The following is a 288,358-nucleotide window of genomic DNA, read 5'->3' on the forward strand; positions in this document are numbered from 1 at the left end:
CACGAGAGTGCTGAGGGCTTTTTGCACTACTGGTACCACCGATCGCCGTAAAACGACAGGGACTCTAAAACTTTAACTATTGCCACCGATCGCCGAAAAACGATGGGGACTTTTAAACTTTTACTACTTGAAGCATGCGATATGACTTTACTGTTGCCCTAGATCACATACGAGTAATAAGGCCTTCTTTCTAAAACTCTCAAAGCCATAAGTGATGGAGGAGGGCCAAGCACACCTACCCAAGGAAGCCAAGGCACAAGCCAAGGAGAGCGTCTAGACCAAGACCAAGACCACGGAGAGCGTCTAGGACGTGAAAGTGAGCGTCTAGGACGTGAAGGTGAGCGTCTAGGACGTGAAGGAGGGAGGCTATCCATGGAGCTAGACCGTCTAGGACCCCTTACAAGATCAATGGCCAAACATATTCAAACACAAGCAAATGAGGCCACGGATGGAAGAGAGAAGGCTTTGTATATGTTTGCATAAAGGCCCATTGGGGGTACTTAGTAGATAGGATAGTGTAGGAAGCATTTTTGGAAGGAAACATTCTAGAATGTAGGGTTTGATGGCCGGTCATTGCTTGGCACATGGCTTAGCATTTAGATTTAATTTTTGGTTTTCTTTTCTTGTAATTTAGCTTACAAGTTACGTCCACAAATAGCCTATAAATAGGAAGGCTATCTCATTGTATTGGACAAGTTTAATTGAGTATTGTTATGCTGCCAATTTTGTGCACTAGCTTTACTTCTCCTAGAAATCTAGGCTATAAACTTCAATCCTTCACCTTTCTCCCTTGAGCTGGCCAAACCTCTCAAACCCATACTCATCATGCACCTTCAAAGCCATCACAACTCCTAGGAGGGCTTTGTTTCACTCAACCATTGCTTCCGCATCACTTTCACTACTTTGATTCAAGAAGAACACATGAAATGCCATCATTTGGTATCATGAGCTTTTGGTTCTTCAAGATGAGTAGCTTGGTCTTTTAATTTCAGTTCTTCTTTATTTCATCTTTGTCATTTCAATTCCTTACTTGTCTTGCTGTTTTTATATTTTAAATTGTTCTTGGTGTGCTTATGGAAGATCCAACCAAAGCACAATTGTTCAATTGATCTTGAACAAATTCTGTGCAGCTTGTGATAGGATTCCTTACACCATTGTGTGGCTGTTTTTCTTTTAGGAAATTGAGTCCTTATTGCTTTCTTATAATTGCTTCATTTTATGCTTTGAGTCTTTATTTTTTCTGAATCTATAAATGTTGTGTCAAGTCATGTGAATCCATAATTGTCATCAATTCTTAGTAGTCCTATTATTGGCTTGATTGTTTCTTGTTTTTGGGTCTCTTTATATTGCTTTAATCTGCTGTTATTTTGATCCTTTGGTGCCTTTTATTTTTAGTTTGAGTTCATAATTGTGTCTTAGTTCTTACACAATTTCCATTCTTACATTTCCATTGTGTTAATTTTGGTTATCTTGCTGTTTTCTTCCAGTTTTCCAGATTTCCCCTGTATCACCTCTCTGTTCTGGGCTGTTTTGTTTAACAAATTTTTTCCACCCATAGGAAAATTCTGAATTTCTGGAAAATGCAAGTTTAAGGTGTTATAGAAAAGACAAAAAAAGAATGAGGTCAAAAGAAGCAACAGAAAAAAAATGATAAATCTTACAAAATCAGAGTGCAAATCTTGAGCGCTCCAGCTGGCCTAACTGCACACCAAATTTGCAAAAATTATTAAAAAAAAATGGTGCATGCGTTTTAGGTGATTCCAAAGCCAAAATTTATATAAGATCCTGAATTTTCTTGCATCCAAATTTCAGAAACAAATTTTACAATTACAGCTCAGCATAAATCGGGGAACAAACACGTTTTCTGGCCCACAACATTTTCCAGTGGTGCTGTTTTTTTATTTGGTCATCTAATCTAGTGCTTTTCTTTAGGAATTCCTTTTGTGTGCCAACTTTTATTGAGTACCTTTAATTGTTTGCTTTAATTTCTTGAATCTCTTTCTAAGTTGTCATATTATAAATCCTTTTGGTGGTACTGTTTTCTTTCAATTAAATTTGTTTCTTGCTTTTGTTTCTTGACCTCTCATTTTGGGTGCTGGAATTTAATTTTCTCTTGGTGCTTATGTGCATGGAAATTGACTTGGCTTAAGGTTAAACCCTTGTGAATAGGTGCTGGAAATTGGAGAATTAAAGCCAACTTTCTAAGGAGGAGTCAAGCTAAGGCCGAAACAAGCTTCTTGAAACAAACACTACAAACACCTAGAAGATCAACAATCAAGACAACAAAGAAAGTGCACTAACCAAAAAGAGGAACAACAAAGGGGGTTTTCTTATCTCCTTTACAACTTGGTTTATTGTTAATTACCTCTTTTAAATTACGTTTTAGACGGTGAGTGTGTCTTCAAGGGCTCAAAGTGTCCAAGAAGCCTCACCTAGGGCCGAATAGCATAGTAATTTTTGCTTAGTAATTTGTTGCTTGTTTGAACTTGTATTTCTTTTGTTTTGGTAGAAACGATTTGCATGTTTAGTATTGTTTAATTTTTGTGCTATACCGACTAGTTTTGCTGCATATCTAGCTTACATAGTTTTCTTGCTTTTTGATTTCTCAACTTCTTGTGTTCTAAGTGTTCTACTAAGAGAAAATTTTGTGTGAAGTCATTGGAGGAATGTTTTTGGCAAGGAAAAGGCTTGGTACTTAAGTAGTCCATTGTGACTCACCTCCCTTACCTGGAAAACTCCCTTCTCTAACTTTCCTAAACTTTCTCCAAGTAACACACCTATATACACAAAGTTTTAGCCATGTCTTCTTCTCCTCACTCTCCAAAGTCTATAGAAAGTGAAGTAAAATCTTTGAAAACTCTTTTAAAAGAAGTATCCCAAGCGGTACAATTGATATCTTTTAGACAATTGGAGAATGAGAACAAAATCAATGAATTGGCTAAAGCTCAAGAAGAGAAATCCCAAAAATCTCAGAAATCCAAAAAAACGCTTACTCATGCATCTCAAAGTATTGAGTCTCTAGGGGAGGGAAGCCGTAGAATCAATGATTATTACCAACCACCCCCTAGAAGAACTAGGCAAAGGGAACAAGAGGTGCCAAGGGAAACAAGAGTAGACCTACCTCATTTTCATGGAAAGGAAAATGTAGAAGTATATCTAGATTGGGAGATGAAGGTAGAGCAACTTTTTGCTTGCCATAGGGTAAGTGAGGAACGAAAAGTACCCTTAGCCACCCTTAGTTTCCAAGGGAATGCCATGTATTGGTGGACCTCTCTCGAAAGAGATAGACGTCTTCATAGGGAACCTTCCATTACATATTGGAATGACCTTAGGGGAGCCCTAAGACGTCGACATATACCCTCTTACTACCATAGGGAGTTGATGGACAAGCTCCAAAGACTCCAACAAAGAAACATGAGCGTAGAGGAGTATAGACAAAAGATGGAGCTCTATATGATGAGAGCCTCTATTAGAGAGGAAGAGGAAACCACCATACCTAGGTTCCTTAGTGGCCTATCACTTGAGATAAGAGATAGAGTAGAGCTCTTACCTTATCAAGACTTGAATGATTTGGTTCAACTTTGCATTAAAGTTGAGCAACAAAACTTGCGCAAAACCTCAAGTCAAAAGGTGAGCCCCTATTCTAGCTTTTATCCCAAGAAAGAGTTTAGAAGGGAGGGTAGTACATCCAAGGAAAAATCAAAAGAGCCTACCAAGCCCTTCACCAAAGAAACCTCAACCCCACCCATCCGAGCTAGAGATGTCAAGTGTTTTAAGTGCTATGGTAGGGGGCATGTGCAAGCACAATGTCCAAACCAAAGGACTTTGTTTTTAAAAGGTGTAGACGAGTACACTAGTGGCGAGGATGAGCCTAGTGAGAAAGAGGAAGGGGGAGAGGATGAGAGGGTAGCTCCACTAGAGGGAGAATTGCTTATGATTAGGAGAACCCTCAACAATCACCCTAGCACATCCATGGAAACACAAAGGGAGAACATCTTTCACACAAGATGCAATGTTTTAGAAAATATATGTTCTCTCATTGTGGATAGTGGATCTAGTTGTAATTGTTGTAGTGCTAGGATGGTTGAAAAGCTTAAGCTACAAGTAGTTCCTCACCCAAAACCTTACAAACTTTAATGGCTTAATGAAAATGGGGAACTACATGTAGACAAGCAAGTGGAAATCAAGTTTTCCATAGGGAACTACAAAGACAAAGTTTTATGTGATGTAGTGCCTATGGAAGCTTGCCATATCTTATTAGGGAGGCCATGGCAATTTGATAAGAAAACCTTGCATGATGGTCTCACTAACGAGATTTCCTTCACCCATAAATATAAGAAGTTTGTACTTAGTCCTTTACCACATTCTCAAGTGGTGAAAGACCAAATACAAATGAAACAAAAGAGGGATGAGGAAAAAAAAAAAAAAAAAAGAGAGCTAGAAAAAGAGAAAATCCTTAGGGATAGAAAGGCGTGGGAGAAGAGTGTTCCTTCCCACAAGGTTGGTCAACAAGAAAAACCTTTTGAAAATGTTTTTGAAAACTTGCTTCTTGTTGAACAACCAAGCCTTATCTTGTGTAAAGGAGCACTTACATGCACTGCCACGAGTAGTGAACTCATGGTTTTACCTCCTCAAGTGCAAAACCTTTTGAGTGAATTTGAAGATCTATTCTCCCAAGAAGGACCCATTGGGCTTCCTCCTCTTAGGGGGATAGAACATCAAATTGACTTTATACCGGGGGCAAGCCTACCAAATAGGCCTGCTTATAGAACCAACCCCGAGGAAACAAAGGAGATAGAATCACAAGTTCAAGACTTGTTGGAGAAGGGTTGGGTTCAAAAGAGCCTAAGCCCTTGTGCTGTACCTGTCTTGTTGGTGCCAAAAAAAGATGGAAAATGGCGTATGTGTTGTGATTGTAGAGCAATCAACAACATCACCATCAACTATAGGCATCCAATCCCGAGGCTTGATGATATGCTTGATGAATTGCATGGGTCAACTCTATTTTCCAAGATTGATCTTAAAAGTGGATATCACCAAATTCGAATCAAGGAGGGTGATGAGTGGAAAACCGCTTTTAAGACCAAATTTGGATTATACGAGTGGTTGGTGATGCCCTTTGGGCTTACTAATGCTCCAAGCACATTCATGAGGCTTATGAATCACACCTTGAGAGATTGTATAGGTAAATATGTAGTAGTTTACTTTGATGATATCTTAGTCTATAGTAAAAGCCTAGAAGACCATCTAAGTCACCTTAGGGAAGTTCTTCTAGTTCTTAGGAAAAATAGTCTTTTTGCCAATAGGGATAAGTGTACCTTTTGTGTAGATAGTGTAGTCTTCTTAGGTTTTATAGTAAACAAAAAGGGGGTGCATGTAGATCCCGAGAAAATCAAAGCCATCCGCGAGTGGCCAACTCCACAAAATGTAAGTGATGTAAGAAGTTTTCATGGGTTAGCTAGCTTCTATAGAAGGTTTGTACCTAATTTTTCTAGTCTAGCTTCTCCTTTGAATGAACTTGTGAAAAAAGATGTTGCATTTTGTGGGAATGAAAAGCATGAGCAAGCCTTTCAAAGGCTCAAAGCTCAACTCACCAATGCACCCATTCTATCTCTTCCAAATTTTTCCAAAACTTTTGAGATAGAGTGTGATGCATCGGGGGTAGGCATAGGTGCGGTTTTGTTGCAAGGTGGACACCCCATTGCTTATTTTAGTGAAAAACTCCATGGTGCCACCCTCAACTACCCCACCTATGACAAAGAGCTCTATGCTCTTGTGCGAGCCCTAAAGACTTGGGAACACTACCTTGTGTCCAAAGAATTTGTTATCCATAGTGATCACGAGTCTTTAAAATATTTAAAGGGCCAACACAAGCTCAACAAGAGACATGCTAAATGGATGGAATTTCTTGAACAATTTCCTTATGTAATCAAATACAAGAAAGGGAGCACCAATATAGTGGCCGATGCTCTTTCAAGACGGCACACACTCTTTTCAAAACTAGGTGCCCAAATTCTTGGATTTGACCACATAAGAGAGCTTTACCAAGAAGACCAAGAACTCTCATCCATCTATGCTCAATGTCTACATAGAGCACAAGGAGGTTACTATGTGTCCGAGGGATATCTTTTTAAAGAAGGAAAACTTTGCATTCCCCAAGGAACACATAGAAAACTCCTTGTCAAAGAATCACATGAAGGGGGACTCATGGGCCATTTTGGAGTTGATAAGACTCTAGATCTTTTAAAAGCAAAATTTTGTTGGCCACACATGAGGAAAGATGTCCAACGACATTGTTCTAGATGTATCTCATGTTTAAAAGCAAAGTCTAGAACAATGCCGCATGGACTCTACACCCCTTTGCCGATTGCAAATGCTCCTTGGGAAGACATTAGCATGGATTTCATTTTAGGACTTCCTGGGACTGCAAGAGGCCATGACTCTATCTTTGTGGTAGTGGACCGTTTTAGCAAAATGTCCCACTTTATTCCATGCCACAAAGTAGATGATGCTCAAAATATTTCTAAACTCTTCTTTAGAGAAGTGGTGAGACTCCATGGTCTCCCTAGAAGTATAGTGTCCGATAGAGATCCCAAGTTTATAAGCCACTTTTGGAAAACTCTTTGGGGTAAACTTGGAACAAGACTACAATTTTCAACTTCTTGTCATCCTCAAACGGATGGTCAAACCGAAGTAGTCAATAGATCTCTTGGAACTATGCTTAGGGCTATCATGAAGGGAAGCCACAAATCTTGGGATGAGTACCTCCCCCACATTGAATTTGCTTACAATAGAGTAGTTCACAAAACTACTAATGCTTCTCCTTTTGAGGTCGTATATGGTTTTAATCCTCTCACGCCTATGGATTTAATACCCCTTCCTAATCCACAAGATTTTGTGCATAAGGAAGGAGTAATCAAAGCTGATTTTTTCAAGAAAATGCATGAGAAGATTAAAATCCAAATACAACAACAAAATGAGAAGTACACAAAATACAACAACAAAGGGAAGAGAGAAATAATTTTTGAGGAAGGAGACTTAGTTTGGCTTCACCTTCGCAAAGATAGATTTCCAAATCAAAGGAAGTCCAAACTAAGTCCCCGAGGTGATGGACCTTTCCAAGTTCTCAAGCGAGTCAACAACAATGCATATAAGTTGGACCTACCTCTTGAATATGGAGTACATGACACTTTTAATGTAATTGATCTTTCTCCATTTGTAGGTACCAATGACAGTGACGAGCTGGATTTGAGGACAAATCCTTTCCAAGGGGGAGGGGATGATGGAGGAGGGCCAAGCACACCTACCCAAGGAAGCCAAGGCACAAGCCAAGGAGAGCGTCTAGACCAAGACCAAGACCACGGAGAGCGTCTAGGACGTGAAAGTGAACGTCTAGGACGTGAAGGTGAGCGTCTAGGACGTGAAGGAGGGAGGCTATCCATGGAGCTAGACCGTCTAGGACCCCTTACAAGATCAATGGCCAAACATATTCAAACACAAGCAAATGAGGCCACGGATGGAAGAGAGAAGGCTTTGTATATGTTTGCATAAAGGCCCATTGGGGGTACTTAGTAGATAGGATAGTGTAGGAAGCATTTTTGGAAGGAAACATTCTAGAATGTAGGGTTTGATGGCCGGTCATTGCTTGGCACATGGCTTAGCATTTAGATTTAATTTTTGGTTTTCTTTTCTTGTAATTTAGCTTACAAGTTACGTCCACAAATAGCCTATAAATAGGAAGGCTATCTCATTGTATTGGACAAGTTTAATTGAGTATTGTTATGCTGCCAATTTTGTGCACTAGCTTTACTTCTCCTAGAAATCTAGGCTATAAACTTCAATCCTTCACCTTTCTCCCTTGAGCTGGCCAAACCTCTCAAACCCATACTCATCATGCACCTTCAAAGCCATCACAACTCCTAGGAGGGCTTTGTTTCACTCAACCATTGCTTCCGCATCACTTTCACTACTTTGATTCAAGAAGAACACATGAAATGCCATCAATAAGCATGCAAACTTAGAAGCTTTAAACTTTGAAAAACTCTTCTTTATCGGGTGGCCTCAATAAAAACCCTCCTTAGGGAAAAAGAGTGCCCCCTTAAAATTCTTTTAACAAAAACTATCCAAATCTCTTCATATTCACCTTTACTTACAAGGCTTTAACTGTAATACAACTTGAGATGTGTGGCGTTCCAAGTGCGAGGAATCGCCCCTCCCTCTAACGTCTCCAAGCGGTAGGCGCCATTCCCGAGCACCTCGGTTATTCTGAACGGTCCTGTCCACTTAGGCGATAACTTGTTCTGCATCTCATGCCGATAGGCCTTCCTCATCACCAGATCGCCACTTCTAAATTGCCTTGACATTACCTTAGAGTTGTACCTTCGCTCAACTCTTCTCTTTACTGCTTCGGCCTTCACTCTCGCCTCCTCCCTGACCTCATCTAGCAAATCCAAATTCATTCTTCTTTCTTCGTTTGAGTCTTCCGCCACAAAGTTCTGGAATCTCGGCGAGCTTTCCTGGATTTCAACTGGAATCATCGCATCACATCCATAAACCAAACTAAAGGGGGTCTCGTGGGTTCCTGACTGCTCAGTGGTATGGTATGCCCAAACTATGCGGGGTACCTCTTCAGCCCACGATCCCTTAGCTTTCTCTAATCTTCTCTTTAAACCTCTCAGCAACACCCTATTGGCAGACTCCACTTGGCCATTCGTCTGTGGGTGCTCGACGGATGCAAACACCTGTTGTATCCCCACCTCTTCGCACAGCTTTTTCAAGAGGTGACTTGCGAACTGAGTCCCATTGTTTGACACCAGGCATTTAGGCACACCAAACCGGCACACTATGTTCTTCCATACAAAGCTTTCGATCTTGTGTGCGGTGATCTGGGCCACTGGCTCCGCTTGAATCCACTTGGTGAAGTATTCAATCGCCACTACCAAGTACTTCATCTGCCTGATCGCCAATGGGAAGGGTCCCAGAATGTCAATTCCCCAAGTATGAAACGGCCAGGGGCTGTAAATCGACCTCAGCTCTTCTGGGGGTGCCTTGTGCCAATCGGCGTGCTGCTGGCATTGCTTGCAACGCTGGGCGTATCTCTTGCAATCTTCTCTCATTGTGGGCCAGTAATAGCCTGCACGGATAGTCCTTGTCGCCAGCGATCGACCTCCAATGTGGCTCCCGTAAATTCCCTCATGGAGCTCAGCCATAATCCTCGTGCACTTATCTTCGTGTATACATACAAGAAGAGGGTGTGTGAATCCAAACCTGTACAGCTCGCCGTCAATAGAGGTAAACTTGCTGGAGCTCTTCTTTATTTTTCTGGCCTCAGTTGAGTCAGCTGGAAGCACATCATCCGCTAAATAACGTTGGTAAGGCCTTATCCACGTGTCTGGCTCGTGGACAGCGCAAACCTGCATCGATATTGCCCCTTCCGTTGGGCGCGCTCTGACCCTCGGCGCCCTCAGAGTTTCCTGCGTTAGGGATCTGTGACTTCTCGCCGGTCTTCCAATTGATCTACAAAAGTGGAGAACTTGGTGGTCTGCCACGAATGCTCGAGGCGCTTTCAAAGTTTCTTGAATGACAGTCCTCTGCCTGCCCCCCTTTCCTGAACTGGCAAGCTTGGCTAGCAAGTCAGCTCGGGCATTCTGTTCTCTTGGCACGTGCACCACTTCAAATGAAGCGAAAGATCTTCTTAGCTCTTGCACGTACTCCAAGTAGGTTGCCATCTGCGGGTCCTTGGCTTGGAACTCGCCAGTCACCTGTCCTGTGACCAACAGTGAGTCGCTCTTGGCCATCAGCATTCTCGCCCCCATTTCCTTAGCCAGCAGGATTCCAGCGATCAAAGCCTCATACTCTGCCTGGTTGTTGCTTGCTTTGAAAGCGAACCTCAATGACTGCTCTATCAACACTCCGTTGGGCCCTTCCAAAATGACCCCAGCCCCGCTGCCCAGCTGGTTGGACGACCCATCAACAGAGAGTACCCAACGAAAGTCACCCTCGGCGTTCTGTGCCACCTCGGAGGACAACTCGACCACGAAATCGGCGAAGACTTGCCCTTTGATCGATCCCCGAGGTTCATACTTGATGTCGAACTCCGAAAGCTCGACCGCCCACTTCACCATCCTTCCAGCCACATCGGGCTTCTTCAAAACCTTCTGGATTGGCAGATCAGTCATCACCAGTACCGTGAAGCTCTGGAAGTAATGGCGCAATCTCCTCGCCGAGAATACAACCGCCAATGCTGCCTTTTCTAGGGCCTGGTACCTTACCTCCGGGCCGTGCAGAACCTTGCTAACGAAATATATAGGCCTTTGGATCTGGTCCTGATCCTGCACCAGCACTGCGCTGATCGCCCTCTCAATTATGGCAAAGTACAGCCTGAGGAGTGTTATGTCTTGGGGCTTGCACAGAACTGGAGGGCTCGCCAAATATTCCTTGAGCTTTACGAAGGCCTCCTCACACTCCTTTGTCCAAACAAATCTGTTGTTCCTCTTCAAACATTGGAAGTATAAGTGGCCCTTCTCTCCGCTTGCCGATACGAATCAAGACAGGGCGGCCATCCGCCCCGTGAGTTGCTGCACCTCCTTCACATTGGCGGGGCTCCTCATTGCAAAAATGGCGGCGCACTTCTCGAGGTTAGCCTCAATTCCCCTCTCCGACAGGAGAAACCCCAAAAATTTCCCTGCTTCTACACCAAAAACGCACTTTTCAGGATTCAGTTTTAACTTGTACCTGGCTATTGTGATGAACAACTCTTCCAAGTCTGCGACGTGCTTCTCTTTCTCCAGGGACGTCACGACCATGTCGTCGACGTATGCCTGCACAATCCTTCCGAGCATGGGCGCGAGCACCTTGTCCATCAGCCTTTGGTATGTGGCCCCTGCATTCTTCAGCCCGAAGGGCATTACCTTGTAGCAATAACATGACCTTTCCGTCATGAAGGTCGTCTTCTCTTCGTCCATGGGGTGCATTTTGATTTGGTTGTACCCCGAGAAGGCATCCAGAAAACTGAGTAGCTTGCACCCTGATGCACTGTCTACTAGGGCGTCTATGCTTGGCAAAGGGTAAGAGTCCTTCGGGCAGGCTTTGTTCAGGTCTGTAAAGTCAATGCACATCCACCATTTTCCGCTGCTCTTCTTGACCAGGACAACGTTAGCGAGCCATTCTGGATATTGGATTTCCCTGATGTGGCCCGCTGCAAGTAGTTTCTGCGTCTCTTCTTTGATCGCTTGTCTCTTCTCCTCGTTGAATTTTCTTCTTCTTTGGCGGATGGGCCTGACTTGGGGGTCCATTGCTAAACGATGGCACAAGAAATCGGGGTCGATCCCCGGCATATCTGAAGTAGCCCACGCAAACACATCCAAGTGTCTACTTATTACCTCGGCGATCTAGTCTTGCGTCTTGCTGTCCAGGGTTCTTCCCAACTTAAACACCTTACCGTTGATCTCCTTCTCGAGCCATTCCTCTACTGGCTGAGGTTTCCTCTCGCTGGCGATCAACGCCCTCGCGATATCGGTTTCTCTGGCGGTCTCCGAGCAGTTTCTCTCCGACCTCACCTCTACATTCCTCATCGGCACATCGCCCTCGGCAACCACCTCTAACGCCGCATCCAAAAATCGTCGGGGTTCGAGCTCCAACAACACGCCAGGGGGGCGTTGTGGTTACGTGGCACGCAGACCTCTTGTTCTTGAGGTTGTTTTCGTAACACTTCTTTGCCTCCTTCTGGTCGGAGCAAATAGTGATGATCATACCCTCCATTGACGGCAGCTTGACCTTCATGTGCCTTGTCGAAGGCACAGCTCCTGTTCTGTTGAGCGTTGGCCTTCCCAACAGTATGTTGTACGCTGACGGGGCGTTTACAACAAGATACCTGATCTTCTCCGTTCGTGAGGCCAGGCTATCGGTGAAAATCGTCCTCAGCTCGATATACCCCCTCACCTCCACTTGGTCACCGGCAAAACCGTACAAGTAGCCCCCATATGGTCTTAGTTGATCAGGGGACAGTTGTAACTTCTCAAAAGTTGGCCAAAACATCACATCTGCTGAGCTTCCTTGGTCAACCAGCACCCGGTGGACGGTCCTTCCTGATGGAGGAAGGCCCAAGCTCACCACAATATGAAAGCCAAGCTTCCAAGACCAAGACCGTCTAGCCTTCCAAAAGGAGCGTCTAGCCTCACAAGGAGCGTCTAGCCTCACAAAGGGAGCGTCTAGCCATGATGAGGAGCGTCTAGGCCAAGGCTACATGAGGAGCATCTATGAAGAGTCCTAGACCGTCTAGCTTCACACACACAAGGGCCAAAGCTACGGTTTGGGAGAGAAGAGGCTTTGTTGCATAAAAGGCCCATTAGGGGTACTTAGTAAAATAGGTAGTGTAGAAAGAACTTTGTGAAGGAAACCTTCTAGAACCTAGGGTTGTGTGGCCGGTCATTGCATGGCACATGGCTTAGAATTTAGATTTAATTTTGGTTTTCTTTTCCTTAGAAATGTAGCTTAACATTTAAGCCCAAATAGCCTATAAATAGGAAGGCTATCTCTTTGTATTTGACAAGTTTATTTGAGTATTGTTATGCTGCCCATTTTGTGAACTAGCTATACTTCTCCTAGAAATCTAGGCTATAAACTTCACTTCCTTCACCTTTCTTCATAGAGCTGGCCGAACCTCTCTAATTCATACTCATCATGCACCTTCAAAGCCATCACAACTCCTAGGAGGGCTTTGTTTCACTCACCCATTGCTTCCGCATCCATTTTACTACTTTGATTCAAGAAGAACACATGAAATGCCATCATTTGGTATCATGAGCTTATGGTTCTTCAAGATGAGTAGCTTGTCTTTTTAATTTCAGTTCTTCTTTTTTTCATCTTTGTCATTTCAATTCCTTACTTGTCTTGCTGTTTTTATTTTTTAATTTGTTCTTGGTGTGCTTTGTGGAAGATCCAACCCAAGCACTCTTGTTCATTTGATCTTGAACAAGTTCTTGTGCAATTTGTGATAGGATTCCATACACCTTTGTGTTGCTATTTTTGTTTTAGGCTTTGAGTCTTTATTGCTTTCATTATTTTGCTTCATATTATGCTTTGAGTCTTTAAATTTCTGAATCTATACATGTTTTGTCAAGTCATGTTCATCCATATTGTCATCAATTCTTAGTAGTCCTATTTTTTGGCTTGATTGTTTCTTGTTTTGGGTCTCTTTATATTGCTATAATCTGCTGTTATTTTGATCCTTTGATGCTTTTTATTTTTAGTTTGAGTTCATAATTGTGTCTTAGTTCATACACAATTTCCATTCTCACATTTTCCATTGTGTTAATTTGGTTATCTTGCTGTTTTCTTCCAGTTTTTCCAGTTTTCCCCTGTAACACCTCTCTGTTCTGGGCTGTTTTGTTTATAAAAAATTTTCCACCCATAGGAAAATTCTGAATTTCTGGAAAATGCAAGTTTAAGGTGTTATAGAAAAGACAAAAAAAGAATGAGGTCAAAAGGAGCAACAGAAAAAAAATGATAAATCTCACAAAATCAGAGTGCGAATCTTGAGCGTTACAGCTGGCCTAACTGCACACCAAATTTGCAAAAATTATTAAAAAAAAATGGTGCATGCGTTTTAGGTGATTCCAAAGCCAAAATTTAGCTAAGATCCTGAATTTTCTTGTATCCAAATTTCAGAAACAAATTTTACAATTACAGCTCAGCATAAATCGGGGAACAAAACTGTTTTCTGGCCCACAACATTTTCCAGTGGTGCTGTTTTTTTATTTGGTCATCTAATCTAGTGCTTTCTTTAGGAATTCCTTTTGTGTACCAACTTTTATTGAGTACCTTTAATTGTTTGCTTTAATTCCTTGAATCTCTTTCTAAGTTGTCATATTATAAATCCTTTTGGTGGTACTGTTTTCTTTCAATTAAATTTGTTTCTTGCTTTTGTTTCTTGACCTCTCTTTTGTGGGTGCTGGAAATTAATTCTCTCTTGGTGCTTATGTGTATGGAAATTGACTTGGTTTAAGGTTAAGCCTTTGTGAATAGGTGCTGGAAATTGGAGAATTAAAGCCAACTTTCTAAGGAGGAGTCAAGCTAAGGCCGAAACAAGCTTCTTGAAACAAACACTACAAACACCTAGAAGATCAACAATCAAGACAACAAAGAAAGTGCACTAACCAAAAAGAGGAACAACAAAGGGGGTTTTCTTATCTCCTTTACAACTTGGATTATTGTTAATTACCTCTTTTAAATTACGTTTTAGACGGTGAGTGTGTCTTCAAGGGCTCAAAGTGTCCAAGAAGCCTCACCTAGGGCCGAATAGCATAGTTATTTTGCTTAGTAATTTGTTGCTTGTTTGAACTTGTATTTCTTTTGTTTTGGTAGAAACGTTTTGCATGTTTAGTATTGTTTAATTTTGTGCTATACCGACTAGTTTGCTGCATATCTAGCTTACATAGTTTTCTTGCTTTTTGATTTCTCAACTTCTTGTGTTCTAAGTGTTCTACTAAGAGAAAATTTTGTGTGAAGTCATTGGAGGAAAAGTTTTTGGCAAGGAAAAGGCTTGGTACTTAAGTAGTCCATTGTGACTCACCTCCCTTACCTGGAAAACTCCCTTCTCTAACTTTCCTAAACATTCTCCAAGTAAAACACCTATAATACACAAAGTTTTAGCCATGTCTTCTTCTTCTCATTCTCCAAAGTCTATGGAAAGTGAAGTAAAATCTTTGAAAACCCTTTTAAAAGAGGTATCCCAAGCGGTACAATTAATCTCTTTTAGACAATTGGAGAATGAAAACAAAATTAATGAGTTGGCTAGAGCTCAAGAAGAGAAATCCCAAAAATCTCAAAAATCCAAAAAAACGCTTACTCATGCATCTCAAAGTATTGAGTCTCTAGGGGAGGGCAGCCGTAGAATCAATGATTATTACCAACCACCCCCTAGAAGAACTAGACAAAGGGAGCAAGAGAGTCCAAAGGAAGTAAGGGTAGACCTACCCCATTTCTATGGTAAGGAAGACGTAGAGGCCTACCTAGATTGGGAGATGAAAGTAGAGCAACTCTTTGCTTGCCATAGGGTGAGTGAAGAGAGGAAGGTACCCTTAGCAACCCTTAGTTTCCAAAGCAATGCCATGTATTGGTGGACCTCTCTAGAGAGAGACCGACGTCTTCATAGGGAGCCTTCCATAGAATATTGGAATGACCTTAGGGGAGCCCTAAGACGTCGTCACATACCTTCCTACTACCATAGGGAGTTGATGGACAAGCTCCAAAGACTCCAACAAAAGAACTTAAGTGTGGAAGAGTATAGGCAGAAAATGGAGCTCTACATGATGAGAGCATCCATTAGAGAGGAAGAAACCACCACCATATCTAGGTTTCTAAGTGGGCTCAACCTTGAGATAAGGGATCGAGTAGAACTATTACCCTACCAAGACTTGAATGATTTGGTTCAACTTTGCATTAAAGTTGAACAACAAAATTTGCGCAAAACTTCAAGTCAAAGGGTGGGTTCTTACTCCAACTCTTATCCAAAGAAAGACTTTAAAAGGGAGGGTAGTACACCTAGAGACGAATCCAAAGAGACTACCAAACCCTTAGTGAAAGATGCCTCCACCCCATACATCCGTACTAGGGACACCAAATGTTTTAAATGTTTTGGAAGAGGGCATGTGCAAGCACAATGTCCAAACCAAAGAGTTTTGTTTTTAAAAGGAGAAAATGAATACACAAGTGGTGAAGATGAACCTAGTACCCAAGAAAAAGGGGAAGGAGAAAGGATAAATCCTTTGGAGGGGGACTTATTGATGATTCAAAGAATCCTCCACAATCAACCTAGTGCATCCATTGAAACACAACGAGAGAACATTTTTCATACTAGATGCAATGTTTTAGAAAATATATGCTCTCTTATTGTGGATGGTGGGTCATGTTGCAATTGTTGTAGCACTAGATTGATTGAAAAATTAAAACTACAAGTAGTTCCTCATCCAAAACCTTACAATTTACAATGGATCAATGAGGATGGAGAACTACGTGTAGACAAACAAGTGGAGATCGAGTTTTCTATAGGCAACTACAAAGACAATGTTTTATGTGATGTAGTACCTATGGAAGCTTGCCACATCTTATTAGGTAGACCATGGCAATTTGATAAGAAAACCACGCATAATGGTCTAACTAACGAGATTTCTTTCATCCACAAGCATAAAAGGTTTGTACTTAGCCCTTTACCACATTCCCAAGTGGTAAAAGACCAAATACAAATGAAACACAAAAGGGATGAAGAAAAAATAGAAAAAGAAAAAAAATTTGGGAAACAAAAGGCGTGGGAGAATAGTGTTCCTTCCCACAAGGTCATTCAACAAGTCAAGCATATTGAAAATACCTTTACAAACATGCTTCTTGTTGAACAACCTAGCCTTTCCTTTTGTAAAGGAACACTTGCAAGCATGAACACAAAAGAAAAGTCCTTACAAGAAGCTTGCATAGATCAAGAAGGAGAACTCATGGGACAAAAGAAAGTTGATCAAACGCTAGAGCTTTTAAGAGGAAAACTTTTGTCACCCATGAGAAAAGAGGTTCAAAGACATTACTTTAAGTACAACTCATGTTTTCAAACTACACCTAAAGTAAAGTCTCCTGAACTCTATACTCCTTCACCTTTTGCAAATGATCCTTGGAAAGATACAAATTTCATTTTAAAACTTCCTAGGACAACAAAAGGTTTTAATTCAATCTTCATGGTTATGGATAAACTCTTCTCTAGAGAAGTGATACATCTTCATGGTTTATTTTCAAGCATAGTATTGAATAGAGCTCCAACTTTCGCAAACCATGATTTGAGGATTTCCTTTGGAAAACTTGCAACTAAGTTGCACACTTTAAATGCTTATCATCCTCAAACGCATGGTCCAAATATTTTTGAAAATATAGCTCTTTCTATTATGCCTAGAATAGTCATGAAGTGCACACACAATTTTAGAGATGAGCAAACATACCATCAAGTAGTTCACAAAACTACTTCTACTTTTAAAGTTATGTGTGTGCTCAATCATCTTTCTTCTTTTAAGTTGTTACCATCTCCTATAGGATTTATGCCTCAAGAGAAGGTAACCACAAGTGACCATTTTAAAATACAAAAGATGATTAGAGGCCACACACAACCCTTAAAAGAGAAATCTTGTCCAAGGTTGCCAACACCAAAAGACAAACAACAATGGCAACCTAGTAAAATTAATTCGCAAACTAACACCTATGCTTTATTTGATTATTTCTATAGGTGGGCATTTGATCCAGGAGGACAAGCTTTGAAGAAACAAGATGCTGCTATCCGAGATCAAGCCTGACGATCTGAGGATAGATCTTCTCAAAAGAAGGAGGAGATGATGGACACCATCCAGCCACAACCTTTCCCCTAAGCAAAAGCATTGGATTTGAGGACAAATCCTTTTCAAGAGGGAGGGGATGATGGAGGAAGGCCCAAGCTCACCACAATATGAAAGCCAAGCTTCCAAGACCAAGACCGTCTAGCCTTCCAAAAGGAGCGTCTAGCCTCACAAGGAGCGTCTAGCCTCACAAAGGGAGCGTCTAGCCATGATGAGGAGCGTCTAGGCCAAGGCTACATGAGGAGCATCTATGAAGAGTCCTAGACCGTCTAGCTTCACACACACAAGGGCCAAAGCTACGGTTTGGGAGAGAAGAGGCTTTGTTGCATAAAAGGCCCATTAGGGGTACTTAGTAAAATAGGTAGTGTAGAAAGAACTTTGTGAAGGAAACCTTCTAGAACCTAGGGTTGTGTGGCCGGTCATTGCATGGCACATGGCTTAGAATTTAGATTTAATTTTGGTTTTCTTTTCCTTAGAAATGTAGCTTAACATTTAAGCCCAAATAGCCTATAAATAGGAAGGCTATCTCTTTGTATTTGACAAGTTTATTTGAGTATTGTTATGCTGCCCATTTTGTGCACTAGCTATACTTCTCCTAGAAATCTAGTCTATAAACTTCACTTCCTTCACCTTTCTTCATAGAGCTGGCCGAACCTCTCTAATTCATACTCATCATGCACCTTCAAAGCCATCACAACTCCTAGGAGGGCTTTGTTTCACTCACCCATTGCTTCCGCATCCATTTTACTACTTTGATTCAAGAAGAACACATGAAATGCCATCACTTCCCGCCATGACAAGCGAGATCACAATAGGGTCGTTGTCGTGAGGCACCATGTCCCTGAGGTCCCCCTTGGTGAACGTGATGTCCACGTCGGGCGAGTGATCCTCAAAGACTTCCACTGACATTACCGGCCTCGCGTACCTCTTTCGTTGCGACGCTGTGCACTGCCCGCGGGATAATCCGCCAGCTATGGTGTGGATCTCGCCGTGAATAGGCACCTCGTGCTGTTGCCCCCCATTGCTCGCCGGTTGAGACCCTGATGCTTGGTTCGCTTGCTTCTCTAGCAAGTAATTCTTCAGGAAACCGCATTTGACCAGCTCGGCGAGCTGGTGTCCCAGAGCCAAACACGAGTTGATAAAGTGGCCAAAACTCTTGTGGAACTCGCACCATGCGTCTGGCTTTGGCCCCAAAATCTTCTCCGTCGTTTTCTCAGGCACTTTAAGCCTGGCAGCTATGTTTGGGATGGCGATCAAATCAGCCAAACCCATCACAAACTCATACCTCGGGGGGCGATTACTCTCCCTGGGGCGCCCTGGTCCCTTGCTCTTATTTTTCTTAGGATCGTAAGGACGGCGCGTCCTTTGATCCCTCTTTCCCGCCGCCGCCTCCAGTACCCTCTGCGATTGTACCCTTGCTTGGGTGCACAGTTTAGTTGGGGCCACATTTCCCCTCTTCTCGGTGACCTCGCTCTCGGCGGCGATGTGAGCCACAGCATGTCGCCGGATTTCGGCGAACATGGCGGGGTGGCTCCTGATGAGCGACTCACTAAAAGGCCCAGGTAACACGCCCTTTTTAAAGGCGTGCACAAACATCTCTTCATCCTTTCCTGGAAAACGGACTATCCGAGCTCCGAATCTGTTCAGGAAATCCTTCAAGGACTCCCCTTGGTACTGCCTTATATCAAACAAGTCGTAAGACACCAAAGGTGGCGCCTTGTTCACTATGTGCTGCTCAACGAACATCTTGGAAAACTGTTGGAACGTGGTAATGTGGCCAGTGGGTATATTGACGAACCAGTCCAACGCCGTTCCGCTCAAAGTGCTCATGAACACCTTGCAATACACTGCATCTGAGCCCCCTGAGAGCATCATCTGAGTATGAAACGCCGTGAGATGGGCTTCAGGGTCCTCCACCCCAGTGAAAGTCGCTTTCACTGCCACAGTGTTAGCCGGGACCACCGAGTCCATGATCTCTTGGGAAAAAGGCATAGGAAAGCTGCGTGGTGGGGATGGGGGTGCAGGTCTGTCCCCTGCCGCACGCTCCTCCCGCTCCTGGAGGGCTTTGCGCAGCTCTTCATTGATCTTGTTGAGCTCTTCGTTCCTTGCTTGCGAGGCCACCAGCGCCTCGTGCATCCTTTCCTGCTCAGAACGTGATGCGGCCACGTTCTCCTGCAGCGTCCTCATCATGTCCATCACTTGCTTCATGGACACAGCATCTTCATCAGTCGATGGCGCAACTGAACTGGAGCGTGTTGTCTTCATCCTTCCTCAGCAACTCAACAGCTCAAAGAACTCCAAACAAACAGTGAAAACTCCAGGAGTCGACTGCGATAGCGAGCAGTCGAACAGAAAACACTCAAAGCACCACAAACGAAACTATGGTTGGGAATCACCTTTTATACGGCCCCACGGTGGGTGCCAGATGATCCTGCCGGTTGACTTAGCGCAAGAGCGTTGCCTCGTCACGATCTTCCTCACCAGCCTGGCACCCCGTGCCCTCCGAGTCCACTCCACAGCTAGCCTCTCTGAGAGCCTGAAAAACACACAGTGGCGCCTCTACGGTCGGTGTCGCTCCGACGCCCAAGTCAGTGACAAGAACACCCAAAAAACTAAGAGAGAATATGCTCTGTAGGGCCGCACTATAGGCACACAACCTTAGCAGTATCAGCCGTAATGAAAAACATACCTCTGCAAACTCTGTTAAGGTTACCTTTATAGCAAGGTTTCTTCTCTCTCCAGGCCGTTATGCTTTTGGACGCGTGGCTCGCATCCAGCCCTGCACGTGTCGCCATTTGGGCTGGGGTAGCAGGGAGCGCCCAGCCCTACACGTGTTGTCATCTGAGCTAAGGCAACTTGAGTGTCATCTCTCCATTGCTCCCAACCCTACACGTGTCATCATCTAGGTTGGAGTAACTGGTGACATCCAACCCTACACGTGTCGTCATCTGGATTGGGACAACTTGAGCGTCATTCTTGTGTAGTGACCAGCCGCACAACTAGGTCCTCAACTCGAGGAGTAACCTAGCACATAATGCGCTGTGAAACACCACCCGACAAGGCGAGTATCGGATGCGACGAAGTGCATCATCTCTGTGATATCGCTCATCGCGAATGGCACCCTCCTTACTGCTACGCCATGCATGTTCTAGCTGGGGAAACCTTGCCACCAACAAATGTCCACTCTGGGAATCCTGTCGCTGATGAGCAAGGTGTTTCCCCCAACCCACTCGACCTTCATGCTCCATACCGGTGCCACAATCGTCTTACTGGACTTACACGCTTGAAATTACCTTTCTGAGCCTTCAACAGCTTTAACTAAGTTTGCTGAGAGGTTCGGCGATGTGCTCCTTGTGGCGGCGTGTAGACCACCCGATCTCCTAGCGTTTCCCGGCGATCTCTCACCATCTGACCTCCTATCACTTTCGTGCAGCGACTGTGACGTAATTCTGGTGACCGCCAGTTACGCACACCGGTGATCGGAGAACGCCAATTCAGCGATCGGCGACTATGCTCACTTTTGAACTATTCATCTTTCCTAGCCTACGTGTTCCACTGAGCACGCCCCACCTAGGCACGCGCAAGACATGTCACCACACCCGATGACCTAGTCGGTACAAGAACAATGTGAACTAACTAAGAAACCAAAGTTTAAGATAAGGAAGACTCCCAATCATGCGTTCAAGTACAACCTCTAACAAAAAACAATTTTCCAGAAGATTAGACTATTAAAACAACTACTATAGAGAACTAAAAATCGAAACTTTTATTGAACAAAACCTCATAACTTGATCCTGCCGGTTAACTCGAGAGCAAGAGCGATGCCTCGTCAAACCTTGATCGACTCAGCGACACTTCACCTCCGTCCTACTCCCTGGTTCGCTTCGAGAACCTGCAAAACAGAACGGCGCCGCTGCGGCCGATCGCACTCCGACGCTCAAGTCAGCCACAAGATTCACCAAAAACTTGGAAGAAACTCAAGAACTCAATGGAACCGCGTAAAACTCTCTCTCTCTGTCCTTCACCTCACAAGTCCAGAAAGAAGTGTTCAAGTGTTGCGTACCTTCAGAAGTTCGTTAGGATTCCTTTAAGTACCTGAGCCTTTCTCTCTCCTGACAGTTGATCCTCTGGACACGTGGCTCACATCCGAACGTACACGTACCAGCATCTGGGGCTTTCTTAGCTTGAGCGTCATCTCTTGCTCTTCTTGTTTGTGTAACTAAGTTATCCCTGCAGGGAGTAACTTAGCCCGTAACTTACTCTGGAGTGCGATCTCTTCTACTTGGCGAGTGCGGGCGCCTTCATGCACGCCTTGCTGTGGTTTCGCCGGCCGCCTTCATCTTTTGCTCTTTCTCGTCTCACCCCGCCCTTCTGGGTACACTGCTTCACGACCTCACTGCCTAGCCTTCTTGGGTAAAAAGGCCATCTGACAGCTTCATGTCCTGCTTCGACGGTTTGGGCCAAGCTTGCCTTATTCCGTCGATGTGCTTCTACCGGCGGTGTGCTTCTACCGTCGATGTGCTTCTTCCGTCGATGTGCTTCTACCGGCGGTCACCTTCTCTCTCAGGCCGTCGATATCAACACAGACTCGGAGGCCGCCGGTTTCTGGGCATACTGGAGATCGGAGAACGCCAATGTACACAACTGGCGGCAACACGATCTCCCTTCTTCTCTACCTTCTGCATGCTAGGTGTCCCTCACAACACGCCTGTACTGTAGCTCGCTGCCACGTCATCTACCCCGACCACCTGGGCGGTACACAAGCCCCCCAGTCTTAAGCGAAGACTTGTCTAGCGAAAAGACTAAGATGTCTTGTCAACGTCGACCTTCGTGGCGCTGGCGCAGAATTCCAAACGTTTGTACCTTTGCTTTCCGTACCTTTCTGCTCCTCTGACGCTCCACCAAAACCCCTTCCTTTAATCGCTCGACACGTGGCGCCATCAACGATCGCTTGTCTCTGACGTTTGGGTTTCTAGAAACATTTGAAAATCCCTTAAACCCTTTTCATTTCTTACTGTTTCATCATCCTTCTACTTTCTTTGAACGCTCTGAACTTCCCACGAACCCACGACACTCCTTCAACTTCTGTGATTCCCACTTCCCTTTGACGCTCATCCGATCATCATAAGGTAATTCTTTTACTCCTTCTGGCAATATCTGCTGCATTTTGATTGGTTTGCATCATGCATTAACTGTCTGGTGCATACGTTGTGGGTTGCTTCTTCTTCTTCTTCTTCGTCGTAGCGTTAGGGCTTCGTCCTCCACTTTTCTGCGACAATGCCCCTCTGCGCATTCGTCCTCAAACCCTTTGACCATGATTGAGTCATTCTTTGAATCCTGTGTTTACCCTTTTTCCTTCTTCCTTTGCAGTTCCTGTGATGGCTAATACTAGGACCACCGCAAACCCTCCTCCTTCGTCGCGAAATCCCGCGACCCAAACGCGCAATCCTGCGCGAGCGCCTGGTGCTTCCTCCTCTCGGGCTGAGAGGCCTACCACTTCTCAGCCCCGTCCCGCTCAGGCCACTCCACCCACCGCCGGAGGGAACGCTCCCGTCGTATACGGGACTACAGAAAACTCTACCCCTGGGCCACCCTCACCCTTCTGCGTGAAACCTCTTCAATCACCACTGAGTTGGGCGTCCATCGCCTGAGGAAAGGGGACCAGTCGGAGCTCTCTTTCCACAAAGAACATGACAGCAAGGCGGCCGTGCTGCCCTGCCTTTCCGACGAGCCGGTGTGCGCCGATGAGAAAGCGAACAACGGCGAGTTGTTCTGCTTTATCTACTCAACGGTCTTCAAAAAGGTGAAGCTTAGACTTTCCTTTACCCGTTTCGAGAGGGAGCTACTCACCGAGCTCGATATCGCACCCGCCCAGCTTCACCCCAACAGCTGGGCGTTCATAAGGGCGTACCAGATCTTGTGTTCGCACCTGGGGCTGCCCGCCTCCGTCGACGTCTTCCTTTTTCTCTTCGAGGCCAAGAACCCAGGGGACCGCCTCTGGATCAGCCTAAACGGAATTGCTGGGAGATCGATCTTCACCATCTTCCAGCAATCTTATAAGGATTGGAAAGGGAAGTTCGTGAAGGTGCGCGCCACCGAGCAAGATCCCACCCTTCTCGATGGTTTCCCCTTGTACTGGGTGCACAAGGGGGACCAATACGCCAAGGAATGCTTCAGGAGGCCCCGAAGTCCTGACACAATGGGCGCTCTTGATAGGGACCTTTGCCACTACTGGCATCGAGTCGCCGCTGCCAACACTACCTTCCCCACCCCCGCAATCATAGCCCACGAGTACCTTAAGGACTCCGACCTGCGCCAGAGACTGCAGCTCCTTTCTCAAGAGAAGATTGGGCTAGAGGGCAAGCTGGTGCCCTACAGGGTCAAAGTAGCTGATCTGGAGGAAGGAGCGAAAGCGGGTGCGGTCAAGGTGGCGAACCTTGAGAAGAGATCTGCTGAAAGGGAGGTCCTTCTAGGCAAGGTGGAAAAGGAAAGGGATGACATTGCCGCCGACCTTGCCAAAGCGCGCGACGAACATGCTGCGGCGTTGGCCCAAACGCGGGAGGAGCATAAGAAGGTCGCTGATGACCTTGTCCAAGCTCGAGGGGAAATCGAGGAACTTAAGAAGAGAAACGAAGAGCTGGCTCAACAGGCTGAAGAGCTCAAAGCGCAAAATGGCGAGCTAACGCAGAAATCTGAAGAGCTTGAGCAAAGCTCTGCCCAAATTCTAGCCGCCGGTTTTGACGCCGCCCGGGAGCAGGTCGTCTGCCAGTACCCCGAGCTGGATGTCTCCATGGTGTCGATCTGCAACGAGGTGGTGGATGGGAAGGTTGTGCCCATCGCAGATTAGAAACCTTTCCCCACCACTTACCCGTTGACACCTTTTGCAAAGCTTCATAAATACTTGTAACAATTTTTCTTTTGATATTTACTTGTAATATTCCTTCCCTGGTGTAAATCTTCAAACAATTTCTTAACACATAATACTACTCCACACTGCAATTTCTTTACTTGTTGTGCCTTGTCTGTTTGTTTATCTTTTCTGCGACAGCTCTTAACACGACTAACGTATCTTGCAAGCTTTAAGATAACACTCCTCATCGCGAATCCACTTTAACATGACTATCGTAGCTTGCAAGTTTTAAGATAACACACCTCATCGCGAATCCACTTGCTAAGCAAAAGCTTCCACCCAAACTAACCATCGGGAACGACCTTTCCTTTCGCGAACGCTAAGTTTCATCTGGCCGCCGCAGGGCCTTAGCGACGTAGGCTTCTTCCTGCCTTCTTACTTGGCTGTTGTTCCCTCATCTGGGGGTAGAGGCGCCTTTCGGATCCTTCTCTACCTTCTTGAGTTTTAGAACAAAGAGCCGGATGGCTAGGCGTTCTCTTTGAACCTGCCTTGACCATCCCTTGAACTTCTTCCACCCTTTGCACCTTACCTGAACTCGTTCAAGACGAGAAGGATTTTATCTTGCCTGAACTCGTTCGACGACGAGAAGGTCTTTAACTCGCCTTAACTCGCTCGACGGCGAGAAGGTCTTTCACTCCTGAACTCGCTCGACGGCGAGAAGGTCTTTAACGTGCCTCTACATTGCCCTAGTGGATACATCTCCTCTCCGCTGGAAACACTGAGGACTTTAACTGGTGCCCCTTCATTGCCCCAGTGGATACATCTCCTCTCCGCTGGAAGCACTGAGGACTTTAACTGGTGCCTCTACATTGCCCCAGGGGATACATCTCCTCTCCGCCGGAAGCACTGAGGACTTTTCACTGGTGCCTCTACATTGCCCCAGGGGAAACATCTCCTCACCCCTAGAAACACTGAGGACTTTTCACTCTTTCTCGCCTGCACTTGCTCGACGGCGAGGAGGTCTTTTTCTGGTGCCTCCGACCGCCAAAAGACGTCGAGGACTTTAAACCTTTTTACTTCTTCTTAACTAGTCACCGATCGCCGAAAAACGTCGGGACTTTTTAAAACTTTAACTTTGTCATCGATCGCCGAAAAACGTCGAGACCTTTTGATGGAAGAGGCCCAAGCACAAGCCCACATGCAAGCCCACCAAAGGGTAGATTTGGGCCAACCATAGAGTTATGGCCATGAGGATCCAAGAAGACGTTCTTTTACATGTTCAAATGCCATAAACTCTAGTGTAGAGTAGACTTTAATTTCTTGTCAAAATTAGCATAGGAACTTTATTTGTAATTTTCTTAGAATTAATTTTGGCACCTAAAACACCAACCTCGGTAAACTTAGAGTTTCTAAAAAAACCTCTAAATTTACCAAGGCCGGTCTAGAAAGCCCATGGAGGGGGTGAACATAAAAACTAGACACACCCCTCCCCATGTGCTCATTTGTGCACCCATGTGCCATGTGCACCCATGTGCTTCACATTTACATTTCATTTGGCTAGCATTAGGGTTGCATTATGGTCCTCCTTAGCCTATAAAAGGAGGAGCCTACACCTTGTATTTTCAAGTTTAATTGAGTATTGTTATGCTGCCCATTTTGTGCACTAGCTTTACTTCTCCTAGAAATCTAGGCTATAAACTTCACTCCTTTCACCATTCTCCATAGAGCTGGCCGAACCTCTCTATCCCATACTCATCATGCACCTTCAAAGCCATCACAACTCCTAGGAGGGCTTTGTTTCACTCACCCATTGCTTCCGCATCCATTTTACTACTTTGATTCAAGAAGAACACATGAAATGCCATCATTTGGTATCATGAGCTTTTGGTTCTTCAAGATGAGTAGCTTGTCTTTTTAATTTCAGTTCTTCTTTATTTCATCTTTGTCATTTCAATTCCTTACTTGTCTTGCTGTTTTTATATTTTAATTTGTTCTTGGTGTGCTTTGTGGAAGATCCAACCCAAGCACTCTTGTTCATTTGATCTTGAACAAGTTCTTGTGCAATTTGTGATAGGATTCCATACACCTTTGTGTTGCTATTTTGTTTTAGGCTTTGAGTCTTTATTGCTTTCATTATTTTGCTTCATATTATGCTTTGAGTCTTTAATTTTCTGAATCTATACATGTTGTGTCAAGTCATGTTCATCCATATTGTCATCAATTCTTAGTAGTCCTATTTTTTGGCTTGATTGTTTCTTGTTTTGGGTCTCTTTATATTGCTTTAATCTGCTGTTATTTTGATCCTTTGGTGCTTTTTATTTTTAGTTTGAGTTCATAATTGTGTCTTAGTTCATACACAATTTCCTTTCTCACATTTTCCATTGTGTTAATTTTGGTTATCTTGCTGTTTTCTTCCAATTTTCCAGTTTTCCCCTGTAACACCTCTCTGTTCTGGGCTGTTTTGTTTACAAAATTTTTTCCATCCATAGGAAAATTCTGAATTTCTGGAAAATGCAAGTTTAAGGTGTTATAGAAAGGACAAAAAAAGAATGAGGTCAAAAGAAGCAACAGAAAAAAAATGATAAATCTCACAAAATCAGAGTGCGAATCTTGAGCGTTCCAGCTGGCCTAACTGCACACCAAATTTGCAAAAATTATTAAAAAAAAATGGTGCATGCGTTTTAGGTGATTCCAAAGCCAAAATTTATCTAAGATCCTGAATTTTCTTGTATCCAAATTTCAGAGCCAAATTCCAAAAATACAGATCAGCATAAATCGGGGAACAAACACGTTTTCTGGCCCACAACATTTTCCAGTGGTGCTGTTTTTTTATTTGGTCATCTAATCTAGTGCTTTTCTTTAGGTATTCCTTTTGTGTGCCAACTTTTATTGAGTACCTTTAATTGTTTGCTTTAATTTCTTGAATCTCTTTCTAAGTTGTCATATTATAAATCCTTTTGGTGGTACTGTTTTCTTTCAATTAAATTTGTTTCTTGCTTTTGTTCCTTGACCTCTCTTTTTGGGTGCTGGAATTTAATTTCTCCCTTGGTGCTTATGTGCATGGAATTTGACTTGGTTTAAGGTTTAGCCCTTGTGAATAGGTGCTGGAAATTGGAGAATTAAAGCCAACATTCTAAGGAGGAGACAAAGCCAAAGCCGAAACAAGCTTTCTTGAAACAAACACTACAAACACTTAGGAGATCAACAATCAAGACAACAAAGAAGTGCACTAACCAAAAGGAGGATCAACAAAGGGAGTTCTCTTATTTCCTTTGCAACTTGGTTTATTGTTAATTACCTTGTTAATTACGTTTAGACGGTGAGTGTGTCTTCAAGGGCTCAAAGTGTCCAAGAAGCCTCACCTAGGGCCGAATAGTATAGCATTTTTTGCTTAGTAATTGTTGCTTGTTTGAACTTGTTTTTTTCTATTGTTTTGGTAGAAACGTTTGCATGTTTAGTATTGTTTAATTTTGTGCTACACCGACTAGTATTGCTGCATATCTAGCTTACATAGTTTTCTTGCTTTTTGATTTCTCAACTTAATTGTGTTCTAAGTGGTTTACTAAGAGAAAGTTTTGTGTGAAGACATTGAGGGATAGTTTTTGGCTAAGGCAAAGGCTTGGTATTTAAGTAGTCCTTTGTGACTCACCTCCCTTACCTGGAAAACTACCTTCTTTGACTTTCCTAAGTTTTCTCAAGGTAAAATACTTGTATACACAAAGTTTTAGCCATGCCTTCTTCTTCTCATTCTACAAAGTCTATTGGAAGTGAATTAAAATCTTTAAAAACTCTTTTGAAAGAAGTTTCACAAACTGTGCAATCAATTGCTTATAGACAATTGGAAAGTGAGACTAAACTTAATGTTTTGACTAAAGCAAAGAATGAGAAGTCTCAATTTTCAAAAAAATTACATTCTCATGCATCTAGCTCTAAACATCATGATTATCTTGGGGAAGAAAGTCTTCAGAAAAATGAATATCATCAACAATTCCCTAGGAGAGCTAGGAAAGAGAGACAAGAAAACCTAACCAAGCATATTTCTCACACTCCAGCTAGAGAAATTCCATGTTTAGAATACCTTGGCAATGATCAATTAGCATCTCAATGTTTCAATGAAAGATCTATGATCTTAAGGGACAAAGATGAGAATAGTAGCCAAGAAAAAGAAGCTAGTGAGAGTGAAGAAAATGTAAAAATAGAAAAGCAAGAGAAAAACCTTGGGAAACAAAAGGCGTGGGAGAAGAGTGTTCCTTCCCACAAGGTCATTCAACAAGAAGGAAAAGTTGAAAATACATTTGAAAATATACCTCTTGTTGAACAACCTAGCCTTACCTTTTGTAAAGGAACACTTGCAAGCATAGAAAAAAAAGAAGAATCCTTAAAAAAGGTTTGCATAGATAAAAATATAGTAGATTATTTTACATACATGCCAAGATATCACCAAGTGAAGGTCAAGTCATCTATAGGCATCTACAAAGACAATTTTTTATGTGAAGTAGTGCCTAAAGAAACTTGTCATGTCTTATTGAGACAACCTTTGCAAAGAATTGAAATTTCCATGAACAAAGGTTGTATCAACGAGACTACCTTCACACATAAAAGAGAAATTCTTCATGAAGGAGAACTCATGGGTCAAATTAGAGTTGATAAAACTCTAGAGCTTTTAAGAGGAAAACTTTTGTCACCCATGAGAAAAGAAGTTCGAAGACATTACTTTAGGTATAACTTTTGTTTTCAAACTACACCTAAGGCAACGTCCCAAGAACTCTATACTCCTTCACCTTTTGTAAAAGATCCATGGGAAGACACACATTTCAAATTAGAGCTTCCTAGGACGACAAAAGGTCTTGATTCTTTCTTCATGGAAGTGGATAAACTCTTCTTAAGAAAAGTGACAAGCCTCCATGATTTATTTTCAAAAATAAGGGATAGAGCTCCAAAATTTGAAAACATAGCTCTCCCTTCTATGCTTCACGAAATCATGAGGGACACCCACAATTCTTGGGATAAGAATCCTTTTCCTTTTATGCATGCATACAATGGAGTAGTCCACAAGATTACTCATATCTCTCCATTTGAAGTTGTATGTGAACATAGCCCTCTTGCCTTTTTAAAGTTGTCACCATTTCCTAAAGGGATTATGCCTAAGGAAAAAGTAACTACTTTTGGAAATTTTAGAAAACATAAGAGGATTAGAAGGCACCTACAACCATCAAAAGGGAAGCATTGTGAGAAGTTGACCAAAACAAGAGAAAAACAAAAATGGCAACTTCATAAAATTGATTTGTATATAACTGCTTCAACTAACTCATTTGCTTTATTAGATAATTCCCCTAGGTGGACGTTTGATCCGGGAGGGCAAGCATAGTTGAAGAAGCAAGAGGCTGCTATCCGAGATCAAATCTCTAGATCTGAGGATAGATCTTCTCAAGGAGAAGGAGATGATGGACACCATCCAGCCACATCCATTCCCCTAGCCATGAAGAAGAATAAGCAATGGATTTGAGGACAAATCCTTTTCGAGAGGGAGAGGATGATGGAAGAGGCCCAAGCACAAGCCCACATGCAAGCCCACCAAAGGGTAGATTTGGGCCAACCATAGAGTTATGGCCAAGAGGATCCAAGAAGACGTTCTTTTACATGTTCAAATGCCATAAACTCTAGTGTAGAGTAGACTTTAATTTCTTGTCAAAATTAGCATAGGAACTTTATTTGTAATTTTCTTAGAATTAATTTTGGCACCTAAAACACCAACCTCGGTAAACTTAGAGTTTCTAAAAAAACCTCTAAATTTACCAAGGCCGGTCTAGAAAGCCCATGGAGGGGGTGAACATAAAAACTAGACACACCCCTCCCCATGTGCTCATTTGTGCACCCATGTGCCATGTGCACCCATGTGCTTCACATTTACATTTCATTTGGCTAGCATTAGGGTTGCATTATGGTCCTCCTTAGCCTATAAAAGGAGGAGCCTACACCTTGTATTTTCAAGTTTAATTGAGTATTGTTATGCTGCCCATTTTGTGCACTAGCTTTACTTCTCCTAGAAATCTAGGCTATAAACTTCACTCCTTTCACCATTCTCCATAGAGCTGGCCGAACCTCTCTATCCCATACTCATCATGCACCTTCAAAGCCATCACAACTCCTAGGAGGGCTTTGTTTCACTCACCCATTGCTTCCGCATCCATTTTACTACTTTGATTCAAGAAGAACACATGAAATGCCATCATTTGGTATCATGAGCTTTTGGTTCTTCAAGATGAGTAGCTTGTCTTTTTAATTTCAGTTCTTCTTTATTTCATCTTTGTCATTTCAATTCCTTACTTGTCTTGCTGTTTTTATATTTTAATTTGTTCTTGGTGTGCTTTGTGGAAGATCCAACCCAAGCACTCTTGTTCATTTGATCTTGAACAAGTTCTTGTGCAATTTGTGATAGGATTCCATACACCTTTGTGTTGCTATTTTGTTTTAGGCTTTGAGTCTTTATTGCTTTCATTATTTTGCTTCATATTATGCTTTGAGTCTTTAATTTTCTGAATCTATACATGTTGTGTCAAGTCATGTTCATCCATATTGTCATCAATTCTTAGTAGTCCTATTTTTTGGCTTGATTGTTTCTTGTTTTGGGTCTCTTTATATTGCTTTAATCTGCTGTTATTTTGATCCTTTGGTGCTTTTTATTTTTAGTTTGAGTTCATAATTGTGTCTTAGTTCATACACAATTTCCTTTCTCACATTTTCCATTGTGTTAATTTTGGTTATCTTGCTGTTTTCTTCCAATTTTCCAGTTTTCCCCTGTAACACCTCTCTGTTCTGGGCTGTTTTGTTTACAAAATTTTTTCCATCCATAGGAAAATTCTGAATTTCTGGAAAATGCAAGTTTAAGGTGTTATAGAAAGGACAAAAAAAGAATGAGGTCAAAAGAAGCAACAGAAAAAAAATGATAAATCTCACAAAATCAGAGTGCGAATCTTGAGCGTTCCAGCTGGCCTAACTGCACACCAAATTTGCAAAAATTATTAAAAAAAAATGGTGCATGCGTTTTAGGTGATTCCAAAGCCAAAATTTATCTAAGATCCTGAATTTTCTTGTATCCAAATTTCAGAGCCAAATTCCAAAAATACAGATCAGCATAAATCGGGGAACAAACACGTTTTCTGGCCCACAACATTTTCCAGTGGTGCTGTTTTTTTATTTGGTCATCTAATCTAGTGCTTTTCTTTAGGTATTCCTTTTGTGTGCCAACTTTTATTGAGTACCTTTAATTGTTTGCTTTAATTTCTTGAATCTCTTTCTAAGTTGTCATATTATAAATCCTTTTGGTGGTACTGTTTTCTTTCAATTAAATTTGTTTCTTGCTTTTGTTCCTTGACCTCTCTTTTTGGGTGCTGGAATTTAATTTCTCCCTTGGTGCTTATGTGCATGGAATTTGACTTGGTTTAAGGTTTAGCCCTTGTGAATAGGTGCTGGAAATTGGAGAATTAAAGCCAACATTCTAAGGAGGAGACAAAGCCAAAGCCGAAACAAGCTTTCTTGAAACAAACACTACAAACACTTAGGAGATCAACAATCAAGACAACAAAGAAGTGCACTAACCAAAAGGAGGATCAACAAAGGGAGTTCTCTTATTTCCTTTGCAACTTGGTTTATTGTTAATTACCTTGTTAATTACGTTTAGACGGTGAGTGTGTCTTCAAGGGCTCAAAGTGTCCAAGAAGCCTCACCTAGGGCCGAATAGTATAGCATTTTTTGCTTAGTAATTGTTGCTTGTTTGAACTTGTTTTTTTCTATTGTTTTGGTAGAAACGTTTGCATGTTTAGTATTGTTTAATTTTGTGCTACACCGACTAGTATTGCTGCATATCTAGCTTACATAGTTTTCTTGCTTTTTGATTTCTCAACTTAATTGTGTTCTAAGTGGTTTACTAAGAGAAAGTTTTGTGTGAAGACATTGAGGGATAGTTTTTGGCTAAGGCAAAGGCTTGGTATTTAAGTAGTCCTTTGTGACTCACCTCCCTTACCTGGAAAACTACCTTCTTTGACTTTCCTAAGTTTTCTCAAGGTAAAATACTTGTATACACAAAGTTTTAGCCATGCCTTCTTCTTCTCATTCTACAAAGTCTATTGGAAGTGAATTAAAATCTTTAAAAACTCTTTTGAAAGAAGTTTCACAAACTGTGCAATCAATTGCTTATAGACAATTGGAAAGTGAGACTAAACTTAATGTTTTGACTAAAGCAAAGAATGAGAAGTCTCAATTTTCAAAAAAATTACATTCTCATGCATCTAGCTCTAAACATCATGATTATCTTGGGGAAGAAAGTCTTCAGAAAAATGAATATCATCAACAATTCCCTAGGAGAGCTAGGAAAGAGAGACAAGAAAACCTAACCAAGCATATTTCTCACACTCCAGCTAGAGAAATTCCATGTTTAGAATACCTTGGCAATGATCAATTAGCATCTCAATGTTTCAATGAAAGATCTATGATCTTAAGGGACAAAGATGAGAATAGTAGCCAAGAAAAAGAAGCTAGTGAGAGTGAAGAAAATGTAAAAATAGAAAAGCAAGAGAAAAACCTTGGGAAACAAAAGGCGTGGGAGAAGAGTGTTCCTTCCCACAAGGTCATTCAACAAGAAGGAAAAGTTGAAAATACATTTGAAAATATACCTCTTGTTGAACAACCTAGCCTTACCTTTTGTAAAGGAACACTTGCAAGCATAGAAAAAAAAGAAGAATCCTTAAAAAAGGTTTGCATAGATAAAAATATAGTAGATTATTTTACATACATGCCAAGATATCACCAAGTGAAGGTCAAGTCATCTATAGGCATCTACAAAGACAATTTTTTATGTGAAGTAGTGCCTAAAGAAACTTGTCATGTCTTATTGAGACAACCTTTGCAAAGAATTGAAATTTCCATGAACAAAGGTTGTATCAACGAGACTACCTTCACACATAAAAGAGAAATTCTTCATGAAGGAGAACTCATGGGTCAAATTAGAGTTGATAAAACTCTAGAGCTTTTAAGAGGAAAACTTTTGTCACCCATGAGAAAAGAAGTTCGAAGACATTACTTTAGGTATAACTTTTGTTTTCAAACTACACCTAAGGCAACGTCCCAAGAACTCTATACTCCTTCACCTTTTGTAAAAGATCCATGGGAAGACACACATTTCAAATTAGAGCTTCCTAGGACGACAAAAGGTCTTGATTCTTTCTTCATGGAAGTGGATAAACTCTTCTTAAGAAAAGTGACAAGCCTCCATGATTTATTTTCAAAAATAAGGGATAGAGCTCCAAAATTTGAAAACATAGCTCTCCCTTCTATGCTTCACGAAATCATGAGGGACACCCACAATTCTTGGGATAAGAATCCTTTTCCTTTTATGCATGCATACAATGGAGTAGTCCACAAGATTACTCATATCTCTCCATTTGAAGTTGTATGTGAACATAGCCCTCTTGCCTTTTTAAAGTTGTCACCATTTCCTAAAGGGATTATGCCTAAGGAAAAAGTAACTACTTTTGGAAATTTTAGAAAACATAAGAGGATTAGAAGGCACCTACAACCATCAAAAGGGAAGCATTGTGAGAAGTTGACCAAAACAAGAGAAAAACAAAAATGGCAACTTCATAAAATTGATTTGTATATAACTGCTTCAACTAACTCATTTGCTTTATTAGATAATTCCCCTAGGTGGACGTTTGATCCGGGAGGGCAAGCATAGTTGAAGAAGCAAGAGGCTGCTATCCGAGATCAAATCTCTAGATCTGAGGATAGATCTTCTCAAGGAGAAGGAGATGATGGACACCATCCAGCCACATCCATTCCCCTAGCCATGAAGAAGAATAAGCAATGGATTTGAGGACAAATCCTTTTCGAGAGGGAGAGGATGATGGAAGAGGCCCAAGCACAAGCCCACATGCAAGCCCACCAAAGGGTAGATTTGGGCCAACCATAGAGTTATGGCCAAGAGGATCCAAGAAGACGTTCTTTTACATGTTCAAATGCCATAAACTCTAGTGTAGAGTAGACTTTAATTTCTTGTCAAAATTAGCATAGGAACTTTATTTGTAATTTTCTTAGAATTAATTTTGGCACCTAAAACACCAACCTCGGTAAACTTAGAGTTTCTAAAAAAACCTCTAAATTTACCAAGGCCGGTCTAGAAAGCCCATGGAGGGGGTGAACATAAAAACTAGACACACCCCTCCCCATGTGCTCATTTGTGCACCCATGTGCCATGTGCACCCATGTGCTTCACATTTACATTTCATTTGGCTAGCATTAGGGTTGCATTATGGTCCTCCTTAGCCTATAAAAGGAGGAGCCTACACCTTGTATTTTCAAGTTTAATTGAGTATTGTTATGCTGCCCATTTTGTGCACTAGCTTTACTTCTCCTAGAAATCTAGGCTATAAACTTCACTCCTTTCACCATTCTCCATAGAGCTGGCCGAACCTCTCTATCCCATACTCATCATGCACCTTCAAAGCCATCACAACTCCTAGGAGGGCTTTGTTTCACTCACCCATTGCTTCCGCATCCATTTTACTACTTTGATTCAAGAAGAACACATGAAATGCCATCATTTGGTATCATGAGCTTTTGGTTCTTCAAGATGAGTAGCTTGTCTTTTTAATTTCAGTTCTTCTTTATTTCATCTTTGTCATTTCAATTCCTTACTTGTCTTGCTGTTTTTATATTTTAATTTGTTCTTGGTGTGCTTTGTGGAAGATCCAACCCAAGCACTCTTGTTCATTTGATCTTGAACAAGTTCTTGTGCAATTTGTGATAGGATTCCATACACCTTTGTGTTGCTATTTTGTTTTAGGCTTTGAGTCTTTATTGCTTTCATTATTTTGCTTCATATTATGCTTTGAGTCTTTAATTTTCTGAATCTATACATGTTGTGTCAAGTCATGTTCATCCATATTGTCGTCAATTCTTAGTAGTCCTATTTTTTGGCTTGATTGTTTCTTGTTTTGGGTCTCTTTATATTGCTTTAATCTGCTGTTATTTTGATCCTTTGGTGCTTTTTATTTTTAGTTTGAGTTCATAATTGTGTCTTAGTTCATACACAATTTCCTTTCTCACATTTTCCATTGTGTTAATTTTGGTTATCTTGCTGTTTTCTTCCAATTTTCCAGTTTTCCCCTGTAACACCTCTCTGTTCTGGGCTGTTTTGTTTACAAAATTTTTTCCATCCATAGGAAAATTCTGAATTTCTGGAAAATGCAAGTTTAAGGTGTTATAGAAAGGACAAAAAAAGAATGAGGTCAAAAGAAGCAACAGAAAAAAAATGATAAATCTCACAAAATCAGAGTGCGAATCTTGAGCGTTCCAGCTGGCCTAACTGCACACCAAATTTGCAAAAATTATTAAAAAAAAATGGTGCATGCGTTTTAGGTGATTCCAAAGCCAAAATTTATCTAAGATCCTGAATTTTCTTGTATCCAAATTTCAGAGCCAAATTCCAAAAATACAGATCAGCATAAATCGGGGAACAAACACGTTTTCTGGCCCACAACATTTTCCAGTGGTGCTGTTTTTTTATTTGGTCATCTAATCTAGTGCTTTTCTTTAGGTATTCCTTTTGTGTGCCAACTTTTATTGAGTACCTTTAATTGTTTGCTTTAATTTCTTGAATCTCTTTCTAAGTTGTCATATTATAAATCCTTTTGGTGGTACTGTTTTCTTTCAATTAAATTTGTTTCTTGCTTTTGTTCCTTGACCTCTCTTTTTGGGTGCTGGAATTTAATTTCTCCCTTGGTGCTTATGTGCATGGAATTTGACTTGGTTTAAGGTTTAGCCCTTGTGAATAGGTGCTGGAAATTGGAGAATTAAAGCCAACATTCTAAGGAGGAGACAAAGCCAAAGCCGAAACAAGCTTTCTTGAAACAAACACTACAAACACTTAGGAGATCAACAATCAAGACAACAAAGAAGTGCACTAACCAAAAGGAGGATCAACAAAGGGAGTTCTCTTATTTCCTTTGCAACTTGGTTTATTGTTAATTACCTTGTTAATTACGTTTAGACGGTGAGTGTGTCTTCAAGGGCTCAAAGTGTCCAAGAAGCCTCACCTAGGGCCGAATAGTATAGCATTTTTTGCTTAGTAATTGTTGCTTGTTTGAACTTGTTTTTTTCTATTGTTTTGGTAGAAACGTTTGCATGTTTAGTATTGTTTAATTTTGTGCTACACCGACTAGTATTGCTGCATATCTAGCTTACATAGTTTTCTTGCTTTTTGATTTCTCAACTTAATTGTGTTCTAAGTGGTTTACTAAGAGAAAGTTTTGTGTGAAGACATTGAGGGATAGTTTTTGGCTAAGGCAAAGGCTTGGTATTTAAGTAGTCCTTTGTGACTCACCTCCCTTACCTGGAAAACTACCTTCTTTGACTTTCCTAAGTTTTCTCAAGGTAAAATACTTGTATACACAAAGTTTTAGCCATGCCTTCTTCTTCTCATTCTACAAAGTCTATTGGAAGTGAATTAAAATCTTTAAAAACTCTTTTGAAAGAAGTTTCACAAACTGTGCAATCAATTGCTTATAGACAATTGGAAAGTGAGACTAAACTTAATGTTTTGACTAAAGCAAAGAATGAGAAGTCTCAATTTTCAAAAAAATTACATTCTCATGCATCTAGCTCTAAACATCATGATTATCTTGGGGAAGAAAGTCTTCAGAAAAATGAATATCATCAACAATTCCCTAGGAGAGCTAGGAAAGAGAGACAAGAAAACCTAACCAAGCATATTTCTCACACTCCAGCTAGAGAAATTCCATGTTTAGAATACCTTGGCAATGATCAATTAGCATCTCAATGTTTCAATGAAAGATCTATGATCTTAAGGGACAAAGATGAGAATAGTAGCCAAGAAAAAGAAGCTAGTGAGAGTGAAGAAAATGTAAAAATAGAAAAGCAAGAGAAAAACCTTGGGAAACAAAAGGCGTGGGAGAAGAGTGTTCCTTCCCACAAGGTCATTCAACAAGAAGGAAAAGTTGAAAATACATTTGAAAATATACCTCTTGTTGAACAACCTAGCCTTACCTTTTGTAAAGGAACACTTGCAAGCATAGAAAAAAAAGAAGAATCCTTAAAAAAGGTTTGCATAGATAAAAATATAGTAGATTATTTTACATACATGCCAAGATATCACCAAGTGAAGGTCAAGTCATCTATAGGCATCTACAAAGACAATTTTTTATGTGAAGTAGTGCCTAAAGAAACTTGTCATGTCTTATTGAGACAACCTTTGCAAAGAATTGAAATTTCCATGAACAAAGGTTGTATCAACGAGACTACCTTCACACATAAAAGAGAAATTCTTCATGAAGGAGAACTCATGGGTCAAATTAGAGTTGATAAAACTCTAGAGCTTTTAAGAGGAAAACTTTTGTCACCCATGAGAAAAGAAGTTCGAAGACATTACTTTAGGTATAACTTTTGTTTTCAAACTACACCTAAGGCAACGTCCCAAGAACTCTATACTCCTTCACCTTTTGTAAAAGATCCATGGGAAGACACACATTTCAAATTAGAGCTTCCTAGGACGACAAAAGGTCTTGATTCTTTCTTCATGGAAGTGGATAAACTCTTCTTAAGAAAAGTGACAAGCCTCCATGATTTATTTTCAAAAATAAGGGATAGAGCTCCAAAATTTGAAAACATAGCTCTCCCTTCTATGCTTCACGAAATCATGAGGGACACCCACAATTCTTGGGATAAGAATCCTTTTCCTTTTATGCATGCATACAATGGAGTAGTCCACAAGATTACTCATATCTCTCCATTTGAAGTTGTATGTGAACATAGCCCTCTTGCCTTTTTAAAGTTGTCACCATTTCCTAAAGGGATTATGCCTAAGGAAAAAGTAACTACTTTTGGAAATTTTAGAAAACATAAGAGGATTAGAAGGCACCTACAACCATCAAAAGGGAAGCATTGTGAGAAGTTGACCAAAACAAGAGAAAAACAAAAATGGCAACTTCATAAAATTGATTTGTATATAACTGCTTCAACTAACTCATTTGCTTTATTAGATAATTCCCCTAGGTGGACGTTTGATCCGGGAGGGCAAGCATAGTTGAAGAAGCAAGAGGCTGCTATCCGAGATCAAATCTCTAGATCTGAGGATAGATCTTCTCAAGGAGAAGGAGATGATGGACACCATCCAGCCACATCCATTCCCCTAGCCATGAAGAAGAATAAGCAATGGATTTGAGGACAAATCCTTTTCGAGAGGGAGAGGATGATGGAAGAGGCCCAAGCACAAGCCCACATGCAAGCCCACCAAAGGGTAGATTTGGGCCAACCATAGAGTTATGGCCAAGAGGATCCAAGAAGACGTTCTTTTACATGTTCAAATGCCATAAACTCTAGTGTAGAGTAGACTTTAATTTCTTGTCAAAATTAGCATAGGAACTTTATTTGTAATTTTCTTAGAATTAATTTTGGCACCTAAAACACCAACCTCGGTAAACTTAGAGTTTCTAAAAAAACCTCTAAATTTACCAAGGCCGGTCTAGAAAGCCCATGGAGGGGGTGAACATAAAAACTAGACACACCCCTCCCCATGTGCTCATTTGTGCACCCATGTGCCATGTGCACCCATGTGCTTCACATTTACATTTCATTTGGCTAGCATTAGGGTTGCATTATGGTCCTCCTTAGCCTATAAAAGGAGGAGCCTACACCTTGTATTTTCAAGTTTAATTGAGTATTGTTATGCTGCCCATTTTGTGCACTAGCTTTACTTCTCCTAGAAATCTAGGCTATAAACTTCACTCCTTTCACCATTCTCCATAGAGCTGGCCGAACCTCTCTATCCCATACTCATCATGCACCTTCAAAGCCATCACAACTCCTAGGAGGGCTTTGTTTCACTCACCCATTGCTTCCGCATCCATTTTACTACTTTGATTCAAGAAGAACACATGAAATGCCATCATTTGGTATCATGAGCTTTTGGTTCTTCAAGATGAGTAGCTTGTCTTTTTAATTTCAGTTCTTCTTTATTTCATCTTTGTCATTTCAATTCCTTACTTGTCTTGCTGTTTTTATATTTTAATTTGTTCTTGGTGTGCTTTGTGGAAGATCCAACCCAAGCACTCTTGTTCATTTGATCTTGAACAAGTTCTTGTGCAATTTGTGATAGGATTCCATACACCTTTGTGTTGCTATTTTGTTTTAGGCTTTGAGTCTTTATTGCTTTCATTATTTTGCTTCATATTATGCTTTGAGTCTTTAATTTTCTGAATCTATACATGTTGTGTCAAGTCATGTTCATCCATATTGTCATCAATTCTTAGTAGTCCTATTTTTTGGCTTGATTGTTTCTTGTTTTGGGTCTCTTTATATTGCTTTAATCTGCTGTTATTTTGATCCTTTGGTGCTTTTTATTTTTAGTTTGAGTTCATAATTGTGTCTTAGTTCATACACAATTTCCTTTCTCACATTTTCCATTGTGTTAATTTTGGTTATCTTGCTGTTTTCTTCCAATTTTCCAGTTTTCCCCTGTAACACCTCTCTGTTCTGGGCTGTTTTGTTTACAAAATTTTTTCCATCCATAGGAAAATTCTGAATTTCTGGAAAATGCAAGTTTAAGGTGTTATAGAAAGGACAAAAAAAGAATGAGGTCAAAAGAAGCAACAGAAAAAAAATGATAAATCTCACAAAATCAGAGTGCGAATCTTGAGCGTTCCAGCTGGCCTAACTGCACACCAAATTTGCAAAAATTATTAAAAAAAAATGGTGCATGCGTTTTAGGTGATTCCAAAGCCAAAATTTATCTAAGATCCTGAATTTTCTTGTATCCAAATTTCAGAGCCAAATTCCAAAAATACAGATCAGCATAAATCGGGGAACAAACACGTTTTCTGGCCCACAACATTTTCCAGTGGTGCTGTTTTTTTATTTGGTCATCTAATCTAGTGCTTTTCTTTAGGTATTCCTTTTGTGTGCCAACTTTTATTGAGTACCTTTAATTGTTTGCTTTAATTTCTTGAATCTCTTTCTAAGTTGTCATATTATAAATCCTTTTGGTGGTACTGTTTTCTTTCAATTAAATTTGTTTCTTGCTTTTGTTCCTTGACCTCTCTTTTTGGGTGCTGGAATTTAATTTCTCCCTTGGTGCTTATGTGCATGGAATTTGACTTGGTTTAAGGTTTAGCCCTTGTGAATAGGTGCTGGAAATTGGAGAATTAAAGCCAACATTCTAAGGAGGAGACAAAGCCAAAGCCGAAACAAGCTTTCTTGAAACAAACACTACAAACACTTAGGAGATCAACAATCAAGACAACAAAGAAGTGCACTAACCAAAAGGAGGATCAACAAAGGGAGTTCTCTTATTTCCTTTGCAACTTGGTTTATTGTTAATTACCTTGTTAATTACGTTTAGACGGTGAGTGTGTCTTCAAGGGCTCAAAGTGTCCAAGAAGCCTCACCTAGGGCCGAATAGTATAGCATTTTTTGCTTAGTAATTGTTGCTTGTTTGAACTTGTTTTTTTCTATTGTTTTGGTAGAAACGTTTGCATGTTTAGTATTGTTTAATTTTGTGCTACACCGACTAGTATTGCTGCATATCTAGCTTACATAGTTTTCTTGCTTTTTGATTTCTCAACTTAATTGTGTTCTAAGTGGTTTACTAAGAGAAAGTTTTGTGTGAAGACATTGAGGGATAGTTTTTGGCTAAGGCAAAGGCTTGGTATTTAAGTAGTCCTTTGTGACTCACCTCCCTTACCTGGAAAACTACCTTCTTTGACTTTCCTAAGTTTTCTCAAGGTAAAATACTTGTATACACAAAGTTTTAGCCATGCCTTCTTCTTCTCATTCTACAAAGTCTATTGGAAGTGAATTAAAATCTTTAAAAACTCTTTTGAAAGAAGTTTCACAAACTGTGCAATCAATTGCTTATAGACAATTGGAAAGTGAGACTAAACTTAATGTTTTGACTAAAGCAAAGAATGAGAAGTCTCAATTTTCAAAAAAATTACATTCTCATGCATCTAGCTCTAAACATCATGATTATCTTGGGGAAGAAAGTCTTCAGAAAAATGAATATCATCAACAATTCCCTAGGAGAGCTAGGAAAGAGAGACAAGAAAACCTAACCAAGCATATTTCTCACACTCCAGCTAGAGAAATTCCATGTTTAGAATACCTTGGCAATGATCAATTAGCATCTCAATGTTTCAATGAAAGATCTATGATCTTAAGGGACAAAGATGAGAATAGTAGCCAAGAAAAAGAAGCTAGTGAGAGTGAAGAAAATGTAAAAATAGAAAAGCAAGAGAAAAACCTTGGGAAACAAAAGGCGTGGGAGAAGAGTGTTCCTTCCCACAAGGTCATTCAACAAGAAGGAAAAGTTGAAAATACATTTGAAAATATACCTCTTGTTGAACAACCTAGCCTTACCTTTTGTAAAGGAACACTTGCAAGCATAGAAAAAAAAGAAGAATCCTTAAAAAAGGTTTGCATAGATAAAAATATAGTAGATTATTTTACATACATGCCAAGATATCACCAAGTGAAGGTCAAGTCATCTATAGGCATCTACAAAGACAATTTTTTATGTGAAGTAGTGCCTAAAGAAACTTGTCATGTCTTATTGAGACAACCTTTGCAAAGAATTGAAATTTCCATGAACAAAGGTTGTATCAACGAGACTACCTTCACACATAAAAGAGAAATTCTTCATGAAGGAGAACTCATGGGTCAAATTAGAGTTGATAAAACTCTAGAGCTTTTAAGAGGAAAACTTTTGTCACCCATGAGAAAAGAAGTTCGAAGACATTACTTTAGGTATAACTTTTGTTTTCAAACTACACCTAAGGCAACGTCCCAAGAACTCTATACTCCTTCACCTTTTGTAAAAGATCCATGGGAAGACACACATTTCAAATTAGAGCTTCCTAGGACGACAAAAGGTCTTGATTCTTTCTTCATGGAAGTGGATAAACTCTTCTTAAGAAAAGTGACAAGCCTCCATGATTTATTTTCAAAAATAAGGGATAGAGCTCCAAAATTTGAAAACATAGCTCTCCCTTCTATGCTTCACGAAATCATGAGGGACACCCACAATTCTTGGGATAAGAATCCTTTTCCTTTTATGCATGCATACAATGGAGTAGTCCACAAGATTACTCATATCTCTCCATTTGAAGTTGTATGTGAACATAGCCCTCTTGCCTTTTTAAAGTTGTCACCATTTCCTAAAGGGATTATGCCTAAGGAAAAAGTAACTACTTTTGGAAATTTTAGAAAACATAAGAGGATTAGAAGGCACCTACAACCATCAAAAGGGAAGCATTGTGAGAAGTTGACCAAAACAAGAGAAAAACAAAAATGGCAACTTCATAAAATTGATTTGTATATAACTGCTTCAACTAACTCATTTGCTTTATTAGATAATTCCCCTAGGTGGACGTTTGATCCGGGAGGGCAAGCATAGTTGAAGAAGCAAGAGGCTGCTATCCGAGATCAAATCTCTAGATCTGAGGATAGATCTTCTCAAGGAGAAGGAGATGATGGACACCATCCAGCCACATCCATTCCCCTAGCCATGAAGAAGAATAAGCAATGGATTTGAGGACAAATCCTTTTCGAGAGGGAGAGGATGATGGAAGAGGCCCAAGCACAAGCCCACATGCAAGCCCACCAAAGGGTAGATTTGGGCCAACCATAGAGTTATGGCCAAGAGGATCCAAGAAGACGTTCTTTTACATGTTCAAATGCCATAAACTCTAGTGTAGAGTAGACTTTAATTTCTTGTCAAAATTAGCATAGGAACTTTATTTGTAATTTTCTTAGAATTAATTTTGGCACCTAAAACACCAACCTCGGTAAACTTAGAGTTTCTAAAAAAACCTCTAAATTTACCAAGGCCGGTCTAGAAAGCCCATGGAGGGGGTGAACATAAAAACTAGACACACCCCTCCCCATGTGCTCATTTGTGCACCCATGTGCCATGTGCACCCATGTGCTTCACATTTACATTTCATTTGGCTAGCATTAGGGTTGCATTATGGTCCTCCTTAGCCTATAAAAGGAGGAGCCTACACCTTGTATTTTCAAGTTTAATTGAGTATTGTTATGCTGCCCATTTTGTGCACTAGCTTTACTTCTCCTAGAAATCTAGGCTATAAACTTCACTCCTTTCACCATTCTCCATAGAGCTGGCCGAACCTCTCTATCCCATACTCATCATGCACCTTCAAAGCCATCACAACTCCTAGGAGGGCTTTGTTTCACTCACCCATTGCTTCCGCATCCATTTTACTACTTTGATTCAAGAAGAACACATGAAATGCCATCATTTGGTATCATGAGCTTTTGGTTCTTCAAGATGAGTAGCTTGTCTTTTTAATTTCAGTTCTTCTTTATTTCATCTTTGTCATTTCAATTCCTTACTTGTCTTGCTGTTTTTATATTTTAATTTGTTCTTGGTGTGCTTTGTGGAAGATCCAACCCAAGCACTCTTGTTCATTTGATCTTGAACAAGTTCTTGTGCAATTTGTGATAGGATTCCATACACCTTTGTGTTGCTATTTTGTTTTAGGCTTTGAGTCTTTATTGCTTTCATTATTTTGCTTCATATTATGCTTTGAGTCTTTAATTTTCTGAATCTATACATGTTGTGTCAAGTCATGTTCATCCATATTGTCGTCAATTCTTAGTAGTCCTATTTTTTGGCTTGATTGTTTCTTGTTTTGGGTCTCTTTATATTGCTTTAATCTGCTGTTATTTTGATCCTTTGGTGCTTTTTATTTTTAGTTTGAGTTCATAATTGTGTCTTAGTTCATACACAATTTCCTTTCTCACATTTTCCATTGTGTTAATTTTGGTTATCTTGCTGTTTTCTTCCAATTTTCCAGTTTTCCCCTGTAACACCTCTCTGTTCTGGGCTGTTTTGTTTACAAAATTTTTTCCATCCATAGGAAAATTCTGAATTTCTGGAAAATGCAAGTTTAAGGTGTTATAGAAAGGACAAAAAAAGAATGAGGTCAAAAGAAGCAACAGAAAAAAAATGATAAATCTCACAAAATCAGAGTGCGAATCTTGAGCGTTCCAGCTGGCCTAACTGCACACCAAATTTGCAAAAATTATTAAAAAAAAATGGTGCATGCGTTTTAGGTGATTCCAAAGCCAAAATTTATCTAAGATCCTGAATTTTCTTGTATCCAAATTTCAGAGCCAAATTCCAAAAATACAGATCAGCATAAATCGGGGAACAAACACGTTTTCTGGCCCACAACATTTTCCAGTGGTGCTGTTTTTTTATTTGGTCATCTAATCTAGTGCTTTTCTTTAGGTATTCCTTTTGTGTGCCAACTTTTATTGAGTACCTTTAATTGTTTGCTTTAATTTCTTGAATCTCTTTCTAAGTTGTCATATTATAAATCCTTTTGGTGGTACTGTTTTCTTTCAATTAAATTTGTTTCTTGCTTTTGTTCCTTGACCTCTCTTTTTGGGTGCTGGAATTTAATTTCTCCCTTGGTGCTTATGTGCATGGAATTTGACTTGGTTTAAGGTTTAGCCCTTGTGAATAGGTGCTGGAAATTGGAGAATTAAAGCCAACATTCTAAGGAGGAGACAAAGCCAAAGCCGAAACAAGCTTTCTTGAAACAAACACTACAAACACTTAGGAGATCAACAATCAAGACAACAAAGAAGTGCACTAACCAAAAGGAGGATCAACAAAGGGAGTTCTCTTATTTCCTTTGCAACTTGGTTTATTGTTAATTACCTTGTTAATTACGTTTAGACGGTGAGTGTGTCTTCAAGGGCTCAAAGTGTCCAAGAAGCCTCACCTAGGGCCGAATAGTATAGCATTTTTTGCTTAGTAATTGTTGCTTGTTTGAACTTGTTTTTTTCTATTGTTTTGGTAGAAACGTTTGCATGTTTAGTATTGTTTAATTTTGTGCTACACCGACTAGTATTGCTGCATATCTAGCTTACATAGTTTTCTTGCTTTTTGATTTCTCAACTTAATTGTGTTCTAAGTGGTTTACTAAGAGAAAGTTTTGTGTGAAGACATTGAGGGATAGTTTTTGGCTAAGGCAAAGGCTTGGTATTTAAGTAGTCCTTTGTGACTCACCTCCCTTACCTGGAAAACTACCTTCTTTGACTTTCCTAAGTTTTCTCAAGGTAAAATACTTGTATACACAAAGTTTTAGCCATGCCTTCTTCTTCTCATTCTACAAAGTCTATTGGAAGTGAATTAAAATCTTTAAAAACTCTTTTGAAAGAAGTTTCACAAACTGTGCAATCAATTGCTTATAGACAATTGGAAAGTGAGACTAAACTTAATGTTTTGACTAAAGCAAAGAATGAGAAGTCTCAATTTTCAAAAAAATTACATTCTCATGCATCTAGCTCTAAACATCATGATTATCTTGGGGAAGAAAGTCTTCAGAAAAATGAATATCATCAACAATTCCCTAGGAGAGCTAGGAAAGAGAGACAAGAAAACCTAACCAAGCATATTTCTCACACTCCAGCTAGAGAAATTCCATGTTTAGAATACCTTGGCAATGATCAATTAGCATCTCAATGTTTCAATGAAAGATCTATGATCTTAAGGGACAAAGATGAGAATAGTAGCCAAGAAAAAGAAGCTAGTGAGAGTGAAGAAAATGTAAAAATAGAAAAGCAAGAGAAAAACCTTGGGAAACAAAAGGCGTGGGAGAAGAGTGTTCCTTCCCACAAGGTCATTCAACAAGAAGGAAAAGTTGAAAATACATTTGAAAATATACCTCTTGTTGAACAACCTAGCCTTACCTTTTGTAAAGGAACACTTGCAAGCATAGAAAAAAAAGAAGAATCCTTAAAAAAGGTTTGCATAGATAAAAATATAGTAGATTATTTTACATACATGCCAAGATATCACCAAGTGAAGGTCAAGTCATCTATAGGCATCTACAAAGACAATTTTTTATGTGAAGTAGTGCCTAAAGAAACTTGTCATGTCTTATTGAGACAACCTTTGCAAAGAATTGAAATTTCCATGAACAAAGGTTGTATCAACGAGACTACCTTCACACATAAAAGAGAAATTCTTCATGAAGGAGAACTCATGGGTCAAATTAGAGTTGATAAAACTCTAGAGCTTTTAAGAGGAAAACTTTTGTCACCCATGAGAAAAGAAGTTCGAAGACATTACTTTAGGTATAACTTTTGTTTTCAAACTACACCTAAGGCAACGTCCCAAGAACTCTATACTCCTTCACCTTTTGTAAAAGATCCATGGGAAGACACACATTTCAAATTAGAGCTTCCTAGGACGACAAAAGGTCTTGATTCTTTCTTCATGGAAGTGGATAAACTCTTCTTAAGAAAAGTGACAAGCCTCCATGATTTATTTTCAAAAATAAGGGATAGAGCTCCAAAATTTGAAAACATAGCTCTCCCTTCTATGCTTCACGAAATCATGAGGGACACCCACAATTCTTGGGATAAGAATCCTTTTCCTTTTATGCATGCATACAATGGAGTAGTCCACAAGATTACTCATATCTCTCCATTTGAAGTTGTATGTGAACATAGCCCTCTTGCCTTTTTAAAGTTGTCACCATTTCCTAAAGGGATTATGCCTAAGGAAAAAGTAACTACTTTTGGAAATTTTAGAAAACATAAGAGGATTAGAAGGCACCTACAACCATCAAAAGGGAAGCATTGTGAGAAGTTGACCAAAACAAGAGAAAAACAAAAATGGCAACTTCATAAAATTGATTTGTATATAACTGCTTCAACTAACTCATTTGCTTTATTAGATAATTCCCCTAGGTGGACGTTTGATCCGGGAGGGCAAGCATAGTTGAAGAAGCAAGAGGCTGCTATCCGAGATCAAATCTCTAGATCTGAGGATAGATCTTCTCAAGGAGAAGGAGATGATGGACACCATCCAGCCACATCCATTCCCCTAGCCATGAAGAAGAATAAGCAATGGATTTGAGGACAAATCCTTTTCGAGAGGGAGAGGATGATGGAAGAGGCCCAAGCACAAGCCCACATGCAAGCCCACCAAAGGGTAGATTTGGGCCAACCATAGAGTTATGGCCAAGAGGATCCAAGAAGACGTTCTTTTACATGTTCAAATGCCATAAACTCTAGTGTAGAGTAGACTTTAATTTCTTGTCAAAATTAGCATAGGAACTTTATTTGTAATTTTCTTAGAATTAATTTTGGCACCTAAAACACCAACCTCGGTAAACTTAGAGTTTCTAAAAAAACCTCTAAATTTACCAAGGCCGGTCTAGAAAGCCCATGGAGGGGGTGAACATAAAAACTAGACACACCCCTCCCCATGTGCTCATTTGTGCACCCATGTGCCATGTGCACCCATGTGCTTCACATTTACATTTCATTTGGCTAGCATTAGGGTTGCATTATGGTCCTCCTTAGCCTATAAAAGGAGGAGCCTACACCTTGTATTTTCAAGTTTAATTGAGTATTGTTATGCTGCCCATTTTGTGCACTAGCTTTACTTCTCCTAGAAATCTAGGCTATAAACTTCACTCCTTTCACCATTCTCCATAGAGCTGGCCGAACCTCTCTATCCCATACTCATCATGCACCTTCAAAGCCATCACAACTCCTAGGAGGGCTTTGTTTCACTCACCCATTGCTTCCGCATCCATTTTACTACTTTGATTCAAGAAGAACACATGAAATGCCATCATTTGGTATCATGAGCTTTTGGTTCTTCAAGATGAGTAGCTTGTCTTTTTAATTTCAGTTCTTCTTTATTTCATCTTTGTCATTTCAATTCCTTACTTGTCTTGCTGTTTTTATATTTTAATTTGTTCTTGGTGTGCTTTGTGGAAGATCCAACCCAAGCACTCTTGTTCATTTGATCTTGAACAAGTTCTTGTGCAATTTGTGATAGGATTCCATACACCTTTGTGTTGCTATTTTGTTTTAGGCTTTGAGTCTTTATTGCTTTCATTATTTTGCTTCATATTATGCTTTGAGTCTTTTTAAAACTTTAACTTTAACATTTCAACTTAAACATACATGCAACGCCAGGGATTCTTAAGCTTTGAAACTCTTCTTTTATTGGGTGGCCTCATTAAAAAACCCTCCTTAGGGAAAAAGAGCGCCCCCTTTCAACTGTCTCAACAAAAGCGTATGCACTACTTCATGTTATGTTTGTCTTTACTTACAGAACTTTTAACTGTAATACAGTTTGAGATGTGTGGCGTTCCAGGTACGAGGAATCGTCCCTCCCTCCAACGTCTCCAGGCGGTAGGCGCCGTTCCCGAGCGCCTCGGTTACTCTGAACGGCCCTGTCCACTTGGGCGACAGCTTGTTCTGCATCTCGTACTGGTGAGCCTTTCTCATCACCAAGTCGCCGTCTCTGAATTGCCTTGGCAGCACCCTTGAATTGTACCTTCTCTTAATCCTCCTCTTTACTGCCTCAGCCTTCACTCTCGCCTCCTCCCTGACTTCATCCAGCAAATCCAGGTTTAGCCTTCTCTCTTCATTCGAGTCTTCCTCTACAAAATTCTGGAATCTCGGCGAGCTCTCCTGGATCTCTACTGGAATCATTGCGTCACAACCATAGACCAAACCGGCACACGATATTCTTCCATACAAAACCTTCGATCTTGTGTGCGGTGATCTGGGCCACGGGTTCCGCTTCAATCCACTTGGTGAAGTATTCAATCGCCACCACCAAGTACTTCATCTGCCTGACCGCTAGCGGGAAGGGTCCCAGTATATCAATTCCCCATGTGTGGAACGGCCAAGGGCTGTAGATTGACTTCAACTCCTCCGGAGGCGCCTTGTGCCAATCGGCGTGCTGCTGGCACTGCTTGCAACACTGCGCATATTTCCTACAATCCTCCCTCATCGTTGGCCAATAGTAGCCTGCACGGAGCGTTCTAGCGGCCAGAGCTCGACCACCGATGTGACTTCCGCATATTCCCTCGTGCAGCTCGACCATGATCCTCGTACACTTTTCTCCGTGCACACATTCTAGGAGTGGGTGTGTGAACCCAAACCTGTACAACACGCCGTCAATCAACGTAAACTTGCTGGAGTTCTTCTTTATCTTCCTGGCCTCCGTCGGGTCTAGTGGCAAGAGGCCATCTGCCAGGCAACGTTGATATTGGGTTATCCACGTGTCTGGCTCTTGCGTGGCACAAACCTGCGCCATGTTCATCCTCTCACCCCAACAGGGTCTAACTCTCGGTGACCTCAAAGTCTCTTGCGTCAGAGACTTGTGGCTCCTCGCCACTCGTTCCGTCGATCTGTTAATCTGAAGAACCAGGTGATCTGCCACAAACGCTCTAGGCGTCTTCAGAGTTTCTTGGATCACCGTCCTCTGCCTACCCCCCTTGCCCGAGCTGGCGAGCTTTGCTAGCAAGTCTGCTCGGGCATTCTGTTCTCTGGGCACATGCACTACTTCAAACGAAGCAAAAGAACTCTTCAATTCCTGCACATACTCCAGGTACGCCGCCATTTGTGGGTTTTTGGCCTGGAACTCTCCCGTTACTTGTCCCGTGACTAGCAGCGAGTCACTCTTGGCCATCAGCACCTTAGCCCCCATCTCCTTGGCCAGCAGGATCCCGGCGATCAACGCCTCGTACTCTGCTTGGTTGTTGCTGGCCTTGAAGGCAAATCTTAAGGACTGCTCGATTAACACTCCGTTGGGCCCTTCCAAAATCACTCCAGCCCCACTACCCTGCTGGTTGGAGGATCCGTCCACTGACAGCACCCAACGAAAACCATCCCCTTCAACTCGTGCTGCTTCAGAGGAGAGCTCGACCACAAAATCTGCAAAAACTTGCCCCTTGATTGGTCCTCGGGGCTCGTACTTTATGTCGAACTCCGACAGCTCCACTGCCCACTTCACCATCCTCCCAGCCACGTCTGGCTTCTTTAAGACTTTCTGGATTGGCAAGTCGGTCATCACCAGTATGGTGAAGCTGTGAAAATAGTGGCGCAACCTCCTCGCCGAAAACACTACTGCCAGCGCAGCCTTCTCCAAGGCTTGGTACCTTATCTCCGGGCCCTGCAACACCTTGCTGACGAAGTAAATAGGCTTCTAAGCCTGATCTTGATCCTGGGCGAGCACCGCGCTCACCGCCCTCTCAGTCAGAGCAAAATACAACCTGAGAGGGGTAACCACCAAAGGTTTGCACAAAACCGGCGGGCTTGCCAAGTATTCCTTCAGCTTGACAAAGGCTTCCTCGCACTCCTTTGTCCAAGCAAACTTGTTGTTCCGCCTTAAGCACTAGAAGTAGGGGTGGCCCTTCTCTCCGCTGGCCGACACGAAACGGGATAAGGCGGCCATCCGACCCGTGAGCTGCTGCACCTCCTTCACGGTAGCCGGGCTCCTCATCGCCAGGATGGCGGCACACTTATCGGGGTTCGCTTCTATTCCTCTTTCAGTTAAGAGGAATCCCAGAAACTTCCCTGCCTCTACGCCAAAGATGCACTTCTCGGGGTTCAGCTTCAACCTGAACTTGGCGATCGTGTTGAACAACTCTTCCAAGTCTGCAACGTGCCTGCTAGCTTCCGGCGAGGTCACGACCATGTCATCCACGTACGCTTGCACATTCCTTCCCAGCATCGGTGCAAGTACCCTGTCCATCAACCTCTGGTACGTGGCCCCCGCATTCTTCAACCCAAAGGGCATCACCTTGTAGCAGTAGCACGATCTCTCCGTCATGAAAGCGGTCTTCTCTTCATCCATGGGATGCATCTTTATCTGGTTGTACCCCGAGAAGGCATCCAGGAAACTCAGCAACTTACACCCTGCAGCGTTGTCAACCAGGGCATCTATACTTGGCAAAGGATACGAATCCTTCGGGCAAGCCTTGTTCAAATCAGTGAAGTCGACGCACATGCGCCACTTCCCATTGCTTTTCTTCACCAGCACGACGTTGGCCAACCACTCAGGATACTGCACCTCCCTGATGTGGCCTGCGGCGAGGAGCTTCTGGGTTTCGTCTTTAATCGCCTGCCTCCTCTCTTCGTTGAACTTCCTTCGCCTCTGTCGTACGGGCCTGACTTGGTTGTCCATCGCCAGATGATGGCACAAGAAGTCGGGATCAATCCCGGGCATGTCCGAAGCGGACCATGCGAAAGCGTCCAGATGCCGCTCTATCACCTTGGCAATCTGGTCCTGAAGCTCAGTCTCCAGAGATCTTCCCAGCTTGAAGACCTTCCCTCCGATCTCCCTCTCGAGCCACTGCTCGACGGGTTTTGGTCTGGTTTCCCTGGCGATCACCGCCCTGGCGATTCCCAATTCTCTCGCTTCTTCTGGGCGATTCCTCGCCTCTTCCTCTCGACCGACGTCTTTTTCCCTTGCCTCAGCATCCACCATCACCACATCATGCCCGGCGGTCTGCTCTACTACCGCTGGCCTGGGCTTCACACCGGGAGGCGGGGTGGTTGTTACATAACTTACTGACCTTTTGTTTTTCAGGCTATTCTCATAGCATTTCTTCGCTTCTTTTTGGTCAGATTTTATGGTGATTACTACCCCCTCCATAGACGGCAACTTCACCTTCATGTGCCTGGTCGAGGGTATAGCGCCTATTCTATTGAGCGTGGGTCTGCCCAACAGAATGTTGTACGCTGAAGGAGCGTTCACGACGAGGTACTTGATCTTTTCCGTCCTCGAGCCCGCCTCATCCGTGAACGTGGTTCTCAATTCAATGTACCCCCTGACCTCCACCTGGTCACCAGCAAAACCGTACAGACACCCTCCATAGGGCCTCAGCTGGTCGAGGGGTAGCTCCAACTGTGTGAAAGTCGGCCAGAACATCACATCTGCCGAGCTTCCTTGGTCCACAAGCACCCTGTGGACTTTCCTTCCCGCTGTGACAAGCGAGATGACGATTGGATCGTTGTCATGCGGCACAACGTCCCTGAGGTCTTCTCTGGTGAACGTGATGTCCACTTCCGGCGAGTGGTCTTCAAACATGTCCACCGTCATCACGGACCTCGCGTACTTCTTTCTCTGAGATGCGGTGCATCCACCCCCCGAGAACCCCCCTGCTATGGTGTGGATCTCGCCGTGAGTGGGCATCTCATGCTGCTGGGCCTCCCCTCCTGCTGGCTGGGAGCTCGACGCACCCCCCGTCCTTCTGTCCAGCAGATAATCATTCAAAAAACCACACTTGACCAGATCGTCGAGCTGGTACCCCAGCGCCAAACACGAGTCGACGGTGTGGCCAAAGCCCTGATGGAACTCACACCAGGCCTCCGGTCTTGGTCCCAGCACCTTATCTCCCACCTTCTCAGGCGCCTTCAGCCTGGCTGCGATGTTGGGAATGGCGATCAGGTCCGCCAGTCCCATAACAAACTTATGTTTTGGCGGGCGGTTATACTCCCTGGGGCGCCCTGGGCCCCTGCCCTTGTTTTTCTTTGGGTCATAAGGATGGCGAGTCCTCTGATCCCTCTTGGCCGCGGCGGTCTCCAGCACCCGCTGTGGCCGTATACCGGTCTGAGCTCGTGCCCTAGCAGGCGCCACGCTCCCTCTCTTCTCGGCGACCTCACTTTCATCGGCGATGTGGGTCACCGCCAGTCGCCGGACTTCAGCGAACGTGGCAGGGTGAGCCCTGATCAACGCCTCACAGAAAGGCCCCGGCAGCACGCCCTTCTTAAACGCATACACTAGCATTTCCTCGTCTTTGGCAGGCGAGTGGACCATCTGCGCTCCAAAGCGATTCAGATAATCCCTGAGCGACTCCCCCTGGTACTGCCGTATGTCGAACAGGTCATAGGACACCCGAGGCGGCGCCTTGTTCACGATGTACTACTCGACGAAAAACATAGAAAACTGGTGAAAACTGGTCACGTGACCAGTGGGCAGACTCACGAACCACTCCAGCGCTGTTCCCTGGAGCGTACTCACGAACATCTTGCAGTAGACTGCGTCAGAGCCTCCCGATAACATCATCTGAGTGTGGAAGGTGGTAAGATGCGCCTCTGGATCCTCCACACCAGTGAAGACAGCCTTCACAGGTACCACGCTTGCAGGAATTGGCGTGTCTGTGATCGCCTGCGCGAACGGCATAGGAAACACGCGCGGCGGTGATGACGGCGCGGCCTCTTCAACGACCGGGCGCTCTCTCTGCTCCTGCAGAGCTCGTCGTAATTCCTCAGTCACTTTGCTGAGCTCTTCGTTCCTGGCCTGTGAAGCGACCAGATCCTCATGCATCTTGGCCTGCTGAACGCGCGAGGCCTCCACATTCGCCTGCAACGCCTGCATAACCTCCATCATCTGCGCCATTGTTATGACGCCTTCAGCAGCAACTGGCGCCACTGGCGCAACTGGACTCGAACGGTTGCTTCGCATCTTTCTCATGTAACCACACCAAACACAGCTTCAGCGAACGAAACTCCCTTCAACAGCGATTGATCCAGCAATCAATCGATCAAGAACCTCCAAAAACCTCGCGAACCTCCGATCCACCAGCTAAAAATGCAAACGAAACAGCGGAAACACCAACGAACACCGCGCCTCAGCAAGAAACTTCCAACGAACGGTCAGGAAACGCACAAACGACAAAAACTCCAGAGAGCGATCAAAAACTTCAAACCACCAGCAAAGAACCTCCAGCTACCGATTAATACTTCCAACGAACAACGAAAGACTTGAACGCACCGAACAAAACTCCAGACGAAGGGTGAGGAACGGCACCAGAACACAACCACACAAAACCTTACCGAAACCTCAAAACTCACGCTGCGGATGGGAACAAGATTTACACGGCCCCACGGTGGGCGCCTGATGATCCTGCCGGTTGACTCGAGAGCAAGAGCGATGCCTCGTCAAACCTTGATCGACTCAGCGACACTTCACCTCCGTCCTACTCCCTGGTTCGCTTCGAGAACCTGCAAAACAGAACGGCGCCGCTGCGGCCGATCGCACTCCGACGCTCAAGTCAGCCACAAGATTCACCAAAAACTTGGAAGAAACTCAAGAACTCAATGGAACCGCGTAAAACTCTCTCTCTCTGTCCTTCACCTCACAAGTCCAGAAAGAAGTGTTCAAGTGTTGCGTACCTTCAGAAGTTTGTTAGGATTCCTTTAAGTACCTGAGCCTTTCTCTCTCCTGACAGTTGATCCTCTGGACACGTGGCTCACATCCGAACGTACACGTGCCAGCATCTGGGGCTTTCTTGGCTTGAGCGTCATCTCTTGCTCTTCTTGTTTGTGTAACTAAGTTATCCCTGCAGGGAGTAACTTAGCCCGTAACTTACTCTGGAGTGCGATCTCTTCTACTTGGCGAGTGCGGGCGCCTTCATGCACGCCTTGCTGTGGTTTCGCCGGCCGCCTTCATCTTTTGCTCTTTCTCGTCTCACCCCGCCCTTCTGGGTACACTGCTTCACGACCTCACCGCCTAGCCTTCTTGGGTAAAAAGGCCATCTGACAGCTTCATGTCCTGCTTCGACGGTTTGGGCCAAGCTTGCCTTATTCCGTCGATGTGCTTCTACCGGCGGTGTGCTTCTACCGTCGATGTGCTTCTACCGTCGATGTGCTTCTACCGGCGGTCACCTTCTCTCTCAGGCTCACGCCCGTCGATATCAACACAGACTCGGAGGCCGCCGGTTTCTGGGCATACTGGAGATCGGAGAACACCAATGTACACAACTGGCGGCAACACGATCTCCCTTCTTCTCTACCTTCTGCATGCTAGGTGTCCCTCACAACACGCCTGTACTGTAGCTCGCTGCCACGTCATCTACCCCGACCACCTGGGCGGTACATAACTCAATCGGGAATTACTAAAAATGCGTGTGTCCTTTTATAGGCTTTTCTGCTCCAAGGAGTTTGGGAAAATATTGTAGTTTATATTTTGTTAACTGTTTCCAACTTTCCAACTTTCCAGAATTCTTGTATTTTGCATATGATTTGCTTCCAATTCTGTTTCTGAGATATTCTGGATTTTATTTTCTCTTTCTTCTTCTCAAAATTTGTTTCTTGTTTTGGTTCAAGAAGCAACTTGGACTTTTGCATATTTGGCTCATTCACAAAGGTAGATGCTTCCTTCGGATAATTTACTTTAAAACACAAAAATAATAGTTAAGGCCAAATAAACCCAATTATAAGAATATTAATTAAAACAATGGATTTATTTATTATTATAGTCCAATAATCTATAATTAAGGCTATTGTGTGTGAATAAATATATGTTCATCAATAGCCTTGCTTTCAAAACAAAATACACAAGTTTTACACAGTTTGAAATCAAAGTGAGATTGAGATTAGTTTTGAAAGAAGTTTTCAAAAGTTTGCAAGATTGTTGTTTAGCTTTGCACTAGTACAAGATTTGATCATAGGACTACCTGGTTTCTGTAATCTCAGGTGTTTTCTATTCCTTTCATGATTCTTGTAATTGTACTTTCATAAACTTGTAAGTGTGTGTGAAATCCTACAAAGTTAGAGGGTGTTCTAACTTGAGGTGTGTAGTTGCAAAGAGGGTGAGTGGGTCTTGTGGTTTTCAAGGTCACCTCTTTGTGGTTGTGTTGTTGTAACTTGTAAGTGATTACTAGTGAAACCCAGTGGTTGTTCTAGGAACTGGATGTAGCTCAAGGTTGAGTGAACCAGTATAAAATTGACTGTGTAAATATCTCTCTCTAACTCCTTATAATTGTTTGTTTTAATTCTGCTTTTGCTGCTGATATAAACAACCGATTAAAATGCATTTTCAATCGGTTAAAATTTTGTAAACAATTTATGTATCATTGTTTGATTACTTTCCTTAATTTCTTATATGTGACTGTTTGATAAAGGTTCATTCTTATTCAATCTTTGCGAAAAAAATTTATAAACAATTCACCCCCCCCCCTCTTGTTTAAGCCATCAATTCTTACAACTCTTATTAACCGCACCCATAAGACGGCCTAACTCAGAACAGTTACAGTTACTCCGATTAGTAGCACCCACAAGACAGACAATCTCAGAATAGTTAAAGTTACCCAGATTAGCCGCTCCAATAAGGCGATTAAACTCGAAACATTTACAGTTACTTCAATTAGCCTCACCCAAAAGATGACCTAACTTAGAATAGTTACAATTACTCTGATTAGTCGTACCCATAAGACGACCTAACTCGGAGCAGATACAATTACTCTGATTAGCCGCACCCAAAAGACAATTGTTCCGTCCGGTTGACCTGGGACGTCTTCATGCACGATCTCACCCTTCAACTAGGGCTCCTTCTCACTGGGCACCTGTGGTTTCCTGTAAAGAGAGAAAAAGGGCGCCCTAGCGGCCGTTTGCACTCCGACGTTCAAGCCAGCCAGCAAGAAACACCAAAAACTAAGCACCTCCGTATCGGAGCACCGTGAATGGTACTCTGAAGGTGATACAAGAGGAAAATCTCTCTCTCCCTCTCCTGTTTATTCTCGTTCTGGCAAAGATCTTACCCTAGTCCCTTGTGCGTAACCTCAAGTGATGGCATTTCATGTGTTCTTCTTGAATCAAAGTAGTAAAATGGATGCGGAAGCAATGGGTGAGTGAAACAAAGCCCTCCTAGGAGTTGTGATGGCTTTGAAGGTGCATGATGAGTATGAATTAGAGAGGTTCGGCCAGCTCTATGAAGAAAGGTGAAGGAAGTAAAGTTTATAGCCTAGATTTCTAGGAGAAGTATAGCTAGTGCACAAAATGGGCAGCATAACAATACTCAAATAAACTTGTCAAATACAAAGAGATAGCCTTCCTATTTATAGGCTATTTGGGCTTAAATGTTAAGCTACATTTCTAAGGAAAAGAAAACCAAAATTAAATCTAAATTCTAAGCCATGTGCCATGCAATGACCGGCCACACAACCCTAGGTTCTAGAAGGTTTCCTTCACAAAGTTCTTTCTACACTACCTATCTTACTAAGTACCCCTAATGGGCCTTTTATGCAACAAAGCCTCTTCTCTCCCAAACCGTAGCTTTGGCCCTTGTGTGTGTGAAGCTAGACGGTCTAGGACTCTTCATAGATGCTCCTCATGTAGCCTTGGCCTAGACGCTCCTCATCATGGCTAGACGCTCCCTTTGTGAGGCTAGACGCTCCTTGTGAGGCTAGACGCTCCTTTTGGAAGGCTAGACGGTCTTGGTCTTGGAAGCTTGGCTTTCATAGTGTGGTGAGCTTGGGCCCTCTTCCATCATCCCCTCCCTCTTGAAAAGGATTTGTCCTCAAATCCAATGCTTTTGCTTAGGGGAATGGTTGTGGCTGGATGGTGTCCATCATCTCCTCCTTCTTTTGAGAAGATCTATCCTCAGATCTTCAGGCTTGATCTCGGATAGCAGCATCTTGTTTCTTCAAAACTTGTCCTCCTGAATCAAACGTCCTCCTATAGAAATAATCAAATAAAGCATAGGTGTTAGTTTGCAGATTAATTTTACTAGGTTGCCATTGTTGTTTGTCTTTTGGTGTTGGCAACCTTGGACAAGATTTCTCTTTTAAGGGTTGTGTGTGGCCTCTAATCATCTTTTGTATTTTAAAATGGTCATTTGTGGTTACCTTCTCTTGAGGCATAAATCCTATAAGAGATGGTAACAACTTAAAAGAAGAAAGATGATTGAGCACACACATAACTTTAAAAGGAGAAGTAGTTTTGTGAACTACTTGATGGTATGTTTGCTCATCTCTAAAATTGTGTGTGCACTTCATGATTATTCTAGGCATAATAGAAAGAGCTATATTTTCAAAAATATTTTGACCATGCGTTTGAGGATGATAAGCATTTAAAGTGTGCAACTTAGTTGCAAGTTTTCCAAAGGAAATCCTCAAATCATGGTTTGCGAAAGTTGGAGCTCTATTCAATACTATGCTTGAGAATAAACCATGAAGATGTATCACTTCTCTAGAGAAGAGTTTATCCATAACCATGAAGATTGAATTAAAACCTTTTGTTGTCCTAGGGAATTTTAAAATGAAATTTGTATCTTCCCAAGGATCATTTGCAAAAGGTGAAGGAGTATAGAGTTCATGAGACTTTACTTTAGGTGTAGTTTGAAAACATGAGTTGTACTTAAAGTAATGTCTTTGAACCTCTTTTCTCATGGGTGACAAAAGTTTTCCTCTTAAAAGCTCTAGCGTTTGATCAACTTTCTTTTGTCCCATGAGTTCTCCTTCTTGATCTATGCAAGCTTCTTGTAAGGACTTTTCTTTTGTGCTCATGCTTGCAAGTGTTCCTTTACAAAAGGAAAGGCTAGGTTGTTCAACAAGAAGCATGTTTGTGAAGGTATTTTCAATATGCTTGACTTGTTGAATGACCTTGTGGGAAGGAACACTATTCTCCCACGCCTTTTGTTTCCCAAAATTTTTTTCTTTTTCTATTTTTTCTTCATCCCTTTTGTGTTTCATTTGTATTTGGTCTTTTACCACTTGGGAATGTGGTAAAGGGCTAAGTACAAACCTTTTATGCTTGTGGATAAAAGAAATCTCGTTAGTTAGACCATTATGTGAGGTTTTCTTATCAAATTGCCATGGTCTACCTAATAAGATGTGGCAAGCTTCCATAGGTACTACATCACACAAAACATTGTCTTTGTAGTTGCCTATAGAAAACTCGATTTCCACTTGTTTGTCTACACGTAGTTCTCCATCCTCATTGATCCATTGTAAATTGTAAGGTTGTGGATGAGGAACTACTTGTAGTTGTAATTTTTCAATCAATCTAGTGCTACAACAATTGCAGCATGACCCACCATCCACAATAAGAGAGCATATATTTTCTAAAACATTGCATCTAGTATGAAAAATGTTCTCTCGTTGTGTCTCAATGGGTGCACTAGGTTGATTGTGGAGGATTCTTTGAATCATCAATAAGTCCCCCTCCAAAGGATTTATCCTTTCTCCTTCCCCTTTTTCTTGGGTACTAGGTTCATCTTCACCACTTGTGTATTCATCTTTTCCTTTTAAAAACAAAATTCTTTGGTTTGGACATTGTGCTTGCACATGCCCTCTTCCAAAACATTTAAAACATTTGGTGTCCCTAGCACGGATGTATGGGGTGGAGGCATCTTTCACTAAGGGTTTGGTAGTCTCTTTGGGTTCGTCTCTAGGTGTACTACCCTCCCTTTTAAAGTCTTTCTTGGGATAAGAGTTGGAGTAAGAACCTACCCTTTGACTTGAAGTTTTGCGCAAATTTTGTTGTTCAACTTTAATGCAAAGTTGAACCAAATCATTCAAGTCTTGATAGGGTAATAGTTCTACTCTATCTCTTATCTCAAGTGATAGGCCACTAAGGAACCTAGATATGGTGGTTTCCTCCTCTTCTCTAATGGAGGCTCTCATCATGTAGAGCTCCATCTTTTGTCTATACTCTTCTACGCTCATATTCTTTTGTTGGAGTCTTTGGAGCTTGTCCATCAACTCCCTATGGTAGTAAGAAGGTATATGTCGACGTCTTAGGGCTCCCCTAAGGTCATTCCAATATTCTATGGGAGGTTCCCTATGAAGACGTCGGTCTCTCTCTAAAGAGGTCCACCAATACATAGCATTTCCTTGGAAACTAAGGGTGGCTAAGGGTACCTTACGTTCCTCACTTACCCTATGGCAAGCAAAGAGTTGCTCTACCTTCATCTCCCAATCTAGATATATTTCTACATTTTCCTTTCCATGAAAATGAGGTAGGTCTACTCTAGTTTCCCTTGGCACCTCTTGTTCCCTTTGCCTAGTTCTTCTAGGGGGTGGTTGGTAATAATCATTGATTCTACGGCTTCCCTCCCCTAGAGATTCAATACTTTGAGAATGTGATGCATGAGTTTTTTTTTATTTTTGTGATTTTTGTGACTTCTCTTCTTGAGCTTTAGCCAACTCATTGATTTTGTTCTCATTCTCCAATTGTCTAAAAGAGATCAATTGTACCGCTTGGGATACTTCTTTTAAAAGAGTTTTCAAAGATTTTACTTCACTTTCTATAGACTTTGGAGAGTGAGAAGAAGAAGACATGGCTAAAACTTTGTGTATATAGGTGTTTTACTTGGAGAAAGTTTAGGAAAGTTAGAGAAGGGAGTTTTCCAGGTAAGGGAGGTGAGTCACAATGGACTACTTAAGTACCAAGCCTTTTCCTTGCCAAAAACTTTTCCTCCAATGACTTCACACAAAATTTTCTCTTAGTAGAACACTTAGAACACAAGAAGTTGAGAAATCAAAAAGCAAGAAAACTATGTAAGCTAGATATGCAGCAAACTAGTCGGTATAGCACGAATTTAAACAATACTAAACATGCAAAACGTTTCTACCAAAACAAAAGAAATACAAGTTCAAACAAGCAACAAATTACTAAGCAAAAATGACTATGCTATTCGGCCCTAGGTGAGGCTTCTTGGACACTTTGAGCCCTTGAAGACACACTCACCGTCTAAAACGTAATTTAAAAGAGGTAATTAACAATAAACCAAGTTGTAAAGGAGATAAGAAAACCCCCTTTGTTGTTCCTCTTTTTGGTTAGTGCTCTTTCTTTGTTGTCTTGATTGTTGATCTTCTAGGTGTTTGTAGTGTTTGTTTCAAGAAGCTTGTTTCGGCCTTAGCTTGACTCCTCCTTAGAAAGTTGGCTTTAATTCTCCAATTTCTAGCACCTATTCACAAGAGCTTAACCTTAAATCAAGTCAAATTCCATGCACATAAGCACCAAGAGAGAATTAATTTCCAGCACCCACAAAAGAGAGGTCAAGAAACAAAAGCAAGAAACAAATTTAATTGAAAGAAAACAGTACCACCAAAAGGATTTATAATATGACAACTTAGAAAGAGATTCAAGGAATTAAAGCAAACAATTAAAGGTACTCAATAAAAGTTGGCACACAAAAGGAATTCCTAAAGAAAAGCACTAGATTAGATGACCAAATAAAAAAACAGCACCACTGGAAAATGTTGTGGGCCAGAAAACAGTTTTGTTCCCCGATTTATACTGAGCTGTAATTGTAAGATTTGTTTCTGAAATTTGGATATAAGAAAATTCAGGATCTTAGCTAAATTTTGGCTTTGGAATCACCTAAAACGCATGCACCATTTTTTTTTAATAATTTTTGCAAATTTGGTGTGCAGTTAGGCCAGCTGTGACGCTCAAGATTCGCACTCTGATTTTGTGAGATTTATCATTTTTTTTCTTTTGCTCCTTTTGACCTCATTCTTTTTTTGTCTTTTCTATAACACCTTAAACTTGCATTTTCCAGAAATTCAGAATTTTCCTATGGGTGGAAAAATTTTTATAAACAAAACAGCCCAGAACAGAGAGGTGTTACAGGGGAAAACTGGAAAAACTGGAAGAAAACAGCAAGATGACCAAATTAACACAATGGAAAATGTGAGAATGGAAATTGTGTATGAACTAAGACACAATTATGAACTCAAACTAAAAATAAAAAGCATCAAAGGATCAAAATAACAGCAGATTATAGCAATATAAAGAGACCCAAAACAAGAAACAATCAAGCCAAAAAATAGGACTACTAAGAATTGATGACAATATGGATGAACATGACTTGACAAAACATGTATAGATTCAGAAATTTAAAGACTCAAAGCATAATATGAAGCAAAATAATGGAAGCAATAAAGACTCAAAGCCTAAAACAAAAATAGCAACACAAAGGTGTATGGAATCCTATCACAAATTGCACAAGAACTTGTTCAAGATCAAATGAACAAGAGTGCTTGGGTTGGATCTTCCACAAAGCACACCAAGAACAAATTAAAATATAAAAACAGCAAGACAAGTAAGGAATTGAAATGACAAAGATGAAAATAAAGAAGAACTGAAATTAAAAAGACAAGCTACTCATCTTGAAGAACCAATAGCTCATGATACCAAATGATGGCATTTCATGTGTTCTTCTTGAATCAAAGTAGTAAAATGGATGCGGAAGCAATGGGTGAGTGAAACAAAGCCCTCCTAGGAGTTGTGATGGCTTTGAAGGTGCATGATGAGTATGAATTAGAGAGGTTCGGCCAGCTCTATGAAGAAAGGTGAAGGAAGTGAAGTTTATAGCCTAGATTTCTAGGAGAAGTATAGCTAGTGCACAAAATGGGCAGCATAACAATACTCAAATAAACTTGTCAAATACAAAGAGATAGCCTTCCTATTTATAGGCTATTTGGGCTTAAATGTTAAGCTACATTTCTAAGGAAAAGAAAACCAAAATTAAATCTAAATTCTAAGCCATGTGCCATGCAATGACCGGCCACACAACCCTAGGTTCTAGAAGGTTTCCTTCACAAAGTTCTTTCTACACTACCTATCTTACTAAGTACCCCTAATGGGCCTTTTATGCAACAAAGCTTCTTCTCTCCCAAACCGTAGCTTTGGCCCTTGTGTGTGTGAAGCTAGACGGTCTAGGACTCTTCATAGATGCTCCTCATGTAGCCTTGGCCTAGACGCTCCTCATCATGGCTAGACGCTCCCTTTGTGAGGCTAGACGCTCCTTGTGAGGCTAGACGCTCCTTTTGGAAGGCTAGACGGTCTTGGTCTTGGAAGCTTGGCTTTCATAGTGTGGTGAGCTTGGGCCCTCTTCCATCATCAAGGCTCGAGCAAGCAACTAGAGTGTTTTTGGTAAATTTGCCAAAAGTTCAAACCCCCTTTCCAACATTCGAAGCGCTATTTAAACTACCCCCGCATTCAAAGCACCTTAAAGCGCATTTAATTATGGCGCATTTAGCGCATTTAATTATAAAACGCAACGCATTTAAGACGTTAAAAATGCTTGGGAGCCTTTATAGTACCTTAAATGCTCGAAACGGAAACTGTATTAAATGACTTTAATTACCTGGCACCTGGCTAAATGGCGTTTCTATTCTGACCTGGCTGTTGTACACGCGGAGGGCCTCACAGCACCGTTACCCTTTTTGAGGGTGTTTCCTCGCTTGAGACCTTCTACCTGGGAGTGCAACTGCGCAAGGGGTGACTTTTTGGGGGCCAACTCATGCCCCCAAGCCTCTAGTCACTCACTGTGGGAGTGTATCTACCTTCCCCTCGCACCCTGCACCTAGCTGCCCTTGGGCATGACCCCTCTCCCGGGTCGTATCTATCCCAAGGGCGTCTCTGAGGCGGCAGGGGTACTTCACAAGTCAGGTTGCTCTATACAGGTGCTATCTCTATGGCCTTGAAGCCACCTTCCTCTTCTCTTTATCACTGTCCCCTGGTTATCGGGGTTTGAGGCTTTCCCACGGAGTCGCCCCCTCCATGGTCTTTCCTACCCATGGGTATCGGGAAGCAACACCGTGGCTGCCTTGCTCTTACGTCACTTTACCTTGCCGACGCCCTGCTAGGAGACGCCTTATCTTGGCGACGTCTTCTCCCTTGGCGACGCCTTCTCTCTTGGCGATGCCTTCTCTCTTGGCGACGCCTTCTCTCTTGACGACGCCTTCTTCTTGGCGACGCCTCATGTTGACTTTGACCTTCATGGTTGACCTTGACTTTGTCAACGCCCGGGGTACGGGACGGTACACAAGCCCCCACAGTCTTAAGCTGATAGCTTGTCTTCAGCGAAAAAGACTAAGGCCTCGCCCATGTTATCCACGTGGCACCCTGGTGACGTGTTATTCTTGCTGACGTGACAAACTTTAAACCCTTGACGTGACGCTCTCAGAACTCATTGGGGAATTCTTAATGGCTGATGGGACATCCTCTGGAATGGGGGGAAACAATCCCTTTTAGGGCCATTATTAATCGTTTGCCACGTGGCTCATCACACGGTTAACCCTAAGAGTCTCTTGCGCTCCTAGTGAGCGCCCAATCCCGCGACACGTGACTCCATCACTGGGCCCTCAATTAGCGCCTCTTGGGTTGCGAGTGTAACGTTTAAGTTACCCAAATCCCCGCGCTCAATCCCACTGTTTCATCCACTTTCTCTGCTCTTTCCCACTGTTTATCTTCTTCAAATTTCTGCTCTCGCCACCTCTGCCCCTTCCTTCGCGCTTCCCTCGTTCCCTACTTTGAGATCAAAGGTACGATTTTTCCCCCTTTCATGACTCTTCTCCTTCGTTACATTGCATCATTCTGTATTGGACTGCCAGGGACTGTTTATCTTTCTGCATTTCTGTGTTTCTTCCCTCCTCTGTTCTTCTCTTGTTCTTTCTCCGTTCTCTACTTCTTCCTTCGGGGTTTCCTCGTGTGGGTGGCATTTCTTGGGAGTTCTGCTCTCTTTTCCGCCTTAGCACCGCTTGTTAAAACCCTTTTCCTTTCTTCTTTCTCAGCTATTTATTCACATCATGACGCGCCCGAAATCAAAGTCTGGTTCTCCCACCGAGACCCCCGAGTCCAGCTATAAAGCCTTCTATTCATAGGCCCCCGACGAACTCTTGAGCGAATGCACCTCCTTGACAACCTTCAAGGACCTGGAGGACCACCGCGGTGATCCCCATTTGTATAACTTTAATGCCTTCTACCGCACCCATGATGCCCACATTTCCGTTCGTCCCGGCAGACCAGGGGAACCTGTGTGTGTGGACGACAGACCCAGGAAAGGGAAACCCTTCTTCTTCATGTATCAGACGGTGTTTAAACGCATTGGGGTGCGCCTTCCGTTCACGCCCTTCGAGAGGGAACTCCTTACTGAAATCAACATTGCCCCGGCCCAGCTGCACCCCAACAGTTGGGCATTCGTGCGGGCCTTCCAAATCCTCTGCGGATATCTAGGAATTCCTCCCTCTGTGGACGTCTTCTTACATTTCTTTGAGGTGAAGAAACAGGGGAAAAGCTTCTGGGTAAGCTTCTCTGGGATTGCAGGTAGGATTCTCCTTTCCCTCTTCCAAAATTCCTACAAGAACTGGAAAGGGAAGTTCTTTAGGGTGTGCTGCGCCAAGCACGACCCCACAGCCTTGGATGGCTTCCCCCTATACTAGACGGAGCACCCCAAGCTGCTAAAGGCCAAGGCCTTGGAGGATTTGTCCCCCGCTGATAGGGAGGTGTGCAAGGCCTTGGCTGGCCTGGAGACTGTCTTTGACACACTGAAGCTGATTGTGAGCGAATACAACGCCCACTCCTTGTCCACTTATTTTGGTAGGGAAACTCCACTCGTTGGTTTTCTGTTACCTATATCTTGATGCATCATGCTAGCCTTACTGGTCTCTTTGCCCTGTTCTCCTTTGTGTTTATGCCTCGTTTATCTGCGCATTTTGTGGGTTTATACAACTGCCTTGATCTTAACTTCTGCTGCATGGTTTATCTGAATGTAGGATCAGTGATGGATGCCCCCAAAAGGATGGCTTTGGCGAAAGCGATGAAGGCCGCCCGCGCTGCAAAGGCCGGCGCCCCCTCACTGACTTTGCCGTCACTGCCACCAACCGCTGCCGAGCCCCCGCTAGGCCCATCTTCACCTCCTTCCCATGGCCCCCAGCTGCTTCAATCACCCCACTCACCCCCACCTATTGCCGCTGTCCCACTGGTCGTGGCTTCGTCGCCTGCTCCAGCCCCCCTTGACAAAGGAAAGAGGGTGCTGGAGATTCTATCCGATGACGAAGACTCTGACGATGGGGTAGTCTTCAAGAGGAGGAAAGCCGCTAGGGTTCCCATCCCTCCGCCAGCATCACCTCCGGGAGGGGGCTCCTTCAGGGATAACCCTCCTAGCGCCACCTCTCCCATTCCTGCAACAGTCCAGGGAGAAAGAGGCGACGGGGCCGAAATTGCCCTTTCTCCGCCGCATGCGGAAGTCTCCGTCGTTCCAGCTGCTCCCGCCTCCCCTGCCTCTCCTACCGCTGCCCCCGATCTCATCGCTCTTCCGCCACTTTATGAGGGGTTTCAACGGGGAATCGATGCCAGAGAGCCCCGAACCGAAGGGAGGGAATGCCCTTTTACATGGGGCCTTCTTGGCCGTGGCCCTCGACTGGCGCACTCAAGCCAGGAATGCTGCTTTGCAGGCCCAAACCCTCCAAGCTCTGGAAACAAGGGTTGCTGCTCTGGAGGAAGAAAAAGAAAAACTGAGACGTCGAGACGAGGCCTCCCAAGCCTCTTTGCAGTTGGCGGAAAAGGCCAAGGAAGAAACTGAAAAACAACTGGCAGAGGCGGCGAAGCTTCAGGCCGATTTCCTCGCTCGGGAAACCACCCTCCAAATTCAGGTAACGGGTCTTCAGGGCACTGTCGAGACTTGCAAAGAAATCACAAAGGGCTTGGAGGACCGTTACCGTGAGCAAGCCAGCGAACTGGAGCGGATGAAGGGGGAGACGGCTACTCAAGCCAAAGCTATGGGCCTTCTCCAGGCGGACCGTGACAAACTGCAGGTCGAGGTCAGCCGGCTCCGTGTGGAGAAGGAGGCTTTGGAAAAACAAGTGGCTTCCGGGGACACCGTCATTGAGGAGCTAGAGAAAGACAAAAAGGCCCTCATCGATGACATGGCGGGTATCTTCGAGGAGGGGTTCCAGGAGGCTCTAGCTCAGGCCGCCTGTGTGAACCCTGGGATCGACGTCTCGAGCTGTGATTCTACCCATCACATCGTTGACAGGAAGGTCGTCCCCCTTGACCTCGACGACTGAAATGCTGCCCCCAATTGCCACCTCTCTTCTTTACATTTTACGCTTTGTCTTTCCCTTTGATAAACTTGTAATTCTTTGAACCGTTTGCACTTTCGTCCCAACTGTGGGCTTTGCATGACAAACTCGGTACCTTTGAGCTATTGAATTCCGCCTGAGTGATTTTACCTTCATTTTGCTTTTGCTTTCACGTGCTTCGGTTGTTTGGCTTGTACTCGACCTGTTTCTTTCGCTACGCGGGCGACCCTATACATCTGGCATCTGCGCTTCGTAAAGGCGTCAGTGGCCTTACCATTGCCGCAACACGGAAGTTGGGACCTGCTCTGGATCCCAAACATCTGGGACAAGGCCACGCGTCAATGCTCACGCCCATGGAGAGGCTTGCCTAACTGAGCCGTATCGTCCACGGGGTGTCCCAAACACCAAAGCGGTCTGTTCCTTGATTGCTGGTGCCCGGCGCCCACGCCTAAAGAGAGGCCTGCTACAGCAGCGTCGTATCGTCCCAGGGTGTCTAAAAACGCCGTGTGCTCTGGGGGGGGGGGGGGGGGGTCGTTCCCTCCATGGTCTTTCCTTCCCATGGGTGTCGGGGAACAACTCTGCCAGCGGTCCACTGGCATTTGGCGATCCCTTCTCCCTCCACAGTCTTCCCTACCTGTGGGTATCGGGGAGGCGACGCCTCTAGTAACTAGTTCCGGCTTCTTCGATTTCCTCTCCTTCCACAGTCTTTCCTACCTGTGGGTAACGGGGAGATGACACTGTTGATACCTGGGTTGGCGATGCTCGCGACGTTCCATGCTGGCGTCACCCTCTGTATCTTTCCTGGCGACGCCTTGGGCGTCTCATGCTGGCGTCGCCCTGGGCGTTAACTTTACCTTGGCCTTGACTTTGGTCGCGGTCGACGCCCGGGAGAGCAAAGAGCTCAAGGTTTCGCCTGTGCTATCCACGTGGCGCTTCTCGTACGGCTGACGGGATGTTCAGCCACTTGTCCTGACATTTTCTATGTCTCTGACCCACTCTTCGACGGCGTATCGTACCCCTGGGGCATTCTGTCGAAACGACATTCTCTGATTGTTATCCAGAGGTGCCAGGAACATCCTCCCATCTCCTGCCACGTGGCACGATCGTGCAGTACATCCATTTGCGTCGTTTGGCGCTATAACTGCAACACTCCCATTTGTGTCGTTTGGCACTCTAACCGCAATATTTATGTTCTTTCAAAAACTTGAAACTGTCCTCATCATTTCGCTTAGGCATGTCTTCTCGCGCTCCTCTTCCCCGGGTTAGTCCCAAGGACCTGTACACTTGGGCCTCGCGCGAGCTTCTGGACGAGTGTTCGTGCCTTCTTTCTACCCGGGCCATAAGGGAGCACAAAGGGTCCCCTTCTTTTATTTCTACCAGGTGGTTTTCAAGACCATCGGCGTGCGCCTATCCCTCTCTAGGTTTGAGAAAGAACTGCTGACAGAGATCAATGCTGCTCCGGCCCAATTATATCCCAATAGCTGGGCTTTCGTCAAGGCCTTTGACATCCTTTTCGGGTTTCTGGGTTGTGCACCCTCGGTTGATACCTTTCTACACTTCTTTGAGGTGAAGAGGCAAAGGAATAATCTTTGGGTGACCCTCAGTAACGTTCCCGGTAGGGTTCTCCTGACTCCTTTCCAGGACTCATTCACCGGGTGGAAAGGCAGGTTCTTCAAGATCTGCTGCTCTGACCTTGTCCCTTCCGCTTTAGATGGTTCTCCACTGTACTGGGTGGAGGAGACGAGGGCCCTCAAATCCAAACCCTTCAAGAAGTTAGCCCCGAATGACCAGGTGGTCTACCGGATCCTTGCTGAGGTGGGAGGCTTTGACTCCGCCACCTTGATCAGTTTGGAGTTCAACTCTGGGATCTTGGAGAAATACATAGGTACGAATGGCTAACTCAGGAACTTCCGCTCTTTACACCTACTGGGCCCCTCTGACCGCTCTCGTTTTCTTTGTGCAGGTTCGAAGATAAACCTGCAGCGGAGATCACAGCTTACCCAGGCCTTGAGGGCTGGGAATGAAACGTCGTCCTCCTCCCCGCCAAGCTCCGGACGCTGCTGAAGAGTGTTGTGTTTGTACTTTTATATGAGCGCGAGCTTGTAACGTTTGCCCCATTCGCATTACTCCCATTCATCTTGAACACTGCCTGTAAAGCTAACTTTCTATAACATGCTTGGTTTCCGTAACGCTGCTTTACTTTTGCATACATCTCATCTATCGTGCGTTTTTCCTCCGTCATGTCTCTTGGCGACATCTTCTCTCTTGGCGACGCCTTTTTCTGGGCGGCACCTCGCTTCTTGGCGACGCCTTTCGTCTTGGCGAGGCCTATCGCCGCTTCAAACGGGGAAAAGATAAAGATTGAAAACCAAGGCAAGGTTTTTCCGAAATTTGTTTTTCTTTTATTTGGGTGACCTCATTAAAAAACCCCGGGAGGGGAAAAAGAGCGTCCCCTTTAACCAGACTGTCACATCGCTGCTTACATAAGTCAACTAAAATAAAATTTCAAGTTGGCTGCATTCCAGCTGCGTGGAATGGGACCACCCTCCAACATCTCTAGATTGTATGAACCGTTGCCTTTAGCCTCGGTGACTCTGAAAGGTCCCGTCCACTTGGGAGATAGCTTATTCTCCAACTCGTAGGGGTGGGCCTTCCTCATGACTAGGTCGCCGATCTGAAACTGTCGCGGCTTTACCTTAGAGTTGTACTGTCGCTCCACTCTTCTTTTTACTGCTTCGGCCTTTATTCTAGCTTCTTCTCTGGCTTCGTCTAGTAGGTCCAGGTTTACCCGCCTTTCTTCGTTGGATTCTTCAGCCACAAAATTTTGGTAACGCAGTGAGCTTTCGTGAATCTCAACCGGGATCATCGCATCCAAACCGTACACTAGGCTGAAAGGCGTCTCCATGGTGGAAGATTGGGGTGTGGTGTGGTACGCCCATAGAATCCTTGGCACTTCCTCCGCCCACGCTCCTTTGGCCTTCTCTAGCCTTCTCTTTAGCCCCCTTAGCAAAATTCTATTTGCTGACTCCACCTGTCCATTAGTCTGGGGGTGCTCGACGGACGCGAACACCTGCTTGATGCCTACTTCAGCGCACAGATTTCTCAATTGCTGGCTGGCGAACTGGGTTCCGTTTTCAGATATCAGCCGCCTAGGTACGCCGAAACGGCACACGATATTCTTCCACACAAAGTGCTGAACTTTGTGCGCGGTGATCTGGGCCACCGGCTCCGCCTCTAACCACTTGGTGAAGTACTCGATGGCGACGATCAAGTACTTCATCTGCCTTATTGCCAACGGAAACGGGCCTAGGATGTCGATTCCCTAGGTATGGAAGGGCCATGGGCTGTATATGGATCGCAACTCCTCTAGTGGTGCCTTGTGCCAGTCTGCGTGCTTTTGGCATTGCTTACAACGCTGGGCGTGTCGCACGCAATCTTCCTTTACTGTTGGCCAATAAAAACCCGCGCGCACCACTTTAGAAGCCAAGGACCTTCCGCCTACGTGGCTTCCACGGATGCCTTCGTGAAGCTCCGCAATTATTCTGGTGGACTCGTCACCGCTCATGCATGTTAAGATAGGGTGAACGAAACCGTGTCTGAATAACACTCCGTCTACCAGGATGTACCTTGCAGCATTTCTCTTAACCTTCTTGCCCTCTTCAGGCTCTGCTGGGAGAACTTCATCCGCTAGGTACCGCCTGTATGGAGTCATCCAGGTGTCTCCTTCAGCTAAGGCATGTACTTGCGCACCCCTCTTCCCCTCGAGCGTGTCCGTGTATGCGCTAAAATGAGGCGCCTTCAACGTATCTTGGGTCAAGGAACGATGATTGCTTGGCCTTCCTCTCGCGGTGTCTATATGGAAAACATCCACCCTGTTATCCTTTATGAATTTCCTCGGAGCCTTGAGCGTCTCCTGGATCACAGTCCTCTGTCTGCCCCCTTTGCCTGAGCTGGCCAGCTTGGCAAGCAGGTACGCTCTGGCATTCTGCTCTCTTGGGACGTGTACTAGCTCAAAGGCGCTGAAGGCTCCTTTCAGCAATTGGACGTACCTCAAATACGCCGCCATCTGCGGGTCTTTCGCTTGGAACTCACCCGACACTTGCCCCGTGACTAGCTGGGAGTCACTTTTCACTAAGAGGTTCTGTGCGCCCATTTCTTTGGCTAAGAGCATCCCTGCAATCAGGGCTTCGTATTCAGCTTGATTATTACTTGCTTTGAAGGCGAAGCGCAGGGCCTGCTCGATCAATACACCATCTGGTCCTTCCAAGACTATTCCCGCGCCACTTCCTAGTTGGTTGGAAGAGCCATCCACTGAGAGCGACCACTGTGAGCCTGCCTCCACCTCCTGTTCGCCTCCAGGCGAGAGTTCTGCCACAAAATCTGCGTATACCTTCCCTTTGATAGACCCTCTGGGCTCATACTGGACGTCGAATTCGGACAACTCCACCGCCCAGCGCACCATTCTTCCCGCTACGTCAGGCTTCTGCAGCACCTTCTGTATAGGGAGGTTCGTCATCACTACCACCGTAAAGCTGTGGAAATAATGACGGAGCCTCCTGGCAGAAAACACCACTGCCAACGCTGCCTTTTCCAACGCCTGGTATCTTGTTTCCGCGCCTTGTAAAGCCTTGCTCACGAAGTAGATAGGCTTTTGAATCTGGTCCTGCTCCTGTACTAGCACAGAGCTGATGGCTCGCTCTGTCACCGTGAAGTACAACCGGAGGGGTGCGCCCGCCACCAGTCGACAGAGGACCGGTGGCGTCGCCAGGTATTCCTTTAATCTGACGAAAGCCGCCTCGCATTCGTCCGTCCATGCAAACCTACTATTCCTCTTGAGGCACTGGAAATATGGGTGCCCCTTTTCTCCTCCGGCAGACACAAACCTCGAGAGCGCTGCCATCCGCCCCGTCAGCTGCTGTACTTCCCTCACCGACGTCGGGCTACGCATGGCGATGATCGCTGCGCACTTCTCGGGGTTTAGCTTGAGGCGGTACTTGGATATAGTGACGAACAATTCCTCCAGGTCTGCCACGTGCTGTGTCTTATCCCTTGACGCCACTACCATATCATCCACGTAGGCGTATACATTTCTTCCTAACATGGGTGCCAGAACTTTGTCCATCAACCTTTGGTAGGTGGCGCCTGCATTTTTCAGCCCGAAAGGCATTACCTTGTAGCAGTAACTGTTGGTTTCTGTCATGAACGCGGTTTTGCTTTCGTCCCTCGGGTGCATTTTAATCTGGTTGTACCCAGAGAACGCGTCCAGGAAACTCAGCACCTTGTTGCCGGAGGCGCTGTCCACCAGCGCGTCGATGCTGGGGAGTGGGTACGAGTCCTTCGGGCACGCCTTGTTTAGGTCTGTGAAGTCCACGCACATCCTCCACTTCCCATTCGCCTTCTTTACCAGTACGACATTGGCTAGCCACTCGGGGTATTGGATTTCCCGGATGTGGCCAACCCTCAACAACTTCTGCGTCTCCTCACGACCACCAGCTGCCTCTCTTCATTAAGTTTCCTCCGTCTTTGGCACACGGGACGGACCGTGGTGTCCATGCTGAGGTGATGACACAGGAAATCCGGATCGATGCCAGGCATGTCCGAGGCAGACCACGCGAAGGCATTCAAGTGGCGTGAGATTACTCCTGCCACCGCCTCCTGCTCTTCATGGCCCAGCAGACGCCCTAGTTTAAACGTCTTGCCGCCGATGTCCCTCTCGACCATGTTGGCCCCTTGGGGTTCACCATCGTTACCCTGAAGGGGCGTCGCCTCTTCTACGGGCGCCATGTCCTTGGGGCCCTCCGCCATGGGGATATCCTCCTCGGGCGTCGCCTCAGTCATAGTCGTGTCTTCGCTTGGTGGACGCTCAAACACCATGAAGACGGTTCTCTTCGTTTTCAGGCTATTCTCATAACACTTCCGCGCTTCCTCCTGGTCTGACTTGATGACGATGACCTTACCGCTAAGATCCGGCAGCTTCATCTTCATGTGGCGCGTGGAGGATACTGCGTTTAGCCTATTTAACGCCGGTCTGCCCAATAATATGTTGTAGGCGGAGTTGGCGTTCACGACTAGATAATGGATGCTTTCAGTACGCGATGCCTCTCCGTTGGTGAACGTCGTCCTCAGCTCCAAATATCCTCATACCTCTACTTGGTTATCTCCGAATCCATATAAACACCCCGTGTAGGGTCTTAAAAGGTCAGGAGACAGTCGCAACTTGTTGAATGTCGACCAGAACATGACGTCTGCAGAACTTCCCTGATCGACTAGGACCCTGTGCACCTTCCTCCCGGCTGTGACGACCGAGATGACCACGGGGTTGTTATCTGTGGGACCACATCTCGTAGATCCGCTCTCGTGAACACCAGATCAGACTCCCATGGCTCACCCGATATTCTTTCCTCGATGGAGTTGACCCCCCTTGCGTACTTCTTTCGCTGGGAGGCGGTGGGTCCCCCGCCGGAAAAACCTCCAGCGATGGTGTGAACTTTGCCGAGGACAGGCATTTCATGCGCCTCATGCGCCTGCACTTCTGCCGGCGCCGGTAAGGCGGCGGTCGCGGCGGGCTTGGTGACGTAGTCTTTTAGGAAACCAATTCTTACCAACTCGTCCAGCTGATAACCCAATGACAGGCAGTTATCGATGTGGTGACCGAAAGCTTCGTGGAACTCGCACCAGGAATCTTTGCGAGGTCCTAATACTTTGTCGGTCTTTGCTGGCCGCCTCAACCTTTCAGCTATGTTGGGCACGGCGATTAGGTCCTTCAAGTCCACCACGAAGTTGTATCTCGCAGGCCAGGCCCTTTCCCTCGCCGGACGCCCCTCTCGTGCCGGTTCCCGTGGCTGGGGTTTCCTGGCCTCATAAGGGCGTTTCGTGTACACTTCTTCCTCGGAGGCTATGTGCTCCACCGCCCGGCGCCTTATTTCAGCAAAAGTCCTTGGGCGCCTTTGGGTGATAGACTCGTGAAAAGGACCGGGGCACACGCCCCTCCTAAAGGCATACGTGATCATGGCCTCATCCGCCGTCCCAACTTTCACTACCTGGGCTCCGAAGCGGTTGATGTATTCTTTTAAGGATTCCCCCTGGTACTGCTTTACCTCGAACAGGTCATAGGAGACAGGGGGCGGGGCCCTGTTTGCCAAGTATTGCTCCCTGAACAGTCCCGACAGCTGTCGGAAAGAGGTGATATGGGCATCCGGGAGGCTGATGAACCAATCCATGGAGACTCCCGTCACGGTGCTCATGAAGAGTTTGCACCTGGCGGCGTCAGAGCCGCCTACTAGGACCATCTGTGTGTGAAAGGCGGAGAGGTGGGCCTCGGGGTCCTCCGTTCCTGTAAAAATTGCTTTGGGCCCCGAGAACGTATTGGGGACCGCAGCGTCCAGGATCTCCTGCGAAAAGGGAGTGGAAAGCTCCCTTGGTGGGGTCAGAGGCTCCACCTCATCGTGCTCCTGTCGCCCCCGGTTGTTTCCCCGATCCCGGCGTAACTCCTCATTTACACGATGGAGCTCCGCGTTCCGGGCCTGGGAAGCATCGAGGTCCGCCTGCATGCGTTCCTGTTCCATCTTGGAATCCGCCATGTCGTCCTGCAACCCCTGTACCATTTCCAGGAGCCGCTGCAGGGTCGTTTCCTCACCTGCAGCGCGTGCGTTAGCTCGCCTAGTGGTAGTCATTCTGCCCTGCTTTCTCAGAAAACTCCTCCAACGAGCGTCGCAACTATATAGGTCTTCTCAAGCTTGCAATGGGACAGATGTTTTATATCGTGCCCCACGGTGGGCGCCAAATGTTCCGTCCGGTTGACCTGGGACGTCTTCGTGCACGATCTCACCCATCAACTAGGGTTCCTTCTCATTAGGCACCTGTGGTTTCCTGCAAAGAGAGAAAAAGGGCGCCCTAGCGGCCGTTTGCACTCCGATGCTCAAGTCAGCCAGCAAGAAACACCAAAAACTAAGCACCTCCGTATCGGAGCACCGTGAATGGTACTCTGAAGGTGATACAAGAGGAAAATCTCTCTCTCCCTCTCCTGTCTATTCTCGTTCTGGCAAAGATCTTACCCTAGTCCCTTGTGCGTAACCTCAAGGCTCGAGCAAGCAACTAGAGTGTTTTTGGTAAATTTGCCAAAAGTTCGAACCCCCTTTCCAACATTCAAAGCGCTATTTAAACTACCCCCGCATTCAAAGCACCTTAAAGCGCATTTAATTATGGCGCATTTAGCACATTTAATTATTAAACGCAACGCATTTAAGACGTTAAAAACGCTTGGGAGCCTTTATAGTACCTTAAATGCTCGAAACGGAAACTGTATTAAATGACTTTAATTACCTGGCACCTGGCTAAATGGCGTTTCTATTCTGACCTGGCTGTTGTACACGCGGAGGGCCTCACAGCACCGTTACCCTGTCTGAGGGTGTTTCCTCGCTTGAGACCTCCTACCTGGGAGTGCAACTGCGCAAGGGGTGACTTTTTGGGGGCCAACTCATGCCCCCAAGCCTCTAGTCACTCACTGTGGGAGCGTATCTACCTTCCCCTCGCACCTTGCACCTGGCTGCCCCTGGGCATGACCCCTCTCCCGGGTCGTATCTATCCCAAGGGCGTCTCTGAGGTGGCAGGGGTACTTCACAAGTCAGGTTGCTCTACACAGGCACTATCTCTATGGCCTTGAAGCCACCTTTCTCTTCTCTTTATCACTGTCCCCTGGTTATCGGGGTTTGAGGCTTTCCCACGGAGTCGCCCCCTCCATGGTCTTTCCTACCCATGGGTATCGGGAAGCAACACCGTGGCTGCCTTGCTCTTAAGTCACTTTACCTTGGCGACGCCCTGCTAGGAGACGCCTTATCTTGGCGACGTCTTCTCCCTTGGCGACGCCTTCTCTCTTGGCGACGCCTTCTCTCTTGGCGACGCCTTCTTCTTGGCGACGCCTCATGTTGACTTTGACCTTCGTCGTTGACCTTGACTTTGTCAACGCCCGGGGTACGGGACGGTACAACAACCAAACTCGGAAAAGTTACACTTGCGTCGATTAGGTGAACCCATAAGACGGCCTTACTTAGAATAGTTAAAGTTAATCCGATTAGCCCCACTCGTAAGACAGCCTAACTCGAAACAAATATGAGTAGTCACACCCATAAGACGACCTAACACGGAACAATTACAATTAGTCCGATTAGCTGCACCCATAAGATAGCCTAATGACCTTACTTAGAATAATTACAGTTAATTCGATTAGCCACACCCGTAGGACGGCCTAACTCGGAACAGATATGATTAGCCACACCCACAAGACGACCGAACTTAGAATACTTACAATTACTTTGATTAGTCGCACCCATAAGACGACCTAACACGAAACAATTACAGTTACTCCGATTACCCGCACCCATAAGACGATAGAACTCGAAATAGTTACTATTAGTTTCATTTGTCACTCCCATAAGACGACCTAACTCATAACAGTTAATTTTACTCCGATTAGCGCCACCCATAAGACGGCCTAACTTGGAACACATACAGTTATTTTGATGGGTCGCACCCTAAAGACGACCTAACTTAGAAAAGTTACAATACTTTGATTATCCGCACTCACAAGAATGCCTAACTCGGAATAGTTACACTTACTCCGATTAGCCGCACCCATAAGACGACCTAACTCGGAACAGTTATAACTACTTCGATTAGCTGCACCCAATATACAATCTAACTTAGACCAGTTACAGTTACTCCAGTAAGCCTCACCCGTAAGATGGCCTAACTCGGAACAAATACAGTTACTATGATTAGCCACACCCATAAGACGATCGAACATGGAATACTTAGAGTAACTTCTATTAGCCGCACCCATAAGACGACCTAACACGAAACAATTACAGTTACTCCGATTAGCCGCACCCAAAAGGCGACCTACCTCGGAAAAAATATTTTTACTCCCATTAGCCGCACCCAAAAAATAACCCAATTCAGAAGAGTTACAGCTACTTTGATCAGCCACACCCATAAGACGGCTTGACTCAGATTAGTTACAGTTACTTCGATTAGTCGCACCCTTAACACGGCCTAACTAAAACAGAAACAATTACTCTGAATCCCGCACCAATAGGATGACCTAACTCGGAACAGTTACAGTTACTCCAATTTGTCGTACCCACAAGACGACCTAACTCAGAACAGTAACAGTTACTCTGATTAGCCGCACCCATAAGACGACCTAGCTCAGAACAATTACAGTGACTCCGATTAGCCATACCCAAAAGACGACCTAACTCGAAAATGTTATGGTTACTCTAATTAGCCGCACCCACAAGACGGCCTAACTCGAAACAGTTACAGTTACCCCGATTAGCCATACCCATAAGATGACCTAACTCAGAATAGTTACAGTTACTCCGAAAAGCCACGCCCATAAGACGGCCTAACTCGGACCAACTACAATTACTCTGATCAGTTGCACCCATAAGACGACCTAACTCTGCAAAAATACAGTTACTCTAATTAGCCACACCCTTAACATGACCTAACTAAATTAGATACAATTACTCTGGTTGTCGCACCAATAAGATGACCTAACTCGAAACAATTACCATTACTCTGATCATCCGTACCCATAAGACGACCTAACTCATAAAAGTTACAATTACTCCGAGTAACCGTAGCCATAAGACATCCTAACTCGAAATAGTTACAGTTACTCTGATTTGTTGCATCCATAACAAGACCTAACTCGGAACAGTTACAGTTACTCCGTTTAGTCGCACCCACAAGACGGCCTAACTCGGAATAGTTACAGTTACTCTGATTAGCCGCATCCATAAACAGTCTAACTTGAAATAGTTACAATTACTTCGAAAAGCTGCACCCATAATGATGGAAACCGTCCAGCCTCAAAACTTTTGACCAAGAAGATAGAAAAAGATCGAGCTTTAATGAAAATTTTGTAGAGTCTTTTTCCTCTTCTTAGCCTTGTAAACATTGTATAAAGTAGTTAGGAAGTTTTGGGCCTTGTATTTTGGGCCAAAGTAGAGAAAGATGTAAATAGAAAACAAAGTAAAGTGTAAAATAGTAAAAGAGGGATGCAAATAGAAATGTAGGCAAGGAAGGCATGAGGCTCCACATGTTTTCTCCTAAATGGAGAGGATTTGCACCAATAAGGTGGTAACACTTGTCACACTCTCATTTGAGAGTTTTTGAGAGACTTTCTCCTATAAATAGGAGTCTCTTATACATGTATTTTTTAAACTTGGAATTAGTAATGAAATGTTGCCTATTTTTGGTCATTTTACCTGTTCTTAAGTTCTCCCTAGGTTAGTCTCCTTCAAGACTTAGCCTAGACTCTTTCCTAGTGAGTTGGTCTCACCTCTCACTCTCACAAATTCCTAACTCCACTTCAATCCATGGAAACTCCTCTTGATTTTCTTTAATGCTTCCGCTCCTCATATCTCCTCCATCATCCATCCAAAGAAGAAATTACAAAGATCACTACTAGAAGAAGAGCTTTTTTCCATCATTTGGTATTCAGAGCTAAGGTTGTAAGATCTTCTTCTATTTTTTTCATAATTTCGAGTTGTTTTCATGTCTTAAATGTTTCTACCGATTGATTTTGTGTTTTTTTGTCTTTTTGTTTCTGGTCAAATTAATTGTTCTTACTTGAATCTTCATGTATGTGCTTTTAGGTGTTCTTGTGGTCATGTTCATGTTCATGTGTGCTTTTGAATTTTGAGTTTTCTTCAAATTTGTTCAGTGAAATTTTCTTATATTTGAGTCATTTTGATTTTATAATCATAAATGTTTTGTTTAGAGTCATGTTTAGTCCAAAAATTGTCATAAACTCCATTGGTTAAACTTTTGAAAAAAAATTCAAATTTTTTCATAGATTAGAGCTCTTGAGTGCTTTTGATTTTCATTTTTGAGTTCATAAATTGCTACTAGATTATTAGCAATTTTCTTTGAGTTAGGTTTCCGTTATCATTCTCTTCAAAAATCATTTTCGAAAGTTCTCAAAAATTTTCCAAAAAATTTTCGTGGTTTAAAAAGAAATTTGGTGGTGTGAGCAGTAATGTGAACTGTTTATGAAATTTGTTGAATATGCACTACCAATAGCATATATGGTTTAGATTTTCAGATTTTCCTCAAATTTTTCCTTCTTTTTTTTGAGAAAATGTTTTTTTGACACCATGCTCCACTCTACACCTCAATAAATATTAATATTTTAATCATTTTTAATTTTTTTAATTTTGAAAATTATTTTAACATTTTATATATTTTTTTAAGGAGATTTTTTCTCTCTTTTTTTAATTTCTTTTATTACAAATATTAATATTTTATTTTGGGTGTAAGATGGAGCAGGTGTCAAAATATCATCATCATTTTCTTTGCGATTTGTGTTGTTGTTCTTCATCTTCTGAGCATTCATGAAATTGGAATCGGAACAAGTTCGGTGTGAGGTGTGAGGTGTGAGGTGTGAGTGAAATCGGTGCGCGACGCTTCCACAGTTTTCGCACTACAAGACTTTGTGAGTGTGGTTTCGTCTTCAACTGCAAACGGCGTCGAAGGAGAATTTGAATCTGGAATTGGAAGTCCGAAAACAGAATCAAAAGTTTCGGTTCCTTTCGTGCTTAGTTGGAATTGGTTCATGTAAGTTCTTCTTCCGCTTTCACTTCCAATTCTGGCAATATGAGTTAACATGAAGTTAACGCCTAGATACTAAGAGAAAGCCTAAGTCACGAGGGATCCATGCACGTGGTGTGTATAGCGCATTTGAGCGTGACACAAGTAAACAACCCTTGGAGGCGTTAAGGCCTGCTAGGGTTAGGGTTTCCAAGGGTAGACCGCATACAGAGCACATGAATACTTAGGGCACCCATAGAACAGATGGCCCCGCAACATTGGTGCATGAGTTGGTACCTTGGCGGCCATTTTGTTAGTCGTTGCACTCTAGTAAAGGAAAGTTTTATGTGTCATATTACGCTAAGATTGTATAATCGCGGCGCAGGGACATTCTCCAAGGAACCCTAGACACAGGTAACGGTACATAGGTAAACCCTAGTTTCAACCTATATAAAGGGCACTAAGAACCCTAGCAAGGTACACCGTTTCTAAGACTGAAACTACTTTATACACTTACTGTTTCTTTGCCCCAGTACTGACTTGAGCGTCGGAGTGCAAACGGCCGCCAAGGCGCCCTTTGTCTTTGCAAGTGAGAGATTCTTCAACCAAGGAAGTTCGATTCTCAGGCGGAGATAAGTAGGCCAAAGACTGTCGTTCGAATCAACCAACACGAGTCAACCGGCGAGAACATTGATCATCTTGGTGCAGAGTTTTAGTGCAGAATTCATAGCTTTAATCGCTTGAATTTGAATTTGAGGTGCAGTAGCTAAATTGTTACAGTGCAGAAAATTGATTTGGTGCTAACAAATTGCACGTGAGCAAAAATTTGGGTGCAGCAAGAGTGTTCACTTAAAGTTACATTTGAGAATTTGAAGCTAAATTGATTGGTAATTGGTGGTCCTTGGCAATTGCAATCAGTGTGTTGATTATTCCGTTTTGGTACAAGCAATTGGTTCAGACCACTGTGTTGAGGTTCATTGCAACTCTAGAACATAAATTTGGAGTTGTTCGGTGCAGCTGTAAACGGTGCAAATTATTTGACTCAAGTGGCATTAATTTTGTGCTCTTGGTGCAAATTTCAGCAAATTGGAAATTAAGTCAACAGTAAATCGAGCATTGGTATGAGAATTATTGAATTGGAGTTGATTTGGTGGGATCCATTTTCTTTTAATTCAATCTAATTGTTGAATTGGTGAATGAAATTTTCACGAGAGGGAAATTTTAACATGGGACCACAATTTGACTTTTGAAATAGAGTAATTAAAGAGATTGGTGTGCAAGAAGCGTGAATTTGGTGAAGAATTAAACAAGACTTTTTGTGGGGCCCGCGAGATTGGATTGAGAAGTTTGTGTTTCCAATTTACACGAAGAAGTGTGTATTGGCAGCTACTAGAACACGGTGGGACCCATGCTTTAAAGTTAAATTCAATTTGTTGAATAATGAGGTAGCGTAAATTTTGGTGGGAAATTTGGCAATTGGAGATTCCTTGGCCAAGCTATATTGACCCGCCATTTTGGATTTCATATTTTATTAAGAAATTTTGTCATTTTTTTTTAATTTTGTAATTTATTTTATTGCCTATCTTTAGGTATTTTCTTTTCAGTGCCTACTTTCTTGATAATTTTTAATTTCTTGCTTGTCCTGATTTTATGGATAATATTTGTGTTTGTTATCTCTAATCTCCTTTGAGTTTCACTCTTCAAATTGAGTTTTTATTGTTTTTATTATTGACCTCTTGAAGTTGAATATACCTTGAATTTATTCTTTGTGAGAATTGAGGTAACTGCTAGGTAGCATCCTAAGAGAAGGCAAAGGACATAGCAAGGGGTACTCACCTTTGGAAGACAAACAATTAAAGGCTTGGAGAGAAACACTTGTGAGAGAAGAGAAGAGAACTCTGAAGATTATTTTTTAAATTTTTTCTGATTTCAATTGTTTGTAACTAGTATGTTGACCCGTGCAATGCACGTGAAATTTTACAACATTTTATATATTAATATTAATATTATAATTAAAAAAATATTATTTTTTACATATAAAAATTATAAAATTGAGCAAATGAAATTAAAATGTTAAAAAAATTAACTTAACTTATTATAAATTTGAGTCCACAAACTAATTATAAATAAAAATGAATGAATAATTTTTTGTCATAACAAATACATTACAATAAAAAACAATAATTTGAACAAATTTACATTATATAAATAATTATCTAATATTATGTTCCCATAAGATATTTACGAAGAAAATGAAGTACTGTTCACCAACTTCATGCTAAGTTAATCTGCAGAAATCTCTCAGAATAATTATTGTAATTAAAAAATTAATTCATTATATTATACCAAGTACAGTTATAGTAGAAATAATAAAAAATGTTTGTTTCTTCCAGAAACATATTGTAGGCGAAAATCATATTAAATTATGAAGTCACCTTTTGTCATATAAATTAAAATGTAATATAATACAAATAAAATATGATGAAATATAAATACAATGAAATACTATTCATAGAAATAACTAAAAATCTTAAAAACCATACAACAAAAATAAACATATATGCATCAACAGGTTTCTACAAAAAAACAACAACCAACTTAATACTTAATACTTCAATGACCAATTAACAATAAACAATATATAAAGAATACAATGAATATAAACATTTCATAATTTCAACACAAAATATATAACATAAAAACATGATCAAAAAATTTTATGACTTTAATATACTGGCAATCGTTATAGCCTTAAAGTATATCTAATAATGACAACACATTATAAATATGTCACATAATGAAACAAAATTGTAATAGTTTATGTATGCACATTGCAAATAATGCATGAACAAATAGAATATGAATACTACTAAATATAATATTAAATAAGGAAATAACATTAAATTACATTAAATAAAATTGCAGAAGAAAACACTAAACACATATAAGGACATAAATCAGTGACATGACAATAAATTTAAATTCACTTTTTTAAAAAAATAATAAAACATCTAAAATAAATTATTATTAGGCTATCATTTGAACTCATTTGACAACCGTGTCTTTTTGAGAACTTAATATTTATTAATAAAATAAATTTTATATTATAAAATAAACTAATTTTATGTATCATATTTAAATTATAATAATAATATCATGAAATAATTTTAATAAAAAATACTATAAAAATTGGTAAGTAACAATAAACACTTATGTAAAAAAATGATTCATCCTAAAAGGTGTATAGCTCGAATGTAATAATTTTGTATATTAACACCTACTTCAAAAATAATTTTATCACCTTCTTTTAAGTCATTTAACATATATAAATTCTTTCATTCCACTCTAAGTTTTGTTGACTTATTTGGCGCGATTTTGTATAAAAATATAATTAAATATATATATATATATATATATATATATGTAAATGTGAATAAGAAAAAAAATACAAATCAAATATTAATATATAAGAAATAAATATTAGCATGTATGAATAAAAAAATAATGAATAAATAAAAAAACTAAACATACTAAAATTAATATAAACAATGCATAAAGATATGTTATAAGAGGATTCATCCTAAAAGGCGAATAACTTGAATATAATTATTTGGCATGTTAACCTCTCCTTCAAAAACAATTTTATCGCTTTCTTTGAAATCCTTTAACCTATAAAAATTGTTTCATCTCGCTCCAAATTTTGTTGATTTAATTGACACATTTTTATCTACTATTATATATAAAAATATAATATATATATATATATATGTGTGTGTGTGTCTAATTGTAAATGAAAAAAAAAATATAAAAAACTAAACATACTAAAATTAATATAAACAATCCATGAAAATAAATAATACACATAAATAAATAGTTTAAGTATAACAAACTGACAAAACTTTAGAGGAAAGTAACTAACAATAAACAATTATGTAAAAAATGAGTTATCCTAAAAGTCGAATAACTCAAATTTCATTATTTTGTATGTTAACCTCTGCCTAAAAAACAATCTTATTGTCTTCTTTAAAGTCATTTAACATAAAATTATTTCATCCCGCTCCAAGTTTTGTTGATTTATTCGATGCATTTTCTATCAATTTTTTTGTATAAAAATATAATTTATATATATAATAAGAATATAAAAATAAAATTACAATGTAAATATTAATATTAATATATAAGAAACAAAAACATATACAATAAGTAATTTTAGAAATTTTATTTATTTGAGATTATTATTTAAGTAGGGAATAAAATAATTTAGGATTTTAGAAAAAGTAAAAATGTATTGATTTTATCAGACGTTAAATAATGTAGGATGTGGATTTATTTAGAATTTTGATTAATTTAGAAATTTTATTCATTTTCAATTTTTATCTAAGAATGACATTATAAATTTTTGGATTTTTATTTAGAGATTTTGACCATGATGGGGTTATTTTTTTTTTTGCTTTTTACCAAAATGGGGTCCGTTTAAAAAAAATTACAAATTTAGGCAAGTCGTGCCAATTCGACACGACTTCATATGCACAAATCGTCCCAATTAGACACGACTCTGCCATGTCATACTGAAGTCGTGCAACTTGGCACGACTTCTGCCCTGTCATACTGAAGTCGTGTCAACTTGGCACGACTTCTGCCACATCATATTTTTTTTTATTTTTAATTTATTGTTTATATATTGGGTACTAAGTTATGTAATGTTAAAAATTAATTTCATACATAATTTTGTAAGAGTGTTAGTTAATCACATTCTTTTTTGAAATTTTTCATCAAAAAAATATACCTAGATAAGGAACAAAAAATTGGATAATCGTGTATGGATCATGTTTAGATAATCAGCTTATTCAAATTGAGTCATTAACTCCTGAGGACATTGCCGCTGGACATGGTTTCCACTAGCCAAAAAGTATATTTTAATATTTAATGTCTCATGTATGCAAATTTTTTGATATTTAATGGCGTCAGACATGATCCATACACGATTATCCAATTTTTTGTTCCTTAAAACTAACACTCTTAGAAAATTATGCATCAAATTAATTTTTAACATTACATAACTTACTATATATATATATATATATATATATATATATATATATATATATATATATATATATGACATGGCAAAAGTCGTGCCAAGTTGGCACGACTTCAGTATGACATGGCAGAAGTCGTGCAAAGTTGACACGACTTCAGTATGACATGACAAAGTCGTGTCAAATTGGAACGATTTGTGCATGTGAAGTCGTGCCGAATTGACACGACTTGTCTAAATTTGTAATTTTTTTAAAACGGACCCCATTTTAGTAAAAAGCAAAAAAAATAACCCCATAATGGTCAAAAACCCTTTTATTTATTTAGGATTTTGAAAACTTTAAAATTTTGTTTATTTTATATTTTTATTATTTTTATTTATTTAGAATTTTTAAAACTTTAAAATTTTATTTATTTTATATTTTTATCTAAGTAGGAAATAAAATAATTTATGATTTTGTATTTATTTAGGATTTTTAAAAACTTTTGAAATTTTATTTATGACATAAAATAACTTGTGATTTGTATTTATTTAGGATTTTAGATATTTTAGAAATTTTATTTATTTAAATTTTAAAATTTAAGTAGGCGTTAAATAATTTAGAATTATTATTTATTAATATTTTGAATAATTTCATTATTTTATTTATTTCATATATTTTATTTAAGTAAGACATTAAATAATTTAGGATTTTTATTTGTTTAAATTTTAAATAATTTAAAAAATTTATTTATTATGACATTCAATAATTAGGACTTGTACTTATTTCATACTAAATTTTGTTGATTTATTTGGTGTATTTTATTTATTTTTTTTATAAAAATATAATTTATATAATTATATATTTTTATATATATTTAAATAAGAAAATAAGAAATAAAATTACAATGTAAATATTAATATATAAGAAATAAACTTGAGCATATAGAAATAATTAATTTTAGAAATTTTATTTCATTGAGATTATTATTTAAGTAGAAAATAAAATAATATAGCATTTGTATTTATTTAAGATTTTAGAAAACATAGAAATTTATAAATTTTAGATTTTTATCTAAGAATGAAATTAAATATTTAGGATATGAATTTATTTAGAATTTTTATTAATTTAGAAATTTTATTGAATTCCCTTTGATATTACAAATATTTGGAGTTTTATTCATTTACAATTTTAAAAAACTTAAATTTTTTATTTATTTTATATTTTTATTTAAGTAGAAAATAAAATAATTTATGATTTTATATTTACTTAGAATTTTTAAAAACTTTTGAAATTATATATATATATATATATATATATATAATAAGAAAATAAGAATATAAAAACAAAATTACAATGTAAATATTAATATATAAGAAACAAACATTTTATAGAATAAATAATCTTAAAAATTTTATTTATTTGAGATTATTATTTAAGTAGGGAATAAAATAATTTAGGATTTTAGAAAACGTAAAAATTTATTAATTTTAGATTTTTATTAAAGAATGACGTTAAATAATGGAGGATGTGGATTTATTTAGAATTTTGATTAATTTAGAAATTTTATTCATTTTCGATTTTTATTTAAAATGACATTACAAATTTTTGGATTTTTATTTATTTAGGATTTTTGAAAACATTAAAATTTTATTTATTTTATATTTTTATTTAAGTAGGAAATAAAATAATTTCTGATTTTGTATTTATTTAGGATTTTTAAAAACTTTTGAAATTTTATTTATGACATAAAATAATTTGTGATTTGTATTTATTTAATATTTTCGATATTTTATAAATTTTATTTATTTAAATTTTTAATTTAAGTAGGCATTAAATAATTTAGAATTATTATTTATTAATATTTTGAATAATTTCATAATTTTATTTTGTACCGTCCCGTACCCCGGGCGTTGACAAAGTCAAGGTCAAAGTCAACATAAGGCGTCGCTAAGAGAGTAGGCGTCGCCAAGAGGGAAGGCGTCGCCAAGAGAGAAGGCGTCGCCAAGAGAGTAGGCGTCGCCAAGAGAGAAGGCGTCGCCAAGGGAGAAGGCGTCGCCAAGGGAAAATGGCATAAGACCAAGGCAGCCGCGATGTTGCTCCCCGATACCAATGGGTAGGAAAGACCATGGAGGGGGCGGCTCCGTGGGAAGCCTCACACCCCGATAGCCAGGGGACAGTGATAAAGTGATAAAGAGAAGAGAAAGGTGGCTTCAAGGCCATAGAGATAGCGCCTGTGTAGAGCAACCTGACTTGTGAAGTACCCCTGCCGCCTTAGAGACGCCCTTGGGTTAGATACGACCCGGGAGAGGGGTCATGCCCAGGGGCAGCCAGGTGCAGGGTGCGAGAGGAAGGTAGATACGCTCTCACAGTGAGTGACTAGAGGCTTGGGGGCATGAGGTGGCCCCCAAAAAGTCACCCCTTGCGCAGTTGCACTCCCAAGTAGAAGGTCTCAAGCGAGGAAATACCCTCAGACAGGGTAACGGTGCTGAGTGGCCCTCCACGTGTACAGTAGCCAAGTCAGAATAGTAACGCTAGCTTGTCAGGTGCAAGGTAATTAAAGTGATTTAATACGTTTTAATGCGTTTTCCGTTTCGAGCATTTAAGGTACTATAATTGCTCCCGAACGTTTCGAACGTCTTAAATGCGCTGAGCGTTTTATAATTAAATGCGCTTTAAGGTGCTTTGAATGCGTGAAGAGCTTAAATAGCGCCTTGGATGTTGGAAACGAGGTTCGAACTTTTGGCAAATTTACCAGAAACACTCTAGTTGCTTGCTCGAGCCTTGAGGTTGCTCACGAGGGACTAGGGAAGATCTTTGCCAGAGGGAGAATAGACACTAGTGAGAGAGAGTTTCTTTGAGAACCTTCAGAGTGCCATTCACGGTGCTCAGAGACGGAGGTGCTTAGTTTTTGGTGTTTTTTGCTAGCTGACTTGAGCGTCGGAGTGCAAACGGCCGCTAGGGCGCCCTTTTATCCTTCTTTGCAAGTATCCACAGGTAGCTAGAGGGAAGGTGTCCCTAGTTGACGGGCAAGGTTGCGCACGAAGACGTCCCAGGTCAACCGGACGGAACATTTGGCGCCCACCGTGGGGCCGATATAAAACATCAGTCCCATCGCAAGTTTGAGAAAACCTATCTAGTTGCAACGCTCGTTGCAGGAGGATTTTGAGAAAGCAGGGCATAATGGCTACCACTAGGAGAGCTAACGCACGCGCTGCAGGTGAGGAAATGTCCCTGCAGCGGCTCCTGGAAATGGTACAGGGATTGCAGGATGATATGGCGGATTCCAGGATGGAACAGGAACGCATGCAGACGGACCTCGAGACTTCCCAAGCTAGGAACGCGGAGCTTCATCGTGTAAACGAGGAGTTACGCCGGGATCTGAGAAACAACCAGGGGAGACAGGATCCCGATGAGATGGAGTCCCTGACCCCACCAAGGGAGCTTTCCACTCCCTTTTCGCAGGAGATCCTGGACGTTGTGGTTCCCAATACATTCTCGGGACCCAAGGCGATCTTCACTGGAAGGGAGGACCCTAAGGCGCATCTCTCCGCTTTTCACACGCAGATGGTCCTAGTCGGCGGTACTGACGCCGCCAAGTGTAAACTCTTCATGAGCACCCTAACGGGAGACGCCATGGATTGGTTCATTTCCGACAGCTGTCGCGACTGTTCAGGGAGCAATACTTGGCCAATAGGCCCCCGCCCCCTGAGCCCTATGACCTTTTTGGGGTAAAGCAGTATCAAGGGGAATCCTTGAAAGAATACATCAACAGCTTCGGAGCCCAGGTAGTGAAAGTTGGAGCGGCGGACGAGGCCATGATCGCGTGTGCCTTTAGGAGGGGTGTGTGCCCCGGTCCTTTTCACGAGTCCATCACCCAAAGGCGCCCAAGGACTTTCGCTGAGATAAGGCACCGGGCGGTGGAACACATAGCCTCTGAAGAAGAAGTGTACATGAAGCGCGTCAGTGTCGTGCCTTCACGCCCGAGAGCGCAGGCGCGGGCCCCACCTGTCAGGGTCAACGAGACCACGACGGAAAGAAGGAAGGCGGACAGGAGACGCCTGTATGAGGCCAGGAAATCCCAGCCACGGGGACCGGCACAAGTGGAGCGCCCGGCCAGAGAAAGGGCCAGGCCGGCGAGATACAACTTCATGGTGGAGCTGAAGGACCTAATCGCCGTGCCCAACATAGCCGAAAGGTTGAGACGGCAGGCAAAGACCGACAAAGTATTGGGACCTCGCAAGGATTACTGGTGCGAGTTCCATGAAGCTTTCGGTCACAACCTTGATAACTGCCTGTCCTTGGGTTATCAGCTGGATGAGTTGGTGAGAAGTGGGTTCCTAAAAGATTACATCTCAGAGCTCGCCGCGACCGCCGCCCTACCAGCGCCGACGGAAGGGCAGGCGCATGAAGCGCATGAGATGCCTGTCCTTGGCGAGGTTCACACCATCGCTGGAGGTTTCTCCGGCGGGGGACCCACCGCCTCCCAGCGAAAGAAGTATGCTAGGGGGGTTAACTCCATCGAGGACAGAATATTTGGTGAGCCGTGGGAGTCGGACTTGGTGTTCAGAAGAGCGGACCTGCGGGATGTAATCCCGCACGATAACGACCCCGTGGTCATCTCGGTTGTCACGGCCGGAAGGAAGGTGCACAGGGTCCTAGTCGACCAGGGGAGTTCTGCAGACGTCATGTTCTGGTCGACGTTCAACAAGGTGCGACTGTCTCATGACCTTCTAAGGCCCTACACGGGATGCCTGTACGGGTTTGGGGATAACCAAGTGGAGGTCCGAGGGAACTTGGAGTTGAGGACGACGTTTACCGACGGCGAGGCGTCGCGTACGGAGAGCATCCGGTATCTGGTCGTGAACCCCAACTCCGCTTACAACATCTTGCTGGGCAGACTGGCGTTGAATAGGCTTAACACGGTATCCTCCACGCGCCACATGAAGATGAAGCTGCCGGATCTCAGCGGCAAGGTCATCGTCATCAAGTCAGACCAGGAGGAGGCGCGGAAGTGTTATGAGAATAGCCTGAAAACGAAGAGAAGCGTCTTCATGGTGTTTGAGCGTCCATCAGGTGCAGACACGACAATGATTGAGGCGACGCCCGAGGAGGATACGCCCATGGCGGAGGGCCCCGAGGACACGGCGCCCATAGACGACGCGGCGCCCCTTCAGAGTAGCGGTGGAGAACCCCAAGGTACCGACGTGGTCGAGAGGGACATTGGCGGCAAGACGTTTAAATTAGGGCGTCTGCTGGGCCATGAAGAGTAGGAGGCGGTGGCAGGAGTAATCTCACGTCACCTGAACGCCTTTGCATGGTCCGCCTCGGACATGCCTGGCATCGACCCAAATTTCCTGTACCATCACCTTAGCATGGACAACACGGTCCGGCTTGTGCGCCAAAGAAGGAGGAAATTTAATGAAGAAAGGCAGCTGGTGGTACGCGAGGAGACGCAAAAGTTGTTGAAGGCTGGCCACATAAGGGAAATACAATACCCCGAATGGCTAGCCAATGTCGTGCTAGTAAAGAAGGCGAATGGGAAGTGGAGGATGTGCGTGGACTTCACGGACCTAAACAAGGCGTGCCCAAAGGACTCGTACCCACTTCCCAGCATCAACGCTCTGGTAGACAGCGCCTCCGGTAACAAGGTGTTGAGTTTCCTGGACGCGTTCTCTGGGTACAACCAAATTAAAATGCACCCGAAAGACGAAAGCAAGACTGCTTTCATGACAGAGACCAACAGTTACTGCTACAAGGTGATGCCTTTCGGTCTGAAAAACGCAGGCGCCACCTACCAAAGGTTGATGGACAAGGTCCTAGCACCCATGTTAGGAAGAAATGTATACGCCTACGTGGACGATATGGTGGTGGCGTCAGGAGATAAGGCACAACATGTGGCGGACTTGGAGGAATTGTTCGTCACTATATCCAAGTACCGCCTTAAGCTAAACCCCGAGAAGTGTGTCTTTGGGGTGGAAGCTGGGAAGTTCCTGGGTTTCATGCTCACGGAAAGGGGGATAGAGGCGAACTCCGACAAGTGCGCAGCGATCATCGCCACGCGTAGCCCGACGTCGGTGAAGGAGGTACAGCAGCTGATGGGGCGGATGGCGGCGCTCTCGAGGTTTGTGTCCGCCGGAGGAGAGAAGGGGCACCCCTACTTCCAGTGCCTTAAGAGGAATAGTCGATTCGCATGGACAGACGAATGCGAGGCGGCTTTCATCAAGTTAAAGGAATACTTGGCGACGCCACCAGTCCTCTGTAGACCGGTGGCGGGCGCGCCCCTTCGGCTGTACTTCACGGTGACAGAGCGAGCTATCAGCTCTGTGCTGGTTCAAGAGCAGGATTAGGTTCAAAAGCCTATCTACTTCGTGAGCAAGGCTTTACAAGGCGCGGAAACAAGATACCAGGCGTTGGAAAAGGCAGCATTGGCGGTTGTGTTTTCCGCCAGGAGGCTCCGTCATTATTTCCACAGCTTTACAGTGGTGGTGATGACGAACCTCCCCATACAAAAGGTGCTGCAGAAGCCTGACGTAGCTGGAAGAATGGTGCGCTGGACGGTGGAATTATCCGAATTTGACGTCCAGTATGAGCCCAGAGTGATGGAAGAGGGCCCAAGCTCACCACACTATGAAAGCCAAAAGACTAAGACTAGCTTCACAAAGGAGCGTCTAGCCTCTCAAAGGAGCGTCTAGTCTTCCAAATGGAGCGTCTTCTCAAAGGAGCGTCTAGTCTTCCAAATGGAGCGTCTAGCTTCACAAGGGAGCGTCTAGCCATGGCTACATAAGGAGCATTTATGAAGAGTCCTTGACCGTCTAGCTTCACACACCCATGAGCCAAGCTACGGTTTGGGAAAAGAAGGCTTTGTTGCATAAAGGCCCATTGGGGGTACTTAGTAGATAGGATAGTGTATGAAGCATTTTTGATGGAAACCTTCTAGAAACTAGGTTGTGTATGGCCGGTCATTGCATCCTAGAATTTAGATTTAATTTTGGTTTTCTTTTCCTTGTAATGTAGCTTATCTTTTACGTCCCAAACTAGCCTATAAATAGGAAGGCTAACTCATTGTATTCACAAGTTTAATTGAGTATTGTTATGCTGCCCATTTTGTGCACTAGCTTTACTTCTCCTAGAAATCTAGGCTATAAACTTCACTCCTTTCACCATTCTCCATAGAGCTGGCCGAACCTCTCTATCCCATACTCATCATGCACCTTCAAAGCCATCACAACTCCTAGGAGGGCTTTGTTTCACTCACCCATTGCTTCCGCATCCATTTTACTACTTTGATTCAAGAAGAACACATGAAATGCCATCATTTGGTATCATGAGCTTTTGGTTCTTCAAGATGAGTAGCTTGTCTTTTTAATTTCAGTTCTTCTTTATTTCATTTTTGTCATTTCAATTCCTTACTTGTCTTGCTGTTTTTATATTTTAATTTGTTCTTGGTGTGCTTTGTGGAAGATCCAACCCAAGCACTCTTGTTCATTTGATCTTGAACAAGTTCTTGTGCAATTTGTGATAGGATTCCATACACCTTTGTGTTGCTATTTTGTTTTAGGTTTTGAGTCTTTATTGCTTTCATTATTTTGCTTCATATTATGCTTTGAGTCTTTAATTTTCTGAATCTATACATGTTGTGTCAAGTCATGTTCATCCATATTGTCATCAATTCTTAGTAGTCCTATTTTTTTGGCTTGATTGTTTCTTGTTTTGGGTCTCTTTATATTGCTTTAATCTGCTGTTATTTTGATCCTTTGGTGCTTTTTATTTTTTAGTTTGAGTTCATAATTGTGTCTTAGTTCATACACAATTTCCTTTCTCACATTTTCCATTGTGTTAATTTTGGTTATCTTGCTGTTTTCTTCCAATTTTTCCAGATTTCCCCTGTAACACCTCTCTGTTCTGGGCTGTTTTGTTTACAAAATTTTTTCCACCCATAGGAAAATTCTGAATTTCTGGAAAATGCAAGTTTAAGGTGTTATAGAAAGGACAAAAAAAGAATGAGGTCAAAAGAAGCAACAGAAAAAAAATGATAAATCTCACAAAATCAGAGTGCGAATCTTGAGCGTTCCAGCTGGCCTAACTGCACACCAAATTTGCAAAAATTATTAAAAAAAAATGGTGCATGCGTTTTAGGTGATTCCAAAGCCAAAATTTAGCTAAGATCCTGAATTTTCTTGTATCCAAATTTCAGAAACAAATTTTACAATTACAGCTCAGCATAAATCAGGGAACAAACACGTTTTCTGGCCCACAACATTTTCCAGTGGTGCTGTTTTTTTATTTGGTCATCTAATCTAGTGCTTTTCTTTAGGAATTCCTTTTGTGTGCCAACTTTTATTGAGTACCTTTAATTGTTTGCTTTAATTCCTTGAATCTCTTTCTAAGTTGTCATATTATAAATCCTTTTGGTGGTACTGTTTTCTTTCAATTAAATTTGTTTCTTGCTTTTGTTCCTTGACCTCTCTTTTGGGTGCTGGAATTTAATTTCTCCCTTGGTGCTTATGTGCATGGAAATTGACTTGGTTTAAGGTTAAGCCTTTGTGAATAGGTGCTGGAAATTGGAGAATTAAAGCCAACTTTCTAAGGAGGAGTCAAAGCTAAGGCCGAAAACAAACACTACAAACACCTAGAAGATCAACAATCAAGACAACAAAGAAAGTGCACTAACCAAAAAGAGGAACAACAAAGGGGGTTTTCTTATCTCCTTTACAACTTGGATTATTGTTAATTACCTCTTCTAAATTACGTTTTAGACGGTGAGTGTGTCTTCAAGGGCTCAAAGTGTCCAAGAAGCCTCACCTAGGGCCGAATAGCATAGTTATTTTGCTTAGTAATTTGTTGCTTGTTTGAACTTGTATTTCTTTTGTTTTGGTAGAAACGTTTTGCATGTTTAGTATTGTTTAATTTTGTGCTATACCGACTAGTATTGCTGCATATCTAGCTTACATAGTTTTCTTGCTTTTTGATTTCTCAACTTCTTGTGTTCTAAGTGTTCTACTAAGAGAAAATTTTGTGTGAAGTCATTGGAGGAAAGTTTTTGGCAAGGAAAAGGCTTGGTACTTAAGTAGTCCATTGTGACTCACCTCCCTTACCTGGAAAACTCCCTTCTCTAACTTTCCTAAACTTTCTCCAAGTAAAACACCTATATACACAAAGTTTTAGCCATGTCTTCTTCTCCTCACTCTCCAAAGTCTATAGAAAGTGAAGTAAAATCTTTGAAAACTCTTTTAAAAGAAGTATCCCAAGCGGTACAATTAATCTCTTTTAGACAATTGGAGAATGAAAACAAAATTAATGAGTTGGCTAGAGCTCAAGAAGAGAAATCCCAAAAATCTCAAAAATCAAAAAAAACAAATACTCATGCATCACAAAGTATTGCAACTCTAGGGGAGGGAAGCCTTAGAATTAATGATTACTACCAACCACCCCTTAGAAGAACTAGACAAAGGGAGCAAGAGAGCCCAAAGGAAGTAAGGGTAGACCTACCCCATTTCTATGGTAAGGAAGACGTAGAGGCCTACCTAGATTGGGAGATGAAGGTAGAGCAACTCTTTGCTTGCCATAGGGTGAGTGAAGAGAGGAAGGTACCCTTAGCAACCCTTAGTTTCCAAAGCAATGTCATGTATTGGTGGACCTCTTTAGAGAGAGACCGACGTCTTCATAGGGAGCCTTCCATAGAATATTGGAATGACCTTAGGGGAGCCCTAAGACGTCGCCACATACCTTCCTACTACCATAGGGAGTTGATGGACAAGCTCCAAAGACTCCAACAAAAGAACTTAAGTGTGGAAGAGTATAGGCAGAAAATGGAGCTCTACATGATGAGAGCATCCATTAGAGAGGAAGAAACCACCACCATATCTAGGTTTCTAAGTGGGCTCAACCTTGAGATAAGGGATAGAGTAGAACTATTACCCTACCAAGACTTGAATGATTTGGTTCAACTTTGCATTAAAGTTGAACAACAAAATTTGCGCAAAACTTCAAGTCAAAGGGTGGGTTCTTACTCCAACTCTTATCCCAAGAAAGACTTTAAAAGGGAGGGTAGTACACCTAGAGACGAACCCAAAGAGACTACCAAACCCTTAGTGAAAGATGCCTCCACCCCATACATCCGTGCTAGGGACACCAAATGTTTTAAATGTTTTGGAAGAGGGCATGTGCAAGCACAATGTCCAAACCAAAGAATTTTGTTTTTAAAAGGAAAAGATGAATACACAAGTGGTGAAGATGAACCTAGTACCCAAGAAAAAGGGGAAGGAGAAAGGATAAATCCTTTGGAGGGGGACTTATTGATGATTCAAAGAATCCTCCACAATCAACCTAGTGCACCCATTGAGACACAACGAGAGAACATTTTTCATACTAGATGCAATGTTTTAGAAAATATATGCTCTCTTATTGTGGATGGTGGGTCATGCTGCAATTGTTGTAGCACTAGATTGATTGAAAAATTACAACTACAAGTAGTTCCTCATCCACAACCTTACAATTTACAATGGATCAATGAGGATGGAGAACTACGTGTAGACAAACAAGTGGAAATCGAGTTTTCTATAGGCAACTACAAAGACAATGTTTTATGTGATGTAGTACCTATGGAAGCTTGCCACATCTTATTAGGTAGACCATGGCAATTTGATAAGAAAACCTCACATAATGGTCTAACTAACGAGATCTCTTTTATCCACAAGCATAAAAGGTTTGTACTTAGCCCTTTACCACATTCCCAAGTGGTAAAAGACCAAATACAAATGAAACACAAAAGGGATGAAGAAAAAATAGAAAAAGAAAAAAAATTTGGGAAACAAAAGGCGTGGGAGAATAGTGTTCCTTCCCACAAGGTCATTCAACAAGTCAAGCATATTGAAAATACCTTTACAAACATGCTTCTTGTTGAACAACCTAGCCTTTCCTTTTGTAAAGGAACACTTGCAAGCATGAGCACAAAAGAAAAGTCCTTACAAGAAGCTTGCATAGACCAAGAAGGAGAACTCATGGGACAAAAGAAAGTTGATCAAACGCTAGAGCTTTTAAGAGGAAAGCTTTTGTCACCCATGAGAAAAGAGGTTCAAAGACATTACTTTAAGTACAACTCATGTTTTCAAACTACACCTAAAGTGAAGTCTCATGAACTCTATACTCCTTCACCTTTTGCAAATGAACCTTGGGAAGATACAAATTTCATTTTAAAACTCCCTAGGACAACAAAAGGTTTTACTTCAATCTTCATGGTTATGGATAGACTCTTCTCTAGAGAAGTGATACATCTTCATGGTTTATCTTCAAGCATAGTATTGAATAGAGCTCCAACTTTCGCAAACCATGATTTGAGGATTTTCTTTGTAACACTTGCAACTAAGTTGCACACTTTAAATGCTTATCATCCTCAAACGCATGGTCAAAATATTTTTGAAAATATAGCTCTTTCTATTATGCCTAGAATAATCATGAAGTGCACACACAATTTTAGAGATGAGCAAACATACCACCAAGTAGTTCACAAAACTACTTCTACTTTTAAAGTTATGTGTGTGCTCAATCATCTTTCTTCTTTTAAGTTGTTACCATCTCCTATAGGATCTATGCCTCAAGAGAAGGTAACCACAAATGACCATTTTAAAATACAAAAGATGATTAGAGGCCACACACAACCCTTAAAAGAGAAATCTTGTCCAAGGTTGCCAACACCAAAAGACAAACAACAATGGCAACCTAGTAAAATTAATTTGCAAACTAACACCTATGCTTTATTTGATTATTTCTATAGGTGGACGTTTGATCCAGGAGGACAAGCTTTGAAGAAACAAGATGCTGCTATCCGAGATCAAGCCTGAAGATCTGAGGATAGATCTTCTCAAAAGAAGGAGGAGATGATGGACACCATCCAGCCACGACCATTCCCCTAAGCAAAAGCATTGGATTTGAGGACAAATCCTTTTCAAGAGGGAGGGGATGATGGAAGAGGGCCCAAGCTCACCACACTATGAAAGCCAAAAGACTAAGACTAGCTTCACAAAGGAGCGTCTAGCCTCTCAAAGGAGCGTCTAGTCTTCCAAATGGAGCGTCTTCTCAAAGGAGCGTCTAGTCTTCCAAATGGAGCGTCTAGCTTCACAAGGGAGCGTCTAGCCATGGCTACATAAGGAGCATCTATGAAGAGTCCTAGACCGTCTAGCTTCACACACCCATGAGCCAAGCTACGGTTTGGGAAAAGAAGGCTTTGTTGCATAAAGGCCCATTGGGGGTACTTAGTAGATAGGATAGTGTATGAAGCATTTTTGATGGAAACCTTCTAGAAACTAGGTTGTGTATGGCCGGTCATTGCATCCTAGAATTTAGATTTAATTTTGGTTTTCTTTTCCTTGTAATGTAGCTTATCTTTTACGTCCCAAACTAGCCTATAAATAGGAAGGCTAACTCATTGTATTCACAAGTTTAATTGAGTATTGTTATGCTGCCCATTTTGTGCACTAGCTTTACTTCTCCTAGAAATCTAGGCTATAAACTTCACTCCTTTCACCATTCTCCATAGAGCTGGCCGAACCTCTCTATCCCATACTCATCATGCACCTTCAAAGCCATCACAACTCCTAGGAGGGCTTTGTTTCACTCACCCATTGCTTCCGCATCCATTTTACTACTTTGATTCAAGAAGAACACATGAAATGCCATCACAGAGGGTCTATTAAAGGACAGGTATACGCAGACTTTGTGGCAGAACTCTCGCCCGGAGGCGAACAGGAGGTGGAGGCAGGCTCACAGTGGTCGCTCTCAGTGGACTGCTCTTCCAACCAACTAGGAAGTGGCGCGGGAATAGTCTTGGAGGGACCAGATGGCGTATTGATCGAGCAGGCCCTGCGGTTCGCCTTCAAAGCAAGAAATAATCAAGCTGAATACGAAGCCCTGATCGCAGGGATGCTTTTAGCCAAAGAAATGGGCGCACAGAACCTCTTCGTGAAGAGAGACTCCCAGCTAGTTACGGGGCAAGTGTTGGGTGAGTTCCAAGCGAAAGACCCGCAGATGGCGGCGTATTTAAGGTACGTCCAATTGCTGAAAGGAGCCTTCAGCGCCTTTGAGTTAGTACATGTCCCACGGGAGCAGAATGCCAGAGCGGACCTGCTTGCCAAGCTGGCCAGCTCAGGCAAGGGGGGCAGGCAGAGGACTGTAATCCAAGGGACGCTCAAGGCTCCAAGGAAATTCATAAAGGATAACAGGATGGATGTTTTCCATATAAACACAGTGAGAGGAAGGCCAAGGAACCACCGTTCCTTGACCCAAGATACGTTGAAGGCGCCTCATGTTAGCGCATACACGGACACGCCCGGGGGGAAGGGGCGTGCGCAAGTACATGTTTTAGCTGAAGGAGACACCTGGATGACGCCATACAGGCGGTACCTAGCGGATGGAGTTCTCCCAGCAGAGCCTGAAGAGGGCAAGAAGGTTAAGAGAAATGCTGCAAGGTACACCCTGGTAGATGGAGTGTTATTCAGGCACGGTTTTGCTCACCCTATCTTAACATGCGTAAGCGGGGATGAGTGTACCAGAATAATGGCGGAGCTTCACGAAGGCATCTGTGGAAGCCACGTAGGCGGAAGGTCCTTGGCTTCTAAAGTGGTGCGCGCGGGTTTTTATTGGCCAACAGTAAAGGAAGATTGCGTGCGACACGCCCAGCGTTGTAACCAATGCCAAAAGCACGCAAACTGACACAAGGCACCGCCAGAGGAGTTGCGATCCATATACAGCCCATGGCCTTTCCATACCTGGGCGATCGACATCCTAGGCCCGTTTCCGTTGGCAATAAGGCAGATGAAGTACTTGGTCGTCGCCATCGAGTACTTCACCAAGTGGATAGAGGCGGAACCAGTGGCCCAGATCACCGCGCACAAAGTTCAGCATTTCGTGTGGAAGAATATTGTGTGCCGTTTCGGCGTACCTAGGCGGCTGATATCTGATAACGGGACCCAGTTCGCTAGCCAGCAATTGAGGAATCTGTGTGCTGAAGTAGGCATCAAGCAGGTGTTCGCGTCAGTCGAACACCCCCAGACTAATGGGCAGGTGGAATCAGCAAACAGAGTTTTGCTAAGGGGGCTAAAGAGAAGGCTAGAGAAGGCCAAAGGTGATGGCATTTCATGTGTTCTTCTTGAATCAAAGTAGTAAAATGGATGCGGAAGCAATGGGTGAGTGAAACAAAGCCCTCCTAGGAGTTGTGATGGCTTTGAAGGTGCATGATGAGTATGAATTAGAGAGGTTCGGCCAGCTCTATGAAGAAAGGTGAAGGAAGTGAAGTTTATAGCCTAGATTTCTAGGAGAAGTATAGCTAGTGCACAAAATGGGCAGCATAACAATACTCAAATAAACTTGTCAAATACAAAGAGATAGCCTTCCTATTTATAGGCTATTTGGGCTTAAATGTTAAGCTACATTTCTAAGGAAAAGAAAACCAAAATTAAATCTAAATTCTAAGCCATGTGCCATGCAATGACCGGCCACACAACCCTAGGTTCTAGAAGGTTTCCTTCACAAAGTTCTTTCTACACTACCTATTTTACTAAGTACCCCTAATGGGCCTTTTATGCAACAAAGCCTCTTCTCTCCCAAACCGTAGCTTTGGCCCTTGTGTGTGTGAAGCTAGACGGTCTAGGACTCTTCATAGATGCTCCTCATGTAGCCTTGGCCTAGACGCTCCTCATCATGGCTAGACACTCCCTTTGTGAGGCTAGACGCTCCTTGTGAGGCTAGACGCTCCTTTTGGAAGGCTAGACGGTCTTGGTCTTGGAAGCTTGGCTTTCATATTGTGGTGAGCTTGGGCCTTCCTCCATCATCCCCTCCCTCTTGAAAAGGATTTGTCCTCAAATCCAATGCTTTTGCTTAGGGGAATGGTTGTGGCTGGATGGTGTCCATCATCTCCTCCTTCTTTTGAGAAGATCTATCCTCAGATCGTCAGGCTTGATCTCGGATAGCAGCATCTTGTTTCTTCAAAGCTTGTCCTCCTGGATCAAATGCCCACCTATAGAAATAATCAAATAAAGCATAGGTGTTAGTTTGCGAATTAATTTTACTAGGTTGCCATTGTTGTTTGTCTTTTGGTGTTGGCAACCTTGGACAAGATTTCTCTTTTAAGGGTTGTGTGTGGCCTCTAATCATCTTTTGTATTTTAAAATGGTCACTTGTGGTTACCTTCTCTTGAGGCATAAATCCTATAGGAGATGGTAACAACTTAAAAGAAGAAAGATGATTGAGCACACACATAACTTTAAAAGTAGAAGTAGTTTTGTGAACTACTTGATGGTATGTTTGCTCATCTCTAAAATTGTGTGTGCACTTCATGACTATTCTAGGCATAATAGAAAGAGCTATATTTTCAAAAATATTTGGACCATGCGTTTGAGGATGATAAGCATTTAAAGTGTGCAACTTAGTTGCAAGTTTTCCAAAGGAAATCCTCAAATCATGGTTTGCGAAAGTTGGAGCTCTATTCAATACTATGCTTGAAAATAAACCATGAAGATGTATCACTTCTCTAGAGAAGAGTTTATCCATAACCATGAAGATTGAATTAAAACCTTTTGTTGTCCTAGGAAGTTTTAAAATGAAATTTGTATCTTTCCAAGGATCATTTGCAAAAGGTGAAGGAGTATAGAGTTCATGAGACTTTACTTTAGGTGTAGTTTGAAAACATGAGTTGTACTTAAAGTAATGTCTTTGAACCTCTTTTCTCATGGGTGACAAAAGTTTTCCTCTTAAAAGCTCTAGCGTTTGATCAACTTTCTTTTGTCCCATGAGTTCTCCTTCTTGATCTATGCAAGCTTCTTGTAAGGACTTTTCTTTTGTGTTCATGCTTGCAAGTGTTCCTTTACAAAAGGAAAGGCTAGGTTGTTCAACAAGAAGCATGTTTGTAAAGGTATTTTCAATATGCTTGACTTGTTGAATGACCTTGTGGGAAGGAACACTATTCTCCCACGCCTTTTGTTTCCCAAAATTTTTTTCTTTTTCTATTTTTTCTTCATCCCTTTTGTGTTTCATTTGTATTTGGTCTTTTACCACTTGGGAATGTGGTAAAGGGCTAAGTACAAACCTTTTATGCTTGTGGATGAAAGAAATCTCGTTAGTTAGACCATTATGCGTGGTTTTCTTATCAAATTGCCATGGTCTACCTAATAAGATGTGGCAAGCTTCCATAGGTACTACATCACATAAAACATTGTCTTTGTAGTTGCCTATAGAAAACTCGATCTCCACTTGTTTGTCTACACGTAGTTCTCCATCCTCATTGATCCATTGTAAATTGTAAGGTTTTGGATGAGGAACTACTTGTAGTTTTAATTTTTCAATCAATCTAGTGCTACAACAATTGCAACATGACCCACCATCCACAATAAGAGAGCATATATTTTCTAAAACATTGCATCTAGTATGAAAAATGTTCTCTCGTTGTGTTTCAATGGATGCACTAGGTTGATTGTGGAGGATTCTTTGAATCATCAATAAGTCCCCCTCCAAAGGATTTATCCTTTCTCCTTCCCCTTTTTCTTGGGTACTAGGTTCATCTTCACCACTTGTGTATTCATTTTCTCCTTTTAAAAACAAAACTCTTTGGTTTGGACATTGTGCTTGCACATGCCCTCTTCCAAAACATTTAAAACATTTGGTGTCCCTAGTACGGATGTATGGGGTGGAGGCATCTTTCACTAAGGGTTTGGTAGTCTCTTTGGATTCGTCTCTAGGTGTACTACCCTCCCTTTTAAAGTCTTTCTTTGGATAAGAGTTGGAGTAAGAACCCACCCTTTGACTTGAAGTTTTGCGCAAATTTTGTTGTTCAACTTTAATGCAAAGTTGAACCAAATCATTCAAGTCTTGGTAGGGTAATAGTTCTACTCGATCCCTTATCTCAAGGTTGAGCCCACTTAGAAACCTAGATATGGTGGTGGTTTCTTCCTCTCTAATGGATGCTCTCATCATGTAGAGCTCCATTTTCTGCCTATACTCTTCCACACTTAAGTTCTTTTGTTGGAGTCTTTGGAGCTTGTCCATCAACTCCCTATGGTAGTAGGAAGGTATGTGACGACGTCTTAGGGCTCCCCTAAGGTCATTCCAATATTCTATGGAAGGCTCCCTATGAAGACGTCGGTCTCTCTCTAGAGAGGTCCACCAATACATGGCATTGCTTTGGAAACTAAGGGTTGCTAAGGGTACCTTCCTCTCTTCACTCACCCTATGGCAAGCAAAGAGTTGCTCTACTTTCATCTCCCAATCTAGGTAGGCCTCTACGTCTTCCTTACCATAGAAATGGGGTAGGTCTACCCTTACTTCCTTTGGACTCTCTTGCTCCCTTTGTCTAGTTCTTCTAGGGGGTGGTTGGTAATAATCATTGATTCTACGGCTGCCCTCCCCTAGAGACTCAATACTTTGAGATGCATGAGTAAGCGTTTTTTTTTGGATTTTTGAGATTTTTGGGATTTCTCTTCTTGAGCTCTAGCCAACTCATTAATTTTGTTTTCATTCTCCAATTGTCTAAAAGAGATTAATTGTACCGCTTGGGATACCTCTTTTAAAAGGGTTTTCAAAGATTTTACTTCACTTTCCATAGACTTTGGAGAATGAGAAGAAGAAGACATGGCTAAAACTTTGTGTATTATAGGTGTTTTACTTGGAGAAAGTTTAGGAAAGTTAGAGAAGGGAGTTTTCCAGGTAAGGGAGGTGAGTCACAATGGACTACTTAAGTACCAAGCCTTTTCCTTGCCAAAAACTTTTCCTCCAATGACTTCACACAAAATTTTCTCTTAGTAGAACACTTAGAACACAAGAAGTTGAGAAATCAAAAAGCAAGAAAACTATGTAAGCTAGATATGCAGCAAACTAGTCGGTATAGCACAAAATTAAACAATACTAAACATGCAAAACGTTTCTACCAAAACAAAAGAAATACAAGTTCAAACAAGCAACAAATTACTAAGCAAAATAACTATGCTATTCGGCCCTAGGTGAGGCTTCTTGGACACTTTGAGCCCTTGAAGACACACTCACCGTCTAAAACGTAATTTAAAAGAGGTAATTAACAATAAACCAAGTTGTAAAGGCGATAAGAAAACCCCCTTTGTTGTTCCTCTTTTTGGTTAGTGCACTTTCTTTGTTGTCTTGATTGTTGATCTTCTAGGTGTTTGTGGTGTTTGTTTCAAGAGACTTGTTTCGGCCTTAGCTTGACTCCTCCTTAGAAAGTTGGCTTTAATTCTCCACTTTCCAGCACCTATTCACAAGGGCTTAACCTTAAATCAAGTCAATTTCCATGCACATAAGCACCAAGGGAGAATTAATTTCCAGCACCCATAAAAGAGAGGTCAAGAAACAAAAGCAAGAAACAAATTTAATTGAAAGAAAACAGTACCACCAAAAGGATTTATAATATGACAACTTAGAAAGAGATTCAAGGAATTAAAGCAAACAATTAAAGGTACTCAATAAAAGTTGGCACACAAAAGGAATTCCTAAAGAAAAGCACTAGATTAGATGACCAAATAAAAAAAACAGCACCACTGGAAAATGTTGTGGGCCAGAAAACAGTTTTGTTCCCCGATTTATGCTGAGCTGTAATTGTAAGATTTGTTTCTGAAATTTGGATACAAGAAAATTCAGGATCTTAGCTAAATTTTGGCTTTGGAATCACCTAAAACGCATGCACCATTTTTTTTAATAATTTTTGCAAATTTGGTGTGCAGTTAGGCCAGCTGTAACGCTCAAGATTCGCACTCTGATTTTGTGAGATTTATCATTTTTTTTCTGTTGCTCCTTTTGACCTCATTCTTTTTTTGTCTTTTCTATAACACCTTAAACTTGCATTTTCCAGAAATTCAGAATTTTCCTATGGGTAGAAAAATTTTGTTAAACAAAACAGCCCAGAACAGAGAGGTGTTACAGGGGAAATCTGGAAAACTGGAAGAAAACAGCAAGATAACCAAAATTAACACAATGGAAATGTGAGAATGGAAATTGTGTATGAACTAAGACACAATTATGAACTCAAACTAAAAATAAAAAGCACCAAAGGATCAAAATAACAGCAGATTAAAGCAATATAAAGAGACCCAAAGCAAGAAACAATCAAGCCAAAAAAAAAAGGACTACTAAGAATTGATGACAATATGGATGAACATGACTTGACAAAACATGTATAGATTCAGAAAATTAAAGACTCAAAGCATAATATGAAGCAAAATAATGAAAGCAATAAAGACTCAAAGCCTAAAACAAAATAGCAACACAAAGGTGTATGGAATCCTATCACAAATTGCACAAGAACTTGTTCAAGATCAAATGAACAAGAGTGCTTGGGTTGGATCTTCCACAAAGCACACCAAGAACAAATTAAAATATAAAAACAGCAAGACAAGTAAGGAATTGAAATGACAAAGATGAAATAAAGAAGAACTGAAATTAAAAAGACAAGCTACTCATCTTGAAGAACCAAAAGCTCATGATACCAAATGATGGCATTTCATGTGTTCTTCTTGAATCAAAGTAGTAAAATGGATGCGGAAGCAATGGGTGAGTGAAACAAAGCCCTCCTAGGAGTTGTGATGGCTTTGAAGGTGCATGATGAGTATGAATTAGAGAGGTTCGGCCAGCTCTATGAAGAAAGGTGAAGGAAGTGAAGTTTATAGCCTAGATTTCTAGGAGAAGTATAGCTAGTGCACAAAATGGGCAGCATAACAATACTCAAATAAACTTGTCAAATACAAAGAGATAGCCTTCCTATTTATAGGCTATTTGGGCTTAAATGTTAAGCTACATTTCTAAGGAAAAGAAAACCAAAATTAAATCTAAATTCTAAGCCATGTGCCATGCAATGACCGGCCACACAACCCTAGGTTCTAGAAGGTTTCCTTCACAAAGTTCTTTCTACACTACCTATTTTACTAAGTACCCCTAATGGGCCTTTTATGCAACAAAGCCTCTTCTCTCCCAAACCGTAGCTTTGGCCCTTGTGTGTGTGAAGCTAGACGGTCTAGGACTCTTCATAGATGCTCCTCATGTAGCCTTGGCCTAGACGCTCCTCATCATGGCTAGACGCTCCCTTTGTGAGGCTAGACGCTCCTTGTGAGGCTAGACGCTCCTTTTGGAAGGCTAGACGGTCTTGGTCTTGGAAGCTTGGCTTTCATATTGTGGTGAGCTTGGGCCTTCCTCCATCAAAAGGGGCGTGGGCGGAAGAAGTGCCAAGGATTGTATGGGCGTACCACACCACGCCCCAATCTTCCACCATGGAGACGCCTTTCAGCTTAGTGTACGGGTCGAATGCGATGATCCCAGTCGAGATTCACGAAAGCTCGCCACGTTTCCTAAATTTTGTGGCTGAAGAATCTAACGAATAGAGGCGGGTAAACCTGGACCTACTAGACGAAGCCAGAGAGGAAGCTAGAATAAAAGCCGAAGCGGTAAAAAGAAGAGTAGAGCGACAGTACAACTCTAAGGTATAGCCGCGACAGTTTCAAATTGGCGACCTAGTCATGAGGAAGGCCCACCCCTACGAGTTAGAGAATAAGCTATCTCCCAAGTGGACTGGACCTTTCAGAGTCACCAAGGCTAAAGGCAACGGTTCATACAATCTAGAGACCTTGGAGGGTGGTCCCATTCCACGCAGCTGGAATGCAGCCAACTTGAAATTTTATTTTAGTTGACTTATCTAAGCAGTGATGTAACAATCTTGTTAAAGGGGACGCTCTTTTTCCCCTCCCGGTGTTTTTTAATGAGGTCACCCAAATAAAAGAAAAAACAAGTTTCAGAAAAAACTTTGCCTTGGTTTTTCGGCCTTTATCTTTTCCCTGATTGAAGCTGCGATAGGCGTCGCCAAGAAGAAGGCGTCGCCAAGTACAGAGGCGTCGCCAAGAAGAAAAGCGTCGCCAAGTACAGAGGCATCGCCAAGAGCAAAAGCGCCGCCAAGTACAGGCATCGCCAAGAAGAAAAGCGTCGCCAAGTACAGGGGCGTCGCCAAGAAGAAAAGCGTCGCCAAGAAGAAAGGCGCCGCTAAGAAACGTGATGGAGGAAAGACGCGCGGTATATGAGACGTACGTAAAGAAAAACGGCATTGTGGAAACCAAGCATAGCATAGTAAAGTAATTTTACAAGCAATGTGCGTGACAAGTGGGAGTAACACGAATAGGGCAAACATTACAGGCCCGTGATCGTATAAAGGTACAAATACGACACTTCAAACATTCGGAAAATGAAGCAACATACGATAACAGTAAAAAATCAGCGATAACGACGAAGAGAAAGGGTGTTGTTTCTCCCCCAGGTTGCCCTGCGGGATGGACGATTTTTGTGGTACAGATGCCCTCCGCCACGTAAACCCCTGTTACTTTTCCCAGCGGAAATAAGGCCACGAAGTTCCCTGTGTTTATGGACTGGATTACACAGCCAGTTGGTTCTTGGATCATTTCTCACAGCACTGTGGGCAACATCCACCAGAACGACCTCAAAATATTTGTAGGTGGAGTCCTCATTCACCCAGTGAGCTTGGCGGGGAAGAGGACGACGTTTCACTCCCAGTTCCCAGCACCTGGCTAAGCTGTGATCTCCGCTCTTGGTTGATCTTCGAACCTGCATCAAGGGGAATGAACGTGTCAGAGACACCATAGAGCGAAACACGCACACAGTAGAAAGCAACAAAGGCGGAAGTTACTAGGGCAGTGGCTCATACATATATACTTCTCTAGGGTTCCGGCGTTGAACTCCAAACTGATCAAGGTGGCGGAGTCAAAGCCTCCTGCCACAGCGAGGATCCGGCAAACCACCTGGTCATTTGGGGCCAGTTTCTTGAAGGGTTTGGATTTGAGGGCCCTCGTCTCCCTTACCCAGTACAGTGGAAAGCCATCTAGGGCGGAGGGAATGAGGTCAAAGGGACAGATCTTGAAGAACCTGCCTTTCCACCCAGTGAATGAGTTCTGGAAAGGGGTCAGGAGAACCCTTCCAGGGACGTTACTGAGGGTTACCCAGAGATTATTCCTTTGCCTCTTCACCTCAAAGAAGTGAAGAAAGATATCAACCAAGGGCGCACGACCCAGAAAACCGAAAAGGATGTCAAAGGCCTTGACGAAAGCCCAGTTGTTAGGGTATAACTGGGCCGGAGCAGCGTTGATCTCTGTCAGCACTTCCTTCTCAAACCTGGAGAAAGGTAGGCGTACGTCGACGGTCTTGAAAACCACCTGATAGAAATAAAAGAAGGGGACCCCGTCGTTGGCCCGCTCGTCCCCGCATACTGGCTCCCCTAGAGTGCAAGGAAGCACAACAATGTCGTCGTCGTGCCCCTTCGCAAAGGCACGGTGGTCATAGGAGCATGAATCCCCTTTGTGTTCCCTTATAGCCCGTGTACCGCCCTGGTGGTCGGGTGTGATGACGTGGCACCCTGCTACAGTGTAGGCGTGTTGACAAGGCGCCAGGTTGGCAGATAGGAAGGAAGTCGGGAGGCACGTGTAGTCGCCGATTGTTAAGTTGGCGTGTTTCGAATTCCAGTTTGCCAGAATAGGCGATCGCCAGGTTGAAGGTGAAGTCGCCCGATGTAGACTCAGGCGACCAAGCAGTCGGAGATCGCCAGAACAAGCACATCGCCGGAGATGAAGGGGAAGCAGATTATGAAGGCGGCCAGCGAGACCACAGGGAAGGTGTATGAAGGCCCTAACTCGCCAGTTTCAGTAGAGATCACACTCCTAAGTTTGCTATGCACTGGGCAGTACCATGCATACGTAACTTAGCCAAAATGAGAGTAGAAGCAGCGCCAAGTCAGGGAGCCTCCAGATGATGGCACGTGTACGGTTGGATGCAGGCCACGTGTCCAAGTCTGCAACTGCCAGGAGAGAGAAAGTCATCAGGTATATAAGAGCTCTTAACAAACTTTCTGAGGTACGCACGTTCAGTTCATACACTTTACGCTTGCGAGTGAGAGAGGATTTGCACGGTTCTCGTTCTTAGTATTTGGTGATACCGTCACTGACTTGAGCGTCGGAGTGCGATCGGCCGCAGCGGCGCCGTATCGTTTCTTTGCAGGTTCTTGAGATAGATCCCGAGGAGGAACGGAGGTGAGAAGCGGTGCGCACGTCGATCCTTTGACGAGGCATTCTCCAGCGGTCCGGTCAACAGGCAGGATCATCAGGCGCCCACCGTGGTACCGTGTAAAACTTGCTCCCATCCACAGCGTGAGTTCGTGGAAGTTTTCGAGGTTTTCTGCGCGGTTGTGTGCTGGTGCAACCGTCGTTCGTAGTTTCTTTGAGTTTCGTTCGGTGAATCTGCGTTTTGAACCGTTCGTCTGGCTTTTCAATCGGTGGAGTGAGGTCTTTTGTTGCTTGCGCGCAATCTGTTCGGTGGATTCGAGTTCTTTCGTTTGTTTGGTTGTTCGCGGGGAAACGGTGGTTTTTGGCGAAGTTGTGGTTTTCTTCGAAGGTTTGCGGTGTTCTTGAAGTTCTTGCGCAGTTTCCTGAGTTTTCTCCGATTGATCGCTGATTCGATCGTGGTTGAAGTGTTGTTTGTTGTATTTCTGTGGTTCGCTGAAGTTAATGAGAAAAATGAGAAGCAATCGCTCCAGTCCCGTGGCGCCTGTCGCTGCTGAAGGCGACGCCGCCATGACCATGGCGCAGATGGCAGAGATGATGCGCTCGTTGCAGGCAACTGTGGAAGCCTCGCGCGCAGAGCAGGCAAGGATACATGAGGACCTGGTCGCCTCTCGCGCCAGGAACGAGGAGCTCAGCAAGGTAACTGAGGAGCTGCGTCGAGCTCTTCAGGAGCAGCAGGGACATTCTTCTGCTGAAGAGGTGGCACCGTCGACGCCACCTCGTGTTTTCCCAATGCCTTTTGTTCAGGCGATTACCGACACGCCTATTCCCACGAGCGTGGTTCCGGTTAAAGCTGTTTTTACCGGCATGGAGGATCCAGAGGCTCATCTGACGACATTCCACACGCAGATGATGCTGTCGGGAGGGTCAGACGCCGTCTACTGCAAGATGTTCGTGAGCACGCTCCAGGGAACGGCGATGGAGTGGTTTGTGAGCCTGCCTAACGGCCACATAACCAATTTTCAACAATTCTCGAAAATCTTTGTCGAGCAGTACATTGTGAATAAGGCACCGCCGAGGGTGTCCTATGATCTGTTTGATATAAGGTAGTACCATGGGGAGTCCCTCAGAGACTACCTCAATCGCTTCGGAGCGCAGATGGTCAGATCGCCGGCCAAGGATGAAGAAATGCTGGTCTATGCCTTTAAGAAGGGCGTGCAGCCAGGGCCATTCTGCGAGGCCTTGATCAGGGCTCATCCAGCGACGTTTGCTGAAGTCAGGCGACTTGCGGTGGCCCACATCGCCGACGAGAGTGAGGTCGCCGAGAAGAGAGGCAGCGTGGCTCCCGCCAGACCACGCGCCCAGACCAGGATCCAGCCGCAGAGGGTGCTGGAAACGGCGGCGGCGGCCAGGAAAGACCAAAGGACTCGCTATCCTTACGATAGGAGGAATAAGGGAAGAAGCCAAGCGCGCCAACAGCCAGCACGCCAACAACCAGCACGCCGGGAGTACAATCGCCCGCCTAAGCACAAATTTGTCATGGGACTAGCGGACCTGATCGCTATCCCTAACATATCTGCTAGGTTGAAGGCGCCCGAGAAGGTGGGAGACAAGGTGCTGGGGTCAAAGCCGGACGCCTGGTGCGAGTTCCACCAGTGTTTTGGCCACAACCTGGACTCGTGTTTGTCTTTAGGATACCAGCTCGATGATCTGGTTAAGAGCGGGTTCCTAAACGACTATCTGCTGGATAGAAGGACGGGGGGAGCGTCGAGTTCCCAGCCAGCAGGTGGAGAAGCCCAGCAACACGAGATGCCAATCCACGGGGAGATCCACACCATTGCAGGGGGTTTCTCAGGTGGTGGATGCATCGCATCGCAGAGGAAAAAGTATGCGCGATCGGTGATGGCAGTGGACATGTTTGAAGATCACTCGCCGGAGGTGGACATTACGTTCACAAAGCAGGATCTTCGGGACGTTGTGCCTCATGACAACGATCCCATAGTTATTTCGTTGATAACAGCAGGGAGGAAGGTCCACCGAGTTCTGGTGGACCAAGGAAGCTCGGCAGACGTGATGTTCTGGCCGACTTTCACGCAGCTGGAATTGCCCCTTGACCAGCTAAGGCCCTATGGAGGGTGCTTATATGGATTCGCTGGTGACCAGGTGGAGGTCAGGGGGTACATTGAGCTGAGAACCACGTTTACAGATGAGGCCGGGTCGAGGACGGAGAAAATCAAGTACCTCATCGTAAACGCCCCTTCAGCATATAACATCCTATTGGGAAGGCCCACTCTTAACAGGATAGGCGCCATTCCGTCGACACGGCACATGAAGGTGAAGTTGCCGTCCATGGAAGGGGTGGTGATCACGATCAAGTCTGATCAGAAAGAAGCGAAAAGGTGCTATGAGAATAGCCTGAAAAACAAAAGATCGGTGAGTTATGTGACAACCACCCCACCTCCCGGTGTGAAGCCCAGACCGCCGGTAACAGAGGAGGCCGCTGGAAGGGATGTAGAGATGATAGACGCTGGGCTAGGGGAGAGGAATGCTGGCCTGGAAGAGGAAGAGGCGCGGAATCGCCCCGAGGAAGCAAGGGAACAGGGAATCGCCAGGGCGGTGATCGCCAGAGAATCCAGGCCCAAACCTGTCGAGCAGTGGCTCGAGAAGGAGATCGGAGGGAAAGTTTTCAAGCTCGGAAGATCTCTGGAGGTCGATCTTCAGGACCAGATCGCCAAGGTGATTAAGCGGCATCTGGACGCGTTTGCTTGGTCCGCTTCGGACATGCCCGGGATCGATCCCGATTTCTTGTGCCATCATCTGGCGATGGACAACATGGTGAGACCGGTGCGACAAAGGAGAAGGAAATTCAATGAAGAGAGGAGGCAGGCGATCAGGGACGAAACACAGAAACTCCTCGCTGCAGGCCACATCAGGGAAGTCCAGTACCCTGAATGGTTGGCAAATGTCGTACTGGTGAAGAAGAGTAACGGGAAATGGCGCATGTGCGTCGACTTCACCGATCTGAACAAAGCTTGCCCAAAGGATTCGTATCCTTTACCAAGCATTGATGCCCTGGTTGATAGTGCTGCAGGGTGCAAGCTGCTGAGTTTCCTGGATGCCTTCTCGGGCTATAATCAGATCAAGATGCATCCCATGGATGAAGAAAAAACAGCCTTCATGACAGAGAGGTCGTGCTACTGCTATAAGGTGATGCCGTTTGGGCTGAAGAACGCGGGGGCCACGTACCAGAGGTTGATGGATCGAGTACTTGCACCAATGCTGGGAAGGAACGTGCAAGCCTACGTCGATGACATGGTCGTGACCTCGCAGGAGAAAAGCAAGCACGTTGCGGACTTGGAAGAATTGTTCACGACGATCGCCAAGTTCAAGTTAAAGCTCAACCCGGAGAAATGCATTTTCGGCGTGGAGGCTGGAAAGTTTTTGGGTTTTCTCTTGACTGAAAGGGGGATAGAAGCTAACCCAGACAAGTGCGCCGCCATCTTGGTGATGAGAAGCCCGGCTACAGTGAAAGAAGTCCAGCAGCTGACAGGTCGGATGGCAGCCCTATCTCGCTTCGTGTCAGCTAGCGGAGAAAAGGGGCATCCCTATTTCCAATGTCTGCGGCGCAATAACAAGTTCGCTTGGACGAAAGAATGCGAGGAAGCTTTCGTCAAGCTAAAAGAGTATCTGGCGAGCCCGCCGGTTCTGTGCAAACCGCTGGCGGGAATCCCTCTCAGGTTGTATTTCGCTGTGACTGAGAGGGCGGTGAGTGCGGTGCTCGCCCAGGATCAAGATCAGGCTCAGAAGCCTATTTATTTTGTGAGCAAAGTGTTGCAGGGCCCAGAAACGAGATATCAGGCCCTGGAGAAGGCTGCGCTGGCTGTGGTGTTTTCGGCGAGGAGGTTGCGCCACTACTTCCACAGTTTCACAATACTGGTGATGACTGACCTGCCCATCCAGAAGGTCTTGAAGAAACCCGACGTTGCGGGAAGAATGGTGAAGTGGGCAGTGGAGTTGTCAGAGTTTGACATTAAATATGAGCCTCGAGGCCCGATCAAGGGGCAAATCTTTGCAGATTTTGTGGTCGAGCTCTCATCAGAGGCGACACGGGTTGAAGGAGACGGTTTCCGTTGGGTACTCTCGGTGGATGGATCGTCGAACCAGCAGGGTAGCGGTGCTGGAGTCATATTGGAAGGGCCCAACGGCGTGCTGATTGAGCAATCCTTGAGGTTTGCCTTTAAAGCCAGCAACAATCAAGCAGAGTATGAGGCGCTGATCGTCGGGATTTTGCTGGCCAAGGAAATGGGAGCTAGGGTGCTGATGGCTAAGAGTGACTCGCTGCTAGTCACAGGGCAAGTAACAGGCGACTTCCAGGCTAAAGATCCACAAATGGCGGCTTACTTGGCGTATGTGCAGGAATTGAAGAGTTCCTTTGCCTCTTTTGAAGTAGTACATGTGCCCCGGGAGCAGAATGCCCGAGCTGACTTGCTAGCTAAGCTCGCCAGCTCAGGCAAGGGGGGTAGGCAGAGGACGGTGATTCAAGAAACTCTGAAGACGCCAAGAGCATTTGTAGCAGATCACCTGGTCCTCCAGATAAGCAAGTCGACGGAGAGAGCAGCGAGAAGCCATAAGTCTTTGACGCAAGAAACCCTGAGATCGCCGAGAGTTAGAGCATGGCGAGGAGAGAAGGTGGACGTGATGCAGGTTTGCGCCGCCCATGAGCCAGACACTTGGATAACACAGTACAAGCGGTGCTTGGCAGATGGCCTCCTCCCGCTAGATCCAACAGAAGCTAGGAAGGTAAAGAAAAATTCCAGCAAGTATACATTGATTGATGGCGATCTGTACAGGTTTGGGTTCACTCACCCACTCCTGGAATGTATACACGGCGAGAAGTGCACGAGAATTATGGCAGAGCTCCACGAAGGTATATGTGGAAGCCACGTCGGGGGTCGAGCTCTGGCCGCGAGGACTCTCCGTGCAGGCTACTATTGGCCATCTATGAGAGAAGATTGCAAGAAGTATGCCCAGTGCTGCAAACAATGCCAGCAACACGCCGATTGGCATAAGGCACCTCCCGAGGAGTTGAAGTCGATCTATAGCCCTTGGCCGTTTCATACTTGGGGAATCGACATCCTGGGACCTTTCCCGCTGGCGATCAGGCAAATGAAGTACTTGGTGGTGGCGATTGAGTACTTCACCAAGTGGATTGAAGCAGAACCAGTGGCCCAGATCACCGCACACAAGATCGAAGGTTTTGTATGGAAGAACATCGTGTGTCGGTTTGGAGTGCCTAAGCGCCTGGTGTCAGATAATGGGACGCAGTTTGCAAGCCACCTGTTGAAGAAGCTTTGCGAAGGGGTGGGAATTCAACAAGTGTTTGCATCCGTCGAGCACCCTCAAACAAATGGCCAGGTGGAATCAGCTAATCGGGTGTTGTTGAGAGGTTTGAAGAGAAGGCTCGAGAAAGCCAAGGGAAGTTGGGCTGAGGAGGTGCCCCGTATAGTTTGGGCGTACCACACCACCGAGCAGTCAGGAACCCATGAGACCCCGTTTAGCTTGGTCTATGGGTGTGACGCCATGATTCCGGTGGAGATCCAGGAGAGCTCGCCGAGATTCCAGAACTTTGTAGAGGAAGACTCGAATGAAGAGAGAAGGCTGAACCTGGATCTGCTGGATGAAGTCAGGGAAGAGGCGAGGCTGAAGGCTGAGGCGGTAAAGAGGAGGATCGAGCGAAGATACAACTCAAAGGTGATGCCAAGGCAGTTTAGAGAAGGCGATCTGGTGATGAGAAAGGCCCACCAGTACGAGATGGAGAATAAACTATCACCTAAGTGGACTGGACCGTTCAGAATAACCGAGGCGCTCGGGAACGGGGCCTACCGCTTAGAGACGCTGGAAGGAGGGGCGATTCCTCGCACCTGGAACGCCACACACCTGAAGTTGTACTATAGTTAAGAGCTTTGTAAGTAAAGACAAACACAATGTTATATTACAATGTCTCTGTTAAAACAGTTTGAAGGGGGCACTCTTTTTTCCCTAAGGAGGGTTTTTAATGAGGCTACCCAATAAAAGAAGAGTTTTCGAAGTATAAGGTGTTTTCAGATTGCATGTGCGCTATTTTCAAAAGTTTTGAAGAAAGACCTTGTCATTTGTACATGATTTAAGGCAAGAAAAGATATATCGCGTGCTTTCTAAAAGATTTTAAGTCCTCATCGTTTTTCGGCGATTGGAGGCACCAGTTAAGTTTAAGTCCTCATCGTTTTTCGGCGATTAGAGGCACCAGTTAAGTTTTAAAGTCCTCATCGTCTTTCGGCGATCGGAGGCACCAGACGAAAGACCTCAACGCCCTCGCGCGTCCTGAGGCAAGTAAAAGACCTCCTCGCCGTTGAGCGAGTGCAGGCGAGAAAGGTCCTCAGTGCATCCAGGGGGGAGGAGATGTACACCCTGGGCAAGTTGAGGCACCGGATAAAGTCCTTATCGCCGTTGTGCGAGCTAAGGCCAGTTAAAGACCTCCTCGCCGTCGAGCGAGTGCAGGCGAGAGAAAGAAAAGGTCCTCAGTGCATCCAGGGGGGAGGAGATGTACACCCTGGGCAAGTTGAGGCACCAGTTAAAGTCCTTCTCGCCGTTGAGCGAGTTAAGGCCATTTAAAGACCTTCTCGCCGATGAGCGAGTTCAGGCGAGTATAAAGTCCTTCTCGCCGTTGAGCGAGTTCAGGCGAGTTAAAGACCTTCTCGCTTATGTGCGAGCATAGGCAAGATAAAATCCTTCTCGTCTTGAACGAGTTCAGGTATGGCGAAGAGGGTGGAAGAAGCTTGAAAGGTGGCTAAGGTAGGTTCGAAGAGAACGCCTAGTCAGCCGGTCTTTTGCTCTGAAGTTCAGGGGGGGCAAAGGAAGATCCCAAAGGGCGTTTTCGCCCCAGATGAAGAAACGATTGCCAAAGCATGAGGCTAGGAAAAGCTGGTGTTACCAAGAGGTCTTGGCGATCGGGAAAAGTTCAAACACGGCGAGAAGGTTGAAAGACTTGTTTGATAAAGCAGGTCGAGTGGGACGTTGTTTGAGCCAATGATTGAGTTACAGTTCGTTGCTTGGAAGCTATTCTTATGATCAGGTTAGTGCCTCAAGAGTACAAGTTGTTTAAAGCGATTATTGCTTAAGTTTGAATCGGCTCGAGGCAGTTACGTCAAAGGTCGTGTTTGCAAAATCGCTAAGTTAAACTCGACAAAGTTAAACATACAAAGAAGGCTAAAGCGCTCAAAAGGAGTCAGAAGAAAGAATATCCAAGTTTTGCGATTGAAATAAGTAACTGTTCAAAACACATATGCACGAGTTTTTGTTACAAGGTATATACAAGCAAAATTATAAAGTAGCAGATGAGGTGGAGTTGGTTGAGTCTTCGGCGGGAACGACCTTTCCATCTACTACTTCGTTGTTTAACGACACCATGCTGAGGTCGAGATCAGGGAATAGGCATGCGAATTGTTCCCGAGCGGCTTCGAATCCAGCAACCAGAATCTGAGCAGAGCTTAACTTAAGTTCTTCAATTTGCCCTTGAAGTTCTTCAACCTGTTTCTTGAGCTCCTTGTTCTGCTGCTCCAGCTCTTCGACCTGTTTTCGGAGTTGTTCGTTGGTCTCTTGAGCATGGAGAAGGTCGTCAGCAACCTTCTTGGATTCCGTTTGAGCTTGGGTCAACTCGGCAGCCATCTTCCCTTTTTCCTTGTTTGCCTCGGCGAGATCAGCCATGGCGTCGTCCCTCGCTTTTTCTACTTGCCCAAGTAGCTTCTCGCGATCGATTGACCTTTGCTCCAGTTTTTGTACCTTATCGGCACTAGCTTGAATGTGAGCCTCCAGGTCGCTCGCCTTGGTGCGAAGAGGCACGATCTTGCTTTCTAGCTCGACTTTCTCTTGGGCAAGATCATGAATTCTGCGGCGGAGGTCAGTGGCCTCCTGGCGCGCCAATCTGAGCTCGGTGCTCATCGCGTCTTCTACTCGGGAGTGTTCCATCTCCGCGAGCGTCAGATTGGCAGACAACTTCTCCACCTCGAGCCTCATAGTGCTATTGTCGGTCTTGAGGTTGAAGAGTTCATCTTGAAGCCTCCTGGTGGAGCTCTCCACAGCCCTCGTTATGATCGATGGGATATCTTCTGCTATGTTTTTCAGTTAAGCAGTCAGAGGTTCCCACATCCTTGTGACCTCGAGGGAAAGGTTTGCGGCTTGGAGAGGCGCTAGGGGGGCTTGTTGAGGGTTCTCGCCGCCACCTTCCTTAGCAATATTTTCAGTGGTTGCTTCCTGGCGTGGCGACACAATCGGGGATTCGGTAATTAGGATTGGAGAGGTATGAGCGACCTCATCCCCGATTGGAACGATTCCTGCAGCTGAAGTGTTTGAAGGGGGGCCCCCTCCTGCTGACATATGTGGCGTAGAGGCGCTCGGGGGGTCCTCCAAGAAATTTGGCTCTTGGGCCTCAGCTGCAGGTGGCGCAGTGGCCAATGGAACTGCTTGGACTGGTGATGAAGGGGCTTGTGGTGTTGGCGATGAGGGAGGAGGAGCAGGCGTTGATGGTGGTGGTGAGGTTGGAAGAGGGGGTTGAGCAGGTGGAGAAGATGGTGCCACCCTCTTCCTTTTCGTGACAAGGCCATCCTCTGTGACCTCGTCGTCCTCTTCTTCCTCCTCTTGGACGATTTGGGGGGCTTTCCGTTTTGGCCTCTTAAGGACCAGTTTCTTGCGCTGGGTGGGTTCCTTGGGCGGTGATCGCCCATGAACGATAGCCTTCTCGACCGCCGAGTTGGGAACCGTCTGGGAACCGGTCGCCAACCCGTGGTTTCGGGCGAGCGCCTTTAAGTCGGCGAGCATGTTCTTACCCAACATGGTGTCTGCATGAAACGAAAGTGCATGAGTTAGCTCAGAGAAGAAAAAGATAAGTGCATGAGGTAATGAAACAACAAAACAGGTATATGCAGAAAAGGTAAAACCAAAGTCTTAACCTATTTGTAGCGTCCTAACCTATTTGGAATTCCAACTGGTCCTCAAAGAACTCGAAGGAGATCAGAGTGGGGGTCAGGAATGTTATGTTGGCATCTGCCACCCTCTTCCAGAATAGACAGAGGTCTCGGTCCAAAGCTCCCATGCTATCAGGACTTCTGGGCCTCCTGAAGCAGCTCTTGGACTCTTTTTTCCCCTTGTCCACCCAGTACAAGGGGAAGCCGTCGAGAAGGGAAGTGTCTTTATCGTTTGCGCGTACTTGGATGAACTTCCCCTTCCAGTCTTTGTACGATTGCTGGAAGATGGTAAAAATGGATCTCCCAGCAATGGCATTCAGGCTGACCCACAGGCGGTCTCCTGGGTGTTTGGCCTCAAACAGGAACAAAAACACGTCCACCGACGCGGGCAACCCCAGGTGGGCGCACGTTATTTCAAAGGCTCGAACAAACGCCCAGCTGTTAGGGTGAAGCTGGGCGGCAGCGATGTTGAGCTCGGTCAAGAGTTCCCTCTCGAATCGGGTGAGAGGGAACCTGAGTTTGACCTTCTTGAAGAAAGTGGTGTAGACAAAGCAGAAGGGCCCGTCGACGCTCACTTTGTCATCAGCACACACTGGCAGAGCGGCGGGGCAAGGCAGCACCATCATCCTCTCGTCGTGCTCCTTGTGAAACGATTGATAGGCCTCGTCCCCCTTTGTCAACCGCAGAACTGCTCCCGCAGTGTTCACCGACGAGGTCTCCTTTAGAAGGGTTGGGTTAGCCCAGGGGTATAGAGTTTTGAAGTCTGGCAGAGGGACGGGGGCTCCTCCAGCGTTAGATGGAGTCGCCTGAGCCAGGGCAGTTTGGGAAGATGCAGGCCTCTCAGCCTGCGAAGAGGAAGCACCACGAACTTGTGTTGAGTCGTGTGCTTGTGAAGGAGGGTTTCGCGCTGATGGAGGGGGGTTCGGGGTAATCTTGGTGCGAGTCATGATAGCAACTGCAAAGGAAAAAGAAAGAAAAAAATAATCAGGAGGGTTACAAAGGCTGACTCGATCATAGAAGGAAGGTGAAAGACGAACGAATGTGAGTTCGTTGCGACGATCGACAAAGCCCTAAGTTACGCAGAAGGAGAAATGGAAAAACAACCCACAGCGTATGCACCAGGCAGTTACAGAATGATGCAAATCGGTGAAAATGCAAGGAAACCCAGCAGATGAAGGAAAGTAGTTACCTTTCGATGATCAGGAAGACGGTGAAGGAAGGTGGTGATCTAGGGCGTTGAAGAGCGTCGAGAGTTTTCGCAGAGGGAAGTGAGAGCGTTTTGCAAGCACGAAGAAGGTGATGGAACAGTGGAGCGTAATGGGTTTAAGGGTTTTCGAAATAAGTTAGGAAGCGCTAACGGCAGATGAAGAGAGCCGTTGATGAAGCCACGTGTCGAACGATGGGTGAAGGGTTTGGTGGAGCGTCAGAGTAGCAGAAAGTACAATCGCTTGGAATTCTGCGTCAGTGCCACGTAGATCGGTGTTAACGAAGGCTCTTTCAGTCTTTTCGCTAGACAAGTCTTCGCTTAAGACTGGGGGGCTTGTGTACCGCCCTGGTGGTCGGGTGTGATGACGTGGCACCCTGCTACAGTGTAGGCGTGTTGACAAGGCGCCAGGTTGGCAGATAGGAAGGAAGTCGGGAGGCACGTGTAGTCGCCGATTGTTAAGTTGGCGTGTTCCGAATTCCAGTTTGCCAGAATAGGCGATCGCCAGGTTGAAGGTGAAGTCGCCAGATGTAGACTCAGGCGACCAAGCAGTCGGAGATCGCCAGAACAAGCACATCGCCGGAGATGAAGGGGAAGCAGATTATGAAGGCGGCCAGCGAGACCACAGGGAAGGTGTATGAAGGCCCTAACTCGCCAGTTTCAGTAGAGATCGCACTCCTAAGTTTGCTATGCACTGGGCAGTACCATGCATACGTAACTTAGCCAAAATGAGAGTAGAAGCAGCGCCAAGTCAGGGAGCCTCCAGATGATGGCACGTGTACGGTTGGATGCAGGCCACGTGTCCAAGTCTGCAACTGCCAGGAGAGAGAAAGTCATCAGGTATATAAGAGCTCTTAACAAACTTTCTGAGGTACGCACGTTCAGTTCATACACTTTACGCTTGCGAGTGAGAGAGGATTTGCACGGTTCTCGTTCTTAGTATTTGGTGATACCGTCACTGACTTGAGCGTCGGAGTGCGATCGGCCGCAGCGGCGCCGTATCGTTTCTTTGCAGGTTCTTGAGATAGATCCCGAGGAGGAACGGAGGTGAGAAGCGGTGCGCACGTCGATCCTTTGACGAGGCATTCTCCAGCGCTCCGGTCAACAGGCAGGATCAGCCCGGGTAGAGAGCAGGCACGAACACTCATCCAGAAGCTCGCTCGAGGCCCAAGTGTACAGGTCCTTGGGACTAACTCTGGGAGGAGAAGCACGAGAAGATATGCCTAAGCGGAATCTGGGAGGTTTGGAGGTTAGTGGTTCACTGGTAACACAAGGGTAAAGCGCTAGTGGGAACAAACGCTAGAAGAACTCTTCGTGATAAGAAAGAGGGTGCAGGTAGGTTATGAAGAGAGCGGGAATGATGAGGACAGTTGCGGGAGTTTGAAGAAATAAATGTTGCGGTTAGAGCGCCAAGCGACACAAATGAGAGTGTTGCAGTTATAGCGCCAAACGACGCAAATGGGTGCACCGTGCGATAGGTTCACGTGGCAGAAGATGGGAGAATGTTCCTGGAACCACTGGTTCACGCTCAGAAAACGTCGTATCAATAGAATGCCTGAGGGTACGATGCGCCGTCGAAGAGAAGGTCAGGAGTACAGAAGATGTCAGAACAAGTGGCTGCGCATCCCGTCAGCCGTACGAGAGGTGCCACGTGGATAACACGTGGATTCCAGGCGTCGACTAGGACCAAGGTCAAAGTCAATGCCAAAGTAAAGTTAACACCCAATGCGTCGCCAGGAAAGACGCAGAGTGTGACGCCAGCATGAGACGTAGCGAGCGTCGCCAATCCAAATGTCAGCAAAGTCACCTCCCCGATACCCACAGGTAGGAAAGACTGTGGAGGGAGATGAAATCGAAGGAGTAGAAGCTAGTCCTAAAAGGCGTCGCCTCCCCGATACCCACAGGTAGGAAAGACTGTGGAGGGAGACGAGATCGCAAAACGCCAATGGACCGCTGACAGAGCTGTTCCCCGACACCCGTGGGAAGGAAAGACCACGGAGGGAACGACCCCCCGCCAGAGGACTCGGCGTTCTGAGATACCCTGGGATGATACGCCGCCGCAGCAGGCTCCTCCTTAGGAGTGGGCGCCGGGCACCAGGGATCAAGGGATAGATCGCTTTGATGTTTGAGACACCCCATGGGCGATACGGTTCGGATAGGTAAGCCTCTCCATGGGCGTGGGCATCGACGCGAGATCTCATCCCAAAGGCTTAGGACCCAGAGCAGGTTTTAACTTTCGCGTTGCGGCCATGATAAAGCCACACGTGTCGGACGCACAGGGACGCCCGACCCAACAAAAGAGCGGATAGAGAACAGGCAAAACAACCAAATCAAAAAATGAAGTCAAAATCATACAATGAAGACAAAGTCGTACAGGCAGGATACGATAACGCAAAGATGTAAAATTTGTAATGCGTAATTCTCAGTTGAGGGGAAAGCGCGAATAAGTTCGGGTAGTTACAAATTGGCCATAGAAGGGCAAAAAACAGACACCAAGTGCGAAAGAGTAAAGCTGGCGGAGGGGGCGGCGATTCAGTCGTCCAGCTCGAGAGGCACGACCTTCCCGTCGACGATGTGATGGGTGGAGTCGCAACTGGAGACGTCAATCCCCAGGTTCACGCAGATGGCCTGAGCCAGAGCCTCTTGGAACCCTTCTTCGAATGTACCCGCCATGTCATCGATGAGAGTCTTCTTATCTTTCTCTAGTTCTTCGATGACGGCGTCCCCCGAAGCTACTTGTTTTTCCAGAGCCTCTTTCTCCACGCGAAGCCGGCTGACCTCTACATGCAGCTTGCTATGGTCCGCCTGGAGAAGACCCATAGCTTTGGTTTGAGCAGCCATCTCCTCCTCTGACCGCTCCAGTTTGTGTGCCTGCTCGCAGCATCGGCCCTTCAAGTCCTTTTGGACCTCTTCGTAGGCTTCGACCATGCCCTGGAGGCCGGTTATTTGGACTTGAAGAGCGATTTCCTGAGTGTAGAAATCATCCTGGAGTTCCGCTGCCTGGGGCGAAGCTGCCGGTAGCGTGGGAACTCTAGCAGCCCTTCTCCTCTTGAAGACTACCCCACTATCGGAGTCTTCGTCATCGGAGGGAATCTCCAGCACCCTTTTTCCTTTGTCAAGGGGGGTCGAAGATGGTGACGAGGCTACTGCTAAGGGCACTGCGGCGATGGGTGGAGGCGAGCCAGGTGTCTGTAGACGTGGGGGGCTATGTGGAGGTGGTAAAGATGAGCCTAGTGGGGGCTCAGTGGTAGGAACGGAGGGGGCGTGGGGGGCGTCAGCCTTGGCAGCACGAGCAGCCTTCATCGCCTTCGCCAAAACCATCCTTTTGGAGGCATCCATCACTGATCCTGTGTTCAGACAAGCCAGATAGCAGAAGTCAAGACAAAAGCAGTTATGCAAACCCACAAGACGCATAGTCGAGCGAAGCATAAGGCACTTAACACAAGGGAAAGCAAGCGGAAGAGACCAATAGAGCAAACATGAGGCAGCAAAATACTGATAACTGAAAACGATAAGAAAGAAGTCACCCTACCAAAGTAGGTGGTTAGGGAATGGGCATTGTATTCGCACGCGATGAGCTTCAGCGTGTCGAAGATGATTCCCAGGCTAGCCAAGGCCTTGCATACTCCCCTATCAACGGGGGATAACTCCTCCAGGGTCTTGGCCTTGAGGAGTTTGGGGTGCTCCGTCCAATACAAGGGGAAGTCGTCCAAGGCCGTGGGGTCGTGCTTGGCGTAGCACACCCTGAAAAATTTCCCCTTCCAGCTTTTGTATGAGTTCTGAAAGAGAGTAAAAAGGATCCTCCCTTCGATCCCGGAAAAGCTTACCCAAAAGCTCTTCCCCTGCTTCTTTACCTCGAAAAAATGCAAGAAGATATCCACGGAGGGGAGGATTCCTAAATACCCACAGAGAATTTGGAAGCCCCGAACGAACGCCCAGCTATTGGGATGTAGCTGGGCCGGGGCCGTGTTGATTTCGGTGAGGAGTTCCCTTTCGAAGGGGGTGAAGGGAAGGTGCACCCCGAGGCGTTTGAATACTATTTGATACATAAAGAAGAAAGGTTTCCCCTTCCTGACCCTGTCGTCAACACACACAGGTTCCCCTGTCGTCAACACACACAGGTTCCCCTGGCCTGCCAGGACGAACAGAAATGTGGGCATCGTGGGTGTGGCAAAAGGCATTAAAGTTGTACAAATGGGGATCACCGCGGTGGTCCTCTAGGTCCTTGAAGGTTGTTAAGGAGGTGCACTCATTCAAAAGCTCGTCAGGAGCCCATGTATAGAGGGCTTTATAGTCAGTCTGGGGAGGAGAACCGGGCCTTGGGTTTGGGCGCACCATGATGCGGATAAATAACTGAGAAAGAAGAAAGGAAAAGGGTTTTAGCAAGCGGTACTAAGGCGGAAAAGAGAGCAGAACTCCCAAGAAGTGCCACCCACACGGGGAAACCCCGAAGGGAGAAGTAGGTTACGGAGAAAGAACAAGAGAAGAACAACGAAGGGAGAAAACGCAGAAATGCAGAAATATAAACAGACCCAGGCAGTAATATTAACACAGAAAGTCAAGAGAAAGAGTCATCGAAGGAGAAAAATCATACCTTTTGATGATTGGGTTGATGAAAGCTTGAGGTGTGAAGAGAGAACGCAGAGAAAGTTTCAGAGAAGAGGAGCAGTGGAGAAAATGCAGAGAGAGTGAATGAAACAGTGCAGGGAACGCGGGGTTTTGGGTAACTTGAATGTTACACTTGCAACCCAAGAGGCACTAATTGAGAGCCGTTTGATCAAGCCACGTGTCGCGGGATTGGGCGCTCACTGGGAGTGCAAGAGGCTCTTAGGGCTGGCCGTGTGATGAACCATGTGGCAAGCGATTAAGCGTGGTCCTAAAAGGGGGTTGTTCTCCCCGTTTCAAAGGACGTCAAGTCAACAATAAAGAGCGCCCCAATGGTACAGAGAGTGTCACATAAGTTGTTTGAGTTTGTCACGTCAGCAAGAATGGCACGTCACCAGGGTGCCACGTGGATGGCGTGGGCGAGGCCTTAGTCTTTTCGCTGAAGACAAGTTATCAGCTTAAGACTGGGGGGCTTGTGTACCGTCCCGTACCCCGGGCGTTGACAAAGTCAAGGTCAAAGTCAACATGAGGCGTCGCCAAGAGAGTAGGCGTCGCCAAGAGGGAAGGCGTCGCCAAGAGAGTAGGCGTCGCCAAGAAAGAAGGCGTCGCCCAGAGAGAAGGCGTCGCCAAGGGAGAAGGCGTCGCTAAGGGAAAATGGCATAAGACCAAGGCAGCCGCGATGTTGCTCCTCGATACCCATGGGTAGGAAAGACCATGGAGGGGGCGGCTCCGTGGGAAGCCTCACACCCCGATAGCCAGGGGACAGTGATAAAGTGATAAAGAGAAGAGAAAGGTGGCTTCAAGGCCATAGAGATAGCGCTTGTGTAGAGCAACTTGACTTGTGAAGTACCCCTGCCGCCTCAGAGACGCCCTTGGGATAGATACGACCCGGGAGAGGGGTCATGCCCAGGGGCAGCCAGGTGCAGGGTGCGAGAGGAAGGTAGATACGCTCTCACAGTGAGTGACTAGAGGCTTGGGGGCATGAGGTGGCCCCCAAAAAGTCACCCCTTGCGCAGTTGCACTCCCAGGTAGGAGGTCTCAAGCGAGGAAACACCCTCAGACAGGGTAACGGTGCTGAGAGGCCCTCCACGTGTACAGTAGCCAAGTCAGAATAGTAACGCCAGCTTGTCAGGTGCAAGGTAATTAAAGTGATTTAATACGTTTTAATGCGTTTTCCGTTTCGAGCATTTAAGGTACTATAATTGCTCCCGAACATTTCGAACGTCTTAAATGCGCTGAGCGTTTTATAATTAAATGCGCTTTAAGGTGCTTTGAATGCGTGAAGAGCTTAAATAGCGCCTTGGATGTTGGAAACGGGGTTCGAACTTTTGGCAAATTTACCAGAAACACTCTAGTTGCTTGCTCGAGCCTTGAGGTTGCTCACGAGGGACTAGGGAAGATCTTTGCCAGAGGGAGAATAGACACTAGTGAGAGAGAGTTTCTTTGAGAACCTTCAGAGTGCCATTCACGGTGCTCAGAGACGGAGGTGCTTAGTTTTTGGTGTTTTTTGCTGGCTGACTTGAGCGTCGGAGTGCAAACGGCCGCTAGGGCGCCCTTTTGTCCTTCTTTGCAGGTATCCACAGGTAGCTAGAGGGAAGGTGTCCCTAGTTGACGGGCAAGGTTGCGCACGAAAACGTCCCAGGTCAACCGGACGGAACATATTTATTTCATATATATTATTTAAGTAAGACATTAAATAATTTAGGATTTTTATTTGTTTAAAATTTTAAATAATTTATAAATTTTATTTATTTTAAATTTTTATTTCACTATGACATTCAATAATTTAGGACTTGTATTTATTTCATATATATATATATATATATAAATAAATGTAAATGACAAAAAAAAATTACAAATATATAAGAAATAATTGTGATTAAAAATAAATAAACATACAATATATGAACATAAATAATATACATAAATAAATAATTTAAGTATAACAAACTCACAAATTTTTTAAAAAAAGTAAGTAACAATAATCAGTTATGTAAAAAATTACAAATATATAAGAAATAATCATTAGCATATGCGAATAAATAAAAAAATAAACTGACTAAACTAATATAAACAATACATGAACATAAATAATACACATAGACAAATAATTTAAGTATAACAAATTGATAAAAAAATTTAAGTAAGTAAGTAACAATGAACAATTATATGTAAAAAAGGACTTGTCCTAAAAGCGAAATAACCCAAATTTCATTATTTGGTATGAAATAATCCTATTGTCTTCTTTGAAGTTATTTAACATAAAATTGTTTCATCCCGCTCCAAATTTAGTTGATTTATTTGGCTCATTTCTTTCACTTTTTTTATAAAAATATAATTTATATATTTATGTAATTATATATAAATTTAAATAATAAAATAAAAAATAAAATTACAATGAAAATATTAATATATAAGAAATAAACACGAGCATATAAAAATAAGTAATTTTAGAAATTTTATTTCTTTAAGAGTATTATTTAAGTAAGAATTAAAATAATATAGGATTTGTATTTATTTAAGATTTTAGAAAACATAGAAATTTATAAATTTTAGATTTTTATCTAAGAATGAAATTAAATAATTTAGGATATAGATTTATTTTGAATTTTGATTAATTTAGAAATTTTATTGATTTTCCTTTTCCATCTAAGAATGATATTACAAATCTTTGGATTTTTATTTATTTAGAATTTTGAAAAAATTAAATTTTTATTTTATTTTATATTTTTACTTAAGTAGGAAATAAAATAATTTATGATTTTGTATTTACTTAGAATTTTTAAAAACTTTTGAAATTTTATTTATGTATATTGGATTTTATTTGTTTAAAATTTGAAATAATTTAGAAAATTTATTTATTGTAAATTTTTATTTAAGTATCGCATTCAATAAATATTTTTATTTATTTCATATATATATTTAAATATAAATGACAAAATAAATAAAAATTTCAAATTAAATAATCATTAGCATATGTGAATAAATAAAAAAATAAACATACTAAATTAGTATAAATAGTGCATGAACATAAATAATACTCATAAATAAATAATTCAAGTATAACAAACTGAGAATTTTTTTTGAGGAAAGTAAATAACAGTAAACAATTATGTAAAAAATGTACATATCCTAAAAGTCGAATAACTCGAATTTCATTATTTGGTATATTAATCTCAATTTAAAGAACAATCATATTGTATTATTTGAAGTCATTTAAAATAAAATTATTTCATCCCGCTCCAAGTTTTGTTGATTTATTTTGCGCATTTTCTTTATTTTTTTGTATAAAAATATAATTATATATATATATAAATGTAAAGAAGAAAATAAATAAAAATTACAATACAAGTATTAATATATAAGAAATAAACATAAGTATATCCAAATAAGTAATTTTAGAAAATTTATTGTATTTCTTTAGGATTTTTGAAAACGTAAACATTTATTAATTTTGATTTCTATCTAAGAATGAAATTAAATAATTTAGGATATGAATTTATTTAGAATTTTTATTAATTTAGAAATTTTAATTATTTTTTATTTTTATTACAAATCTTTCGATATTTATTATTTAAGATTTTGAAATACTTAAATTTTTATTTAAGTAGGAAATAAAATAATTTCTGATTTTGTATTAATTTAGGATTTTAAAAAACTTTTGAAGTTTTATTTAGGTATGACATAAAATAAGTTATGATTTGTGTTTATTCAGGATTTTGGATATTTTAGAAATTTTATTTATTTCAAATTTTTATTTAAATAGGGATTAAATAATTTATAATTATTATATTTTTTATATTTAGAATAATTAAAAAATTTATTTATTTAAATATTTTATTTAAGTAAGACATTAAATAATTTAGGATTTGTATGTGTTTAAAATTTTAAATTATTTAAAAATATTATTTATTATAAATTTTTATCCAAGGACATTCAATAATTTAGGATTTGTATTTATTTATACTTTTAAATAATTTAGGAATTTTTTTATTATAAATTTTTATTTAAGTGTGTGTATTTTATTTATTGCAAATTTTTATTTAAGTACTACATTTATTAATTTAAGATTTGTATTTGTTTAGAATTTTAAATAGTTTAGGATTTTTTTATTTCCATTAAATTAAGTATGACATTTTTTATTTCCATTTATGATTTTGAATAATTTAGGGATTTAATTTATTTAAAAAATTATTTCTTTAAAACATTAAATCATTTATATTTTGTATTTATTTAGGATTTTGAAAACTTTATAAAGTTTATTTATTATTTATGATTTGTATTCATTTAGAAATTTGAAAAACATAGAAATTTAATTAATTTAGATTTTCATTTAAGAATGACATTAAATAATTTAGAAATTTTATTAATTTTTAATTTTTATTTAAGAATGAGATTAAATGATTTAGGAATTGTATTGATTTTGAATATTTATTTAAGAATGACATTAAATACTTTTGGACTTGTATTTGTTTATGATTTTGAAAAACCTATAAATTTCCTTTATTTTAGTTTTTTTTATTTAAGTTGGAAATAAAATAATTTAATATTTTTTTATTATTGAGGATTTTGAAAAATTAGAAATGTTTATTTTAATTTGAGATTTTTATTTAAGAATGATATTAAATTATTTAGGATATGTATTTATTTATAATTTTGAATAATTTAGTAACTTTATTGATTTTCGGTTTTTATTTAAGAATAACATTAAAATTGAGTGAATTTATATTTATTTAGGATTTTGAAAAAATTATAAATTTTATATTTTTATTTAAGTAGGAAATAAATAATAGGACCAGGAATAGTAAGAAAACGTAATGAGAGTATTGTTAGACAAATAAACCATTCCAATCTTGCAATTGGAAGTAGTTTTATCTAAGCATAAACATGACTTTAGTTAAAAAAATGTCCATAACACAAAAAAAATACATAAATTAATCAGGATGAAGAATAATTGATGTCTGATTTACATAAAATATACATGTATTATACAAAATATACATAAAAACAAAAGGTCCATCACTTAAGGTTCCTGAAAAAGAAAACATTTTTGAAAGAATCAAAACCTAAAAGGGTTTAATACAGTTTTGGGGAAATACATTAAGCGTAAGAGTGTCAGAAAAAAGAAGATAAAACATAACCAATTGTTGAAGCATATTTAGAATGGGAGACAAAAGTTGATCAAATCTTTGCAAAACACCAATTGGATCCATGGCCACCCTAAGTTTTCAAGAATATGCTAGGTCTTGGTGGACAAAAAGGAAAACTGATGTTAGAAAGAAAATCAGAAGTACTTAATTGGGATGAATTGAAGATGTGTATGAGAAGAAAGTTTGTTCCGCCATCATATGTGAAAAAGAAGAAGCTTAGAGAAGAAATAAAAGAGCTTGTAGAAAAAGGAAGAAACTTTATATACGGAGAAAAAGAATATGCTAGAAGAGAAAAAGAGTTTAAAGAAAAATTTCAAGCTCTTGTCAGAAAGAAAGAAGAGAGGACAACGAAAGGAAAGATAGAGAAAAGAAAGAAAAGAGAGAAAAAGTGATGATAGAAAAGAAAAGTACAAAACCTCTTTTTTCTAGAGTTGAATCAGATACCAATAACATTTTATCTTCTCTAGAAAACCCTTGTGAGGATGTAGTTGAAGAAAAATCTTTGTTTGAAGTTGAACCAGATATAAATATAAATGTTTTCTCCATAGAAAATACAAAAGATTGTTTGATTGAAAAGGAAGAAAAAGAGGAAACCAACAAAGAAGGAGAGTCTTTTATGACACCTCTACAAGCATAGCTGAGAAAGAATCCTTAAAGGAGGATTACAATACTTTTAATTCTTCTTTCCAATTATATAATGCTCATTCTTCCTCACAAAAATATAAAAAAAAACACTTTGTGATGTTGTTGCCTATCTTGGGCAATAAACAACACAAAGTGAACAAAAATATTTTTGAAAGGGGCCTTATGTTTTTCTTTAAAAAGAATTTTCAAGATAAAGGGCCTTATTTTTGTTTAGTTTTCTTTTGTTTTAATTTTCTTTTAAAAAAGAAATTTATCTCATGTTTGTTTGATGTTTATTGTAGATTGACATTTGAAGGAGGACAACATCAAATAAACAGAGGTTGCTGTCATTGACCATCATTCAGATCTGAGGAAAAATCCTTTTCAAGAGGGAGGGGATGATGAAAACCGTCCAACCTTGAAACTTTTGGCCAAGAAGATAGACAAAGATCGAGCTTTAATGAAGAATTTGTAGAGTCTTTTTCTTCTTCTTAGCCTTGTAAAAATTGTATAGAGTAGTTAGGAAGTTTTAGGCCTTGTATTTTGGGCCAAAGTAGAGAAAGACGTAAATAGAAAACAAAGTAAAGTGTCAAATAGTAAAAGAGGGGTGGAAATAGAAATGCAGGCAAGGAAGGCATGAGGCTCCACATGTTTTCTCCTAAATGGAGAGGATTTGCACCAATAAGGTGGTGACACTTGTCACACTCTCATTTGAGAGTTTTTGAGAGACTTTCTCCTATAAATAGGAGTCTCTTATACATGTATTTTTTTAACTTGGAATTAGTAATGAAATGATGCCTATTTTTGGCCATTTTACTTGTTCTTAAGTTCTACTTAGGTTAGTCTCCTTTAAGACTTAGCCTAGACTCTTTCCTGTGAGTTGGTCTCACCTCTCACTCTCACAAATTCCTAAATTCACTTCAATCCATGAAAACTCCTCTTGAGTTTCTTTAATGCTTCCGCTCCTCATATCTCCTTCATCATCCATCCAAAGAAGAAATTACAAAGATCACTACTAGAAGAAGAGCGTTTTTCCATCACATAAGACGACCTAACTTGGAAAAGTTACAATTACTACGAGTAGCTGTGGCCAAAAGACGACCTAACTCAGAATATATATAAAGTTACTCGGATTTGCCACACCCATAATACGACCTAACTCGGAACAATTATAGTTACTCCGATTAGTCGCACCCAGAAGACGACCTAACTCGGAACAATTACAGTTACTCTAATTAGCTGTACCCACAAGATGACTTAACTCGGAACAATTACAATTACTCCGATTAGTTGCACCCATAAGACGACCTAACTCGAAATAGTTACAGTTACTCCGATTAGCCGTACCCATAAGACGACCTAACTTGCAACACTTATAATTACTCCGAAAAGCCACGTCCATAAGACGACCTAACTCGAAACAGTTACAGTTACTCCAAAAAGCCACGCCTATAAGACAACCTAACTAAGAACAATTACAGTTACTCCGATTAGTTGCACCAATAAGACGACCTAACTCAAAAAAATACAGTTACTCTAATTAGCCACACCCTTAACACTACCTAACTAAAATAGATACAATTACACTGGTTGCTGCACCAATAAGATGATCTCACTTGGAACAGTTACAATTACTCTCATTAGTCGTACCCATAAGACGGCCTAACTCGGAAATGTTATGGTTACTTTGATTAGCTGCACCTACAAGACAACCTAAATCGGAACAGTTACAATTACTCTCATTTGCCGCACCTAGAACACGACCTAACTCGAAACAGTTACAATTACTCTGAGTAGTCGTAGCCATAAGATGGCCTAACTCGGAATATATATAGTTACTTGAATTTGCCGCACCCAAAACATGACCTAACTCGGAACAGTTACAGTTACTCCGATTAGTCGCACCCAGAAAACGACCTAACTCGGTAAAGTTACAATTACTCTTATTAGCCGCATCCACAAGATGGCCTAACTCGGAACAGTTATAGTTACCCCGATTAGTCGTACCCATAAGACGGCCTAACTCGGAATAGTTATAGTTACTCTGAAAATCCACGCCCATAAGACGGCCTAACTCGGAACAGTTACAGTTACTCTGATTAGTTGCACCCAAAAGACGCCCTAACTCTGCAAAAATACAATTACTCTAATTAGCTGCACCCTTAACACGACCTAACTAAAACATATACAATTACTCTGGTTGTCGCACCAATAATATGACCTAACTCGGAACAAATACAATTACTCTGATCATTCGTACCCATAAGATGACCTAACTCGGAAAAGTTACAATAACTCCGAGTAAACATAGCCTTAAGAGAGCCTAACTCGAAATAGTTACAGTTACTATGATTTGCCGCACCCATAACACGACCTATTTCGGAACAGTTATAGTTACTCCGATTAGCCGCACCCACAAGACAGCCTAACTCGGAATATTTACAGTTACTCTGATTAGCCGTACCCATAAGACGGTCTAAATTGAAACAATTACAATTACTCCAAAAAGCCGTACCCATAAGACGGCCTAACTCGGAATATATATTGTTACTCGAATTTGCCACACCCAAAATACGACCTAACTCGGAACAGTTATAGTTACTCTTATTAGCCGCACCCAGAAGACAACCTAACTCGGAACAGTTACAGTTACTCAGATTAGCCATACCCTCAAGACGACCTAACAAAAAATAGTTATAGTTACTCCGATTAGCTGCACCCGTAAGACGACCTAGCTCGGACCAGTTACAGTTACTCGAAAAGCCGCGCCCATAAGGTGGCCTTACTCGGAATAGTTACAGTTACTCAGATTAATTGCACCCATAAGACGTCCTAACTCAGCAAAAATACAGTTACTCTAATTAACCCTATCCCATAAGTCCGCCTCACTCGGAAGAGTAACAATTACTTCAATCAGGCGAACCCATAAGAAAGCCTAACTTGGAACATAAACAATTAGTTTGATTAGCCGCACCTATAAGACGACCTCACTCAGAATAGTTACAATTACTTCGATTAGCCACACCCAGATGACGACCTAACTCGGAACATATATTGTTACTCCCATTAGCCACACCCACAAGACAACCTAATTTAGAAAAGTTACAGTTACTTCGATCAGCCGCACCCATAAGACGACTTGACTCAAATTAGGTACAATTACTTCGATTAAACGCACCCTTAACACGATCTAACTAAAACAGATACAATTACTCCGATTGTCGCACCAATAAGATGACCTAGCTCAGAACAGTTACAATTACTTAGTTGCACCTATAAGACGACCTAACTCGGAACAATTACAATTATTCCTAAAAGTCGCGCCCATAAGATTTCCTAACTCGGAACATTTACAGTTACTCTGATTAGTTGCATCCATAAGACGACCTAACTCAGCAAAAATATCGTTACTCTAATTAGCCGTATCCCAAAAGTCTGCCTAACTCGGAAGAGTTATAGTTACTCTGATTAGCCGAACCCATAAGAAAGCCTAACTCAGAACAAATACAAATACAGTGATTAGCCGCATCTTATAAGTCCACCTAAGTCGGAACAACCACATTTACTCCGATTTTCTGCACCCATAACATAAGACAACCTAACTCGCAACAAATACAATTACTTCGATTAACCTCTCTCATTAGACGACCTAACTCAGAATAGTTACAGTTACTCCGATTAGCCGCACCCACAAGACAACTTAACTCGAAACAGTTACAATTACTCTGATTAGCCGCACCCATAAGACGACCTAACTAAGAACAGATACATTTACTCTGATTAGTCGTACCCATAAGACAGCGTAATTTGAAACAGTTATAGTTACTCCAATTAGTCGCACCCATAAGACAACCTAACGTGGAAATGTTATAGTTACTCCGTTTAGCTGCACTCACAAGACGGACTAACTCGGAACAGTTACAGTTATTCCGATCGGCCTCACCCACTAGACGACCAAACTCGGAACATTTATAGTTACTTCGACTAGCTGCACACACAAGAAGGGCCTAACTCGAAATAGTTACAATTATTCTTATTTGTCGCACCCATAAGACGACCTGATTCGGAACTGTTACAGTTACTCCGATTAGGTGCACCCTTAACATGACCTAACTAAAACAGATACAATTACTTCGATTAGTCGCACCAATAAGATGACCTAACTCGGAACAGTTACAGTTACTCTGATTAGGCGTACCCAAAGACGGCCTAACTCAAAGCAGTTACAATTTCTCATATTAGTTGCACCTATAAGACTATCAAACTCAGAACAATTACAATTACTCCGATTAGCCACACCTATAAGACAACCTAATTCGGAACAATTATAATGACTTCGATTAGCTGCGCCTATAAGACGGCAAACTCGGAACATATACAGATTATCTGATTAGTTGCACCTGCAAGACGACCAAAGTCGGAACAATTACAATTACTACTAATAGAACCACACATAAGACGACCCAACTCGAAACAGTTACAATTACTTCGATTAAACACGCCCATAATGTTAGAATATATGACCTTAAACGAGACGGGGGGTGAATTGTTTAAGAGGTATTTTCGCAAACTTTGAAGGTATAATGAAAATCAATGCTGAATTACAGAGAAAAGAATCAAGGAAACAAATACCCAAAACTGTTTTAAGATGATATCAGAAAAACAATCGGTTGTTTTATCGAAACAATCTGTTGTTTTTATCAGCAGTTTATAAAAACAACTTAAAAACAGAATTTAAAGAGTTAAGGGTAAGAGATAAGCACACAAGCAATTTATACTGGTTCACTCTTACACCAAGAGCTACATCCAGTCCCAGAAACCATTGGGTATTCCACTATGCAATCAAAACCAAATTACAAACACCATACACCAAAGTAGTGACCTTGAACCCCTCAAGAAACACACTACCTTTGGCAAACCACACCAAGAATGTTGATCTTGAACACCTCAAGAACACACAACACTCCTTGGCAACACAACTACAGAAATACAGTAATCAAGAAAGAAGGGAATAGAATACACCTGGGTATTACAAAGCTTAAAGTTCAGAATTACAACCCAATCCTATTCCACACACTTAAGAATGATCCAAAAGCTCTTTCAAATCTTGGAAAAACTGTTTTGATAAACTCTTTCTGTTACTTCGAGATTAGGAGCGTAAAACGACCTTTATATAAACTGTACCGTCCCGTGCCCCGAGCGTTGACAAAGTCAAAGAAAGTCAAAGTCAACATGAGGCGTCGCCAAGAGGGAAGGGCGTCGCCAAGAAGAAAAGGTGTCGCCAAGAGAATGGGCGTCGCCAAGAGAATACGCGTCGCCAAGAGAAGGCGCCGCCAAGAAAGGCTTCGCCAAAGGAAAGGGGCATAAGACCAAGGCAGCCACGGTGTTACCCCCCGATACCCATGGGTAGGAAAGACCATGGACGGGGCGGCTCTGTGGGAAAGCCTCAAATCCTGATGACCAGGGGACAGTGATGAAGAAAAGAGAAAGGTGGCTTGAAGGCCATAAAGAAAGGTGGCTTAAAGGCCATAGAGAAAGGTGGCTTAAAGGCCATAGAGAAAGGTGGCTTAAAGGCCATAGAGATAGCGCCTGTGCAGAGCAACCTGACTTGTGAAGTACCCCTGCCGCCTCAGAGACGCCCTTGGGATAGATACGACCCGAGAGAAGGGTCATGCCTGGGGGCAGCCAGGTGCAGGGTGCGAGAGGACGGTAGATACGCTCTCACAGTGAGTGACTAGAGACTTGGGGGCATGAGTTGGCACCCAAAAAGTCACCCCTTGCGCAGTTGCACTCCCAGATAGGAGGTCTCAGGCGAGGAAACACCCTCAGACCGGGTAATGGTGCTGAGAGACCCTCCACGTGTACAGTAGCCAAGTCAGAATAGTAACGCCACCTTGACAGGTGCAAGGTAATTAAAGTGAGTTAAAGTGAGTTAATACGTTTTAATGCGTTTTCCGTTTCGAGCATTTAAAGCACTATAACTGCTCCCGAGCGTTTCGGACATCTTAAATGCGCTGAGCGTTTTATAATAAATGCGCTTTAAGGTGCTTTGAATGCGGGGGTAGCTTAAATAGCGCTTCGAATGTTGGAAAAGGGGTTCGAACTTTTGGCAATTGTCCGAAAAACACTCTAGTTGCTTGCTCGAGCCTCGAGGTTGCTCACGAGGGACTAGGGAATACTTCTTCCAGAGGGAGAATATACACGAGATAGAGATAGAGAGAGTTTTTTAGCACCTTCAGAGTACCATACGCGGTGCTCAGATACGGAGGTGCCCAGTTTTGGTGTTTCTTGCTGGCTGACTTGAGCGTCGGAGTGCAAACGGCCGCTAGGGCGCCCCTTTGTCCTCTTTTTGCAGGAATCCACAGGTAACTAGTGGGAAGGAGTCCCTAGCTGACGGGCAGGGTTGCGCGCGAAGACGACCCAGGTCAACCGGACGGAACATTTGGCGCCCATCGTGGGGCCGATATAAAACATCAGTCCCATCACACATTTGAGAAAACCTATTTCGAGAAAATAGAGCAGAATGGCCACAACTAGGAGAGCTAACACACGCGCTGCAGGCGAGGGAATGACCCTGCAGCGGCTCCTGGAAATGGTACAGGGATTGCAGGGTGATATGGCGAATTCCAGGTTGGAACAGGATCGCATGCAGGTAGATCTCGATGCCTCAGAAGCTAGAAACGCGGAGCTCCATCGTGTGAACGAGGAGTTACGCCGGAACCTGAGAAACAACCGGGGAAGACAGGAACCCGATGAGATGGAGCCTCTGACTCCACCCAGGGAGCTTTCAACTCCCTTTTCGCAGGAGATCCTGGACGCTGTGGTCCCCAATACATTCACGGGACCCAAGGCAATCTTTACTGGAAGGGAAGACCCGGAGCCACATCTTTCAGCCTTCCACACGCAGATGGTCCTAGTTGGTGGTACTGACGCCGCCAAGTGTAAACTCTTCATGAGCACCCTTACGGGAGATGCCATGGATTGGTTTATCAGCCTCCCAGACGCTCATATCACTTCATTTCGACAGTTGTCGCGTCTGTTCAGGGAGCAATATTTGGCCAATAGGCCCCCGCCCCTGAGCCCTATGATCTTTTCGGGGTAAAGCAGTATCAAGGGGAATCCCTGAAGGAGTATATCAACCGCTTCGGAGCCCAGGTGGTAAAAGTTGGAGCGACGGACCAGAACATGATTGCGTGTGCCTTTAGGAGGGGTGTGTGCCCCGGTCCTTTCCACGAGTCCATCACCCAAAGACGCCCAAGAACTTTTTCTGAGATCAGGCGCCGGGCGGTGGAACACATAGCCTCTGAAGAGGAAGTGTACATGAAGCGTATCAGCATTGTGCCTTCACGTCCGAGGGCACAGACGCAGGCCCAACCCGTTAGGGTCAATGAGACCAGGACGGAAAGCAGAAAGGCGGACAGAAGACGCCCGTGTGAGGCCAGGAAACCCCAGCCACGGGGACCGGCGCCAATGGAGCGCCCGACCAGAGAAAGGGCCAAGCCGTCAAGATACCATTTTGTGGTGGAATTGAAGGATTTGATCGCTGTGCCCAACATTGCTGAAAGGTTGAGACGACCGGCCAAGACTGACAAAATATTGGGACCTCGCAAGGGCTCCTGGTGCGAGTTCCACGAAGCCTTCGGTCACAACCTGGATAACTGCCTGTCGCTGGGCTACCAGCTGGATGAGTTGGTGAGAAGTGGGTTCCTAAAACATTATGTAGCAGAGCCCGCCGCGACCGCTACCCTACCGGCGACGATGGAAGGACAGGTGCAGGAAACACATGAAATGCCCGTCCTTGGCGAAGTTCATACCATCGCTGGAGGTTTCTCAGGCGGGGGACCCACCGCCTCCCAGCGCAAGAAGTATGCCAGGGGGGTCAACTCCATTGAAGAAAGAATATCTGGTGAGCCGTGGGAGTCGGACTTGGTATTCAGAAGAGCGGACCTGCTGGATGTGATCCCGCACGATAACGACCCCGTGGTCATCTCGGTTGTCACGGCCGGAAGGAAGGTGCACAGGGTCCTAGTCGACCAGGGGAGTTCAGCAGATGTCATGTTCTGGTCGACTTTCAACAAGCTGCGGCTGTCCCCTGACCTTCTAAGCCCCTACACGGGATGCCTGTACGGGTTTGGGGACAACCAAGTGGAGGTCCGAGGGTATCTGGAGTTGAGGACAACGTTTACAGACGGCGAGGCGTCGCGTACGGAGAGCATCCGATACTTGGTCGTGAACGCCCACTCCGCTTACAACATCCTGCTGGGCAGACCGACACTGAATAGGCTGAACGCAATATCATCCACGCGCCACATGAAGATGAAGCTGTCGGATCTCAGCGGCAAAGTCATCGTCATGAAGTCGGATCAGGAGGAGGCACGAAAGTGTTATGAGAACAGCCTGAAGTCGAAGAGAAGCGTCTTCATGGTGTATGAACGTCCGCCAAGCGCAGACACGACAATGATTGAGGCGACGCCCGCTGGGTCGACGCCTAATGAGGCCATACCGGCGAGGGTGACGCCCCGAAGCAGATACACCCATGGAGGAAGGCCCCGACTACGCGGCGCCCATGAAAGAGGCAGCGCCCGTCGAGGATGATAGCAGGGAACAGCCGGCGGCTAATGCCTTAGAAAGGGAGATTGGCGGCAAGCCATTCAAGTTAGGAAGTTCGATGAGCCCGGAAGAACAGGAGGAGGTGGCAAGAGTGATTTCGCGCCACCTGGGTGCCTTCGCATGGTCTGCCTCGGATATGCCCGACATCGACCCTAATTTCCTATGTCACCACCTCAGCATGGATGCCACGGTCCGCCCCGTGTGCCAGAGAAGGAGAAAGTTCAATGAGGAGCGACAGCAGGTGGTGAAGGATGAGACGCAGAAGCTGTTGAGGGCTGGCCACATCAGGGAGATTCAATACCCTGAGTGGCTTGCCAATGTCGTCTTGGTGAAAAAGGCGAATGGAAAGTGGAGGATGTGCATGGACTTCACGGACTTGAATAAGGCGTGCCCAAAGGACTCATACCCGCTGCCCAGCATTGACGCCTTGGTGGACAGTGCCTCCGGCAGCAAGGTGTTGAGTTTCCTAGACGCCTTCTCAGGATACAACCAGATCAAGATGCACCCGAAAGATGAGAGCAAAACTGCGTTCATGACTGAGACCTGCAGTTACTGCTATAAGGTGATGCCTTTTGGGCTGAAAAACACGGGCGCCACGTACCAAAGGTTAATGGAAAAGGTCCTGGCGCCGATGCTCGGGAGAAATGTCTACGCCTATGTAGACGACATTGTTGTGGCGTCGCAGGATAGGGCGCAGCACATGGCAGACCTGGAGGAGTTGTTCGCCACAATATCCAAGTACCGCCTCAAGTTAAACCCTGAGAAGTGTGTTTTCGGGGTAGAGGCCGGTAAGTTCTTGGGTTTTATGCTCACAGAGAGGGGGATAGAGGCGAACCCCGACAAATGCGCGACGATTATCGCCATGCGAAGCCCGACGTCGGTAAAGGAGGTGCAACAGCTGACAGGGCGGATGGCGGCGCTCTCAAGGTTTGTTTCCGCCGGGGGAGAGAAGGGGCATCCATATTTCCAGTGCCTCAAGAGAAACAACCGCTTTGCATGGACTGATGAATGCGAAGCAGCTTTCATTAAGTTAAAGGAGTACCTGGCGACGCCGCCGGTCCTCTGCAAACCGGTAACGGGCGTGCCCCTCCGGTTATATTTTATTGTAACGGATCGGGCTATCAGCTCTGTGTTAGTCCAGGAGCAGGACCAGAGTCAAAGGCCCATCTATTTTGTAAGCAAGGCATTGCAAGGAGCTGAGACAAGATACCAAGCGCTGGAGAAAGCAGCACTAGCGGTAGTGTTTTCTGCTAGGAGGCTCCGCCATTACTTCCACAGCTTCACGGTGGTGGTAATGACAAACCTCCCCATACAGAAGGTGCTGCAGAAGCCTGACGTGGCGGGAAGAATGGTGCGCTGGGCGGTGGAACTGTTAGAATTCGACATCCAGTATGAGCCTAGAGGATCCATCAAAGGGCAGGTATACGCAGATTTTATAGCGGAACTTTCGCCCGGAGGTGAGCAAGAGGTGGAAGTGGGTTCGCAGTGGCTGCTCTCGGTTGATGGCTCTTCCAACCAACAGGGGAGCGGTGCGGGAATAGTCTTGGAGGGACCCAACGGCATACTGATTGAGCAAGCCCTGCGTTTTGCCTTTAAGGCAAGTAACAATCAGGCGGAGTATGAAGCCCTGATAGCAGGAATGCTCCTGGCCAAGGAGATGGGCGCGCAGAACCTCCTTGTGAAAAGTGACTCCCAGCTGATTACAGGGCAGGTGTCGGGTGAGTATCAGGCGAAGGACCCACAGATGGCGGCATATCTGAAATACGTCCAGTTGTTGAAGGGAGCGTTCAACGCTCTTGAGCTGACACATGTCCCAAGGGAGCAAAATGCCAGAGCTGACCTGCTTGCAAAGCTGGCCAGCTCAGGCAAGGGGGGTAGACAGAGGACAGTGATCCAAGAGACTCTCAAAGCTCCGCGTAGATTCGTGGAAGACAACAGGGTGGACGTCCTCCAGATTTATACAACAAAGGGAAGGTCAAGGAATCATTGCTCTGTGACCCAAGATACCCAGAGGGCGCCCCGCATCCGCACATACGCGGATGTGCCCGAAGGAGAGCAAATGCAGGTGTGTGTTTTAACTGAGGGAGACACCTGGATGACGCCCTACAAGCGATACCTAGCAGATGGGGCTCTCCCAGTGGAGCCCGAGGAGGGAAAGAAGGTCAAAAGAAACGCCGCAAGATATACTTTGGTGGATGGGGTGCTGTTCAGGCACGGTTTCCCTCACCCTATCCTAACGTGCGTAAGTGGCGACGAGTGCACCAGGATAATGGCGGAGCTACACAAAGGCATCTGCGGGAGTCACGTAGGGGGAAGGTCCCTAGCCTCCAAGGTAATACGCGCCGGTTTCTTCTGGCCAACAGTAAAGGAGGACTGGGCGCGACATGCTCAGCGTTGCAGGCAATGCCAAAAGCACGCCGACTGGCACAAGGCGCCGCCGGAAGAATTGCGATCCATTTACAGCCCATGGCCTTTCCACACCTGGGGGATCGACATTTTAGGCCCGTTTCCGTTGGCAATAAGGCAGATGAAGTACTTGGTCGTCGCCATTGAGTACTTCACCAAGTGGATAGAGGCGGAACCAGTGGCCCAGATCACCGCGCACAAAGTTCAACATTTCGTGTGGAAGAATATCGTGTGCCGTTTCGGCGTACCTAGGCGGCTGATATCTGATAACGGGACCCAGTTCGCTAGCCAACAGTTGAAGAATCTGTGTGCTGAAGTGGGCATCAAGCAGGTATTCGCGTCAGTCGAACACCCTCAGACTAATGGTCAGGTGGAATCAGCAAACAGAGTTTTGCTAAGGGGGCTGAAGAGAAGGCTGGAGAAGGCCAAAGGGGCGTGGGCGAAAGAAGTGCCAAGGATTGTATGGGCGTACCACACCACGCCCCAATCTTCCACCATGGAGACGCCTTTCAGCTTAGTATACGGGGCGGATGCGATGATCCCTGTCGAAATCCACGAAAGTTCACCACGTTTCTTAAACTTCGTGGCTGAAGAATCTAACGAAGAGAGGCGGGTGAATCTGGATCTGCTGGATGAAGCCAGAGAAGAAGCTAGAATAAAAGTCGAAGCGGTAAAAAGAAGAGTAGAGCGACAGTATAGCTCTAAAGTAAAGCCGCGGCAGTTTCAGGTCGGCGACCTAGTCATGAGGAAGGCCCATCCCTACGAACTGGAGAATAAGTTATCTCCCAAATGGACGGGACCTTTCAGAGTCACCGAGGCTAAAGGCAACGGTTCATACAATCCAGAGACCTTGGACGGCGGTCCCATTCCGCGTAGCTGGAATGCAGCCAACTTGAAATTTTATTTTAGTTGACTTGACTTATGTAAGCATTGGTGTAACAGTATATTCAAGGGGACGCTTTTTTTCCCCTCCCGGGGTTTTTTAATGAGGTCACCCGAATAAAAGAAAAAGCAAGTTTCAGAAAAAGCTTTGTCTTGGTTTTTCGGCCTTTATCTTTTCCTTGTTTAAAGTGGCGTCGCCAAGAGGCAGGGCGTTGTCAAGAAGAAAGGCGTCGCCAAGGAAGGGGGCGCCGCTAAGAAACGTAAAGAAGGAAGTGTGCGTGGTGTATGAGACGCAGGTAAAGAAAAGCGACATCGTGGAAACCAAGTGTAGCATAGCAAAGTATTTTTACAAATGTTTGTGGCAAGCGGGAGTAACATTACAGGCTCGCGATCGTGTAAAGGTACAAGTGTGGCACTACAAGCATTCAGAAAAGGGGGCAACATACGATAACAGTAAAATCAGCGATAACGACGGAGAGAAAAGGCGTTGTTCCTCTTCCAGGTTGCCCTGTGGGATGTAGGCCACGAAGTCCCCTGTGTTTATGGACTGGGTTGCACAGCCAGTCGATCCTTGGGTCGTTTCTCACAGCACTGTGGGCAACATCTACCAGAACGACCTCGAAGTATTTGTAAGTGGAGCCCTTACTTACCCAGGGAGCTTGGTGGAGAAGGGGTTTCACTCCCAATCCCCAGCGCCTGGCTAAGCTGCGATCTCCGCTCTCGGATCTTGGATCATTTCTCACAGCACTGTGGGCAACATCCACCAGAACGACCTCGAAGTATTTGTAGGTGGAGTCCTCATTTACCCAGTGAGCTTGGCGGGGAAGAGGACGACGTTTCGCTCCTAGTTCCCAGCGCCTGGCTAAGCTGTGATCTCCGCTCTCGGTTGATCTTCGAACCTGCATCAAAGAGGATGAGCGTGTCAGAGACACCACAGAGCGAAACACACGCAGTGGAAAGTAACAAAGGCGGAAGTTACTAGGGCAAGGGTTCGTACATATATACTTCTGTAGGGTTCCGGCGTTGAACTCCAAACTGATCAAGGTGGCGGAGTCAAAGCCTCCTGCCTCAGCGAGGATCCGGCAAACCACCTGGTCATTTGGGGCCAGTTTCTTGAAGGGTTTGGATTTGAGGGCCCTCGTCTCCCTTACCCAGTACAGTGGAAACCCGTCTAAGGCGGAGGGAACGAGGTCAGAGCGACAAATCTTGAAAAACTTGCCTTTCCACCCAGTGAATGAGTTCTGAAAGGGGGTCAGGAGAACCCTGCCAGGGACGTTGCTGAGGGTTACCCAGAGATTGTTCCTCTATCTCTTCACCTCAAAGAAGTGAAAAAAGATATCAACGGAGGGGGCGCAACCCAGAAACCCGAAAAGAACGTCAAAGGCCTTGACAAAAGCCCAGCTGTTGGGGTATAACTGGGCCGGAGCAGCATTAATCTCCGTAAGCACTTCTTTCTCAAAACTGGAGAAAGGTAGGCGTACGCCGACGGTCTTGAAGACCACTTGATAGAAATAAAAGAAGGGGACCCCGCCGTTGGCCCGCTCGTCCCCGCATACTGGCTCCCCTAGAGTGCAAGGAAGCACAACAATGTTGTCGTCGTGCCTCCTCGCGAAGGCACAATGGTCATAGGAGCATGAGTCCCCTTTGTGCTCCCTTATGGCCCTGGTAGAAAGCAGGCACGAGCACTCGTCCAGAAGCTCGCTCGAGGCCCAGGTGTACAGGTCCTTGGGACTAACTCTGTGAGGGGAAGCACGGGAAGACATGTCTAAGTGAAATCTGGGAGGTTTGAAGGTGAATGGTACGCTGGTAACGCAAGGGTAAAGTGCTAGTGGGAACAATCGCTAGAAGAACTCGTTGTGATAAGAAGAGAGGATGCAGAGAGGTTATAAAGAGAGCGGGAACGTTGAAGACAGTTGCGAGAGTTTGAAGAAATAAATGTTGCGGTTAGAGCGCCAAACGATGAAAATGGGGTACCGTGCGATAGGTCCACGTGGCAGAAGATGGGGGAATGTTCCTGACACCGCTGGTTCACGCTCAGAAAACGTCGTATCAATAGAATGCTTGAGGGTACGGTGCGCCGTCAAAGAGAAGGGCAGGAGCGCAGGAGATGTCAGAGTAGGTGGCGGTGCATCCCGTCAGCCGTACGGGAGGTGCCACGTGGATAACACGTGGATTCCGGATTTCGAATAAGACCAAGATCAAAGTCAAGGTAAAAGTCAACCTAAGGCGTCGCCAAGGGAGAAGGCGTCGCCAAGAGAAGGCACCGCCAAGAGAGAAGGCATCGCCAAGGCTAGCAGATTCACCTCCCCGATACCCACAGGTAGGAAAGACTGTGGAGGGAGATGAAATCGAAGGAGTAGAAGCCAGTCCTTAGGGGTCTCGCCTCCCCGATACCCACAGGTAGGAAAGACTGTGGAAGGAGACGAGATTGCTAAAACGCCAATGGGCTGCTGACAGGGTCGTTCCCCGATACCCGTGGGAAGGAAAGACCACGGAGGGAACGACCCCCGCCGGAGGACTCGGCGTTTTGAGATACTTTGGGATGATACGCCGCCGCAGCAGGCGCCTCTTTAGGCGTAGGCGCTAGGTACCAAGGGTTAGATCTTTTAATGTTTGAGATGCCCCATGAACGATGCGGTTCGGATAAGTAAGCCGCTCCATGGGCGTGGGCGTCGACGAGAGATCTCAGCACAAGGACGTCCGACGCAGCGGAAGAACAGATAGAAGACAGGCGAAACAATCAAAACAAAATGGAGGTAAAATCATTCAAACGGAATTCGATAGATCCAAGGTATCAAAATTGTTGTGCAAAATTTACAGTTATGCCGAAGTGCAAACAATTCAGAGAGTTACAAGTTTATCAAAGGGAAGACGCAGCGTAAAATGTAAAGAAGAAAGGTGGCAGTCGAGGGCAGCGTTTCAGTTGTCGAGGTCAAGGGGGACAACCTTCCCGTCGACGATGTGATGGGTAAAATCACAACTCGAGACGTCGATCCCAGGGTTCACACAGGCGGCCTAAGCCAGAGCCTCCTGGAACCCCTCCTCGAAGGTGGCCGCCATGTCATCAACAAGAGCCTTTTGGATGAACGCTTGAGGTGCGAAGAGAGAATGCAGAGGAAACTTCAGAGAAGAGGAACAGTGAAGGGAATACAGAGGGTGTGAATGAAACAGTGCGGGAGCGCGGGGTTTTGAGTAACTTGAATGTTACGCTGGCAACCCAAGAGTCGCTGTTTGGGAACCGTTTGATCGAGCCACGTGTCGCAGGACGCTCGCTGGGAGCGCAAGAGGCTCTTAGGGCTGGCCGTGTGATGAACCACGTGGCAAGTGATTAAGCGCGCTCTTAAAAGGGACGTCAAGTCAGCAATAAAAGAGTGCCCCAATGATGCAGAGAGTGCCACATCACTTGCTAGAGTTTGTCACGTCAGCAAGAATGGCACGTCACCAGGGTGCCACGTGGATGGCGTGGGCGTGGCCTTAGTCTTTTCGCTGAAAACAAGTTCTCAGCTTAAGACTGGGGGGCTTGTGTAGCGTCCCGTGCCCCGGGCGTTGACAAAGTCAAAGAAAGTCAAAGTCAACATGAGGCGTCGCCAAGAAGGAAGGGCGTCGCCAAGAAGAAAAGGTGTCGCCAAGGCGTCGCCAAGAGAATGGGCGTCGCCAAGAGAGAAGGGCGTCGCCAAGAGAAGAGGCGTCGCCAAGAGAATACGCGTCGCCAAGAGAAGGCGCTGCCAAGAAAGGCTTCGCCAAAGGAAAGGGGCATAAGACCAAGGCAGCCACGGTATTACCCCCCGATACCCATGGGTAGGAAAGACCATGGAGGGGGCGGCTCTGTGGGAAAGCCTCAAATCCTGATGACCAGGGGACAGTGATGAAGAAAAGAGAAAGGTGGCTTGAAGGCCATAAAGAAAGGTGGCTTAAAGGCCATAGAGAAAGGTGGCTTAAAGGCCATAGAGAAAGGTGGCTTAAAGGCCATAGAGATAGCGCTTGTACAGAGCAACCTGACTTGTGAAGTACCCTGCCGCCTCAGAGACGCCCTTGGGATAGATACGACCCGAGAGAAGGGTCATGCCTGGGGGCAGCCAGGTGCAGGGTGCGAGAAGACGGTAGATACGCTCTCACAGTGAGTGACTAGAGACTTGGGGGCATGAGTTGGCACCCAAAAAGTCACCCCTTGCGCAGTTGCACTCCCAGATAGGAGGTCTCAGGCGAGGAAACACCCTCAGACCGGGTAATGGTGCTGAGAGACCCTCCACGTGTACAGTAGCCAAGTTAGAATAGTAACGCCACCTTGACAGGTGCAAGGTAATTAAAGTGAGTTAAAGTGAGTTAATACGTTTTAATGCGTTTTCCGTTTCGAGCATTTAAAGCACTATAACTGCTCCTGAGCGTTTCGGACATCTTAAATGCGCTGAGCGTTTTATAATAAATGCGCTTTAAGGTGCTTTGAATGCGGGGGTAGCTTAAATAGCGCTTCGAATGTTGGAAAAGGGGTTCGAACTTTTGGCAATTGTCCGAAAAACACTCTAGTTGCTTGCTCGAGCCTCGAGGTTGCTCACGAGGGACTAGGGAATACTTTTGCCAGAGGGAGAATATACACGAGATAGAGATAGAGAGAGTTTTTTAGCACCTTCAGAGTACCATACGCGGTGCTCAGATACGGAGGTGCCCAGTTTTGGTGTTTCTTGCAGGCTGACTTGAGCGTCAGAGTGCAAACGGCCGCTAGGGCGCCCCTTTGTCCTCTTTTTGCAGGAATCCACAGGTAACCAGTGGGAAGGAGTCCCTAGTTGACGGGCAGGGTTGTGCGCGAAGACGACCCAGGTCAACCGGACGGAACATAAACCAACCAAGTGGTCAAAAGCATTTAATAAAGGAGCCAAGTTAGTTAGGATCATTTAAAACATATTAAGACCGCTTAACAGAATTCTGTTAAGGTTTTCAGGGAAACAATCGGTAGTTTTGTCGAAACAATCAATTGTTTTGGTCTGACAGCAAATTCAACCAAGTTTTTCAAAAACAACTAAGGTAAAACAACGTGTTGTTTTGAAAAACAACCTGTTGAATTTTTGACAGCTTTTTATAAAACACATATCTTCAAAAGGTTAAAGATTCAAATGAACTTGGATCATCTTAAGAAGTGAATTAACAAGTTTCAAACAACTAGAAAACACACACACACCCAACAACAAGGTCTTCAAGCTTTCCTCTTGGATTTGGAGACATCAAAGCATCTTGTTCAACAATCTTTCCCTATTTGATGAAGACAAATCCCTGGTTTGTTTGTGTTGTTATTTTTGAACTTGAAAGGTCCTGCAAAATAGAATTTGTACATATACAAAGCAAGTATACCAGTAGGATACCAAGGCACACAAAACCAGTTTTTTGCATAAGTCTTTGTACCGTCCAGGTCTCGGTTGACCTTTGACCGTTGACCAAAGTAGACATGGGACCCCCGAAGGAGGGGCCCACATTGGAGGTTCAGTTGGTAAGGAAAGAGTCTCGTTAGGCTCACATGAAAGAGGACTGAGGAGGTGTCGGCTTGGAGGAGGGGCGAGGCGTCCTCGGCCTTCGGCACCCGAAGAGGAAGATGAGTCAGAAAGGTGGCTTGAAGGCCACATCCCAGCTATCAGTGTAGAGAAGCCCAGATCGCCAAGACCATGCATGAAGGTGTACGGAAGCGGCAGTACGCCCCACCGCTAGAGAACCACTGGAACTGATACGACTTGGTAGGGTCTCGTTCTAGCGGGGATCGACATGCATGGGACGTACGAGGGCAGTATACGCTCAGCCTGGATGAACCCTCTGATATTGGACGTATGAGTTGACGCCTGAGGGATCATCCTACGCCAGTTGCACTTCAAGAAGGGAGACTTACACTTTGGGATTTCCCTAAGTTGGGTTACAGCGTTGTAAGGCCTCCCACACAGAGTTACGCTTAAGTCAGAAGGAGACACGTGGCAGAAGCATTGAAAAGGTGTAAAAGCTCTCGTTGTCAGCAGGTTAAGGTACGTTTTAGTCATTTGGACGTTTTTACATAGTTTGAGTCATTTTATGCTTACACACTGTACGCACGAGTGACTTGGGAACGAGAGAGAATTCAGTTACAATTCAGTTACGCACCTTTTGAACATGGTGTCTGCAGTGTTCTGATATGGAGGTAAACGATGTTTTCTGCCAGTACTGACTTGAGCGTCAGAGTGCAAACGGCCGCGAGGGCGCCCTTTGTTCTCTTTGTTTCAGGTATTCACGGCGGCGAAGGGTGAAGATTTGGATCAAAGACGAAGGAGTCCTTGATACGCAACCCTTAGCTACGCACGAAGAACAATCTGGTCAACCGGCAGGAACAGTTGGCGCCCATCGTGGGGCCTGATCTAAAACAGCAGTCCCGCCGCAAGAAGTTTGAGTTTCAGTAGCGACAGCGAAGTTCGCGGAGTTTTTCAAAGATTCACCGAAAATCTTCAGGTTTCGTTCGGTTCCACCGAAGAAAGTTCCAAGACTCGTAGTAATAGTTCAAGAATCTCCAAGAAACCGTGAAGAATGAGGACTACTAGGCAGAGTTCAACAACGCGCACAGAGAGTGATGGCATGACCTTGCAGCAGGTCATGGAGGTGATGCAAGGCCTTCAAGAGGCGATGGCGGCATCGAAAGCAGAGCAAGAACGCATCCAGCTGGATCTTGTGGCGTCGCAGGCGAGAAACGAAGAGCTGTTCCGCGCGAACTAAGAGTTGCGCCGCGGGTTGCGCAACCACCATAGGAATCATGAAACAGAGGATCGTGAGTGTTTCACACCACCTAGGGAGTTTCCTATGCCTTTCTCGCAGTCTATCATGGAGGCAGTGATTCCACCCATGTTCGTGGGTCCGAAGGTCACGTTCACGGGGATGGAAGATCCAGAGGCGCACCTCACTGCGTTCCACACGCAGATGATGCTTGTCGGTGGTTCTGACACCGTGAGGTGCAAGTTATTCATGAGCACGCTGACAGGAATGGTAATGGACTGGTTCATTAGCTTTCCAGATGGTCAGGTGACCTCCTTCATGCAGCTTTCACAGCTATTCAGGGAACAGTATATTGCGAACCGGGCTCCCCCGCCGGTGTCGTATGAAATCTTCGACGTGAAGCCGTATCAAGGGGAGACGTTGAAAGAATACATCAACCGTTTTGGGGCGCAAGTGGTGAGGGTTGGCACCACGGAAGAGCCAATGATCATATATGCATTCAGGAAGGGGATCTGCCCTGGGCCATTATGCGAGTCGATCATCAGGAATTGCCCAAAACTTTCACAGAGATAAGGCGTCACGCGGTGGAGCACATCGCGACGGAAGGTGAGGTGTGCAAGAAACGTGCAAGTGTTGCACCCGCACGCCCTAGAGCAAAGTCGCTTGCGTAGCCCGCAAGGGTGAATGAAGCTGCGACAGGGAGGAGGGGCCAAGAGAGGAAGCACCCCTATGAGGCGAGGAAGCCCTAGGCGAGGGGGCGCTCAGGGGAGAACCGACCGGTTAGGCACAACTTCGTGGTGGAGCTGAAGGACCTCATTGTAGTGCCTAACATCACAAATAGGCTGAGGGTCCCTACGACGACAGATAAGGTGCTGGGACCGCACAAGGACGCGTGGTGTGAGTTCCATTAGGCGTTTGGGCATCAGATGACCATTTGCTTGGCTCTGGGCCATTAGTTGGACGAGCTGGTGAAGAGCGGGTTCTTCAATGACTATCTGGAGGGGTCATCCGCAGCCGCGGCATTGGTGGTACCAGTAGAAGATTAGGCCCATGAGATGCCTATCCATGGGGAGGTTCACACCATTTTTGGTGGTTTTTCAGCAGAGGATGCACTGCCTCTCAGCGCAAGACGTACGTGCGGTCAGTGAATTCGGTGGCTGAGCAGGGGGAGGACGACTTGCTAGACATCGACCTTGCTTCATGAAGGCTGATCTCCATGATAACGACCCCATGGTGATTTTAGTCGTAACTGTAGGGAGGAAGGTGCACCGCGTGTTCATGGACCAGGGCAGCTCCGTGGATGTAATGTTCTGGTCCACGTTCAACAAGCTGCAACTTTCCCTTGATCTGTTGAGGCCATATACAAGGTGATTGTATGACTTCGCAGGGGACCAATTGGAGGTGTACGACTATCTAGAGTTGAGGACGACTTTCACGGATGGTACGACGTCGCGCACTGAGAACATAAGGTATCTAGTTGTGAACGCCAATTCGGCGTACAACATTTTGCTGGGGAGGCCAGCTCTGAACAGACTGAGGGGGTGTCGTCTACACGGCACATGAAGCTGAAGCTGCCCGATCTCAGTGGCAGAGTGATCGTGATCAAGGTCGATCAGCAGGAAGCAAAAAAGTGCTATGAAAATAGCATGAAAACAAAGAGAGGCGTGTTTATGGTGGTGGAACGCCCACCCAGCGCGGATACACCCATGAAGGTAGAACCCGTGGAGGATATGCCCATTGCGGCAGTGCAGACGGGGGAGGCGCCCGCGGAGACGGTACCTGTGGAGGAGACGCCCATCGAGGAAATGCCCACGGAGGAGGCGGTACCCATGGAGGAGACGCCCGTGGGGGCATTGCCCATGGGGGAAGCGCCTGCTGAGGCGACACCTGGAAGGGAGGGTCGCGAAGGCGTGTCTCGCGTAGAGAACGCTCGGGATAGGCGGCCCGAGCCGGTCGATAACGTGGTAGAGAGGCAAATTGGTGGTAAGACTTTTAAACTGGGACGATTGCTGAGTCAGGAAGAGTAGGACCAGGTGGCGGCAGTAATCTCACATCACCTGGACGCCTTTGCATGATCCGCCTAGGATATGGCCGGCATCGACCCAGATTTTTTATGACACCATCTCAACATGTACCCCAAGGTTCGCCTTGTGCGATAGAGGAGGAGGAAGTTCAACGAGAAAAGGTGCCTCATCGTGCAGGAAGAGACCAGGAAGCTGTTAAGCGCTGGCCACATCAGGGAGATCTAGTACCCTGAGTGGCTGGCCAACGTGGAGGATGTGAGTGGACTTCACTGACCTGAATAAGGCGTGCCCCAAGGATTCGTATCCCCTGCCCAGCATCGACGCGTTGGTGGACAACGCCTCGGGCTGCAAGATGTTGAGTTTTCAGGATGCGTTTTCGGGGTACAACCAAATCAAGATGCATCCCCGCGACGAGTGCGAAACGGCGTTCATGACCAAGAAGTGCTGTTATTGCTACAAGGTGATGCCGTTTGGGTTGAAGAATGCAGGCGCCACCTATCAAAAGTTGATGGATAGGGTCCTAGCACCCATGCTGGGTAGGAATGTGCAGGCCTATGTAGACGACATGGTGGTGACCTCCCAAGAGAGGGGCGACACACAACTGATCTAGAAGAGTTGTTCGCCACAATAGCTAAATACCGCTTCAAGCTAAACCCTAAGAAGTGTGTCTTTTGGGTTGAGGCGGGTAAGTTTTTGGGTTTTCTGCTCACTGAGCGGGGAATAGAGGCGAACCCCGACAAGTGCGCGACGATTCTGGCAATGAGAAGTCCCGCCTCGGTGAAGGAGGTACAACAGTTGACAGGGCAGATGGCCGCTCTGTCCAGGTTCGTGTCTGCTGGAGGAGACAAGGGGCACCCTTACTTCCAGTGCTTAAAAAGAAATAGTAGGTTCGTGTGGACCGAGGAGTGCGAGGTGGCATTCCTCAAGCTCAAGGAGTATTTGGCGGCTCCTCCCATGCTTTGTAAACCACAAACAGGCGTGCCCCTCCGGTTATACTTTGCGGTGACCGAGTGGGCGATCAGTGTTGTGCTGGTTCAGGAGCAGGACCAGACCCAGAAACCTATATACTTCGTGAGTAAGGTCTTGCAAGGGTCGGAGGCGAGGTATCAGTCTTTAGAGAAGGCGGCTCTGCGGTGGTGTTCTTGGCCAGGAGGCTTCGTCACTACTTCTAAAGCTTTACGGTGGTAGTAATGACGGACCTCCCCATCCAGAAGGTGTTACAAAAGCCAGATGTCGCAGGGAGGATGGTCTGCTGGGCGGTGGAGCTATCTGAGTTTGATATTCTGTATGAGCCCAGGGGGTCCATCAAGGGACAAGTGTACGCAGACTTCTTGGCGGAGCTCTCGCCAGGAAGCACGCAACAAGAGGAAGAGGTTGGCTCCCAATGGGTGCTCTCGGTGGATGGGTCCTCAAATCAGCAAGGGAGTGGAGCCGGCGTGGTCCTGGAGGGGCCAAACGGTTTGCTGAACGAGCAGGCCTTGAGGTTTGCGTTCAAAGCAAGTAATAATCAAGCAGAGTACGAGGCCCTAATAGCTTGGATGCTTTTAGCCAAGGAGATGGATGCGCGGAGCTTGCTGGTGAAGAGTGATTCAAAGCTGGTCATGGGGCAGGTGACCGGGGAGTACGAAGCCAAGGATCCGCAAATGGCTGCATATTTGATATATGTCCAAGTGCTGAAAGGGGCGTTCGTGGCCTTCGAGTTGGTCCACGTCCCAAGCGAGCAGAATGCCCGTGCTGACCTGCTCGCCAAGCTGGCCAGCTCAGGCAAGGGGGGAAGGCAGAGGACGGTCATCCAGGAGATTCTTAAAACGCTGTGAACGTTTGTGGCGGATAACAGGGTGGACGTCCTTCAGATCAATGAGTTTAAGGGAAGGCCGAGGAGTCATCGGTCCTTGATTCAGGACATGGCGAGGGCCCCCGGTATAAGTGTTTACCCTGCTTCGCACCCCATGCAGTTGTGCGTCTGGAAGAAGGGGACACGTGGATGACGCCCTATAGGCGCTACATCGCGGATGGGATCCTCCCAGCAGAGCCCGGAGAGGGCAAGAAGATAAAGAGAAATTCCGCGAGGTACACCCTCGTGGATGGAGCACTGTTCAGACACGGGTTCACGCACCCGATCTTGACATGCGTGAGTGGAGATGAGTGCACGAGGATAATGTCTGAGCTCCATGAAGGAATTTGCGGAAGCCACGTAGGAGGAAGGTCTTTGGCCAACAGTGAGGGAGGACTGCGTAAGGTACGCCTTGTGGTGCAAGCAGTGCCAACTGCATGCTGAATGGCACAAGGCGCCCCCAAAAGAGTTGAGGTCAATTTACAGCCCATGGCCTTTCCACACATGGGGAATTGACATTTTGGGACCCTTCCCATTAGCAATAAGGCAGATGAAGTACTAGATAGTTGCTATTGAGTACTTCACAAAGTGGATAGAAGGAGAGCTGGTGGGGCAGATCACTACACACAAGGTACAACACTTTGTCTGGAAGACCATTGTGTGCCGCTTCGGTGTACCGAGGCCCCTTGTCTCGGATAATGGAACTCAGTTTGCCAGCCTGCAGCTGGGTAAGTTGTGTACAGAGGTAGGCATCAAGCAAGTGTTCACATATGTCGAACACCCCCAGACGAACGGACAGGTGGAGTCCGCCAACATAATTTTGCTGAGGGGGTTGAAGAGGAGGCTCGAGAAAGCCAAAGGAACTTGGGCGGAGGAGGTGCCCAGGATAGTATGGGCTTATCACACCACGCCCCAAACTTCCACCGTGGAGACGCCGTTCAACCTAGTATATGGATCGGACACCATGATCCCAGTAGAGATCCACGAGAGCTCACCGCATTTCTAGAGTTTCGTGGCTGAAGAGTCCAATGAGGAGATGAGGGTGAATTTAGACTGTACCGACCAGGTCATCGGGTGTGATGACGTGGACAAGAGAAAGGTAGGCGGTCAAGAGGTCGACGCAGTCGCAGTATGTAGAAGCAATGTTCTGCAGTATGAGTAATCGGTTATCGTCGAGATATGTGACCGCTAAGATGGACATCGCCTGAGCAAGAAGTCGCCCAAGAGAAGGACATCGCTTGAGCAAGAAGTCGCCCAAGAGAAGGACATCGCCTGAGCGAGAAGTCGCCTAAGAAAGACATCGCCTAAGCCAGAGTCAACCCGCGTGACAGAAGCATTTCACAGAGAAGAGGGCCCACACGATGGAATAACCCTAAGTTGGGTGGTGGCGCTGTGGGTCCCTCCGCACAGAATAAACGATCAAGTTAAGGGACACGTGACAATGCCCATGTGCTCATTAAAGATCTCCAAGGAAGGCTGCATGCATGACACGTGATTAATTAGGGCACCCAAATAGTATGATGGCACGAGAAATACAGTGCCCAAGTTAGAGCCCAAGTGGCCGGAAGGTTATTCATTGCATTCCAGATAAGGGAAGTCCATGGGCCGGATACGCTAAGATCCTAAAGATAGCGGCGCAAGGACCTTCTCCAAGGAACCCTAGATAATGGCAAGCAACGCAGAGGTAAACCCTAGTTTTCACCTATATAAAGGGCATGAAGAGCCCTAGTAAGGTACGTTTTCATAGTGATACAGAGCACTAAACCCTAGTTGTTCTTGACGGCACACCCAGCTGTGAGCACAAGGCAATTAGGGCAACACAGTTCCAGTCATTGAGATTGTCATACAGTTTCTAGTTACTTCGGTGTTTCTCGCTAGCTGACTTGATCGTCGGAGTGCAAATGGCCGCGAGGGCGCCCCTTTGTTCTTCTTTTTCAGGTACTCATAGATGAGGCAGAACGAAGGTGCCATAGCTCGTTAGAATAAGCCACGCATAAAGACGACCAAGGTCAACCGGCCGGAACATCTAGCGCCCACCGTGGGGCCGATATAAACATTGGTTCTACCACACAAGTTCACAGATCCAGTTTTCAACGCTCAGACGAGTTGAGAGAATCCCCAGCCCTAGAGAAGCATGACCGCTCGACCAACACGCGACAGGAGTGAAGAGATGACCCTACAGCAACTCATGGGTATGGTGCATGGATTGCAAGACGCCGTGGCAGCCTCGAAAGTGGAACAGGAGCGCTGCCTGGTAGACGGCGTTCTCCCGCTGGATCCGACAGAAGCTAGGAAGGTAAAAAAGAACTCCAGCAAGTTCACCCTCATCGATGGCGAGTTGTACAGGTTTGGATTCACACACCCCCTTTTAGTATGTGTGCATGGAGAGAAGTGCACCAGAATTATGGCTGAACTCCATGAAGGGATTTGTGGGAGTCACATCAGAGGACGAGCCCTGGCGACAAGGACTATCCAAGCAGGTTATTATTGGCCAACAATGAGGGAAGACTGCAAGAGGTATGCCCAGCGTTGTAAGCAATGCCAACAGCACGCCGATTGGCACAAGGCCCCCCCGGAAGAGTTAAAATCAATCTACAGCCCCTGGCCGTTCCACACATGGGGAATTGATATTCTGGGACCCTTCCCATTGGCGATTAGGCAGATGAAATATTTTGTTGTGGCGATCGAGTACTTCACGAAGTGGATTGAAGCAGAACCAGTGGCTCAGATCACAGCACACAAGATTCAGAATTTCGTATGGAAGAATATTGTGTGTCGTTTCGGTGTGCCCAAGCGTTTGGTGTCTGTACCGTCCCGTACCTCAAGTGTTGACAAAGTCAAGGTCAAGGTCAACGTTAGGGTCAAAGTCAACGCGAGGCATCGCCAAGAGAAGGCGTCGCTAAGAGAGAAGGCGTCACCAAGAGAAGGCGTCGCCAAGAGAAGGCGTCGCCAGGAGAAGGCGTCGCCAAGAGAGAAGGCGTCGCCAAGATAAGGCGTCGCCTAGCGAGGCATCGCCTAGAGAAGATGACACAAGAGCGAGGCAGCCACGGTGTTGCTCCCCGATACCCATGGGTAGGAAAGACTGTGGAGGGGGCGACGCTGCGGGAAAGCCTCAAACCCCGTTAACCAGGGGACATAGATAAAGGTGGCTTCAAGGCCATAGATCAAGGTGGCTTCAAGGCCATAGAAGTAGTGCCTGTGTAGAGCAACCTGACTTGTGAAGTACCCCTGCCGCCTCAGAGACGCCCTTGGGATAGATACGACCCGGGAGAGGGGTCACGCCCAGGGGCAGCCAGGTGCAGGGTGCGAGAGGAAGGTAGATATGCTCTCACAGTGAGTGACTAGAGGCTTGGGGGCATGAGGCGGCCCCCAAAAAGTCACCCCTTGCGCAGTTGCACTCCCAGATAGGAGGTCTCAGGCGAGGAAACACCCTCAGACAGGGTAACGGTGCTGAGAGGCCCTCCACGTGTACAGTAGCCAAGTCAGAATAATAACGCCAGCTTGTCAGGTGCGAGGTAATTAAAGTGAGTTAATACGTTTTCCGTTTCGAGCATTTAAGGCACTATAATTGCTCCCGAACGTTTCGAACATTTTAAATGTGCTGAGCGTTTTATAATTAAATGCGCTTTAAGGTGCTTTGAATGCGGGACAAGCTTAAATAGCACCTTCGATGTTGGAAACGGGGTTGGAACTTTTGGCAAATTTACCAGAAACACTCTAGTTGCTTGCTCGAGCCTTGAGGTTGCTCACAAGGGACTAGGGAAGATCTTTGCCAGAGGAAGAATAGACACTAGTGAGAGAGAGTTTCCTTTATCACCTTTAGAGTGCCATTCACGGTGCTCCAATACGGAGGTGCTCAGTTTTTTTTGGTGTTTCTTGCTGGCTGACTTGAGCGTCGGAGTGCAAACGGCCGCTAGAGCGCCCTTTTGTCCTTCTTTGCAGGTATCCACAGGTAGCTGGAGGGAAGGTGTCCCTAGTTGACGGGCAAGGTTGCGCACGAAGACGTCTTAGGTCAACTGGACGGAACATTTGGAGCCCACCGTGGGGCCGATATAAAACATCAGTCCCATCGCAAGTTTGAGAAAACCTATTGTGAGAAAGCAGAGCAAAATGGCTACCACTAGGAGAGCTAACGCACGCGCTGCAGGTGAGGAAATGTCCCTGCAGCGGCTCCCGGAAATGGTACAGGTATTGCAAGACGATATGGCGGATTCTAGGATGGAACAGGAACGCATGCAGACAGACCTCGAGGCTTCCCAAGCTAGGAACGCGGAACTCCATTGTGTAAATGAGGAGTTACGCCGGGATCTGAGAAACAGCTGGGGAAGACAGGAGCCCGATGAGGTGGAGCCTCTGACCCCACCAAGGGAGCTTTCCACCCCCTTTTCGCAGGAGATCCTAGACGCTGTGGTTCCCAATACATTCTCGGGACCCAAGGCGATCTTTACTGGAAGGGAGGACCCTGAGGCGCATCTTTCCGCCTTCCACACGCAGATGGTCCTAGTCGGCGGTACTGACGCTGCCAAGTGTAAACTCTTCATGAGCACCCTAACGGGAGACGCCATGGATTGGTTCATCAGCCTACCGGACACCCATATCACCTCTTTCAGACAGCTGTCGCGACTGTTCAGGGAGTAATACTTGGCCAATAGGCCCCCGCCCCCTGAGCCCTATGACCTTTTTGGGGTAAAGCAGTATCAAGGGGAATCCTTGAAAGAGTACATCAACCGCTTCGGAGCCCAGGTAGTGAAAGTTGGAGCGACGGACGAGGCCATGATCGCGTGTGCCTTTAGGAGGGGTGTGTGCCCCGGTCCTTTTCACGAGTCCATCACCCAAAGGCGTCCAAGGACTTTCGCTGAGATAAGGCGCCGGGCGGTGGAACACATAGCCTCTGAAGAAGAAGTGTACATAAAGCGCGTCAGCGTCGTGCTTTCACGCCCGAGAGCACAGACGCGGGCCCAACCCGTCAGGGTCAATGAGACCACGACGGAAAGAAGGAAGGTGGACAGGAGATGCCCGTATGAGGCCAGAAAATCCCAGCCACGGGGATCGGCGCAAGTGGAGCGCCCGGCCGGAGAAAGGGCCAGGCCGACGAGATACAACTTTGTGGTGGAGCTGAAGGATCTAATCGCCGTGCCCAACATAGCTGAAAGGTTGAGACGGCCGGCAAAGACTGACAAAGTATTAGGACCTCGCAAGGACTCCTGGTGCGAGTTCCACGAAGCTTTCGGTCACAACCTTGATAACTGCCTGTCATTGGGTTATCAGCTGGATGAATTGGTGAGAAGTGGGTTCCTTAAAGATTACATCTCAGAGCCCGCAGTGACCACCGCCCTACCAGTGCCGACGCAAGGGCAGGCGCATGAAGCGCATGAGATGCCTGTCCTTGGAGAGGTTCACACCATCGCTGGAGGTTTCTTCGGCGGGGACCCACCGCTTCCCAGCGAAAGAAGTATGCCAGGGGGGTCAACTCCATCAAGGACAGGATATCTGGTGAGCCGTGGGAGTCGGACTTGGTGTTCAGAAGAGCGGACCTGCGGGATGTAATCCCGCACGATAACGACCCCGTGGTCATCTCGGTTGTCACGGTCGGAAGGAAGGTGCACAGGGTCCTGGTCGACCAGGGGAGTTCTGCAGATGTCATGTTCTGGTCGACGTTCAACAAGCTGCGACTGTCTCCTGACCTTCTAAGCCCCTACACGGGATGCCTGTACGGGTTTGGGGACAACCAAGTGGAGGTCCGAGGGTACCTGGAGTTGAGGACGACGTTTACCGACGGCGAGGCATCGCGTACGGAGAGCATCCGGTATCTGGTCGTGAACGCCAACTCCGCTTACAACATTTTGCTGGGCAGACCAGCGTTGAATAGGCTGAACGCGGTATCCTCCACGTGCCACATGAAGATGAAGCTGCCGGATCTCAGCGGCAAGGTCATCGTCATCAAGTGAGACCAGGAGGAGGCGCAGAAGTGTTATGAGAATAGCCAGAAAACGAAGAGAAGCGTCTTCATGGTGTTTGAACGCCCTCCGGGTGCAGACACGACAATGATTGAGGCGACGCCCGAGGAGGATACGCCCATGGCGGAGGGCCCCGAGGACGCGGCGCCCATAGACGAGGTGGCGCCCCTTCAGAGTAGCGGCAGAGAACCCCAAGGTGCCGATGTGGTCGAGAGGGACATTGGCGGCAAGACGTTTAAATTAGGGTGTCTGCTGGGCCATGAAGAGCAGGAGGCGGTGGCAGGAGTAATCTCACATCACCTAAGCGCCTTTGCATGGTCCGCCTCGGACATGCCTGGCATCGACCCAGATTTCTTGTGCCATCACCTTAGCATGGACAACACGGTCCGGCTCGTGCGCCAAAGAAGGAGGAAATTTAATGAAGAAAGGCAGCTGGTGGTACGCGAGGAGACGCAAAAGTTGTTGAAGGCTGGCCACATCAGGGAAATACAATACCCCGAATGGCTAGCCAATGTCGTGCTAGTGAAGAAGGCGAATGGGAAGTGGAGGATGTGCGTGGACTTCACGGACCTAAACAAGGCGTGCCCAAAGGACTCGTACCCCCTTCCCAGCATCGACGCTCTGGTAGACAGCGCCTCCGGTAACAAGGTGTTGAGTTTCCTGGACGCGTTCTCTGGGTACAACCAGATTAAAATGCACCCGAAAGACAAAAGCAAGACTGCTTTCATGACAGAGACCAACAGTTACTGCTACAAGGTGATGCCTTTCAGTCTGAAAAACGCGGGCGTCACCTACCAAAGGTTGATGGACAAGGTCCTAGCACCCATGTTAGGAAGAAATGTATACGCCTACGTGGACGATATGGTGGTGGCGTCAGGAGATAAGGCACAGCATGTGGAGGACTTGGAGGAATTGTTCGCCACTATATCCAAGTACCGCCTTAAGCTAAACCCCGAGAAGTGTCTTTGGGGTGGAAGCTGGGAAGTTCCTGGGTTTCATGCTCACAGAAAGGGGGATAGAGGCGAACACCGAAAAGTGCGCAGCGGTCATCGCCATGCGTAGCCCGACGTCAATGAAGGAGGTACAGCAGCTGACGGGGCGGATGGCGGCGCTCTCGAGATTTGTGTCTGCCGGAGGAGAGAAGGGGCACCCCTACTTCCAGTGCCTCAAGAGGAATAGTCGATTCGCATGGACTGACGAATGCGAGGCGGCTTTCATCAAGTTAAAGGAATACCTGGCGACGCCACCTGTCCTCTGCAGACCGGTGGCTGGCGTGCCCCTCCGGCTGTACTTCACGGTGACAGAGCGAGCCATCAGCTCTGTGCTGGTTCAAGAGCAGGATCAGGTTCAAAAGCCTATCTACTTCGTGAGCAAGGCTTTGCAAGGCGCGGAAACAAGATACCAGGCGTTGGAGAAGGCAGCCTTGGCGGTTGTGTTTTCTGCCAGGAGGCTCCGTCATTATTTCCACAGTTTTCCAGTGGTGGTAATGACGAACCTCCCCATACAGAAGGTGCTACAGAAGCCTGATGTAGCTGGAAGAATGGTGCGCTGGGCGGTGGAATTATCCGAGTTTGACGTCCAGTATGAGCCCTGAGGGTCTCTTAAAGGACAGGTATACGCAGACTTTGTTGCAGAGCTCTCGCCCGGAGGCGAACAGGAGGTGGAGGCAGGCTCACAGAGGTCGCTCTCAGTGGACGACTCTTCCAACCAACTGGGAAGTGGCGCGGGAATAGTCTTGGAGGGACCAGATGGCGTATTGATCGAGCAGGCCCTGCATTTCGCCTTCAGAGCAAGCAATAATCAGGCTGAATACGAAGCCCTGATTGCAGGGATGCTTTTAGCCAAAGAAATGGGTGCCTAGAACCTCTTGGTGAAGAGCGACTCCCAGCTAGTAACGGGGCAGGTGTCGGGTGGTTTCCAAGCGAAAGACCCGCAGATGGCGGCATATTTGAGGTACGTCCAATTGCTGAAAGGAGCCTTCAGCGCCTTTGAGTTAGTACACGTCCCAAGGGAGCAGAATGCTAGAGCGGACCTGCTTGCCAAGCTGGCCAGCTCAGGCAAGGGGGGCAGGCAGAGGACTGTAATCCAGGAGACGCTCAAGGCTCCAAGGAAATTCATAAAGGATAACAGGGCAGATGTTTTCCAAATAAACACCGCGAGAGGAAGGCCAAGGAATCTTCGTTCTTTGACCCAAGATACGTTGAAGGCGCCTCATGTTAGCGCATACACGGACACGCCCAGGGGGAAGGGGCGTGCGCAAGTACATGTTTTAGCTGAAGGAGACACCTGGATGACGCCATACAGGCGGTACCTAGCGGATGGAGTTCTCCTAGCAGAGCCTGAAGAGGGCAAGAAGGTTAAGAGAAACGCCGCAAAGTACACCTTGGTAGACGGAGTATTATTCAGGCATGGTTTCGCTCACCCTATCTTAACATGCGTAAGCGGGGATGAGTGTACCAGAATAATGGCGGAGCTTCACGAAGGCATTTGTGGAAGCCACGTAGGCGGAAGGTCCTTGGCTTCTAAAGTGGTGCGCGCGGGTTTTTATTGGCCAACAGTAAAGGAGGATTGCGTGCGACACGCCCAGCGTTGTAAGCAATGCCAAAAGCACGCAGACTGGCACAAGGCACCGCTAGAGGAGTTGTGATCCATATACAGCCCATGGCCTTTCCATACCTGGGGGATCGACATCCTAGGCCCGTTTCCGTTGGCAATAAGGCAGATGAAGTGCTTGGTCGTCGCCATCGAGTACTTCACCAAGTGGATGGAGGCGGAACCGGTGGCCCAGATCACCACGCACAAAGTTCAGCATTTCGTGTGGAAGAATATTGTGTGTCGTTTCGGCGTACCTAGGCGGCTGATATCAGATAACGGGACCCAGTTCGCTAGCCAGCAATTGAGGAATCTGTGTGCTGAAGTAGGCATCAAGCAAGTGTTCGCGTCAGTCGAACACCACTAGACTAATGGACAGGTGGAATCAACAAACAGAGTTTTGCTAAGGGGGCTAAAGAGAAGGCTAGAGAAGGCCAAAGGGGCGTGGGCGGAAGAAGTGCCAAGGATTGTATGGGCGTACCACACCACGCCCCAATCTTCCACCATGGACACGCCTTTCAGCTTAGTGTACGGGTCGGATGCGATGATCCCAGTCGAAATTCACGAAAGCTCGCCACATTTCCTAAGTTTTGTGGCTGAAGAATCTAACGAAGAGAGGTGGGTAAACCTGGACCTACTTGACGAAGCCAGAGAAGAAGCTATAATAAAAGCCGAAGCGGTAAAAAGAAGAGTAGAGCGACAGTACAGCTCTAAGGTAAAGCCGCGACAATTTCAGATCGGCGACCTAGTCATGAGGAAGGCCCACCCCTACGAGTTAGAGAATAAGCTATCTCCCAAGTGGACTGGACCTTTCAGAGTCACCGAGGCTAAAGGCAACGGTTCATACAACCTAGAGACCTTGGAGGGTGGTCCCATTCCACGCAGCTGGAATGCAGCCAACTTGAAATTTTATTTTAGTTGACTTATGTAAGCAGTGATGTAACAGTCTTGTTCAAGGGGACGCTCTTTTTCCCCTCCCGGGGTTTTTTAATGAGGTCACCCGAATAAAAGAAAAAACAAGTTTCGGAAAAAAACTTTGCCTTGGTTTTTCGGCCTTTATCTTTTCCTTGTTTGAAGCGGCGATGGGCGTCGCCAAGAAGCAAAGCGTCGCCAAGTACAGGCGTCGCCAAGAAGCAAAGCGTCGCCAGGTACAGGCGTCGCCAAGTAGAAAGGCGTCGCCAAGAGGAAAAGCGTCGCCAAGAGGAAAAACGCGCGGTATATGAGATGTACGTAAAGAAAAGCGGCGTTGTGGAAACCAAGCATAGCATAGTAAAGTAATTTTACAAGCAGTGTTTGTGGCAAGTGGGAGTAACATGAATAGGGCAAACGTTACAGGCTCGTGATCGTATAAAGGTACAAATGCGGCACTCCAAACATGCGGAAAATGAAGCAACATACGATATCAGTAAAAAATCAGCGATAACGACGAAGAGAAAGGGTGTTGTTTCTCTTCCAGGTTGCGCACGAAGACGTCCCTGGTCAACCGGACAGAACATTTTGTGGTACAGATGTCCTCTGCCACGTAAACCCCTGTTACTTTTCCCAGCGGAAGCGAGGCCACGAAGTTCCCTGTGTTTATGGAGTGGGTACACTGCCAGTCAGTTCTTGGATCATTTCTCACAGCACTGTGGGCAACATCCACCAGAACGACCTCGAAGTATTTGTAGGTGGAGTCCTCATTTACCCAGTGAGCTTGGCGGGGAAGAGGACGACGTTTCGCTCCTAGTTCCCAGCGCCTGGCTAAGCTGTGATCTCCGCTCTCGGTTGATCTTCGAACCTGCATCAAGGGGAATGAGCGTGTCAGAGACACCATAGAGCGAAACACACACACAGTAGAAAGCAACAAAGGCGGAGGTTACTAGGGCAATGGTTCATACATATATACTTCTCTAGGGTTCCGGCGTTGAACTCCAAACTGATCAAGGTGGCGGAGTCAAAGCCTCCTACCTCAGCGAGGATCCGGCAAACCACCTGGTCATTTAGGGCCAGTTTCTTGAAGGGTTTGGATTTGAGGGCCCTCGTCTCCCTTACCCAGTACAGTGGAAAGCCATCTAGGGCGGAGGGAACGAGGTCAGAACGACAGATCTTGAAAAACCTGCCTTTCCACCCGGTGAATGAATTCTGGAAAGGGGTCAGGAGAACCCTGCTAGGGACGTTACTGAGGGTTACCCAGAGATTATTCCTTTTCCTCTTCACCTCAAAGAAGTGAAGAAAGATATCAACCGAGGGCGCACGACCCAGAAAACCGAAAAGGATGTCAAAGGCCTTGACGAAAGCCCAGCTGTTGGGGTATAACTGGGCAGGAGCAGCGTTGATCTCTGTCAGCACCTCCTTCTCGAATCTGGAGAAAGGTAGGCGTACGCCGACGGTCTTGAAAACCACCTGATAGAAATAAAAGAAAGGGACCCCGTCGTTGGCCTGTTCGTCCCCGCATACTGGCTCCCCTAGAGTGCAAGGAAGCACAGTAATGTCGTCGTTGTGCCCCTTCGCGAATGCACGGTGGTCATAGGAGCACGAATCCCCTTTGTGTTCCCTTATAGCCCGAGTAGAGAGCAGGCACGAACACTCGTCCAGAAGCTCGCTCGAGGCCCAAGTGTACAGGTCCTTGGGACTAACTCTGGAAGGAGAAGCACGAGAAGACATGCCTAAGCGGAATCTGGGAGGTTTGAAGGTGAGTGGTTCACCGGTAACACAAAGGTAAAGCGCTAGTGGGAACAAATGCTAGAAGAACTCTTCGTGATAAGAAAGAGGGTGCAGGTGGGTTATGAAGAGAGCGGGAATGATGAAGACAGCTGCGAGAGTTTGAAGAAATAAATGTTGCGGTTAGAGCACCAAGCGACACAAATGAGAGTGTTGCAGTTATAGCGCCAAACGACGCAAATGGGTGCACCGTGCGATAGGTCCACGTGGCAGAAGATGGGAGAATGTTCCTGGCATCACTGGCTCACGCTCAGAAAACGTCGTATCAATAGAATGCCTGAGGGTACGACGCGCCGTCGAAGAGAAGGTTAGGAGTGTAGAAGATGTCAGAGCAAGTGGCTGCACATCTCGTCAGCCGTACGAGAGGCGCCACGTGGATAACATGTGGATTCCAGGCGTCGACTAGGACCAAGGTCAAAGTCAAGGTCAAAGTCAACATGAGGCGTCGCCAAGAGAGTAGGCGTCGCCAAGAGAGAAGGCGTCGCCAAGAGAAGGCGTAGAGTGTGACGCCAGCATGAGACGTAGCGGGCGACGCCAATCCAAATGTCAGCAGAGTCACCTCCCCGATACCCACAGGTAGGAAAGACTGTGGAGGGAGATGAAATCGAAGGAGTAGAAGCCAGTCCCTAGAGGCGTCGCCTCCCCGATACCCGTAGGAAGGGAAGACCACGGAGGGAACGACCCCTGCTAGAGGACTCGGCGTTCTGAGATACCCTGGGATGATACGTCGCCGCAGCAGGCGCCTCTTTAGGCATAGGCGCCGTGTACCAAGGGAGAAAGGATAGAACGCTTTGATGTTTGAGACACCCCATGGGCGATACGGTTCAGATAGGTAAGCCTCTCCATGGGCGTAGGCATCGATGCGAGATCCCATCCCAAAGGCTTAGGACCCAGAGCAGGTTTTGACTTTCGCGTTGCGGCCATGATAAAGCCACAGGTGTCGGACGCATAGGGACGCCCGACACAATGAAAGAGCGGATAAAGAACAGGCAAAACAACCAAAGCAAGAATGAAAACAAAATCATACAATGAAGACAAAATCGCATGGGCAGGATGCGATATTCAAAGATGTAAAAATTGTTATGCGTAACTCTCAGTTGAGGGGAAAGCGTGAATAAGTTCGGGCAGTTATAAATTGGCCACAGAAGGGCAAAAAATAGACACCAAGTGCGAAAGAGTAAAGCTGGCGGAGGGGGGCGGCGATTCAGTCGTCCAGCTCGAGAGGTACGACCTTCCCGTCAACGATGTGATGGGTAGAGTCACAGCTGGAGACGTCAATTCCTGGGTTCACGCAGGTGGCCTGAGCCAGAGCCTCTTGGAACCCTTCTTCGAATGTACCCGCCATGTCATCAATGAGAGTCTTCTTGTCTTTCTCTAGTTCTTCGATGACAGCGTCCCCCGAAGCTACTTGTTTTTCCAGAGCCTCTTTCTCCATGCGAAGCCGGCTGACCTCTACCTGCAGTTTGCTATGGTCCGCCTGGAGAAGACCCATAGCTTTGGTTTGAGCAGCCATCTCCTCCTCCGACCGCTCCAGTTTGCTCGCCTGCTCGCAGCATCGGTCCTTCAAGTCCTCTTGGACCTCTTCGTAGGCTTCGACCATGCCCCGGAGGCCTGTTACTTGGACTTGAAGAGCGATTTCCTGAGTGTAGAAATCAACCTGAAGGTCCGCTGCCTCTGCCAGTTGTTTTTCAGCTTCCTCCTTGGCTGCTTCCGCCAATTTCAGAGAGGCTCGGGAGGCCTCGTCCTGGCGCCTCAGTTTTTCTTTTTCTTCCTCCAAAGCAATAACTCTTGCTTCCAGAGATTGGAGTTTTTGCGCATGCAGAGCAGCGTTTCTGGCCTGAGAACGCCAATCAAGGGCCACGGCCAAGAAGGCCCCCAGGTAGAAGGGCATTCCCTCCCTCCTGTCGGGGTTTTCTGGCATTGGTTCCCCGTTGAAGCCCCTCATAAAATGCATGATGGGAGGAGGCATGGAAATGATGTCGGGAGCAGCAGCAGGGGTAGTAGGAGCAGCAGACACTTCCGCTGGCGTCGGAGAAGGAGCAGACTCGGCCCCGACGCCTCTCTCGCCTTGGATTGTTGCGGGAAGGGGGGAAGAAGCGCTAGGGGGATTGTCCCTGAAGGAATCCCCTCCCTGCGCCGAAGCCGCCGGTGGCGTGGGAACCCTAGCAGCCCTTCTCCTCTTGAAGACTAGCCCACCATCGGAGTCCTCGTCATCGGAGAGAATTTCCAACACCCTTTTCCCTTTGTCAAGAGGGGTTGGAGCTGGTGATGAGGCTACAGCCAAGGGCACTGCGGCGATGGGTGGAGGCGAGCCAGGTGTTTGTAGACATGGGGGGCTATGTGGAGGTGGTGAAGATGAGCCTAGTGGAGGCTCAGTGGTAGGCCCGGTGGTAGGAACGGAGGGGGCGTGGGGGGCGCCAGCCTTGGCAGCCCGGGCAGCCTTCATCGCCTTCGCCAAAATCATCCTCTTGGAGGCACCCATTACTGATCCTGCATTCAGATAAACCATACAGTAGAAGTCAAGACAAAAGCAGTTATGCATACCCACAAGACGCATATACGAACGAAGCATGAAGCACTTAGCACAATCAGTAAGAAAGAAGTCGCCCTACCAAAGTAGGTGGTCAGGGAATGGGCATTGTATTCGCTCGCGATGAGTTTCGGTGTGTTGAAGATGATTTCCAGGATGGACAAGGCCTTGCATACTCCCCTATCAGCGGGGGATAACTCCTCCAGGGTCTTGGCCTTGAGGAGTTTGGGGTGCTCCGTCCAATACAAGGGGAAGCCATCCAAGGCCGTGGGGTCGTGCTTGGCGCAACACACCTTGAAAAATTTTCCCTTCCAGTTTTTGTAGGAGTTCTGAAAGAGAGTAAGAAGGATCCTCCCTGCGATCCCAGAAAAACATACCCAAAAGCTCTTCCCCTGCTTCTTTACCTCGAAAAAATGCAGGAAGATGTCCACGGAGGGGAGGATTCCTAAATACCCACAAAGAATTTGGAAGGCCCGAACGAACGCCTAGCTATTGGGATGTAGCTGGGCCAGGGCGGTGTTGATCTCGGTGAGGAGTTCCCTTTCGAAGGGGGTAAAGGGAAGGCGCACCCCGATGCGTCTGAATACTGTTTGGTACATGAAGAAGAAAGGTTTCCTCTTCCTGGCCCTGTCGTCGACACACACAGGGTCCCCTGGCGCGCCAGGACGAACGGAAATGTGGGCATCGTGGGTGCGGCAGAAGGCATTAAAGTTGTACAAATGAGGATCACCACGGTGGTCCTCTAGGTCCTTGAAGGTTGTCAAGGAGGTGTGCTCGTCCAAAAGCTCGTCAGGAGCCCATGTATAGAGGGCCTTATAGTCAATCTGGGGAGGAGAGCCGGACCTTGGGTTCGGGTGCACCATGATGTGGATAAATAACTGAGAAAGAAGAAAGGAAAAGGGGTTTAGCAAGCGGTACTAAGGCGGAAAAGAGAGCAGAACTCCCAAAAGGTGCCACCCATACGAGGAAACCCCAAAGGAAGAAGTAGGGTACGGAGGAAGAACAAGAAAAGAACAGCGGAGGGAGAAAAACGCAGAAATGCAGAAGCATAAACAGACCTAGGCAGCAATATTAACACAGAAAGTCGAGAGAAAGAGTCATCGAAGGAGAAAAACCATACCTTTTGATGATTGGGTTGATGAAAACTTGGGGTGTGAAGAGAGAACGCAGAGAAAGCTTCAGAGAAGAGGAACAGTGGAGAAAATGCAGAGAGATTGAATGAAACAGTGTAGGGAGCGCGGGGTTTTGGGTAACTTGAATGTTACACTTGCAACCCAAGAGGCGCTAATTGGGAGCCGTTTGATCGGGCCACGTGTCGCGGGATTGGGCGCTCGCTGAGAGTGCAAGAGGCTCTTAGGGCTGGCCGTGTGATGAACCACATGGCAAGCGATTAAATGCGGCCCTAAAAGGGGTTGCTTTCTCGTTTCAAAGAATGTCCAATCAGCCATAAAGAGAGCCCCAATGGTACAGAGAGAGTCACATCAATTGTTTGAACTTTGTCACGTCAGCAAGAATGGCACGTCACCAGGGTGCCACGTGGATGGCGTGGGCGAGGCCTTAGTCTTTTCGCTGAAGACAAGTTATCAGCTTAAGACTGGGGGGCTTGTGTACCGTCCCGTACCTCGAGCGTTGACAAAGTCAAGGTCAAGGTCAACGTTAGGGTCAAAGTCAACGCGAGGCATCGCCTAGAGAAGGCGTCGCTAAGAGAGAAGGCGTCGCCAAAAGAAGGCGTCGCCAAGAGAAGGCGTCGCCAAGAGAAGGCGTCGCCAAGAGAAGGCGTCGCCAGGAGAAGGCGTCGCCAAGAGAGAAGGCGTCGCCAAGATAAGGCGTCGCCTAGCGAGGCACCGCCTAGAGAAGATGACACAAGAGCGAGGCAGCCACGGTGTTGCACCCCGATACCCATGGGTAGGAAAGACTGTGGAGGGGGCGACGCTGCGGGAAAGCCTCAAACCCTGTTAACCAGGGGACATAGATAAAGTTGGCTTCAAGGCCATAGATCAAGGTGGCTTGAAGGCCATAGATCAAGGTGGCTTCAAGGCCATAGATCAAGGTGGCTTCAAGGCCATAGAAGTAGTGCCTGTGTAGAGCAACCTGACTTGTGAAGTACCCCTGCCGCCTCAGAGACGCCCTTGGGATAGATACGACCCGGGAGAGGGGTCACGCCCAGGGGCAGCCAGGTGCAGGGTGCGAGAGGAAGGTAGATACGCTCTCACAGTGAGTGACTAGAGGCTTGGGGGCATGAGGCGGCCCCCAAAAAGTCACCCCTTGCGCAGTTGCACTCCCAGATAGGAGGTCTCAGGCGAGGAAACACCCTCAGATAGGGTAACGGTGCTGAGAGGCCCTCCACGTGTACAGTAGCCAAGTCAGAATAATAACGCCAACTTGTCAGGTGCGAGGTAATTAAAGTGAGTTAATACGTTTTAATGCGTTTTCCGTTTCGAGCATTTAAGGCACTATAATTGCTCCCGAACGTTTCGAACATTTTAAATGTGCTGAGCGTTTTATAATTAAATGCGCTTTAAGGTGCTTTGAATGCGGGACAAGCTTAAATAGCGCCTTGGATGTTGGAAACGGGGTTGGAACTTTTGGCAAATTTACCAGAAACACTCTAGTTGCTTGCTCGAGCCTTGAGGTTGCTCACAAGGGACTAGGGAAGATCTTTGCCAGAGGAAGAATAGACACTAGTGAGAGAGAGTTTCCGTTATCACCTTTAGAGTGCCATTCACGGTGCTCCGATACGGAGGTGCTCAGTTTTTTTTAGTGTTGCTTGCTGGCTGACTTGAGCGTCGGAGTGCAAACGGCCGCTAGGGCGCCCTTTTGTCCTTCTTTGCAGGTATCCACAGGTAGCTGGAGGGAAGGTGTCCCTAGTTGACGGGCAAGGTTGCGCACGAAGACGTCCCAGGTCAACCGGACGGAACAGTGTCAGATATCGGGACGCAGTTTGCGAGTCACCTATTGAAGAAGCTATGCGAGGATGTTGGAATACAACAAGTGTTTGCTTCTGTGGAGCACCCACAAACTAACGGGCAGGTGGAGTCAGCTAATCGAGTTTTACTGAGAGGTTTGAAGAGGAAGTTGGAGAAGGCCAAAGGATCTTGGGCCGAAGAAGTTCCCCGTATAATATGGGCATATCATACCACTGAACAATCGGGAACCCACGAAACCCCGTTTAGTTTGGTGTATGGATGCGATGCGATGATCTCAGTTGAGATCCAGGAAAGCTCGTCGAGATTCCAAAACTTCGTGGCGGAAGACTCAAACGCAGAAAGGAGAATGAATTTAGATCTACTGGATGAGGTCAGGGAGGAAGCAAGGGTGAAGGTTGAAGCAATAAAAAGAAGAGTTGAGCGCAAGTACAACTCTAGGGCGAGGCCTAGGCAATTCAGAGATGGCGACCTGGTGATGAGAAAGGCCCACCTGTACGAAATGCAGAACAAATTGTCACCCAAATGGACAGGACCGTTTAGAATAACTGAAGCACTCGGGAACGGCGCCTACCGCTTGGAAACACTGGAAGGAGGGGCGATTCCTCGCACTTGGAACGCTACCCATCTTTTGTTTTATTACAGTTAAAACATTGCAAGTAGCAGTTAACTCGAATAGTGAAGTAAAAATAGTTTTTCAAGGTGGCGCTCTTTTTCCCTAAAGAGGGTTTTTTAATGAGGCCACCCAATAAAGAAGGTTCGAGTCTATCAGGCGACCCAATTCATTTAAATAAGCATGCTCACCCTTGTAAATTTTCAAAGTTTAATGCGAAGTTAAAGCCTCATCGCCAATTGGCAATCTGGGACTAACGAGTTTAGGCAAGAACAGATTAAGAAGTCCTCCTCACCCTCGAGTGAGTTCAGGCAAAATGAGATTAAGAGCCCTCAGTGCATCCAGGGAAAAGGTAGCCCCTGGGCAAGTTGAGGCACCAGAGAAAGTCCTCCTCACCCTCGAGTGAGTCCAGGCACGATAAGATTAAAGGTGCACCAGAGAAAGTCCTCCTCACCCTCGAGTGAGTTCAGGCAAGATGAGATTAAAAGTCCTCGGTGCATCCAGGGAAAAGGTAGCCCTGGGCAAGTTGAGGCACCAGATAAAATCCTCCTCGCCCCCGAGCGAAGCTGAGGTAAGTTAAATAACTATGAGAAAAAGTCCTCCTCACCCTCGAGTGAGTTCAGGCAGGAACAAAATACAAGACCTCTTTGCTTAAGCAAATCGAGACAAGTTCGAAAGTCCTCAGTACAGAACCAGGCCAACAAAGTTTTAGGCATACACATGGCAGATCAGGCAAGCGAGATTTCAGATACTGAAAATGACTCCCGCCTACGGCTCAGTAAGTAATTTTGTGCCAAATGTTATTTCTTTAGACTAACCGTTTGTTTAAGATAAGTTGATTTCCAGAAAATTAAGCATCAGTTTGCGCTAAGCTAATTGGGTTATGTGAAAGCCAGCCAAGTTATCAAACGATCGCACAACAGATAAAAGAGAAACCATGTGCATATGTTAAAGCGGTTCGAATAAAAAAGAAGTCATTACAAACAGATTCGTTGCACATATATAGGTCTTTCAGAATGTTTCAAAACAAAATGGCAAATGGAAAGGTTAATCTGAAGGTACAATTTTTCCATCTACCACTTCATGGCAAATTGAGAATTGAGAGAGGTCCAAGTCGGGATAAGCATAAGCGAACTGCTCCAAGGCCGCGCCAAACCCGGAGGTCAGAACATTTGTGGCGCTGAGGTCGAGTTCTTCAATTTGTTTCTTCAACTTTTCGTTCTCCTCAAGCGCCTGGGCAAGCTTCGCTGCAGACTCGTGCAGTTCTTTCTCTTTCTCGCTCAATTCCTTGGCCTTTTGATCCTTGTCAGCTTCGATTTTACCCAGCAGATCCTCCCTCTCAATTGACTTGGCCTCAAGCTCATCTGCGTAGGCCTTTTTAGCCTTGCGAGTCTCCTCTAGGTCCGCTATCTTCTCCCGCTGAGGCACGAGCCTGCTTTCGAGTTCATCGACCCCTAAAAGTTTGTCGTTGAGCCTTTTGTGTAGCTCAGCGCTATTTCGGCGTTCGTTCCGCAGCTCATCCTTCAGAGCGTTCTCTAACCGCGAGAACTCCAATCCCCGCATCGTAAGATCACACTTAAGTTGTTGGACTTGCTCCTTTGCAGCACCGACTTCAGATTCATACTGGTTCAGGGAGCCCCTTAAAGCCTCGCCCATCGTCTGGTAAAGGCGTTTCTCTACACATTCAGTAGTCATAGCGCTAAGATAGGCGGCGTGGGTTTTCAAGACCTCCTCGACAGGGGCTGGAAGAGCAGGGATTGGGAGAGGGGTTGAAGGTTGGTTCACGCCACCACCCTCATAAGCGTGGACGACCAAGGAAACATCAGGATGTGGCGGTGATATGTTTGGCTCCACTACAGGTTGAGGGGACGACTGAACATCCACAACTTGCGTCAGCATGGCTCCAACAGTTGAAGTATTCGACGGCAGAGTGTCCCCGGCGCTATCAAAGGGTGTGGAGGTGCTGGGGGGATTCTTTGCATAATCTGGGCCCTCGCTTTCGATTGCTGGCGGCTCGGTGGTGGTCGCCCTGTTCCTTTTACGGACAAGCCCATCTTCAGTACTCTCGTCCTCCTCTTCATTCGACACCACTGTGGGAATCTTTCTCTTGGCCCTCTTTGGTGGCAGTTTCTTTCTCGCAGGGGCAGGAGGGGCGACGAGGGTAGGTGGGCCTACAGGAGAAAGTTCGCCTCGAGCAACGGCGGCTTCCGCTATAGAATTCGGGACGGTTTGAGAACCTGCGGCGAGCTGGTGGCGTTTGGCTATAGAGCGCAGCCTGGCTATATGATCTTTCCCCAACATTGTATCTACACAGAGAGATCAATGTTTACACATCAGTTCAGTTTCAGGTAAATAGGTAATACATGAATTAAGCGGCCAGGAATAAACATAGAGCAGTATAACACAAATAAGTTCGATGAAATGTGAAGCGGACTTGGCACGGAAAGAGAAACAGAAACCAAGATGAAAAGGAGGGTAAACCTATGTAGAAATCCAGTTGACTCTCATGGAATTCGAACTTGATGATTGAAGAGGTGGCCAAGGTGGTATTGGTAGAGGCAACTTCTTTCCAGAAGTTGCACAAATCTCTGTCAAGTTCCCCCATTTTCTCTGGACTCCTAGCCTTCCGAAAGTTCTCCTTGGGGTCCCTTTTTCCCTTGTTGACTCAGTACAAGGGGAACCCATCGAGAAGCGTAGGATCCCGATCACTACAGCAAACACGAACAAACTTACCTTTCCAATCCTTATAAGATTGCTGGAAAATGGAAAGGATGGATCTCCCAGCAATCCCGTTGAAGCTTACCCATAGGCGGTCCCCTGGGTTTTTAGCCTCGAACAGAAATAAGAACACATCCACAGAGGCTGGATGGCCAAGGTGCGCACAAACGATTTGGTATGCCCTGACAAACGCCCAGCCGTTAGGATGCAGCTGAGCGGGGGCGATGTCGAGATCGGTCAGGAGCTCCCTCTCAAAGCGGGTGAGAGGGAACCTGAGCCTAACCTTTTTGAATACGGTTGCATAGATGAAGCAGGAAGAGTGGTCGTCACTGCCATCATTATCGATACAGACAGGTTCCTCAGGGAGGCAAGGACGAATAACAACCTTGTCATCATGCTCCTTATGAAAGGTGAGGTGGGTCTTATCTCTCAAGCGAAGAATATCGACCTCAGAGTCAATCGAGGAGGTCTCATTCAGCAAAGCAGGGGGAGCCCATGGGTACAACAGTTTGTAATCAGGAATGGGGCGTGCGGTGGCATTGGTTTGCGGGGGAGTCGATTGTGATTGGTCAGGTCGAGAGGGCGCAGGTCTCTGAGCCCGGTTTGAAAGGACGGCGGGATCCCTAGGTGGGCTACGAGATGTGAAGGGATTTCCTGACGAAGGTTGTCCGCGAGATTTTGGATGAGGGTTTCGAGAGGGGGCAAGGTTGTTTGGTGTGGCCCCTGTACGAGCCATCGAAAACTGCAGGAAAGACGAAATAAGAATAAGAAAGGGAAGGCGGAGGGTCGATGAAAGAACGATTCGATTCGAAAACGGAAAGGGGAATCAGCATGAACAGAGGGGTCGCAGAAAGGAAAAGAAAACCTAAAGCACAGGAAGAAGCAAGACAAAAGATAAACATCCCACAACGTATGCTCCAGACAGTCGATGGATGATGAAAACCAATTAAAATGCGGTAAGTACTAGCGTGAATGACAAAAGGGTTACCTTTTGATGATCGAAGGAACGTGCAGTGGAACTATGATTAGGGAGTCAAAGCGTTCACCAGAGCGTATCGAAAGTTCGAAGAAGAAAGATGATAGAACAGTGGAGTGGCGCGAGAATTTTTAGAGTTTTGAATGTTACAAGAAACGCAAACGACACGAAATAATGATCGTCGATGAATCCACGTGTTAGTTAATGGGGGGGGGGTTGGTGAAGTGTCAAATCAGTAACCAGCATAGGCATTAGCGCGCGAAGCCACGTAGATCGCCGACGTTTAAACTGGGCGATGACATGATCAGGTAGTGCAAAGTGGCGGTCTGCAATATACACGACCGCCGACGAGGTCGTCGCTGAACGAAAGACCAGGCGGTCTGGCATTGCTACAAGCAGCACATCGCCAACCATCCCAATAAGCTCGGGTGATAATACTAAGCGTCCAAACAGGAAAGCTCAAACGGGTAGGCATCCCTCGCAAAGGCGAAGGTCGGAACCATAAACGAGGCGGTCAAAAGTGGGACGTGTAAAGAATGAGGAAACAAACAAAGGCTATCTAAGGAATTCATGCCAAGCATAAAGGAAATATCAAAGGTACGCGCGCAGCAGGACAAAGAATGTAAGCATGCAAAATAAGTCGAAATAACATTCAAACGCAAAGGAAAGGTGAACCAGCGTCAGGATTACAAGCGGAGTTTATGACAAGAGCGAGATGAAAATATAACCCTACGCACACATCCTAAATGTTGCACAAGAAGCGAGAGCACATCGATCATCAGCGGCCCCCAGAGTTTAAGCAATATGACAAAGAAACCTCGCCTTCGAACCTCAAAGCCTGAGTCAGCAATGCCCTCCGACTGTCGTTTATCTTCTAGCCTACATAAAACAAAGTACAATAAGAGACGGAAATGGAACAAAGTATTTCCAAGAAAAATCATACAAAAACCCAGCAAAAACAGAAAGAAGGAAAGCCTCACACACATATGTATTTCCCCAAAAGCTCGGCGTTATACTCTAAACTTATCAAGGTAGCCGCGTCGAAACCTCCAGCGCCCGCCAGGACCTTACAAGTCTCTTGATCCCTCTGGGACAGCTTCTCGAGAGGCTTAGCTTTTAAGGCTCGGGAGTCCTTTGTCCAATACAGAGGAAAGCCGTCTAGGGCAGAAGGTTCAAGGTTAGAACAACACACCTTGAAGAATCTGCATTTCCACTCCTTGAAGGTTTGCTGGAAAGGAGTCAAAAGAATCCTGCCAGGAATGTTGCTAAGAGTCACCCATAGGTTATTTCCCTGCCTCTTCACCTCGAAGAAGTGAAGGAAAATGTCTACGGAAGGTGCACATCCAAGAAAGCCAAACAAAACGCCAAAGGCCTTCACGAAGGCCCAACTGTTAGGATACAGTTGGGCTGGGGCAGTGTTCATCTCTGTTAACAACTCTTTCTCGAACCTAGAGAAGGGAAGGCATACGCCCACACACTTAAAGACTACTTGGTAAAAATAGAAAAAAGGGACCCCATCATTGGATCGTTCATCCCCACACACCGGCTCCCCTGAGGTGCAAGGTAGCACGGTGATGTCGTCATCATGCCTTTTAGCGAAGGCACGATGATCGTTGGAACATGGATCCCCCTTGTGTTCCCTTACGGCCCTGGTGGAGAGTAAGCAAGAATGCTCGTCAAGGAGTTCGCTCGAAGCCCAGGGGTAAAGATTCTTGTAACTCACTCGAGAAGAAGAAGGGTTAGCAGGCATTTCAGTATGTGTTGGCGACGAGGAAATTGCAGGTCGAGGGTTCAGCGACGCAATAGAAGGAAAGAACATAAAGAAAGAACGTGGAGCAAGGAGTTCTTGAGAGGAAGGTGAATAATGCGAGGAAGATGCGAAAGAAGTAGAGTCAGTAGGATGAGATGCGGGGTTTTCAAGATTCTAGCGTCACAGTTGAAGCGGCAAAGGACGTTAAAGCAAGCGCCTTATGATTGGGCCACGTGTCGCGAGGGGAAAGTACGAATTAAAGTGCCACCAGTTTCACTCAGAGTATGTCACATCGTCAGAGTCCTTGAGGGTACGTTGCGCCGGCAATACAGAAATGTCACGACAATCGATCGGAAGACGACGCGTCATCAGAGCGCTGCAAGGGCAGCAGGGGGCAAGCTTTAGTCTTTTCGCTGAAAACAAGTTATCAGCTCAAGACTGGGGGGCTTGTGTACCGACCAGGTCATCGGGTGTGATGACGTGGACAAGAGAAAGGTAGGCGGTCAAGAGGTCGACGCAGTCGCCGTATGTAGAACCAACGTTCTGCAGTATGAGTAATCGGTTATCGCCGAGATATGTGACCGCCAAGATGGACATCGCCTGAGCAAGAAGTCGCCCAAGAGAAGGACATCGCCTGAGCAAGAAGTCGCCCAAGAGAAGGACATCGCCTGAGCGAGAAGTCGCCTAAGAAAGACATCGCCTAAGCCAGAGTCAACCCGCGTGACAGAAGCATTTCACAGAGAAGAGGGCCCACACGATGGAATAACCCTAAGTTGGGTGGTGGCGCTGTGGGTCCCTCCGCACAGAATAAACGATCAAGTTAAGGGACACATGACAATGCCCACGTGCTCATTAAAGATCTCCAAGGAAGGCTGCATGCATGACACGTGATTAATTAGGGCACCCAAATAGTATGATGGCACGAGAAATACAGGGCCCAAGTTAGAGCCCAAGTGGCCGCAAGGTTATTCATTGCATTCCAGATAAGGGAAGTCCATGGGCCGGATACGCTAAGATCCTAAAGATAGCGGCGAAAGGACCTTCTCCAAGGAACCCTAGATAATGGCAAGCAACGCAGAGGTAAACCCTAGTTTTCACCTATATAAAGGGCATGAAGAGCCCTAGTAAGGTACGTTTTCATAGTGATACAGAGCACTAAACCCTAGTTGTTCTTGACGGCACACCCAGCTGTGAGCACAAGGCAATTAGGGCCACACAGTTCCAGTCATTGAGATTTTCATACAGTTTCTAGTTACTTTGGTGTTTCTCGCCAACTGACTTGATCGTCGGAGTGCAAACGGCCGCGAGGGCGCCCCTTTGTTCTTTGTTCCGTCCGGTTGACCTGGGACGTCTTCGTGCGCAACCCTGCCCGTCAGCTAGGGACACCTTCCCTCCGTATACCTGTGGATACCTGCAAAGAAGGACAAAAGGGCGCACACAGTTCCAAGAGGATGATGTTGGCAAAGGCGATGAAGGCCGCTCGCGCTGCCAAGGCTGACCTTACCACTGAGCCCCCACTAGGCTCATCTTCACCACCCCCCCATAGCCTCCCACAACTGCAAACCCCTAGCTCACCTCCACCCATCGCCGCTGTGCCCTTGGCCGTAGCCACGTCACCATCTCCGACCACTCTTGACAAAGGAAAAAGGGTGTTGGAGGTTCTCTCCGATGACGAAGACTCTGATGGTGGGCTAGTCTTCAAGAGGAGAAGGGCTGTTAGGGTTCCCACACCACCGGCGGCTTCACCCCAGGGAGGGAGCTCCCTTAGGGATAATCCCCCTAGCGCTTCCTCCCCAATTCCCGCAACCGTCCAAGGCGAAAAAGGCGACGGCGCTGCCTGCACTCCTACCCCGCCCCCAGCAGGAACATCCGTCACTCCCGCTACTTCCGCTGCAACCCTTACGTCATCTCCATGCCTCCTCCCATCATGCACTTTTTGAGGGGCTTCAACGGGGAGCCAATGCCGGAAAACCCCGACAGGAGAGGGAATGCCCTTCTACATGGGGGCCTTCCTGGCCGTGGCCCTCGACTGGCGTACTCAGGCCAGAAACGCTGCTTGGCAAACGCACAAACTCCAGACTCTGGAGGCAAAAATTTCCACCTTGGAGCAAGAAAATGAAAGCCTGAGGTGCCAGGACGAGGCCTCCCAAGAGTCTCTGAAACTGGCGGAGACGGCCAAGGAGGAAACGGAGAAGCAACTGGCGGAGGCAGCAGATCTTCAAGCTGACTTCTACACTCAGGAAGTTGCTCTCCAGGTCCAAGTAACCGGCCTTCAGGGCATGATTGAAGCCTACGATGAGGTTCAAAAGGACTTGGGGAGCCGATGCTGCGAGCAGGCGGAAGCTATGGATCTTCTCCAGGAAGACCGCGACAAATTGCAGGTCGAGGTCAGCCGGCTCCGTGTGGAGAAGGAGGCCTTGGAAAAGCAGGTGGCTTCGGGGGACGCCGTCGTTGAGGAGCTAGAGAAGGAGAAAAAGGCTCTTGTTGATGACATGGCGGGCACCTTCGAGGAGGGATTCCAGGAGGCTCTGGCTCAGGCCGCCTGCGTGAACCCTGGGATCAACGTCTCGAGTTGTGATTCTACCCATCACATCGTCGACGGGAAGGTTGTTCCCCTAGACCTCGACGACTGAAACGCCGCCCTCGACTGCCACCTTTTTCCTTTACATTTTTCGCTGTGTCTTCCTTTTGATAAACTTGTAACTCTTTGAATTGTTTGCACTTTGTCATAACTGTGAATCTTGCACGACAATTTTGATACCTTGGATCTATCGAATTCCATCTGAATGAGTTTACCTTCGTTTTGTTTTGATTGTTTCGCCTGTCCTCTATTTGTTCTTCCACTGCGTCGGGCGTCCTCGTGCGTCCGACACCTGCGACTTTATCGTGGCCGCGACGCGGACTAAGACTTGCCCTGGGCCCTAAGCCCTTGTGCTGAGATCTCTCGTCGACGCCCACGTCCATGAAGCAGCTCACCTATCCGAACCATATCGTTCATGGGGCGTCTCAAACATCCAAACGATCTAACCCTTGGTACCTGGCGCCTACGCCTTCTCTCTTGGCGACGCCTTTCTTCTTGGCGACGCCTTAGGTTGACTTTGACCTTGATTTTGATCTTGGTCTTAGGCGACACCCGGAATCCACGTGTTATCCACGTGGCACCTCCCGTACGGCTGACGGGATGCACCGCCACCTGCTCTGACATCTTCTGCGCCTCTGACCTTCTCTTTGACGGTGCGCCGTACTCTTAAGCATTCTATTGATACGACGTTTTCTGAGCGTGAACCAGTGGTGTCAGGAACATTCCCCCATCTTCTGCCACGTGGACCTATCACTCGGTGCCCCATTTGCATCGTTTGGCTCTCTAACTGCAGCATTTATTTCTTCAAACTCTCGCAACTGTCTTCCACGTTCCCGCTCTCTTTATAACCTCTCTGCAACCTCTTTTCTTATCGCAAAGAGTTCTTCTAGCGATTGTTTCCACTAGCGCTTTACCCTTGCGTTGCCAGTGTACCATTCACCTTCAAACCTTCCAGATTCCACTTAGACATGTCTTCCCGCGCTTCCCTTCACAGAGTTGGTCCCAAGGACCTGTACACCTGGGCCTCGAGCGAGCTTCTGGACGAGTGCTCGTGCCTGCTTTCTACCAGGGCCATAAGGGAGCATAAGGGGGACTCATGCTCCTACGACCATCGCGCCTTCGCGAGGAGGCACGACAATGACATTGTTGTGCTTCCTTGCGCTCTAAGGGAGCCGGTATGCGGGGAAGAACGGGCCAACGACGGGGTCCCTTTCTTTTACTTGTACCAAGCGGTCTTCAAGACCGTCGGCGTATGCCTACCTTTCTCTAGGTTTGAGAAAGAGGTGCTTACGGAGATCAATGCTGCTCTGGCCCAGTTATACCCCAACAGCTGGGCTTTCGTCAAGGCCTTCGACATTCTTTTCGGGTTTCTGGGTTGCGCACCCTCCGTTGACATCTTTTTTCACTTCTTTGAGGTGAAGAGACAGAGGAATAATCTCTGGGTAACCCTCAGCAACGTCCCTGGCAGGGTTCTCCTGTCCCCTTTCCAGAACTCATTCACTGGGTGGAAAGGCAGGTTTTTCAAAATCTGTTGCTCTGGCCTCGTTCCCTCCGCCCTAGATGGCTTTCCACTGTATTCGGTAAGGGAGACGAGGGCCCTCAAATCCAAACCCTTCAAGAAACTGGCCCCAAATGACCAGGTGGCCTGCCGGATCCTCGCTGAAGCAGGAGGCTTTGACTCTGCCACCTTGATCAGTTTGGAGTTCAACGCCGGAACCCTAGAGAAGTATATATGTACGAACCATTGCCCTAGTAACTTCTGCCTTTGTTGCTTTCCACTGCGCGTGTTTCGCTCTGTGGCGTCTCTAACACGCTCATCCTCTTTGATGCAGGTTCGAAGATCAACCAAGAGCGGAGATCGCAGCTTAGCCAGGCGCTGGGGATTTGGAGTGAAACCCCTTCTCCACCAAGCTCACTGGGTAAGTAAGGGCTCCACTTACAAATACTTCGAGGTCGTTCTGGTAGATGTTGCCCACACTGCTGCGAGAAAACGACCCAAAGATCGACTGGCTGTGCCCCCCAGTCCATAAACACAGGGAACTTCGGGGCCTACATCCCACAGGGCAACCTGGAAGAGGAACAACGCCTTTTCACTTCGTCGTTATTGCTGATTTACTGTTATCGTATGTTGTCCCCTTTTCTGAATGCTTGTAGTGCCACACCTGTATCTTTACGCAATCGCGAGTCTGTAAATGTTATTTGCGCTTGCCACAAACATTGCTTGTAAAAATACCTTGTTATGCTACACTTGGTTTCCATGATGTCGCTTTTCTTTACATGCGTCTCATACACCACGCACATTTCCTTCTTTACGTTTCTTGGCGGCGCCATTCTCTTCTTGACAACGCCCTGCCTCTTGGCGACGCCACTTTAAATAAAGAAAAGATAAAGGCCGAAAAACCAAGACAAGGCTTTTTCTGAAACTTGTTTTTCTTTTATTCGGGTGACCTCATTAAAAAACCCCGGAAGGGGAAAAAGAGCGTCCCCTTGAATATACTGTTACACCAATGCTTACATAAGTCAACTAAAATAAAATTTCAGGTTGGCTGCATTCCAGCTACGCGGAATGGGACCGCCATCCAAGGTCTCTAGATTGTATGAACCGTTGCCTTTAGCCTCGGTGACTCTGAAAGGTCCAGTCCACTTGGGAGATAGCTTATTCTCCAGCTCGTAGGGATGGGCCTTTCTCATGACTAGGTCGCCGACCTGAAACTGCCGCGGCTTTACTTTAGAGCTGTATTGTCGCTCCACTCTTCTCTTTACCGCTTCGGCTTTTATTCTAGCTTCCTCTCTAGCTTCATCCAGTAGATCCAGATTCACCCGCCTCTCTTCATTAGATTCTTCAGCCACGAAGTTTAAGAAACGTGGTGAACTTTCGTGGATCTAAACTGGGATCATCGCATCCGCCCCGTATACCAGGCTGAAAGGCGTCTCCATGGTGGAAGATTGGGGCGTGGTGTGGTACGCCCATACAATCCTTGGCACTTCTTCCGTCCACGCCCCCTTGGCCTTCTCGAACCTTCTCTTCAGCCCCCTCAGCAAAACTCTGTTTGCCGATTCCACTTGACCATTAGTCTGAGGGTGTTCGACTGACGCGAACACCTGCTTGATGCCCAACTCAGCACACAGATTCTTCAACTGTTGGCTAGCGAACTGGGTCCCGTTGTCAGATATCAGCCGCCTCGGTACACCGAAACGGCACACAATATTCTTCCACACAAAGTGTTGGACTTTCTGCGCGGTGATCTGTGCTACGGGCTCCGCCTCTATCCACTTGGTGAAGTACTCGATGGCGACGATCAAATACTTCATTTGCCGGATTGCCAGCGGGAACGGACCTAGGATGTCGATTCCCCACGTATGGAAAGGCCACGGGCTGTGTATGGATCGCAGTTCTTCCGGCGGCGCCTTGTGCCAGTCGGCGTGCTTTTGGCATTGCCTGCAACGCTGAGCATGTCGTGCGCAGTCCTCTTTTACTGTCGGCCAGAAGAAACCTGCGCGTATTACCTTGGAGGCTAAGGACCTTCCCCCTACGTGGCTCCCAGAGATGCCTTCGTGTAGCTCCGCCATTATCCTGGTGCATTCGTCGCCACTTACACACGTTAGGATAGGGTGAGTGAAGCCGTGCCTGAACAACACCCCGTCCACCAAAGTATATCTTGCGGCGTTTCTTTTGACCTTCTTGCCCTCTTCGGGCTCCATTGGGAGAGCCCCATTCGCCAGGTATCGCTTGTAGGGCGTCATCCAAGTGTCTCCCTTGGTTAAAACACACACCTGCATTTGCTCTCCTTCGGGCACATCCGCGTATGTGCTGATGCGGGGCGCCCTCTGGGTATCTTGGGTCACAGAGCAGTGACTCCTCGGCCTTCCCTTTGTCGTGTATATCTGGAGGACATCCACCCTGTTGTCTTCCACGAATCTACGCGGAGCTTTGAGAGTCTCTTGGATCACTGTCCTCTGTCTACCCCCCTTGCCTGAGCTGGCCAGCTTTGCAAGCAGGTCAGCTCTGGCATTTTGCTCCCTTGGGACATGTGTCAGCTCAAGAGCGTTGAATGCTCCCTTCAATACTTGGACGTATTTCAGATATGCCGCCATCTGTGGGTCCTTCGCCTGATATTCTCCCGACACCTGCCCTGTAATCAGCTGGGAGTCGCTTTTCACAAGGAGGTTCTGCGCGCCCATCTCCTTGGCCAGGAGCATTCCTGCTATCAGGGCTTCATACTCCGCTTGATTGTTACTTGCCTTAAAGGCAAAACGCAGAGCTTGTTCAATTAGCACGCCGTTGGGTCCCTCCAAGACAATTCCCGCACCGCTCCCTTGTTGATTGGAAGAGCCATCAACCAAGAGCAGCCACTGCGAGCCCACTTCCACCTCTTGCTCACCTCCGGGCGAAAGTTCCGCTATAAAATCTGCGTATACTTGCCCTTTGATGAATCCTCTAGGCTCATACTTGCCCATTCTTCCCGCCACATCAGGCTTCTGCAGCACCTTCTGTATAGGGAGGTTTGTCATCACCACCACTGTGAAGCTGTGGAAGTAATGACGGAGCCTCCGGGCAGAAAACACCACAGCTAGCGCTGCTTTCTCTAGCGCTTGGTATATTGCCTCAGCTCCTTGTAATGCCTTGCTTACAAAATAGATGGGCCTTTGACTCTGGTCCTACTCCTGGACTAACACAGAGCTGATGGCCCGATCCGTTACAGTAAAATACAAACGGAGGGGCGCGCCCGTTATCGGTTTGTAGAGGACCGGCGGCGTCGCCAGGTACTCCTTTAACTTAATGAAAGCCGCTTCGCATTCATCAGTCCATGCAAAGCGGCTGTTTCTCTTGAGGCACTGGAAGTATGGATGCCCCTTCTCTCCCCCGGCGGAAACAAACCTTGAGAGCGCCGCCATCCGCCCCGTCAGCTGTTGCACCTCCTTCACCGACGTCGGGCTTCGCATGGCGATAATCGCCGCGCACTTGTCGGGGTTTGCTTCTATCCCCCTCTGTGAGCATAAAGCCCAGGAACTTACCGGCCTCTACCCCGAAAACACACTTTTCAGGGTTTAACTTGAGGCGGTACTTGGATATTGTGATGAACAACTCCTCCAGATCCGCCATGTGCTGCGCCCTATCCTGCGACGCCACAACAATGTCGTCCACATAGGCGTACACATTCCTCCCGAGCATCGGCGCCAGGACCTTGTCCATTAACCTTTGGTACATGGCGCCCGCGTTTTTCAGCCCAAAGGGCATCACCTTATAGCAGTAGCTGCAGGTCTCAGTCATGAACGCAGTTTTATTCACATCTCTCGGGTGCATCTTGATCTGGTTGTATCCTGAGAAGGCGTCTAGGAAACTCAGCACTTTGCTGCTGGACGCACTGTCCACCAACGCGTCAATGCTGGGCAGCGGGTATGAGTCCTTTGGGCACGCCTTGTTCAAGTCCGTGAAGTCCACACACATCCTCCACTTTCCATTCACCTTTTTCACCAAGACGACATTGGCAAGCCACTCAGGGTATTGAATCTCCCTGATGTGGCCGGCCTTCAACAGCTTCTGCGTCTCATCCTTTACCACCTGTTGTTGCTCCTCATTGAACTTTCTCCTTCTCTGGTGCACGGGGCGGACCGTGGCATCCATGCTGAGGTAGTGGCATAGGAAGTCAGGGTCGATGCCTGGCATATCCGAGGCGGACCATGCGAAGGCATCCAGGTGGCGCGAAATCACTCCTGCCACCCCCTCCTGTTCTTCCGGGCTCAGCGAACTTCCCAACTTGAATGGCTTGCCGCCAATCTCCCTTTCTACGGCGTTTGCTGCCGGCTGTTCCCTGCTATCATCCTCGACGGGCGCCGCCTCTGTCATGGGCGCCGCGTCGTCAGGGCCTTCCTCCATGGGCGTATCTGCTTCGGGCGTCGCCCTCGCCGGTATGGCCTCATTAGGCGTCGACCCAGCGAGCGTCGCCTCAATCATTGTCGTGTCCGCGCTCGGCGGACGTTCATACACCATGAAGACGTTTCTCTTCGACTTCAGGCTGTTCTCATAACACTTTCGCGCCTCCTCCTGATCCGACTTCACAACGATGACTTTGCCGCTGAGATCCGGCAGCTTCATCTTAATGTGGCGCGTGGATGACACTGCGTTCAGCCTATTCAGCGCCGGTCTGCCCAACAGGATGTTGTAAGCGGAATGGGCGTTCACGACCAAGTACCGGATGCTCTCCGTACGCGACGCCTCTCCGTCGGTTAACGTCGTTCTCAACTCCAGATACCCTCGGACCTCCACCTGGTTGTCCCCGAACCCGTACAGGCATCCCGTGTAGGGGCTTAGAAGGTCAGGGGACAGTCGCAGCTTGTTGAACGTCGACCAGAACATGACATCTGCTGAACTCCCCTGGTCGACCAGGACCCTGTGCACCTTCCTTCCGGCCGTGACAACTGAGATGACCACGGGGTCGTTGTCGTGCGGTATCACATCCAACAGGTCCGCTCTTCTGAATACCAAGTCCGACTCCCACGGCTCACCAGATATTCTTTCTTCAATGGAGTTGACCCCCCTGGCATACTTCTTGCGCTGGGAGGCGGTGGGTCCCCTGCCGGAGAAACCTCCAGCAATGGTGTGAACTTCGCCAAGGACAGGCATTTCGTGTCCTTCGTGCGCCTGTCCTTCCGACGCCGCCGGTAGGGCGGTGGTCGCGGCGGTCTCTGTGATGTAATCTCTTAGAAACCCACTTCTCACCAACTCATCCAGCTGATAACCCAAAGACAGGCAGTTATCAAGGTTGTGACCGAAGGCTTCATGGAACTCACACCAGGACTCTTTACGAGGTCCCAACACCTTGTCTGTCTTTGCCGGCCACCTCAACCTCTCAGCTATGTTGGGTAAGGCGATGAGGTCCTTCAGCTCCACCACGAAGTGGTACCTCGCCGGCCTGGCCCTCTCTCTAGCCGGGCGCTCCACTTGTGCCGGTCCCCGTGGCAGGGGTTTCCTGGCTTCGTACGGACGTCTCCTGTCCGTTTTCCTTCTCTCCGTCGTGGTCTCGTTGACCCTGACGGGTGGCGCCCGTGCCTGCGCCCTTGGACGTGAAGGCACGACACTGACGCGCTTCATGTATACCTTTTCTTCAGAGGCTATGTGTTCAACCGCCCGGCGCCTTATCTCAGAGAAAGTTCTTGGGCGTCTCTGAGTGATGGACTCGTGGAAAGGGCCGGGGCACACACCCCTCCTAAAGGCACATGCGATCATGTTCTGGTCCGTCGCTCCGACTTTTACCACCTGGGCGTCGAAGTGGTTGATATACTCCTTTAGGGATTCCCCTTGATACTGCTTTACCCCAAAAAGATCGTAGGGCTCAGGGGGCGGGGGCCTATTGGCCAAATACTGCTCCCTGAACAGACGCGACAGCTGTCGAAATGAAGTGATATGAGCGTCTGGGAGGCTGATAAACCAATCCATGGCATCTCCCGTAAGGGTGCTCATGAAGATTTTACACTTGGCGGCGTCTGTTCCACCAACCAGGACCATCTGCGTGTGGAAGGCTGACAGATGTGCCTCCGGGTCCTCCCTTCCAGTAAAGATTGCCTTGGGTCCCGTGAAGGTATTCGGGACCACAGCGTCCAGTACCTCCTGCGAAAAGGGAGTGGAAAGCTCCCTGGGTGGAGTCAGAGGCTCCATCACCTCGGGTTCCTGTCTCCCCCGGTTATTTCTCAAATTTCGGCGTAACTCCTCTTTCACACGTTGGAGCTCCGTGTTTCTAGCTTCGGAGGCATCGAGATCTACCTGCATGCGACCTTGTTCCAACCTGGAATTCTCCATATCACCCTGCAAGCCCTGTACCATCTCCAAGAGCCGCTCCAGGGTCATTTCCCCACCTGCAGCGCGTGTGTTAGCTCCCCTAGCACCCCTAGTGGTGGCCATTCTGGTTCGTTTTCTCGAAATAGGTTTTCTCAAGTGTGTGATGGGACTGATGTTTTATATCGGCCGCACGGTGGGGCGCCAAATGTTCCGTCCGGTTGACCTGGGACGTCTTCGTGCGCAACCCTGCCCGTCAGCTAGGGACACCTTCCCTCCGGATACCTGTGGATACCTGCAAAGAAGGACAAAAGGGCGCCCTAGCGGCCGTTTGCACTCCGACGCTCAAGTCAGCCAGCAAGAAACACCAAAACTGGGCACCTCCGTATCTGAGCACCGCGTATGGTACTCTGAAGATGCTATAAAACTCTCTTTCTCTCTAACTCGTGTATATTCTCCCTCTAGCAAAAGTATTCCCTAGTCCCTCGTGAGCAACCTCGAGGCTCGAGCAAGCGACTAGAGTGTTTCTGGTCAATTGCCAAAAGTTCGAACCCCCTTTCCAACATTCGAAGCGCTATTTAAGCTACCCCCGCATTCAAAGCACCTTAAAGCGCATTTAATCATAAAACGCTCAGCGCATTTAAGATGTCCGAAACGCTCGGGGGCAGTTATAGTGCTTTAAATGTTCGAAACGGAAAAACGCGTTAAAACATATTAACTCACTTTAATTACCTTGCACCTGTCAAGCTGGCGTTACTATTCTGACTTGGCTACTGTACACGTGGAGGGTCTCTCAGCACCATTACCCGGTCTGAGGGTGTTTCCTCGCCTGAGACCTCCTATCTGGGAGTGCATCTGCGCAAGGGGTGACTTTTTGGGTGCCAACTCATGTCTCCAAGTCTCTAGTCACTCACTGTGAGAGCGTATCTACCTTCCTCTCGCACCCTGCACCTGGCTGCCCCCAGGCGTGACCCCTCTCTCGGGTCGTATCTATCCTAAGGGCGTCTCTGAGGCAACAGGGGTACTTCACAAGTCAGGTTGCTCTGCACAGGCGCTATCTCTATGGCCTTTAAGCCACCTTTCTCTATGGCCTTTAAGCCACCTTTCTCTTTTCTTTATCACTGTCCCCTGGTCATCAGGGTTTGAGGCTTTCCCAGAGCCGCCCCCTCCATGGTCTTTCCTACCCATGGGTGTCGGGGGGCAACACCGTGGCTGCCTTGGTCTTATGCCCTTTTCCTTTGGCGAAGCCTTTCTTGGCGACGCCTATTCTCTTGGCGACGCCTCTTCTCTTGGCGACGCCCTTCTCTTGGCGACGCCCTTCTCTTGGCGACGCCTCTTCTCTTGGCGACGCCCTTCTCTTGGCGACGCCTCTTCCCTTGGCGACGCCCTTCTCTTGGGGACGCCTCTTGTCGACCTTGACTTTGACTTTGTCAACGCCCGGGGCACGGGACGGTACACAAGCCCCCCAGTCTTAAGCTGAGAACTTGTTTTCAGCGAAAAGACTAAGGCCTTTGATGGTTGATCAGGGGAAAGTCTCGAGCTTGGAGGAAGACGAAATGCAGGGAAACGCGAGGGAGAAGAAGAAGCTTGTGAGAGAAGTTGGCTTGATGGAACAGTGAAGTGGAGCCTATGTTTCGAAGTGTCTTAACAAAAACGAGAAGCGCAAACGACGTTAAGACTCAACCGTTGGATCATGCCACGTGTAAGCTACCTAAATGTGGACAGAGAAAAGCTTTAGTGCACAGTACACATCCAATCGTGGAGCGCCACGTAAGGCAATCAGGTATGGAATGCAACGTAAGATAACCGGGCGTGGCCTCAGAAGAGATATGCGGGCGTGGCCCCGCGGGTTGAGTGGGCGTGGGCTCGGAGGTAAGACCGGGCATGGCCTTAGTCTCTTCGCTGCCCAAGTCGCCAGCTCGAGACTGGGGGGCTTGTGTACCGTTCAGGTCTCGGTTGATCGTTGACCGTTGACCAAAGTAGACATGGGACCCCTAAAGGAGGGGCCAACGCTGGAGGTTCAGTTGGTTAGGAAAGAGTCTCGTTAGGCTCACATGAAAGAGGACCGAGGAGGTGTCGGCTTGGAGGAGGGGCGAGGCGTCCTCGACCCTCGGCACCCGAAGAGGAAGATGAGTCAGAAAGGTGGCTTGAAAGCCACACCCCAGCTATCAGTGTAGAGAAGCCCAGATCTCCAAGACCATGCATGAAGGTGTACGGAAGCGGCAGTACGCCCCACCGCTAGAGAACCACTGGAACCGATACGACTCGGTAGAGTCTCGTTCCAGCAGTGATCGACATGCATGGGATGTGCGAGGGCAGTATATGCGCAACCTGGATGAACCCTCTGATATTGGGCGTATGAGTTGACGCCTGAGGGATCATCCTGCAGTTCTTCGAAGCTTGTGAAAGGGAGGCGCTGTCCAATGCGCTGGAAAACAATTTGATAAAAGAAAAAGAATGGTTCCCCATCATTCGAACGATTGTCTACGCATACAGGTTCGCCTGCTGTGCAGGGACAAACAGAAATGTAAGACTGAGGGGCTTGTGTACCGACTCGTCCTCGGGCGTTGACCAAAGTGAACACTTGGTAGGACCCATCAGGGGCGCAATGAGGTGAGAAGAGGGGTCGACCAGGCCTCGGGCGTTGACCAGGCCCCGGGCGTTGACCAGCCTCGGGCGTTGACTGGGTCCGGATCAAGAGGTGCTTACAGTTCGGTGGTGCCACCCCCCGATACCCACGAGTGAGAGTGACCGTGGTAGGGCCGACACGGTAAGGGCATGGAGGCCTCGAGCCTCGGTACCCCGAAAGAGTAATAATAGAAGAGAAAGGTGGTTTCCAAGCCACACCCCCAGTACCAGCAGGAAAGACCCAACTCGCGGAGTATCTATGCATGAGGCGTGGCCTAACATCACAGATAGGCTGAGGGTTGGGTCTCTCCCTACTGGTACTGGGGGTGTGGCTTGGAAACCACCTTTCTCTTCTATTATTACTGTACCGTCCTGGTAGTCGGAAGTGATGACGTGGCACCAAGCTACAGAATAGGCGTGTTGTGAGGGACGCCTGGCATGCAGAAGGAAAAGAAGGCGGGAAGTTGTGTCGCCGCCGGTCGGGCATATCAGCGTTCTCTGAAGGCCCAGAAACCGGCGGCCTCTGAGTCTGTGTTGACCTTGACGGTAAAGGCACCTCGACAGTAAAGGCACCTCGACGGTAAAGGCACCTCGACGGTAGAAGCACCTCGACGGTAGAAGCACCTAGACGGTAGCAGCACCTCGACGGTAGAAGCACATCGACGGTAGAGAAGCAAACCGCCAGTGGAAGCACATCGACGGTAGAGAAGCAAACCGCCGGTGGAAGCACATCGCCAAAGATGAAGGCGGTGCAAATTATGAAGGCGGCCGGCGAGACAACAGGGAAGGTGTACAAAGGCACCCTAACTCGCCAAATCCAGTAGAGATCGCACTCCCAAGTTAGTTATGCACTGGGCAGCACCATGCATAAGTAACTTAGCCAAAAGAGAGTCAGAAGCAGCGCCCAAGTCAAGGAGGCTCCAGATGATGGCACGTGTACGACTGGATGCGAGCTACGTGTCCAGCTGCGTAACTGCCAGGAGAGAGAAAGTGACCAGGTATAAAAGGGTTTCTCAACGAACTTCTGAGGTACGAGATTCAGATTATACTTTTTACGTTTACGAGTTCTTGAGCATACTGTGAGAGAAGAACATACATGGTTCCTTGAGAGTTCTTGAGTGTTTGCCTTTGAAGTATTTGGTGGTTCGGTCACTGACTTGGGCGTTGGAGTGCGATCGGCCGCAGCGGCACCGCTCTGTTCTTTGGCAGGTTCTTGAGGTGGATCGCGAGGAAGGACGGAGGTAGAAGCGGTGCACACGTCGATCCAGGTTTGACGAGGCAAGCTCCAGCGCTTTGGTCAACGGGCAGGATCATCAGGCGCCCACCGTGGGGCCGTGTAAAACCTGTTCCCATCCACAGTGTAAGTTCTTGGAAGTTTTCGAAGTTTCTGCGTGGTTGTGTGCTGGTGCAACCACTGTTCGCTGTTTGTCCGAGAGTTGTTCGGTAATTTCGCGTTTTCCACCGTTCGTTGGGGTTTTTGTTCGGTGAAGTGAGGTTTCCTGCTGTTTACGCGAGTTTTGTTCGGTGAGATTTGAGTTCTTTGGTTCGTTTAGTTTTTCGTGGAAGAAGCGGTGGTTTCTGGTGGAGTCGTAGGTTTCTGTGGAGGTTTTCTGTGTTCTTGAGTTTCTTGAAGAGTTTCGCGCAGGTTTGACCGATTGATCGCTGAATCAATCGTTGCTGGAGGAAGTGTTGTTCCTTATCCTCTGTGATTGCTGAGTTTTCATGAGAAAAATGAGAAGCAACCGTTCAAGTCCAGTTGCGCCCGTTGCTGCTGAAGGCGCCGCCGCCATGACCATGGCGCAGATGGCAGAGATCATGCGGTCGTTGCAGGCAACTGTGGAAGCCTCGCGCATAAAACAAGTGAGAATGCATGAGGACCTGGCCGAAAAGAGAGGGAGCGTGGCTCCCACAAGGCCACGCGCCCAGACCAGGATCCAGCCACAGAGGGTGCTGGAGACAGCGCCGGCCAGGAGGGATCAGAGGACCCGCCATCCTTATGATCCAAGGAAGAACAAGGGCAGGAGCCAAGGACGCCAGCAACCAGCGCAGCAACCAGCACAGCAACCAGCACGCCGGGAATACAATCGCCCGCCTAGGCACAAGTTTGTCATGGGATTGGCAGACCTGATCGCCATTCCCAATATATCTGCTAGGTTGAAGGCGCCAGAGAAGGTGGGCGACAAGGTGCTGGGACCAAACCCAGATGCCTAGTGTGAGTTTCACCAGGCCTTTGGCCATACAGTTGATTCGTGCTTGGCTTTAGGATACCAGCTCGACGATTTGGTTAAAATCGGGTTCCTAAATGACTATCTGCTGGACAGAAGGACGGGGGGCGCGTCGAACTCCCAACCAGCAGGTGCTGAGGCTCAGCAGCACGAGATGCCTACGCACGGGGAAATCCACACCATTGCAGGGGGTTTCTCAAGAGGTGGATGCACCGCATCACAGAGGAAGAGGTACGCGAGGTCTGTGATGACGGTGGATATGTTTGAAGACCACTCGCCGGAGGTGGATATTACATTCACCAAGCAAGATCTCCGGGACGTTGTGCCTCATGACAACGATCCCATAGTAATTTCGTTGATAACAGCAGGGAGGAAGGTCCACAGGGTACTTGTGGACCAAGGAAGCTCGGCGGACGTGATGTTCTGGCCGACTTTCACGCAGCTGGAGCTGCCCCTTGACCAGTTGAGGCCCTATGGAGGGTGTTTGTACGGTTTCGCTGGTGACCAGGTGGAGGTCAGGGGGTACATAGAATTGAGGACTACGTTTACAGATGTGGCAGGTTCAAGAACGGAGAAAATCAAGTACCTGGTTGTAAACGCTCCTTCAGCATACAACGTCCTGTTGGGAAGACCCACGCTCAACAGGATAGGTGCCATACCGTCGACCCGGCACATGAAGGTGAAGTTGCCGTCTATGGAGGGGGTGGTAATCACCATCAAATCCGATCAGAAAGAAGCGAAGAAGTGCTATGAAAATAGCCTGAAAAACGAAGAGATCGGTGAGTTACGTAACGACCACGCCGCCTCCCGGTGTGAAGCCCAGATCGACGGTAACAGAAGAGACGGCCGGAAGGGACGTGGAGATGGTGGACGCTGAGCTAGGGGAGGGCAACGCTGGCTTGGAGAAAGAAGAGGCAAGGAATCACCCTGAGGAAGCGAGCGAGCTGGGAATCGCCAGGGCGGTGATCGCCAGAGAAACCAGGCCAAAATCCGTCGAGCAGTGGCTCGAGAGAGAGATCGGAGGAAAGATCTTCAAGTTGGGAAGATCCCTGGAGGTCGAGCTCCAGGACCAGATTGCTAAGGTGATAGAACGGCATCTGGACGCCTTTGCATGGTCCGCTTCGGACATGCCCGGGATCGATCCCGATTTCTTGTGCCATCATCTGGCGATGGACAGCTTGGTGAGACCAGTGCGACAAAGAAGAAGAAAGTTCAACGTGGAAAGGAGGCAGGCGATTAGGGACGAAACGCAGAAACTCCTCGCTGCAGGCCACATCAGGGAAGTCCAGTACCCTGAATGGCTGGCAAATGTCGTGCTGGTGAAGAAGAGTAATGGGAAATGGCGCATGTGCGTCAATTTCACCGATCTGAACAAAGCTTGCCCAAAGGATTCATATCCTCTACCAAACATAGACGCCCTGGTGGATAGTGCTGCAGGGTGTAAGTTGTTGAGTTTCCTGGATGCCTTCTCGGGGTATAATCAGATCAAGATGCATCCCATGGATGAAGAGAAGACTGCCTTCATGACCGAGAGATCCTGCTACTGCTACAAGGTGATGCCGTTTGGGCTGAAGAACGCGGGGGCCACGTATCAGAGGTTGATGGATCGAGTGCTTGCACCGATGCTGGGAAGGAATGTGCAAGCGTACGTCGACGACATGGTCGTGACCTCGCTAGAGAAAAGCAAGCATGTAGCAGACTTGGAAGAATTGTTCACGACGATCGCCAAGTTCAGGTTGAAGCTGAACCCAGAGAAATGCATCTTTGGCGTGGAGGCTGGGAAGTTTCTGGGTTTCCTCTTGACTGAAAGAGGCATAGAGGCCAACCCGGATAAGTGTGCCGCCATCTTGGCGATGAGGAGCCCAGCTACGGTGAAGGAGGTTCAACAGCAAACAGGTCGGATGGCAGCCCTGTCTCGCTTCGTGTCAGCTAGCGGAGAGAAGGGACATCCCTACTTCCAGTGCCTGAGGCGCAACAACAAGTTTGTCTGGACGAAGGAGTGTGAGGAAGCCTTCGTCAAGCTAAAAGAATATCTGGCGAGCCTGCCGGTTCTGTGTAAACCGCTGGTGGGAACCCCTCTCAGGTTGTATTTTGTTGTAACTGAGAGGGCGGTGAGTGCGGTGCTCGCCCAAGACCAAGATCAGGCTCAGAAGCCTATTTATTTTGTTAGTAAGGTTTTGCAGGGCCCCGAAACGAGATATCAGGCCTTGGAGAAGGCTGCGCTGGCTGTGGTATTTTCGGCGAGGAGGTTGCGCCACTACTTCCATAGCTTCACCATACTGGTGATGACTGACCTGCCCATCCAGAAGGTCCTGAAGAAGCCTGACGTTGCGGGGCAGTAGAATTATCAGAGTTTGATATTAAGTATGAGCCCCGAGGCCCTATCAAGGGGAAAATCTTTGCAGATTTTGTGGTCGAGCTCTCATCTGATGCGACACGAGTGGAAGGAGACGACTTCCGTTGGGTACTCTCGGTGGATGGATCGTCGAACCAGCAGGGTAGCGGTGCTGGAGTCATTTTGGAAGGACCCAACGGCGTGCTGATCGAACAATCTTTGAGGTTTGCCTTCAAAGCTAGCAACAATCAAGCAGAATATGAGGCGCTGATCGTCGGGATCTTGCTGGCGAAGGAGATGGGAGCGAGGGTGTTAATGGCTAAGAGTGACTCGCTGCTAGTCACAGGGCAAGTAACAGGCGAGTTCCAGGCTAAAGATGCACATATGGCGGCTTACCTGGAGTATGTGCAGGAATTGAAGAGTTCCTTTGCCTCTTTTGAAGTAGTGCATGTGCCCAGAGAGCAGAATGCCCGAGCTGACTTGCTAGCTAAGCTCGCCAGTTCAGGCAAGGGGGGTAGGCAGAGGACGGTGATTCAAGAAACTCTGAAGACGCCAAGAGCATTCGTAGCAGATCACCTGGTTCTCCAGATTAGCAGATCGACGGAATGAGTGGCGAGGAGTCACAAGTCTCTGACGCAAGAGACTTTGAAATCGCCGAGGGTCAAGGCGTGCTGGGGTGAGAGAATAAACATGGCGCAGGTTTGTGCCACGCAAGAGCCAGACACGTGGATAACCCAGTATCAACGTTGCCTGGCAGATGGCCTTTTGCCACTGGACCCGACGGAGGCCAGGAAGATAAAGAAGAACTCCAGCAAGTTCACGTTGATCGACGGCGTGCTGTACAGGTTCGGGTTCACACACCCACTCTAAGAATGTGTGCACGGGGAGAAATGTACGAGGATCATGGTCGAGCTACATGAGGGAATATGTGGAAGCCACATCGGTGGTCGAGCTCTGGCCGCCAGAACGCTCCGTGCAGGCTACTATTGGCCAACGATGAGGGAGGATTGCAGGAAGCATGCGCAGTGTTGCAAGCAATGTCAGCAGCACGCCGACTGGCACAAGGCGCCTCCGGAAGAGTTGAAGTCAATCTACAGCCCTTGGCCGTTCCACACTTGGGGAATTGATATACTGGGACCCTTCCCGCTAGCGGTCAGGCAGATGAAGTACTTGGTGGTGGCGATTGAGTACTTCACCAAGTGGATTGAAGCGGAACCTGTGGCCCAGATCACCGCTCACAAGATCGAGGGGTTCGTGTGGAAGAATATCGTGTGCCGGTTTGGCGTGCCTAAACGCCTAGTATCAGACAATGGGACCCAGTTTGCGAGCCACCTGCTGAAGAAGCTGTGCGAAGAGGTGGGAATCCAGCAGGTGTTCGCATCTGTCGAGCACCCGCAGACGAATGGCCAAGTAGAGTCTGCCAACCGGGTGTTGCTGAGAGGTTTGAAGAGAAGGCTGGAGAAAGCCAAGGGATCGTGGGCCGAGGAGGTACCTCGTATAGTGTGGGCGTGCCACACCACCGAGCAGTCAGGGACCCACGAGACCCCCTTTAGCTTGGTCTATGGTTGCGACGCAATGATTCCAGTAGAGATCCAGCAGAGCTCGCCAAGATTCCAGAACTTTGTAGAGGAAGACTCGAATGAAGAGAGAAGGCTGAACCTGGATTTGCTGGATGAGGTCAGGGAGGAGGCGAGAGTGAAGGCTGAGGCAGTGAAGAGGAGGATTGAGAGAAGGTACAATTCGAGGGCGCTGCCAAGGCAATTCAGAGATGGCGACTTGGTGATGAGAAAGGCACACCAGTACGAAATGCAAAACAAGCTGTCGCCCAAGTGGACAGGGCCGTTCAGGGTAACCGAGGCGCTCGGGAACGGCGCCTACCGCCTGGAGACATTGGAGGGAGGAACGATTCCTCGTACCTGGAATGCCACTCATCTCAAACTGTATTACAGTTGAGGCTTTGTAAGTAAAGACAAGCATATACGAAGTAGTTTGTACTCTTTTGTTGAAACAGTTGAAAAGGGGGCGCTCTTTTTCCCTAAGGAGGGTTTTTTAATGAGGCCACCCAATAAAAGAAGAGTTTCGAAGCTTAAGAGTTCCTGGCGTTGCATGTATGTTTAAATTGAAATGTTAAAGTAAAAGTTTTAAAAGTCTCGACGCCTTTAGGCGATCGACGATAAAATCAAAGTTTTAAAAGTCTCGACGCTTTTCGGCGATCGACGACAAAGTTAAAAGTTTTAAGAGTCCCGACGTTTTTCGGCGATCGGCGACTAGTTAAGAATAAGTTTTAAGTTTTAAAGTCCTCGACGTCTTTCGGCGATCGGAGGCACCAGTTAAAGACCTCCTCGCCGTCGAGCGAGTGCAGGCGAGAAAGATTGAAAAGTCCTCAGTGTTTCCAGGGGTGAGGAGATGTATCCCCTGGGGCAATGTAGAGGCACCAGTGAAAAGTCCTCAGTGCTTCCAGCGGAGAGGAGATGTATCCACTGGGGCAATGTAGAGTCAAGATAAAGACCTTCTCGCCGTCGAGCGAGTTCAGGCGAGTTAAAGACCTCCTCGCCGTCGAGCGAGTGCAGGCGAGAAAGATTGAAAAGTCCTCAGTGTTTCCAGGGGTGAGGAGATGTATCCCCTGGGGCAATGTAGAGGCACCAGTGAAAAGTCCTCAGTGCTTCCAGGGGTGAGGAGATGTATCCCCTGGGGCAATGTAGAGGCACCAGTGAAAAGTCCTCAGTGTTTCTAGGGGGGGGGGAGATGTAACCCCTGGGGCAATGAAGAGGCACGTTTCAAAGACCTTCTCGCCTATGAGCGAGTTCAGGCGAGTTAAAGACCTTCTCGCCTATGAGCGAGTTCAGGCAAGATAAAATCCTTCTCGTCTCGGACGAGTTCAGGTATGGTGTAAAGGGTGGCAGAAGTTGGGAGGGTGGCTAAGGTAGGTTCGAAGAGAGCGCCTAACCACCCGGTCTCTTGTTCTGAAGCTCAAGGAGGTAGGGAAGGATCCAAAAGGCGCCTCTACCCCTAGATAAAAGAACAATGGCCAAGTTACGAAGCCAGAAAGAAGCTGATAATGCCAAGAGTCGTTGGCGACCAGGGAAGGTTCAAGCAGTGGCGAGAAAGTTAAAGACCTGCCTTGATGAAGCAGATCGGGTAAAGCGATGCTTTAAGCCAGTAGTTGAGTTAAAGTTCGTTGCTTGAAGAGCAATTTTGCGCTAAAGGTTCATTGCCTTGTGCTGGCAAGTTGTTAAAGTGATTGTTATTTGAAGTCGAAGTGGTTCGAAGCAGTTAAGATCGCAAAGTTAATTCCTAAAAGCAAGTTGTGCAAGGAAAGTTAAAGCAGCCAAAGAAGTTGTAAGAAGAAGTACTGAGAATTTGTCATTAAGGTGAGTGTCAAATTCAGAACCCATGTACAAAAAATTATGAAGTTTATTACAATTATGTACAAAGAGAAAGCATAAAGGTAGTGGATGGAGGGAGTTGATCAATCTTCAGCGGGAACCACTTTCCCATCCACCACCTCGTTGTTGAGGGACACCATGCTAAGATCCAGATCGGGAAACAAGCAAGCAAACTGTTCCCGTGCAGCCTCGAATCCAGCAGCAAGAATTTGGGCAGAACTCAGATTAAGCTCTTCAATCTGTTTCTTGAGTTCTTCAGTTTCTTCCTTCAGCCCCTTGTTCTGCTGCTCCAGCTCTTCAACTTGCTTCTTGAGTTTTTCGTTGGTTTCCTGAGCTTGAAGAAGGTCTTCAGCAACCTCCTTGGATTCTGCTTGCACTTGGCCCAGTTCAGCAGCGAGCTTCTCTTTTTCCTTGTTGGCTTCGGCAAGCTCAGCCATGGCATCGTCCCTCGCTTTCTCCACCTTTCCAAGGAGGACCTCCCGTTCGGCTGACCTTTGCTCCAGTTTCTTCGCCTTGGCGGCGTCGATTTTGATTAAGGTCTCTAGGTCAGCCACCTTGACGCGATAAGGTACAATTTTGCTCTCCAGCTCAATTTTCTCTTGAGCCAATTGTTGTACCTTATGGCGAAGGTCGGTAGCCTCCTTGCGCGCCACCCGGAGCTCGGCGTTCATCGCGTCTTCTACTTGGGAGTGTTCAATCTCCGCGAGTGTTAGTCTGAAGGACACCCTCTCCGCCTCGATTCTTATAGTACCGTTCTCAGTTCGAAGGGCGTAGAGGTCGTCCTGGAGCTTCCTGGTGGAGATGATGGTGGGGAAGTCTTCTGCCATCATCTTCAGCTTAGCAAAGAAGGGCTCACACATCCTCTTAAGCTCGGTAGAAAGACCTGCCTGTGGAGGCACCGGGTGGACGTCTTGTTGGTTTTCGCCGCCACCTTCCTGAATTGGTTGCTCAGCAGGTGCTTCTTGGCGTGGTGGCGACGTCGGGGATTCAGTGATCAAAATTGGAGAGTTATGGGCAACCTCAACCCCGATTGGAGCAACGTCTGCGGCTGAGGCATTGGAAGGAGGACCCCCTCCAGCTGATGCGTGCGGCGTGGAGGCGCTCGGGGGGTCCTCCATGAAGTTTGGCTCGGGGGCCTCAACCGCAGGTGACGCAGACGCCAATGGGACTGCTTGGACTGGTGAGGCGGGAGCTGGCGGGGGTGGCAGTGTTGGAGGAGGGGCAGGTGTGGATGGTGGCATTGATGTTGGAAGAGGGGGTGGAGCAGGTGGAGAAGACGGTGCTACCCTCTTCCTCTTCATGACGAGGCCATCTTCGGTCGACTCGTCGTCTTCCTCCTCTTCCTCGTGGATTACCTGGGGGGCTTTCCTCTTGGGTTTCCTGAGGACAAGTTTCTTGCGCTGGCCGGCGGGTTGGGCCTCGGAGGGAGTTGGGCCTTTGGGTGGCGATCTGCCTTGAGCAACGGCGATCTCCACGACAGAGTTTGGCACGGTTTGGGAACCCGATGCCAACCCGTGGGTTCGGGCGAGCGCCCTCAGTTCAGCAAGCTTGCCCCGGCCCAACATGTTATCTGCACAGAGCAAGAACGCATGGGTTAGCTCAGAAAGAAAATGAGTGCATAAGGCAACCTGCAACAGAAAACAGATAAATGGTGCTGAAGATAAAACCAAAGTCTTGCGCACAACGCGCAAGACGCCCAGAAACAGTTAACAGAGGTAATGTTAGAACAAAGACCAAAAACCTAGATGTTCTAACCTATGCGAATTTCGAGTTGGTCCTCGTAGAACTCGAAGCAGATGAGTGTGGTGGTGAGGAAGGTGATGTTGGCATTCGCCACACTCTTCCAGAAGAAGCAGAGGTCTCTGTCCAAAGCACCCATGCTATCAGGACTTCTTGGCCTCCTGAAGCAGCTTTTGGACTCTTTGTTCCCCTTGTCCACCCAGTACAAGGGGAAACCATCGAGCAAGGAGGCATCCTTGTCGTTGGGGCGCACCTGGACAAACTTGCCTTTCCAGTCTTTATAGGATTGCTGAAAGATAGAGAGGATCGACCTCCCAGCAATCCCATTCAGGCTTACCCATAGGCGGTCTCCCGGGTGCTTGGCTTCGAAAAGGAATAAGAAGACGTCCACAGATGCTGGCAACCCCAGATGGTTGCACATAACTTGGAACGCCCGCACGAATGCCCAGCTGTTGGGATGGAGCTGGGCGGCGGCGATGTTGAGCTCGGTAAGAAGCTCCCTCTCAAAACGTGTAAAGGGAAACCTGAGTTTCACCTTCTTGAACAAGGTTGTGTAAACGAAGCAGAAGGGCCCGCCGTCGTTCGCCTTGTCATCAGCACAAACTGGCAGGTTGGGGAGGCAAGGCAGCACTGTCATCTTTTCGTCGTGCTCCTTGTGAAACGATTGGTGAGGCTCGTCTCCCTTTATCAGTCGTAGAACTGCCCCAGCAGTGTTTACAGAGGAAGTTTCCCTCAGCAAGGTCGAGTTTGCCCAGGGGTAGAGTTTTTTGAAGTCTGGTGGGGGGACGGAGGCTCCTCCGGTGACAGGCGGAGTCGCCTGAGCCGGGTTGGGGCGGAAAGGTGCAGGCCTCTCATCCTGAGAAGACGAAGCACCGCGCGCTCGCGGTGGGTGGTGTGCTTGTGAGGAAGGGTTTCGTGATGAAAGAGGAGGATTTGGGGTGATCTTTAAGCGAGTCATCGCGGAAGCTGCAGAGGAAAAAGAAAAGGAAAATGATCAGGGTTCGCAAAGGCTGACTCGATCAGGAACGAAAGGTGAAGAAAAACCAACGAACGAAGGTTCGTTGTATCAAGGACGAAGAAGGAGAAATAGCAAAAACAACCCACAACGTATGCATCAGACAGTTAAAGGATGATGTGAATCGGTCAAAATGCAGGGAAAACCAGCAGAAGAAGGAAAGGAAGTACCTTTTTATGATCAGGAAGGCGAGGAAGGATGTTGGTGATTCAGAAGGTTGAAGAACGTTGAGAGTTTTTTTGCAGAAGAAGGATGGAGCGTTTGAAGAAAACGAGGGAAATGATGAAACAGTGAAGTGAAATGGGTTTAAGGGTTTTTCGAAATAAGTTTGGGAAGCGCAAACGTTAACTGAAGGTAGCCGTTGATGAGGCCACGCGTCAAACGATAGGAGGAGCGTGTGGTGGAGCGTCAGAGAAAGCAGAAGGTACAACCGCTTGGAATTCTGCGTCAGTGCCACGTAGATCGGTGTTGACGTGGCTCTTTCAGTCTTTTCGCTGGACAAGTCTTCGCTTAAGACTAGGGGGCTTGTGTACCGTCCTGGTAGTCGGAAGTGATGACGTGGCACCAAGCTACAGAATAGGCGTGTTGTGAAGGACACCTGGCATGCAGAAGGAAAAGAAGGCGGGAAGTTGTGTCGCAGCCGGTCGGGCATATCGGCGTTCTCTGAAGGCCGAGAAACCGGCGGCCTCTGAGTCTGTGTTGACCTCGACGGTAAAGGCACCTCGACGGTAGAAGCACCTCGACGGTAGAAGCACCTCGACGGTAGCAGCACCTCGACGGTAGAAGCACATCGACGGTAGAGAAGCAAACCGCCGATGGAAGCACATCGACGGTAGAGAAGCAAACCGCCGGTGGAAGCACATCGCCAAAGATGAAGGCGGTGCAGATTATGAAGGCGGCCGGCGAGACCACAGGGAAGGTGTACAAAGGCACCCTAACTCGCCAATTCCAGTAGAGATCGCGCTCCCAAGTTAGTTATGCACTGGGCAGCACCATGCATAAGTAACTTAGCCAAAAGAGAGTCAGAAGCAGCGCCCAAGTCAAGGAGGCTCCAGATGATGGCACGTGTACGACTGGATGCGAGCCACGTGTCCAGCTGCGTAACTGCCAGGAGAGAGAAAGTGACCAGGTATAAAAGGGTTTCTCAACGAACTTCTGAGGTACGAGATTCAGATTATACTTTTTACACTTACGAGTTCTTGAGCATACTGTGAGAGAAGAACATACATGGTTCCTTGAGAGTTCTTGAGTGTTTGCCTTTGAAGTATTTGGTGGTGCGGTCACTGACTTGGGCGTTGGAGTGCGATCGGCCGCAGCGGCGCCGCTCTGTTCTTTTGCAGGTTCTTGAGGTGGATCGCGAGGAAGGATGGAGGTAGAAGCGGTGCACACGTCGATCCAGGTTTGATGAGGCAAGCTCCAGCGCTTTGGTCAACGGGCAGGATCAATTACTATTTCCGGGTACCGGGGCCCGAGGCCTCCTGTAGAACTGTAAGCACCTCTTGATCCGGACCCAATCAACGCCCGAGGCCAGTCAACGCTCGGGGCCTGGTCAACGCCCGAGGCCTGGTCGACCCCCGTTCTCACCTCATTGCGCCCCTGATGGGTCCTACCAAGTGTTGACTTTGGTCAACGCCCGAGGACGGGTCGGTACACAAGCCCCCCAGTCTTGAGCTGACAACTGTTTAGCGAAAAGACTAAGGCCTCGCCCTACCGTCCTACGTGGCATTCTAGTGATGAGACGTTCCTGCGCTATGACGTGACGCTTTGGGTCATGCAGTAATCTTTCGACATGTAGCCCAATCGCACGGCTACGACTTAACGTCGCTTGCACTTCTCAAGTTTACGTTATAGCTTTCGAAATCACGCGCTTCAGACACTGTTCCATCACTTACGCTCTCATTTGCTCTCTTCGTGTTCCTTCTCAAGGCTTTCTCTTATCTTTCTCCTCAGACCCAAGACCTTTACTTCTTCGATCATCCAAAGGTATGATTTTTCTGCGTTGATGGCTCTTACTCTTGACTTTACATACTGATATTACTGTTTGGGACTGTTTAAATTCTCGCATTTACTCTTTCCTTCTCGATTCTTCGTTCCCCTGTTTTCTGAACTTCTCGCGTGGGTAGGGTTTTTTCTAGGTTTTCTTTCAACTTTGACACCATAGCCTTTGTTTGCTAAACCTTTGTTCTTCTTCTCCTCAGCTTTCTTCGTTGTGCTATGGCGCGTACCAAAACCACGGCTAACCCTCCACCTCCTAGTGTTAACTACAAACCATTATACCCTTGGGCCTCCGATGAACTGCTCGCAAAAACCTCCACCCTAACTTCTTTTTCGTATTGGAGGGACCATCTAAACAACGAACCCGGGTGCAAGGGTAGGGCCTTCGGGAAAAGGCACAATGCTTACATCTTTGTTCGTCCCTGTACAGCGGGCGAACCTGTATCGTAGACAATCGTTCGAATGGTGGGGAACCATTCTTTTTCTTCTATCAAACTGTCTTTTAGCGCGTTGGACAACGCTTCCCTTTCACAAGCTTTGAAAGGGAGCTTCTGACAGAGGTGAACGTAGCCCAGCCCAGCGACACCCCAACAGCTGGGCTTTCATCAAGGCCTTCGACATCCTCTTCGGCTATTTCGGGTGCTATCCCCCAGTGGACGTCTTCCTCCATTTCTTCGAGGCAAAGAGCCTTGGAAAGAATCTATGGGTCAGCTTTAGCGGCATTGCTGGGAGGATAATCTTGTCTCTCTTCCAGCAATCTTACAAGGGTTTCTGTACCGTCCGGTACCCCGGGCGTTGACAAAGTCAAGGTCAAGGTCAACGATGAAGGTCAAAGTCAACATGAGACATCGCCAAGAGAGAAGGCGTCGCCAAGAAAGAAGGCGGCGCCAAGAGAGAAGGCGTCGCCAAGAAAGGAGGCGTCGCCAAGGGAGAAGACGTCGCCAAGATAAGGCGTCACCTAGCAGGGCGTCGCCAAGGCAAAGTGACGTAAGAGCAAGGCAACCACGGTGTTGCTCCCCGATACCCATGGGTAGGAAAGACCATGGAGGGGGCGACTCCGTGGGAAAGCCTCAAACCCCGGTAGCCAGGGGACAGTGATAACGAGAAGAGAAAGGTGGCTTCAAGGCCATAGAGATAGCGCCTGTGTAGAGCAACCTGACTTGTGAAGTACCCCTGCCGCCTCAGAGACGCCTTTGGGATAGATACGACCCGGGAGAGGGGTCATGCCCAGGGGCAGCCAGGTGCAGGGTGCGAGAGGAAGGTAGATACGCTCTCACAGTGAGTGACTAGAGGCTTGGGGGCATGAGTTGGCACCCAAAAAGTCACCCCTTACGCAATTGCACTCCCAGGTAGGAGGTCTCAAGCGAGGAAACAGCCTCAGACAGGGTAACGGTGCCGTGAGGCCCTCCACGTGTACAGTAGCCAAGTCAGAATAGTAACGCCAGCTTGTCAGGTGCAAGGTAATTAAAGCGATTTAATACAGTTTACGTTTCGAGCGTTTAAGGTACTATAAATGATCCCAAGCGTTTCGAACGTCTTAAATGCGCTTTAAGGCGCTTTAAATGCGGGAGTAGTTTAAATAGCGCCTCGAATGTTGGGAACGGGGTTCGAACTTTTGGCAAATTTACCAGAAACACTCTAGTTGCTTGCTCGAGCCTTGAGGTTACGCACAAGGGACTAGGGTAAGATTTTTGCCAGAACGAGAATAGACAGGAGAGGGAGAGAGAGATTTTCCTCTTGTATCACCTTCAGAGTACCATTCACGGTGCTCCGATACGGAGGTGCTTAGTTTTTGGTGTTTCTTGCTGGCTGACTTGAGCGTCGGAGTGCAAACGGCCGCTAGGGCGCCCTTTTTCTCTCTTTGCAGGAAACCACAGGTGCCCAGTGAGAAGGAGCCCTAGTTGACGGGTGAGATCGTGCACGAAGACGTCCCAGGTCAACCGGACGGAACATTTGGCGCCCACCGTGGGGCCGAAGAGGCTCCTTCGCCCCTCAACTAGGGGGATCCACTCCCCTTAGACCTCGACTGGGGGGCTTGTTCCCGTATGCCAATATAGTCCCACATCGCTCAGAAATCGAGGCAAAGGGCAGTTTATATACTCCCTCCTCCCTTCAACCTTTGAGGCACCTTTTAAGGACAAAACCGTGACGGAGCACCGATCTCCAAAGCGGAAAATACCTCGGATGCGGTGATTGACCCTAGTGATGCTGCACAACGACTTGAGGTCAGAACATTTTAAATAGGTTAAACGCGATATCCTCCACGCGCCACATGAAAATGAAGCTGCCGGATCTCAGCGGCAAAGTCATCGTCATCAAGTCAGACCAGGAGGAAGCGCGGAAGTGTTATGAAAATAGCCTGAAAACGAAGAGAAGCGTCTTCATGGTGTTTGAGCGTCCACCAAGCGCGGACACGGCGATGACTGAGGCGACGCCCGATGAGGATATCCCCATGGCAGAAGGCCCCGAGGACACGACGCAAATAGAAGAGGCGGCGCCCCTTCAGGGGAACGGCGGAGAACCCCAAGGGGCCAACGTGCTCGAAAGGGACATTGGCGGCAAGACATTTAAACTAGGCGTCTGCTGGGTCATGAAGAGCAGGAGGCGGTGGCAGGAGTAATCTCACGCCACCTGAACGCTTTCGCATGGTCTGCCTCGGACATGCCTGGCATCGATCCGGATTTCCTGTGTCATCACCTCAGCATGGACACCACGGTCCGTCCCGTGCGCCAAAGAAGGAGGAAATTTAATGAAGAGAGGCAGCTGGTGGTACGTGAGGAGACGCAGAAGTTGTTGAAGGCTGGCCACATTCGGGAAATCCAATACCCCGAGTGGCTAGCCAATGTTGTGCTGGTAAAGAAGGCGAATGGAAAGTGGAGGATGTGCGTGAACTTCACAGACCTAAACAAGGCGTGCCTGAAGGACTCGTACCCACTCCCCAGCATCGACACGCTGGTAGACAGCGCCTTCGGTAACAAGGTGCTGAGTTTCCTGGACGCGTTCTCTGGGTACAACCAGATTAAAATGCACCCGAGACGAAAACAAAACTGCGTTCATGAAGGAAACCAACAGTTATTGCTACAAGGTGATGCCTTTCGGCCTGAAAAACGCAGGCGCCACATACCAAAAGTTGATGGACAAGGTCCTGGCACCCATGTTAGGAAGAAATGTGTACGCCTACGTGGATGATATGGTAGTGGCGTCAAGGGATAAGACACAGCACGCGGCGGACCTGGAGGAATTGTTCGTCACTATATCCAAGTACCGCCTCAAGCTAAACCCCGAGAAGTGTGTTTTCGGGGTAGAGGCCGAGAAATTCCTGGGTTTCTTGCTCACGGAAAGGGGGATAGTGGCGAACCCCGACAAGTGCGCAACGATCATCGCCATCGGTGAGGGAAGTACAGCAGCTGAAGGGGCGGATGGCAGCGCTCTCGAGGTTTGTGTCTGCCGGAGGAGAAAAGGGGCACCCATATTTCCAGGGCCTCAAGAGGAATAGTCGGTTTGCGTGGACGGACGAATGCGAGGCGGCTTTCATCAGATTAAAGGAATACCTGGCGATGCCACCGGTCCTCTGTCGACCGGTAGCTAGCGCGCCCCTCTGGCTGTACTTCACAGTGACAGAGCGAGCTATCAGCTCTGTACTGGTTCAGGAGCAGGACCAGATTCAAAAGCCTATCTACTTCGTGAGCAAGGCTTTACAAGTTGCGGAAACAAGATACCAGGCGTTGGAAAAGGCGGCGTTGGCGGTGTTGTTTTCTGCCAGGAGGCTCCGTCATTATTTCCACAGCTTTACGGTGGTAGTGATGACGAACCTCCCTATACAGAAGGTGCTGCAGAAGCCTGACGTAGCTGGAAGAATGGTGCGCTGGGCGGTGGAATTATCCGAATTTGACGTCCAGTATGAGCCTAGAGGGTCTATTAAAGGGCAGGTATACGCAGATTTTGTGGCAGAACTCTCGCCCGGAGGTGAACAGGAGGTGGAGGCAGGCTCACAGTGGTCGCTCTCAGTGGACGGCTATTCCAACCAACTAGGAAGTGGCGCGGGAATAGTCTTGGAAGGACCAGATGGTGTATTGATCGAGCAGGCCCTGCGCTTCGCCTTCAAAGCAAGTAATAATCAGGCTGAATACGACACCTAGATGACGCCATACAGGCGGTACCTAGCGGATGGAGTTCTCCCAGCAGAGCCTGAAGAGGGCAAGAAGGTTAAGAGAAATGCTGCAAGGTACACCCTGGTAGACGGAGTGTTATTCAGGCACGGTTTCGCTCACCCTATCTTAACATGCGTAAGCGGTGACGAGTGTACCAGAATAATGGCGGAGCTTCACGAAGGCATCTGTGGAAGCCACGTAGGCGAAAGGTCCTTGGCTTCTAAAGTGGTGCGCGTGGGTTTTTATTGGCCAACAGTAAAGGAAGATTGCGTGCGACACGCCCAGCGTTGTAAGCAATGCCAAAAGCACGTAGACTGGCACAAGGCACCGCCAGAGGAGTTGCGATCCATATACAGCCCATGGCCTTTCCATACCTAGGGAATCGACATCCTAGGCCCGTTTCCGTTGGCAATAAGGCAGATGAAGTACTTGATCGTCGCCATCGAGTACTTCACCAAGTGAATAGAGGCGGAGCCAGTGGCCCAGATCACCGCGCACAAAGTTCAGCACTTTGTGTGGAAGAATATCGTGTGCCGTTTTGGCGTACCTAGGCGGCTGATATCTGATAACGGAACCCAGTTCGCCAGCCAGCAATTGAGGAATCTGTGTGCTGAAGTAGGCATCAAGCAGGTGTTCGCGTCAGTCGAACACCCCCAGACTAATGGACAGGTGGAATTAGCAAACAGAGTTTTGCTAAGGGGGCTAAAGAGAAGGCTAGAGAAGGTCAAAGGGGCGTGGGCGGAGGAAGTGCCAAGGATTGTATGGGCGTACCACACCACGCCCCAATCTTCCACCATGGAGACGCCTTTCAGCTTAGTGTACGGTTCGGATGCGATAATCCCGGTTGAGATTCACGAAAGCTCACCGCGTTACCAAAATTTTGTGGCTGAAGAATCTAACGAAGAGAGGCGGGTAAATCTGGACCTACTAGACGAAGCCAGAGAAGAAGCTAGAATAAAAGCCGAAGCGGTAAAAAGAAGAGTAGAGCGACAGTACAGCTCTAAGGTAAAGCCGCGACAGTTTCAGATCGGCGACCTAGTCATTAGGAAGGCCCACCCCTACGAGTTAGAGAATAAGCTATCTCCCAAGTGGACTGGACCTTTCAGAGTCACCGAGGCTAAAGGCAACGGTTCTTACAATCTAGAGACCTTGGAGGGTGGTCCCATTCCACGCAGCTGGAATGCAGCCAACTTAAAATTTTATTTTAGTTGACTTATGTAAGCAGCAATGTAACAGTTTTGTTAAAGGGGACGCTCTTTTTCCCCTCCCGGGGTTTTTTAATGAGGTCACCCGAATAAAAGAAAAACAAGTTTCTGAAAAGCCTTGCCTTGGTTTTCAATCTTTATCTTTTCCCCGTTTGAAGCGGCGATAGGCGTCGCAAGTAAAGAGGGCGTCGCCAAGAAGAAAGGCATCCCCCAGAAGATAGGCGTCGCCAAGAAGACAGGCGTCGCCAAGAAGAAAGGTGTCGCCCAGAAGAAAGGCGTCGCCAAGAGACATAGATGAGATATATGCAAAAGTAAAGCAGCGTTACGGAAGCCAAGCATGGTATAGTAAAGTTAGTTTTACAGGCAGTGTTCAAGATAAATGGGAGTAATGCGAATAGGGCAAACAATACAAGCCCGTACTCATATAAAAGTACAGATTCAGCACTCGTCAGCAACATCCAGAGCTTGGTGGGGAGGAGGACGACGTTTCATTCCCAGCCCTCAACGCCTGGGTAAGCTGCGATCTCCGCTGTTGGTTTATCTTTGAACCTGCGCGAAGAAAACGAGAGCGCTAAGAGGGACCCAGTGAGTGTAAAAAGCGAAAGTTTCTGAGTTAGCCACACGTACCTATGTCCTTCTCCAAGATCCCAGAGTTGAACTCCAAACTGATCAAGGTGGCGGAGTCAAAGCCTCCCACCTCAACAAGGATCCGGCAAACCACCTGGTCATTCGGGGCTAGCTTCTTGAAGGGTTTGGATTTGAGGGCCCTCGTCTCCCCCACCCAGTACAGTGGAAAACCATCTAAAGCGGTGGGAACGAGGTCAGAGCAACAGATCTTGAAGAACTTGCCTTTCCACCCAGTGAATGAGTTTTGGAAAGGAGTCAGGAGAACCCTACCGGGAACGTTACTGAGGGTGACCCAAAGATTATTCCTTTGCCTCTTCACCTCAAAGAAATGCAGAAAGGTATCAACCGAGGGTGCACGACCTAGAAACCCGAAAAGGATGTCAAAGGCCTTGACGAAAGCCCAGCTATTGGGATATAACTGGGCCGGAGCAGCATTGATCTCTGTCAGCAGTTCTTTCTCAAACCTGGAGAAGGGTAGGCGCACGCCGATGGTCTTAAAAACCACCTGATAGAAATAAAAGAAGGGGACCCCGTCGTTGGCCCGTTCGTCTCCGCATACTGGCTCCCCTAGAGTGCAAGGGAGCACAGCAATATCATCGTCGTGCCTCTAGGCGAAGGCCCGGTGATCATAGGAGCATGAATCCCCTTTGTGTTCCCTTATGGCGCGGGTAGAAAGAAGGCACGAGCACTCGTCCAGAAGCTCGCTCGAGGCCCAAGTGTACAGGTCCTTGGGATTAACCCGGGGAAGGGGAGCACGAGAAGACATGCCTGAACAAAATCTGGGAGGCTTGGGGGTGAATGGTTCACTGGTAACGCAAGGGTAAAATGCTGGTTGGAACGAACACCAGAAGGACTCTTCGCGAGAAAAGAAAGGGTGCAAGTAGGTTACGAAAGGCGCAGAAATGATGAGGACAGTTTCAAGATTTTGAAGAACATAAATATTGCGGTTAGAGCGCCAAACGACGCAAATGGAAGTGTTGCAGTTATAGCGCCAAACGACGCAAATGGACGTACTGTACGATCGAGCCACGTGGCAGGAGATGTGAGGATGTTCCTGGCACCACAGGATATGATGTGATTTCAATAGCCACATAGAACAAGATTCTTGACACTTTGAGGAATCACCTTGAGCTGGAAAATGTAGAGGCACTTTCTTAGAAGTTGGATCATGGTTCTAAGATCAAGAACTCACCAATAACAAGTACCAAATCCCAAACTCATTTGGATGAACCAAATATTGTCAAATTGAATCAACAAAGGAGAATGAAAAGAAGAGACCGAACAGAATTGAATTAAAAACAAAAGTACCGAACAGAATTAAGAAGCAAACAAAATATAGGTGCTGGAAAATTAAAGGAACCGAAACAAAAACAACTCAAAACTCAAAGCTACATGAACAAATTGAAGAAGAAGAAAGGAAGGAGAAGAGAATGCTCATGAAGATGGAGGAATGGTTGGATGATCACGCCACTAGAAGAATGGATGCTCCTAGATGAGTGTGGAAGCCGCCACTTGAGGAAACCATGGTCCTTCAAGATAAGACTAGAGAAGAAGCTCAAAGCTCTCCAAATGCTCACTCCAATTTTGAGTATAGTTTCTTTAGATAAAATTCAAATCTGAAATTTACAAGGAAGGCACCTCTATTTATAGCCTAAGGTGCTGAAAAATGAAAGCTAAACAATTCAAAAACTCCCTCCAAAAGCCACTAGAACCGGCGCTAATTTGCCTAAGCAAGGAAGGTGTGATCCCTTCCTTCACTTTGGCACCCCCTTTTCTACTCCTACACCTATCTACTAATACACCCCCCTAAAGGTCCTATTTAAAACCTAAAAGATGCTATAACAAAAGAGGTTTCTAAGGTTTCCCTCTAAGCACCTTCAACTAAAGACACTACAAAAAGAGAAAATAAATGTCCTCTTGCTCCCAAGGCTTTGAACATGCTTCTTGTAATCCTTTGAGGTGGACTTTGACCTCCATGGGCATCCTCCATTTGTGCCTCCACCTCTTCTTGAGCTTGATGAGTGGCCTCCATGTTCTCTTGGGCTTGATCTCCATCATACTCCCCGAGTTGGAGAGAATTCGACCACGAATTCTGGAGACCTACAGAAAAAGGAGTTAGATCGCTGACATTAAAAGTATGACTACCTAAGAATGTATCAGGCATATCTAACTCATAAGCATTGTCATTAATCCTCTTGAGGACTTGGAAAGGTCCATCCCCTCGAGGCATTAGTTTGGACTTCCTTTGAGTAGGAAAACGATCCTTCCTCAAGTGAAGCCAAACCCAATCGCCCTCATCAAACAACAATGCTTTTCTCCTCTTATTGGCAAGTTCAGCATACTTGCCAACCTTCTTCTCAATTCTCTTCTTGATGTCTTTATGCAAAGTTTTCACAAAAGAAGCCTTTTCATCCCCATCTTTGCACAAGACATCGTCAAGAAGGGGAATAGGAAGAAGATCAAGAGGTGTTAGGGGATTAAACCCATAGACCACCTCAAAAGGAGAATGGGAGGTGGTAGAATTTACTACTCGGTTATATGCAAACTCAACATGGGGTAGTAAATTCTCCCACACTCTAGGATTCCCCGAAATAAAGCATCTCAATAGTTGTCCCAAAGTTCTATTTACCACCTCAGTTTGACCATCGGTTTGTGGGTGGCAAGTGGTAGAAAATAAAAGCTTAGTTCCAAGCTTGCCCCACAAGGTCTTCCAAAAGTGACTCAAGAACTTAGGATCGCTATCGGACACTATAGACCTAGGAATCCCATGCAAGCGAACCACTTCTTGGAAGAAGAGGTTTGCAATGTGGCATGCATCATCCACTTTGTGGCAAGGAATAAAGTGAGCCATCTTTGAAAAACGATCCACTATCACAAAAATGGAGTCCTTTCCCTTTGATGTCTTGGGTAAGCCTAAGATGAAATCCATAGATATATCTACCCAAGGCATTGAAGGAATAGGAAGAGGAGTATAAAGACCATGGGGATGCATCTTAGATTTAGCTTTGCGGCAAGCTATGCATTTATCACACAAACTATGAACATGTTTATGCATATGAGGCCAAAAGAAATGTTCATGCAACACATCCAAAGTTTTAGCAACCCCAAAATGTCCCATTAAGCCCCCCTCATGAGCTTCTCTAACAAGAGATAATCTAATAGAGCATTGGGGAACACAAAGACGTTTTCCTTTAAAAAGAAATCCATCTTGAATAAAAAAATCTTTGTGTCCTCCCTTAAGACACTCTTGATAGAGGAGAGAAAAATCAAGGTCATCATGATAAAGTTCCTTAATGTGATCAAAACCAAGATATTGAGAGGTTAAAAGATTTAGCAAGGTGTATCTTCTAGAAAGAGCATCCGCCACAATATTTATTTTGCCTTGCTTGTGTTTGATCACATAAGGAAATTGCTCAATGAATTCCACCCACTTAGCATGCCTCTTGTTAAGTTTGTTTTGGCTTTTCAAATATTTAAGAGATTCATGATCACTATGTATCACAAACTCTTTGGGAAAAAGATAGTGTTGCCAAGTAAACAAAGCCCTAACAAGTGCATATAATTCCTTATCATAGGTGGAATAGTTGAGATGACTTCCCTTCAATTTCTCACTAAAATAGGCTATGGGGTGGCCCTCTTGAAGGAGAACAGCCCCAATACCTATGCTTGAAGCATCACACTCAATCTCAAATGTCTTAGTGAAATTAGGAAGGGCCAAGATGGGAGCATTAGTCAATTTTTCTTTCAAAGTATCAAAAGCATTTTGTTGTGCTTCTCCCCAATGAAAGACCACATCCTTTTTCACTATGTCATTGAGTGGTGCGGCAATGGTACCAAAGTTTGGGACAAATCTTCTATAGAAAGAAGCAAGCCCATGAAAACTTCGGACCTCATTCAAAGATTTCGGTGTAGGCCAATTTTGAATGGCCACCACCTTGGTTTTGTCCACATGGACCCCTTTACAACTCACAACAAACCCTAGGAATTCTATATGATCAAGAGCAAACATACATTTAGCAAGGTTAGCATACAAATGTTCCTTCCTAAGGGTTTCCAAAACTTGCCTAACATGCAACCTATGGTCATTCAAAGATAAGCTATAAATGAGAATGTCATCAAAGTAAACCACAACAAACTTACCAATGAAAGGTCTAAGAACATGATGCATGAGGCGCATGAAGGTACTTGGTGCATTAGTTAAACCAAAAGGCATAACTAACCACTCATATAAACCAAAGTTGGTCTTAAAAGCCGTCTTCCATTCATCACCCGGTTTGATACGGATTTGATTGTAGCCGCTTTTAAGATCAATCTTTGAAAAGATTTTTGAACCATGTAATTCATCCAACAAATCATCTAATCTAGGTATGGGATGCCTATACTTAATGGTTATGTTATTTATGGCCCTACAATCCGAACACATTCGCCATGTGCCATCCTTTTTTGGCACTAAGATGATAGGCATAGCACAAGGACTCATGCTATCTTGCACCCACCCTTTTTCAATCAAAGCCTCAACTTGTTGGCGAATTTCCTTGGTTTCACTTGGATTGGTCCTATATGCGGGACGATTTGGTAAAGAAGAGCCCGGTATCAAATCAATTTGGTGCTCAATCCCTCTCAAAGGTGGAAGTCCATTTGGAGGATCTTGAAACACATCTTTGAACTCTTCTACCAAATTTTCCAAGCAATGAGGACTATCAACAAGTGTTTCTATACGAAGAGTTCTAGGGATGGCTAAAAAAAGAGGATGATGAGCCACTATTTCCCTTTCAATGTCACGCCTAGACACAAGGAGTGTAGGCTTAGAACTCTTATCTTTTTTATCTTTTTTATCTTTTTCACTCTCCCTCTTTTTCTTCATGATAACTTGGTCCTCATGGACTTCTCTTGGAGAGAGAGATTTTAAAGTAACCTTGTGACCATGGAATTCAAAAGATAATTTGTTGGTAAAGCCATCATGTAAAACTTTTCTATCAAATTGCCAAGGCCTTCCCAAAAGAACATGAGTGGCTTCCATGGGCACAACATCACATAATACCTCATCTTTGTATTTTCCAATGGAGAAATGGATGAGGACTTGTTTATTAACAATTATTTCTCCTACTTCACTAAGCCATTGTAATTTGTAGGGCTTTGTATGAGAGATAGTAGGCAATCCAAGCTTATCTACTACTCTTGTACTAGCCACATTTGCACAACTACCCCCATCCACTATCAAGGAACAAATGTTGTTTTGAATAAGACATCTTGTATGGAAAATATTTTCCCTTTGACTTTCATCAAAAGGTTGTGAAACTTGTCCAAGAAGTCTTCTCACAACTAACAAGTCCCCTTCAAGTGGACATTCACTCTCTTCCTCACTAGATGCATGAGAATGCAATGAATGCTTTGAAGAATCCGAATCATGCTCACTAACTACAATGCCCTCATGCATGTACATACTTCGTTTTGAAGGACAATTTGCAGCAATATGACCATAACCCATACATTTAAAGCATTTAGATGTTCTAGTGGGAGACTTAGGTCTAGATGTTGATGGCTTAGATTCCTTGGGTTTGAAAGAAGAATCTTTGGAAGGATGTTTTGAAAAAGAAGTTTTGTTTCTCCAAGACTTGGAGTAGTATCCATTATTGGAAGCATTTTTAAAAGAGTTTTTCTTAGCAAGTTGGGCTTCCACCTTCATTGCAAGATGAACTAAAGAGCCCAATGATGAATACTCTTGTAACTCAACAATGTCTTGGATATCCTTCCTAAGACCACTCACAAACCTAGCAACCATGGCTTCTTCACTTTCTTCTAATTCAATTTTAAGCACAAGCGTCTCAAGCTCCTTATAATATTCATCCACATTTAGCGTGCCTTGTTGAAACCGTTGGAGTCTCAACATGAGGTCTTTCCTAAAATGTGGGGGCACAAACCTAGCGCGCATATGATCCTTTAAAGAGTTCCAAGAGTCCACGGGAGGACCCTTGTGATAGATAATGTCCTTTACAATTCCATGCCACCATTTCATGGCATAATCACTAAACTCTAGGGTGGCTAGCTTGAGCTTATGCTCATCTTGGATCTCATGGATCTCAAAAATTTGTTCACACTTAGCCTCCCAATCTAAATACATATTTGGATCACTAGAACCATTAAAGCAAGGTAGTTTGACCGAAGGAAGCTTGGACTTTGCATCATGGTAGAAGCCATTGCCGTAGTGAATTCTTTCCCCTTGGTGATGATGTCTTTGTCCATGGACTTGGGGTGGAGGTCTCCTTCTCCTATGCTCATCTTCACGGCCAACATCATTTGAAGAAGCTCTTGAAGATGGTCTATGAGAATGATGTCCATCATGGATAGAAGGAGATGGTCTAGTTTGTTTGACCTCCATCTTTTGCAATTTCTCTTCCAACCTTCTAATTGTTCTTTGAGCTTCATGTAATTCACCAAGAATTGAAGCTTTGGAAGGAGAATTCTGCTTGGAGGATGCATCACTTGAAGATCCAGCCATTTGTAATTAAAAAACAGCAAACACACAAAACAGCAAACAAGTTAAAAATTAGCAAAAACAGTGAGCTTTCCAATTGAAACTGCCGAAGTGAATTTAAGGCTGAAAAGATATCACTCTCAAAGAAATAATGTTCTTGCACCAATCTGATCTTGAGGCCTTGGAATCCTCAAATGAAATATGTCAAAGCAAGCACACCAATCTTAAGAGCAAACCACCACAAAACCAAAGAAACAATAAAGACAAACAAGAAAAGGTATAAGCAAGGAAAGGTAATTGCAAAAGGAAAACTATATGTAAGACAAACTCAAAGAGTAAGAATGAAAGACAATCAAGAAAATAAAGAACTCAATGAGAAAAGTAGGCACACAAAAGAATACTTAAGGAAAAGTTCTAGAGTAGATGAAGAAAACAAAAAATTTAGCTACTGGAAAAATTTTTTTTTTATGCAAACTGTGTTTGATATTCACTGATTTAACTGGAACGTTGTAGAGCGAACTGGATTATGAAATTTATACCACAGAAACTTCAAGATGTTAACTCAAAAATGGCACTGGAATCAATTAAAAACAGTAAGCCAATTGAGAGAAATAAATTTTTTAAAATCACTGCCAGATTACCGTATTTTTTTCGGCAGGAATGTACACTTTTTTTATTTTATTTATCATTTTTTGTGTACTTCATATTTTTGAATGATTCTTTATTCTATTCTTTTCTAACACTTTGAATATCTCAAATCCAGAATTTCAGAATTTTACAGTACGTAAATCAGTTGCAATAAGGAAAAACAGTAAGCACTTTTTTCAGAAACAGAGGAATCCTAATAGGAATAAAAAACAGGATGATGAACTAGCAAATACATAATAGAAAATGATGTATTGGAACTTGTATAGGTCTAGAATACAAGTATGAACTCAATTCTAAAAAGAAAATGCACAAAGGATCAACATCAATTCAGAAAATTATATGACACCAAAGCAAGAAACAATCAAAACAATAAAAGTACTACTAGAAGTAATGACATATATGGAAAAACATGACTAAGACAAAACTTGACATGATTCAAAAATTAAAAGACACAACACAAATTGTAACAAGTGAAAGGAAGCTTAAGGTAAACTCTAGGAAGGATAATGCCATTCCAAAAGAGCAACCATACTCATAAGAATTATGAGTGCCATAAACCTTTCCACAAACACTTGGAGCAAAAGAAAAACAGCAAGAAAACTCAATTAAAATTCTAAAACAGAAACTTAAATTGCAAGAAATTAAAAGAGCTCTTGAAAATAAAGTGCACACAACTCAACAATTAAACAAGAAGAACCTAAGACTCATGATACCACATGATGTGATTCCAATAGCCACATAGAACAAGATTCTTGACACTTTGAGGAATCACCTTGAGCTGGAAAATGTAGAGGCACTTTCTTAGAAGTTGGATCATGGTTCTAAGATCAAGAACTCACCAATAACAAGTACCAAATCCCAAACTCATTTGGATGAACCAAATATTGTCAAATTGAATCAACAAAGGAGAATGAAAAGAAGAGACCGAACAGAATTGAATTAAAAACAAAAGTACCAAACAGAATTAAGAAGCAAACAGAATATAGGTGCTGGAAAATTAAAGGAACCGAAACAAAAACAACTCAAAACTCAAAGCTACATGAACAAATTGAAGAAGAAGAAAGGAAGGAGAAGAGAATGCTCATGAAGATGGAGGAATGGTTGGATGATCACGCCACTAGAAGAATGGATGCTCCTAGATGAGTGTGGAAGCCGCCACTTGAGGAAACCATGGTCCTTCAAGATAAGACTAGAGAAGAAGCTCAAAGCTCTCCAAATGCTCACTCCAATTTTGAGTATAGTTTCTTTAGATAAAATTCAAATCTGAAATTTACAAGGAAGGCACCTCTATTTATAGCCTAAGGTGCTGAAAAATGAAAGCTAAACAATTCAAAAACTCCCTCCAAAAGCCACTAGAACCGGCGCTAATTTGCCTAAGCAAGGAAGGTGTGATCCCTTCCTTCACTTTGGCACCCCCTTTTCTACTCCTACACCTATCTACTAATACACCCCCCTAAAGGTCCTATTTAAAACCTAAAAGATGCTATAACAAAAGAGGTTTCTAAGGTTTCCCTCTAAGCACCTTCAACTAAAGACACTACAAAAAGAGAAAATAAATGTCCTCTTGCTCCCAAGGCATTGAACATGCTTCTTGTAATCCTTTGAGGTGGACTTTGACCTCCATGGGCATCCTCCATTTGTGCCTCCACCTCTTCTTGAGCTTGATGAGTGGCCTCCATGTTCTCTTGGGCTTGATCTCCATCAGGATAACACTCACAGAACGTCGTTTCGACAGAATGCCCAAGGGTACGATACACCGTCGAAGAGTGGGTCAGAGTTACAGAGAATGTCAGGACGAGTGGCTGGACATCCCGTCAGCCGTACGAGAGGCGCCACGTGGATAGCACAGGCAAAACCTTGAGCTCTTCGCTCTCCCAGGCGTCGATCGCGACCAAGGTCAAAGTCAATGCCAAGGTAAAGCTAACGCCCAGGGCGGCGCCAGCATGAGACGCCCAAGGCGTCGCCAGGAAAGGCGCAGAGGGCGACGCCAGCATGGGACGTCGTGAGCGTCACCAACCCAATTATCAACAGGATCACCTCCCCGATACCCACAGGTAGGAAAGACTGTGGAGGGAGAAGGGGTCGCCAAACGCCAGTGGACCACTGGCAGAGTTGTTCCCCGACACCCTTGGGAAGGAAAAACCACGGAGGGAACGACCCCCCCCCCCCCAAGAGCACTCGGTGTTTTTAGACACCCTGGGACGATACGGCGCTGCTGTAGCAGGCCTCTCCTTAGGCGTGGGCGCCGGGCACCAGCAATCAAGGAGCAGACCGCTTTGGTGTTTGAGACACCCCGTGGACGATACGGCTCAGTTAGGCGAGCCTCTCCATGGGCGTGAGCATCGACGCGTGGCCTTGTCCCAGATGTTTGGGATCCAGAGTAAGCCTCAACTTTCGCGTTGCGGCAATGGTAAGGCCACAGACGCCTTTACGAAGTGCAGGCGCCGGATGTACAGGGTCGCCCAACGCAGCGAAAGAAACAAGTAGAGTACAGGCAAAACAACCGAAGCACATGAAAGCAAAAACAAAATGAAGGTAAAATCACTCAGGCGAATTCAATAGCTCAAAGGTACCGAATTTGTCAGGCAAAACCCACAGTTGTGACGAAAGTGCAAACAGTTCAAAGAATTACAAGTTTATCAAAGGAAAAGACAAGGCGTAAAATGTAAAGAAGAAAGGTGGCAGTTGAGGGCAGCGTTTCAGTCGTCGAGGTCAAGGGGGACAACTTTCCCGTCGACGATGTGATGGGTAGAATCACAGCTCGAGACGTCTATCCCAGGGTTCACACAAGTGGCCTGAGCCAGAGCCTCCTGGAAACCCTCCTCGAAGGTACCCGCCATGTCATCGATGAGGGCCTTTTTATCTTTCTCTAGCTCCTCAATGACGGCGTCCCCGGAAGCTACCTATTTTTCCAAAGCCTCCTTCTCCACGCGGAGCCGGCTGACCTCGACCTGCAGTTTGTCATGGTCCGCCTGGAGCAGGCCCATAGCTTTGACTTGATCAGCCATCTCCCCCTCTATCCGCTCCAGTTTTCCTGCTTGCTCACAGCATGGGTTTTTCAAGTCCTTTTGGACTTCTTCATAGGCTTCGACCATGCCCTGGAGACCGATTGTTTGGACTTGAAGAGTGACTTCCCGAGCGTAGGAATCAGCCTGAAGTTCCACTGCCTCTGCCAGTTGTTTTTCAGCCTCTTCCTTGGCCTTTTCCGCCAACTTCAAGGAGGCTTGGGAGGCCTCATCTTGGCGTCTCAGGTTTTCCTTCTCTTCCTCCAGAGTAGCAACCCTTGTTTCCAGAGCTTGGAGGGATTGTGCCTGCAAAGCGGCATTCCTGGCTTGAGTGCGCCAGTCAAGAGCCACGGCCAAGAAGGCCTCCATGTAGAAGGGCATTCCCTCCCTTCGGTCGGAGCTCTCTGGCATCGATTCCCAGTTGAAACCCCTCATAAAGTGTATGATGGGGGGCGGAAGGGCGATGAGATCGGGGGCAGCGGCAGGAGAGGCAGGGGAGGCAGGGGAGGCGGGAGCAGCTGGAGCAGCGGAGACTTCCGCAGGCGTCGGAGAAAGGGCAATTTTGGCCCCGTCGCCTCTTTCTCCCTGAACTGTTGCAGGAATGGGAGAGGTGGCACTAGGAGGGTGATCCCTGAAGGAGCCCCCTCCCTGAGGTGATGCTGGTGGAGGGATGGGAACCCTAGCGACTTTTCTCCTCTTGAAGACTACCCCATCGTCAGAGTCTTCGTCATCGGATAGAACCTCCAACACACTTTTTCCTTTGTCAAGGGGGGCTGGAGCTGGCGACGAAGCCACGGCCAGGGGAACAGCGGCAATAGATGGGGGCGAGTTGGGTGTTTGGAGCAGCTGAGGGCCATGGGTAGGAGGTGAAGATGAGCCTAGTGGGGGTTCGGCGGTGGTTGGTGGCAGTGACGGCAAAGTCAGTGAGGGGGCGCCGGCCTTTGCAGCACGGGCGGCCTTCATTGCTTTCGCCAAAGCCATCCTTTTGGGGGCAACCATCACTGATCCTACATTCAGATAAACCAGGTAGCAGAAGTTAAGACCAAGGCAGTTGTATAAACCCACAAAATGCGCAGATAAACGAGACATAAACACAAAGGAGAACAGGGCAAAGAGACCAGTAAGGCTAGCATGATGCATCAAAATATAGGTAACAGAAAACCAACGAGTGGAGTCTCCCTACCAAAATAGGTGGACAAGGAGTGGGCGTTGTATTCGCTCGCAATGAGCTTCAGTGTATCAAACACAATCTCCAGGCCAGCCAAGGCCTTGCACACCTCCCTATCAGCGGGGGATAAATCCTCCAGGGCCTTGGCCTTTAGCAGCTTGGGGTGCTCCGTCCAGTACAGGGGAAAGCCATCCAAGGCTGTGGGGTCGTGCTTGGCGCAGCACACCCTAAAGAACTTTCCTTTCCAATTCTTGTAGCAATTCTGGATGAGGGAGAGAAGGATCCTACCTGCAATCCCGAAGAAGCTTACCTAGAAGCTTTTCCCCTGTTTCTTCACCTCAAAGAAATGTAAGAAGGCATCCACAGAGGGAAGGACGCCTAGATACCCGCAGAGAATTTGAAAGCCCCTTACGAAAGCCCAGCTGTTGGGGTGAAGCTGGTCGGGGGCTGTATTAATCTCGGTGAGAAGTTCCCTCTTGAAGGGTGTGAACGGGAGGCGCACCCCAACGCGTTTAAATACCGTTTGGTACATAAAGAAGAAAGGGTCCCCCTTTCTGGGTCTGTCATCTATGCAGACGGGTTCCCCAGGTCTACCGGGACGAACAGAGATGTGCGCGTCATGAGTGCGGCAAAAAACATTAAAATTGTACAAGAGGGGATCCCCGCGGTGGTCCTCCAGGTCTTTGAAGGTTGTCAAGGAGGTGCATTCGCTCAAGAGTTCGTCGGGGGCCCATGAATAGAAGGCTTTATAGCTGGACTTGGGGGTCTTGGGGGGAGAACCAGACTTCGATTTCGAACGCGTCATGATGTGAATAAATAGCTGAGAAAGAAGAAAGGAAAAGGGTTTTAACAAGCGGTGCTAAGGCGGAAAAGAGAGCAGAACTCCCAAGAAGTGCCACCCACACGAAGAAACCCCGAAGGAGGAAGTAGAGAACGGAAAAAGAACAGGAGAAGAACAGCGGAGGGAGAAAACGCAGAAATGCAGAAATATAAACAGTCCCAGGCAGTCCAATACAGAATAATGCAATGCAACGAAGGAGAAGAGCCATGGAGGGGAAAAATCGTACCTTTGGTGTCAAAGTAGGGAACGAGGGAAACGCGAGGGAAGGGGCAGAGATCGCGAGAGCAGAAATTCGAAGAAGATGAACAGTGGGAAAGGTGCAGAGAGGGTGGATGAAACAGTGGATTGAGCGCGGGGTTTTGGGTAACTTAAACGTTACACTCGCAACCCAAGAGGCGCTAATTGAGGGCCCTGTGATGGAACCACGTGTCGCGGGATTGGGCGCTCACGGGGAGCGCAAGAGACTCCTGGGGGTAACCGTGTGATGAGCCACGTGGCAAAAGATTAATAGTGGCCCTGAAAGGGATTGTTTCCCCCATTTCAGAGGATGTCCCATCAGCCATTAAGAATACCCCCAATGAGTTCTGAGAGTGTCACGTCAAGGGTTTAAAGTTTGTCACGTTAGCAAGAATGACACGTCACCAGGGTGCCACGTGGATGGCGTGGGCGAGGCCTTAGTCTTTTCGCTGAAGACAAGTTATTAGCTTAAGACTGGGGCGCTTGTGTACCGTCCCGTACCCCGGGTGTTGACAAAGTCAAGGTCAAGGTCAACGATGAAGGTCAAAGTCAACATGAGACATCGCCAAGAGAGAAGGTGTCGCCAAGAAAGAAGGCGTCGCCAAGAGAGAAGGCCTCGCCAAGAAAGGAGGCGTCGCCAAGAAAGGAGGCGTCGCCAAGAGAGAAGGCGTCGCCAAGGGAGAAGACGTCGCCAAGATAAGGCGTCTCCTAGCAGGGCGTCGCCAAGGCAAAGTGACGTAAGAGCAAGGCAGCCACGGTGTTGCTCCCCGATACCCATGGGTAGGAAAGACCATGGAGGGGGCGACTCCGTGGGAAAGCCTCAAACCCCGGTAGCCAGGGGACAGTGATAACGAGAAGAGAAAGGTGGTTTCAAGGCCATAGAGATAGCGCCTGTGTAGAGCAACCTGACTTGTGAAGTACCCCTGCCGCCTCAGAGACGCCTTTGGGATAGATACGACCCGGGAGAGGGGTCATGCCCAGGGGCAGCCAGGTGCGAGAGGAAGGTAGATACGCTCTCACAATGAGTGACTAGAGGCTTGGGGGCATGAGTTGGCACCCAAAAAGTCACCCCTTGCGCAGTTGCACTCCCAGGTAGGAGGTCTCAAGCGAGGAAACACCCTCAGACAGGGTAACGGTGCCGTGAGGCTCTCTACGTGTACAGTAGCCAATTCAGAATAGTAACGCCAGCTTGTCAGGTGCAAGGTAATTAAAGCGATTTAATACAGTTTACATTTCGAGCGTTTAAGGTACTATAAATGCTCCCAAGCGTTTCGAACGTCTTAAATGCGCTGAACGTTTTATGATTAAATGCGCTTTAAGGCGCTTTAAATGCGGGAGTAGTTTAAATAGCGCCTCGAATGTTGGGAACGGGGTTCGAACTTTTGGCAAATTTACCAGAAACACTCTAGTTGCTTGCTCGAGCCTTGAGGTTACGCACAAGGGACTAGGGTAAGATTTTTGCCAGAACGAGAATAGACAGGAGGGGGAGATAGAGGTTTTTCTCTTGTATCACCTTCAGAGTACCATTCACGGTGCTCCGATACGGAGGTGCTTAGTTTTTGGTGTTTCTTGCTGGCTGACTTGAGCGTCGGAGTGCAAACGGCCGCTAGGGCGCCCTTTTTCTCTCTTTGCAGGAAACCACAGGTGCCCAGTGAGAAGGAGCCCTAGTTGACAGGTGAGATGGTGCACGATGACGTCCCAGGTCAACCGGACGGAACAGTTTCCGAGGGATGTTCTTCAGGGTGTGCAGCTCTGAAGCTGACCCCACTGCCCTAGATGGTTTCCCCTTGTATTGGGTAAGGGAATTGAAACTGAAGAAAGCCAAGACTCTGGACGAGCTAAACTCGGCTGACTGCGAAATATGCCAAGTCTTGGCTAGCTTAGGGGTAGTGTTCAATACCGCTGAGCTGATTAAACACGAATACGACCCCGTTGCACTGACCCGCTGCATCGGTATGGGAGTAATCTCTTCTTTACTAACCTCAATTCTCTATCTCTGTTTATGTTGTTTCTTCTTGCACACTTTACAAACTGTTTTTACACTGCTTTCATGGCTTGCTTAACTCACAACTCTTTTCTCTGGTGCAGACATGATGCTAGGTGTGGAGAAGCGGAAGAGGTTTGCCAAAGTCTTGTCTGCTCGTGGCAAGGCCACTTCTGGTGGGGCTAGTGCCTTTACACCCCCAGCCCCTGATGCCTTTGCTGCCACCTCTCCAACTTCCCCTGCCCAAACCTTACCAACACCTACACCTGCTCAAACCATCCAAAACCCCCTTCTCCTCATACCATTCCAACTCCTACCTCCCCACTTCCAATCGAAGCCATCCCCTTGGTCGTGGTTGGGACTTCATCTCCACCAGCCCCCTAGACAAAGGCAAGGGGGTGGTGATTGTTCCCTCGAGCGACGAGGAGGATACTGCTGAGGGACCAATCTTTAAAAGGAGGAGGACCACCACAGTGGCCACATCCCACTCCACCTCCAACAAGAATGCTGAGTCTCTAAGGGAGCATCCTCCAAGTGCCTTCACATCTCCTAACTATATGGCGCTGGGGGAGGGAGATGAAGCTGTCCCTGAGCCCATTCCTGCACCAGCTCCAGAGCTCCCTCGGGTCATCCAACACTTGCTGAAGGGCTTCTAGCAAGTGCTCCCGGAAGACCCAACTGACGAGGCCATGGAGGAGAGTATTATTCGTTCCCTTGGGGGATACCTTTCACACGCCAGCTCTTGGCGGCAACAAACTGAAACTATGGCCAGGGAGTACCAGGCTCTGGCAGATGAGTTGGCCTTGCTGAAGGAACAAACAACCGACCAGGCTCGCCGCTGGTTCAACCAAGAGGCCGCTATCAAAGAGGCCCTGAAGGTGGCGCAAAAAGCTGAGGAAGCAGCTAACAAAAGGCTTCATGCAGCGGGCTAAACATATACTGAGCTTCAAGCCAAAGTAGTGCCCCTTCATGAAAAGATAGTTGAACTGAAAGCCGCCGCCGATGCCTCCAAAACCAAAATAACCACCCTTGAGGAACACTGTGTTTCTCAAGAGGTAAACCTAGGCAAGGTGGAGGTTGAACTTGCTGCCAAGAATGAAGCATTTGATCTAATGAAGGATGAACTTGCTGCCAAGAACAAAACCTTTGATCTGATGAAGGCTGAACTCACCAAACAGTTAACAGAGAAAGCTGAACTCACCAAGCAGCTTGCTGAGAAGGCTGCAGCCTTGGCGGATACGAAGAAAGAGCTGGCTTCTCAAGCTGAGCGATCTCAGCAGGTCGAGAAGGAGCTCCTCGACAACGCCACGAATGCCTTTGCTACCGGGTTTGGGGAAGCCCTGTCTCAGGTGGTCTACGAACACCCTGAGATGGATGTCTCCAACTACGCCCCTACTAACCACTTCGTCGAGGGGAAAGTCGTGCCAATGGAATTTTCTAAAGACGACTAGCTTTCCCTTTCTTCGTAACTTTATAACTCTGTTATTTGCTCTGCACATTCTGGATGACCTTCATCTTTTAACTTTAAAGATTTACCTCTACTTACTCTTATTCGCTGCTTCCAAGATGTTTATTCCGTCCGTTGACCTGGGACGTCTTCGTGCGCAACCTTGCCCGTCAGCTAGGGACACCTTCCCTCTCGCTACCTGGGGATACCTGCAAAGAAGGACAAAAGGGCGCCCTAGCGGCCGTTTGCACTCCGACGCTCAAGTCAGCCAGCAAGAAACACCAAAAAACTGGGCACCTCCGTTTCTGAGCACCGTGAATGGCACTCTGAAGGTGGTAAAGAACTGTGTACTGTGTATAATGTTCCCTCTGACAAACAATCTCTCTCTGGTCAGCGGCACCACCACTCATCTTGGAAGCAACCACCCTCCAAGTGGCGTGAATATCATCCCTTGATCAACAACCACATAAGTCTTTCTTTCCATCTCCTTTTTCTTCCGTTTTGTGTTCTTTGTTGGTTTCCCTATTCCTTGTTCGCTGCAATCTGTCCTTGGTGTGTTTCTATCTTTTTCTGCACGTTATTCCCCTTATAATCAGTGCAGATCTGTTGTACTCTTGTTGTTCTTGGTTCGTTTTGGTATCATTTTACATGCGAAATCTTTTGTTTTCAAGTTCTTCTACATGGGTTTTGTTCTTTTGCTCATTTCATTTGGTAGATCCTTGTATGCTGCGTTAACTTGCTGTTCTTGGCACAGTTCTTGTGATTCCTGAACTGTTCTTGAGTAGTTATTGGGGTTTACTTGCTGTTTTAGAGTTACAGTACCGTCCCGTGCCCCGGGCGTTGACAAAGTCAAAGTCAAAGTCAACGTGAGGCGTCGCCAAGAGAGAAGGCGTCGCTAAGAGAGAAGGCGTCGCCAAGAGAAGAGGTGTCGCCAAGAGAAGAGGCGTCGCCAAGAGAGAAGGGCGTCGCCAAGATAAGGTGCCGCCAAGAGAAGGCGTCGCCAGGATAAGGCGTCGCCAAGAAAGGGCGTCGCCAAGAAAGGGCGTCGCCAAGAAAGGGCGTCGCCAAGAAAGGCTTCGCCAAAGGAAAAGGGCATAAGACCAAGGCAGCCACGGTGTTGCCACCCGATACCCATGGGTAGGAAAGACCATGGAGGGGGCGACTCTGGGAAAGCCTCAAACCCTGATAACCAGGGGACAGTGATAAAGAAAGGAGAAAGGTGGCTTAAAGGCCATAGAGAAAGGTGGCTTAAAGGCCATAGAGATAGCGCCTGTGCAGAGCAACCTGACTTGTGAAGTACCCCTGCCGCCTCAGAGACGCCTTTGGGATAGATACGACTCGAGAGAAGGGTCACGCCTAGGGGCAGCCAGGGGCAGGGTGCGAGAGGAAGGTAGATACGCTCTCACAGTGAGTGACTAGAGACCTGGGGGCATGAGTTGGCACCCAAAAAGTCACGCCTTGCGCAGTTGCACTCCTAGATAGGAGGTCTCAGGCGAGGAAACACCCTCAGACCGGGTAATGGTGCTGAGAGACCCTCCACATGTACAGTAGCCAAGTAAGAATAGTAACGCCAGCTTGACAGGTGCCAGGTAATTAAAGTGAGTTAAAGTGAGTTAATACATTTTCCGTTTCGAGCATTTAAAGCACTATAACTGCTCCCGAGCGTTTCGGACATCTTAAATGCGCTGAGCGTTTTATAATAAATGAGCTTTAAGGTGCTTTGAATGCGGGGGTAGCTTAAATAGCGTTTCGAATGTTGGAAAAGGGGTTCGAACTTTTGGCAATTGATCAGAAAACACTCTAGTTGCTTGCTCGAGCCTTGAGGTTGCTCACGAGGGACTAGGGAATACTTTTGCCAGAGGAAGAATATTCACCAGAGAAAGTGAGAGAGTTTTATAGCATCTTCAGAGTACCATACGTGGTGCTCAGATACGAAGGTGCCCAATTTTGGTGTTTCTTGCTGGCTGACTTGAGCGTCGGAGTGCAAACGGCCGCTAGGGCGCCCTTTTGTCCTTCTTTGCAGGTATCCACAGGTATCCGGAGGGAAGGTGTCCCTAGCTGACGGGCAAGTTTGCGCGCGAAGACGTCCCAGGTCAACCGGACGAAACAGTTACCCATTCATTCTATATCCATATCATGTTATTGGAATCACATCATTTGGTATCGTGAGTCTTAGGTGTGTTCTTGTGTATGTTTGAGTTGTTTTGGCACTTTTAACTCAAGAACTTTACATTCTTGTCTTTACCTTTCTATTTAGGTTTATTTTTGAATATTTCTTGCTGTTTTCTTGTTCTTATTACATTGTGTTTGTGTCATTTTGATTTTTGAATCCTTATTAGTTTTGTCAAAGTCATGTTTCTAAAAAAATGTTATCAATTCTATGTAGTCCTTTTATTGATAATTTTAGTTGCTTGATTTAGTTTTTCTTAATTGAGTACAGTTTTTGTGTTTCTGTTTTTCATCCTTTGGTGTATTTTCTTTTTAGTTTTGAGTTCATGCTTGTGTATTAGATCTATACAAGTTCTTAAACATCAAATCTATTGTGTCTTTTGATGTTTCTCAATTCTGTTTTTCATTCTAGTATAGGTTCCTCTGTTTTTCATAAAAACGTGTTGACTGTTTGGTTTATCAAAACTTCTATGCTTACTGGAAAATTCTTAAATTCTGGATTTAAGTAGTTTGAAGTGTTACAAAAGAATGAAAAAAAAAGTACATCAAAATTCCAAGTACAAAAAAAATGATAAATGAAATACGTACAGTGTGTAAAATTCTGACGCTGGAAAACGGTGATTAGGCAGTAATTTTTGGAAATTTATCACAATTAATTGGCTTACTATTTTTTAGTGATTCTAGTGCCAATTTTTAGATAGCATCTTGAATTTCCAGTGGTTAAAATTTCACATTCCAGTTCGCTTTCTACAGTTACAGTTAAATATTTTAAGTCACGCACAATTTTAACAAAAAAATTCCAGTACCATTGTTTTTGTTTTCTTCATCTACTCTAGTGCTTTTCTTTAGGTTTCTTTTGTATGCCATCCTTTAATTGAGTGCCTTATTTTTCTTGTTTGTCTTTTCTTAACTATTCTTTGAGTTTGTCATATATCTTGTATTCCTTTTGTTATAGTCTTTCTTGTTTACACCTTTTCTTGCTTGTCTTTTATTGTTCTTTAAGTTTGGTGGTGGATGCTCTTGGATAAAGTGGGTGAGTGCTTTGACATATTTCACTTGAGAATCACCAAACCACAAGATTAACTTGGAAGATAATTGAATTCTTTTTGGAGTGAATTGAGTGCAAATTTTGTCACAAAACCGCAAGCATCTTTGCCATTTTTCACTTGTTTTACTAACTTTGTTTTCTCTTAATTGTTTGTTCATTTGTGTACTGTTTTGTTATTAAAATGGAGCATTATTCAAGTAGTGGTTCATCCGTGTCTAATTCTCCACCAAAAGCATACATTAAAGGTGAATTGAAGGATGCCAAAAAGACCATTGCACAAAAAGATGAAGCCATAAGACAATTAGAAGCAAGGTTGCAAAGGCTTGAAGAAAATCATGCAACGTCCAACAATTCTGCACATGGAAGGCGCCATTCACATAGAAGCCCTTCAAGAAGTGCTTCTAATCATCTTGGCCGTGAAGAAGAATCGGATGGAGGACGGTACCACCAAACCCATCAACACCACCGTCATCATCACAGAGAAAGAAGGCACCATGAAGAAAAGCTTTACTTACCCTATGTAAAATTACCTCCCTTTAGTGGTGAAGGAGATCCTAATGTGTACTTGGGGTGGGAAGCGAAATGTGAGTGTACCGTCCCGTCCCCGGGTGTTGACCAAAGGTCAAAGTCAACACATGGTGGGACCCCTTGAGGGACCCAAGAAAGAAGTCAACAGATTGATCGCTTGAGGCATCGCTAGGTTAAGGCGTCGCCAATAGGAGGCGCCGCCTGGTTAAGGCATCGCCAAGCAAAGGCGTCGCCGCGGTTAACGCGTCGCCAAGATAAAGCATCACAAGGAGGCCTCGGGCCTCGACAGTTCAGAACAGTAACAAAGAGAAGAGAAAGGTGGCTTCCAGGCCATAGTTCTAGTACCAGTAGGGGGTAACCTAACTCCTGAAGTACCCACGCCACCGCTGAGAGATCCTGGGACATATACGACCCATGAGAGGGCCACGTCCAGGGGAGAACCACGTGCATGGTTCGAGAGAAAGGTAGATACACTCCCAAGGTGAGTGACTAGAAGCTGGGGCGCATGAGTTAGCACCCAGAAAGTCACCCCTTGCGCCAAATGCACTTTGAGGAAAGAGGACTCACACGATGGAATAATCCTAAGTTTGGTTGCGGCGCTGTGAGGCCCTCTGCGTAGAATAACGATCAAGTCAGAAGAACACGTGGCAATAAGCACTGGAATATCAATACTTTCCTAAAAGTTCGCTAAGGTACACGTTAATTCAGTTAGGTTTCGAACGTTTCAAGGGATATTTTTATACACTTTCAATGCGCTTTAACGCGCTTTAAATGCAGGAGGTGTATAGAAAGGGGCTTTGGGACGTTTGAAAGGGGCCGAGTTTTGACCTAATTCTCGCATTACACAGAGCACAAACTCTAGTTGTTTCACGGCGCACCCACTGTGCACACAAGACAATTGGGGCAACACAGTTTTAGACTCAGTTATTTTTTACCACCTTCAGAGCATTCGTTTACGGTGTTCCGATACGGAGGTGCGTCACCTTTAATGTTTCTCGCTAGCTGACTTGATCGTCGAAGTGCAAACGGCCGCGGGGGCGCCTCTTTGTTCACTTCTTTTCAGGTACTCACAGACGGAGAAGAACGAAGGTGCCCTAGCTCGTGAGGACAAGCCAGGCATAAAGACAACCCAAGTCAACCGGCGGGAACAGTGAGCAAATTTGTTATGTGTATAAGGTCAAAGAAGACCAAAGGGTACATCTAGCCACTATAGAATTTCTAGACTATGCTTTACAATGGTGGCATAAGACACTTGTACCGTCCCGTACCTCGAGCGTTGACAAAGTCAAGGTCAAGGTCAACGTCAGGGACAAGGTCAACGCGAGGTGTCGCCAAAAGAAGGCGTCGCCAAGAGAAGGTGTCGCCAAGAGAGAAGGCATCGCCAGGATAAGGCGTCGCCAAGGGAACGCGTCGCCAAGAGAGAAGGCGTCGCCAAGAGCGAGGTAGCCACGGTGTTGCTCCCCGATACCCATGGGTAGGAAAGACCATGGAGGGGGCGGCTCTGTGGAAAAGCCTCAAACCCTAATAACCAGGGGACAGTGATAAAGAGAAGAGAGAGGTGGCTTAAAGGCCATAGAGAAAGGTGGCTTAAAGGCCATAGAGAAAGGTGGCTTAAAGGCCATAGAGATGGCGCCTGTGTAGAGCAACCTGACTTTTGAAGTACCCCTGCCACCTCAGAGACGCCCTTGGGTTAGATACGACCCGGGAGAGGGGTCACGCCCAGGGCAGCCAGGTGCAGGGCGCGAGAGGAAGGTAGATACGCTCCCACAGTGAGTGACTAGAGGCTTGGGTGCATGAGGTGGCACCCAAAAAGTCACCCCTAGCGCAGTTGCACTCCCAGATAGGTGGTCTCAGGAGAGGAAACACCCTCAGACAGGGTAACGGTGCTGAGAGACCCTCCACGTGTACAGTAGCCAAGTCAGAATAGTAACGCCAGCGTGACAGGTGCAAGGTAATTAAAGTGAGTTAATGAGTTTTAATTCGTTTTCCGTTTCGAGCATTTAAGGTACTATGATTGCTCCCGAACGTTTCGGACATCTTAAATGCGTTGAACGTTTTATAATTAAATGCGCTTTAAGGTGCTTTGAATGCGGGACAAGCTTAAATAGCGCCTTGGATGTTAGGAACGGGGTTGGAACTTTTGGCAAACTTTCCCTGAGAATACTCTGGTTGCTTGCTCGAAGTCGCGAGACTACAACCAAGGGACCGGAGAGAGATTGTTTGTCAGAAGGAACGCTATACACAATACACAGTTCTTTTTACCACCTTCAGAGTGCCATACGCGGTGCTCAGATACGGAGGTGCTCAGTTTTGGTGTTTCTTGCTGGCTGACTTGAGCGTCGGAGTGCAAACGGCCGCTAGGGCGCCCTTTGTCCTTCTTTGCAGGTATCCATAGGTTGCTGGATGGAAAGCGTCCCTAGCTGACGGGCAAGGTTGCGCACGAAGACGTCCCAGGTCAACCGGACGGAACAACACTCATGGACATTGGACTTAGATGGAGGCCTCAAGTGGACTCCTGGGTTGCTTTAAAAGAATGTATGCGCGATAGGTTCGTTCCACCACACTTTAGGAAAGACCTAATTTTGAAGCTCCAACGGCTTCAACAAGGCACACTAAGTGTGGATAGTTATTTCAAGGAATTAGAGACGCTTATGCTTAAAATAAATTTAGATGAAAGTGAGGAAGCAAAAATTGCTAGATTTATAAGTGGTCTTCGAAGGGATATACAAGATGTTGTAGAACTACAAGAGTATTCATCTTTACAAACCTTAGTTCACCTTGCCATCAAGGTTGAAAATCAAATTGCAAGGAAAATGGCTTTCAAAAATTCTACTCATGATGGTTACTACAACAACTCTTGGAAAAATAAAAACAAATCTTTTTCAAAGTTCCCTTCTAAAGATTCATCTTCTAAAGCTAAGGATTCTAGGCCTTCCACTTATAATCATAAATCACCAACCAAATCCTCAAGTAAAAAGTGTTTTAAATGTTTAGGATATGGTCACATAGCGGCTAATTGTCCTTCTAAAATAAATATGATGATAAATGTTAATGGGGAAGTGGTGAGTGAACATGAATCCGCAAACTCTAGATCATCCACACCTTGTAGGTCGCCAAGTGAGTATGAGAGCGAAAGTCCACATGAAGGTGACTTGTTAGTAGTGAGACGTATGCTTGGTCAACTTTCAAAACCTTTTGATGAAACACAAAGAGAAAATATTTTTCATACAAGGTGTCTCATTAATGACAAGTTATGTTCTTTAATAGTGGATGGGGGTAGTTGTGCTAATGTGGCTAGCACAAGAGTGGTAGACAAACTAGGATTGCCTACTATCTCTCATGCAAAGCCCTATAAATTGCAATGGTTAAGTGAGGTTGGGGAAATAGTTGTAAATAAACAAGTCTTCATTAGATTTTCTATTGGTAAATATAAGGATGAGGTCTTGTGTGATATTGTACCTATGGAAGCTACACATATTTTACTAGGTAGGCCATGGCAATTTGATCGAAAAGTTTTTCATGATGGCTTTACCAACAAACTTTCTTTTGGCTTCCATGGGCACAAGGTCATTTTAAAATCTCTCTCTCCAAAAGAAGTCCATGAGGACCAACTTAAAATGAAGCAAAAAAGAGAGAATGAAAAAGATAAAAAAGAGTTCAAAAAAGAGTCTTCTAATGACTAGCCAAGAGGTCAACAAGGTAATAGTATCCCAAAAGCCTATCTTTTTAGCTATGCCTAGGACCCTTGAGTGTAAAACGGGTAAGGTTCATTCTATTTGCTTGGACAATTTGGTAAAGGAATTTCATGATGTGTTTCAAGATCCTCCTATAGGCTTACCACCTCTAAGAGGGATTGAACACCAAATAGACTTCATGCCCGGGGTTTCTTTACCAAATCGCCCTGCATATAGGACCAATCCCAAAGAGGACCAAATAAAAATAAAAACTAAAAGAGAAAATGAAAAAGCAAATGAAGTACATGATAAACCGAGTCATAATACCTTCTCAACTAATTCAATTTTGATTCGTGCTACGCCTACAAGGTATCCTTCTTCTTTGTCTTTTTCATTACCCAAGATTCCTACTTATACACCATATTGGATAAAGAATGTTAAGGATGATTTTTTCTTACCGCCTATTTTTCCAAATAAATTCATTCCTAAACAATCTTTTCCTACATGGTCTTTTTATAGGACATCTTTTTCTGAACTCCCATCGTTTCCAAATGCTAAGTCAAGTTTGCCTATATCGTCTTGTATTCTCTTATCTAATTGCAAACTGACTTTGTTTTATGCAGGAGTACTGAATTCGTGGACGAATTCTCTCCAACTTGGGGAGTATGATGCGAATCAAATAGATGTCATCAATAGAAGAAATGGACAAGGGCCGAAGCATTTAAATTTCTTCTTATTAGTCTTTGCAAAAGATGAGGTCCAAGCCCAAAGCCCAAGCCCAGAAGGCTAAGCCCAAGAAAGCCCACTCCAATCAAAGAATCACTAGGAGCATGGCTAGATCTTTGGGAAGAGATTGCTAAATGAAATCTCTCTTTGTAATATCTCTTGTATTAAATTTTAAATAAGATAGGATAGCCTTAGGGAAGTGCCTAAAAAGGAAAATAAAAGAAACTATGCATGTAAAGGCACTTTTAGTCACTAGTTACTTAGAAATGGCTAGGAATGTCACCTTTTGGCCTAGTTCGGTACCTTTTATTCATAGAAGGAACTTGAAGGAGCCTTTCCTTCCTTCCTTACCTAGAGGGCCGGTCATCTCCCATGCTATAAAAGGAGAGCCTTGCCTCATTGTAAAAGAGATTTGAAAATTGGAAGTAATGAAACTCTAGTGAAGTTTAGAGAAAGTTGTGAGTGTTGACTCTTCTTCTCTCTTTAGTCTCATCTTGTGAGCTCTTGGGACTCTTAAGTGGCGGCACCACCACTCATCTTGGAAGCAACCACCCTCCAAGTGGCGTGAAGATCATCCCTTGATCAACAACCACATAAGTCTTTCTTTCCATCTCCTTTTTCTTCCGTTTTGTGTTCTATGTTGGTTTCCCTATTCCTTGTTTGCTGAATCTGTCCTTGGTGTGTTTCTATATTTTTATGCATGTTATTCCCCTTATAATCAGTGCAGATCTGTTGTATTCTTGATGTTCTTGGTTCGTTTTCGTTTTGGTATCATTTTACTTGCGAAATCTTGTTCTTTTCAAGTTCTTCTACATGGGTTTTGTTCTTTTGCTCATTTCATTCGGTAGATCCTTGTATGCTGCGCTAACTTGCTGTTCTTGGCACTGTTCTTGTGATTCCTGAACTGTTCTTGAGTAGTTATTGGGGTTTACTTGTTGTTTTAGAGTTACCCATTCATTCTATATCCATATCATGTTATTGGAATCACATCACAGGGTAAACACTTATATTAGGGGCCCTCGCCGTGTCCTGAATCAAGGACCGATGACTCATCGGCCTTCCTTTGACTGCGCTGATCTGAAAGACGTCCACCTGTTATCCACCACAAACGTTCGCAGCATTTTGAGGGTCTTCTGGAGGACCGTCCTCTGCCTTCCCCCCTTGCTTGAGCTGGCCAGCTTGGCGAGCAGGTCAGCACAGGCATTCTGCTCTCTTGGGACGTGGACCAACTCTAACGCCAAGAACTCCCCTTTCAGCACTTGGACATACCTCAAATACGCAGCGATTTGTGGATCCTTGGCTTGGTACTCTCTGGTCACCTGCCCCGTGACCAGCTGTGAATCACTCTTTGCCAGTAGGCTCCGCGCACCCATCTCCTTGGCTAAGAGCATCCCAGCTATTAGGACCTCATACTTTGCTTGATTATTACTTGCTTTGAACGCAAACCTCAGGGCCTACTCGATCACGCCGGCTCCACTCCCTTGCTGATTTGAGGACCCATCAACCGAGAGCACCCACTGGGGAGCCAACCTCTTCCTCTTGCTGTGTGCTTCCTGGCGAGGGCTCCGCCAAGAAGTCTGCGTACACTTGTTCCTTGATGGACCCCCTGGGCTCATACAGAATATCAAACTCAGATAGCTCCACCGCCCAGCGAACCATCCTCCCTGTGACATCTGGCTTTTGTAACACCTTCTAAATGGGGAGGTCCGTCATTACTACCACCGTAAAGCTTTGGAAGTAGTGACGGAGCCTCCTTGCCGAGAACACCATCGCCAGAGCCACCTTCTCTAAAGACTGATACCTCGCCTCCGACCCTTGCAAGACCTTACTCACGAAGTATATAGGTTTTTGGGTCTGGTCCTGCTCCTGAACCAGCATAACCGGAGGGGCACGCCTGTCCGTGGCTTAAAAAGCACGGGAGGAGCCGCCAGATACTCCTTGAGCTTGAGGAATGCCGCCTCGCACTCCTCGGTCTAGACGAACCTACTGTTTCTTTTTAAGCACTGGAAGTAAGGATGCCCCTTGTCTCCTCCAGCGGACACAAACCTGGACAGAGCGGCCATCCGCCCCATCAACTGTTGCACCTCCTTCACCGAGGCGGGACTCCTCATTGCCAGAATTACTGCGCACTTGTCGGGGTTCGCCTCTATTCCTCGTTCGGTGAGTAGAAAACCCAAAAACTTACCCGCCTAGACCCTGAAGACACACTTCTCAGGGTTCAGCTTGACGCGGTACTTGGCTATTGTGGCGAACAACTCTTCCAAATCAGCTGTGTGCCGCCCCTTCTCTTGAGAGGTCACCACCATGTCGTCTACGTAGGCTTGCACATTTCTACCCAATATGGGTGCAAGGACCTTATCCATCAATCTTTGATAGGTGGCGCTTGCATTCTTCAACCCAAACGGCATGACCTTGTAGCAATAACAACACGTCTCGGTCATGAACGTCGTTTTGCACTCGTCGCGGGGATGCATCTTGATCTGGTTGTACCCTGAAACACATCCAGTAAGCTCAGCATCTTGCAGCTCGAGGCGCTGTCCACCAACGCGTCGATGCTGAGCAGGTGATACGAATCCTTGGGGCACGCCTTATTCAGGTCAGTGAAGTCCACACACATCCTCCACTTCCCGTTTGCCTTCTTCACTAACACTACGTTGACCAGCCACTCAGGGTACTGGATCTCCCTGATGTGGCCGGCGCTCAGCAACTTCCTGGTCTCTTCCTGCAGGACGAAGTGTCTTTCCTTATTGAACTTCCTCCTCCTTTGTCGCACAGGGCGGACCTTGGGGTCCATGGTGAGATGGTGGCATAAAAAATACGGGTCGATGCCGGGCATGTCCAAGGCGGACCATGCAAAGGCATCCAGGTGACGTGAGATTACTGTCGCCACCTGGTCCTGCTCTTCCTGACTCAGCAGTCATCCCAATTTAAAAGTCTTACCACCAATCTGCCTCTACCACGTTCTCGACCGGCTCGGGCCACCTATCCCGGGCGTTCTCTATGTGAGACACGCCTTCGCGACCCTCCCTCTGGGCAATGCCCCCGCGGGCGTCTCCTCCCTAGGTACCGCCTCCGTGGGCGCCTCTTCCATGGGCACTGCCTCGATGGGCTTCTCCCCCACGGGTACCGTCTCCACGGGCGCCACTTTCGTGGGCACTGCCTCGATGGGCGTCTCCTCCACGGGCTCTACCTCCACGGGCGTATCCGCACTGGATGGGCGCTCCACCACCATAAACACGCCTCTTTTTGTTTTCAGGCTATTTTCATGCTAATTACTTGAAAATCAATCTCTATCACTGTTATACAGTATCTAGAGACTTATCTAACAAATGCATACCATAAATTCATGCAACTACGACAAAAAACTAATTTTAAGTCTTTTCATGCTAATTATTTTAAAATCAATGTCTATTACTATTATATAGTATCTAAATACTCATCTACATACAGTAAATTCACGCAACTACCACAAAAAAGCTAGTTTCAAGTCTTTTCATGCTAATTTATTGGAAATCAAAGTCTATCACTATTATATAGTGTCCAGAGACTTATCTATCAAATACATACTATAAATTCTACAACTACCACAAAAAAACTTGTTTGAAGTCTTTTCATGCTAATTACTTTAAAATCAATCTCTATCACTATTACATAGTATCTAGAGACGCATCTATCACATACATACAACAAATTCCTGCAACTACCACAAAAAATCTAGTTCAAGTCTCTTCATGCTAATTACTTGAAAATCAATGTGTATCACTATTATATAGTATCTAGACACTTATCTATCAAATGCATGCTATAAATTCATGCAATTACCACAAAAAAACTAGTTTTAAGTATTTTCATGCTAATTACACGAAAATCAATATCTATCACTATTATGTAGTATCTAGAGACTCATATATATCAAGTACATACAATAAATTCATGCAACTACGACAAAAAAAACTAGTTTCAAGTATTTTCATGCTAATTACATGAAAATCAATATCTATCACTATTATGTAGTATCTAGACACTTATCTATCAAATGCATACTATAAATTCATGCAATTACCACAAAAAAAACTAGTTTCAAGTATTTTCATGCTAATTACATGAAAATCAATATCTATCACTATTATATAGTATCTAGACACTTATCTATCAAATGCATACTATAAATTCATGCAATTACCACAAAAAAACTAGTTTTAAGTATTTTCATGCTAATTACATGAAAATCAATATCTATCACTATTATGTAGTATCTAGAGACTCATATATATCAAGTACATACAATAAATTCATGCAATTACCACAAAAAAACTAGTTTTAAGTATTTTCATGCTAATTACACGAAAATCAATATCTATCACTATTATGTAGTATCTAGAGACTCATATATATCATGTACATACAATAAATTCATGCAACTACGACAAAAAAACTAGTTTCAAGTATTTTCATGCTAATTACATGAAAATCAATATCTATCACTATTATGTAGTATCTAGAGACTCATATATCAAGTACATACAATAAATTCATGCAACTACGACAAAAAAACTAGTTTCAAGTATTTTCATGCTAATTTATTGGAAATCAAAGTCTATCACTATTATATAGTGTATCCACAGACTTATCTATCAAATACATACTATAAATTCAACAAATACTACAGAAAAAACTTGTTTCAAGTCTTTTCATGCTAATTACTTGAAAATCAATCTCTATCACTGTTATACAGTATCTAGAGACTTATCTAACAAATGCATACCATAAATTCATGCAACTACGACAAAAAACTAATTTTAAGTCTTTTCATGCTAATTATTTTAAAATCAATGTCTATTACTATTATATAGTATCTAAATACTCATCTACATACAGTAAATTCACGCAACTACCACAAAAAAGCTAGTTTCAAGTCTTTTCATGCTAATTTATTGGAAATCAAAGTCTATCACTATTATATAGTGTCCAGAGACTTATCTATCAAATACATACTATAAATTCTACAACTACCACAAAAAAACTTGTTTGAAGTCTTTTCATGCTAATTACTTTAAAATCAATCTCTATCACTATTACATAGTATCTAGAGACGCATCTATCACATACATACAACAAATTCCTGCAACTACCACAAAAAATCTAGTTCAAGTCTCTTCATGCTAATTACTTGAAAATCAATGTGTATCACTATTATATAGTATCTAGACACTTATCTATCAAATGCATGCTATAAATTCATGCAATTACCACAAAAAAACTAGTTTTAAGTATTTTCATGCTAATTACACGAAAATCAATATCTATCACTATTATGTAGTATCTAGAGACTCATATATATCAAGTACATACAATAAATTCATGCAACTACGACAAAAAAAACTAGTTTCAAGTATTTTCATGCTAATTACATGAAAATCAATATCTATCACTATTATGTAGTATCTAGACACTTATCTATCAAATGCATACTATAAATTCATGCAATTACCACAAAAAAAACTAGTTTCAAGTATTTTCATGCTAATTACATGAAAATCAATATCTATCACTATTATATAGTATCTAGACACTTATCTATCAAATGCATACTATAAATTCATGCAATTACCACAAAAAAACTAGTTTTAAGTATTTTCATGCTAATTACACGAAAATCAATATCTATCACTATTATGTAGTATCTAGAGACTCATATATATCAAGTACATACAATAAATTCATGCAACTACGACAAAAAAACTAGTTTCAAGTATTTTCATGCTAATTACATGAAAATCAATATCTATCACTATTATGTAGTATCTAGAGACTCATATATCAAGTACATACAATAAATTCATGCAACTACGACAAAAAAACTAGTTTCAAGTATTTTCATGCTAATTTATTGGAAATCAAAGTCTATCACTATTATATAGTGTATCCACAGACTTATCTATCAAATACATACTATAAATTCAACAAATACTGCAAAAAAACTTGTTTCAAGTCTTTTCGCGCTAATTACTTGAAAATCAATCTCTATCACTGTTATACAGTATCTAGAGACTTATCTAACAAATGCATACCATAAATTCATGCAACTACGACAAAAAACTAATTTTAAGTCTTTTCATGCTAATTATTTTAAAATCAATGTCTATTACTATTATATAGTATCTAAATACTCATCTACATACAGTAAATTCACGCAACTACCACAAAAAAGCTAGTTTCAAGTCTTTTCATGCTAATTTATTGGAAATCAAAGTCTATCACTATTATATAGTGTCCAGAGACTTATCTATCAAATACATACTATAAATTCTACAACTACCACAAAAAAACTTGTTTGAAGTCTTTTCATGCTAATTACTTTAAAATCAATCTCTATCACTATTACATAGTATCTAGAGACGCATCTATCACATACATACAACAAATTCCTGCAACTACCACAAAAAATCTAGTTCAAGTCTCTTCATGCTAATTACTTGAAAATCAATGTGTATCACTATTATATAGTATCTAGACACTTATCTATCAAATGCATACTATAAATTCATGCAATTACCACAAAAAAACTAGTTTTAAGTATTTTCATGCTAATTACACGAAAATCAATATCTATCACTATTATGTAGTATCTAGAGACTCATATATATCAAGTACGTACAATAAATTCATGCAACTACGACAAAAAAACTAGTTTCAAGTATTTTCATGCTAATTACATGAAAATCAATATCTATCACTATTATGTAGTATCTAGAGACTCATATATATCAAGTACATACAATAAATTCATGCAACTACGACAAAAAAACTAGTTTCAAGTATTTTCATGCTAATTTATTGGAAATCAAAGTCTATCACTATTATATAGTGTATCCACAGACTTATCTATCAAATACATACTATAAATTCAACAAATACTGCAAAAAAACTTGTTTCAAGTCTTTTCGCGCTAATTACTTGAAAATCAATCTCTATCACTGTTATACAGTATCTAGAGACTTATCTAACAAATGCATACCATAAATTCATGCAACTACGACAAAAAACTAATTTTAAGTCTTTTCATGCTAATTATTTTAAAATCAATGTCTATTACTATTATATAGTATCTAAATACTCATCTACATACAGTAAATTCACGCAACTACCACAAAAAAGCTAGTTTCAAGTCTTTTCATGCTAATTTATTGGAAATCAAAGTCTATCACTATTATATAGTGTCCAGAGACTTATCTATCAAATACATACTATAAATTCTACAACTACCACAAAAAAACTTGTTTGAAGTCTTTTCATGCTAATTACTTTAAAATCAATCTCTATCACTATTACATAGTATCTAGAGACGCATCTATCACATACATACAACAAATTCCTGCAACTACCACAAAAAATCTAGTTCAAGTCTCTTCATGCTAATTACTTGAAAATCAATGTGTATCACTATTATATAGTATCTAGACACTTATCTATCAAATGCATACTATAAATTCATGCAATTACCACAAAAAAACTAGTTTTAAGTATTTTCATGCTAATTACACGAAAATCAATATCTATCACTATTATGTAGTATCTAGAGACTCATATATATCAAGTACGTACAATAAATTCATGCAACTACGACAAAAAAACTAGTTTCAAGTATTTTCATGCTAATTACATGAAAATCAATATCTATCACTATTATGTAGTATCTAGAGACTCATATATATCAAGTACATACAATAAATTCATGCAACTACGACAAAAAAACTAGTTTCAAGTATTTTCATGCTAATTTATTGGAAATCAAAGTCTATCACTATTATATAGTGTATCCACAGACTTATCTATCAAATACATACTATAAATTCAACAAATACTGCAAAAAAACTTGTTTCAAGTCTTTTCGCGCTAATTACTTGAAAATCAATCTCTATCACTGTTATACAGTATCTAGAGACTTATCTAACAAATGCATACCATAAATTCATGCAACTACGACAAAAAACTAATTTTAAGTCTTTTCATGCTAATTATTTTAAAATCAATGTCTATTACTATTATATAGTATCTAAATACTCATCTACATACAGTAAATTCACGCAACTACCACAAAAAAGCTAGTTTCAAGTCTTTTCATGCTAATTTATTGGAAATCAAAGTCTATCACTATTATATAGTGTCCAGAGACTTATCTATCAAATACATACTATAAATTCTACAACTACCACAAAAAAACTTGTTTGAAGTCTTTTCATGCTAATTACTTTAAAATCAATCTCTATCACTATTACATAGTATCTAGAGACGCATCTATCACATACATACAACAAATTCCTGCAACTACCACAAAAAATCTAGTTCAAGTCTCTTCATGCTAATTACTTGAAAATCAATGTGTATCACTATTATATAGTATCTAGACACTTATCTATCAAATGCATACTATAAATTCATGCAATTACCACAAAAAAACTAGTTTTAAGTATTTTCATGCTAATTACACGAAAATCAATATCTATCACTATTATGTAGTATCTAGAGACTCATATATATCAAGTACATACAATAAATTCATGCAACTACGACAAAAAAACTAGTTTCAAGTATTTTCATGCTAATTACATGAAAATCAATATCTATCACTATTATGTAGTATCTAGAGACTCATATATCAAGTACATACAATAAATTCATGCAACTACGACAAAAAAACTAGTTTCAAGTATTTTCATGCTAATTTATTGGAAATCAAAGTCTATCACTATTATATAGTGTATCCACAGACTTATCTATCAAATACATACTATAAATTCAACAAATACTGCAAAAAAACTTGTTTCAAGTCTTTTCGCGCTAATTACTTGAAAATCAATCTCTATCACTGTTATACAGTATCTAGAGACTTATCTAACAAATGCATACCATAAATTCATGCAACTACGACAAAAAACTAATTTTAAGTCTTTTCATGCTAATTATTTTAAAATCAATGTCTATTACTATTATATAGTATCTAAATACTCATCTACATACAGTAAATTCACGCAACTACCACAAAAAAGCTAGTTTCAAGTCTTTTCATGCTAATTTATTGGAAATCAAAGTCTATCACTATTATATAGTGTCCAGAGACTTATCTATCAAATACATACTATAAATTCTACAACTACCACAAAAAAACTTGTTTGAAGTCTTTTCATGCTAATTACTTTAAAATCAATCTCTATCACTATTACATAGTATCTAGAGACGCATCTATCACATACATACAACAAATTCCTGCAACTACCACAAAAAATCTAGTTCAAGTCTCTTCATGCTAATTACTTGAAAATCAATGTGTATCACTATTATATAGTATCTAGACACTTATCTATCAAATGCATACTATAAATTCATGCAATTACCACAAAAAAACTAGTTTTAAGTATTTTCATGCTAATTACACGAAAATCAATATCTATCACTATTATGTAGTATCTAGAGACTCATATATATCAAGTACATACAATAAATTCATGCAACTACGACAAAAAAACTAGTTTCAAGTATTTTCATGCTAATTACATGAAAATCAATATCTATCACTATTATGTAGTATCTAGAGACTCATATATCAAGTACATACAATAAATTCATGCAACTACGACAAAAAAACTAGTTTCAAGTATTTTCATGCTAATTTATTGGAAATCAAAGTCTATCACTATTATATAGTGTATCCACAGACTTATCTATCAAATACATACTATAAATTCAACAAATACTGCAAAAAAACTTGTTTCAAGTCTTTTCGCGCTAATTACTTGAAAATCAATCTCTATCACTGTTATACAGTATCTAGAGACTTATCTAACAAATGCATACCATAAATTCATGCAACTACGACAAAAAACTAATTTTAAGTCTTTTCATGCTAATTATTTTAAAATCAATGTCTATTACTATTATATAGTATCTAAATACTCATCTACATACAGTAAATTCACGCAACTACCACAAAAAAGCTAGTTTCAAGTCTTTTCATGCTAATTTATTGGAAATCAAAGTCTATCACTATTATATAGTGTCCAGAGACTTATCTATCAAATACATACTATAAATTCTACAACTACCACAAAAAAACTTGTTTGAAGTCTTTTCATGCTAATTACTTTAAAATCAATCTCTATCACTATTACATAGTATCTAGAGACGCATCTATCACATACATACAACAAATTCCTGCAACTACCACAAAAAATCTAGTTCAAGTCTCTTCATGCTAATTACTTGAAAATCAATGTGTATCACTATTATATAGTATCTAGACACTTATCTATCAAATGCATACTATAAATTCATGCAATTACCACAAAAAAACTAGTTTTAAGTATTTTCATGCTAATTACACGAAAATCAATATCTATCACTATTATGTAGTATCTAGAGACTCATATATATCAAGTACATACAATAAATTCATGCAACTACGACAAAAAAACTAGTTTCAAGTATTTTCATGCTAATTACATGAAAATCAATATCTATCACTATTATGTAGTATCTAGAGACTCATATATCAAGTACATACAATAAATTCATGCAACTACGACAAAAAAACTAGTTTCAAGTATTTTCATGCTAATTTATTGGAAATCAAAGTCTATCACTATTATATAGTGTATCCACAGACTTATCTATCAAATACATACTATAAATTCAACAAATACTGCAAAAAAACTTGTTTCAAGTCTTTTCGCGCTAATTACTTGAAAATCAATCTCTATCACTGTTATACAGTATCTAGAGACTTATCTAACAAATGCATACCATAAATTCATGCAACTACGACAAAAAACTAATTTTAAGTCTTTTCATGCTAATTATTTTAAAATCAATGTCTATTACTATTATATAGTATCTAAATACTCATCTACATACAGTAAATTCACGCAACTACCACAAAAAAGCTAGTTTCAAGTCTTTTCATGCTAATTTATTGGAAATCAAAGTCTATCACTATTATATAGTGTCCAGAGACTTATCTATCAAATACATACTATAAATTCTACAACTACCACAAAAAAACTTGTTTGAAGTCTTTTCATGCTAATTACTTTAAAATCAATCTCTATCACTATTACATAGTATCTAGAGACGCATCTATCACATACATACAACAAATTCCTGCAACTACCACAAAAAATCTAGTTCAAGTCTCTTCATGCTAATTACTTGAAAATCAATGTGTATCACTATTATATAGTATCTAGACACTTATCTATCAAATGCATACTATAAATTCATGCAATTACCACAAAAAAACTAGTTTTAAGTATTTTCATGCTAATTACACGAAAATCAATATCTATCACTATTATGTAGTATCTAGAGACTCATATATATCAAGTACGTACAATAAATTCATGCAACTACGACAAAAAAACTAGTTTCAAGTATTTTCATGCTAATTACATGAAAATCAATATCTATCACTATTATGTAGTATCTAGAGACTCATATATATCAAGTACATACAATAAATTCATGCAACTACGACAAAAAAACTAGTTTCAAGTATTTTCATGCTAATTTATTGGAAATCAAAGTCTATCACTATTATATAGTGTATCCACAGACTTATCTATCAAATACATACTATAAATTCAACAAATACTGCAAAAAAACTTGTTTCAAGTCTTTTCGCGCTAATTACTTGAAAATCAATCTCTATCACTGTTATACAGTATCTAGAGACTTATCTAACAAATGCATACCATAAATTCATGCAACTACGACAAAAAACTAATTTTAAGTCTTTTCATGCTAATTATTTTAAAATCAATGTCTATTACTATTATATAGTATCTAAATACTCATCTACATACAGTAAATTCACGCAACTACCACAAAAAAGCTAGTTTCAAGTCTTTTCATGCTAATTTATTGGAAATCAAAGTCTATCACTATTATATAGTGTCCAGAGACTTATCTATCAAATACATACTATAAATTCTACAACTACCACAAAAAAACTTGTTTGAAGTCTTTTCATGCTAATTACTTTAAAATCAATCTCTATCACTATTACATAGTATCTAGAGACGCATCTATCACATACATACAACAAATTCCTGCAACTACCACAAAAAATCTAGTTCAAGTCTCTTCATGCTAATTACTTGAAAATCAATGTGTATCACTATTATATAGTATCTAGACACTTATCTATCAAATGCATACTATAAATTCATGCAATTACCACAAAAAAACTAGTTTTAAGTATTTTCATGCTAATTACACGAAAATCAATATCTATCACTATTATGTAGTATCTAGAGACTCATATATATCAAGTACATACAATAAATTCATGCAACTACGACAAAAAAACTAGTTTCAAGTATTTTCATGCTAATTACATGAAAATCAATATCTATCACTATTATGTAGTATCTAGAGACTCATATATCAAGTACATACAATAAATTCATGCAACTACGACAAAAAAACTAGTTTCAAGTATTTTCATGCTAATTTATTGGAAATCAAAGTCTATCACTATTATATAGTGTATCCACAGACTTATCTATCAAATACATACTATAAATTCAACAAATACTGCAAAAAAACTTGTTTCAAGTCTTTTCGCGCTAATTACTTGAAAATCAATCTCTATCACTGTTATACAGTATCTAGAGACTTATCTAACAAATGCATACCATAAATTCATGCAACTACGACAAAAAACTAATTTTAAGTCTTTTCATGCTAATTATTTTAAAATCAATGTCTATTACTATTATATAGTATCTAAATACTCATCTACATACAGTAAATTCACGCAACTACCACAAAAAAGCTAGTTTCAAGTCTTTTCATGCTAATTTATTGGAAATCAAAGTCTATCACTATTATATAGTGTCCAGAGACTTATCTATCAAATACATACTATAAATTCTACAACTACCACAAAAAAACTTGTTTGAAGTCTTTTCATGCTAATTACTTTAAAATCAATCTCTATCACTATTACATAGTATCTAGAGACGCATCTATCACATACATACAACAAATTCCTGCAACTACCACAAAAAATCTAGTTCAAGTCTCTTCATGCTAATTACTTGAAAATCAATGTGTATCACTATTATATAGTATCTAGACACTTATCTATCAAATGCATACTATAAATTCATGCAATTACCACAAAAAAACTAGTTTTAAGTATTTTCATGCTAATTACACGAAAATCAATATCTATCACTATTATGTAGTATCTAGAGACTCATATATATCAAGTACGTACAATAAATTCATGCAACTACGACAAAAAAACTAGTTTCAAGTATTTTCATGCTAATTACATGAAAATCAATATCTATCACTATTATGTAGTATCTAGAGACTCATATATATCAAGTACATACAATAAATTCATGCAACTACGACAAAAAAACTAGTTTCAAGTATTTTCATGCTAATTTATTGGAAATCAAAGTCTATCACTATTATATAGTGTATCCACAGACTTATCTATCAAATACATACTATAAATTCAACAAATACTGCAAAAAAACTTGTTTCAAGTCTTTTCGCGCTAATTACTTGAAAATCAATCTCTATCACTGTTATACAGTATCTAGAGACTTATCTAACAAATGCATACCATAAATTCATGCAACTACGACAAAAAACTAATTTTAAGTCTTTTCATGCTAATTATTTTAAAATCAATGTCTATTACTATTATATAGTATCTAAATACTCATCTACATACAGTAAATTCACGCAACTACCACAAAAAAGCTAGTTTCAAGTCTTTTCATGCTAATTTATTGGAAATCAAAGTCTATCACTATTATATAGTGTCCAGAGACTTATCTATCAAATACATACTATAAATTCTACAACTACCACAAAAAAACTTGTTTGAAGTCTTTTCATGCTAATTACTTTAAAATCAATCTCTATCACTATTACATAGTATCTAGAGACGCATCTATCACATACACACAACAAATTCCTGCAACTACCACAAAAAATCTAGTTCAAGTCTCTTCATGCTAATTACTTGAAAATCAATGTGTATCACTATTATATAGTATCTAGACACTTATCTATCAAATGCATACTATAAATTCATGCAATTACCACAAAAAAACTAGTTTTAAGTATTTTCATGCTAATTACACGAAAATCAATATCTATCACTATTATGTAGTATCTAGAGACTCATATATATCAAGTACATACAATAAATTCATGCAACTACGACAAAAAAACTAGTTTCAAGTATTTTCATGCTAATTACATGAAAATCAATATCTATCACTATTATGTAGTATCTAGAGACTCATATATCAAGTACATACAATAAATTCATGCAACTACGACAAAAAAACTAGTTTCAAGTATTTTCATGCTAATTTATTGGAAATCAAAGTCTATCACTATTATATAGTGTATCCACAGACTTATCTATCAAATACATACTATAAATTCAACAAATACTGCAAAAAAACTTGTTTCAAGTCTTTTCGCGCTAATTACTTGAAAATCAATCTCTATCACTGTTATACAGTATCTAGAGACTTATCTAACAAATGCATACCATAAATTCATGCAACTACGACAAAAAACTAATTTTAAGTCTTTTCATGCTAATTATTTTAAAATCAATGTCTATTACTATTATATAGTATCTAAATACTCATCTACATACAGTAAATTCACGCAACTACCACAAAAAAGCTAGTTTCAAGTCTTTTCATGCTAATTTATTGGAAATCAAAGTCTATCACTATTATATAGTGTCCAGAGACTTATCTATCAAATACATACTATAAATTCTACAACTACCACAAAAAAACTTGTTTGAAGTCTTTTCATGCTAATTACTTTAAAATCAATCTCTATCACTATTACATAGTATCTAGAGACGCATCTATCACATACACACAACAAATTCCTGCAACTACCACAAAAAATCTAGTTCAAGTCTCTTCATGCTAATTACTTGAAAATCAATGTGTATCACTATTATATAGTATCTAGACACTTATCTATCAAATGCATACTATAAATTCATGCAATTACCACAAAAAAACTAGTTTTAAGTATTTTCATGCTAATTACACGAAAATCAATATCTATCACTATTATGTAGTATCTAGAGACTCATATATATCAAGTACATACAATAAATTCATGCAACTACGACAAAAAAACTAGTTTCAAGTATTTTCATGCTAATTACATGAAAATCAATATCTATCACTATTATGTAGTATCTAGAGACTCATATATCAAGTACATACAATAAATTCATGCAACTACGACAAAAAAACTAGTTTCAAGTATTTTCATGCTAATTTATTGGAAATCAAAGTCTATCACTATTATATAGTGTATCCACAGACTTATCTATCAAATACATACTATAAATTCAACAAATACTGCAAAAAAACTTGTTTCAAGTCTTTTCGCGCTAATTACTTGAAAATCAATCTCTATCACTGTTATACAGTATCTAGAGACTTATCTAACAAATGCATACCATAAATTCATGCAACTACGACAAAAAACTAATTTTAAGTCTTTTCATGCTAATTATTTTAAAATCAATGTCTATTACTATTATATAGTATCTAAATACTCATCTACATACAGTAAATTCACGCAACTACCACAAAAAAGCTAGTTTCAAGTCTTTTCATGCTAATTTATTGGAAATCAAAGTCTATCACTATTATATAGTGTCCAGAGACTTATCTATCAAATACATACTATAAATTCTACAACTACCACAAAAAAACTTGTTTGAAGTCTTTTCATGCTAATTACTTTAAAATCAATCTCTATCACTATTACATAGTATCTAGAGACGCATCTATCACATACACACAACAAATTCCTGCAACTACCACAAAAAATCTAGTTCAAGTCTCTTCATGCTAATTACTTGAAAATCAATGTGTATCACTATTATATAGTATCTAGACACTTATCTATCAAATGCATACTATAAATTCATGCAATTACCACAAAAAAACTAGTTTTAAGTATTTTCATGCTAATTACACGAAAATCAATATCTATCACTATTATGTAGTATCTAGAGACTCATATATATCAAGTACATACAATAAATTCATGCAACTACGACAAAAAAACTAGTTTCAAGTATTTTCATGCTAATTACATGAAAATCAATATCTATCACTATTATGTAGTATCTAGAGACTCATATATCAAGTACATACAATAAATTCATGCAACTACGACAAAAAAACTAGTTTCAAGTATTTTCATGCTAATTTATTGGAAATCAAAGTCTATCACTATTATATAGTGTATCCACAGACTTATCTATCAAATACATACTATAAATTCAACAAATACTGCAAAAAAACTTGTTTCAAGTCTTTTCGCGCTAATTACTTGAAAATCAATCTCTATCACTGTTATACAGTATCTAGAGACTTATCTAACAAATGCATACCATAAATTCATGCAACTACGACAAAAAACTAATTTTAAGTCTTTTCATGCTAATTATTTTAAAATCAATGTCTATTACTATTATATAGTATCTAAATACTCATCTACATACAGTAAATTCACGCAACTACCACAAAAAAGCTAGTTTCAAGTCTTTTCATGCTAATTTATTGGAAATCAAAGTCTATCACTATTATATAGTGTCCAGAGACTTATCTATCAAATACATACTATAAATTCTACAACTACCACAAAAAAACTTGTTTGAAGTCTTTTCATGCTAATTACTTTAAAATCAATCTCTATCACTATTACATAGTATCTAGAGACGCATCTATCACATACATACAACAAATTCCTGCAACTACCACAAAAAATCTAGTTCAAGTCTCTTCATGCTAATTACTTGAAAATCAATGTGTATCACTATTATATAGTATCTAGACACTTATCTATCAAATGCATACTATAAATTCATGCAATTACCACAAAAAAACTAGTTTTAAGTATTTTCATGCTAATTACACGAAAATCAATATCTATCACTATTATGTAGTATCTAGAGACTCATATATATCAAGTACATACAATAAATTCATGCAACTACGACAAAAAAACTAGTTTCAAGTATTTTCATGCTAATTACATGAAAATCAATATCTATCACTATTATGTAGTATCTAGAGACTCATATATCAAGTACATACAATAAATTCATGCAACTACGACAAAAAAACTAGTTTCAAGTATTTTCATGCTAATTTATTGGAAATCAAAGTCTATCACTATTATATAGTGTATCCACAGACTTATCTATCAAATACATACTATAAATTCAACAAATACTGCAAAAAAACTTGTTTCAAGTCTTTTCGCGCTAATTACTTGAAAATCAATCTCTATCACTGTTATACAGTATCTAGAGACTTATCTAACAAATGCATACCATAAATTCATGCAACTACGACAAAAAACTAATTTTAAGTCTTTTCATGCTAATTATTTTAAAATCAATGTCTATTACTATTATATAGTATCTAAATACTCATCTACATACAGTAAATTCACGCAACTACCACAAAAAAGCTAGTTTCAAGTCTTTTCATGCTAATTTATTGGAAATCAAAGTCTATCACTATTATATAGTGTCCAGAGACTTATCTATCAAATACATACTATAAATTCTACAACTACCACAAAAAAACTTGTTTGAAGTCTTTTCATGCTAATTACTTTAAAATCAATCTCTATCACTATTACATAGTATCTAGAGACGCATCTATCACATACATACAACAAATTCCTGCAACTACCACAAAAAATCTAGTTCAAGTCTCTTCATGCTAATTACTTGAAAATCAATGTGTATCACTATTATATAGTATCTAGACACTTATCTATCAAATGCATACTATAAATTCATGCAATTACCACAAAAAAACTAGTTTTAAGTATTTTCATGCTAATTACACGAAAATCAATATCTATCACTATTATGTAGTATCTAGAGACTCATATATATCAAGTACATACAATAAATTCATGCAACTACGACAAAAAAACTAGTTTCAAGTATTTTCATGCTAATTACATGAAAATCAATATCTATCACTATTATGTAGTATCTAGAGACTCATATATATCAAGTACATACAATAAATTCATGCAACTACGACAAAAAAACTAGTTTCAAGTATTTTCATGCTAATTTATTGGAAATCAAAGTCTATCACTATTATATAGTGTATCCACAGACTTATCTATCAAATACATACTATAAATTCAACAAATACTGCAAAAAAACTTGTTTCAAGTCTTTTCGCGCTAATTACTTGAAAATCAATCTCTATCACTGTTATACAGTATCTAGAGACTTATCTAACAAATGCATACCATAAATTCATGCAACTACGACAAAAAACTAATTTTAAGTCTTTTCATGCTAATTATTTTAAAATCAATGTCTATTACTATTATATAGTATCTAAATACTCATCTACATACAGTAAATTCACGCAACTACCACAAAAAAGCTAGTTTCAAGTCTTTTCATGCTAATTTATTGGAAATCAAAGTCTATCACTATTATATAGTGTCCAGAGACTTATCTATCAAATACATACTATAAATTCTACAACTACCACAAAAAAACTTGTTTGAAGTCTTTTCATGCTAATTACTTTAAAATCAATCTCTATCACTATTACATAGTATCTAGAGACGCATCTATCACATACATACAACAAATTCCTGCAACTACCACAAAAAATCTAGTTCAAGTCTCTTCATGCTAATTACTTGAAAATCAATGTGTATCACTATTATATAGTATCTAGACACTTATCTATCAAATGCATACTATAAATTCATGCAATTACCACAAAAAAACTAGTTTTAAGTATTTTCATGCTAATTACACGAAAATCAATATCTATCACTATTATGTAGTATCTAGAGACTCATATATATCAAGTACATACAATAAATTCATGCAACTACGACAAAAAAACTAGTTTCAAGTATTTTCATGCTAATTACATGAAAATCAATATCTATCACTATTATGTAGTATCTAGAGACTCATATATCAAGTACATACAATAAATTCATGCAACTACGACAAAAAAACTAGTTTCAAGTATTTTCATGCTAATTTATTGGAAATCAAAGTCTATCACTATTATATAGTGTATCCACAGACTTATCTATCAAATACATACTATAAATTCAACAAATACTGCAAAAAAACTTGTTTCAAGTCTTTTCGCGCTAATTACTTGAAAATCAATCTCTATCACTGTTATACAGTATCTAGAGACTTATCTAACAAATGCATACCATAAATTCATGCAACTACGACAAAAAACTAATTTTAAGTCTTTTCATGCTAATTATTTTAAAATCAATGTCTATTACTATTATATAGTATCTAAATACTCATCTACATACAGTAAATTCACGCAACTACCACAAAAAAGCTAGTTTCAAGTCTTTTCATGCTAATTTATTGGAAATCAAAGTCTATCACTATTATATAGTGTCCAGAGACTTATCTATCAAATACATACTATAAATTCTACAACTACCACAAAAAAACTTGTTTGAAGTCTTTTCATGCTAATTACTTTAAAATCAATCTCTATCACTATTACATAGTATCTAGAGACGCATCTATCACATACATACAACAAATTCCTGCAACTACCACAAAAAATCTAGTTCAAGTCTCTTCATGCTAATTACTTGAAAATCAATGTGTATCACTATTATATAGTATCTAGACACTTATCTATCAAATGCATACTATAAATTCATGCAATTACCACAAAAAAACTAGTTTTAAGTATTTTCATGCTAATTACACGAAAATCAATATCTATCACTATTATGTAGTATCTAGAGACTCATATATATCAAGTACATACAATAAATTCATGCAACTACGACAAAAAAACTAGTTTCAAGTATTTTCATGCTAATTACATGAAAATCAATATCTATCACTATTATGTAGTATCTAGAGACTCATATATATCAAGTACATACAATAAATTCATGCAACTACGACAAAAAAACTAGTTTCAAGTATTTTCATGCTAATTTATTGGAAATCAAAGTCTATCACTATTATATAGTGTATCCACAGACTTATCTATCAAATACATACTATAAATTCAACAAATACTGCAAAAAAACTTGTTTCAAGTCTTTTCGCGCTAATTACTTGAAAATCAATCTCTATCACTGTTATACAGTATCTAGAGACTTATCTAACAAATGCATACCATAAATTCATGCAACTACGACAAAAAACTAATTTTAAGTCTTTTCATGCTAATTATTTTAAAATCAATGTCTATTACTATTATATAGTATCTAAATACTCATCTACATACAGTAAATTCACGCAACTACCACAAAAAAGCTAGTTTCAAGTCTTTTCATGCTAATTTATTGGAAATCAAAGTCTATCACTATTATATAGTGTCCAGAGACTTATCTATCAAATACATACTATAAATTCTACAACTACCACAAAAAAACTTGTTTGAAGTCTTTTCATGCTAATTACTTTAAAATCAATCTCTATCACTATTACATAGTATCTAGAGACGCATCTATCACATACATACAACAAATTCCTGCAACTACCACAAAAAATCTAGTTCAAGTCTCTTCATGCTAATTACTTGAAAATCAATGTGTATCACTATTATATAGTATCTAGACACTTATCTATCAAATGCATACTATAAATTCATGCAATTACCACAAAAAAACTAGTTTTAAGTATTTTCATGCTAATTACACGAAAATCAATATCTATCACTATTATGTAGTATCTAGAGACTCATATATATCAAGTACATACAATAAATTCATGCAACTACGACAAAAAAACTAGTTTCAAGTATTTTCATGCTAATTACATGAAAATCAATATCTATCACTATTATGTAGTATCTAGAGACTCATATATCAAGTACATACAATAAATTCATGCAACTACGACAAAAAAACTAGTTTCAAGTATTTTCATGCTAATTTATTGGAAATCAAAGTCTATCACTATTATATAGTGTATCCACAGACTTATCTATCAAATACATACTATAAATTCAACAAATACTGCAAAAAAACTTGTTTCAAGTCTTTTCGCGCTAATTACTTGAAAATCAATCTCTATCACTGTTATACAGTATCTAGAGACTTATCTAACAAATGCATACCATAAATTCATGCAACTACGACAAAAAACTAATTTTAAGTCTTTTCATGCTAATTATTTTAAAATCAATGTCTATTACTATTATATAGTATCTAAATACTCATCTACATACAGTAAATTCACGCAACTACCACAAAAAAGCTAGTTTCAAGTCTTTTCATGCTAATTTATTGGAAATCAAAGTCTATCACTATTATATAGTGTCCAGAGACTTATCTATCAAATACATACTATAAATTCTACAACTACCACAAAAAAACTTGTTTGAAGTCTTTTCATGCTAATTACTTTAAAATCAATCTCTATCACTATTACATAGTATCTAGAGACGCATCTATCACATACATACAACAAATTCCTGCAACTACCACAAAAAATCTAGTTCAAGTCTCTTCATGCTAATTACTTGAAAATCAATGTGTATCACTATTATATAGTATCTAGACACTTATCTATCAAATGCATACTATAAATTCATGCAATTACCACAAAAAAACTAGTTTTAAGTATTTTCATGCTAATTACACGAAAATCAATATCTATCACTATTATGTAGTATCTAGAGACTCATATATATCAAGTACATACAATAAATTCATGCAACTACGACAAAAAAACTAGTTTCAAGTATTTTCATGCTAATTACATGAAAATCAATATCTATCACTATTATGTAGTATCTAGAGACTCATATATCAAGTACATACAATAAATTCATGCAACTACGACAAAAAAACTAGTTTCAAGTATTTTCATGCTAATTTATTGGAAATCAAAGTCTATCACTATTATATAGTGTATCCACAGACTTATCTATCAAATACATACTATAAATTCAACAAATACTGCAAAAAAACTTGTTTCAAGTCTTTTCGCGCTAATTACTTGAAAATCAATCTCTATCACTGTTATACAGTATCTAGAGACTTATCTAACAAATGCATACCATAAATTCATGCAACTACGACAAAAAACTAATTTTAAGTCTTTTCATGCTAATTATTTTAAAATCAATGTCTATTACTATTATATAGTATCTAAATACTCATCTACATACAGTAAATTCACGCAACTACCACAAAAAAGCTAGTTTCAAGTCTTTTCATGCTAATTTATTGGAAATCAAAGTCTATCACTATTATATAGTGTCCAGAGACTTATCTATCAAATACATACTATAAATTCTACAACTACCACAAAAAAACTTGTTTGAAGTCTTTTCATGCTAATTACTTTAAAATCAATCTCTATCACTATTACATAGTATCTAGAGACGCATCTATCACATACATACAACAAATTCCTGCAACTACCACAAAAAATCTAGTTCAAGTCTCTTCATGCTAATTACTTGAAAATCAATGTGTATCACTATTATATAGTATCTAGACACTTATCTATCAAATGCATACTATAAATTCATGCAATTACCACAAAAAAACTAGTTTTAAGTATTTTCATGCTAATTACACGAAAATCAATATCTATCACTATTATGTAGTATCTAGAGACTCATATATATCAAGTACATACAATAAATTCATGCAACTACGACAAAAAAACTAGTTTCAAGTATTTTCATGCTAATTACATGAAAATCAATATCTATCACTATTATGTAGTATCTAGAGACTCATATATATCAAGTACATACAATAAATTCATGCAACTACGACAAAAAAACTAGTTTCAAGTATTTTCATGCTAATTTATTGGAAATCAAAGTCTATCACTATTATATAGTGTATCCACAGACTTATCTATCAAATACATACTATAAATTCAACAAATACTGCAAAAAAACTTGTTTCAAGTCTTTTCGCGCTAATTACTTGAAAATCAATCTCTATCACTGTTATACAGTATCTAGAGACTTATCTAACAAATGCATACCATAAATTCATGCAACTACGACAAAAAACTAATTTTAAGTCTTTTCATGCTAATTATTTTAAAATCAATGTCTATTACTATTATATAGTATCTAAATACTCATCTACATACAGTAAATTCACGCAACTACCACAAAAAAGCTAGTTTCAAGTCTTTTCATGCTAATTTATTGGAAATCAAAGTCTATCACTATTATATAGTGTCCAGAGACTTATCTATCAAATACATACTATAAATTCTACAACTACCACAAAAAAACTTGTTTGAAGTCTTTTCATGCTAATTACTTTAAAATCAATCTCTATCACTATTACATAGTATCTAGAGACGCATCTATCACATACATACAACAAATTCCTGCAACTACCACAAAAAATCTAGTTCAAGTCTCTTCATGCTAATTACTTGAAAATCAATGTGTATCACTATTATATAGTATCTAGACACTTATCTATCAAATGCATACTATAAATTCATGCAATTACCACAAAAAAACTAGTTTTAAGTATTTTCATGCTAATTACACGAAAATCAATATCTATCACTATTATGTAGTATCTAGAGACTCATATATATCAAGTACATACAATAAATTCATGCAACTACGACAAAAAAACTAGTTTCAAGTATTTTCATGCTAATTACATGAAAATCAATATCTATCACTATTATGTAGTATCTAGAGACTCATATATCAAGTACATACAATAAATTCATGCAACTACGACAAAAAAACTAGTTTCAAGTATTTTCATGCTAATTTATTGGAAATCAAAGTCTATCACTATTATATAGTGTATCCACAGACTTATCTATCAAATACATACTATAAATTCAACAAATACTGCAAAAAAACTTGTTTCAAGTCTTTTCGCGCTAATTACTTGAAAATCAATCTCTATCACTGTTATACAGTATCTAGAGACTTATCTAACAAATGCATACCATAAATTCATGCAACTACGACAAAAAACTAATTTTAAGTCTTTTCATGCTAATTATTTTAAAATCAATGTCTATTACTATTATATAGTATCTAAATACTCATCTACATACAGTAAATTCACGCAACTACCACAAAAAAGCTAGTTTCAAGTCTTTTCATGCTAATTTATTGGAAATCAAAGTCTATCACTATTATATAGTGTCCAGAGACTTATCTATCAAATACATACTATAAATTCTACAACTACCACAAAAAAACTTGTTTGAAGTCTTTTCATGCTAATTACTTTAAAATCAATCTCTATCACTATTACATAGTATCTAGAGACGCATCTATCACATACATACAACAAATTCCTGCAACTACCACAAAAAATCTAGTTCAAGTCTCTTCATGCTAATTACTTGAAAATCAATGTGTATCACTATTATATAGTATCTAGACACTTATCTATCAAATGCATACTATAAATTCATGCAATTACCACAAAAAAACTAGTTTTAAGTATTTTCATGCTAATTACACGAAAATCAATATCTATCACTATTATGTAGTATCTAGAGACTCATATATATCAAGTACATACAATAAATTCATGCAACTACGACAAAAAAACTAGTTTCAAGTATTTTCATGCTAATTACATGAAAATCAATATCTATCACTATTATGTAGTATCTAGAGACTCATATATATCAAGTACATACAATAAATTCATGCAACTACGACAAAAAAACTAGTTTCAAGTATTTTCATGCTAATTTATTGGAAATCAAAGTCTATCACTATTATATAGTGTATCCACAGACTTATCTATCAAATACATACTATAAATTCAACAAATACTGCAAAAAAACTTGTTTCAAGTCTTTTCGCGCTAATTACTTGAAAATCAATCTCTATCACTGTTATACAGTATCTAGAGACTTATCTAACAAATGCATACCATAAATTCATGCAACTACGACAAAAAACTAATTTTAAGTCTTTTCATGCTAATTATTTTAAAATCAATGTCTATTACTATTATATAGTATCTAAATACTCATCTACATACAGTAAATTCACGCAACTACCACAAAAAAGCTAGTTTCAAGTCTTTTCATGCTAATTTATTGGAAATCAAAGTCTATCACTATTATATAGTGTCCAGAGACTTATCTATCAAATACATACTATAAATTCTACAACTACCACAAAAAAACTTGTTTGAAGTCTTTTCATGCTAATTACTTTAAAATCAATCTCTATCACTATTACATAGTATCTAGAGACGCATCTATCACATACATACAACAAATTCCTGCAACTACCACAAAAAATCTAGTTCAAGTCTCTTCATGCTAATTACTTGAAAATCAATGTGTATCACTATTATATAGTATCTAGACACTTATCTATCAAATGCATACTATAAATTCATGCAATTACCACAAAAAAACTAGTTTTAAGTATTTTCATGCTAATTACACGAAAATCAATATCTATCACTATTATGTAGTATCTAGAGACTCATATATATCAAGTACATACAATAAATTCATGCAACTACGACAAAAAAACTAGTTTCAAGTATTTTCATGCTAATTACATGAAAATCAATATCTATCACTATTATGTAGTATCTAGAGACTCATATATCAAGTACATACAATAAATTCATGCAACTACGACAAAAAAACTAGTTTCAAGTATTTTCATGCTAATTTATTGGAAATCAAAGTCTATCACTATTATATAGTGTATCCACAGACTTATCTATCAAATACATACTATAAATTCAACAAATACTGCAAAAAAACTTGTTTCAAGTCTTTTCGCGCTAATTACTTGAAAATCAATCTCTATCACTGTTATACAGTATCTAGAGACTTATCTAACAAATGCATACCATAAATTCATGCAACTACGACAAAAAACTAATTTTAAGTCTTTTCATGCTAATTATTTTAAAATCAATGTCTATTACTATTATATAGTATCTAAATACTCATCTACATACAGTAAATTCACGCAACTACCACAAAAAAGCTAGTTTCAAGTCTTTTCATGCTAATTTATTGGAAATCAAAGTCTATCACTATTATATAGTGTCCAGAGACTTATCTATCAAATACATACTATAAATTCTACAACTACCACAAAAAAACTTGTTTGAAGTCTTTTCATGCTAATTACTTTAAAATCAATCTCTATCACTATTACATAGTATCTAGAGACGCATCTATCACATACATACAACAAATTCCTGCAACTACCACAAAAAATCTAGTTCAAGTCTCTTCATGCTAATTACTTGAAAATCAATGTGTATCACTATTATATAGTATCTAGACACTTATCTATCAAATGCATACTATAAATTCATGCAATTACCACAAAAAAACTAGTTTTAAGTATTTTCATGCTAATTACACGAAAATCAATATCTATCACTATTATGTAGTATCTAGAGACTCATATATATCAAGTACATACAATAAATTCATGCAACTACGACAAAAAAACTAGTTTCAAGTATTTTCATGCTAATTACATGAAAATCAATATCTATCACTATTATGTAGTATCTAGAGACTCATATATCAAGTACATACAATAAATTCATGCAACTACGACAAAAAAACTAGTTTCAAGTATTTTCATGCTAATTTATTGGAAATCAAAGTCTATCACTATTATATAGTGTATCCACAGACTTATCTATCAAATACATACTATAAATTCAACAAATACTGCAAAAAAACTTGTTTCAAGTCTTTTCGCGCTAATTACTTGAAAATCAATCTCTATCACTGTTATACAGTATCTAGAGACTTATCTAACAAATGCATACCATAAATTCATGCAACTACGACAAAAAACTAATTTTAAGTCTTTTCATGCTAATTATTTTAAAATCAATGTCTATTACTATTATATAGTATCTAAATACTCATCTACATACAGTAAATTCACGCAACTACCACAAAAAAGCTAGTTTCAAGTCTTTTCATGCTAATTTATTGGAAATCAAAGTCTATCACTATTATATAGTGTCCAGAGACTTATCTATCAAATACATACTATAAATTCTACAACTACCACAAAAAAACTTGTTTGAAGTCTTTTCATGCTAATTACTTTAAAATCAATCTCTATCACTATTACATAGTATCTAGAGACGCATCTATCACATACATACAACAAATTCCTGCAACTACCACAAAAAATCTAGTTCAAGTCTCTTCATGCTAATTACTTGAAAATCAATGTGTATCACTATTATATAGTATCTAGACACTTATCTATCAAATGCATACTATAAATTCATGCAATTACCACAAAAAAACTAGTTTTAAGTATTTTCATGCTAATTACACGAAAATCAATATCTATCACTATTATGTAGTATCTAGAGACTCATATATATCAAGTACATACAATAAATTCATGCAACTACGACAAAAAAACTAGTTTCAAGTATTTTCATGCTAATTACATGAAAATCAATATCTATCACTATTATGTAGTATCTAGAGACTCATATATATCAAGTACATACAATAAATTCATGCAACTACGACAAAAAAACTAGTTTCAAGTATTTTCATGCTAATTTATTGGAAATCAAAGTCTATCACTATTATATAGTGTATCCACAGACTTATCTATCAAATACATACTATAAATTCAACAAATACTGCAAAAAAACTTGTTTCAAGTCTTTTCGCGCTAATTACTTGAAAATCAATCTCTATCACTGTTATACAGTATCTAGAGACTTATCTAACAAATGCATACCATAAATTCATGCAACTACGACAAAAAACTAATTTTAAGTCTTTTCATGCTAATTATTTTAAAATCAATGTCTATTACTATTATATAGTATCTAAATACTCATCTACATACAGTAAATTCACGCAACTACCACAAAAAAGCTAGTTTCAAGTCTTTTCATGCTAATTTATTGGAAATCAAAGTCTATCACTATTATATAGTGTCCAGAGACTTATCTATCAAATACATACTATAAATTCTACAACTACCACAAAAAAACTTGTTTGAAGTCTTTTCATGCTAATTACTTTAAAATCAATCTCTATCACTATTACATAGTATCTAGAGACGCATCTATCACATACATACAACAAATTCCTGCAACTACCACAAAAAATCTAGTTCAAGTCTCTTCATGCTAATTACTTGAAAATCAATGTGTATCACTATTATATAGTATCTAGACACTTATCTATCAAATGCATACTATAAATTCATGCAATTACCACAAAAAAACTAGTTTTAAGTATTTTCATGCTAATTACACGAAAATCAATATCTATCACTATTATGTAGTATCTAGAGACTCATATATATCAAGTACATACAATAAATTCATGCAACTACGACAAAAAAACTAGTTTCAAGTATTTTCATGCTAATTACATGAAAATCAATATCTATCACTATTATGTAGTATCTAGAGACTCATATATCAAGTACATACAATAAATTCATGCAACTACGACAAAAAAACTAGTTTCAAGTATTTTCATGCTAATTTATTGGAAATCAAAGTCTATCACTATTATATAGTGTATCCACAGACTTATCTATCAAATACATACTATAAATTCAACAAATACTGCAAAAAAACTTGTTTCAAGTCTTTTCGCGCTAATTACTTGAAAATCAATCTCTATCACTGTTATACAGTATCTAGAGACTTATCTAACAAATGCATACCATAAATTCATGCAACTACGACAAAAAACTAATTTTAAGTCTTTTCATGCTAATTATTTTAAAATCAATGTCTATTACTATTATATAGTATCTAAATACTCATCTACATACAGTAAATTCACGCAACTACCACAAAAAAGCTAGTTTCAAGTCTTTTCATGCTAATTTATTGGAAATCAAAGTCTATCACTATTATATAGTGTCCAGAGACTTATCTATCAAATACATACTATAAATTCTACAACTACCACAAAAAAACTTGTTTGAAGTCTTTTCATGCTAATTACTTTAAAATCAATCTCTATCACTATTACATAGTATCTAGAGACGCATCTATCACATACATACAACAAATTCCTGCAACTACCACAAAAAATCTAGTTCAAGTCTCTTCATGCTAATTACTTGAAAATCAATGTGTATCACTATTATATAGTATCTAGACACTTATCTATCAAATGCATACTATAAATTCATGCAATTACCACAAAAAAACTAGTTTTAAGTATTTTCATGCTAATTACACGAAAATCAATATCTATCACTATTATGTAGTATCTAGAGACTCATATATATCAAGTACATACAATAAATTCATGCAACTACGACAAAAAAACTAGTTTCAAGTATTTTCATGCTAATTACATGAAAATCAATATCTATCACTATTATGTAGTATCTAGAGACTCATATATCAAGTACATACAATAAATTCATGCAACTACGACAAAAAAACTAGTTTCAAGTATTTTCATGCTAATTTATTGGAAATCAAAGTCTATCACTATTATATAGTGTATCCACAGACTTATCTATCAAATACATACTATAAATTCAACAAATACTGCAAAAAAACTTGTTTCAAGTCTTTTCGCGCTAATTACTTGAAAATCAATCTCTATCACTGTTATACAGTATCTAGAGACTTATCTAACAAATGCATACCATAAATTCATGCAACTACGACAAAAAACTAATTTTAAGTCTTTTCATGCTAATTATTTTAAAATCAATGTCTATTACTATTATATAGTATCTAAATACTCATCTACATACAGTAAATTCACGCAACTACCACAAAAAAGCTAGTTTCAAGTCTTTTCATGCTAATTTATTGGAAATCAAAGTCTATCACTATTATATAGTGTCCAGAGACTTATCTATCAAATACATACTATAAATTCTACAACTACCACAAAAAAACTTGTTTGAAGTCTTTTCATGCTAATTACTTTAAAATCAATCTCTATCACTATTACATAGTATCTAGAGACGCATCTATCACATACATACAACAAATTCCTGCAACTACCACAAAAAATCTAGTTCAAGTCTCTTCATGCTAATTACTTGAAAATCAATGTGTATCACTATTATATAGTATCTAGACACTTATCTATCAAATGCATACTATAAATTCATGCAATTACCACAAAAAAACTAGTTTTAAGTATTTTCATGCTAATTACACGAAAATCAATATCTATCACTATTATGTAGTATCTAGAGACTCATATATATCAAGTACATACAATAAATTCATGCAACTACGACAAAAAAACTAGTTTCAAGTATTTTCATGCTAATTACATGAAAATCAATATCTATCACTATTATGTAGTATCTAGAGACTCATATATCAAGTACATACAATAAATTCATGCAACTACGACAAAAAAACTAGTTTCAAGTATTTTCATGCTAATTTATTGGAAATCAAAGTCTATCACTATTATATAGTGTATCCACAGACTTATCTATCAAATACATACTATAAATTCAACAAATACTGCAAAAAAACTTGTTTCAAGTCTTTTCGCGCTAATTACTTGAAAATCAATCTCTATCACTGTTATACAGTATCTAGAGACTTATCTAACAAATGCATACCATAAATTCATGCAACTACGACAAAAAACTAATTTTAAGTCTTTTCATGCTAATTATTTTAAAATCAATGTCTATTACTATTATATAGTATCTAAATACTCATCTACATACAGTAAATTCACGCAACTACCACAAAAAAGCTAGTTTCAAGTCTTTTCATGCTAATTTATTGGAAATCAAAGTCTATCACTATTATATAGTGTCCAGAGACTTATCTATCAAATACATACTATAAATTCTACAACTACCACAAAAAAACTTGTTTGAAGTCTTTTCATGCTAATTACTTTAAAATCAATCTCTATCACTATTACATAGTATCTAGAGACGCATCTATCACATACATACAACAAATTCCTGCAACTACCACAAAAAATCTAGTTCAAGTCTCTTCATGCTAATTACTTGAAAATCAATGTGTATCACTATTATATAGTATCTAGACACTTATCTATCAAATGCATACTATAAATTCATGCAATTACCACAAAAAAACTAGTTTTAAGTATTTTCATGCTAATTACACGAAAATCAATATCTATCACTATTATGTAGTATCTAGAGACTCATATATATCAAGTACATACAATAAATTCATGCAACTACGACAAAAAAACTAGTTTCAAGTATTTTCATGCTAATTACATGAAAATCAATATCTATCACTATTATGTAGTATCTAGAGACTCATATATCAAGTACATACAATAAATTCATGCAACTACGACAAAAAAACTAGTTTCAAGTATTTTCATGCTAATTTATTGGAAATCAAAGTCTATCACTATTATATAGTGTATCCACAGACTTATCTATCAAATACATACTATAAATTCAACAAATACTGCAAAAAAACTTGTTTCAAGTCTTTTCGCGCTAATTACTTGAAAATCAATCTCTATCACTGTTATACAGTATCTAGAGACTTATCTAACAAATGCATACCATAAATTCATGCAACTACGACAAAAAACTAATTTTAAGTCTTTTCATGCTAATTATTTTAAAATCAATGTCTATTACTATTATATAGTATCTAAATACTCATCTACATACAGTAAATTCACGCAACTACCACAAAAAAGCTAGTTTCAAGTCTTTTCATGCTAATTTATTGGAAATCAAAGTCTATCACTATTATATAGTGTCCAGAGACTTATCTATCAAATACATACTATAAATTCTACAACTACCACAAAAAAACTTGTTTGAAGTCTTTTCATGCTAATTACTTTAAAATCAATCTCTATCACTATTACATAGTATCTAGAGACGCATCTATCACATACATACAACAAATTCCTGCAACTACCACAAAAAATCTAGTTCAAGTCTCTTCATGCTAATTACTTGAAAATCAATGTGTATCACTATTATATAGTATCTAGACACTTATCTATCAAATGCATACTATAAATTCATGCAATTACCACAAAAAAACTAGTTTTAAGTATTTTCATGCTAATTACACGAAAATCAATATCTATCACTATTATGTAGTATCTAGAGACTCATATATATCAAGTACATACAATAAATTCATGCAACTACGACAAAAAAACTAGTTTCAAGTATTTTCATGCTAATTACATGAAAATCAATATCTATCACTATTATGTAGTATCTAGAGACTCATATATCAAGTACATACAATAAATTCATGCAACTACGACAAAAAAACTAGTTTCAAGTATTTTCATGCTAATTTATTGGAAATCAAAGTCTATCACTATTATATAGTGTATCCACAGACTTATCTATCAAATACATACTATAAATTCAACAAATACTGCAAAAAAACTTGTTTCAAGTCTTTTCGCGCTAATTACTTGAAAATCAATCTCTATCACTGTTATACAGTATCTAGAGACTTATCTAACAAATGCATACCATAAATTCATGCAACTACGACAAAAAACTAATTTTAAGTCTTTTCATGCTAATTATTTTAAAATCAATGTCTATTACTATTATATAGTATCCAAATACTCATCTACATACAGTAAATTCACGCAACTACCACAAAAAAGCTAGTTTCAAGTCTTTTCATGCTAATTTATTGGAAATCAAAGTCTATCACTATTATATAGTGTCCAGAGACTTATCTATCAAATACATACTATAAATTCTACAACTACCACAAAAAAACTTGTTTGAAGTCTTTTCATGCTAATTACTTTAAAATCAATCTCTATCACTATTACATAGTATCTAGAGACGCATCTATCACATACATACAACAAATTCCTGCAACTACCACAAAAAATCTAGTTCAAGTCTCTTCATGCTAATTACTTGAAAATCAATGTGTATCACTATTATATAGTATCTAGACACTTATCTATCAAATGCATACTATAAATTCATGCAATTACCACAAAAAAACTAGTTTTAAGTATTTTCATGCTAATTACACGAAAATCAATATCTATCACTATTATGTAGTATCTAGAGACTCATATATATCAAGTACATACAATAAATTCATGCAACTACGACAAAAAAACTAGTTTCAAGTATTTTCATGCTAATTACATGAAAATCAATATCTATCACTATTATGTAGTATCTAGAGACTCATATATCAAGTACATACAATAAATTCATGCAACTACGACAAAAAAACTAGTTTCAAGTATTTTCATGCTAATTTATTGGAAATCAAAGTCTATCACTATTATATAGTGTATCCACAGACTTATCTATCAAATACATACTATAAATTCAACAAATACTGCAAAAAAACTTGTTTCAAGTCTTTTCACGCTAATTACTTGAAAATCAATCTCTATCACTGTTATACAGTATCTAGAGACTTATCTAACAAATGCATACCATAAATTCATGCAACTACGACAAAAAACTAATTTTAAGTCTTTTCATGCTAATTATTTTAAAATCAATGTCTATTACTATTATATAGTATCTAAATACTCATCTACATACAGTAAATTCACGCAACTACCACAAAAAAGCTAGTTTCAAGTCTTTTCATGCTAATTTATTGGAAATCAAAGTCTATCACTATTATATAGTGTCCAGAGACTTATCTATCAAATACATACTATAAATTCTACAACTACCACAAAAAAACTTGTTTGAAGTCTTTTCATGCTAATTACTTTAAAATCAATCTCTATCACTATTACATAGTATCTAGAGACGCATCTATCACATACGTACAACAAATTCCTGCAACTACCACAAAAAATCTAGTTCAAGTCTCTTCATGCTAATTACTTGAAAATCAAAGTGTATCACTATTATATAGTATCTAGACACTTATCTATCAAATGCATACTATAAATTCATGCAATTACCACAAAAAAACTAGTTTTAAGTATTTTCATGCTAATTACACGAAAATCAATATCTATCACTATTATGTAGTATCTAGAGACTCATATATATCAAGTACATACAATAAATTCATGCAACTACGACAAAAAAACTAGTTTCAAGTATTTTCATGCTAATTACATGAAAATCAATATCTATCACTATTATGTAGTATCTAGAGACTCATATATCAAGTACATACAATAAATTCATGCAACTACGACAAAAAAACTAGTTTCAAGTATTTTCATGCTAATTTATTGGAAATCAAAGTCTATCACTATTATATAGTGTATCCACAGACTTATCTATCAAATACATACTATAAATTCAACAAATACTGCAAAAAAACTTGTTTCAAGTCTTTTCACGCTAATTACTTGAAAATCAATCTCTATCACTGTTATACAGTATCTAGAGACTTATCTAACAAATGCATACCATAAATTCATGCAACTACGACAAAAAACTAATTTTAAGTCTTTTCATGCTAATTATTTTAAAATCAATGTCTATTACTATTATATAGTATCTAAATACTCATCTACATACAGTAAATTCACGCAACTACCACAAAAAAGCTAGTTTCAAGTCTTTTCATGCTAATTTATTGGAAATCAAAGTCTATCACTATTATATAGTGTCCAGAGACTTATCTATCAAATACATACTATAAATTCTACAACTACCACAAAAAAACTTGTTTGAAGTCTTTTCATGCTAATTACTTTAAAATCAATCTCTATCACTATTACATAGTATCTAGAGACGCATCTATCACATACGTACAACAAATTCCTGCAACTACCACAAAAAATCTAGTTCAAGTCTCTTCATGCTAATTACTTGAAAATCAAAGTGTATCACTATTATATAGTATCTAGACACTTATCTATCAAATGCATACTATAAATTCATGCAATTACCACAAAAAAAACTAGTTTTAAGTATTTTCATGCTAATTACACGAAAATCAATATCTATCACTATTATGTAGTATCTAGAGACTCATATATATCAAGTACATACAATAAATTCATGCAACTACGACAAAAAAACTAGTTTCAAGTATTTTCATGCTAATTACATGAAAATCAATATCTATCACTATTATGTAGTATCTAGAGACTCATATATCAAGTACATACAATAAATTCATGCAACTACGACAAAAAAACTAGTTTCAAGTATTTTCATGCTAATTTATTGGAAATCAAAGTCTATCACTATTATATAGTGTATCCACAGACTTATCTATCAAATACATACTATAAATTCAACAAATACTGCAAAAAAACTTGTTTCAAGTCTTTTCGCGCTAATTACTTGAAAATCAATCTCTATCACTGTTATACAGTATCTAGAGACTTATCTAACAAATGCATACCATAAATTCATGCAACTACGACAAAAAACTAATTTTAAGTCTTTTCATGCTAATTATTTTAAAATCAATGTCTATTACTATTATATAGTATCTAAATACTCATCTACATACAGTAAATTCACGCAACTACCACAAAAAAGCTAGTTTCAAGTCTTTTCATGCTAATTTATTGGAAATCAAAGTCTATCACTATTATATAGTGTCCAGAGACTTATCTATCAAATACATACTATAAATTCTACAACTACCACAAAAAAACTTGTTTGAAGTCTTTTCATGCTAATTACTTTAAAATCAATCTCTATCACTATTACATAGTATCTAGAGACGCATCTATCACATACATACAACAAATTCCTGCAACTACCACAAAAAATCTAGTTCAAGTCTCTTCATGCTAATTACTTGAAAATCAATGTGTATCACTATTATATAGTATCTAGACACTTATCTATCAAATGCATACTATAAATTCATGCAATTACCACAAAAAAACTAGTTTTAAGTATTTTCATGCTAATTACACGAAAATCAATATCTATCACTATTATGTAGTATCTAGAGACTCATATATATCAAGTACATACAATAAATTCATGCAACTACGACAAAAAAACTAGTTTCAAGTATTTTCATGCTAATTACATGAAAATCAATATCTATCACTATTATGTAGTATCTAGAGACTCATATATATCAAGTACATACAATAAATTCATGCAACTACGACAAAAAAACTAGTTTCAAGTATTTTCATGCTAATTTATTGGAAATCAAAGTCTATCACTATTATATAGTGTATCCACAGACTTATCTATCAAATACATACTATAAATTCAACAAATACTGCAAAAAAACTTGTTTCAAGTCTTTTCGCGCTAATTACTTGAAAATCAATCTCTATCACTGTTATACAGTATCTAGAGACTTATCTAACAAATGCATACCATAAATTCATGCAACTACGACAAAAAACTAATTTTAAGTCTTTTCATGCTAATTATTTTAAAATCAATGTCTATTACTATTATATAGTATCTAAATACTCATCTACATACAGTAAATTCACGCAACTACCACAAAAAAGCTAGTTTCAAGTCTTTTCATGCTAATTTATTGGAAATCAAAGTCTATCACTATTATATAGTGTCCAGAGACTTATCTATCAAATACATACTATAAATTCTACAACTACCACAAAAAAACTTGTTTGAAGTCTTTTCATGCTAATTACTTTAAAATCAATCTCTATCACTATTACATAGTATCTAGAGACGCATCTATCACATACGTACAACAAATTCCTGCAACTACCACAAAAAATCTAGTTCAAGTCTCTTCATGCTAATTACTTGAAAATCAAAGTGTATCACTATTATATAGTATCTAGACACTTATCTATCAAATGCATACTATAAATTCATGCAATTACCACAAAAAAACTAGTTTTAAGTATTTTCATGCTAATTACACGAAAATCAATATCTATCACTATTATGTAGTATCTAGAGACTCATATATATCAAGTACATACAATAAATTCATGCAACTACGACAAAAAAACTAGTTTCAAGTATTTTCATGCTAATTACATGAAAATCAATATCTATCACTATTATGTAGTATCTAGAGACTCATATATCAAGTACATACAATAAATTCATGCAACTACGACAAAAAAACTAGTTTCAAGTCTTTTCACGCTAATTACTTGAAAATCAATCTCTATCACTGTTATACAGTATCTAGAGACTTATCTAACAAATGCATACCATAAATTCATGCAACTACGACAAAAAACTAATTTTAAGTCTTTTCATGCTAATTATTTTAAAATCAATGTCTATTACTATTATATAGTATCTAAATACTCATCTACATACAGTAAATTCACGCAACTACCACAAAAAAGCTAGTTTCAAGTCTTTTCATGCTAATTTATTGGAAATCAAAGTCTATCACTATTATATAGTGTCCAGAGACTTATCTATCAAATACATACTATAAATTCTACAACTACCACAAAAAAACTTGTTTGAAGTCTTTTCATGCTAATTACTTTAAAATCAATCTCTATCACTATTACATAGTATCTAGAGACGCATCTATCACATACGTACAACAAATTCCTGCAACTACCACAAAAAATCTAGTTCAAGTCTCTTCATGCTAATTACTTGAAAATCAAAGTGTATCACTATTATGTAGTATCTAGACACTTATCTATCAAATGCATACTATAAATTCATGCAATTACCACAAAAAAAACTAGTTTTAAGTATTTTCATGCTAATTACACGAAAATCAATATCTATCACTATTATGTAGTATCTAGAGACTCATATATATCAAGTACATACAATAAATTCATGCAACTACGACAAAAAAACTAGTTTCAAGTATTTTCATGCTAATTACATGAAAATCAATATCTATCACTATTATGTAGTATCTAGAGACTCATATATCAAGTACATACAATAAATTCATGCAACTACGACAAAAAAACTAGTTTCAAGTATTTTCATGCTAATTTATTGGAAATCAAAGTCTATCACTATTATATAGTGTATCCACAGACTTATCTATCAAATACATACTATAAATTCAACAAATACAGCAAAAAAACTTGTTTCAAGTCTTTTCCCGCTAATTACTTGAAAATCAATCTCTATCACTGTTATACAGTATCTAGAGACTTATCTAACAAATGCATACCATAAATTCATGCAACTACGACAAAAAACTAATTTTAAGTCTTTTCATGCTAATTATTTTAAAATCAATGTCTATTACTATTATATAGTATCTAAATACTCATCTACATACAGTAAATTCACGCAACTACCACAAAAAAGCTAGTTTCAAGTCTTTTCATGCTAATTTATTGGAAATCAAAGTCTATCACTATTATATAGTGTCCAGAGACTTATCTATCAAATACATACTATAAATTCTACAACTACCACAAAAAAACTTGTTTCAAGTCTTTTCATGCTAATTACTTTAAAATCAATCTCTATCACTATTACATAGTATCTAGAGACGCATCTATCACATACGTACAACAAATTCCTGCAACTACCACAAAAAATCTAGTTCAAGTCTCTTCATGCTAATTACTTGAAAATCAATGTGTATCACTATTATATAGTATCTAGACACTTATCTATCAAATGCATACTATAAATTCATGCAATTACCACAAAAAAAACTAGCTTTAAGTATTTTCATGCTAATTACATGAAAATCAATATCTATCACTATTATGTAGTATCTAGAGACTCATATATATCAAGTACATACAATAAATTCATGCAACTACGACAAAAAAACTAGTTTCAAGTATTTTCATGCTAATTACATGAAAATCAATATCTATCACTATTATGTAGTATCTAGAGACTCATATATCAAGTACATACAATAAATTCATGCAACTACGACAAAAAAACTAGTTTCAAGTATTTTCATGCTAATTTATTGGAAATCAAAGTCTATCACTATTATATAGTGTATCCACAGACTTATCTATCAAATACATACTATAAATTCAACAAATACTGCAAAAAAACTTGTTTCAAGTCTTTTCACGCTAATTACTTGAAAATCAATCTCTATCACTGTTATACAGTATCTAGAGACTTATCTAACAAATGCATACCATAAATTCATGCAACTACGACAAAAAACTAATTTTAAGTCTTTTCATGCTAATTATTTTAAAATCAATGTCTATTACTATTATATAGTATCTAAATACTCATCTACATACAGTAAATTCACGCAACTACCACAAAAAAGCTAGTTTCAAGTCTTTTCATGCTAATTTATTGGAAATCAAAGTCTATCACTATTATATAGTGTCCAGAGACTTATCTATCAAATACATACTATAAATTCTACAACTACCACAAAAAAACTTGTTTCAAGTCTTTTCATGCTAATTACTTTAAAATCAATCTCTATCACTATTACATAGTATCTAGAGACGCATCTATCACATACGTACAACAAATTCCTGCAACTACCACAAAAAATCTAGTTCAAGTCTCTTCATGCTAATTACTTGAAAATCAATGTGTATCACTATTATATAGTATCTAGACACTTATCTATCAAATGCATACTATAAATTCATGCAATTACCACAAAAAAAACTAGCTTTAAGTATTTTCATGCTAATTACATGAAAATCAATATCTATCACTATTATGTAGTATCTAGAGACTCATATATATCAAGTACATACAATAAATTCATGCAACTACGACAAAAAAACTAGTTTCAAGTATTTTCATGCTAATTACATGAAAATCAATATCTATCACTATTATGTAGTATCTAGAGACTCATATATCAAGTACATACAATAAATTCATGCAACTACGACAAAAAAACTAGTTTCAAGTATTTTCATGCTAATTTATTGGAAATCAAAGTCTATCACTATTATATAGTGTATCCACAGACTTATCTATCAAATACATACTATAAATTCAACAAATACTGCAAAAAAACTTGTTTCAAGTCTTTTCACGCTAATTACTTGAAAATCAATCTCTATCACTGTTATACAGTATCTAGAGACTTATCTAACAAATGCATACCATAAATTCATGCAACTACGACAAAAAACTAATTTTAAGTCTTTTCATGCTAATTATTTTAAAATCAATGTCTATTACTATTATATAGTATCTAAATACTCATCTACATACAGTAAATTCACGCAACTACCACAAAAAAGCTAGTTTCAAGTCTTTTCATGCTAATTTATTGGAAATCAAAGTCTATCACTATTATATAGTGTCCAGAGACTTATCTATCAAATACATACTATAAATTCTACAACTACCACAAAAAAACTTGTTTCAAGTCTTTTCATGCTAATTACTTTAAAATCAATCTCTATCACTATTACATAGTATCTAGAGACGCATCTATCACATACGTACAACAAATTCCTGCAACTACCACAAAAAATCTAGTTCAAGTCTCTTCATGCTAATTACTTGAAAATCAAAGTGTATCACTATTATATAGTATCTAGACACTTATCTATCAAATGCATACTATAAATTCATGCAATTACCACAAAAAAAACTAGTTTTAAGTATTTTCATGCTAATTACACGAAAATCAATATCTATCACTATTATGTAGTATCTAGAGACTCATATATATCAAGTACATACAATAAATTCATGCAACTACGACAAAAAAACTAGTTTCAAGTATTTTCATGCTAATTACATGAACATCAATATCTATCACTATTATGTAGTATCTAGAGACTCATATATCAAGTACATACAATAAATTCATGCAACTACGACAAAAAAACTAGTTTCAAGTATTTTCATGCTAATTTATTGGAAATCAAAGTCTATCACTATTATATAGTGTATCCACAGACTTATCTATCAAATACATACTATAAATTCAACAAATACAGCAAAAAAACTTGTTTCAAGTCTTTTCCCGCTAATTACTTGAAAATCAATCTCTATCACTGTTATACAGTATCTAGAGACTTATCTAACAAATGCATACCATAAATTCATGCAACTACGACAAAAAACTAATTTTAAGTCTTTTCATGCTAATTATTTTAAAATCAATGTCTATTACTATTATATAGTATCTAAATACTCATCTACATACAGTAAATTCACGCAACTACCACAAAAAAGCTAGTTTCAAGTCTTTTCATGCTAATTTATTGGAAATCAAAGTCTATCACTATTATATAGTGTCCAGAGACTTATCTATCAAATACATACTATAAATTCTACAACTACCACAAAAAAACTTGTTTCAAGTCTTTTCATGCTAATTACTTTAAAATCAATCTCTATCACTATTACATAGTATCTAGAGACGCATCTATCACATACGTACAACAAATTCCTGCAACTACCACAAAAAATCTAGTTCAAGTCTCTTCATGCTAATTACTTGAAAATCAATGTGTATCACTATTATATAGTATCTAGACACTTATCTATCAAATGCATACTATAAATTCATGCAATTACCACAAAAAAAACTAGCTTTAAGTATTTTCATGCTAATTACATGAAAATCAATATCTATCACTATTATGTAGTATCTAGAGACTCATATATATCAAGTACATACAATAAATTCATGCAACTACGACAAAAAAACTAGTTTCAAGTATTTTCATGCTAATTACATGAAAATCAATATCTATCACTATTATGTAGTATCTAGAGACTCATATATCAAGTACATACAATAAATTCATGCAACTACGACAAAAAAACTAGTTTCAAGTATTTTCATGCTAATTTATTGGAAATCAAAGTCTATCACTATTATATAGTGTATCCACAGACTTATCTATCAAATACATACTATAAATTCAACAAATACTGCAAAAAAACTTGTTTCAAGTCTTTTCACGCTAATTACTTGAAAATCAATCTCTATCACTGTTATACAGTATCTAGAGACTTATCTAACAAATGCATACCATAAATTCATGCAACTACGACAAAAAACTAATTTTAAGTCTTTTCATGCTAATTATTTTAAAATCAATGTCTATTACTATTATATAGTATCTAAATACTCATCTACATACAGTAAATTCACGCAACTACCACAAAAAAGCTAGTTTCAAGTCTTTTCATGCTAATTTATTGGAAATCAAAGTCTATCACTATTATATAGTGTCCAGAGACTTATCTATCAAATACATACTATAAATTCTACAACTACCACAAAAAAACTTGTTTCAAGTCTTTTCATGCTAATTACTTTAAAATCAATCTCTATCACTATTACATAGTATCTAGAGACGCATCTATCACATACGTACAACAAATTCCTGCAACTACCACAAAAAATCTAGTTCAAGTCTCTTCATGCTAATTACTTGAAAATCAATGTGTATCACTATTATATAGTATCTAGACACTTATCTATCAAATGCATACTATAAATTCATGCAATTACCACAAAAAAAACTAGCTTTAAGTATTTTCATGCTAATTACATGAAAATCAATATCTATCACTATTATGTAGTATCTAGAGACTCATATATATCAAGTACATACAATAAATTCATGCAACTACGACAAAAAAACTAGTTTCAAGTATTTTCATGCTAATTACATGAAAATCAATATCTATCACTATTATGTAGTATCTAGAGACTCATATATCAAGTACATACAATAAATTCATGCAACTACGACAAAAAAACTAGTTTCAAGTATTTTCATGCTAATTTATTGGAAATCAAAGTCTATCACTATTATATAGTGTATCCACAGACTTATCTATCAAATACATACTATAAATTCAACAAATACTGCAAAAAAACTTGTTTCAAGTCTTTTCACGCTAATTACTTGAAAATCAATCTCTATCACTGTTATACAGTATCTAGAGACTTATCTAACAAATGCATACCATAAATTCATGCAACTACGACAAAAAACTAATTTTAAGTCTTTTCATGCTAATTATTTTAAAATCAATGTCTATTACTATTATATAGTATCTAAATACTCATCTACATACAGTAAATTCACGCAACTACCACAAAAAAGCTAGTTTCAAGTCTTTTCATGCTAATTTATTGGAAATCAAAGTCTATCACTATTATATAGTGTCCAGAGACTTATCTATCAAATACATACTATAAATTCTACAACTACCACAAAAAAACTTGTTTCAAGTCTTTTCATGCTAATTACTTTAAAATCAATCTCTATCACTATTACATAGTATCTAGAGACGCATCTATCACATACGTACAACAAATTCCTGCAACTACCACAAAAAATCTAGTTCAAGTCTCTTCATGCTAATTACTTGAAAATCAATGTGTATCACTATTATATAGTATCTAGACACTTATCTATCAAATGCATACTATAAATTCATGCAATTACCACAAAAAAAACTAGCTTTAAGTATTTTCATGCTAATTACACGAAAATCAATATCTATCACTATTATGTAGTATCTAGAGACTCATATATATCAAGTACATACAATAAATTCATGCAACTACGACAAAAAAACTAGTTTCAAGTATTTTCATGCTAATTACATGAAAATCAATATCTATCACTATTATGTAGTATCTAGAGACTCATATATCAAGTACATACAATAAATTCATGCAACTACGACAAAAAAACTAGTTTCAAGTATTTTCATGCTAATTTATTGGAAATCAAAGTCTATCACTATTATATAGTGTATCCACAGACTTATCTATCAAATACATACTATAAATTCAACAAATACTGCAAAAAAACTTGTTTCAAGTCTTTTCACGCTAATTACTTGAAAATCAATCTCTATCACTGTTATACAGTATCTAGAGACTTATCTAACAAATGCATACCATAAATTCATGCAACTACGACAAAAAACTAATTTTAAGTCTTTTCATGCTAATTATTTTAAAATCAATGTCTATTACTATTATATAGTATCTAAATACTCATCTACATACAGTAAATTCACGCAACTACCACAAAAAAGCTAGTTTCAAGTCTTTTCATGCTAATTTATTGGAAATCAAAGTCTATCACTATTATATAGTGTCCAGAGACTTATCTATCAAATACATACTATAAATTCTACAACTACCACAAAAAAACTTGTTTGAAGTCTTTTCATGCTAATTACTTTAAAATCAATCTCTATCACTATTACATAGTATCTAGAGACGCATCTATCACATACGTACAACAAATTCCTGCAACTACCACAAAAAATCTAGTTCAAGTCTCTTCATGCTAATTACTTGAAAATCAAAGTGTATCACTATTATATAGTATCTAGACACTTATCTATCAAATGCATACTATAAATTCATGCAATTACCACAAAAAAAACTAGTTTTAAGTATTTTCATGCTAATTACACGAAAATCAATATCTATCACTATTATGTAGTATCTAGAGACTCATATATATCAAGTACATACAATAAATTCATGCAACTACGACAAAAAAACTAGTTTCAAGTATTTTCATGCTAATTACATGAAAATCAATATCTATCACTATTATGTAGTATCTAGAGACTCATATATCAAGTACATACAATAAATTCATGCAACTACGACAAAAAAACTAGTTTCAAGTATTTTCATGCTAATTTATTGGAAATCAAAGTCTATCACTATTATATAGTGTATCCACAGACTTATCTATCAAATACATACTATAAATTCAACAAATACTGCAAAAAAACTTGTTTCAAGTCTTTTCGCGCTAATTACTTGAAAATCAATCTCTATCACTGTTATACAGTATCTAGAGACTTATCTAACAAATGCATACCATAAATTCATGCAACTACGACAAAAAACTAATTTTAAGTCTTTTCATGCTAATTATTTTAAAATCAATGTCTATTACTATTATATAGTATCTAAATACTCATCTACATACAGTAAATTCACGCAACTACCACAAAAAAGCTAGTTTCAAGTCTTTTCATGCTAATTTATTGGAAATCAAAGTCTATCACTATTATATAGTGTCCAGAGACTTATCTATCAAATACATACTATAAATTCTACAACTACCACAAAAAAACTTGTTTGAAGTCTTTTCATGCTAATTACTTTAAAATCAATCTCTATCACTATTACATAGTATCTAGAGACGCATCTATCACATACATACAACAAATTCCTGCAACTACCACAAAAAATCTAGTTCAAGTCTCTTCATGCTAATTACTTGAAAATCAATGTGTATCACTATTATATAGTATCTAGACACTTATCTATCAAATGCATACTATAAATTCATGCAATTACCACAAAAAAACTAGTTTTAAGTATTTTCATGCTAATTACATGAAAATCAATATCTATCACTATTATGTAGTATCTAGAGACTCATATATATCAAGTACATACAATAAATTCATGCAACTACGACAAAAAAACTAGTTTCAAGTATTTTCATGCTAATTACATGAAAATCAATATCTATCACTATTATGTAGTATCTAGAGACTCATATATCAAGTACATACAATAAATTCATGCAACTACGACAAAAAAACTAGTTTCAAGTATTTTCATGCTAATTTATTGGAAATCAAAGTCTATCACTATTATATAGTGTATCCACAGACTTATCTATCAAATACATACTATAAATTCAACAAATACTGCAAAAAAACTTGTTTCAAGTCTTTTCGCGCTAATTACTTGAAAATCAATCTCTATCACTGTTATACAGTATCTAGAGACTTATCTAACAAATGCATACCATAAATTCATGCAACTACGACAAAAAACTAATTTTAAGTCTTTTCATGCTAATTATTTTAAAATCAATGTCTATTACTATTATATAGTATCTAAATACTCATCTACATACAGTAAATTCACGCAACTACCACAAAAAAGCTAGTTTCAAGTCTTTTCATGCTAATTTATTGGAAATCAAAGTCTATCACTATTATATAGTGTCCAGAGACTTATCTATCAAATACATACTATAAATTCTACAACTACCACAAAAAAACTTGTTTGAAGTCTTTTCATGCTAATTACTTTAAAATCAATCTCTATCACTATTACATAGTATCTAGAGACGCATCTATCACATACGTACAACAAATTCCTGCAACTACCACAAAAAATCTAGTTCAAGTCTCTTCATGCTAATTACTTGAAAATCAAAGTGTATCACTATTATATAGTATCTAGACACTTATCTATCAAATGCATACTATAAATTCATGCAATTACCACAAAAAAACTAGTTTTAAGTATTTTCATGCTAATTACACGAAAATCAATATCTATCACTATTATGTAGTATCTAGAGACTCATATATATCAAGTACATACAATAAATTCATGCAACTACAACAAAAAAACTAGTTTCAAGTATTTTCATGCTAATTACATGAAAATCAATATCTATCACTATTATGTAGTATCTAGAGACTCATATATCAAGTACATACAATAAATTCATGCAACTACGACAAAAAAACTAGTTTCAAGTCTTTTCACGCTAATTACTTGAAAATCAATCTCTATCACTGTTATACAGTATCTAGAGACTTATCTAACAAATGCATACCATAAATTCATGCAACTACGACAAAAAACTAATTTTAAGTCTTTTCATGCTAATTATTTTAAAATCAATGTCTATTACTATTATATAGTATCTAAATACTCATCTACATACAGTAAATTCACGCAACTACCACAAAAAAGCTAGTTTCAAGTCTTTTCATGCTAATTTATTGGAAATCAAAGTCTATCACTATTATATAGTGTCCAGAGACTTATCTATCAAATACATACTATAAATTCTACAACTACCACAAAAAAACTTGTTTGAAGTCTTTTCATGCTAATTACTTTAAAATCAATCTCTATCACTATTACATAGTATCTAGAGACGCATCTATCACATACGTACAACAAATTCCTGCAACTACCACAAAAAATCTAGTTCAAGTCTCTTCATGCTAATTACTTGAAAATCAATGTGTATCACTATTATATAGTATCTAGACACTTATCTATCAAATGCATACTATAAATTCATGCAATTACCACAAAAAAACTAGTTTTAAGTATTTTCATGCTAATTACACGAAAATCAATATCTATCACTATTATGTAGTATCTAGAGACTCATATATATCAAGTACATACAATAAATTCATGCAACTACGACAAAAAAACTAGTTTCAAGTATTTTCATGCTAATTACATGAAAATCAATATCTATCACTATTATGTAGTATCTAGAGACTCCTATATCAAGTACATACAATAAATTCATGCAACTACGACAAAAAAACTAGTTTCAAGTATTTTCATGCTAATTTATTGGAAATCAAAGTCTATCACTATTATATAGTGTATCCACAGACTTATCTATCAAATACATACTATAAATTCAACAAATACTGCAAAAAAACTTGTTTCAAGTCTTTTCACGCTAATTACTTGAAAATCAATCTCTATCACTGTTATACAGTATCTAGAGACTTATCTAACAAATGCATACCATAAATTCATGCAACTACGACAAAAAACTAATTTTAAGTCTTTTCATGCTAATTATTTTAAAATCAATGTCTATTACTATTATATAGTATCTAAATACTCATCTACATACAGTAAATTCACGCAACTACCACAAAAAAGCTAGTTTCAAGTCTTTTCATGCTAATTTATTGGAAATCAAAGTCTATCACTATTATATAGTGTCCAGAGACTTATCTATCAAATACATACTATAAATTCTACAACTACCACAAAAAAACTTGTTTCAAGTCTTTTCATGCTAATTACTTTAAAATCAATCTCTATCACTATTACATAGTATCTAGAGACGCATCTATCACATACATACAACAAATTCCTGCAACTACCACAAAAAATCTAGTTCAAGTCTCTTCATGCTAATTACTTGAAAATCAATGTGTATCACTATTATATAGTATCTAGACACTTATCTATCAAATGCATACTATAAATTCATGCAATTACCACAAAAAAACTAGTTTTAAGTATTTTCATGCTAATTACACAAAAATAAATATCTATCACTATTATGTAGTATCTAGAGACTCATATATATCAAGTACATACAATAAATTCATGCAACTACGACAAAAAAACTAGTTTCAAGTATTTTCATGCTAATTACATGAAAATCAATATCTATCACTATTATGTAGTATCTAGAGACTCCTATATCAAGTACATACAATAAATTCATGCAACTACGACAAAAAAACTAGTTTCAAGTATTTTCATGCTAATTTATTGGAAATCAAAGTCTATCACTATTATATAGTGTATCCACAGACTTATCTATCAAATACATACTATAAATTCAACAAATACTGCAAAAAAACTTGTTTCAAGTCTTTTCACGCTAATTACTTGAAAATCAATCTCTATCACTGTTATACAGTATCTAGAGACTTATCTAACAAATGCATACCATAAATTCATTCAACTACGACAAAAAACTAATTTTAAGTCTTTTCATGCTAATTATTTTAAAATCAATGTCTATTACTATTATATAGTATCTAAATACTCATCTACATACAGTAAATTCACGCAACTACCACAAAAAAGCTAGTTTCAAGTCTTTTCATGCTAATTTATTGGAAATCAAAGTCTATCACTATTATATAGTGTCCAGAGACTTATCTATCAAATACATACTATAAATTCTACAACTACCACAAAAAAACTTGTTTCAAGTCTTTTCATGCTAATTACTTTAAAATCAATCTCTATCACTATTACATAGTATCTAGAGACGCATCTATCACATACATACAACAAATTCCTGCAACTACCACAAAAAATCTAGTTCAAGTCTCTTCATGCTAATTACTTGAAAATCAATGTGTATCACTATTATATAGTATCTAGACACTTATCTATCAAATGCATACTATAAATTCATGCAATTACCACAAAAAAACTAGTTTTAAGTATTTTCATGCTAATTACACGAAAATCAATATCTATCACTATTATGTAGTATCTAGAGACTCATATATATCAAGTACATACAATAAATTCATGCAACTACGACAAAAAAACTAGTTTCAAGTATTTTCATGCTAATTACATGAAAATCAATATCTATCACTATTATGTAGTATCTAGAGACTCGTATATCAAGTACATACAATAAATTCATGCAACTACGACAAAAAAACTAGTTTCAAGTATTTTCATGCTAATTTATTGGAAATCAAAGTCTATCACTATTATATAGTGTATCCACAGACTTATCTATCAAATACATACTATAAATTCAACAAATACAGCAAAAAAACTTGTTTCAAGTCTTTTCACGCTAATTACTTGAAAATCAATCTCTATCACTGTTATACAGTATCTAGAGACTTATCTAACAAATGCATACCATAAATTCATGCAACTACGACAAAAAACTAATTTTAAGTCTTTTCATGCTAATTATTTTAAAATCAATGTCTATTACTATTATATAGTATCTAAATACTCATCTACATACAGTAAATTCACGCAACTACCACAAAAAAGCTAGTTTCAAGTCTTTTCATGCTAATTTATTGGAAATCAAAGTCTATCACTATTATATAGTGTCCAGAGACTTATCTATCAAATACATACTATAAATTCTACAACTACCACAAAAAAACTTGTTTCAAGTCTTTTCATGCTAATTACTTTAAAATCAATCTCTATCACTATTACATAGTATCTAGAGACGCATCTATCACATACATACAACAAATTCCTGCAACTACCACAAAAAATCTAGTTCAAGTCTCTTCATGCTAATTACTTGAAAATCAATGTGTATCACTATTATATAGTATCTAGACACTTATCTATCAAATGCATACTATAAATTCATGCAATTACCACAAAAAAAACTAGCTTTAAGTATTTTCATGCTAATTACACGAAAATCAATATCTATCACTATTATGTAGTATCTAGAGACTCATATATATCAAGTACATGCAATAAATTCATGCAACTACGATAAAAAAACTAGTTTCAAGTATTTTCATGCTAATTACATGAAAATCAATATCTATCACTATTATGTAGTATCTAGAGACTCATATATCAAGTACATACAATAAATTCATGCAACTACGACAAAAAAACTAGTTTCAAGTATTTTCATGCTAATTTATTGGAAATCAAAGTCTATCACTATTATATAGTGTATCCACAGACTTATCTATCAAATACATACTATAAATTCAACAAATACAGCAAAAAAACTTGTTTCAAGTCTTTTCACGCTAATTACTTGAAAATCAATCTCTATCACTGTTATACAGTATCTAGAGACTTATCTAACAAATGCATACCATAAATTCATGCAACTACGACAAAAAACTAATTTTAAGTCTTTTCATGCTAATTATTTTAAAATCAATGTCTATTACTATTATATAGTATCTAAATACTCATCTACATACAGTAAATTCACGCAACTACCACAAAAAAGCTAGTTTCAAGTCTTTTCATGCTAATTTATTGGAAATCAAAGTCTATCACTATTATATAGTGTCCAGAGACTTATCTATCAAATACATACTGTAAATTCTACAACTACCACAAAAAAACTTGTTTGAAGTCTTTTCATGCTAATTACTTTAAAATCAATCTCTATCACTATTACATAGTATCTAGAGACGCATCTATCACATACGTACAACAAATTCCTGCAACTACCACAAAAAATCTAGTTCAAGTCTCTTCATGCTAATTACTTGAAAATCAATGTGTATCACTATTATATAGTATCTAGACACTTATCTATCAAATGCATACTATAAATTCATGCAATTACCACAAAAAAACTAGTTTTAAGTATTTTCATGCTAATTACACGAAAATCAATATCTATCACTATTATGTAGTATCTAGAGACTTATATATATCAAGTACATACAATAAATTCATGCAACTACGACAAAAAAACTAGTTTCAAGTATTTTCATGCTAATTACATGAAAATCAATATCTATCACTATTATGTAGTATCTAGAGACTCATATATCAAGTACATACAATAAATTCATGCAACTACGACAAAAAAACTAGTTTCAAGTATTTTCATGCTAATTTATTGGAAATCAAAGTCTATCACTATTATATAGTGTATCCACAGACTTATCTATCAAATACATACTATAAATTCAACAAATACTGCAAAAAAACTTGTTTCAAGTCTTTTCACGCTAATTACTTGAAAATCAATCTCTATCACTGTTATACAGTATCTAGAGACTTATCTAACAAATGCATACCATAAATTCATGCAACTACGACAAAAAACTAATTTTAAGTCTTTTCATGCTAATTATTTTAAAATCAATGTCTATTACTATTATATAGTATCTAAATACTCATCTACATAGAGTAAATTCACGCAACTACCACAAAAAAGCTAGTTTCAAGTCTTTTCATGCTAATTTATTGGAAATCAAAGTCTATCACTATTATATAGTGTCCAGAGACTTATCTATCAAATACATACTGTAAATTCTACAACTACCACAAAAAAACTGGTTTGAAGTCTTTTCATGCTAATTACTTTAAAATCAATCTCTATCACTATTACATAGTATCTAGAGACGCATCTATCACATACGTACAACAAATTCCTGCAACTACCACAAAAAATCTAGTTCAAGTCTCTTCATGCTAATTACTTGAAAATCAATGTGTATCACTATTATATAGTATCTAGACACTTATCTATCAAATACATACTGTAAATTCTACAACTACCACAAAAAAACTTGTTTGAAGTCTTTTCATGCTAATTACTTTAAAATCAATCTCTATCACTATTACATAGTATCTAGAGACGCATCTATCACATACGTACAACAAATTCCTGCAACTACCACAAAAAATCTAGTTCAAGTCTCTTCATGCTAATTACTTGAAAATCAATGTGTATCACTATTATATAGTATCTAGACACTTATCTATCAAATGCATACTATAAATTCATGCAATTACCACAAAAAAAAACTAGCTTTAAGTATTTTCATGCTAATTACATGAAAATCAATATCTATCACTATTATGTAGTATCTAGAGACTCATATATATCAAGTACATACAATAAATTCATGCAACTACGACAAAAAAACTAGTTTCAAGTATTTTCATGCTAATTACATGAAAATCAATATCTATCACTATTATGTAGTATCTAGAGACTCATATATCAAGTACATACAATAAATTCATGCAACTACGACAAAAAAACTAGTTTCAAGTATTTTCATGCTAATTTATTGGAAATCAAAGTCTATCACTATTATATAGTGTATCCACAGACTTATCTATCAAATACATACTATAAATTCAACAAATACTGCAAAAAAACTTGTTTCAAGTCTTTTCACGCTAATTACTTGAAAATCAATCTCTATCACTGTTATACAGTATCTAGAGACTTATCTAACAAATGCATACCATAAATTCATGCAACTACGACAAAAAACTAATTTTAAGTCTTTTCATGCTAATTATTTTAAAATCAATGTCTATTACTATTATATAGTATCTAAATACTCATCTACATAGAGTAAATTCACGCAACTACCACAAAAAAGCTAGTTTCAAGTCTTTTCATGCTAATTTATTGGAAATCAAAGTCTATCACTATTATATAGTGTCCAGAGACTTATCTATCAAATACATACTGTAAATTCTACAACTACCACAAAAAAACTTGTTTGAAGTCTTTTCATGCTAATTACTTTAAAATCAATCTCTATCACTATTACATAGTATCTAGAGACGCATCTATCACATACGTACAACAAATTCCTGCAACTACCACAAAAAATCTAGTTCAAGTCTCTTCATGCTAATTACTTGAAAATCAATGTGTATCACTATTATATAGTATCTAGACACTTATCTATCAAATACATACTGTAAATTCTACAACTACCACAAAAAAACTTGTTTGAAGTCTTTTCATGCTAATTACTTTAAAATCAATCTCTATCACTATTACATAGTATCTAGAGACGCATCTATCACATACGTACAACAAATTCCTGCAACTACCACAAAAAATCTAGTTCAAGTCTCTTCATGCTAATTACTTGAAAATCAATGTGTATCACTATTATATAGTATCTAGACACTTATCTATCAAATGCATACTATAAATTCATGCAATTACCACAAAAAAAAACTAGCTTTAAGTATTTTCATGCTAATTACATGAAAATCAATATCTATCACTATTATGTAGTATCTAGAGACTCATATATATCAAGTACATACAATAAATTCATGCAACTACGACAAAAAAACTAGTTTCAAGTATTTTCATGCTAATTACATGAAAATCAATATCTATCACTATTATGTAGTATCTAGAGACTCATATATCAAGTACATACAATAAATTCATGCAACTACGACAAAAAAACTAGTTTCAAGTATTTTCATGCTAATTTATTGGAAATCAAAGTCTATCACTATTATATAGTGTATCCACAGACTTATCTATCAAATACATACTATAAATTCAACAAATACTGCAAAAAAACTTGTTTCAAGTCTTTTCACGCTAATTACTTGAAAATCAATCTCTATCACTGTTATACAGTATCTAGAGACTTATCTAACAAATGCATACCATAAATTCATGCAACTACGACAAAAAACTAATTTTAAGTCTTTTCATGCTAATTATTTTAAAATCAATGTCTATTACTATTATATAGTATCTAAATACTCATCTACATAGAGTAAATTCACGCAACTACCACAAAAAAGCTAGTTTCAAGTCTTTTCATGCTAATTTATTGGAAATCAAAGTCTATCACTATTATATAGTGTCCAGAGACTTATCTATCAAATACATACTGTAAATTCTACAACTACCACAAAAAAACTTGTTTGAAGTCTTTTCATGCTAATTACTTTAAAATCAATCTCTATCACTATTACATAGTATCTAGAGACGCATCTATCACATACGTACAACAAATTCCTGCAACTACCACAAAAAATCTAGTTCAAGTCTCTTCATGCTAATTACTTGAAAATCAATGTGTATCACTATTATATAGTATCTAGACACTTATCTATCAAATACATACTGTAAATTCTACAACTACCACAAAAAAACTTGTTTGAAGTCTTTTCATGCTAATTACTTTAAAATCAATCTCTATCACTATTACATAGTATCTAGAGACGCATCTATCACATACGTACAACAAATTCCTGCAACTACCACAAAAAATCTAGTTCAAGTCTCTTCATGCTAATTACTTGAAAATCAATGTGTATCACTATTATATAGTATCTAGACACTTATCTATCAAATGCATACTATAAATTCATGCAATTACCACAAAAAAAAACTAGCTTTAAGTATTTTCATGCTAATTACATGAAAATCAATATCTATCACTATTATGTAGTATCTAGAGACTCATATATATCAAGTACATACAATAAATTCATGCAACTACGACAAAAAAACTAGTTTCAAGTATTTTCATGCTAATTACATGAAAATCAATATCTATCACTATTATGTAGTATCTAGAGACTCATATATCAAGTACATACAATAAATTCATGCAACTACGACAAAAAAACTAGTTTCAAGTATTTTCATGCTAATTTATTGGAAATCAAAGTCTATCACTATTATATAGTGTATCCACAGACTTATCTATCAAATACATACTATAAATTCAACAAATACTGCAAAAAAACTTGTTTCAAGTCTTTTCACGCTAATTACTTGAAAATCAATCTCTATCACTGTTATACAGTATCTAGAGACTTATCTAACAAATGCATACCATAAATTCATGCAACTACGACAAAAAACTAATTTTAAGTCTTTTCATGCTAATTATTTTAAAATCAATGTCTATTACTATTATATAGTATCTAAATACTCATCTACATACAGTAAATTCACGCAACTACCACAAAAAAGCTAGTTTCAAGTCTTTTCATGCTAATTTTTTGGAAATCAAAGTCTATCACTATTATATAGTGTATCCACAGACTTATCTATCAAATACATACTATAAATTCAACAAATACTGCAAAAAAACTTGTTTCAAGTCTTTTCACGCTAATTACTTGAAAATCAATCTCTATCACTGTTATACAGTATCTAGAGACTTATCTAACAAATGCATACCATAAATTCATGCAACTACGACAAAAAACTAATTTTAAGTCTTTTCATGCTAATTATTTTAAAATCAATGTCTATTACTATTATATAGTATCTAAATACTCATCTACATACAGTAAATTCACGCAACTACCACAAAAAAGCTAGTTTCAAGTCTTTTCATGCTAATTTATTGGAAATCAAAGTCTATCACTATTATATAGTGTCCAGAGACTAATCTATCAAATACATACTATAAATTCTACAACTACCACAAAAAAACTTGTTTGAAGTCTTTTCATGCTAATTACTTTAAAATCAATCTCTATCACTATTACATAGTATCTAGAGACGCATCTATCACATACATACAACAAATTCCTGCAACTACCACAAAAAATCTAGTTCAAGTCTCTTCATGCTAATTACTTGAAAATCAATGTGTATCACTATTATATAGTATCTAGACACTTATCTATCAAATGCATACTATAAATTCATGCAATTACCACAAAAAAACTAGTTTTAAGTATTTTCATGCTAATTACACGAAAATCAATATCTATCACTATTATGTAGTATCTAGAGACTCATATATATCAAGTACATACAATAAATTCATGCAACTACGACAAAAAAACTAGTTTCAAGTATTTTCATGCTAATTACATGAAAATCAATATCTATCACTATTATGTAGTATCTAGAGACTCCTATATCAAGTACATACAATAAATTCATGCAACTACGACAAAAAAACTAGTTTCAAGTATTTTCATGCTAATTTATTGGAAATCAAAGTCTATCACTATTATATAGTGTATCCACAGACTTATCTATCAAATACATACTATAAATTCAACAAATACTGCAAAAAAACTTGTTTCAAGTCTTTTCACGCTAATTACTTGAAAATCAATCTCTATCACTGTTATACAGTATCTAGAGACTTATCTAACAAATGCATACCATAAATTCATGCAACTACGACAAAAAACTAATTTTAAGTCTTTTCATGCTAATTATTTTAAAATCAATGTCTATTACTATTATATAGTATCTAAATACTCATCTACATACAGTAAATTCACGCAACTACCACAAAAAAGCTAGTTTCAAGTCTTTTCATGCTAATTTATTGGAAATCAAAGTCTATCACTATTATATAGTGTCCAGAGACTTATCTATCAAATACATACTATAAATTCTACAACTACCACATAAAAACTTGTTTCAAGTCTTTTCATGCTAATTACTTTAAAATCAATCTCTATCACTATTACATAGTATCTAGAGACGCATCTATCACATACATACAACAAATTCCTGCAACTACCACAAAAAATCTAGTTCAAGTCTCTTCATGCTAATTACTTGAAAATCAATGTGTATCACTATTATATAGTATCTAGACACTTATCTATCAAATGCATACTATAAATTCATGCAATTACCACAAAAAAACTAGTTTTAAGTATTTTCATGCTAATTACACGAAAATCAATATCTATCACTATTATGTAGTATCTAGAGACTCATATATATCAAGTACATACAATAAATTCATGCAACTACGACAAAAAAACTAGTTTCAAGTATTTTCATGCTAATTACATGAAAATCAATATCTATCACTATTATGTAGTATCTAGAGACTCCTATATCAAGTACATACAATAAATTCATGCAACTACGACAAAAAAACTAGTTTCAAGTATTTTCATGCTAATTTATTGGAAATCAAAGTCTATCACTATTATATAGTGTATCCACAGACTTATCTATCAAATACATACTATAAATTCAACAAATACTGCAAAAAAACTTGTTTCAAGTCTTTTCACGCTAATTACTTGAAAATCAATCTCTATCACTGTTATACAGTATCTAGAGACTTATCTAACAAATGCATACCATAAATTCATTCAACTACGACAAAAAACTAATTTTAAGTCTTTTCATGCTAATTATTTTAAAATCAATGTCTATTACTATTATATAGTATCTAAATACTCATCTACATACAGTAAATTCACGCAACTACCACAAAAAAGCTAGTTTCAAGTCTTTTCATGCTAATTTATTGGAAATCAAAGTCTATCACTATTATATAGTGTCCAGAGACTTATCTATCAAATACATACTATAAATTCTACAACTACCACAAAAAAACTTGTTTCAAGTCTTTTCATGCTAATTACTTTAAAATCAATCTCTATCACTATTACATAGTATCTAGAGACGCATCTATCACATACATACAACAAATTCCTGCAACTACCACAAAAAATCTAGTTCAAGTCTCTTCATGCTAATTACTTGAAAATCAATGTGTATCACTATTATATAGTATCTAGACACTTATCTATCAAATGCATACTATAAATTCATGCAATTACCACAAAAAAACTAGTTTTAAGTATTTTCATGCTAATTACACGAAAATCAATATCTATCACTATTATGTAGTATCTAGAGACTCATATATATCAAGTACATACAATAAATTCATGCAACTACGACAAAAAAACTAGTTTCAAGTATTTTCATGCTAATTACATGAAAATCAATATCTATCACTATTATGTAGTATCTAGAGACTCCTATATCAAGTACATACAATAAATTCATGCAACTACGACAAAAAAACTAGTTTCAAGTATTTTCATGCTAATTTATTGGAAATCAAAGTCTATCACTATTATATAGTGTATCCACAGACTTATCTATCAAATACATACTATAAATTCAACAAATACTGCAAAAAAACTTGTTTCAAGTCTTTTCACGCTAATTACTTGAAAATCAATCTCTATCACTGTTATACAGTATCTAGAGACTTATCTAACAAATGCATACCATAAATTCATTCAACTACGACAAAAAACTAATTTTAAGTCTTTTCATGCTAATTATTTTAAAATCAATGTCTATTACTATTATATAGTATCTAAATACTCATCTACATACAGTAAATTCACGCAACTACCACAAAAAAGCTAGTTTCAAGTCTTTTCATGCTAATTTATTGGAAATCAAAGTCTATCACTATTATATAGTGTCCAGAGACTTATCTATCAAATACATACTATAAATTCTACAACTACCACAAAAAAACTTGTTTGAAGTCTTTTCATGCTAATTACTTTAAAATCAATCTCTATCACTATTACATAGTATCTAGAGACGCATCTATCACATACATACAACAAATTCCTGCAACTACCACAAAAAATCTAGTTCAAGTCTCTTCATGCTAATTACTTGAAAATCAATGTGTATCACTATTATATAGTATCTAGACACTTATCTATCAAATGCATACTATAAATTCATGCAATTACCACAAAAAAACTAGTTTTAAGTATTTTCATGCTAATTACACGAAAATCAATATCTATCACTATTATGTAGTATCTAGAGACTCATATATATCAAGTACATAAAATAAATTCATGCAACTACGACAAAAAAACTAGTTTCAAGTATTTTCATGCTAATTACATGAAAATCAATATCTATCACTATTATGTAGTATCTAGAGACTCCTATATCAAGTACATACAATAAATTCATGCAACTACGACAAAAAAACTAGTTTCAAGTATTTTCATGCTAATTTATTGGAAATCAAAGTCTATCACTATTATATAGTGTATCCACAGACTTATCTATCAAATACATACTATAAATTCAACAAATACTGCAAAAAAACTTGTTTCAAGTCTTTTCACGCTAATTACTTGAAAATCAATCTCTATCACTGTTATACAGTATCTAGAGACTTATCTAACAAATGCATACCATAAATTCATGCAACTACGACAAAAAACTAATTTTAAGTCTTTTCATGCTAATTATTTTAAAATCAATGTCTATTACTATTATATAGTATCTAAATACTCATCTACATACAGTAAATTCACGCAACTACCACAAAAAAGCTAGTTTCAAGTCTTTTCATGCTAATTTATTGGAAATCAAAGTCTATCACTATTATATAGTGTCCAGAGACTTATCTATCAAATACATACTATAAATTCTACAACTACCACAAAAAAACTTGTTTGAAGTCTTTTCATGCTAATTACTTTAAAATCAATCTCTATCACTATTACATAGTATCTAGAGACGCATCTATCACATACATACAACAAATTCCTGCAACTACCACAAAAAATCTAGTTCAAGTCTCTTCATGCTAATTACTTGAAAATCAATGTGTATCACTATTATATAGTATCTAGACACTTATCTATCAAATGCATACTATAAATTCATGCAATTACCACAAAAAAACTAGTTTTAAGTATTTTCATGCTAATTACACGAAAATCAATATCTATCACTATTATGTAGTATCTAGAGACTCATATATATCAAGTACATACAATAAATTCATGCAACTACGACAAAAAAACTAGTTTCAAGTATTTTCATGCTAATTACATGAAAATCAATATCTATCACTATTATGTAGTATCTAGAGACTCCTATATCAAGTACA

The 288,358-nt window shown here is 42.4% G+C and overlaps 2 protein-coding genes across 2 annotated transcripts; one reads left to right on the top strand and one right to left on the bottom strand.

Moving 5' to 3' along the window:
* Positions 1 to 72,812: 72,812 nt before the first annotated feature.
* On the bottom strand, positions 72,813 to 74,278 carry LOC150026249 (uncharacterized). Its single transcript, XM_090303333.1, has 2 exons — positions 73,144 to 74,278; positions 72,813 to 73,000 (listed from the first exon to the last, which is right to left on the bottom strand). Exons 1-2 carry the CDS (start codon positions 74,276 to 74,278, stop codon positions 72,813 to 72,815), a joined length of 1,323 nt encoding a protein of 440 aa, XP_090159459.1.
* Positions 74,279 to 149,739: 75,461 nt separating this feature from the next.
* LOC150026250 (uncharacterized) lies at positions 149,740 to 150,537 on the top strand. The gene is made up of 2 exons (XM_090303334.1): positions 149,740 to 150,248; positions 150,387 to 150,537. Exons 1-2 carry the CDS (start codon positions 149,740 to 149,742, stop codon positions 150,535 to 150,537), a joined length of 660 nt encoding a protein of 219 aa, XP_090159460.1.
* The last annotated feature ends 137,821 nt before the right edge of the window (positions 150,538 to 288,358 follow it).

Source organism: Phaseolus vulgaris, chromosome 6, assembly GCF_051622355.1.
Source record: "Phaseolus vulgaris cultivar YP4 chromosome 6, ASM5162235v1, whole genome shotgun sequence".
NCBI lineage: Eukaryota > Viridiplantae > Streptophyta > Magnoliopsida > Fabales > Fabaceae > Phaseolus > Phaseolus vulgaris.

What these genes read in the sequence shown, in the direction of transcription:
- LOC150026250 (XM_090303334.1), top strand. Translation starts at nt 149,740, where the DNA reads ATGACGGACCTCCCCATCCAGAAGGTGTTACAAAAGCCAGATGTCGCA. An exon ending in GGGGCGTTCGTGGCCTTCGA is followed by an intron (nt 150,249 to 150,386) that starts GTTGGTCCACGT and finishes GGCGGATAACAG; the next exon opens with GGTGGACGTCCTTCAGATCA.
- LOC150026249 (XM_090303333.1), bottom strand. Translation starts at nt 74,278, where the DNA reads ATGGTACAGGGGTTGCAGGACGACATGGCGGATTCCAAGATGGAACAG. An exon ending in AGTTCACACCATCGCTGGAG is followed by an intron (nt 73,001 to 73,143) that starts GTTTTTCCGGCG and finishes GTGGTCCCACAG; the next exon opens with ATAACAACCCCGTGGTCATC.